A 288,358-nucleotide genomic window follows, 5' to 3' on the forward strand; every position below is an offset into this window, starting at 1 on the left:
GGGCATTCTCGTCCTTCCGTACCTAAAAAAGGTATTTTCGTCTAAGAATATCCCAGCCAGCGAGAAAACTCTCTCGCACTTCTCTGTCTCTCTCGCTGTCTCTCTCTTCCTCACTCTGATCTCTCCACCCTCCTCGAGCTCTCTCTCGCATCCTCTCCCTCCTCTCTCTCTCTCTCTCTCTCTCTCTCTCTCTCTCTTTCTCTCTCTCTCTCTCTTTGTATCTCTCTTCCTCTCTCTCTGAACTCTCGCAGGCAGACCATTGCCGAACGCCTTACCCACGCTGTGAGGGGTAGGGATTTGGGGACCGGGAGGTATCTCTCTCTCTCTCTCTCAATCTCTCTCTTAATACCGCTCAATCTCAATCTCTCTCCACATCTCCCTCTCTTTCTGTCTCTCTCGATCTCCCACTCCCTCTATCTCTCTCAATCTCCTTGTCTCTCTCGATCTGCATCTCCATCTCCCTCCTGATCTCCTTATCTCTCTCGATCTCCCTACCTCTCTCCCTCTCTATCTCTCTCTCGATCTATCTCTCCCTCTACAGCAATGATGCATCGTCTCTAGCAACAACGCTTCCTCTCCAACATCATCTTCACCACTCTAAGTGCGGCTAGCAACCCCCACTCTTCACCTCTTCCCCGGCCATATTTGGTAAATAATGGAACCAATGATCTAGATGGTCTGGGTCTTTATAGATGTATGCCATTTATACAATGGATACAGATATAAAAGTCTTGCCATTCATCATTTGTTGTGAATGTTTAAGGTGTGTAGAACATGTGTTTGATGAAATGTCTTTGTTTTGAAACTCACTTGAATCGAGCCTGATTTGGCTAGACTTGCTCAAGTCAGGGGTGACTTGGGGTGGATGACTTGTGGTGTCGAACCGAATCGGGTTCTAGCGAGTCTGGGCTGATTTGTTGAAGTACCACCTTTTTATTTAGACTATCATTATACCGTTTTCTGTCTGTTACTAGGCTACACGTTGACAGGTTAGGATTATATTATTAGGGAGTTTCTTGGGGCATTTCTATGGAAGTGGGTACATTAGATCAATGGTACGGATCACTAATATATAGGCCTCAATTTAGATTAATGGTATGGATCACTGATACATGGGCCTCAGTCATACGCTCATGCCTGAGAAGACGAGGGTCAGAGGATGGTCCCTCATAAATTAGAGTGTGTAGAAAATAGAAGAGTAATATACATGAGAAGAAACTTTAAGAAAAAAGAAGAAGAAGAATCACAATACTTACTATGGCTAAGAGTTTTTTTTTTCGAATAAATGGTAGAGAATTAATCCATGCCTTCATCAGTACTGTTGATGAGTCTGCTGGGAAGCCTGGAACCCTTGCATAATGACCACGGCCTAATGAGAACAATGAATTCTACATGCATATTAACCTTGTATCTAGTTGTCCTTGGTTGTGATGCAGCAAAGGTTATCACCGACAGAGACACTGGGAGGTGGAGGGGATTTGGATTTATGAATTTTTCCTGTGATGAGTCTACCAGTAGTGCCTTATCTAACATGGATGGCCAGGGGAGTTTGTTTTTCTCTATAGAAATTATACAATGTTCAGAAGAATTGAGCATTTGCTCAAGCCATTGAACTATGCAGTGGACACCTTTTGGTGATCTGATGGATGGGAGATGCCTACCACAAAGATCTTCCTCATAATATGGTCCCATATTCTAACTAGTGGTTAGAACTTGTTAGTATCCATTTGCATTGGATGAAGAGGAGCATCTGCTAAGGAAGATACTAGTGTGGCCCATCCCATGATTTAACCCAGCAGATCAGCGGTCTAGGTTACTGTGCCCGAATTGTAATGTTGTTGTGTGTACTTAGGTATACATGAGATTCTCATCTTAAACTAAATGGACTGTGGTCAAAACAGTTGTATGGGAGCATTTCTCTATGTTCTCTCTCTCTCTTATTTGGGTGTTTTTTTTTTTTTTTTTTTTTTTACTCTTATTTGGTTATTGAGATATTAGATTGCTAGACATTTATTGAACGGTTAGAAATGAAAAATATCCAATTGCCTTATTTCAAGAAACAAGTGTCCAATAATGAAAGGTCATGATTGTTCAAACAACTTCATTTAAAAAAAATGGTATCCAAGATTCAGTGATGATTCTGTCTATTTTTGTAATACATGTGTGGCCTAACTATTAACTGCCTTGATTTTTTGTCCAGGAAATTCTCAGAATAGCCCATCCTTATGATAAGATATTTATACACGTGGGACATTGATACTTGCGAGAGAGTGGGCTCAAGTTTCCACCCTTCCAACCAGACAAGGTAGTTTACCCAGAATATCTTATTAGATTTTTGCTTTGGGGTGGGCCAAATGAAGATGTGGAGTTATTATGAGGATGGTTGATCTGCTTTAATGTTTGTGAAACAAGAATACAAGAATATCCATGGGTTGTAGGGCTAGCTAGCTCACATACTATTTTTCCATTAGCTATTCCAAAAATCACACTGATCTAAAACATATATGGGTCACACCACAATTGGATTTGTTCCACTAGCACAATGTAGAATCACACAGATTGGATGATTGATTAACATGGTATGTAGGACAGTAGAGTCCTGTCAATCCGAGTCGGCTCAACCCGAGACTTATACCGTAGCGACTGCGCCGTCGCTGCGGTTTTGATGCTGCGTCTCGCGCGCCGAGGTGATACCCAGGCCAAGAGATGTGGGCCCGCGTTCAGTTTGAGAAAAATACCATGTGTTGTAAAACCCAGGAGAACATCACATCAAATCCCATCAATCTCATCAATCAATTACACATCACCTCACATGTCAAAGTACAACCCCATCCCCAAGCAACCCCAAAGTCAAACTTTCTCTTACACAAAGTACACCCACCACATCACTCACCCATCTCTCTCTTTCAATCTCTCTCTCTCTCATCTCTCTCTCCTTCATTCTTCCTAAGCAACCGTCCATGGCTTCCATGCGAGAGAAACTAGTGTGGCCCACCTTCCTACCTTCCATCTCCACCATCCAAGTCCGATCTCAACCATTGAAGTCCATCCATTTGAGCTCCAGCCTGCATTGGCGGCAGAATGAAGAAGAGATCTAATGGTGGGTGCTTCTCTCTCTCTTGTTCATTTGTTTTGTGTATGAAGATGTGATTGTGTGGCCCACTTAATGAGTTGTGAGATGTCCAAACCGTTCATCAAATGGACCTCACTTTGATGTGTATATTACCTGCATCATCTAACCATTTGGGTGACCCACCTGGACAACATGTCCGTAGGTGGGGCCCACCTTAAATGTATGACTTAGGCAACCGTCCAGCGTCCAAGGACGCTGGACGTTGCAACTGTGAAGTATGAGCTGACAGTGGGTGTACTAACGTCCAAAAAGTAAGGGCTTTTGGGATGGGCTGCGGATGCAGGCCTCACCTTGATGTATGTATAAAATCCACGCCGTCCATTTCACTTCTCAGCCCATTTTAGACGTTGAGCCAAAAGATGATGCTGATCTGACAATCAAGCAGGCCATACCATAGGAAATAGTAGTGGTTACCGTTAAAGAAACCATCTTAATGTTTTTAATTACCAAATATGCTGCATATTGGTCTTATTTGGCTTGTCTTGAGCCGTAAAAGCCAATGGGCGGGACGGATTTCCCTGATGAGGGCCTCACCTATAAAATTTCCCAAAAAAAATTAAAAAAAAGAGGGAGGTGAGAGGCAGCAGCATCAGGCAGCGCCTGCACACTGGCGTGCTGACGGGTGGACGGACGGCTGGGCCTCATGGCCCCAGCTGTGGGCCCCACCGTGATGCATTTCAAACATCGACACCGTGCATTTGGTGGGCCTTCCTCCTGGCTACGGCCCACCCAAAAATCAGCCGTATACGAAACTCAGGTGGGCCATATCATCTAAAATCATGTGAAGATATGCCTAAAACATATAAAAACATTTGGTGGGGCTTACCTGAAATTTGGATGAGGCTGAAACTTGGTTTGGACCCTCAGCCAGGTGGGACACACCTAATGGGTGGACTGGATTTGTGAACCACACCATAGTGGGTTCCCTGTCCATGTGACCCAATCAACAGGTTGGGTGGAAAATAAATATCACGGTGGGCCTAAGCCTACGTGACCTTATGAATAGATTGGATTGCAAATAAATATTACGGTGGGCCCAAGGTCCACGTGACCTTATGAATAGATTAGGTTGCAAATAAATATTACAGTGGGCCCTAGGCCCATGTGACCCTATGACCAGTTTGGATGGAAAATAAACATCACGTTGGCCCCAGTTTGGATGGACAGTATGTTGGGCCCTAGGTTAGGTGGAAAATAAAAATTTTGGTGGGTCTTACTTAAGACCCATTTATGTATGTGTTGTGTCCACAATTGTGGACCTCCATCACGGAATATGTGACTTATCTATACCTTCCATCCCTATGGGACCCACTATGATGCATGTGTTTCATCTAACCGTCCAACCATTTTTGGAAAATGATTTTTAAGTTTAGGATGAAAATAAGATAGATTTATTTATCAAGTGGACCATAGTGCACGGTGAGGATTGAAAGGCTATCTTTGAAATCCTTGAGATCTTATGATTAGATTGGATGGGAAATAAATGTTATGGCGGGCCTTGAAAATTTTAGTAGTAGAAATCATTATCACCACTTATATTTGAGTGTGGCTCATTTGATATACACGTGGCCATGTGGTGTGGCCCACTTACCATATTTATGGCCCATTGTTAAGGCCCACCTTGTTATATATGAGGTCCCTGTGATGTGGCCCATTAGATGTATTTGGGGCCCATGGGTCGAGGCCCAATATGATGTATATAAGGCCCCTTTCAATGTGTGATTCTGCCATGATAAATGTATTGTATATCTGCACTGTCTACTTGTCTTGATGGCGCAGGGCCCAGTTGCTGCATGTGTTGGGCCCGCTTACACTGTATAGGCCCACCATGCTGTGTGTACTTCACCCACACCGTCCACTTGTGTGGCCCGCCTAGATGTACGTATTTTGTATCCACACCGTCCATAATGTTGGGATAGTGCTGGACAATGTTTGGTTGGCGCCGATTTACATGGATATGTTTATACAAGTGTTGATCATCATACGTGGGCCATTAGGTGTAGTGATACACATGTTATACCTACAACTATTGAAATGATTTTTAGTGCGGCTCATATAATGAGGCCCACCTTGATGTATTAGTGCAGCCCATTGTGACGTATGTGGCCCATTATGATGTGTTTGGCCCATGTGTGGGCCATCTGTTTGTTAGGTCCATGAGACGTGGCCTACTGTGATATATCCGAGGCCAATGGGCGAGAAGTGGATATGATGTAACCCACTTGATGTGTTTGAGGCCCATTGATGTGGCCCACTTATTGTATTTGAGACCCACAGGTTGTGGCCCATTACGATGTAATGGGGCCCATGGCTCATGGCTCATTGAGATGTATACTCGGCCAATACGTTGTGGCCCATTAAGATGTGTTTCCGACCCATTTAGTGAGGCCATTGTGATATATTCCTACTCATATGATGAGGACCATTGAGATGTATTTTCGGCCCATGTGAGGTGGCCCATAGCGATGTGCATTAGGCCCATATGATGCGACCCGCTTGATTTATGAGATCATTGTGTGAGGCCATGGGCCCACTATATGTTTGGCCTTATGTGGGTCACTCGTTGGGAGCAATGTTGGTTAGATGTCCACATTGTTGTGCAATGACGGTTAGATGTCCACATTGTGACCTTCCCTTAGGCCTTGTTAGGTCCATTCTCTTCGTGGGTTAACCCAAATAAGTGGGGCCCATTCACCATAGACGGATGGCTCCGTGCTTTCGAATTTGATATACCAACGACTGAGTACCGATCTTTATACTATGGTTGATCGGCTGATCATTTATAGACCCCGCTTTGTTTATCTGTTGGTTATCGGTGCCATTGTCGTGACTGATTTACCGATTCCGATTATTGACCGATCCCAATTGTCGTGGTCGATTGCCGAATATCGATCAAGGCTGATTATTGATCGAGGCCGATTACCGATTTTAATTTTTCTTGGCCAATTGTTGATTATTGATCGAGGCTGATTATCGATCGAGGCCAATTACTGATTCTGATTTGTCTTATCCGATTGCTGAATATCGATCGAGTCTGATTATCGATCGAGACCGATTACCGATTCTGATCTATCTTGGCCGATTACTGAATATCGATCGAGACTGATTATCAATCGAGGCTGATTACCGATTCTGATCTATCTTGGCCGATTGCCGAATATCAATCGAGGCTGATTATCAATCAAGGCTGATTACCGATTCTTGTCGAGGCCGATTTTGATTGCCGAGGCCGATTGTTGAGACCTATATGATGTATATGCGATCCATAGTTAAGGCCCATTGTGATGCATTAGAGGGTCAGGCGATGGAGTCTATTGTGATGTATGTTAGGCCCATGTGAAAGGTCCATCGTGGTGTGTATTACGCTATTGAGAGGGACCCATGGTGTTGTATGTTTGGCCCTAGTGTGAGGCCATGGGTCCACCATTCCTTGGGGGACAATGTTAGTTAAATGTCCACATTGTTGTGATTGATGGTCGATGCCAGTTATTGATACCGATTATGAGTATGTGACAGTATAACATCATGATACATGCCCATACGCATCATCTGCATTTTGGTTATGAGATGTGATTGATCATTGCATATGTCATTGAGAATGTTGTTATGAGACTCCCTGATAGGTGGAGGTTATCTCACTTGAGCACGCGGTATGAACAGGATTGATGCATGAATGGACTGTATGACTCATGCATCTCACATTATGATTACTGTATGCCCTAGCGACATCAGGGCCGTAGCCTGCACAGGCATATTGTGGATGACCAAATGGGACACCGAAAATGTTTAGTTCTAGCATACGGGCGCCATAGATGTCCCTGGGTGAAAATTCCTAAACTTCTGTGGCCAGGAGACGCCCCAACGTCAAGACCGAGTGGATATATGAGCGTATGAGGGCCGTATACCAGTGGGTCACATCTCCTACTATGTTGTGATCGGTTGGGAAGGGGTGTAACCTTACCCGCCTAAGTGAGGGGGCAATGTCTAGGTTGAGTTTGACCAGCTTGAGGAATGGGTCCGCTATTGATGAGCCGGGCCTAATATTGGCAGGTGGATAGTGAGCTCTCTTCCACTTACCCAGTTGTGCGCTCGGATAGGGGCGATAAGCTGACGTAGAGTGTAATAGACCTCGATGATGATCCCAGAGAAGAATCGTACTGATTTGTGGACTTATTGAGTAGGAATTGCATACTTATACATTCATTTCATTCACTATCCACTTGGGCTAGTGTGCGCAACTAATTATTGTGTACCTTCGCGTGGCCAGGATTTTGATTGGGCGAGCGACTAACCTGAGATCAGGAGTTTACCACATTGAGTATGACTATCCAAATTTAGGTATGAGACTGGTTTGGATAGAAGTCCCTTGTGGTGGACCCCGTAGCCTGTGATACTACGTACTATCATCCCGACTACACACTCTAGCATGGTCATTCCATTTGCACTGCATATTACATTGCATCTGCAATACTTAGCATTTTGGGTTACCTGTGTTCTGCATTTATATGGTTTAGATACGGCATCTAATATTTGACTCTTTATGACTCCTCATTGGTATAGTTGATCTGTATTACGTATTCTGAAATTGCTTGACTCATAGGCTTGTCAGTATTTTCTCTTACTCTGATACCATATGATTCATGACCTTACGCCTATTTCGATATTGTATGATTATGACATTGCGTTGAATACTTAGCACTTACCTTGTGCACACACCTACACCACCCTCTAAGCTTTCTATAAGCTTATGCACGATAGATGGGTGCAGGTGAGGTTAGATTGCAGAAGTGTTGAGCTTGGAGGGTGCAGCGGTCTTCTGGAGCTTGATTTTTGATTTTTTGTATTTCTCTTTCAGCATTGTACTTAAATAATTACATTAGTGGATATGTGATGTTGATGTTGCTTTTGTGAATTGGGTAATCTTGTGGTTGTGCTTATTACGAGTTAAATGTACAAAAAAAATCCTCCTTTTAGGATCCCAGGATCGAAATCTAGCGTATGAACGCTAGGAGTCGAGAATGGGGTACTATGGAGGCTGTCGGCACCGGATTCCGCAATCGGGATTCCTGTTAATCCAATTTTCGGGTTCGGGGCGTGACATATATGGGTCACACCACAATTGGATTTGTTCCACTAGCATAATGCGGAATCACAGAGATTGGATGATTGATTAACATGATATGTAGGATAGTAGGAGGGAACGATAGAGAGACACTTCTCTCTTACTCTCTAAAATGTAGTAGAGCCTATATAAAAGTTTCTAAAACTACACATTACAATAGAATGACAATTTTTCGAGTAGAAATTGACTCCATTATGTGTTGCTTTATTTTCACCTACCACTAGTTTATAGACTAATTGGAGAATTCATGATAGATGACATTGGGAAGATCTACTCTATTTTCCATCCAGAGAAAAATATCTACAACTCAAATAGTTTTTATACATAGTAGCATCCACAAGTTTACCTTTTCTTCCCATTTTCGAAGTGATATTGTTATCTTTTATGGTTCAAACTAGTTTCAATTGTTTTGACAGAACCAACAAGGTCTCCATAATCAACCCTGCTATTATTGAGGAAAATGGATTAAAAAACAAACAATGAAATGGAGGCAATCTTTGAAATGTGTATTTCCTCATATGATTTAATTGCATGTCTAGGTTTACCTTAGCATTTGTTCCATTCTCAACCACTACACAATCAGTGCTTCCATAAGACTGAATCTTATTGAAGTAATATGAGATGACCATTGAACCTTCCTGTAAGATTTTTGTGTGTTTTTTTTTCAGCTGAAATATCTTGGCCGCATTTCATCAAGAATATAGAGTTACAAACTTTTGAGATGACTCGAGGTCTCTCTGGTCAAATACAACAACCACTATGTAATTCAGCAACCAATACCAAATGTCTTGTCTAATCTGTCCATCTCAGCAACTTCTTTGCCTTGCATATTTTGTTTTTGCTTTTATAATCACAGTATCACACATTTTAAGAAGTACTCAGAATCTTTGGATTGACTTTTTCCTTATAGTTTCTTCTTGTCGATTTGTTTGGTTTTGTTACAATTTGAAAAAATTGTATCTTTTTGTGCAAAAGTATACTCTTTGGAGCAACTTTTATTCTTGTGCCTTGCTTATTTGCATAGCTGTTGATATAAAATGTGAGACCCGACCCGAGTTCGCATGTGTGCATGTGTGTGTGTGAGTATGCATTCCGTCCATTTTCATCATGCGGTCCTACCGGTCAAATTTCGGTGACCGGCAACCCTCAGATAGTGTTTGCCGTCATCCTTAAGTTCGGTCATGTAGACTCAACTCGGATTGACCTGAGATCTATGCCATTGCGACTGCATCGTCGCCGCGGTTCCAACGCCATGTCTCGTGTGTAAATCTGATGTGTCCATCAAAAGTTGTAGGCTGTACATTATTTGGGCCATTGATTACATTTTGGTGGGACCCACCTAAATTACACATTTCCCCATGTGCACGTTTGCCAATGGAGATGACATCACCATTTTCATGATGACATATGGCCTAGCCTACGGACCTATAGCCATCAAGCAAGCATGGGATTTCTTTCTCCAAAAAAAAATAAAATCATGAGATATGTTTTTTTTTCAAGGCAATTATGAATCACCCTACCCCATGAGCAATGAGTATTTTGTTCTTCTCAAAACCCATCATTTCTTTTAAACAATCATTTCCTCTCATGGCTACAACTCTCTCATCTCTCTCCCTCTTTCTTCATTTCTCTCTTCTTCTCCTTGCTAAGCTTTGGACGTCCACCATTACTAAAATTTCTAGCCCTCTTTCCTCTCTCCTCCCCCTTAATCCAACCCTCTAAATCACATGATCACCATAGAATCATCTTCCTTGAAGCTTGAGGAGTATGGTTGTTGAAGAATCTTGAAGATCCATGATGTGGGTGAGCATGTAGAATAGATTACATTGTTTTTCTTCATAGATATTTTATTATTTCATATGAAGAGTGCAGGACTCACCACATCAATGGTGGAGGTCCTACACCACACCTTGGATGTGGTCTTTTATCACCACTTGCATGCATGTGATCTTGATGGGGTCATTCTCCATGGACCCCATCTTGATGAGATTTTCCCCTTTATCTATGCATCATGGGTCATCTAGACCTTAGATTCCTAGTTAGGGCCCATGCATGTATGAGACCCTTTTGATCTTGCATGTACATGTTAATTTCTTCATTGTGGAGGTTTCATAGTAGCGAAGCCCTCTCTAAGGCTGGTATGTTTCCTTTCTTCTTCTCTCCTCCCCTTTCTATGGTTTGGATGTGATGAATTGTGTGGCCCACCTGATGTGCCATACAACCAAGTTCTTCAGATTTTTGGGACATCAAGGCCCAAGTTGCTCGACGCCCAGGCCCAACTATGTTGCCTAGTTTTGTTGCTTGATTTGGAAGGCCTTTGGGCCTGATTTCTTAGATTATCTTGGAAGGGGCTTAGGCCTGAGAGTTGTGTGACACATCAAGGTGGACCCCACCTTGTGGAATCTGTCATTTATTTCCCAATTATTTATTTTATGGGCTGATTTAGACGACAACATGTTGCTGTCCAAATTTCTGAAATTTTATAATGCGGTAATGTATGGGTTGTAGGCCTTGTTTGTGGTCTCTTTTTTTCCTGATTTCCTAAACTTTTCTTTGAGGTGTGGACCCCACCTAGAAGCATGATAAGTCCCACCTTCAACTGTCCCTGTTTAATCACCCAAAAGGGTGGGCCAAGGAGGTTGGACGGTTCAGATTTTTTTGGATTGTTCAGCCACTTTGGTTGCAGGAAAAACATAAATATCAGCCTGTTTTTGAAATGGTAGGCCACCTTTGTGGGCCCCACCTTACTGTATACTTGTATAAGGATGATGGTCTTGCTTTTTTCCAAATTAACACAGACCTGGGCCGGGTGTATAAGCCAGGGACAGCAGTATTGCTGCAGTAGGGAAATAAGATCTGGACCTTGCTGTCCATTTGTACAAAAATTTATTTAAAATATTTATGGCCTTCCCCTTCACCCATTTTGTGGCCCACCTTATGGGGGTCCATCTCAGGTGCATGGGGGCCACCTGGACCATCAAATTTTGGGGGGTTTTTGGGCCCACCTTGGTGCTAAAATGGGCCAGCCGTCCCACCCTTGGGACACCCAAGGATGGGCTAGCCGTCCCACGTGTGTGGCCCACCTTGATGTATGTGTTTTCCCCAGGCCGTCCTCCAGTACATGGCCTCCCCTTAGATGTGGTCCACCTCCCTTGAGGGATGCCCACAAGTGGGGCCCACCATAAGGTTGTAAAGGGGCAGCCGTCCAAGCCCCTTGGGACGCCTAGGCCCACTTAGGAGGTCCAGGATTTTTGGGTGTTGCTGGACCTTCCGTCTAACAGCAGGCCCACCATGATATATGTGTTACATTCACTCCGTTCATCTGGTGGGACCCACTATGATATGTGTGGATCACCATGGGTCAGTAACCCATCTAAATTAAATAAATTTCTGGACTCCAGCAGGCCCAGGAAATGGGTGGGCTAGAATTCTAGCAAGGGCCCAAAAATTTGCTACATGGTTGATTGTTTTGGAACTATTATGGTCCACCAGATTTAAGGGAGTGTTACATACACTCTTTGCCTTCTTTCCTTAAACATTTTTGGGCTTAATTAGTGCCTCTTAAGGCCCACCTTTGTGGTGATATTGTAGGCTAACCTTAACCAGATTTTTAAGTAGTTTTATAGGCCTAATGGACTGTAAACCTCTTCCTTGAGCCCAACATTGTGCAAGGGCTGACCTTATTGAATGTGAGCCTAATGGGCTGTCTATAAGCTAATCATGTATTATGAGCCTTGATGTCCTCATGAAGTACTTAATTATGGGCTGACTTGCAAGGCCCACATTGATGCATATTGTGGAGGGTCTTGCTGATATGGTAAGGCCCACACTGTCGTTTTAGGCCCACGTGTATTTTTTTGGGTTTATGGGCTGCCCTCTAAGTCCACCATAAAGCATGAATTGAATGGCTTTTGTTTTTGGGCTATTTCCTCAAGGCCCATTATGTGACATTATATATATGCATGGCCGCCTTTTTGTGTTGGTAATTAGGCCTTGTGGACGAAGTCCTTTTGGATAAACCCATTGATCTTAGGCCTATACTCTCCCGTCTATTGTGATGGGCTTAGGGGCAAGAATATGCAAGAAGTTGGGCCCTTGGCCGCCCATTAAAATTGACGCTATACTTGGTCTAAAAAGTGAGGCCCAACTCAGTTGTGTTAAATGTGAGAATTGCCCATGTAAATGAACTACCGGGCTGCCCATGAAGCCCACCACAACATATGGGTCTATGACCCTTATGGTTGGGCCCAAACCTCACTTGAGGGCCCACTATATGGTCTATGAGATTGGGCTTGGAGTATGGCCCATTAGACCATACATTACTTAGACCTTAGACCTTACATTATATGCATAGCGGGCTACCTTTTGGGACCCAATTGAGGTTAAATGTCCTCCTTGGTGGCCCTAAGGTAGGCTTATAAAGGCCCTTATAGGTGGTTGAAGGCCCACCATAGAACTGATTAGGACCATTCCTCCTTAGGGTTATGACTCTTTTAGCTTGTGGGCCGTCCCAAAGTACTGGGCCCCCACCAGAGGACTTCTCTTCTTCTTAGATCACCTGTCTATGTGCTTAGACCTTAACCCTCCTTAGGACGGAGGATTCCATATTCTATAAGTAGCACACTTACATTTTGTGACCCATATGCATCATCTGTATAAATTGATTACATTATGTGGTGGTCATTGAGGGATGAAGTTTCTCCCCTTGTGACATTGTGTGCTTGCAGCTAGTGCATAATCTGTATGTGTGACTCATGTATTGGCATCGCATTTCATGATGATACCGCCCTTGCTTCATCAGGGCCTTGCCTCCACAGGGGCATTCGTGGATGGCCGTATGCGTGGACATCGAAAATGATATTTGAGCATACTGGGTGCATAGGATGCCTATGGTGAAATTTTCAAAACTTCCATGGTACCAAGGATCTGCTCCAACGCCCTGATCGAGTGAAAATTATGAGCGCACGAGTGCCTTATACCGTTAGGCTGCGACTTCCACTGTCGTGTAGTTGATTGGATAGGGGTGTGGCCTTACCTACCTGGTGTAAGGAGGCATTTCTAGGTTGAGTCTGATCAGTTCGTAAATGGGTCCACTACCATCAGGCCTTGCTGGTGATTGCCTGTCCACAGGCGGGTAGTGAGGTCTCTTACGCTCATTTGATTGTGCAAGGTCTATAGAGTGGCAGTCATTTAGTAGTGTAATGGACCCTAATGATTTCCTTATGATTAGAAATGTACTTGACATATGGTTTGAATATGAGCACTGGCATTACCTACATCATATTAGTATTGGCTGTGTAAGCCCTTCATGAATTGCCTTGATATGGCGTCCAGTACTCATTGCATCGTATTCATGATAAGCCTTGGTAAGGTTAGTGATATTCTCATAGAGCATGTTTCCTTCCCTGTACCTCCTGCTATTCTTCTTTGCACCATTATCACCCACTTACACTACCTTCTAAGCTTCTATAAGTTTATGCATGATTGATGCATGCAGGAGATCTTAGGCAGGCGTTGTATCAGGAGAGCGTGGAGTAGAGTTGAGCCTAAGGGCTCTAGTGTTGTTGATTTTTCTCTCTTTTCCTATTATCTTATGTATGTCCTTTCAGACCTGATGTAAGCTTGTAAAAGTTCAAATTCTTAGTGGATTTGGTGATGTGTGCCCCTTGTTATTCTCAGATGTACTTGCTGTAATCTTGGGTATGCTTGTAATTGAAATGATTATAACATTATGGAAATCCTCTTTGTAAGATCTTAGGATCGGAACCTGCCTCAGTAGCCGAGAATGGGGTATTATGAAGGCTGTTGCGGTCAGAGCCGGTCATCGGGTTCCTTGTGAGTCCGGTTACTGAGTCTGGGGCGTGACATAAAATGTACATGTTTCATGTATTAATTATCCATTTAGACCATGAAAGAGATGTCTTTGCTGCTGATCTTCTTTTATCTGGTATACTCGTGATGCGAATTACTTGGAGTAGTGCATATGCAGTATTCCATCAAGTTTTGTTAACATATTTGCATTTTGTTTTTAATTGTGATCCAATCTAGCTGACATCTGCTCATTTGAATTCTTTATCTGCCATTTTTACAGGATTAAGCAACACATCATTTATAGCCTAGTTCTCGTTACACAAACTGTATACGTAAGGCAGTAAATTTTGTTAACTTGATATATGAAACTCGATTGTAGTTTATCTTTAAAAAAAACTGACATGGATATATGAAACTTAATTATAGTTAACATGTTCTTGAGATTGACATTATACTATTAGAATTTTCATGTTCTTGAAACCAACATCAATTTGAGTCAGCATAAACCTTTGGATCTTCTTTTTGAAAGGTATATTGGCTCTAATCTAACTCCCATGCCCGCAAATAAATTCAGCCGACAAATGTATTTCTTGCAATATTTCAAAATTTCAATGATATTTGTCACATTGCTGACAGTAACATTGTTTTCTAATTTGTGCCACCAAAAAATTGGAAATGGGCTGCCTTGCGGTTTTATTTGTCATTGAATTGTTTTTACTCCATGTTTTATATTTACTTGATATGGATTTATTGATAGTTTTCAGCAATGATTATTGTATTTTTCAAAAACGTGGTAGTAATTCCCTACTTGAACTATTAGGATTACCTTCACTCCAACCATCCAGCATTATAGCATGGCAACAGGGTTTAAGGCATTATATTGATTTAGCTGAGTTAACTTCAATAATTTCTTATATTTCAGGAAGCATTAAGGCACATATTGATTGTGTTCACAAAGCTAAATTCGGGTATAAGATACGTACAAGGAATGAATGAAGTTTTGCCTCCACTGTTCTCTGTCTTCTAGAATGACCCAGATGAGGAAAATGTTGTAAGTATTTCTTTTTCTTTTTTACTTCTGATTCATTTCTAACATGCTTCACTTTCTTGGACATAGACTAAATTGCGTATGAACGTATTTGGGCTTTTTACGTGGAAGCACTTTGTATCTGGTATGGAACTTGGCTACCTTATTCCATTTTGAAATGCTGAAATGCATTCCATATTCCCACTCATTATATTTAGGGCAGTTATTTGATATTCAGATTGTGTACAACTCTTGAAACATAGGTACTCAGAAATTGTATGCCTTTAAACTGTTAACTTAAACTGAATCATATATATGTATGTATGCATGCATGCCCTGTAATGCAAGGAACAAACTGATATCTTGGTTATGGTTGTTTTTATTAATGAATGGAATCTTTTGTATGCATCAATGTCTATGTATTTATGCAATGAACATGTGGGCTTATATGTATGCAATGACTCAATCCCATTTTTTTTTTATAATCTACAAGAGATGTATTCGTGCCTATTTGTTTACATGTATGTATGCATTTGGTATATATACGTCTGCGATTTTGTATACTGTAAAGAAAAACCCAATGGCCTAATGATGTGTTTATTTTATATAGATGGTGTATATGTATTTGTTAGCTTGTCTGGCATTGAATGCTAGAGGTCTTGAACTTCTTGCAAGGTTTCCCTTTCTGGAAAATGTGCAATTTTTAGGCTTAGGTGCAGTGTTGAGGATGTGAGTGGCATTTAGCAAACATGTATAGGTGGGATGTCGGTTATTCCATCCAGCCAAACCCCAAAAAGTAGGGAGAAAGGGTATTTGAGTTGGAGGTCTGGATTGGGTGGGACCAGGTTGGCATGTGAGTGGTGTCAAAGTGAGGCTTTGGAATGCCTGGCTCCAAGAACCCAAGTCATGGAAGAAGGTTGATGTCAGCTTTTGTCAATCTACCATTTAAAAGCCAACCCCAAAATGCTGGGAGAAATGGTACTTGAGTTGAGTTAGAGGTCAGTATTGGGTGGGACAATGCCGACATGTGAGTGGTGTCAATGTTGCCTATGGAATGTCCAATTCCAAGAGCCCAAGTCATGGAAGAAGGTTGATTTTTGGTGGCCTTTGATGGTAAAAACTTTTGTCAGTCTACCATTTAAAACCCAATCCCAAAATGGTGGGAGAAAGGGTATGACAGTGATGAATATGTTTGTAGGGGCACTATTCCAGATGACTAAAAACTTAAAGTGTATATTTATATGTGCATATACAAATGTATATATGTATTGATATATTTGTACACTGCAATTGAAAAACTACATTCTAATGTTACATGTCTTAGTGTGGGTATACTTCATCAACCAACTAACCATTGTGTTTACTTGGTGATGTATGTATAATGTATTGTATTTTACTTTTATGTAACATACAACAGCGTGTGTAAGCACACATCTCACTACCTATTAAAACAAATGAATGACTAGAAAACAGTCTAACCGTCAGTTCACTAAAAAAATATTTTGAGCACATAATGTTTTAAGTTTCTTTAATTTAAGCACAATATTTAAGCGTACTTTCCAAATTTAACTTTGTTGTGGCCCACCTATGATCCATGGTGTTTTAACTTTGAACATTAAGAATATTCTAAGCTCTCAGTAATGTGAACAGTTTAATTTGAAAGTTTTTTGGTCAAGTACATATACAATCAGGCCCACTCGTTGCAAAGGCATATGGCCCAATCAAATCACTAGGGACCTATCACAAGGCAATCCACTCTCTTGGACCCTTTGAATACGTACCATTAAAAACTTCTTGGGGCGATAAGAACATTTATTTGCCATGCGACCTGTTTATAAAGTCACAAGGACTTGGATGCAGGGACCACACAAATATTAGCTTGATCCAATCATTTTGTAGCCCACATGGAGTTTTTAATGGTGTTTAGATGAGATCATGCCCTAAAATGAGCTGTCAAAACTGATGGACCATGAGGATGTAAGGCACTTTCTCTCTTAAATCCTCAAAAATTGAAAACTCTACTTCAAACCTTGTACATGGTCAAATAACCCTTTCCAGCCTCAATCCTGAATAAAATGAGAAGAACTCTGATACTCCTATGGATGTTTTTTAGGCCATTAAAATAATGAAACATAGGTGGTATCATCAAACCAAACACATATACATATAGATCAAGCTATCACCATTCATGTCATTCCCCTCAATATCTTCCTATGGATGTTTCTTGTTTTACTTACCTTTTATGTTGTTTTTAATCTACTAGAGATAATAATACTTATTCCAGTTTTGTCGAATTCTTTATTATATGATGATTGCTGCATAACACATGTTATGTTGTGGGGGTAGTATGAATACTGGTAAGTATATTTGGTTATTTTCATTGTATTATGTTTATGAGAATGAAGGAAGAAATTAGTTGTGGAGGTAGTATGAATACTGGTGAGATGATTGCTGCATTACATATGTCCTTATAATACCTTTTATTATGGTGACTTGTTAGTTTATAGTTGCGACTTATGATTGTGATTTGTAAGTTAGATAATTAGTTACCTATTTGAGGATTTTTATGTAGCCATACATAGATATGGTGTGTTTCTGGTAGTATAGAAATTGTTCAAATTGTTCCATTTTGGACAGTTCAAGGTTAGATGAATAGTATGCTTTTATATAATCTATTTAAATGTTCATGCCTGATCCGCGGTCCATCTCATTTCTCTTTGGATTTGTTTCTTTCGTTCCGTATCCAATGCTAAATATCTTTACATTACTTTAAATATTTGACATCAGAATGTAACATAAGATCAACTTTTTTGGAGAGGCATGGGGAGATGCTGCTGGATTTTCGGCGTGTACGTTTAAATGGAAATATGAAAGTATTACAATCTATCCAACCTTGGATGGGTAACTAATTTAGGATTTAATTAAGCGGTGGTCCGTGGAAGGTGGGAACCGCTGTTATGACTATGATGAAGCTATCCATTTTCTATGGACAGCAATATGGGTGGCCTAGCCATTTGGACAAGCCCGTATTTATGTATTAAACATTGATGGAGCAGACCCAGATGTGCGTCGGAGCTATCCAGATGTTGAGCGGGGGGTCCCTGGAAGGTGAGAACCACTGTTATGACCATGATGAAGCTGTCCATTTCCTATGAGCAGCATTAGAGTGGCCTGGCCATTAGGACAGGCCATGTTTATGTATTAGCTCGAATTTGTTAGAGCAGACCCGGATGTGCGTCGGAGCTATCCGGATGTTGAGCGGGGGTCCCTCGAAGGTGGAAACCGCTATTATGATCATGATGAAACTGTCCATTTCCCATGGACAGCATTGGAGTGGCTTGGCCATTTGGACAGGCCATGTTTATGTATTGGATCGAATTTGTAGGAGCAGACCCATGTTTATGAAAATCTTCATTTATGCTCGAGTTAATTTTGTGTAATTTGAAATGAGCTTTTGTGCTCACACCTATTCTCTAAGATTAAAATTTCACCATAGGCTCACTTTTCATTGGGTTAGGCCGAATGGTGCATCGTATGTTTCTTCCCATTTGCACCCCTACTATTAAAAGGGAATGTATATTAATAATTGATTGCTTACCTCCAAGTGCAAAGGTTCGTAAGTAGTATCCCGTGAATACAGGATCGATCTCACAAGGAGATGAATTGTGAGAAGAAAAAATTCAAATTCAAAATAAACTAAGTAATAAAAATTAATCCGATGATTTGATTTTTGGATTTTTGAATGGATGTAATTCAACTGAATAAAATAACACCCAAGCTTCAAAGTTCCACACATAGGTTAATGTTCCAAAATCATGATGACTTGGATAACATAAGTAGGATCTAATCACTATGGTCAGCCTAATCAGAAAATAAAACAGTTTAAATATTTTAATAAATGATATAGAAGATTAGAAAATAATGGATTTGTACCATTGACATATATTCTCAAGCGCCAGTGATTTTAAGTATTCAATATCTATAGGATCTTGAATATCAAAGAAATATAATAGGTTGAGAACATCTCCTATCTAGGAAATCTGATTAATCTAGGGTAAGCCTATCCATCAATGTGGATCTCATATGATGGAAACATATGAATCTCACAAGAGGATAAAAAACAAAGCCTAAATAATAGATAACATGCATACACCATTCTTCTCATCATTAAAACAATCAATCATCATAATCCTAAAGAAATATTAAACCCATGTGCTTCCCTTCTAGCTTGGGTTAGAGGGAACTTAAAAAAACGTAATTAAATTGTAGAAATAAAAAGCAGCAAGAAATAAAGAAAAAACTTACAAAGCTTTAATAAAACTAAAAACTCTTTAAAAAAACTAAAATTTACTTTGGGATGCCTTGAATAATGTTTAGGAATGCCCTAGGAAGCCTTATTTATAAGTAGGGAACTCCAATTTTCGTATAAAGTTGAAAAACCCTAGAAACCGTCTAAAATATACGTATTTTTTCAAAATAGACTTCTCACTGCATAGTTCATTTAAAACAGACTTCCTGCTGTGGAGTTTTCTAAAATAAACTTCACAGCTTCAGAATGCACTTTTTCAGGACGATTTCAGGATTCTTCACTTCAAATCTTCGATTCTTTTCATTCCTCACTTGATTTTCTTGGATCTTTAACATGTGAATTCTTCAATCTTGGTCTACTAAGATCCATCCCTTGCCTTGGTAATTCATGAACATCAAATCCATGCTTTTTAACAGTCTTTTCAATCCAAGCTCTTAAATTCACCTTGCAACATATACATGAGTAAAATAGAATATTAAGATGATTTATGTTCATAAAACCAAGATATAAATGGAGAAAATTATGCAATATTTGAGTCTCAACACACCCCCCAACCAGCATTTTGCTAGTCCTAAGTAAAATAAGTGAAGAAAAATAAAAATAAGAATAAAAAATAATTCTAGAAACAAAATTAAAATGAAAATAAAATTCTAACTACACCACTTTCACAGGTAATCTCGATTGTATTTAGCATATGCAACAAGCCTTTAAACCCCTAGGTTTTCCCTAGTGGACGAGTTATAGTCTCGTCTGGGTTTCCAGAAATGTTACCCACAAACATTGAAAACATGAAAAACAGTTCAACACTTAGAAAATTTATATAATTATGTCTCCATTCATCATATGAATTCCAAAACAAAACAATACTTACCCTAAGTTTGAAGTTAGTTAGAATCTCAATTCCCTAATCCATTACATCCTTGAGTTCAGAAACCTAATCAAAATTTAGAATAGTTATGATCCAATATACTTAGGTGCTCATGACACTAGTTTAACTTTGAGAAATATGCATATTCCCTATCCTAACTCCTTTCAATCATCCCAAGAACATGAAATCTCTAGTTATCTCATTTTTTTTATGACATTTCTTCTTTTATCATCATATCCTCATTATTATAGACCACCCTTAGATGAAGATTCCCACCAGGTTTGCTTCATAACCTAAGGTATCGTACTTGTAATGGTAACAGTAATGAATACTTAGGTATCCTTACTCTAGATTACTGACACAATTGTTATGGTCATTGCATTCATGCTTTATAATAAAATTATCTTTTTCCATCATTTTTTCCTTCAATATTCTCTCTTTTAAGTATATATCAATGGTACTAGTTCATTCAACCTTGTTTGAATCGAAAGTTGTTATTCTAGTTCACATATCATATTCCTCACTTAGTTAGCTAGGGTGTATTGTGAATTCAGTACATCAAATTACAACTCACTTTAAACTAGTGATTAGATAATTGAACTCAAGTCTATAATTTTCAGTTATCAGAATTGTAACTACTATTAACCTAGACTAAGTAATAACTTTGCCTTTGGAATTCACAAAATATCATGTTCACATTCTTGTATATAAAAATATTATTTTGAAAATGTTGAAATTTTTTTCCATAAACCTAAAAAAATAATAATAAATAAACTTAAACCTAACTGAAACCTAAAAATAATAAAAATAATAATAAAATAAATTGAAACCCCCCCCCCCCTAAAAATAAAAATAAAAAATAAAAAACTTGCACATGGATGACTATCCACACCCCCCAACATAAAATCTACATTGTCTTCAATGTAATGATAATGTAATGCAGACAACATAAAAATAAAAGAAAGGGTGGATAGTACCTACCATAAAAAACTCACCTGCTATGTGACACTAAAAAAATTAAATATGATACAAATCCTACACAAATGCTCCATCAGACCAGGAGCATCAATCTGAATATTCTGGCTCATGAAGAGGGAATGACTCCTCTTCCAAATGAATGTTTTCCACATAAGGCTTCAATCTCTGACCATTAACCCTGTACACATTGTCATTACATGGATTCTCAATTTCAACAATCCCATGAGTATAAACATTCTTCATAATGAAGGGGCCTGTCCATCTTGATCTTAACTTTCCCAAAAAGAACTGGAGATGGGAATTGTACAATAGGACCTTTTGTTGAGGTTCAAAATTCTTCCTCAGGATATTTTTGTCATGAAAATCTTTGGTCCTCTCTTTGTAGATTTTAAAATTTTCATGGGAGTCTCTCCCCAGCTCCTCTAATTCATTCAACTCTAATTTCCTTTGTCTACTTGCTTGATCCATATCAAAGTTTAATTTTTTTATTGTCTAGTAGGCTCTATGTTCCAATTCCACATGCAAGTGGCAAGCCTTCTCATACACTAATCTGTATGGAGACATTCCAATCGAGGTCTTATAAGTAGTCCTATAAGCTCATAAAGTGTCGGATAGTCTAAGGGACCAATCCTTCCTATCTGGCGTTATAGTTTTCTCTAAAATGTGTTTGATTTCCCAATTAGAAATCTCAACTTGCCCACTCGTTTGTGGGTGGTATGGGGTACTTACTTTATGCTTGATGCCATATTTTTTCATCAAAGCCTCAAATGTCCTATTGTAAAAGTGAGACCCGTCATCACTAATGATGGCCTTTGGAGTTCCAAATCTAGCAAAAATATTTTCCGTGAGGAATCGTATGACTACTTTGTTGTCATTAGTCCTACTTGAAACTGCTTTAATCCACTTTGAAACATAGTCCACACCAACCAATATATAAAGAAATCCAAAAGAAGATGAAAATGGACCTATAAAATCAATACCCCAACAATCAAAAATCTTCAATGGTAAAATTAGGGATAAAGGCATCATGTTGCGCTGGGACACTCTTCCCAACCTTTAACATCTATTACAAGCAACACAGAAAGCATGGGTGTCTTTAAACATGGTAAGACAGTAAAAACCACACTACAGGATTTTTGCAGTGGTTTTCTTAGCAGAAAAATGGCTACCACATGCTTCCATTTGGCAAAAAGAAATAACACTCTGAACTTCATCCTCTGGGACACAACGTCTAAAAATTTGATCAGTCCCATATTTATATAAATACGGGTCATCCAAGAAGAAGTTCATAACCTCGGTTTCAAAACACTTCCTATCTTTTGACTTCCAATGATATGGCATTTTTTTCGCTACAAGATAGTTCACTATATCCACATAGCAAGGCAATTTAGAGATCGCAAATAATTGTTCATCAGGGAAAGTGTCCTGGATATACATCTCCTTAGTGGAATCATCTAACACTAATCTAGAAAGGTGATCAGCCACTACGTTTTCTACTCATTTCTTATCTTTTATCTCTAAGTCAAATTCTTAGATTAGGAGGATCCATCTCAAAAGTCTCAGCTTTACATCCTTCTTAGATTGCAAATATTATAAAGCTAAGTGGTCCGTGAAAATGACCACTTTAGATCCCAGCAAGTAGGACCTAAACTTATCCAAAGCAAAAACTACTGCAAGTAACTCTTTTTCAGTTGTTGAGTAGTTCACTTGGGCTGAGTTTAGAGTTCTACTTCCATAGTGAATAACGTAGGGCCGTTTATCTTTCCTTTGGCCTAAGACAACCCCTATGGCATAATCACTTGCATCGCACATTAGTTCAAAAGGAAGTGTCCAATCTAGTGGACGCATGATAGGTGCAGTGGTAAGGGATAATTTAATTTTATTAAAGGCACTTGCACACTCATCTGTCCACTTAAATGGAACATTCTTTTGAAGAAGATTAGTCAAGGGTCTAGTAATGGCACTAAAGTCCTTGATGAATCTTCTATAAAAACCAGCATGCCCTATAAGTGATCTAATATCTCTAACAGTTCCGGGGATAGGTAGATTAGCTATAATGTCGAGTTTTGAGCGATCTACCTCAATTCCATTCTTGGAGATAACATGGCCCAAAACAATTCCCTTTTGAACCATGAAATGACATTTCTCCCAATTTAAGACAAGGTATTTCTCTTCACACCTAGACAAGATAAGAGATAAATTATTGAGGCATTCCTCAAAACTACTCTCAAATACAGAGAAGTCGTCCATGAAAACCTCAAGAAACTTCATAACCGTATTTGAAAAAATACTTAACATACACTGTTGGAAAGTTGTTGGGGCGTTACACAATCCAAATGGCATCTGTTTGAAAATAAATGTGTCAAATGGACAAGTAAACGTGGCTTTCTCTTGGTTTTCCAGGGCTATCTCTATTTGGTTATATCCGAAATATCTATTAAGAAAAATATAAAAGGAGTGACCTGCTACCTTCTCTAAAACTTGATCAATGAATGGTAGAGGGAAATGGTCCTTCTTTGTGACCTGGTTCAATTTTCTATAGTCAATGCAAACACGTCAACCAGTGGTGACACGTGTTGGTATGATTTCATTATTAGAATTCCGCACAATAGTTATTCCAGATTTCTTTGGGACTACTTGAGTTGGACTCACCCAAACACTATCAGATATTGGGTAGATGATTCCTATATCCAATAATTTGATCACCTCATTTTGTACAACTTCCATCATGTTTGGATTGAGACGCCTTTGAGGTTGTCTAATTGGTTTGGAGTCCTCATCGAGGTGAATCTGATGGGTGCATATGGAAGGACTTATACCCTTGATGTCATAAATGGTCTAGCCCAAGGCTCCTTTGTGGTCCCTTAAAACTTTCAACAATTTAATCTCTTGATCCTTGTCTAAAAATGAAGAGATAACTACAGGATAAGTTTTATTTTCACCTAAGTATACATATTTAAGCTCATTTGGTAGTGGTTTTAAATCAAGCTTTGGAATATTGGTTGGTGATGGCAGAGGTTGCGAGTCCTCGATAGATAGGATTTGAGTGCGCGGTCTCCATTGATACATATTAATGTCTTGGGTGGTAGTGTTCTCATTATCATCACAAATTTCGACAAACACTTTGTCTAAATCAGAATTTTTCAAGTCCCCAATGACTTGAATCAATTCCTCAGTCAGACTAGGTTCCAATTCCTCTTCTTCTATCAAGCAGTCCATGAAATTTAGCTCATGGATTTCATTATTATCAATGTGCTGCTTACATAGATTGAAAATATTTACCTCTAGAGTCATGTTACCAAAAGACAAGTTCATCATTCCATTCCTGCAATTTATGATTGCATTTGAAGTTGCTAGGAATGGGCAGCCTAAAATGATGGGAACTTGAGTACTAGCATTTACACATGGTTCAGTGTCTAGTACAATAAAATCCACGGGAAAGTAGAATTTCTCCACTTGGACTAGCACGTCCTCTAAAATTCGCCTTGGTACCTTAATAGGGCGGTCATCGAGTTGGAGTGTAATCGTGGTTGGTTTAAGCTCGCCTAACCCCATTTGTTTGTAAACTGAATAAGGTACTAAGTTGACACTTGCAACCAAATCTAGCAAAGCATGCTCAATTTGAAAATTTCCAATAATGCAAGGAATAGTGGGACTTCCCGAGTCTTTGTATTTGGGTACAATCTTTTATTGCATGATAGCTCTCACTTTCTCAGTAAGGAAGACCTTTTTGTGCACATTTAATTTCCTCTTTACAGTGCACAAGTCCTTAAGATATTTAGCATATGATGGAATTTGTCTAATAGCATCAAGCAGAGGAATATTGACAGTAACCTTTTGGAGCACATCCAACACCTCTTGATATTTCATGAGGACAATTGGATTCCGAAGTCTATATGGGAACGGAACTGGAGGCTCATATGACTTAGTCTATTTATCCTTTTGTTGTTGTGGCTCTTGTACCATATCCGGTTCATCATTTTCTTGAGACAGTGGCTCATCCTCCGATATTTCTACTGGTTGCATTATCTTGTTATCGACTTCTTTTCCACTTCTTAAGGTAATGATGGCCTTAGCTTGTTCATGATGTAGCTTACTTGGATTTGAGTCTCCAATGAAATGTGTGTTTCAGGGTTTGGCACAGGTTGAGAAGGAAGGGTGCTTTTTTCCCTAGCATTTAGTTGAGTCTCAATCCAAGCCACGGCTGTCTTTAATTCCTGATTTGATTGGATTAGAGACTGATTCATTTGATCGTGAGAGTTCATGAATGTGGTTAATACATCCTCCACAGATGATCGCTTTGGTGGGGACACATATGGTGTATTGTTAGGTGCCCCAAAGAAGTTATTTTATGGAGACATTTGAGGTGCATTGGGCACTTAATTTGTGGTTCATTCCTCCAACTAAGATTAGGATGGTTACGCCAATTTGGATTGTACATGTTTCCCATTGGTTGCATAATTGACCTTTGGTAATTATTTATAGCATTTGCTTGATCATGCTCATGCGTGATATTTTGTATAACTGAGATTATTGGACAATCCTTTGTGTCATGGTCTATATCACTACAAATGCTACAAAAATTACCTAAGGAAGTGTTTGCTTTAACCATATCAACCTTCCTAATTTCTAAGGCTTCAACCTTTCTAGCCAATGCAACGAATTTTGCATTAAGGTCGTCTTCCTCTCTTAGGACATACATTCCCGTTTTCTCTCTAGGAATGAGTCTAGTTTGGTTTGATTTAGCAGAGAGATCCCATGTTTGCGTATTCTCCGCTAACATATCTAGAAAATCCTAAGCCTCATTATGATCTTTGTCAAGAAAGGTTCCACCACACATCATCTCTATAAACTGACGGGTATCCATGGTGAGCCCCTTTCGGAAAGCATCAATCACGTGCCATGGTTCATAACCATGATGTGGACAAGTAATTAGAATGTCTTTTAAGCACTCCCAAGCTTGAAAAAATAGTTCATTCCCCTTTTGGAAGAATGACATGATTTCTTGTTTTAGTGCGTTTGTTTTGTGCTCGAGAAAGAACTTTTTCAAAAACTCTCTACTTAAGGCTTGTCATGAAGTGATGGTATTAGGTCTTAGAGAGTTGAGCCATGCTTTGGCCCGATTCTTTAAAGAAAATGAGAATAACCTAAGCTTAAGTACATCCCTATTACCATTATTTACTTGTAATGTTGCAATTACTTCCTCAAAGTCCTTGAGGTGCGAGTAGGGGCTTTCAGAATCTAAGCCATGAAATTTAGGAATTAATTGAATCACACCTAGTTTAAAATCAATGTTCCCTATGTGATCAGGGAATACTATGCAAGATGGTAAAGTTGATCTTTCAGGGTGTAGATGTTCACGTAAAGTCCGTGGTTAGTTGAACACATTCCTATGAACTTCATTTTCATCCTCAAGAGGAGGATTATGTTGATTTTCTTTATTTTGATTTATAGTTGGATCTGGTAGATTTGGATTTGGATTATCAACTGGGTCTGTCATGGAATCCAAGTGATGTTGAGTGCCTCTTCTAAGTGAATGATCAAGGCATGAAACTAGTCCCCCTTCAGAGGAGAGTCGATTGTTTTGATCCCTACTCCAATGGGACATAAACCATCCACACCATACAACAAATACCACTAATTCAAATAGCAAGTATGATGCTTAAAATAAAAATAAAAACTTAAATCAACAACCCAGGCGGTAGGGCTGACCATGAGGGTTCAGTCCACAAAGCAAAATAAATCAACAACCCAAGTGGCAGGGCCAACCATGAGGGTTCAATCCATAAAGTAAGATAAATCAACAACCCAGGTGGTAGGGCCAACCATGAGGGTTCAATCCACATAGCAAGATAAATTAACAACCCAGGTGGCAGGGCCGACCATGAGGGTTGGGGTGTATTTATCTGAAGAGGAGGCAGAAGCTTTTCTTGATTTTTTTACTGAGTGAAGCTAATGAAGTTTTGATCAGTGCTTTTCTTGTTCTTTTGAGAGCCAAAGGAGAGTCATTCAAAGAAGTGAGTGGTCATATGTAACATTTTATAAAGGAAAGTAAAATTTGTGATGTATCTGAATATTAGAACACAAGCATGATTGAGAGAAAGCTCCATAAGCTTGATTCATAGAGTGAAATTGATAAGCATATTACTCATTTATAGATTTATAGATCTCTACATTTGTAGGTTGTGGGATTGGCAAGGGCAATGTTCAAATGCTGTAGGAAGGTTGAATGAATGACTGATGTGGTTGATATTGTTGGAATGGGAGGTGATGGGATAAACATGATTAACATATCAACAGGGGCTTGTATTCTAACTGCTACCTCTGGTGCAAAAATTGCCAAGGTGATGCTCCTTTCACACAAGGAATAATGTTGAAATTATTCTTGTATGTACTGTAATTAATTAGAATTCTATGTTATGGTAGCAGCAAGGAAACAGATCCAGTTCTCCTGGATGTGTAGGATTCCTTTGTGGGTGTCTATCTTTATTTAAATATGAACAAGAAGCTTTGTTGCAAATGTATGAGATGCCTTCAGCAAGTGAAACAGGAGTACTACTTGGTGAAGAACAAGCTTGAATCTTTATTCGGGGTAAGGAGATTTCCTTCTAATGTGTGATTTTATTTTCCTACCACTCTCTGTTTTTACATAAATTCTACGTTCATAATTTATTATTACTTTTATTTTTAGAGTCCTATAGCTACTAATGTAAATCATTGAATTATATGAGAGATTTCTTATTCCTTGTAAATTTGTTTCTCTAGTATGCACAGTTTTGTTTTTAGTTCTAGTTTTCAAGTGTGTCTATGTTCCTGCATTTGGCTTGGCAATGAAAGCTTGAAGGATATGTTGTTGTAAAGTATGCTCTCAATGTAATATTTTTTACCACGTGGTTGAGAATTTTCCAATGCCATTGATCTTGCTATTGATGTTGTTGTTCTCTGTTTGCAGCATCCTGAACATATTAAAAACTTGATTTTGGTGGGTCTTGATGGATTTTCATCAGAGTTAGATGGTAAGTCAGAGTGGCTGACAACTGAAACTATTACTTTCATGAGTTTAGGTAATCCTTCTTTTCGATTTACAAAAAAGGCACTCGAGGCTTAGTTGTGTTTCTTTCTTGTGGTGTGATGCGATGCCATGAAAATCCCCATTGGAGTGATTCCATGTGATTATCCCTTTAATAGATCAATGGTCTAGACAACTGAAACTTCTACTTTCATGATTTCACTAAATTTGAATTTGATACCTTTTTTATTTTGTACTTATGGCAGTTCATGTACACCACCAGTTCATGTGTTCCAAATGGCCAGGAAATCAGGCAGCTCTGCTAGCCATGTGGGCTACAATGAGGAATTGTTGGATTATGGAAGCCTAGAAATGAAATTTTGTATTGAAATTGGAAATTATAATTGAAATTGAAATGTGTACTAGAAAAGAAAAAGATAATTATGTGTGAATCTATTTGTGTAATTATCTGGCATATAATACAATTAGATTACATACGCCACTCCCTCTCTCATACAATGAACAAAGCGGTTTAAAATTGTTCTTAAAATTTCATCCTAAAATCTGACCGTTAGCAACATTAATAAGCATTCAAAACCGTTTCTAAAATTATGCCTAAAATGTGACCGTTGGCACCAGAACGGTTTAAAACCGTTCCTAAAATTCCGTTTCTAAAAATTGAAATGGTACCCAAAACGGTTCTGAACCGTTCCTGTTTTTCTGCGACGCCTCATTTAGGAACAGTTTGAAACCGTTCCTGAAGCATTTAGGAACAGTTTTAAACCGTTCCTAAATGACAATTTTGGTGTAGTGAAGGGGACTCCACGATTACATTAAGCACCTCTTCTTCCAACTTAGAGCTTTCAAGAAAGGCAATGCCTAGGAATGGACTATTTCTTGATTGTTGGCATACTCACTTCAGTATTCCACTGTTGAAAATGAAGCCGTAGCAAGCTCACGGAGTGGATAACATTGAATACAGGCTAAAGGATTCCCCTAAACGTTGGTAATGCCTTGTTTTCTTGGAGTGCAGTAATGTTCATGGAAACCCAAAATTGCATGTATCTTGCATATGTGTGCCATATTGGCATGTGTTCTAGGATTCACATCTTGAAATTCACTGCACATGATCATCCTAGTGTAATAAATGAGACATGATTATCAACAGTCTATTAAGCAAATTCTAGCAAAAGAAGGAATTTATCTACTCCAGTCAAACAAGCCAAGCATTGGTATTACATCCAAAGTGAAAACCATCAGAATTAAACCATAAGACCCATAAAGAAACTGTGATGGGTGACACCAGTATGAACAATGTAACATTGCACCTAAAACAACCTAGTTCAAGCAGTGTGGCATGTCTGAGTTTTAGATCAGACTGATTTATAAATGATTCTAATGGTCCATTGAATGCCTAAGGAAATAGACAGTCCATATTGATTTTACCACAAATAGTCCATATTGATTTAGACATTCCACCATATTGAATTAGAAATCTACACCACTCAAACTTTTGCACGTCCTCACATGAACTAGGCATTGGTGCACACAAAAGCTTTTATGAAGAAATTATCCATTGACTATTATAAACAAGGACATTTCCTTAACAATTGTAAGGAAACATACAACTGCACATCAAATAATAGACAGTTCTAGAAGCCTCTTTTAAATTTTAGACTTACAAAATCTGGATGCTAACAGATTGCAAAACAATACCATTAAAAAAGAAAAGATCATATTGCAAAACGTCAACTGAAGTCAATTAGTTAAAAATAAATAAATAAATAACCTGAAGGGCACAATAGTTACTTAAGGAATATAAGAACTCCTCACTGGCATTTTCAGTAATCATCTTTGACATAGCCTCTGGATTTGGGTTTAGTATATGGGAAACAAAGATATTCAAAAGTTGAGGTAACAAAGAAACAGACACCACCAATTTGTTTTTTACTACAGTAATATTTTTTGGTATACAAATTCTCCTAGTCTCAGTAAAGCATAGTAAAAAAAAATACACAAATAAAAATATATTTTAGCAAAGACATATGACTAAGGACTTCATGTTCAAGGTTCTTCTCTCCTCTTGCAAGCTTCGAGACCATCTGGCACATGTTAAAAAAGCTTTCTTTTCCATTAGCTTGATGGATGGCAAGTTCACCCCTTTTTTTCTTGTTTCTTCTTTGCAATATTTTTTTTTGTTACGGGGGTTTTTTTTTTTTTTAAGATAAAAATATATTTAAGAAGAAGAAGAAGAAGCCTTCGAGTTAGTTCATCCATCAAACACAAGGAAAACGAGCATTTGCAGTCTATGACTTAATTAGTAAATGTAAGAACTTCATCAATTCAGCATTTCAAGTACTTAAAAATTCACCAAATATCCAATACCATTCTAAAAGAACCTCTAAAATCAACCAATACACACCCAAGGATCAAGCAACCAACTGCAGTTAAGAACTGCCAAACCGTGAATTAGCAGGTGAATTGTAATAGAAGGGAGAACCAATGAAGAACAAACTTTATCAATTCAATTGACTTAAGACACACCAAGGATCAAATGTCGTACCAAGCAACATGCCTCTTGTGTTTGTTTATAAACTATTACAATAACCCCAAATTCATGTGCTTGTGATCATGCAGATGCTAGATGATTTTTTAAAAAAAATCATACCATACATTATATTAAAAAAATCAATAACATGGAAGGGCATGTTTTTTTTGAGAAAAAACCATGGAAAAGAACAGATGTGACAATTTACTCTGTTTGAGAAACAAGAGAAAAGGAAAAAAGAAAAGGATAAGAATCAATTTCTTCTTCCTAGCTTTTAAAAATAAGTAAAACTAACCCCTCTAAAAAATAAATAAATAAATAAAATTTAACTATAGATTTCCTATGTGCTGTCAGGCCAACTATAATAATTTGTACAATTGATGTAAGACCCGTATCCTAGACCGTACCGTTCTGTAGACTCCCGCGGTCCTCCCTATTAAATTCTGGTGACCCGCTACGTATAGATAGCATTTGTGCGCTACCCTGAGTCATGTTCTATCAATTTGAGTTGACTCGACCTGAGACTTGTACCCTTGCGACCGCGCCGTAGCCGCGGTTCTAACGCCGCGTCTCGCGTGCCGATGCGATACTCGGAACAGGAGTTGTGGGCCCACGTATTTTTCAAAGAAATGCCGCACGTTACGGATTCTGAGAGAATCGCTACCTAATGTCAAATCAATCAATCAATCAAGTACCAACACCCATCCCTCTCTCACCTAAGTTAACTCTCTCTCTCTCTATCTCTCCACCCATCCTTCTCTCACCCAAACTTCAACCCAACCCATCCCTTCCTTACACCCATCACCCATCACTCCACCCATCATCCATCACTCATTTCTCTCATTTCTCACTCTCCCAAGCAACTCCCAAGGAGAGGAAACGTCCAAGCTCTCCATGAGAAGAGCCATGTGTGGCCCACTCCCTACCACCCTATCTCCCATCTCTACCCTTGGATCGTCATCTCCACCATTGAAGGAGCACTTTTGGAGCATTGGAAGGCTAGGGAGGAAGAAGAAGGATAGGTGGGTGTTCTAGAGTAGATCTTGATCTTTGATGTATGGGACAAGTGGGGCCCATTGATGTGTGTGTTGTATGATTAAGGGGGGAGCTCATAGTGGCGGAGCTCCTCCCCGCTTCTTGTTCCTTTCCTTCTCTCTCTCTCTCTCTCTCTCTCTCTCTCTCTCTCTCTCTCTCCCTCTCTCTTTCTTTTTTTTGATGATGATGGGGCCGTGTGGCCCACCCGAATGGACCCCACGTGACATATGGGTCTCATCCTCACCGTCCAGACCTTGGATGGTGGGAATCCACCCCTATGCATATGGCTTACAGCCACACCATCCATCTGTTGTGAGTACCCACGCAGCAATTGCTGCTGCCCACTGACATTAGCCAATCCTGTGGGTCCCACCATGAGGTATATGTTATATTCAAACCGTTCATTCGTTTTGATTCCCCACATCCATCTGTTTTGATGGTGGGCTAGCAGCCGCTACCAATAGCTGCTGCACGTGCAGTAGCAGTAGTGGGTCACCGTGATGTATGTGCGATCCACTCCATCTATCCATCCTGACGGTGTGAATCCACACCGTCCATTTAGTTGGTGGGTCATGTGTGTGGACCCCACCACGATGCATATGTTATATCTATACCATCCATCCAAACGTCCAGCGTCTGGACACTGGACTAGATCTAATATAATAATAATAATAATAATAAAAAAAAAAAAAAAAAGTATTATAATAATATAATATACTATATATATGGTGGGCCCTACATGGGACCCACGAATTATGGAAGCTGATTGGCTGACGTGCCTCACATCAGCTATATAGTTGGTGTATTGACGTCACCAAGTTCTGTGGGTCGCATGATATATGTATTTCATTCATGCCGTCCATCTAGTTTCATATGGATGACCCATTTATGTGGACCCCACTAGCAGCTGAGGTATTGACGTCAGCAAATTCTACGGGGCCCACACATGATATATGTATTTTATCCATGCTGTTTGAAGCCATCATGATGCAAGTGGTTTACCTGCACCATCCAGCTCGCAGGACGGTGGGAACCCACTGTGATGAATGTGTTTTATACTGATCATCCAAATGGAGGGACGTACCATGATGTATGAGGTGTGGTCGATCCAAACCATCCATCTGTGGCCTCACTAGCAGCAGTTAGCTGCTGGTCTTAACGTCAACAAATTTTGTGGGCCCACGTGAGGCTTGTGTTACATCCCAACCGTCCATCCAATTGGCAAACTTGTCTTAAGGCCTAAGACTAAAAATGAGGCAAATTTATCAGGTGGACCACACTACAGAAAACAGTGGAGAGTTGAACGACTACCATTGAAATTCTTTTGGTACCACAGAAGTTCTCAATCAATATGATATTTGTTTTTCCTCTTGATTCAAGTCTTTGTGACCGTATGAATAGATTGGATGGAAAATAAATGCTATGGTGGGTCATGTGGAGTTTTAACGGTGGAAATCATTATCACCACTGTTATTTGTGCTATGGTCCAGATGATCTTTCGATATAATTCATTTTGGGTAATGCTCTATAATGATCTCTAAAAGAGATGAATGGTGTAGATGGACCTACTAGGTCAGTGGGCCCATTGGTGTGACCCATGTAATGAGGCTCATTGTAATGTATATGCGGCCCGTGTTTGAGGCCCATTGTGGTGTATTTATGGCCTATTTGGCAAGGCCCATTGTGATGTATATGTGGCCCATGAGTGAGGCCCGATGTTTTGCATATGAGGCCCATAGGATGAGGCCCGATGTGTTGTATATGAAGCCCACGTGATGTGGCTCATTGTGATGTATATATTAGGCCCGTAGGAGCGGCCCATGGTGATGTATATTAGGCCCATGTGAGAGGCCCATTGCGACGTATATTAAGCCCATGTGATGTGGCCCATTGTAATGTGTATGAGGCCCATGTGATGCGGCCCATTGTAATGTGTATGTGAGGCCCATGTGATGCGGCCCATTGTAATGTGTATGTGAGGCCCATGTGATGAGGACCATTGTGATGTATGACACCCTTGTGTAAGGCCCATCATGATTGTATAAGGCCTATTATGATTGTATAGGACCCATTGAGATTGTATGTGGCCCATGGTGATGTATATTAACCCTTGTGTGAGGCCATGGGTCCACTATATATTAGACTCTATGTGGGCCACTTCTTGGGGGCAATGTTGGTTAAATGTCTACATTGTGACCTTCCCTTAGGCCCTTTATTAGGTCGATTATCAATGCCGATTATCAATACCAATTATGAGTATGTGACAGCATAGCATCATGATACACGCCCATACGCATTATCTGCATGTTTGTTATGAGGTGTGGTTGACCATTGCATATGCCATAGGGCAAGTTGTTTATGGGACTCCCTGATAGGCGGAGTCGTCCCACATGAGTGCACGGTACGCACAGGTTTGATGCATGACTGGATGATATGACTCATACATCTTGCATTGTATGATATGACTACTATACGCCCTAGCGATCAGGGTCGTGGCCTCCACAGGCATATCGTGGATGGCTAAGTGGACACCGAAATTTTTTTTCTACATAGGGTATCATAGATGTCTCTGGGTAAAAGTCCCTAAACCTACGTGGCCAGGAGATGCTCCAACTTCAAGACCGAGTGGATACATAAGCGCCCGAGTGTCGAATACCAGTAAGTCACGTCTCCCACTATGTCATGGTCAGTTGGAAGGAGGTATGGCCTTACTCGCTCGAGGGTATGGGGCATAGCTAGGCTGAGTTTGACTAGCTTGTAAATGGGTCTGCTATCGACGTGCTAGGTAGATATTGGCTGACTACTGGCCAGGCGGATAGTGAGGTCTCTTCCACTTGCATAGTTGCACGTCCAGTGGGCGGCAATTACATGTAGAGTGTACTAGACCCCGGTGATGATCATAAAGATGTACAGTGCTGATATGTGAACTTATTGAGTAGGAGTTACATACTCAGCATTTTACTCATTCATTCACTATCCACTCGGGGTGGTGGTGCGCAACTAATTGTTGTGTACCTTCGCAATGGCTACCAGACTGAGTCTGACTATCCAAATTTAAGTATGGGACTGGTTTAGATAGAAGTCCCTTGTGATGGACCCCATAGCCTGTGATACTATATATTATCATCCCAACTTCACACTTCAACTTCGTTATTTCATTCGCATCGCATATTGTATTACATCCGCGACATATGGCTTTTGGGTTGCTATGTTTCTCCATTGCATAGCCTAGATAAAGCTAATGGTATTTATGGACTTACCAGCATATTTTCACATTGCTCTAATATTGCATACTTAGCACTTACCTTGTGCACACACTTGCACTACCCTCTAAGCTTTCTATAAGCTCATGCACGATGGATGCATGCAAGTGGCATTAGGTCACAGCAGCGTTGAGCTTAGAGTGTGCAGCTGTCTTTTGGAGCTTTGATTATATATATATATATATATATATATATATATATATATATATTCCCTTTTAGCATTGTATTCAACTGTTTATATTAGTGGATATATGATGATGATGATGCTTTTATGATTTGGGTATACTTGTGGTTATGCTTCTTACGAGATAAATGTACGTTGGAAAATCCTCCTTGTAGGATCCCAGGATCGGAACCTGGTGTATAGGCGCTGGAAGCCGAGAATGGGGTACTATGGAGGTTGTCAGCACCGGATTCGACGATCGGGAATTTTGTAAGCCCGTTTTTCGAGTTTAAGGCGTGACAATTGAATTGTCTAAGAGTTCGTACACAACTATGGAGCTTCAATAAGGTTCATTCTATATCACAAAAGAGGAATCATATGATCCTAAGCAAGTGATATGTGTAACATCATCACAAAAGAGGAGTTAATAACTAGAATATTCTCAAAATTTTCTGAAATTGTTGCTGTAAAAGGATTAATTTCCCTATGATTCAGAAAATGGTAGGTTCTGGTAATATTCTCCCATTGAATTAGGTGTGAAATATTCCTTTTCACCATCTGTTTAAAGGTTACCAATCAGATAAAGCAAGGCATGATTTTAGAAATCTACAACATCTGCATTTTAAAAAGGAGGAGCCAAGCTAGCATTGCAAGGCCCATCACAATTTCACTTCTTCTTCTTTTTTTTCCACTGAAATTTCTATCCAAACTATCCCTAAATCATCCGGTTGGAAAAACTTTTAGGAAACAAGTCATCTATGGGCTTGGCAGATAAACTGTCTGAATCATGGGACTGATGTCTGAAGATATTGTCCTGCAGATTACAAAACACATCCAACTCTAGTGGGAGTAAGAAACAGAACCAACATCCTTTATATTCTTGCAAGGAACTAGATATCACTATATTTCTATTTTTTTTCAAGTAAAGAACAGAGTTATTATGAGGATTACACATCATCAGAAGAACGAAGTAGTGAAAAACAAACAATATGATGTACATTAGTCTTGCGAAGTTAACATAACTACTTAACATCATGATCATCAGATTAATTAAATTGTAAACTCAAATATAGAGTGGACTACTAAAGGCACTTGTAACCAATCAAAGAAGAAGAAACACATACCAAATGCAATACTTTTACTTCAACAAAAAAACCAAATGCCTAAGATGACTTCGTTTTCATAGAAGTTACTCGAAGTATATTTAAAACCCATCATAGGCATTGCATCAAAGTAATCAAATTAGAAATATATTTTAACTTAATTATCAGCACTGAAATTTATATCGTGCTTCCGCAAAATGCCAAGAATGTCTAGAAATAAGAGAAATACACTAAATTCCTGCCCAAAGATCGATAACCTAACTTGCCATCATTTAATTTATTTATTTAAAAAAAAAAAAAAAACAGTAACCCTTGAGATGTTGAAAGTGCAATGTATTGCATAGTTTAAACAAAATCAAAACAGTAGGATCATGTAACCACATTATAATTTTAATTCCAAGCTTGCAAATAGCATATTACATGGCACAAGAAGACTAGTGATAAATAGGCGTATTTAATCAAATGTTTCCAAGAAAACATCTTATATGAAGAAAGAAAATAAATAGCCAAAAATTAAAAAAAAAAAAATTAAAAAAAAACAAGCAAATTGGTGATTGCATGAGTAGAAACCCTACTAGCCTAAGTTTAATCACTCAAATGGATTGAATAGTCGGCTCCACCTTGAAACTAGATAAGGGGAAAAAACTACATGGCTAAGCCTCCGGATGCCCCAAAATCAATAGAAGATTCATGGCTCTTGGTATATTTAGTTTGATGACTCCAAACATTACATGTTGTTTCACCATTAGTTTCAGGAAACCTCGTTACAAAACAGATAAATTAGTTAGATTATGAAGCCCTTCTTATTATATATGCAAGCAACAACCAAGAAGCCAAATGAGTTTATTAGCAGTCTTCTTTCCCACTCTAGGTAACATCCATTTGCATCCCCAACAATTTAGACAGTGCCCATTCAAGTTCACAAGAAACATTCCACTGCTAAATAGCTAAAATCATCTGATCAGGGAGATTTTGAAGTACTGGATTATCTAATCTATGACATGACAAACAGTTTTAACCACCAAAACATTCCTTGTTGAGCCATTTCATCAAACAATTAGCATACATGAAATACAGGAGGTATTCCACAATGGGGTTTTTAGTTTTTATGGCCGTAATGGACTTCATGGCCATAAAGCAACAATATTTCAATATTAATCAGAGATTATGCCTCCCATGTGGTACCCTGCCATGTCATGTGTGAGTTTGTGCTCATCGGCAGGTCATCTAAATTGCCTATAATAAATCCAAAGCATATTACTGAGGTACCTCTAGCCACAATTGAACTCACACCAAACACACTTCTCACATATCAAACAACAACAAACACCAAGAAATTCTAAGACAAAACCACCACATTCTAAAAGATCAATCTCCATAATGCAATTTGATACAAACTACAACATCAACATTTCTCCAATCGTACAAAATTAGCACTAGTTCCTCACTTCTCTATCTATCTAAGAAGAAGGAAAAAACAACAACAACAACATACAAAAGGGGGCAAAGGGGGGAAAAAAGGACGGTAGGAAGAAAGAACCTAATCAAAATCATTGAGCAAGCTTCACATGAAGAAATCGAAGGAAGTGACAGTAAGTAGCAGTTGGGGTTTGGAGTAGTTGGAATCGTCAGTGAGTCCCGAGTTAGACTCGTCATGGAACTATCCAAGAATGAACTGCAAAAGCACTAAAAAATGAAGTCAAATGGGAATTTAGGAGAATTCGATGAGATTTCAGAGAGAGAGAGAGAGAGAGAGAGAGAGAGAGAGAGAGAGAGAGAGAGAGGTGGAGAAAAGACCAAATGGCCTTGCTGTGTAAAACCCACCCCAAAACCCTAGCCTTCTGCAATGGGATCATGAAACCATGACAAGATCCTGTCGCTTCCTTGCAAGGATCAAAACTCCAAAAAATATCTTAAAAACCTCTTCCAGGCACACCCCATAGAATCTTTGCTCGTCCTTCTCGAGAACATTCAAAACCACTTTGAAAAAACCCACCTCACATGATAAAATTAGGCCCTCACATGTTTGGAAATCGAACTCCTCTTTCGCTTTCTTCAGCACATTTGGAATTTGCACTTCAATGCCAATCAGATGTAAAACTCCAAACACCTAAAAACTCCAAAAACGAGACTTCTCACAAAATGCAATTTCTACAAGAAACCCTCCACCAAATGCTTCAACCTTAACTAGATTAGCTCCAAGCCATATTCAAAACCCTAAAAACTAGTGAAGGGGTAAAGGCTAAAGGAAATCCAAACTAGATCTGCTCCAAGCTGTAGATAGAGAGAGAGAGAGAGAGAGAGAGAGAGAGGGAGAGAGAGAGAGAATGGGGACGGAGGGCACTGGGAGTGAGAGAGAGAGAAGGGAATGGGTGTGGAGGGCACTGAAATAGAGAATATAAGAAATGAGGGCTCTTTTCTTTTAGCTTTTTCTGGACCGTTTGCTAGTGGCTGCTTTTAATTAGCACTGCAGAGAGTTCCCTAACATCACACTTTCGATGGCGCTCATTTCCTTCTATCGTCGGCAGCCACATGAAGCCCAACGATTCTTACATTTGCCTGCGGTTTGCGTTGGTCACTGGCAAAAAAACGCCGGTAATGGCCCACTTTCTTGTAGTGACACATCAACGTGGGTCACGCCATCTTGGGTGAGGATGGATTGGGGTCTCACTAATCCGCCCCCGTCTTGAGAAGCAACCGGGTAGGAAATCCCACCGTTTGTTTTCTTGACGAGCCATGTTGTCCATTCAATTTTACAAATTATGTTGTAACATGCATCAGAAGATGAGATTGATCAAATGATCAAATGGACCACATCGAGCATATTCTATTTAATGGTCTAGAGATTACCCACCGTTGAGACTCGAATCCACCTCATTTATGGGCCCATGACCCAAAAGGAGAAGGGAAAATGGATGGACAGTGTTGCTTACCCAACTTAATGAAGGTTGGTCCCATTTCACCCTTCTAAAGGCCCACCCAATTCCAGGGGTGTATCTATAATAACGAAACTGAACAGGGGCAATTCAGAGTTTCAAATGAGACTCTCTCAAAGGAGAGTTTCTGCATGTGCAAAGACTAAAATAGCCTCTTTGTATGTTAAGGTTAACCTACAAAGCGATGTAGTAGATCCGGCCTCGAGAATCTAACCAATACCCCAAATTCACAAGACAGATGGAACACGTCAGGCAAGTTTCTTGAACCACCAAGTATTGAAACTCACTGCTACGCTCCACAACTAATGTTCATGGTAGCCCACTTTGCAGAGGCACTTATTCTAACCTCTTGTCCATGTAACTCATTCTACCGACTGCACGTCATCTGTTTCCAGCGCACGGAGATTTCTTGTTTCTGGAATTTAATTAGGCCACGCCATCTCACAGCACTTTTATGAGATAAAAAATATATTTACAAAATCTACTTAATTAACAAATAATATTGCATTCCACTGCCATTTTCAACATGACGTCTTAGCTGCGACTCAGGATCAGTGATATCCATGGGATCCTCACCGTCCGCCCACCTTGATGTATGCATTGTATATCTTCCCGATCCATCCATTTTCTCATATTATTTAGAGCATCGTATAGAAAATGAAGCAGATACAACTCTAAGGTGGACCACACCACAAGAAACAGTAGTCATTGAATGCCGACCATTGAAAACTTCACAGCGTAGGCTATAATGTTTATTTGCCATCCAACTTGCTGTTGATAAGGTCACACAAACCCCGAGGAATTAAAAACACAAATATCAACTTGATCCAAAATCTTTGTGGCCCACAAAAAGTTTTTAATGATCAATGATTATTTTTTATTGTAGTGTGGTCAACCTGAGATTTGGATATGCTTCATTTTTTGGCCTATCCGTAAAATAAACAGGCAAAATGGATAGATGGCATAGATATTCAATGTATACAATTAGATAGGTCCCAATCACATTAGGGTATTCAGAGTTGAACTAAAGTTGGGTTCCTTTTTTTTTTTTTTTTAACACTCGGATTGCATGGCTTAGTACATGGTACCCATGTTGGTATACTGTGTGCTACTAAAAAAAAAAACTTATGTGGGCTTCATGGTGATGGGAAACGGATTGGCTACTGACCTTGCCACTAGCAAATGGCTAGTGGCCGGTGCTCTCTAGGCCCCAACATGATGTATGTGTCTCATCCATTTTGGGACAAATTTTATGGTATAAACTCAAAACTTAAGTAGTGTCACGCCCTAACCCTGGAAATCAGATTCACAGGAATCTCGATTGCCGAATCTGGTACCAACAGCCTCCGTAGTGCCCCATTCTTGACTCTCAGCGCCCATATACCAGGTTCCGATCATGGGATCCTACAAGGAGGATTTTCTAGCGTTCATTTATCTCATAAGAGGCATAACCACAAGTTTACCCAAATCACAAAGGCAATATCATCATCACATATCCACTAATATAAACATTTGAATACAATGCTGAAAGGGAAATACATATGTCGAAATCAAAGCCCCAGAAGTCAGCTACATGCTCCAAGCTCCTCATTGCTGCAACCTAACATCACCTGCACGCATCCATCGTGCATAAGCTTATAAAAAGCTTAGAGGGTGGTGTAAGTATGTGCACAGGGTAAGTGCCAAGTATTCAATACAATGTCATAATCATACAACATCGAAAATACTGGTAAGATCATGAATCATACGATATCAAAGTAAGCGGAAATACTGACAAATCCATAAGTCAATCAATATTAGAATACACAATACAAATCAGCTACGCAAATGAGGAGTCATAAAGAACCAAAATATTAGATGTCGAAGATGCAATAAAATATACAAATTCCTGATGAGTTCACGAATAAATTCAGTTGTGTCTAGATCGTATAAAAGTATAAACACAATAACCCAAAATGTCATATGCCGCGGATGTAATGCAAGGTGCGGTGCGAATGGAATGAGCATGCTGGAGTGTGAAGTCGGGATGATAGTACGTAATATCGCAGGCTATGGGGTCCATCACAAGGGACTTCTATCCAAACTAATCTCATACCTAATTTGGATAGTCAGACTCAATGTAGTAAACTCCTGATCTCAGGTTAGTCGCACGCCCCAACCGAAATCCTAGTCATTACGAAGGCATACGTAACATATAATTACGCACCACCAACCCGAGTGGATAGTAAATGAATGAATGAATGAGTATACAGCTCCTGCTCAATAAGTCCACATATCAGTACAGTTCATCTCTAGGATCATTACCGGGGTTTAGTACACTCTACATCAGCTTGCCGCCCCATCAAGCGCACAACTGGGTAAGTGGAAAAGACCTCACTATTTGCCTGACTAGTAATCATCTAATATCTACTCGGCACGTCGATAGCGGACCCATTCACGAGTTGGTCAAACTCAGCCTAGCTATGCTTACTCCCTCAGGCGGATAAGGCCACACCCCCTCCCAACTGACCACGACACAGTGAGAGACGCGACCTACTGGTATATGGCCCTCATGCGCTCATATATATCCACTCGGTTTCGACATTGGGGCGTCTTCTGGTACCAAGAGGGTTTAAAAATTTTCATCCAGGGTCATCTATGGTAGCCCAATGTTAATAACAGATTTTCGGTGTCCCATCTGGCCATCCATGATATGCCTGTGGAGGCTACGACCCTGATGTCGCTAGGGCGTATAGTAATCACAATGCATGAGTCATACAGTCCAGTCATGCATTAATCCTACACATACCGTGCACTCATGTGAGATAACATCCGCCTATCAGGGAGTCTCATAACAACCTACTCAATGATAAATGCAATGATCAACCACATCTCATATCAAACATGCAGATGATGCATATGGGCATGTATCATAATGCTATGCTGTCACATACTCATAAACGGTATCGGTAACCAACATTGATAATCAAGATCAATAATCGACCTAACAAAGGGTCTAAGGGAAGGTCACAATAAGTACTTTCAACCATCATTGCCCATCAATGTGGACATTTAACCAACATTGCTCCCAAAAAGTGGCCCATACAAGGGATTCATACACAATGTAACGGGTCATACATATATCACATTGGGCCTTAACCATGGGCCTTAAATACATCACAATGGGCCTCATCATATGGGCTAGAAATACATCATAATGGGCCATTTATATTCATCACCATACACATCGCAATAGGCCACATACATGGGCCGGAAACACATCACAATGGGCCTCGCCCATGGGCCTCAAATACATTGCCCATGGGCTTCAAATATACAATAGGTGGGCCCTACACATAGGTTTAATATACATAACAGGTGGGCCCTGCACACATGTCAAATGGGCCCTAACAGATGGACAGTGTGCCTGTTATACACTCATCAAGGTGGGCTACATAAGTGGACGGCATGGATGAAATACGTACAACATGGTGGGCCCCATTCGCTGCCAAAATAGATGGATGGTACGGATATAAACCACATGCATCATAGTGATGGGGTCCACGTCCTAGCTGGACAGGAGGGCGTGGCTAAAACACATGCATTAAGGTGGGTTATACGTCCATCAAAATGGACAGACGATGTGGTTGTAGAATACATGCAATCAAGATGAGCCCGTCTTAAAATGATCTTGGAAAACTAGATGGACGACATAGATATATGATACATACTTCACGGCAGGTCTCGTAGATGGATGCAAAACAGGTGGATGACATGGAATACACCACATAATTCAAGTGGGCTCCACGAAACTTACTAACGTCAATACCTCAGCTATCAAGTTGGTGTGAGGTACTCCAGTCAATCCGCATCCACCGTCCATGGATTGGACGGTGCAAATGCAATACATTAAATCAAGGTGGGCCCCACACGCTGCCATGGTGGGGCCACGTCCAATGAATGGACGGGGTGGAGAAATGCATACATCATGGTGGAATCTCACCGTCCTTGCATTGGAAGGTGAGGATACAACAATTACATCATGGTGTGGTCCACGAATGACGTGGGAAAAACACTCACATCAGGGAGGGGTCCACACATGTGGCCCACTAGAGAATTGAATCTGCTTCATTTTGTCTCAAGCCTAAAGAAGAGCTCGCCAATGGGTGATCAGCTTGGATCAAAACACATCAAAGGTGGGTCCACCACATAAATCGTCCAGATGGACGGTTAAACACATGAATCAAGGTGGGACCCCACATGTGTGGATGTAAGCATCAATCAACGGGCCATAAATACATTAAGATGGGCCTCAACGGACGGGCCACAAATACATCAAATGGGCCCTCATATGGCAAGTGACCCACATTACATGGGCCACATTATATGGGCCACACCAATGGGCCTTAAGTGGGCTTGGAACACACTAAAAAAAATTGCAATGGTTGTAGGTGTAACATGTGTACCACTGTACACTATCATTTCATGGGGCACGTGGCCCACTAATGATGATTAGCACTGTCCAAACATTGGACAACACTGTCCAAACATTGTTTAGCACCGTCCAGATATGTGGACAGTGTGGATTACAAAACATACATCACAGTAGGTCTTTCAACAGATGGACGGCATGGATGGCATAGACAAAACACTTTCATCATGGTGGATTTCCACGTGGTGGGCCATCCCACTAGTGCGCGCGCTGACAGTGTGGATGAAACAGAGCTCACATGGGTCCCACTGTCACTAATGTGTACAACACATAACACAAGGTGGGGTTCCACATCAGTTGGATGGATGGTGTACCAAATGATCAGGCATAGAGAGCTTACAGCGTCAATATAGATGAATGGCGCTAATATAGAATACATACAGCAAGGTGGCCCCACCTTACACATGTAGCACGTGTGGGTGGGCCCCACACATGTCAAAAGGATAGACAGTTATGGATATATCATATTACCTCGAGTTGGGATCCACCGTCCACATGGCTGGACGGTGTAGATCTCACGTACCTTGTGGTGGGCCACAAGACATGCTGACGTCGCACATCAGTTGTTAGCTGGTGTGAGGCTCTTTAACTAATCAATTTCCAATCAAGGTGGTCTCACGTGGGTGGGCCACCATCATATATCTCATATAATATATTATACTATTATATAATATAATATTTGAATTATTTTATTTTTATATATAATAATATATTATATTATTATAATATTTAAGAAAGCACCATTCAGCAACCACCGTGTGGACAGTGCATCACAGTGCGTCCCACCTGGACGGACGGTCAGATGTACATGTGTGGGTCTCACGTGGCAAGTGAGTCCACACGTGTGGGACCCACAAGAAATGAACGGGCGGTGGGATATAACATATTCCTCATGATTAGACCCACTGGACGTGGAACGTCAACACAGCAGCTACATTAACTGGTGTTTACGTACACCAACCAATCCTTTTTCACATGTGGGTCCTGTGTGGGGCCCACCATAACGTTTATTTTTATCCAATCTGCTCATAAGGTCACAAGGACCTGATTAAAGAGGAAAAGCAAATTTCATATCGGTCGGAAACCTCTCTGACCCCAAAATGATGTTTCAATGGTAGACGCTCAATCCACTACTATTTTTAGTGGTGTGGACCACCTGAGCCCCATGTACGGTTGATTTTTGGGAACACCCCATTTTTAAGAGGGCCAATCAAATGCACGGTTTGGATGTTCAACATACATCATGGTGGGGCTTGTGATGGGGCCACAGTCCCTGCCTATTAGAAGCAGCAAGACGCTGCTTGCTGCAACGTCCCCTGGATGCTGACAGCAGCAGCATCACCCATATAAGTATTTTTTTTTAAAAAAAAAGAAAGAAAAAATTCTAAGGAATTTCAAAGGTGAGGCCCACATCAGGAGGATCTACTCTTCTGGTTGGGTCCTTAAGCTCGTGACGGGTCTAACAACCACAATATTGGGTATGTTTTGATGCACAGAATACCACAGTAGGCCCTAACAATTGAAATCACCCAAAACTACTGTTTTCTACAATATGGCCCGCCAGGGATTCAGATTGACTTCTTTTTTCGGCTCAACGCCTAAAATGATTTAGGAAATATGATGGATGGTGTGGATTAGATACATACATCAAGGTGGAGCTTGTATGAGCGACCCACCCAAAAACCTTACTGCTAGCACACCCCACTATCTGTTCTCGTACACTCAACACGTCTAGCGTCCAGGGACGCTAGACGGATGGTGTGAATACTTTAGTCAAGGTGGGTCCCACATGAACATAGCCCACGTGATTTGGATCAATCCAATATTTGTGTTTTCCCATCACCCCAAGGTAGGGCCCACGTGGCTTGGACGGATGGATCCAACACGTCCATCAAGTGGGTCCCACAAAGGGGACGACTTGGATAAATTGCATACATCATGGGGCCATCAACAAAGGAAAAGAGAGAGAAAGAGAGATCGAGTGGTGGAGGGACCCCGACATTATGGGCCCTCCATTCCATACATCATAACATGCATCAAGCGAGTCCTATTACATGTGGGCCCACCGATCAAAATCAACGGTGGAGATCCTCTCTCCACCAAAATGAAAGGTCTAGATGACCCTAGTCATGCAAGGAAAATAAACATCATGATGGGGTCCATGGAGAATGGCCCCATCATGGAATGATCATGCGAATCAGGGTGGGCCATCGGCCACATCTAGGGTCCAAAGTGAGATCCACACCATCAATCGGTAGGCCCCACTTGGCCCTTCATCAAAATATGAAATCAAGGCATATAGAAACACCCACCTTTGATCTCCTCTTCCTTCATCTGCTAATGCGATCTAGAGCTCCAAGGGGTGCAATTTAATGGTCGAGATGGGCTTTTAATGGTGGGGATGAGAGATAGGAAGGTGGGCCACACCAAGGTCTCTCTCATGGAGGTTGAGACGTGAGTTGCTTGGGAGAAATGAGAGAGATAAGAGAGATGAGAGAGATGAGAGATGTGATATAAAGAGAGAGAGAGAGAGGGATGGGTGATGGGGAGATTTGACTTTAAGGGAGGGGTGGTTGTACTTGGGGATGGGTGAGTGATGGGGTGTGATGTGTACTTGATTGATATGATTGATATTGTGATTGATGTGATAGATTCTCTTGGGATTAGCAATGCGCAGCATTTTCCTCGAACTAAACGCAGGCCCACATCTCCTGGCTCGGGTATCGGATTAGCGCGCGAGATGCGGCATCGAAACCGTGGTGAAGACGCGGTCGCAAGGGTACAAGTCTTGGGTCGAGCCGACTCTGATATACGGAACATAACTCAAGATCGCACGCAAATACCGATAACAAATCGCGAAGGCGTACGGAACGGTACGGGCTAGGATACGGGTCTTACAGGTAGATCAAAATCTCAAGTGGGGCACATAGTATTGATTCAACTCTCACCACTAAAAACTTTTTGGAGCTACAAAAGTTTTTGATCAAGCTTATATTTGTTTTTTGCCTTCATTCAGGTCTGTATGACCTAATCTATAGGTTGGATGTCAAATAAACATTACAGTGGGCCTTAGGAGGTTTTTAATGGTAGACATTCAATCACTACTGTTTTCCCATGGTGTGGTCCACTTGAGATTTTGGTCTACCTCATTTATGTAATAAAGTATTAAAATGGTGTGTAAAAATGGATGGACGGTGTGGATAAAACACATAGATCATGGTGGAGCTCACAGAGCACCGACCATTAGCCACCTGGCTAGTGGCATTGTCACTAGCCAAACCGCGTCCACCATGATGGTTGTTTTTTATCCACATTGTTTATCCATTTTGCCAGCTTACATCAAGGCATGCGCCTGAACATATATAGATCAAAATCTCAAGTGGACCACACTACAGGAAAAGTGGTGATTGAACACACCATTATAAACTTCACAGAGCCCATTGTAATGTTTATTTGCCATCCAACCAGTTGATAGCGTCATAAAAACATGGATGAAGAGAAAATACAACTATCAGCTTGATACAAAACTTTATAGCCCCCAAAATGTTTTTAATGGTGGGCTTCCAATCACCCATGTTTCGTGTGGTGTGGTCCATCCAAGATTTGGATTTGCCTCAATTTTGTGCTCATGAACTATAATTATCTGTAAAAATGGATGGATAACTTGGATAAAATACATACATCATGGTAGAGCTAACAAAACTTTTCCAATAATGCACAGTACTGTAGTTGGTGTATGCTACCGGTGTCCCCTCTATCAAAGCCACTGGTATGAGAAAATAGTCAGTAACTCAAGTGGGCCCTACCGTGATGTTTTTGAAAAATTAACTTGGACCACCAGGTGTGTCACCCCATTTTAGGCCACTAGTTGAAAAAATCAGTTCCATCTATAAAACAGGTCAACCGCATGACTTAAAAACAATGTATAGGCAATGCTCACCTTCCAAATTATTTCCATTAGTATGGCCTAAGTGATTCATGTATCAGTATGATTTTTGGCCAAATACCTTTTTTTTTTTTAATAATCTAGTGGACGGAGTGGATTTTCATTTAAGTATAATGTTTGACCCTTTAAAATTAAGGGTGAACGTCTCTCTCCCAACTATTTCCTTTACTATATATATCTAGGCCTAATATGGAATTTAATAGCCAATGGTTATAGTGGATCTTACATAAACATCGCAATGGGCCCCTGCCAAATATCTAATCCCCCACACTTCTCCAATTGTAAAATGAGTTATATATATATATATATAGAGGGGGCCCATCATGATGTGTATGCAGAATTCACTCTGACTATTAGATACGTAATCATTTAGGTCCAAATCCAAAAAATTAGGTTAACACAAGATTCATGTGAGCCATACCATAGAAAATATTTGAAAGAAAGACATCCACCCTTTAAATTTATAGGACCCACCATGATGATTATATAAAATGGACAAGTTACTTTGTCTAATGGAACCTTGTCATTTTGTCAAATGGAAACCCGTCACTTTGTCAAGTGAACCCTGTCACCTTGTCAATTGAAACCTCGTCACTTTATCCGACAAACCGTCACTTTGCCCAATAACACCACTTTGTTTAGAGGAACCAGGACACTTTATTTGGAAACTCATCATTTTGTCAAGCGAAACCCTTTCAATTTGCCCCATAACCCTATCAATTTGTCTAGTGAAAGCCCGTCACTTTGTCCACTAATCCCATCACTTTGTCTAATGGACCTTATCACTTTGTCTAACACCCCTTTCACTTATCTAGTCACTTTATCTAGTTAAATATCGTCACTTTCTCTAACAACCTTGTTGCTTTGTCTAGTAGAACCCCATCACTTGGTACAGTAGAGCTCTGTCACTTTGTCTCACAACATTATCTCTTTGTCTAGTAGAACCCCATCACTATGACTAGCAACCCGATCACTTTGTCTAGTGAACCCCATCACTTTTTCCAGCAACCTCGTCACTTTGTCTGGTGGAACCTAGTCATTTTGTCTTGCAGCCTCATCACTTCGTTTAGTGGTACCAAGTCACTTTGTCCGGCAACCTGTCACTTTTTTTTGACAATCACGTCGCTTTGTCTAATGAAACCTTATCACTTTATCACGTTTAACCTCATTACTTTGTTTAGTGGAACCAAGTTATTTTGTACGACAATTTTGTCACTTTGTTTAGTAGAACTCTGTCACTTTGTCTGATAATCTCGTCACTTTATCTAATGGAACCCTATTACATTGTGTAATACTAATAAAAAATTATCGACAATGAATGGTCTATATTATCAATGCCCACACATAATTTAAGGCCCATGTTGAATATGCCCTACATAATCTAGGGTCCACATCAAAGGTTTCCCTCACATAAATATAGGTTGGGGCTCCAAATCATGGATGTTGTATTGTTAACTAGTATAATGTGCTGTGTAAACTCTACAAGGAAGTATATTAGGTCTTGCCCCCACTTATACCATATTCCCTCTAGGCGGGGGCTCCATGGGGTCACCGTGATGTATGGATTTTGTCCATGCCATCCATCCAATTTTTTCATATGATTTTAGGGTTTCAGCCCAAAAATAGGTAGATTTGAAGCTCAAGTGGGCTAGACTAGAAGAAGTGATGGTGATAATGACACCCACCATTGAAACGTTCCCACACACGACCATCATTTTTATTTGCCATCCAACTATTCATAAGGTCATGTAGACCTGGATGAAGGGGGGAAAATATTAGATTGATCTTAAACTTGTGTGACTCCCAAGAAGTTTTCAATGGTGGGTGTTTAATCCCCACTTTGTGGTCCAATTGAGTCTTGGATCTATTGTACATTTACATGAATACCCTAAAATGATATGGAAAAAAAAATGGATGGATGTAGTGGATAAAACCTATACACCATAATGGGCTCCATAGAGCCCTGCCTGGATTGATTACAGCTAGGCAGGGATAGGATGCAATCTGCTTCCACTCTGTTGGGTCCCCATGATGTAGGTATATTATCCATCGTGTCCATTGGTTTTATCATCCCATTTTAGGTCAGGAGCCCAAAATGTCACCCTTTAATAAGGTCACACATGCATGGATTAATGGAAAACATAAATATTAACGTCACATTAACGTGGATAAATGGAAAACATAAATATCATTGTTGCTCAAATCTGGTCGATCCTATCTCACATCCTGTAAGCCACTAGGTACTTGCAATTTAATAGAGAACAAGGGAAAACTGGGGGCGCTGGTTGTGGCCAGGACCATCCAATGCCTACGTTAGACATATGGACTCATAGTATGCGTAATAGAATCGAGATAGTTTGCGTACCTTTTTCTTGAAAAGGAGGGTGTATTTATAGGTGTTCTTAGGAAATTCCCGTATTTGGGTATATCGATAAGATACGTTGGAGGGATCCATCTTGGAATCGGAATCTATTATCGAATATTTCTCCAATTATGCTTCAATTGGTGTGATCTTCAATTGAGACTTCACAGGAGGAACCCCACCCATATACGGTGCAGGATTCTCTTTGGATATTTCTATTATGAGCTCGAGGTCGTTATTCGAGGTCAAGGACAGCATCCGACCTTGAGGTCAGATCGAAGGTTGAGGTCGGGGTAGATAGTCGAGGTTGGCATCTACGGTCGTGGTCAGCATCTGACCTTGAGGTCGTTATATAGGTTCGAGGTTTGTAGGTCTGCTAACAATATCGGTGCTTGTAAACAAGATCTGTAAGTTTGTTGACAAATCTTATTTTCAAATTGGTCTGGGTGTTTCATCTCTATTATTGAATCTCTCTGCTCGGCTCATCTTCCCCAACCCATAGGTATTTCATAGAGTTTGCTCAGATGCTCTTGTTGTCATGTGTCTCATACAGTAGGTTAGCTCAATTTTACCCATAAAAAAAAAAAAATCATCTTAATCCAAAACTTTTATGATCCAAAGAAAGAATTATTATTTTTTTCCTTGTGGCGTGGTCTACTTAGCTCTTGGTATATTTCAATTTTGCGCTCATGTCCTAAAATGAGTTGAAAAAATAAGTGAAGGAAGCAGATGAAACACACATTATAGGTGAGACAATAGAGTTTACTCAGTAAGCAATTCGTGCTCAGCAACAGGCCCGATTTTAACGGAAGCGGTTAGGGTACTACCCCACTTTTCCCAACCTTAGAGCAGGCTGGGGTTTTGAGGGGCCACCCTGATGTATGGTTTTATCCACACTATCCATCAATTTTTCTATATCCTTTTCGGATATGAGCCAAAATATGAGGCATATCCAAGGTTCAAGTGGACCACGCCAGAGGAAGCAGTGGTGCTAATGACTCCCATTGTTGAAACCTTCTTAGGGCTTACGGTGTTTTTTTTTTTTTTTTTTTATCAAGATGATATTTGTGTTTTATCTTAGTTGAGGTTTGTGTGACCTTAAAAATAGCTTGGATAACATTAGGAAGCTTCAATGGCCACTGTTTACTGTGGTGTGGTCCACCTGAGAGTTGTATCTACTTTACTTTTTGGGACAATGCTTTAAAATAATTTTAAAAAAGAAAAAAGGATGTATAGTGTAGATATACAATCGCATAAATCAAGGTGGGTCCATGGTCAGGATCCCACGGACATCACTGAATCATCCTGAGTTGCAGATAAGACACGTAATTGAAAAAGGTAGTGGAATGTAATTTTCCTGATTAAATATCCAGTATTTTGTAAATATTTTTTATCCTATTAAATTGTCGTGTTGATTTATGACGTGGATTGCGTCCTACTCCTGCCCGTATCTAGCTGGGAACGGGCAGGAGCTTTGAGTGGCCAGTGGGTCTTATCCACACGGTCCATTCATTTTTTTCGTATCATTTTAGAGTATGGGCTCAAAAATGAGACAGATCCACGGCTCAAGTGGACTAAACAATGGGGATTAAACCCTTACCGTTGAAAAATTCTTGGGGGCCACAGAAGTTTTGGATAGAGCTGATATTAGTGTTTATCTTCATCCAGGTCTATGTAACTTTACGAATAGCTTGGATGGAAAATAAAAATCACGGTGGGCCCTAGAAAAGTTTCAACGGTGATGATAATATTCACCGCTGCTTCCTGTGGTGTGGTCTACTTGAACTTTGGATATGCCGTATTTTTGGGCCTGTATCCTAAAATGATGCGAAAAAATGGATGGACGGTGTGGATAAGATCCATACATCACGGTGGCCACTCAAAGCTACTGCCTGTTCCCTGCTGAGATGGGCGGGGGTAGGACGCAATCCGCGTCCGTTCATATCAGCACTGATTACGTGGCCCAATTAAATTCCAGGGCACGGTAACTCTCCGTGCGCTGAAAACAGATGATCTGCACTCCTTCCTACCCTAAGACTGTGCGGTGGCTTTTTTTTTTTTTTTTTTTAATAACACGCGCACACACCCCACACTCACGCCGTAGTGGGATTTCATCACCTATGGATCCTTACTCTTGCTCGGGTGCCTCTTGTCCATTGTCCAGGTAGCCCATTCCACCCTGAGATGTTATGATGGCATAATGGCTTTCACCTGTGCTCTGATTGAAGTTTTACTTTCCACAGGTTGCCCCACCAGAATTTGAACAAGGATATACTGTTTGGCTCTTATACTACCGGTTAAGAACCTAACCCATATGCCAAAAGCCACAAGACCGAAGGAGCCATCATGGTAGGTTCATAAACCACTATGAACACTAACAAAGAGATAACACTTAGGTAGAAGCATATATTTCATATCTTATAAACTTTAAAACCAAAGGTCATATTTCAATACGTACATAGCCCAATCAATCAAAGTATATATGAGTAGAACACAGTCTATCCTTCCAAGCTCAAGAGAAGGAAATGATCATGAGAGAGAGACTAGAGAGAAGTCAACTCGTATGTGCGTTTAGGTGTATGTGTAAAGGTAGACTTACAGAGATCGAAATAGAGCGGAAATTGTATAAAAGCGAATATTGTAATGGGAAAGCAGGCAACCACATAGACTGGAAGGGCAGCAAGCTTCAGCTCCTTCTTGAGCACAAAGAAATGACCAGCGCAGAAGGAAACCAACATGGTAGCAAGTGAGAGGAAGAGAGTGGTGAGGCCAAAAATCAATCTCCAGGGCAAGACACTCTCGAAATCCGACTCTCGGTATCGCGAAGTGAGAATTGTCAGGAAGATAGTCAGGGAGGTAATGGAGAAGCACAGCGCAACCAAAGAAGTGATGGCAAAGACATCAAATATAGGCTGCCCTTCCAACACGGGTTCGCCTTTATCTTGCCTCAAGCCACCTGGCACGGTGGCAGATGTGGCAAAAGCCACTGTAGCGATGAGCGCGGCAATGATGGAGCATGACTGAGATGTATTAATTAGCCATGTGCTGCCTTCCTTGACCAAATCTTCATGCGTCTCCGTGAAGACTTCCTTCGGTATCTGGTCCTCCTTATTTTTCCGCGTATAAAAATGGTGGTTCACTTTGTCTCCGACAGACTGGGAGGTCATGATTGGATAAGAGTACAAAGTATTTAAGTTACCACCAGTTTGATTTTCTGAAATTACGTAGTAAATTAAAAGAAACTGTGTAACAATTACAAAATACTTTACCTGCTAATACAGCTTCATTTAACCGCAGATTCTCAAAATATATTAATGTTGTTTGATTTTAAATTTCCAAAATAATTCTATAAAAATTACTGTGATTATAAATTCTTTTACTTGTTCTCTGAATGCATAACCATATAAAACGATTCAATCAATTCACGTGTAAGCTTAAAGCACTTATCACCTAGAGTGAGCGTTACCACAACTTCTGGTATGGCCCATACTTCCCTACCAGCTGGCGACCCATGTTGGGCATCTGTACCATGAAAAAGGTGAGATCCCTGCGTGAAAATCAGCCTTCTCAAAAATCAATCTGATACTTTCACTAGGTGGGCCACCCCTGTATGTTGAGTCAGACTGCCCGTTTTCCATTGATTCTGAAGGTGTGGCCCACCTTTAAAAAAAAAAAAAAAAAAAAACCTACACACGGACGCACACCCCCACACACTCACGCTATTGGATTTTCACCACTTATGGATACCCTAACCCTTGACCGGCTGGTGAAACTCCAGAGAGTCTACCACCCGAGCAAGAGTAAGGATCCAGGTGTCGCCCACCTGATGAGTGGACCCAATTGATTTTTGTGCAGGCAATTTTTGTTGTATGCCTAACACTTTCACGGTACTGATTCCCAACACACATGGATATTGACGTGAAGGATGGCATGGTTGCATAAATTCTAGTTCCTTTCTAGTAGATGATCACTTCTTTTAACCTAGATGAGCAAAAGCTGAAGGCAACAACTAGCTGAAAGTGGGGCGCATCGTGGCGTGTTTAAGGCATCAAGCCAATGTGTGTAAGGCATCAGGTCAATGTTTTTGCCCTAATAGAGGTGCAAACGACCTCTGTGGGCCTACTGTGATGCATTGAAAACATCCACTTGATTATCATTCACTTCTCATGTTTAGCCATGGCTGAAAGGTCAGGCCAATCAGTGAGTTGGGTAGCCAACATTGTAAGAAATACACTCTAGATAGGATTTTCTATGCTTGTGTGTATGTGTGCGTGTGTATGCGCGCACGTGTATTTAAGTATATAAGAAATTTAAGAAACTTGTTCTCCCACCATTCTGAAGAATAAAAGAGAAAGTAGTATACAAAGGGCTTTCAAGAAAATTCCCAAATACCTGAACTTGTCAAAAGGCATCAGATATTTTGAGGTTTCAGAACGATTCTTTGACCGCGTTTTGGATAACAAAATGACCACAACCTCATTATTTTCCTGTGTGGCTGGCATGGTTTCCGTATGATGATCAAGTGCCCCATAAAAGGTGCATCCGGACGTGATGATTAAGTGCCCCATAAATTCTATTGATCTAATTATCAGATGCGTCACACTTAGAATTGGAGATCTTTGAGAGGTGTACGTTTACAATGTAGCTTACCAGATGATTGGATGGGCCTACTTTCTGTAGCATGATAATTGTGGTGGGATCCACCTTTGGAAGGGTTTAATGGGCTGGAATGCCTAACTCTAGCAATTTTCTCTTAGTAGAAATTATTATTATTATTATTATTTAATCAAAGTTTTGAATATATTCATAGGAACTGAAAGTTACAGCTACGAAGGCACGGGAGAAGTACACGAGTTTTGGTTATTGTGCCGTTTTACACATTTGGAGTAGAGATATACACAAGTCGGACCGAGTCGAGCTTGACATAGGTAGGGTTGGTTCATCTTGCAGCCAACCCCAGCTCAAATTCGGCTCAGCTCGGTCCTCAAGCCTAATTGGCCAACTTAGCTCGGTTCGGTCAGCTCATTTCTCAAACACATGCATTTTCAATCTCTCACACTTTGAATGCAAAATAATAACAATACTTTACATGCATTGTATTAATTACTTGGCGAGCAACATCAAGATTAAGATATGAGGGCGGTTTTACAATGTAAATTTTTCTTTTTTGTAGTGATTTTTTTTTCTTTAATCTTCCCTCAAATGCCCATTTAGAGAATACCCTAAGCCGATTGAAAGAACTCTTGGGATCCCAAGAGTTGCGGCAGGCCTCATATACCTTGGAGTTCTGGTGGCCTTAGGCAGGATGAATTGCGATGCCTTTCAGCCCCTGCTGGACAGAGTTGGTGGTCACATTCGAGGGTGGCAGGCCAGATGCCTTTCGCAGGCTAGTCGTGCTATTCTGGTGCAACATGTCCTAAGCAGTATTCCAGTGCACTCTCTGGTGGCTACTCATACCCCGAAGGCGGTCCTTATGTCATTAGAGTCCCTTTTTTCTAATTTCTTCTTGGGGTGGGCAGAAGGTAAGAGGAGCTCCATTGGAGGAGCTGGAAGGAGATTGCTTTGCCCAAATGTGAAGGGAAGCTTGGCATAAGGAAGCTTTCAGAAGTCATGAAGGCCCTCCGTCTTAAAATGGCATGGGCTGTTCAGTACGAGAGGGAAGGCAGTCTATAGGTTTCTTATATGAGGGTGAAGTATTCCCAAGATCTCTCCTCCAAAGGTTCGGGCTGCCCGACATCGTCAACCTCTCCACTGTGGAAAAGAATTCTCAAGTTGTTTTCCCTGTTGGATTCGCATGTGCAGTGGCATCTCGGCAAGGGTGATTGTAGCCTTTGGAGGGATAACTGGTCGAGCTTTGGCCAGCTTGCTCATCGGTCTGTTAGGCTAATTCAAGCAGAGTTGCAATCGCTAGAAGTGAGTCAGTTTCTGAGCTCGGAAGGTCCCCTCCCTCCATCAGCCATCTTTGATTTCCCGCCCTAATAGGTTGTGGACTACATATTCCATGAAGGTTTTTTCATTTCGGAGGGCCGAGACTGTTGCTTCTGGCCTCGTGATCCTTCAGGAGTTTCCTCGGTCAAATTTTCTTAGAGGGTGAGTAGAGCCAGCGGGCCTCACAGAGAGTGGACTCATTGGGTGTGTGTAACATCCTGAGCATTTAAATACCTGAGTATTAAAAATTCTCGAGTGTTACCATGAAATTTAATGTAATATGTACCTGTGTATGATACCGGTCTAACTATCTTAATCTCACATATATTTCCTGACATGAATCTAACCCTTAAGAACAATCCCCATCCATAAATTAGGTCATTCGACCGTTGATCACGTGGTTTAATACACGTACATTCCTCTAACTAAATCAATAAATAACCCTTCATCCATAATGGTTTAGACATAACTTCTTTTATAAGAACTACTTAAAAACATACTTACAACTATGTAGAACCATTAGATTTCACAAAACTCTCAGATTAGCAATAATAATGAAAATGACATTAACCTATATTCCTGAATTCTAGATCACATGGTTCCCACAATCCATTTAAAGTAAAATTTTACACCATTCCTATGTATCATAAATTACCTGTACACGTTGAATTTCAGCCCTTAGATCATTGTAAAAGTGACCCAATTGACATATTGACCATTAACCATTGATTTTGGTGTCTACCGAAGTCATGGGTAGTTGTAGTAGGATGCTTCCGTTCATCTTTATCTGTATGATCTTATGAACAGGTTGGATGACAAACAAACATCACTGTAGGGCATAGAAATATTTCAACGGTGGAAATTACAATGCTCACTGTTTCAAGTGGTATGATTCACTTGATCTTAGGATGTGCTTCAACTTTGGGCTGGACGCCTTAAATTAGATGAAAAAATGAATGGACGGTGTAGATTGCTCAAGAACATCACTGTGGTCGCCACTTGTGATGCATGCGCACAACCTGCGCATGCACTCGCTGTGCACTGGTCCGGGAGGCACGGTCAAATACGACTGACCCGTGAAATCCCAAAACCGGATGGATTCCCACTGCGCAACGAGAACGGACGATGTTCCGTTTGGGAGCCACTGTGGCCCACCATCGAAATCAAATGGACGATCCGAACCGTCCATTTATATCCTACAATAAAACCGATTGAACTCCAAATCTTTCGCTCCCAACCAAATCAATAAGACAGACAAATCCACAAAGAAAGGAGACCTTATCCCTGTCCTTTTCCGCTACTAACGGACAGCGTCCGTTTGAAGATCTGATGGCCCACCTTTATGATGATTCATGGCTGATCTGAGCCTTCCATCGTGTCCGGGAGATGAATTAGACCAAAACCTTGCTGGCCATGTGTATCCATACACACACACGTGGCCACAGTGCTGGTTGCAGGGGTGGTGACGCTGTTCGCAACATAACCGGACTGCCTCGGTTTACGGGAGTTGTAGCCCACCACCACCCAACAAGGATTCGATCTAGACTGTCCATCTGGGAGCCACGCCAAAACCGACCCTTCCCACGAAGCAGATCGGAGAGATCCAACGTGAAGACGCTGGCCACTCCCCCCTTTCAATACGCAAGCCGTTTTCCCCTGCTGCGAAAACGAGTTGTGCAAGGTATTGCGCCGTTATTCTTGCTGCGTAAACCAGGACTTCTGGGTTTGGACCTCTATAAAAGAGTGTCGCTCTGCGAGAAAGAAAACAAGAAAAGAAAGGAAAAGGAAATGCGAGAGAAAGAGACCTCCAGCCAACCAACGGCAGCAGGAGGACTTCTCAGAGAAAAAGAGAAACGGCCAGCCCCCTGCTGGACGTATCAGCAAGAAAGGAAGAAAGAAAGAAAGAAAAGGAGAAGAAAAGAAAAGAAAAGAAAAGAAAAAGAAAGAAAGAAAGAGAAACAAGGAAAGAGAGAACGAGAGAGAGAGAGAGAGAGAGAGAGAGAGAGAGAGAGAGAGAGAGAGAGAGAGAGAGAGAGAGAGAGAGAGAGAAAAGAAAGGAAGGAGAAGGAGAGAGAGAATTCGCGTGGTAGGTCAAGTCAAATCGAGTTAACTCGGTTGGGACTTGCTATAGTGCTGCCCCGAGTCCGGTGCATATCCGAATTTTTATTATTCCATCATCTTCCTTTTTCATTTCCTTTTGAATCTTTCCTTCTCCTTTCCCAATAATATATATATATATATATATATATATATATATATATATATATATATATATATATATATATATATATATATCAATCAGCAATCATAAGAAAAGGCAATATATAAAGCAATACAAGCAAAATTCACCAAACTAAATTGAATCCCACAGTACTATGAATCAAGCTTTAATCTTAATCATTCAGGCTTTGTGAATTAGAACAAGAATTAATCCTAAAGTGCTCTCCTGAACATCTAACCTTAGTAGCAGATAGACAAACAATCAAAGATGAGAGTTTTATCCTTTAAGCTTACAGTAATTTAAGTTGATATGAATTATCTTACCTTTTACCTATTCTCATGTTACTATGATTTTCTCTCTATTTTTATTTAATTTATCATTAATAATTATTGGCCTTTTTGAGATTTTGGCATGATGTTAATTACAGGCGATCTTTATGAATTTATGTGGGGTCATAGATACAAGCCATGCCATTGCCTTTATCAATTTATTGAGTTGGCCCTTGCTACTCTTCTCTTTATTGAGTTGGTCATTACCACTCTCCTTATTATTGAGTTGGCCATTGCTACTCTTCTATTTGTTGAGTTAGTCATTGCTACTCTTCTTTTATTGAGATGACCATTGCCAATCTCCTCTTTATTAAGTTGGTCATTGCTACGATTTCTCTATGTTGAGTTGACCATTATCACTCCTCTTTATATTATTGGTATTGTGTTATTTATCTTTAAAGCTTGGACATGTGTCTTGATATTTCAGAACCCCCATAATTCAATTTATCTCTCTATAAGTGTAAGTTATGTGTTAAGAGGTATCATAACTAGTGATTCAAATATCTTATCATGGACATAATGTGCTCTAGATAGAAACCCTTTTGGTCAACACATAATTCTATGGGTTTTGGGTAGTGGTGCATAAATTGATATGTATAATTCATAAATGCAATAACACAAATAGTCGCTCCATGAACAAATCGTATCATGTAATCATTTGGCTCATGTGCCGTGCACCTTAAGGTGCTCACATAAATCCGCGGTAGTGTTGGCCATGCCGGCGAATATCCGTAATTATGGGATGCGGGTTGAGTCGGATTTTCTATAAATCATATTCCACATTGTGATGATCACTAAGTATGATGAGGCGCACACACTTTACTAGGCATACATCTTATGCAGGTTGTTTATGTATACTGATACTCCTTGCAGTAGTGGAATACAAGAGGTATCAGAACCTTTATATTGCTTTTATGAATCTCTTAAATCACTGTTAATCTTAAAGGATAACATTCACTATGAGTAAGGCATTGACCCTCTCTAACCGTACAGATGATGCAAATGGCATACAGATTGAAGACCTAGAGGACAATCTCCATATGAAAGATTATGCTAAAAGAATAAGAAGATAGTTTCATAATTTAGATTCATACTTCCGCTGCGAACTCGATAAATGTAATACACTTCCATTGAGAGGGCATTTGATTATTCTTTTACTTTAATGAAATAATCAATAAAGTCGATTTTATTCTCGTGAATGTTACCTTCACGAATGTATCTTGATGTGATCCAAATGAAAAAAAATAAGGTGAGATTTTTAAAGCATCCAATTTGTATATTATTAATACCCAGTTTTCTCGAGCACAAGTACAAACTCTGGCTGTCAAAATTCAGGATGTTACAGTGTGGCACGCCAAGTTGCCTCGAAAAATCTCATTATTTTTTTAAAGGCCTATTCAGAAAGCTATCTCGATGGACATAGCTGTCCAAGAACGAGGGGTCCTCCTGGTGTCGCGATGTGTCTGATGTGATGGGAGTCTAGTCCAGAGGCCTTCCGAAGAAACTGCTGCTCACCTGTTTCTTAGAAGCACACGGGCTGAAACAGTCTAAGGTTATTTCGGTGGCTTGTTTGGCATCTCTATTATGGGGGCCTAGTCAGTGGAGGTTAGGCTTCGCCAATAGTGGCTCGCCCCCTCGCCTAGTGGCAGTTTGATGACCCTGTTGAAGCTAGTCCTAAGCATTATTCTCTGGGAAATCTAGAAATTCCAGAATTCAGCAAGGTATGAAGGCAAGTCTTCCTCTCCCTCCAACACGATCGCGTGAGTGAGATGGTGGCTTCAGTCCATCTCTTTCGGTATGCTCGATTTCTTTTCCATTTCTTTGGCAAACAGGCCGACTCTTAATGCATTGGGTATCGCCCCTCGTCCTCCTCCTGGGAGGAAAGTGTAGGTGGTGAAGTGGACAAAGCCTAGTTGTGGCTGGGCCAAGATGAATGTAGATGGGTCCTCCTTGGGAAACCCAAGAATGTGTGGCAGTGGTAGTATTTGTAAGGGAGATAAGGGAGAGTTCATCTTCGCATTCTCAGAGCATTATGGTGTGGGTTCCAATACCAGAGCACAGATTCGAGCAGTTCATGATGGTCTTGCCAACTGTTTCAAATTGGGTCACTCCAAGGTGGTAGTGGAATCTGACTCCCAGCTGGTGGTATCTATTCTAAATGGTTCTTGCAACTTGAGTTGGAAGTAAAAGTTTTAGCTATCGAGGATTGAGAGGTTTAAGATCAAAGGCCAGGTCCAGTTTGTGCACGTTATGAGGGAAGGGAATGCACCGGCTGATGGGATGGCCCGATTGGGAAGTGACCGGCAGGGCTCCTCTCTAGTTTTACTGCTTTCAGATCTCCCCATTCAAGTGAGGGGCCTCCTCTTCCTGGACAAAGTGGGATTGGGAGCCATCCAGTTTTCCCCAAAATAGTAGGCTAGAGATCATTGCTGGAGAGCGTCCTTGGACTATCTCTTTGCATTTTTAGTTTGTTTCTATTTTATTCTCTGTGTAGTTATGATAGGTTTTCGCTCGGGCAGTTTTATCCCGGGAAAGCCCGAATGTATACATCACTGTATAGTTTTTGTCCCTTGAAATGAAATAGATGACAAATTTTATTTTTTAAAAGAATACCCTGATATGAGGGCAGTCCAAGAAACAAAACTTCGTTGAGTTATATTATCAAACACTCAGTGAGCAACATCTAGATTAAAATAACTGAGTCACCGAGTTGATTTGATCCGAGTTGATTCAAGTTAGGGTTCAAACTAAGTTGAGTCAAACACGAGCAAGCTCGAACTCGGCTCAAAATTTTTTCGAGCTCTAAAAACTAGCTCGACTCGGTCTGAATCCAGTTTCAAGCTGATGCGAGTTGAGCTTTTCCGAGTCGAGTCGAGTGACTTGATCAATCTTACTCAACTCGTGTATGACTCTAGTTCAGAGGATCCTTTTAAATATTCAAAATAGGAAGGCTATTTTTCTTAAATTCAAGTTTTCTGAAGACATTTTCTAAAAACCCCTTATATATGTGTGTGTTTGTGTGTGTGTGTGGGAAATGGTATTATGAGGTTGACCTCATGGGAAGTTTCCCATGAGTTTAGATCTGTGGGCCCCACCATGATATATGTCAGACATCCACCCGATCAATCAAATGCACCATTCCATAGTGTGTCACGGGACTAAAAATCAAGCCAATTAAGGCCATAGGTGGGTCACACCATAGGTAATAAGTGAGAGTAGATATCCACACCTTACCCATTTAGATGTGGTTCAGACATCTAGCCATTTAAGTGTGTGTTGCACTTGAATGAGGGGTCACACTATATTTCAACCATATCAAAAACTCATGTGGGCCCCACAAAGTGGTTTTTGATGTTTTAGGCACAATTTCACATTGTTTCAAATGGTATGGCCCACTTGAGTTCTAGATATGCCTGATTTTTTAGTTATCTCATAACTTAGGGGGACCCACCAAATGCATAACATTGATATTTGGCATAGATCATGGTGGGGAAGCTCTCATGAGGTTGTTGCACCCTATTTTTTTAAAAATCATTCTTAAAAGAACCAATTAGAATGGGACACGTGTTATTGCATGAACATTATATAATACGTATGAGACTTGTTAGGATATGTGGAGCGTATTTTGTGAAATTGACATTCGATGTTGATTGAGTGTTACATGCCATTCATAGACGTAGCGTGCATGACTGAGAAGCTTGAAAGCAGGACATGGTCAAGAGAAAAGCAATGTTGAAGTGGTTATTGATGGGGCTTTCCTCTTTAGTTCAGAGGACAGGTAGTGCATCCGATTGTAAAATGGATGTCTTTTACCATGCTGCTCGACCGGTCGAAGGGAGTTGCTCGACCAGTCGAGGCTCGCTCGACTCAAAGTCCAACAAGCAGTATTTTTTGGGCTCGACCAGTCGAGGGTCAGGCTCGACCGGTCGAAGGGGTCCTTCGACCAGTCGAGGACCTGACTCGACTAGTTGAGGGTTACATAGATTCTGTGTGGATTTTGTGCGGACTGCATAAATTTGAGGCGGTTTCGCAGAGGTACGGAAGGGGAGTTGCCTAAACTATAAATAGGGGTCCTTAGGGCTATTTTAGGGAATGCTAAGGCTTTCTAAAGCTATTATGCTAAGGTATTTTCACGACTAAGGTGAGAGAGAAAGAGAGAGAGAGAGAGAGAGAGAGAGAGAGAGAGAAGGGAGAGAGAAGAAACTTGTGGAAGGGAGGATTCTGCTCGTAGAGGTGATCTACTACACAGTCGACATCTCAGCGCTTCTACGTCCTCATGATTGGTGAGATCTCAACATTTTTCATTATTCACTTATCGTTCATCCACTCCTACATGAGTGAAGAAGGTTTGATCTAAGCGGTGTGTGCTTGTAACGTTCTACTTCATAGTGAATTGTTGCTCTGAACTAGGTCCCGTGGTTTTTACCTCTTCGAGGATTTTCCTTGTAAAATCTATTGTGTCATGAGGTTTGTGTTTTGATTTATTTAATTGCTTTATTATATTCCATAATTCTGGTGTTTTTAGGAGGTGAGATCCTAAGGTTTTTGTGCAACACTCCTAACAGTTATTGGGACAAGTGTCCAAGAAGAGTCTAGAAAGCCGAAATGGTGCTAAAGTGATTGCTATCGACTTAATGTTGGAAAGAAGCATATAAATAGCTACTATAAGGAGATCTATAAATAGTGAAGGAATTCAATGAAGCGAAGGATCTTAGACTAACCAAAACAAACAAACACACCAATTATCTTATTAATCAATTATCTTTTATGTTCCTTAGTATAATTATTCATTTGCATTCCTTAGCATAAAATAGTAGCCTAATCATACACTATGAGTAGCGGTAATCCTTTAGCTATAATACAAGTCTACACTCACCTGCTGGACTAGTTCTATTTCAATATAAGTTCTTCTTTGAGAAAGGTGTTTTCATAGTTACTCTTTACAGTTGACCGTAAGTGCTTCCTTTTTGTTTGCTATTGTATTTGAAAGTCTTTTCGTATGAAAGGCAAGGTGCAACCCATTCTCGGAGGACGAAACTTACCCTTTGATAATTTTCTAATCATTTTAAACATCTTGTGAGTGGTTGAATAGTCGATCGATATTTCCAAGTCTCGGTCATATACAGTCAGCTCTAACATATCTACCTATCTTGGCACTTGGGGTTAAAGTTGTTCATTTGGAATCGAGCCACACAGTTAGTTTTGGCACGATCACAAATACTACACATGACCGAATTCTGCATTCAAAAAGCAATAGTTTTTGGCATTCCCGGTGGGACATTAAAACTACTTAGTTACCATAAATATCCACTGTGCACCGATGGGACACCTTATTTGGTATACATATCAATATGATATAAGCATGTTTAGTTATCCAACTCTAGAAAAATGAGTCAAAGGTTTACCCGGAGTTCTTCGGGGGCAAATGATCTTATAACATCTTTTACATTGCCTCCATTTTAGGAGATGCATATGTAGCTAACGCTTGAATGTCTAGGCTCACCATTAAACCCAATGCCTAATCCTTCAAATCAAGATTGTGTATCATTGTCTCAGAGTGACCCACTTAAGACAATATTGATTGGGCTACACGATATGCAATTGAGAATTTAACATATCATAGAACATGGGAGGGCTCAAGCTGAGCAAGCACAAGCTCAAGAAGAGCAATTCCGAATTCAGGCAGAATCATCAATAGATGGATGGCTCGCTGGAGTGAGAACTTAAACCAGATGGTGGCCATTCTTGCCAAAAGGGAACCTACAATACCTCAGCAAAACATTGAGCGATGTTCTGTGGGGGATTTTACGCCAGTACCGCTTGTATCATTGGTACCTCTCCTAACACGGAATACACATCCAGCCCCAACATATGGCATATGGATTGTGCCTCCATCCTTGAATTTAGGCAACCTGAGTAAGAAGCCAGAAACTTCATCCCCAAAGTTTGAAGTTAAGAAATGCCTGAGGAGCACCCTCTCCCTAGGAATATGTCATACCATGGGGCACAATATCCAGCATGTCTAGATCCTCCACTAGTGATTGAACCTCAACGTATGGATCGTGACTGTGTTATACAACTAGTTCAGGCCATAGGCCGGGTTCTTGGCCACACTACTACCCCAATATATCGCAAACCTTATCCAGAATGGATCAATCAACAATATCCGTTGACTAGGAATTATCAACCAAATTTTATGCTTTTCACAAGTGATACTGGTTAATTGACCATAAAATACATATGTCGATTTACTATGCAATATCGTGAATTGTCCAATAATTACTACCATAAGATATAACTGTTTGACTATTCCTTAATTGTAATAGGCTTCACTTGGTATTTCAATTTTCCTGCAAATTTTAATCGAACTTGGAAAGAAATGGAAGAGAAATTCCATGCGTAGTTCTTTTATAAGTCAGGGAGATCACTATGGTTGATCTCATACATTTGTGAGAGTTGTTAATTGAATCATATGAAAGCTATATTATTTGGTTTAAAAGGAAAAAAGTAAGTGCAAAGTAATCAAGAATGAGGCTGAATTTGTCTAGCTCACCCAGGATGGCTTAAATTACAAACTTCGAATGAAGTTTATTAGAACAAAGTTTGTGGATTTATATGATTTGACAGGAAACTTGTTGCGATATGAAGCCCTTCTTTAGGAAGGAGCAGTGTACAAGAATTCGTTAGTTGAGACATACTATTGCGATCCTAATTATGATATTGTTGTGGTCTAAGTAGTGGCTAAGAAACCATTTGTGTGTTTGGCGTTAATTAGAATTGAAGGAACTATGTCGACCACGTAGAAAATTCAGAAGGCCTATACATTCAATATTACTCAAGCAGATGAAATTTTTGATTTAATGTTGGTCGGGAAGTTTATTAAGGTTCCCATTAACTATAAAATCCCTACGACCGAAGAGTTGAAAAGACTGAATATTGTAAATGCATGCAACCCAATCCCATTCCACTAACAATTGTGTTGTTTTCAAGGGTAGCATCCAGGACAACATTGAGTAAGGATTATTAAAATTCCCTAAGAAAGAAAAGGAGTCAATGTTGCGCAATTGACATCGATCCGTTCTTACTTAACTTAGAGATGAACATGGCCATGGTTAACCTCCAGAAGTTGGCTTGACCATTAAAGAAGATTGACTTTGGTTGTTATGATTGCCTAGTTATGGTGTGACAACATAACAAGAGATGCCATGCATCTCAATGGACAACCATAAATGCAGAGTTATGTATGAAGATAACACCATGCCTCGACGGCTAACCACAATTATGCAGTTGATGTACAAGAGTGATTTGGCTGACACATGTGTCATCACAATCGGTAGATTGATTCAGTGCTAGTTCTTTGCAAAGGATCAAGGGAGAGGACTCCCATCAATAATGGAGAATGTATACACTGACCAAGTTCGACAACTCTCACTGCCGAGGAGTAGAATAGTTAAGCCTCACCCCACTTAAGAAGAGGTCTAGGAGAGGGTGATTCACCCGAAATTCTCAGCCAAGCATGAGGGAATAACTCTCACTCAGAAGCTCGTTGGAAATTATGACAAGGTGTAAAGTTAAGGAAATGGGCCCGCATGAACAATGAACCACAATTGACGGTCATACAACCACCGAAGATGTTGAGGATTTTGTTGAGAGTTAAATATTCTATATTTCCCCTTTGTTATGCATTGGTTTTATGAACACAGACGTGTTTAATTGATTTAATTTTGCATGTTTTCTTTTACGAAGTGATTTTAAGAACTAAAGGAAAAAAGGATGCTTAAAGCATGAGTTTGATGCTCAAATAATTACCAAGTGAAGGATTGGATTTATAAATGTTATGATTGAAGAATTCAAGAGTACAAGATCTAAGAAACCAAGCAAAAAATGAAGAAAAATACAAGGCAAAGTGTAGAAACAACCTTTCGTGCCATCAATGAAAACTTTGATGCCATCGAAGAAAGTGACAATGTCATCGAAGCCACTTCGATCCCATCGTGAAAATCATGAAAAATCTGATTTTGTTGCTAGATATATTTGAGCATTCTTCTATTCCATCGAAGACATGTTTAATACCATCGAAGTCATTTTGATCCATCGAAGGAGGTTCAATGACATCGAGAAAATAACCAATTTCAAAAGTTCATTTCTGGACAATTACCCAAGTTCACCTTGACTCTTTGATGGGAGCTCGATGCCATTGAAAGTGTCATTGAAGTTGTGATAGCTGTGTAAAATCAAGTCAATTTTGAAGTCGCTGCAAATCAAGCCTATATAAAGGGATGTTTTAGGAGTTTCTCAATATGAATTAGGGTAGGATTATAGCAAGGATTTGTGAAGCTTTAAGGAGTCCTCAATCTTTCACAATCCTTCAGTTTTAGTTAGTTTTTATGTTTTTTTGTTTGAGTTTTAGTTTGATCATGTCTATAGTTGGTTAATCTCTTAGCTAGATCTAAGAGATGAAGTTTGTAGTTCTTCTTAATATTTATTTTACTTTAATTCAAGTTATTTGATTTTCATGTTGAACAATTCATTAATATTTGGTTTGAATGAAGAAGTATTTTCAGTTTACTTTAATCCATTATCGACTCTAGGTACTTTGGATTCTTAAGAAGACTATTGATATTCTCTTACACGTTTTGCAATCGTTTGGGCTGTAAAATACATTGATTTATCATTGACTCTGGGCATGATAGATGTTTTGAATTCCTTACAATCAATACGTTGATACTTTATGAGGGAACTAATTCAATGAAGTTTAAATCTATTTGGAATATATGAGTGATGATTTAACTGCTCCATTATCTAGCTAGATAGGATAAAACTTCGATTCCAATTGTGTGATATGATTGAATCAAGTAAAATAACATTAAGGAGGCTATAAGTGGATCCATGACACCCTAGTATGTTATCTTTGATATTTTCTTCACAATTACTCTTTAAATTTGATTTTAATAGTTAATTTAGTTCTAGTTCTAATTCTAACATATTCCATAAATTGCATAATAGTAAGTCCTCATGGGTATGACCTTAGTCTCACCGAGTTATTACTACATCACAGCCCTGTACTTGGGATTGTCATAACATATTTTACAACTAGAAGACAAATAACTTACTATGATTACAGTCGAGCTGGTTGCTAAGTCGATTTTAGATGATCCGATTACAAGGAATCAGGCATCCATTGGCAATACCCAATAAATTGATGTGGGAGAGCTTCTCACTATGGTCAACTATCTCAATGATGAATATTTTTCAAGTGACGATTTGTTAATCGAAGAGCTTCTCACTACGGTAAAATTGTTAGAAGGCACTCCACCTAGAAGTAAAGAAATAGAGGTAGACAACTAAAAATCTACTGTGCAAACGAATTTGGAAATGCCTTGGGGAAAATGTCCAAATTCTGGAATGAGGTTTGGATCTCTTCCACCATTTGTAATTGATTGTAATATGGTGCTTACACTCCCACTAAGATTTCAAGCCAACCCATCTTAGCATAATGAGATGAAAGAGGACATGGAAGAACTTGGTCCTTTGTTGGCCATACAATATGGCTTCTTCTACTTGAAAGAGCTTGAGAAGGTGCTAACCGTCACGGTTGAGCATGGTACATCGTCTGAGAAAGTGATCATAGAAAGATCTATCATGAGCATGACTTGACATTTGAAACCATTGTATATATATGCCCATCTAAAGGGATGTCCAGTCACCAAGATCCTGATCGATAATGGGGCATTCTTCCCGCTAGAATGATGACAAAGTTGGGTAAAACTCTAGATGACCTAATTCCACCTAAGGTCATAGTTAGCAATTTTATCATGAGAAAAATAAAGATGTAAGGTCTCTTGCTTATCGAATTGATAGTAGGAACTGAGAAAGTGTTAGTCGTGTTCTTTATGTTGGACACTTCATCCAGTTATAATGCTTTTCTCAGGAGTGATTGAATACACTCTTTCTCATGTATCTCACCATCCTTTTATCAATTTGTAATCATTTAGAGCCAAGACAAGATTGAATTAGTGTTGGATGATAATAAATCATTCTTGGCTACATCAAATACGTCTAAGGCTTGTCTCTACAGAGATAATATTTGGGTAGTACGGTTCATAGGAAGAAATAATCATGTGCGACCGACTAGAATATCTCTTGCAACTAACCCAAACAATGTAGTGTAATATATTTCTACCATGCTACATCTAGACAATGATCTGTCAAATGCTGTAATACCCTATCAGGCAGTTCTGTTTTGCACTATAGAAGAGATCTCATGACTAGTGCATGGTCAATTAAGGGGAATGTGGCTGAGAGTTTATAGGTAGGATAAAGAAACTCGAAGAAAGCTTGAAAGAATATGACAACAATTGCTTTATTAACTTGGCCGAACTTGTAATACCGGTTGGTGAAATGGCTAAAGATGGTATAGACTTGAAAGATATAAAAAAATTCAATCATATTCGTATTGGCATTGGTTGCTTAATACAATTTTAAGCTAGAACAAATGGATGTGCAAATTACCTTCCTACATGGGGAATTGAAATAACATATTTACATTAAATAATCAGAAGGTTTCAAAACACAAGGGGCATAGAACAAGGTTTGTAGGTTAAAGAGGTCATTGTATAGCCTAAAATAGTTGCCTAAGCAGTGGTATAAAATTTTGATTCTTTCAAGGTGAGTCAGAAGTTTACCAGGAGTGAGTATGACAATTATGTCTATTACAAGACGCTAAGTGATAGAAAGTTTATTAACTTGGTATTGCATATTGATGACATGCTTATCGCTACTCATAACATGTCTGAGATTGACATACTGAATGCTCAGCTATCAGGGACATTCAAGATGAAAGATCTTGGGGCTGCAAAGAGGGTTCTCGGCATTGACATACACAGAGATAAGAAGAGGAGTGGGCTATGGTTATCTCAGGTAGAATACCTTAAGTAGGTATTGATGAAGTATGGTTTGGACAAGACAAAGATGGTCATTGTTCTTCATGTGGCTCATTTTCAGCTTTCTTCTAAATAGTGTCCCGAAATAGATGAATAAAAGTAGGTTATCTCATGTGCCTTATTCAAACATAGTTGGCAGCATGATGTATGACATGGTCTGTACAAGACAGGATATTTCACATGCGGTGGGTGTTGTTAGCATATATGTCTATCGCCGGGTAGTAACACTTGGGTGAGTGAAATGGCTACTTCGATATATTCAAGGTACGTAGGACTAAGTCTTATCATTTGAAACATTATGGGATAAATTAGTAGGATATGTGAATTCTGATTATGCGGGTAGTGTGGATAATAGAAGGCCGACTTTCGGTTACTCGTTTGTGCTAGTGGGTGGAGCGATCATTTGGATGTTGAAACTTCAGTCTGGTGGCTCTTTTCACAACTGAAGTTGAGTATATGGTGATGACTGAAGCATTTAAGGAAGGTGTTTGGTTAAGGGGGAGGGGGTTTATAAATCAGTTGAGGCTTCAGTAGGATGTCATGCCAATCAATTGTGATAGTGAAAGTGTGATCAGTTTGGTTAAGAATTATGTTTATCACTCACTTACTAAATATATTGATGTACATTACAATTTTATCCGATAGGTGCTTCAAGGAAGGAGGCATGACTCTAGAGAAGAATCACAAAAGCATAAATCTGGCTCACATGCTTATAAAGTTGGTTCCCATAGAAAAGTTCAAGTTTTATGTAACTTCTCAGGGCTTGGCGAATGAGTAAATGAAAGATAAAGTGTACATAAGAAGAGATGAAGAAACTATGATGGAAGGCAAAATTTGAGATGAGGATATTGAGCTGTGAAGAATAAAGATTGAAGAAATGGTGGAAATTGTTGTTGATGTCTTAAATATGTCAATAACAGGGTTTGTTGATGTTATCGACAGACCACTCGATGTCATCGAGCAGATGTCGATGTCAATGACAGATGCTCGATCCCATCGGAAACATTTGAAAAATTTATGTTGGTTATTCGAACATTTTAGTGTTGCTACTCGATGACATTGAAGTAACTTTGATGCTATCGACAGATCTTCAATGGGTTATCGATGCCATCGAAGGCCCCATTGAGGTTGCACACAGAGTTGTGTAAGTGCAGGATTTGTTTCCTATTTCGGTTGTGATAGTATATATATCAGGTGTAATTATGATTAGGAAGAGAGAGAGAGAGAGAGAGAGAGAGAGAGGTGTATTAGGGCTTTCTAAATCGTTCCTAATGGTTCAATGGTATAGCTAGGGCTTGTGAAGTAGATTCGAGGCTTGTTTGAATAGGTAAGAGTCTACCTCTTGTAATTTCTGCTTTCATAGTGCATTACTCGTTGCTTTACACCGTGGTTTTTCCCCCAAGGGTTTTTCCACGTAAAATTCATACTATTTTTGTTTGGGCTTGGTTGCGCGATTGCGTGTACTTTCCTTGATTCATCTTTGTATGCTTCCACAATTCCTCAATAGCCGCGAGGCTATCCATGCGGAGGAAGGTCTTACTGACTTGCAACTCACTTCCCAAATGAGCCAAAGCATCCACAACCCCATTCACTTCTCTCGGAGCATACACTATACAAACAATAACCTTCCTGTTGAGGGAATCGATCCTCGCCCTCCAATACCATAGGCTCCAATCGATCACAACATCCTTGTTAAGCATATTAATCATGGATTTGGAGTCACTTTTAACCACAATCCGAGGGAACCCTCGGGAGATAGAATAGGCCATGCACTCTACCAAACTTTTCATTTCTACACACTAATTAGACCTAAATCCATAGGCTTAGGAGAAAGCGAAATGGACAATCCCTTTACCGTTCCTGCACACTGCCCCTCCACCTGATTGCCCTGAGTTGCCCCTAGATGAGCCATCAACATTGAGCTTGACCCACCCCTCCTTAGGAGCTTCCCACCTCACCAACGATGTAGAGGGGTGACTACTAGGCTAGAAATTCAAGTTCACACTAGGGATAAGATCTCTACTATTAAAGCATCCACAAGAGGTGGAAGGAAGATTAGGAACAATAAAGAAAATCATGCTCCTGAGATGGGAAATCGCTCTCCCCACATATATGAGGATCCACTCAAATCTACAATCAATTTTCAGCCTTCCAAATTTCCCATAGAATCAAGCCATGGAGCAAACCCCTCATGGAACGGACAATGTCTGAAGAGGAAGCCGTTGTCCACCATTAGATAGCACGACCTACCGCCAATTGCTCCTCCAAGAACGACATGAAAAACATGGAAGATAAGGTTTTCCATACCTTTTTCATTAATTTGCCCTCCACGAAAAAGTGTTCTAAAGATTTTGCATCACACTTCGAAGATAGTTGAACACCCTTAGATTAGACTCTAGTATTGACAAGAAAAACTTGTGATAACAACCTCCAAACCAAGACTGAGATTTTTAGGGGCATCCTTGAGTGCCACACTCATTTTGCCTAGGATCTTCGCACACCTGAGGCCCTGCATAACTGCCAAGTAGTCCTACTAGAAATCTTGCAAGATGATTCCAACGACCAAGCACACACATCACTGTCAGAAACTATGAAGAAGCCTTCAAATTTGAATGAGTCCTACACATTCTCCGGCAAGAACTTGAAAACTGGGTTAACTAGGAGTAGACCATCAGGCCCCAAGATATCTTTCACCTGGAGGTTGCTGAGGTCATCAGGAAAGGGTGAGAAACACCTATCACACAAAGGACCTAAACCCATCCAGTCATCACTCCAAAAAGTACAATCTCCTTTACCTATTACCCACTTGTCGTTCTCTTCCATAAGAGGGAACACTTCGCAAACCTGCTTCCAACAAGGAGAGCTGGACCCACCACAGATGACACCAATTGAACATATACAATCAGCTTTACGCTTTTCTCTCATAAACAAGCTCCATAAGGATGGCTTATCTAAATATCCAATAGATCATGACATCTTCATCTGAAGTCTTTTCATCATATCAGGGAGCTTCTTCACCCTCAGACCCCCTTCCTCTTTTGGCATCGACATCTTCTTCCAGCTAGACTAATATAACTTGTTGCAAGCTTCCCCACGGCCCCAGAAAAAATTTGTAAAGCATTTCTCCAAAGAGGCGAGAACTGACTTTGGCACATCCACTATAGTTAGGGAGTGGATAGGGATACTAGAAAGGACATGATTTAAAAGTGTCACTCTCCCGGCTTGAGACAAGCATGCGCCAATCCACTACTCAATTCTATTACGTACCTTATTAACTAGTGGTTGAAAAAAAACTCTTTGAGCTCTGCTTTTAAATATCGGTAGTCCCAAGTAGATGAGGTTGCTTCCTACTTTGGAGAAACTGACCATCCTTTTCATGACCCTTACCTTGCCCATCGACATCTAAGAAGACACATTTTCTTCCTCTTCTTTTTCAAAGAAATCTTTTTTATATTAAAAAGGAGGGATATACAACGCCTTTGAGCGGGCATCACGAAAAGACCGATGCCTCACCTATCATATACCGGAGAGGTAAAAAACTAAGCCTCCCTTAGGTAACCCAAGCCTACCCTATCCAAAAAAGGAAGGCCCCTAGTAATAGTAGGGAGAGAGGCCTGAGAAATGGAAAAGGATCTTGCTTGAGTTGCGCTTCCTCTCCTAGCCAGATCGTCTGCTACTACATTTGCTTCCCTGGGAGTATGGGTGAAGGAAATGTCCAACACGTCCCACAACGACCTGGCCCTCGCATACCGGTAGCACATGGACCACGCAGGATTGGAGTTCTTTGAGAGGATCCCCATAATGGACTTGGAGCTGCTTGCCACCTCCACCTTGGAATAACCCAAAACAACACACTTCGCTAGGCCCTCCTAGATAGCACGGAATTCGGCTCGGGAGTTTAAACTAATGCCATAGCCTGATGAGAAACCAAAAATAAAATTACCCTCACAACATCTCCCAACGCCGCCCCCTCTCGATGACTTTGGGAAGGGGTATGGATGGGCTGATCCTCTCGATCCAGCGGTGGACTTGGGCAATAACTCTTGATGCACAAAATAAGGAGCTATCTAAGAGTGCTCTATTCCTTTCTAGCCATATCTCCATGAAGATGAAAGAGGGGAGGAAGGCACGCAAGATACGGAGGAGGTCGGAAGAGGAGCGGTGGGCGCACCACAAGGTGGCCCTATCCATTGCTGATAGCTGAGTAGCATCGGTGACCCTGAAGAGTGGCCGGAAATGGCTCCAAACCTTCCCAGCTGCAAGGACTGCCGAGAATAGATGATCTATTGATTCAGAGTTGGGCTGAAGGGGAGGGGGACAGCAAACGCATCTACAGGCCAGGTGAACACCTTTAGCTTGGGGTTTGTCATCCATTTGGATTACTCAATGGATAATCTTCCAAGAAAAAGTGAGATTTTTAGTGGGATTAAGGGGTGCCAAACCCATCTAGCCCATGAATACTTGGTTCCCACTGGCCATAGGATATCTCAAGTTGATCTAACTTCGAACTTGCCAGATGAGGAAGGGACCCAAATTCTTCTGTCCTCATCGGGAGAGGTGCAAATACCCTTATCAGATATATGGTCCACGACCACTGATGGAAGGAGGGAGCGAGCTCTCCTAGGGTCTAGCCAGCCGGACCTGGTTAACCTACGTGTGGGTAGGCTGTTACACCTATTCAGAGTGGCCCGAACCCTGACCATCAGTCGTCCCAGAAATCCAGCTTGCCTTTACCAGCGATCTAGTGGGACCTGGCTGCAACATATGTAAGCATAGAGCAGATCCGCTTCCAAATGGGAGAAGTGAGGTTGGAGAGGCAAGAACCATTAGCTACGCCGAGATCCGCCTGATATTTGGCCCTGACAAAGGTAACCCAACTGTTGTCCTTTTCCAAGCAAAAAACATTCCAGGCCAGCTTCATTTTGAATGCTTTCATTACAAACACGAGGCTTTTGATCCCTAGGCCCCCCTCATCCTTGAAGCGTGCAATGAGCTCCCACCTCAGCTAATGCCAGCATCTGCGGACCCCATCCCAGCCCCAAAAGAAATCTGCACAGGCTTTATCATGCTCCCTGAGAAGTGAAGAAGGGTTATCGGTTGTTGCCATTACATGAACCGGTATGCTATTAAGGGCATGGTTGATCAGAGCGGTGCGGCCCGCTTGGGACAACAACTTGGTCCTCCACCCCAAAATTCTGAGCTGAACCTTCTCTACCAAAGGCCGGAAATACGACCTTAAGGCTCTCCCTTTGAAGATAGGGACACCTAGGTAGGTGAACGGAGCTGATCCTTGATTAAAACTAAGAGTTTTCTAGGTAGACCTGACCCTTAATTCTGATTGGGAGGCTGAGAGGATGAAAAAACTTTTCCTGCATCTGAGAAGACACATAGAAATTGCTCTTAGACTTGTTAACTTTCTTCCCTGAGATAGCCTAGAATCTGGAAATAAAGTTCAACACTACTTCAAGGGATCTACAACTCCCATTATTATAGTGAAGATTAGAGTATCGTTAGCGAACATCAAGTGGGAAACCAAGGGGCAGCCTCTTGGCACCTTAAAAGGAGGACAAAATCCCCTGTCTGCCAACCTTTTTAGACCCGTACTGAAGGCCTCAACCGTGATGATATAAAAATAGAGGGAGAGATTGGGTTGCCTTGCTGCAACCCATTCTCTGATTTGAACTATCTGCATGCGTCTCCATGAACTAAAACAGAAAGCCAGCTACTATCCCAACAATTTTCCACCAAGCTACCTAATCGCAGTAAAACCCCAAGTGATAAATGACCTCCTTCAAAAAATTCTAGTCCACTCTATCATTTGCTTTCTCTATTCCAACTTAAGAATCAGATTGCCACCGCGAACTTCCTATCGATGTCCATGAATAACTCATGGGCGAGAGCGATGGATTCCGCAATCGAGCGGCTTGGGACAAAAGCTGACTGTTCATCTGAAATCAACCTATGTGAGATGGCATTCAATCGAACAGCTAGAACTTTGGAGAAAATTTTATAAACACAGTTGGAAAGACTAATCGGACGATAATCTAAGAGCTTTGCTGGATTTTGTGATTTCAGGATGAGGCAAATCAGGGAGGATGTAAATGCTCTTGGAATGCTTCCTCCTCTAAAGAGAAGTCAAACTACATCAAGTAAATCTTGCATAATAATGTCCCAGCAAGCCGATGGTAATAATCCTAGGCCCTAGTTGGAGGACTTTAGTTGATTAAACATTAATTATTATAAAAATTATTCAACCATGGTGGACCTTGATGAAAGTCCTCCAATTGGCTGCTATGGTCGTCCCGGTGTTATGATATTTATAATACAACCTATTCATTGTAGGCCCAACATATAAATAATCAAATACCAAACGTATGCTTCACATGGGTAGAGAATGCTTATAACTAATTCAGATGCATTATACATGCTGAGAGAGAGAGAAATGTTGTACCTTGTACCACTTGATCTCCCATTGCAATTGTAGTGCTGCACCATGAATAAGCCATGGCCGATTTTTCCCATATCTTGCCGCAAGGTGTAAGGCAGTGTTACCATCATAGTCTATCATATTAAACACCCTTTCGTTGTAGTATTTATCTAGTAAGAACTTGTACACGTTCGGTTGCCTATTCTCGACTGCCAGTAAGACAACATTCTTGCCCTTTGGATTGATGAGTTGAATGGCCATAGGATACAATTTCAGAATAGTTTGCACCATCTCTTTCACTCCCATCCTTGCAGCGACTAAGATTGGAGTCTCGTGTTTATCTGTGTAATAAAAATTATATGATAACTCAGATGGAAGAGATTTTTGTGGTTAACTGATGCACACTACTTCATGAAGATGAAAGTATAAAAATTAACGGAGTTTCGTAAATGTTATAAAGAGAAGCATTTAATCACAAGCAAATACAAGAGACTAACGTCTAGTATTTAATGAGTTATTTCCTTTTCCGCCATAAATATTATTTGAGGGCCTATGGGTGCACGAAAATTAGGAGATGCCTCCAGTGCTCCTGAGTTAAGAGAGTCTCCCTATCATATATCATATAAGCCATACATGGATAAATCCTAGCTTTTCATGCATTCAGCTGGTCTTAATAGTAAATGGGACTGAAACATACACACACACAAGAAAAAGAAAAAGGAAAAAAGAAACATGGGTTAATGTCATAACTTTTCAAGACATGGTGTGCAAATAACAATTGCTTACATTGAATAGGTAAAAGGTTTATTAGTAAATCTGGAACATTCACCGATTAAGTCCCACTATGCACAATAAGCAGGTAAAAAAGAAAAAGAAAAAAAAAAAAAAAAAGAAAAGAAAATCAGAAATAATGAAAATATTCTTTTACCTAGCCAATTTTGATATTTTCTTCATATATATTTTTCTTTCTGACCACCTACTTGTTATTCTTAGAGCCCTACCAGTGAATAGCTAGGACTCTCACCAATACACATGCAATGCACTTATATTTAACAAGAAAATTGGTGAGCAACTCAAAGTCAAATTCCAATGGATCTCGTAAACCTGTTCACCAAATATTTTGTATCTTTGATGCATTGAAGATAAGGATATAATTAATATGCATAGATAACTTTTTTATATCAATTATATACATTGATCAAATAGGTTTATATATATTTGTGTCTTACGACTAAGTTTTAATTAGCTGGCCATGAGCTGGAGTTGAGCTTGAGTTTTTCTCCCTACGATTGATATGGTTCAAGCATGCTAGTTTTAGACACACTCACGAGGAATGATCAAATGTAGTTGACAACATGATAATTTAAAAGCCGGTGACTCCCATGACAACATGATAATTTAAAAGCCGGTGACTCCCATGGACGTATAATAGGTTGCTAGATGCAGGTTGTTTTTTTTTTTTATTATTGGTTGGAAATATGCCTAATACGTAATTGGTGGTAAAAGTGTAATGATAACTTTTGCTTGCTGTTTAGAAGGAAAAGAGGGCAAAATTCAACCTCTTTTCAAGCCAAAACTCTATAAACCCCGCCATGATGTATGTGTCATTTATTAATTAAAATTTTTTTTTTTCATACCATTTTAGGGTCTGAGGGAAAAATTGTGGATACAAAGATCAAGTAGATCACATCACAGAAAACAGTGTGTTCAAATGGATGTCATTATTCCATCTTGTGCTACTTGAGTTTTTGATTTGCTTTGTTTTTGGGCCCGTGCCCTAAAATAAGTTGGCAAAATGAATGGACAGCAACAACACGTATGAAACACATATCATGGTGAGACCATAGAGGTTTGACACGTGGTATGGTACCCAATTTCACACAATTCATGACTCATTTCACAAGTCGTGCCTATTCAGGAAATGCCCAAGAAAATAATTATTTCTTACTTACATTTCGACTACATGTAATTACAACCAATCAAACAAGCTCTTAGATTTGTGCGTAAAAGGTTGCACGAGATTTAGGTGAAAGGAGTACAGGAATTTTTTTGTGAAATTTCCTTAAGAAGAGTTATGAAAATTTGACATAAGAAAATCTTAGTTTAAGGAAATCTTGATTTCAGTTGTTGACATGTATGCATGTAAATAGATGTACTAAACATAATAGCACAATTTTGAAAAAAGTGAATTTAAAATCAAAAGTTTCATTTTATCCAATTTAAAAAATCATTTAAAAATATATGTTTTCCAAAAGAGCCCGCACAATCATGGGTTTCATGCCCATAATGGAATGCTAAAGTTGTGTAGGAGGTTTCAAGAGATCCTTATGAAGGGAGTTAAGGAAATGTGTGGTTAAGGGGAGACGTTTTCCAAAGGAGAAGTTCTTGAGATCACCGCACAAAAGTGGTAGGTTTCATTTATGTATATGGTGCCACCTGGACATCTTGGGTCCTACTTGCCAACATCTCCCACTCATTCGTAATAGACACGTGTGCCAAAGTGGAATTCAGCTTCCAGTTCTAGAAAACCATGTAAAGTCACCATCAAACTGGCATGGAACGTCTCATTATTTGAAACGCTTACCGAACAAAATTAATTGTGAAAACTTGATAACACTGCCATGTATGTAAGTTTCAAAATTCCATTCTACGTCAGTGCGATGCTAAAAGCTATTCTCTCAGAGTACGTTATATATGGTCATTGGATACATGCTGGAGTGGCAACAGTATTTTAAACTTGCTTTTGAACTTTTTAAAAAATCCGTCTCTGTTTTTTACCGTTAGCAAAAAAAAAAAAAAAAAAAACCATACACCATCTAATATCAGTATGTATTTTATACTGTATTTTTGAAATGACATTAATTTTACCATTAAATCAAATCTCAAAATGAAATACCCAATAAAAACCATTCTCTCTATGGCCCGCTCGAATGCCCGAATGTTGCAACCCCCTCTTCCATAGGAAAGCAGGGTAGATCTCAAGTGGAACAAACTGCAGGAAAGTGGGGATAATGACATCCACTGTTGAAACCTTTCTAGGGCCACACCACCACCCGGCACCCACGGTCAAAACCTTGGTAGGCCAACACCACACATGGATGGTTCCTATGCGGGTTTCCTGCAAAAGCCTTTGGCAAGGAGATGCTCTAATGGTAAGCTAGGTGGGGCCCACGGTGATGTCTGTGAGTAATTCGTGACTCCTCCAATTTTGCGAGCTTATTTTAGGACATGCGACAGAAAATGAGCTAGATCCAAGACTCAAGTGGACCACATGATAGGGTAAACTGGGAAATAAAATTCCTATCGTTGAAACCTTCCTAAGCTACACCTTGATGTTTATAGGCAATTCAAGCCATTTATAAGTTCATTCCAAGTGGGATGAACTAAAAACACAAAAAAAAGTAATCATGATACAACTTCCTTGACCATATAAATATTTCAATAGTTGCAGTGCAATCCCTGTTTCCTCTTGTATGGCCCACTTCAGTCTTGGATCCAGCTCATTTTTTAACGCATATTGTAAAATGAACTCGAAATACAGATGAACATGGTGGATTTCTTACAAACGTTATGGTGGGCCCTACATAACTTCTGCGGTTAAGAGCCTCCTGCCAAAAGCCTTTGTCAAGAAATCGGCCTTAGCTGGTTCCAAGTCGTGGCCAAGTGGTGCTCCTCCATCACCACATTCCCTTTGGAGTTTCACAAGCTGTGGGCCCATCATGATATATGTGGTACATCCACACTGTCCGATCAGTTTCCAAGTTTATTTTCAGAAATTGGCCCAAATAAAAGGCAGATCCAAATCTCAAGTAGACCACATCATAGGAAATGGAAAGGATTAAATGCCAACCTTTGATAACTTCTCGGGGGCCTAGCACATTGGAGGGAAACAAAGACTTACAATAGGCCCTTAATTTAGGTCCACGTTTCCTAATCAACAGATAGGAATGCTATAATGAATTATAATGGGGCCTAACATTTTTTAATGGTAGGATTTAATTATCATTATTAACTATTATAGGTCCACATGAGATTTGGATCTGCTTTTATTTTTTGGACCCATGCCCAGAAATCATGATCAAAGAAGGATGGATAATGTGCATCAGGCAAACACATCGTTGTGGGGCCCATGGTGTAGTCCACGGTGTAGCCCCACTAGAGTGGATTTCATGAGCCTTGCATAAGGAACGGGAGGTTAAGAGGGTATAACCGTCTTTTTGAAAGACAACAGATAGAGTTCTTTTAGGCCGTTAGTGAAAGTCAAAATTATTTGTGAATTTTAGGAAACAACTTAAAAACAAGTTTCTTTTTAGAATTCAATCAAAACCTAAGTGACAACATAGTAGAATCACATGGATGACTTTGATATATCACAGTATGTAACGTTGGTACATGTGTGTGAATTGTATGTCGTGTACAAATGTATACACTTAACACAGATCCTAAGAAAAACGGTGACCGAATGATCAAATTAATAAAAATTAAGGGCATGAAAAGTGGATGGTAAGAATGAAGAAGGTCATATCATCATTTTTGTAGGCCATTTATTTGAATGGCTAAAATCTCCTGATCAGGATAATGTTCAGGCTATGTGCCATCCACAGGCTAATCTCCATGATCTTGATATGCTCTGGCATAAACTGACTATGGGTATGAATTGCCTGGCAAGCAATTGGGCCTTACATATAAGTTGTAAGGATCAAAACTCGTAACATATTTAGGCTTAGAACAAGAAATGAACAAGAAATTGCAATTTCCTTTACCTTCTCCTTCTTTACTCTCTTCCTCCATGGCCATTGTAAGCTTGTAGTCATTTGGCTGAGTACTATGCATTTTCACAGACACAACATTTTTTCTACTACCTTCCAGCACTTTCGTTGTTTCTGGAGCAGTGTTGAGAATTTTCTCCATTAACGCCAACACACCCGTGTTACCTGCAAGGTTATAAAAGGTTTTCATAAGGCTTGTTACAATGTAATTATGATACGACATATGGTGTTTTGTAACTCATTGCTCAAAGACCCAGAAACTCGACTTTACTCCATGTCCAGTTGGGTTGGGTTTACTCAGAGACACAACCAAGTGTTTATTTGACTCAATATATTAATTAATTATTGTCCTTTCCAAGCAGACAATATTATCAGGAGGGCTTTCAACGGCCAGGCCTGGATGTTGAACTGTTCTGGGCTGGGCCGTCTGGCTGGCCCTGTTCAAAGTGCTGCTCGATCTGCAGGCCCAAGCCCTGCCCATTAACACCCCTAATTATCAGAGGGCCTATCTGATGTAGAGTGGGTCGCAGATACTTTCATGGCAAAGATGGACCAGAGAAGGCCCAATCGTTGGCGGAAACGATCCGGACCGTCGGAACCTTAAATCAGTTGTATCTCTCAATCTGGGATGACTTTTTGGACATATTATATATGATTTTGGGTAGGAGGACATACTTAGGCCAATCAACCCGCTATGCCGGGTTTTCCATGCCGGAATTGCGAGATTCCATAAGATCGATGGTCAAAAGTTCTGTTTAGTTTCATTTTTACTATAAATTGTAAGTTTTAATTCGAGTATAACTTTCGATCATTTGAGTTGTAAAAGTCGTGCCCCGTATGAAAATGGCTTAGAAAAGTTAGGAGAATAATGTGGTTGGATCAAATTGGACACTTACTATTTTTGGCGGAAAACTATGAAGTCTAGTAGGATTAGACATCATTTATAAATACTAAGTTTACTATTTATAGTAAGTCACATTTAGGGTGTTTGAGTTGGATTCTATGTTTTATAGACAATTTACTATTTATAGTAAGTCATGTTTTAGGGTGTTGGAGTTGGAATCTAAGTTTTATAGACAATTTACTATTTATGGTAAGTCACATTTTTAGGGTGTTTGAGTTAGAGTCTAAGTCTAAAACTCCGTCATAAATTTGAGTTCCTTATTTAAAGAGTCGCAATTTCATTATTATTATTATTATTTTATAATCAATCAAGTTATTTATTATTATTATTATTATATAATCAATCAAGTTATTTCGAATTTATTAGGAATTATTCCTTCTTTTATCCATCGTGGATTCGATGAAGCTTTGTGAGGAATCTAGAGAGCTCCATGGATTCATAGTAGTTATCCCCCAAGGAAGACAGTGATCAACCTCATCACATCCTTCCCTGCGCCAAGTGGTATTAGAGCATGGACTCCCCTAAGGCCGATAACAACTAACAACGAAATGGAACAAAATCCTATGAACGGTGATCCAGGGATTTGTTATCTATCGGAAAGAATAAAAGATTTCCACTGAGAGAGTCAGTGGACTATGCAAAGGCTACATGCAACCCTCGACTGTATTACGGATGCACTAATTCAGCCCTTAGCCTAAGGTGATGTTAGCCACCCATGATCTTTGTACGACATACCTTGTTTTATATAGAGCGCTTCCAGAGGTAAATCACAGGGCTATCCAAGATGAGTTGAGCTACAGTGACGATGACGTCGGTGTCGTTATTACCTGACAACCGGTTTGTGTAAACGATTGACTAGATTGTGTTGAAAGAGATTATCAAGGTAATGTCGAACTTTTCAAGTTTAATGACTTATTGCGTATAGAAGATTTCCTCGATTGGTTAGCCAAAGTATAATGATATTTTTTATTACATGGACGTGCTGGAAGAAATCCAATACTTTTACATGGTGAGAACAATTACAGCTCTCACGTGCTCAACAGAACAAAACGCCTATTTAGTCATAACCACGAATGAGATGCCTTCTTCGATCACAATTCCTTCTTGGTAATTACGATCATGGGGTTCCCAAGACCATTACTTCTAACTGTGACATGAAGTTCATTACCACTTTTGACGGACTTTATATAATCCGTTCAGTACACGATTTCAGTTCAGTAATGCCTACCACCGCATATCGATGGGCAGAATAAAGTTGTAAATCATATGTTGGGAAATCTCCTCTAGTGTATTTAAGGTTCCGAGTCGAAACAGTGAGATTTAACCTTGTCTCAAGTGAAGTTTTCATTCAATAGTATGGTGAACCACTTAACAGGGAATTCCCTGTTCCATATTGTTTATGGTCAAGTGCCCCACAATACACTTGACTTGGTCCCTTTGCCCAAACTCCCAGGCATGAGCATTACAGCTGAACATATGGCGGACCGAATCAGGGGTATTCATATGGATGTGTAAGCCAAGTTACAAGCTTTAAATGACAAGTATAAGGAGTAAGCCGACAAGTATCGGTGGTAAAAGGTGTTCAAAGTGGGTGCCAATGATATGCTTCATCTACGCCATGAGAGATTTTTAACCGGGACCTACAACAAGTTGAAGAACAAGAAGATTTGATTGGTAGTGATCCATCGAAAGATCAATGACAACACTTATGTTGTTGATCTTCCAAATGACATTGAAATCTCGCGTACTTTTAATGTTGCAAACTTGATTGGATATAATGAACCGAAGCTGAACGAGAACTCAAGGTCGAGTTCTTTTGAAGTGGAGGAAACGGATGTAGAGCAAGTCCCATACACTTTCATGGTAAGGATGGACCAGAGAAGGCCCGATCGGAGGTGGAAACGATCTAGATTGTCAGAACCTTAAATCAATCATATCTTGCAAAATGGGATGAGTTTTTCAACATATTATATATGATTTTGGGGTAGGAGGACATACTTAAGCCAACCAACCAACTATGCCAAGTTTCCCATGCTGCATTTGTAAGATTCCATCAGATTGATGGTCAAAAGTCTCATTTAGTTTTGTTTTTACTATAAATAGTAAGTTTTAGTTCAAGTTTAACTTTTAATCCTTTGAGTTGTAAGTCATGCCCAACATGAAAAGGGAATAGAAAATGTAGGAGAATAATGTGGTTGGGCCAAAATGGACACTTACTATTTTTGTCTGAAAACCACAAAGTCTAGTAGGAATAGAGGCCATCTATAAATCGTAACTTTACTATTTATAGTAAGTCAAATTTTTAGGGTGTTTGAGTTGGAGTCTAAGTCTAAAACTCCGTCCTAGGTTTTAGTTCCTTATTTAAAGATATGTTATTTTATTTTATTTTATAATTAATTAATTTATTTCAAATTTATTATGAATTATTCCTGCTTTTATCCCTCGTGGATTCGAGGAAGCTCTGTGAAGAGTCCAGAGAGCTTCATGGATTCAGAGTAGTTATCCCTTGAAGAAGATGGTGATCGACCTCATCACATCCCTGACTGCGCCACTACCGAGTACAAAATTTATTGAGGGGATGCAAGCTAGCTTGACCCGAGTCAAGAGAGTGTCCATATTACATATCACATAAGCCATGCATGGAAAAATCCTAGCTAATTACTCAGATGGTCTCAATAGTTACTAGGACAAAAAAAAAAGTTTAATGTCGTAAATTTTTAACCCATTGTGTGTAAATGGAAACAAAAGGACAAATGTAACAATTGCTTATAATATTAAATGGGTAATAGGTTTATTATTAGATTTGGATCATTCATCTATTAAGTCCCACTCTGCATGGTTAGTAGGTAAAAACTAAGAACCAACCAATTTATTCTTTTACCGAATGATTTTTTTTATATTTCTTCAGATATTATTTTCTTCTAACCACCTACTTTTTATTCTCAAAGCCCTAGCAATGAATAGCTAAGATTTAAGATTATTAACTGTCACAAATACATGCAATGCACTTATTTTTAACAAGAAAATTGGCAGGCAAGTCCAATTTCAATGGATCTCCTAAGCTTGTTCACCAAATATTTTGTATTTTTTGTTGCATTGAAATGCATAGCTTTTGGGGGCTGCATTTTAGCTTTCTTTCCTTTTGTTCTATCAAGGCCGAAGGTGTTCTTCTCTAAATTCGGAGAATTTGGGGAGATGTTATAGGTCGGGTTGTGGTTGTATCCAGATCGCAGTGTTGCATCCTCGGGGTTCTTATGTTTCTTGTCCTATGTGCTGACATGTGTTGGTTTTTGCATGATGTTTAAAGCCTGCTGATGGTTAGCTTTAGTTACTGGGGGTAGTAGTAGTTCAACTCTTCTCTATCCTTATTTTCCCCCGCAATGACCTATTACTACTGGCTTTAGCTGATTTGCTAGATCGTGCTTCCTGGTGATATGTTTTATTTGTTAATGCGGCTAGCCTTACAGCTCTAATGGTTCAATGGGCAGTCATAATTTGATAGTGAAGTTTTCTTGAGGTGGTAGTTGAATGGGCCGAGTTTTGGTCGCTGTCGTCTGGAGATCCCCTGACTTTGTTGGATGTGGCCATGTCGCCAATGCAGTGGATTAGGCTTAGCCCATCTCTTTAATGATTGTCAGTCAGGTCGATGGCTGCAAGGCCTGACATGTTAAGATGTGGAGCCACATCTGGGACCGTCCTCGACCAGTCGTGAGCCATCCTCGACCGGTCGTAGGTCCGGCTCGACCTGTCGTAGACCAGCTCGACTCAAAGTCCAGCGAGCACTACTTTTTGATCCCGAGGTGTTCGACCAGTCGTAGCCCATTTACGACTGGTCGTGGGGTCCTCTCGACTGGTCGTGCAGGCTGCACGACCAGTCGAGGTTACGCAGATTCGTTCCGCAATTTTGCGCGGATTTCGTGTTGCAAGTCCTTTCGCAACTGGGATGCGGAAATGAGAGTTTTCTAAACTATAAACAGGGGTTCCTAGGGATTTTCATATAAAGAAAAGAAAGAAAAAGTTATTCTAAGGTGTGGGCAAAGGATTTTTTATGTGCTTCCAAGGGAGAGGTTAGTATATTGCTTTATAATCTTCGTTCTTCATAGTGGAAGTTTGCATCCGTGGTTTTTTACCCTAGTTTGGAGTTTTTTCATGTATATCTTGTCTTGTAGTTTGTTTTGAATACTTTGATCTATTTCTAGTTTATATTTCTTCCTGGTTATCGTTTGTGGGTAGGCCTGAGATTGGATCTAGGCTCACTGCGTTGTTAGCGTGCTGCGCAACAACTAGTATTAGAGCTTTTGGTTTAGTTCTATTGGGAGCGATGACGGAAGAAGGGAAAACTAGAATTGAGAAGTTTGATGGTTCAAACTTTGTCTTCTAGAAGATGCAGATGGAAGATTATCTGTATCAGAAGGACCTCTATATTCCTCTAGGAGGAAAAGAGAAGAAACTAGAAAATATGACAGATGATGAATGGTTTTTACTAGATAGGAAGGCTTTAGGAACGATCCGACTCTCTTTGTCTAAGAGCGTCGCCTTCAATATATCCAAGGTAAAAACGACAAAAGAATTAATGGAAGCCCTAGCTACCATGTATGAAAAACCCTCAGCATCCAACAAGGTTCATCTTATGAAACAGTTATTCAATATGAAGATGTCAGATGGTGAGAGCATGACTGAACATCTAAATGAGTTCAATACAGTCATGAGCCAATTGGAATCCGTTGGCATTGTTTTCGAGGATGAGGTAAGGGCGTCATTGATCTTATCTAGTTTACCAGACAGATGGGATGGTTTGGTGATTGCTGTGAGCAATTCTTCAGGGTCGACAAAGTTGAAATTTGATGATGTGGTCAGTCTAATTCTCAGCGAAGAATCTAAAAGCAAGGCATCAGGAGTTTCACGGGATTCAGGGAATGCTCTAAATGTTGAAGGAAGAAGAAGATCGCTGAACAAAGGAGGCAATAAACACGGGCATTCTAAGTCGAGGAAAAAGTCTAAGGGACCGAAAGATAAAAATGGGTGTTGGCATTGCGGCAAGAAGGGGCACATGAAACGTGATTGTAGGATGCTCAAGAAACAAGAAGGAAGCTCTCAAGGCGGGAAGGATTTAGTGAATCTATCTGAGGAGAGTGACACAGATGCCTTAATCTTGTCTCTTGATGCGAGGAATGAGTCTTGGGTTATAGACTCAGGTGCTTCATTTCATGCCACTTTATGTAAGGAAGTTCTGCGTGATTATGTGTCAGGTGACTTTGGGAGAGTCTACTTGGGTGATGATGAGCCGTGTAGTATTGTTGGAAAGGGAGACGTTCATATCAATTAGAAAGACGGAACGGTTTTGAAATTGAAGGATGTCAGACATGTACCGAGTTTGAAACGTAACTTGATCTCAGTGGGGTAATTAGCCGATATCGGTTATGTGACGACATTCACTAGTGATTCCTAGAAGATCACAAAAGGTGTCTTGGTGATATCTCGAGGGAAAAAGGAAGGTACTTTATACGTGACTTCAGGATCATATTGTTCACTCTCAGTCGCATCAACTGGAGTGAATGGGCAGTTATGGCATCAGAGGTTGGGACATATGAGTGAGAAAGGGATGAAAGTGCTATTGTCAAAAGAGAAGCTACCAGGGCTGAAGTTTATGGACTTAGAATTCTGCGAGGACTGTGTATATGAAAAGTAGAAGAGAGTAAGTTTCAAGAAGACAGGACGCACTCCAAAGACGCATCTGTTGGAGCTTGTACACACTGATGTGTGGGGACCGGCACAGGTATCATCTCTTGGTAGCTCACGTTATTTTATTTCCTTTATTGATGATGCTAGTAGAAAACTATGGGTCTATTTCTTAAAGCACAAATCTAACATATTTGAGGTATTTAAGAAGTGAAAAGTTATGGTAGAAAATGAGATAGGTAGAACAGTAAAATGTCTCAGATCTGATAATAGGGGAGAGTACTATGATAAGAGATTTGAGGAGTATTGTGCAACAAATGGAATCAAACATCAGAAAACAATTCTAGAGACACCACAGCAGAATGGTGTGGCTAAGCGCATTAACAGGACCATCCTTGAGTGCGCCAGGAGCATGAGGATACATGCAAGGTTGCCCAAGACCTTTTGGGCAGATGTTGTGAATACTGTCGCATATCTCATCAATAGAAGTCCCTCAGCACCATTGGATGGTGGGCTACCAGAAGAAATGTGGACTAGGAAAGAAGTGAACCTTGCACATCTCAAAGTATTTGGTTGCACTTCATATGTTCACATTGATGTAGAGTACAGAAACAAGCTGGATGGAAGTCCAGGAGGTGCACGTTTATAGGCTACGGGTAGCATGATTTTGGCTACAGGTTTTGGGATGCAGAAAATAAAAAATCATCAGAAGCAAGGACGTAGTCTTCAATGAAAAAGTGATGCATAAGGACAGTGTGCAGGAGAATAAGGCCAAGGAGAAAGAATTTATAGAGATGGAAGAGTTACAGGACGCGGGTGTTACAATGCCACATGATGATCATGCACAGGAGCATTATGAGGCAGAGCCGCATACATCGGTTGTGAGGAGGTCTACTCAGGAGAGGAGACCCACGGTCTGATACTCACCCTCCTTACATTATCTACTGCTGACAGATAATAGTGAACCAGAATGTTTTGAAGAGGCATTAAAGACAGATACACGGGTTAAGTAGGAGCAGGCCATGGATAAGGAGATGGACTCCCTTGAGTCCAATCGTACATGGGAGCTAGTCACACTACCTATGGGTAAGAATGCTCTTCATAACAAGTGAGTTTACAGATTGAAGGAGGAGCACGATGGTTCGAAACGGTACAAGGCTAGACTGGTTGTGAAAGGGTTTCAACAAAAGGCAGGTATCGATTTCAATGAAATATTTTTACCTGTGGTGAAAATGTCTACGATTCGTATGATCTTGAGTATAGTGGCTACAGAGGACTTATATCTAGAGCAGCTAGATGTTAAGACAACCTTTCTTCATGGGGACCTTGAAGAAGAGATATATATGCATCAGCCGACAAGATACATGGCACCAGGAAAGGAGAACAAAGTGTGCAGATTGAAGAAGAGTCTATATGACCTGAAGAAGGCCCCGAGGCAGTGGTACAAGAAATTCGACAGTTTCATGTCGGGAAACAATTATAGGAGATGTCATGCAGACCATTGTTGTTATTTAAAGAAGTTTGATACGTCATACATCATCCTTCTTCTGTACGTTGATGATATGCTTGTGGCTGGTTCAAGCATAAATGATATCTCAGATCTCAAAAGATAACTGTCTAGAGAATTTGCCATGAAGGATTTAGGAGCTGCAAAACAAATCCTAGACATGAGGATAAAGCGTGATAGGAAAAATAAGAAATTGGTTTTATCACAGGCAGAGTATATAGCCAAGGTACTTGATCGATTCAATGTGGGAGGTGCTAAGCCGGTTAGCACTCCATTAGCCAACCACTTCAAGCTATCTAAGGAGCAAGGTGCAAAGACGCAGGAGGTACGAGACTACATGGCTAAAGTCCCATACGCGTCAGCTATTAGGAGTCTCATGTATGCTATAGTGAGCACGAGGCCAGATATTGCTCAAGCAGTGAGAGTTGTTAGCTGGTTTATGAACAACCTTAGGAAGGAACATTGGGAAGTTGTGAAGTGGATTCTTAGATACCTGGTAGGTATTAAGGATATAGGGCTGTGCTATGGTGGATCAGAAATTAAGCTACAGGGCTATGTGGATTCAGATTTGGTAGGAAACATCAACAGTAGAAGAAGCACTACAGGTTATGTCTTTACTCTAGGTAGTGCTGCAGTCAGTTGGGTCTCTCAGTTACAGAAGATAGTATCTATCAGTACGATAGAAGCAGAATATGTTGCGGCTATAGAAGCGTGCAAGGAGATGGTGTGGATGCAAGGTTTCTTGGAAGAGTTGGGGAAGAAGCAAGCAGGTTGCAAGATGTACAGTGACAGTCAGAGTGCAATACACTTGGCTAAGAATTTAGCCTTTCATTCAAGGACCAAGCATATTGTCATCAGATATCACTTCATTCGTTCGTTATTGGAAGATGGATCGATTTCTTTGGAGAAGATTCATACAAGTGAGAATCCTATAGATATGCTGACAAAGGCGGTCACACGGGAGAAGCTGAAGCTCTGTTCAACTTTGATTGGTCTTTAGGCTCGAAGACAGGGATGTGATGCACTCCGGATGAAGAAGACGAATGTTTAAGGTGATGTGTCTCCAAGTGGGAGATTGTTAAGATGTGGAGCCACATCTAGAACCGTCCTCGACCGGTCGTGAGCCATGCTCGATCAGTCGTAGGGTTCAGCTCGACCAGTCGTGGACCGGCTAGACTCAAAGTCCAGCGAGCACTGTTTTTTGATCCCGAGGTGTTCGACCGGTCGTAGCCTATTCACGACCAGTCGTGGGGTCCTCTCTACCGGTCGTGCAGGTTGCGCGACCAATCGAGGTTATGTAGATTCATTCTTGTATTTTGCGCAGATTTCGTGTTGCAAGTCCTTTCGCAACTGGGATGCGAAAAGGGGAGTTTCCTAAACTATAAACAGGGGTTCCTAGGGTTTTTCATATAGAGAAAAAGTAAGAAAAAATTATTCTAAGGTGTGGGCAAAGGGTTTTCTATGTGCTTCTAAGGGAGAGGTTAGTATATTGCTTTGTAATCTTCGTTCTTCATAGTGGAAGTTTGCATCCGTGGTTTTTTACCCTAGTTTGGGGTTTTTTTACCTATATCTTGTCTTGTGGTTTGTTTTGAATGCTTTGATCTATTTCTAGTTTATATTTCTTCTTGTTTATCGTTTGTGGGTGAGGCCTGAGATTGGATCTAGACTCACTGCGGTGTTGGCGTGCTGCGCAACATGACATAGTATGCGTAGTAGCTTTAACAGGTGGGGACTCTATTTGTTGTTATCTAGTTTGAGGCCTATGCTTAGGTTCTTGAATGCAAGCCTCAATTTTTGGTTTTTGCTATTGTCCTGTTTTTAAATTCTCCTGTAGTTAGCTCCTTTTCCTTTGTTAGACTTCTACTATTTTGTTCCTTTTTTAGTGTTTATAGGATAGGTGGGGCCTCTTTCTTTTTGTGGGCCTTGCTCAATGAATGTTAATATCTTTCCTCTTCAATAAAGCTTTAGAGGAACAATCAACTGGGCATTTTTTTCCATTAAGGTGAGACAGAGATAAGTATATTTATATATATAAGGATTTCACCACAATAAGTACTCAAACCTAGGACCTCATATTAAAACTCTTGTGAGTCAATGACGCTGGGAGGATGTGATGAGGTTGAGCACCGTCTTCCTCGATCAATAAATGTCTTAAATCCACAAGACCCTCTTGAATCCACGAGAAACCTCTCAAATTGATGACAAAAAATAGAATAACTTCTAAGAATTTTATAGATCGAAGGATAATTGATTCCTTAAAAAAATGAGTTTAACCTCATTAAATAACCCTAAACAAACCTTAAAAATACAATCAAAGAGTTCTAATCAAATAAGAAAAAAATTCTAAAAAATGTGTAAATTTCCATCGTCTATTGACCTGTTGTCGACTTATCAAGTCGATAGGTTTAAACATAAAAAAGTGTCCAGAGATTTAAACTAAAAATTCTATAATTTTCGCCCCATCAACCCATTTTATCGACCTTTCGAATGGTATTTTGACCTGTCAAATAATTCTATCGACCTGTCGAATAGAACTGCTAACAGTATTTCGATTTATTGAAACTGGGAGAAATTAGACAACAAGCAATCTGGAATTTTTAGTGAAATTTTGACCTGTCGACTACAAAGGTCAACCGATCGAATTATACTAAAATTTTGGCATTTTCTCCTTGGGCTTCTTTCGTACCATGTGTGTTACGAACATGCTTGATCTTTGTCCTACATCAGACTCTCCACTTGAAAAAACTCATCCTCGAGTTTGTTTCACAATAAATGTTTAACTTCCTCTTGTCTTTAAAGGACTTGGTTCACAATACATACTCAAATTCAGGTGCCGACATTTATTAACATCTTCCTTATACTCTACAGTAGGCTTCTTTGATTTTTCCTATATATAAGCATGAATAGTTGCTACTTGAACTGCCATATTCTTCGCCACAACACTCATTTTTTATAGTTTAGACAATGAAAACAAGTCGAGTGTAGGTTTAGGAACTCAGGCATACACAACCTCAAATTGGGCCTAGTCGATAAATTGATTCTTTATGTTGTTGAAGTATACTAAACCTAAGAAAGACCAATCTCTCGCATAGGAGAGAATTCATCAGGAAGTTCAGCGGGCACAATGGCCTTGAACTCCTACACCATTGGCTTTATATCTTTTGGAATGCTCACGAACTCCTCATCCGCTTCCTTTTCTATTAATACCATTATCACTCCCATCTCCTTAGAGTGTTTGATAAGTGCTCGTTCGTTTATGAGGGACTTCCCCTCCACTTTAAAAGTCTTAGATTGGTTCTCAGTTTCTACAGGGGTCACACATACTCTACTAATGAATCTGGCGGCCTGTCGCAACTTCTTGACTAGGTCGGCTCTCGCTGACAAACAATGAGATTTCTCTACATAATCCATCACTAATTGGCTCCTTGCCAAAAAAATTAGTATTATTGGAACAATACTTGATCGTAATCTTAAGGGAGGAATTGTGGGTGCAATAATTGCATCATCCACGGTCACGTGTGGATTTACACTTTCATCTGTCTCATCCGCTCGAGTTGAAGTAGTTCCCACCAAGTTAAAACTTCACCCTTCAACTTGTATGCCACCAATTTAATCTTCTTCTCCTCAGAGATGTCTATGTAGTCAAAGAAGCATTCAACTTTAAGCAGCCAATCGAGGAAATCCTCGATGTAGAGTTGGCTGTTGAAGATAGGAATATCGACTTTCATCCTGAAGCCTCGATCCATCTGATCTACTCGATCACCGCCTCGTCAGAGATGTTGGATGATCGTGTCATCGATCTCCTCATTGTTGGATCGCACCTCCTCAAGCGTGATTTTGCGATTCATTGCCAGCATCACCCTGCGATCGACACGATTATGAATTTCAACGCCTACCGGGGGCGGATCATCACCACAAATATGGAGCTATCCTAAGGCCTCCGTCATACGATCGATAGCAGCCTGCAACCCTTACATGACTTGTCGATTTTCTCACTACACCGCTTCGAAAGTCGTCATTGTTATAGAAAAATTCCTGGAGCATCGTTCATGTGAATGTTGCCCAAATTGTCCTTAGAAGCCATAGATCCAAGGAGAAAGCCTAGCTCTAATATCAAACAGATGCATGGGAGAATGTGATGAGGTCAAGCACTGTCTTCCTAGATTGATAAACGTCTTAAATTCACAAGATCCTCTTCAATCCACAAGAGATTTCTTGAATCCACAAGAGAAAATAGAATAACTTCAAATAAGGAAACAAAATTTGAAAAACGTGTAAATTTCTACCATCCGTTGACCTATCGACTAGACAGGTCGAAACAACTCAAAAGTGTTTAGGGATTTAAATCGAAAATTCTATAATTTTCGACCTGTTAAACAGTATTTCGACCTGTCAAACAGTTTTGTCGACCTGTCAAATTGTTCTGTTGACCTGTCGAACAGTAAGTTGACTTGTCAAATAGACCTATGAACAATATTTGACTTGTCTAAACCGACAGAAATTAGCCAACAAGCAATCTGGAATTTCTGGTGGAATTTCAACCTGTCGACCACAAAGGTAAACCAGTCGAACTATACTGAATTTTTGTCAATTTCTCCTTAGGCTTCTTCCATTCCATACGCATTAGGAATGTGCTCGATCCTCGTCCTACCTCAGTCTAACACCGTGGCATAATTAAGGACCAGATAAGTATATTTCAAATAGTCTCCAGTGGAGTGATCAAATTTTATTTTTATTTTTTGTTTTTGAACAAAATGAGTCTTTTCTTTGTTAGATGATTATTACCATTTATAGGAAGATGTGTGTTTGTTGCCTGAAAGCTATTGTGGGAATTGTGGCATTTCTTTAGCCGTCAAGCATTTCATAATTAATCCTTGGGTGTCACTCTAACCATTTATTGGTGTTGCAATGTTGATCGAAGAGGCATTGGTATTCAGTAGCCATGTAACTAGTGAGGCATTGACAGTGTGTAGCAGAGAGTTCTTTGGATAGTCGAGATACATAGAGTTTGTGCTTCAATATTAAATTGTTCTTAGCTCCAATTGCTGTATTATATGCGCGATTTATGCCTATACGCCTAAGTTTGCCATGCTAAGAGGCTTTTCATTAATTTAAGGGTCATTCTAGGTTGTCTCAGACTAGCTAGCCTTTGATTGTATCTTTGGAAAAAAAAAAAAAAAACCCTTATTGAAAGGTAAAATAAGAGCGGACTGCCCTTTTGAGGAACATCCTTATTGGTCATAATTTTGAGTCCTTTATCTTTTGAGTGTCTGGAATCTCCATCAAGATAGGATACCATGTTAGTTGTAGCATACATGAGTGGATGTCTCCGCAATGCTGTGGGGCCTTACATATAGAAGATGGGATGAGGTTGGCTCTCTACCTTCCCTAATCATATGATAAGACTCTATTGACCACAAATGCTACAGTAGGCCTGCGCCCTGACAATGAAGTTAGCTTTATGAAAGGCTAATCTCAACGAGACTACGCTCGTAGTCCTTAGATGATGTAGGGATGAACGTGACGAGGTCGATCACCGTCTTCCTCAAGGATAACTACTCCGAATTCACAGAGTTTCTCTGGACTCCTAACGGAGACTTTCGAATCCACGGAGAAAAAAATAAATAAGAAAAATAGAAAATAAAATTTATAAAATTTGTAATTTAATTGATGAATGAATAAATGAGTTTATATCCTTTTAAATATGGATATTAAGTCATGGAAGAAGTTTTGGAATTAAACTACAACTAAAACTCTTAGAATTCGTGACTTACTATAAATAGTATACTTACTATTTATAGACGATCGTGATTCCTGCTAGTGCGCATGGTTTTCGGCCGAAAATAGTGAGTGTCCTATTTGATTGAACAATGATGTTCTCCTAATTATTTTAAGCACTTTTCATGTTGGACACAACTCCTAAAGCCCAACAGATAAAGAGTTATACTGAAACTAAAATTTACTATAAATAGTAAAAACAGGATTTTGACCGTTGATCTGATGGTATTTCACAAATTCGGCATGGGCAATAGCAGGTTGGGTGGGTAAACTAGCTCGTCCTACCCCAAAATCATAAATGGTACGTCTGATAGCTCATTCCTGTTTGCGAGATAGGTCCGTTTTAAGTTCTGATGGTCCGGATCACCTCTGCTTCCAATCGGGCCTTTTCTGATCCATATCGGCCATGTAACTGTCCGCAGCCTGCTCTACATCATTAGACCAAGGCCTAACGTTAATTTCACATGATGACTCAGATGTTGTCACATGTCTATGCCACTATGTTGTACCCTTCCTTGAGAGTCTTGGCGCGTAGCTTTTAGGTTACGCCAGGGAAGCCCACTGCTATATGTTGTGTCCTCCTGGGGAGGGTGGATTGTTCTGTCAAAAACTGAGGTTCACCTTATTGAATAGTCGGCAACTGAAGTTCCTTTGTCGCATAGACTTTCTGCAAAGGCGCTCTATTCATTTGCATGTTTGAAGGAAAAAGTCCAAGATTTTGCCCTCTTTTTATTAGGAAGAGTGCCGATATTTATCGGCCCGTAGGACCTGGTTTGCTTGGTGGTGGAGCCATCCGAACCCCCACATGTACGTGTACATTAACAATTTGTGGTGCAGGATGCTCTCTACATGCCACAAATGCGTTATTGCGCAATCTGATGATTGGTAGCTGTGACTTTAAAGCTTTTTTGTATCTAAAAGCAGTTTTTTATCCTTTGGCCGTAGGGACCTCAGGTGCTCTTATCCTGCCACAAAGATAAAAGGGTCGGATCCTATTGGTGCAATATGACCATTGGTGCATAGGGGGCCATCTTTCAAAGTGTGCAAATTTCTATGTCAACATCTAGTTAATTGAGAGACCAAGTCTTTCCTCCTGCACTAATCTTTTTAAGATGACATTATTAATCCCCAATCATATGTATAAAATTAGCATTTTTATAGTATAAATTCATATAGAAATTTGAAAGGGATGAGAAGACATACCAATTTGTTTCTCATTTTCTGCGGGAGGAGATTTATCACTTGTGGTAACATGTTCCTCTTTTGGTTTGGTTGATTCCGATGATTTGTCGTTTTCAGAGAAAGAGCGCGTCAGTATATGTTTGTACTTACGCTTACATTCTTTCACAAGTTCTTCCATGACCACATGTGCCCGTTCATGCTTTCGTTTCATCTCCATGGTTTTACATACTTTTTGGCACCACCACCCTACATAAAGTTGCACGCAGCAATGTTAACAATAAAATACTATGTAACTTAAGCATGTAATTGTCTAATATGTATAGTAACTCATGCAAGTCCATGGTTATGTGGTGAGTTCACTTATTAGGTGGTCACACACACACACACACACACACACACACACACTATATATATATATAGTGTGTGTGTGTGTGTGTGTGTGTGTGGAATGTTGATGGCTAGTGAATATCGTTTAGTTATCTTTCTAAATGTGAAGAGAACAAGGTGAGAAGGTCAACCTGATATTTGTGCCTTGGAATATATGTAGGATGGGACTGTTTATGGTGTTTGTGTAGATTGTTAATGAGATGGAACTCCATTTATATCAAAAATAAATAAATAAATAAATAAAATTATGAAGTAGGTACCTCCAAATAGTCTCACCCTTCCGTGCATGTGACATATTGGAACTCTTAAGTAGAGTACCCCTATCCTACTGATATAAGGAGGCACTGTGTTCCTTATGGTCTAGGACCACATTTGGGAGTACTATTTATCAAATTGTATCATATATTTATTTAATGTTTGAGTTAGTGTAGATGAATCACAGCTTAAAATCATGCTCGTTGGAAGTTAATAGCCATAAGACCCATAACCCTCATTGGAATTCAATAATATGGAGCATTCTACATAAAGATTAATATTGAAAGTGCATCCAAGTGCGCCTCGATAAGACATATATACAAGTGAGATGCAGTGAGATGCACTTAAATGAACTTTGTAATTTAAGCTTGATGAACATTACTTTCTTTTAGACATGGCCTTCACAACAAAAGTACAAAGCAACCATCTTATAAAGTTCGGAAACAAGCACTCACTATGCTATTTAGATCGTGATGTATTTTTCTTGAAATGAATCTTGATATTTTTTAAAAAAAGAAAGAAAAAGAAGAAGCACTCACTACACTATTTTAATACTTGCAATCCATAAAGAGATATTGATAAATCTGGATTGATGAATAAACATATTCACCAAGTTTGGTACGATTTCTTAATTTGTATCAACAGGGAATTTGATAATATTTAAATTATTAAGAGATTAGTTCACAATCATAAAATTAACCAAAAAAAAAGTAGACAAAAGATCAACATAATAGCTAAGAAGAGTTTTCTAATTCCACATGCATGTTGATATGCAAGCAGTGTTAATATTTTTTCATGACTTCAAGATTAAAGTTATTCATTAGGTGAGCCTCAATAGAGGAGATGGCAAAAAAAAATCAAGATGGTTCACTTATCATTGTGCCACATATACATAAAAGTATTGCACTATCTATAAAATGTCCACTAGTCTACGTCCATGATGAGTGTATCTATTTTATATTTCCATTGCAGCTTCTTCATCATGTGGATTTCCTATTAAACACATCCTATTATCAATATTAAGTCCAACCGCTTATTAAGTGGGTAAGGGTAGAAAAATAATCTATGATCATAAAAGTGTTCAATTGTCCACATTCACTCCTGGGACGATTAGGGAACACTAGGCAGCATTTCTCTTTTCCTCTATTCCTGAATTTTTGGGTTTTTTCTTTTCTTTTCTTTCTCGATGTTAGTCATGATAGGTGATCCCAGGAGTTTATTTTGCTCTCCTGGTTAGCCTGAATGTACATTTGATGATAGTTTTGAAATGAAATCAGTCTCTTTTTTTATAAAAAAAAAAAAAAAGACGTGTCACCCATTGAATGAGTGAGTAGATTTTATTACGCTATTTAACAATGAATTCCCTAAAATGTCTTCTTCTTCTTCTTCTTCTTCTTTTATTATTATTATTATTATTATTATTATTATTATTTAAAAAAAAAAAAAAAAAATTTGTGCAGAGCAATGATAGATTGTGTAGTTGTATAAGGTTCTAAAAGTCATACATCAAATCAAGATGCTGAGTTTATCTTCTATATTTGGAGATACTGGTTGAAGAAGATGTTGGGATTTTTGCTGTGGAATCACATAGATCTAGATCTAGGATAGCAATACAATGACACCAAGCACACACAAGAGAACACAGATTTAACGTGGAAAACCCTTACGGGAAAAAACCACAGCACAAAGTGACAGATCTCCACTATGAAAATAGAAATTACAAAGAGAGAGGACTTACTCGATTCGAACAACCTCGAATCTCACCCTTGCTACACCCTTTGATTTCCCTAGAACCCCTTTAGAAAGCCTTAGAATTATTTCTCATACCCTATAAAAGCCCTAAGAACACCTATTTATAGTTTAGGCAACTTCCCTTTCGCATCCCAGTTGCGAAAGGACCCTTTCGCATCCCAGTTACGAAAGGACTCGGATTTAAGACATATCGCAACAATCTCCACCATGTCTTCAATCTTTAACCGTGTAGCTTCTTGACCTCTTCTCTTATTTCTGCATCACATCATAGCTTCTCTTGCACACTCCGTCTTCCTTTTACACCATCGCCAAGCCCAGAGAAGTTTTACAGACCTTGAACTTCTTTATAGGAACGATCTGGGAGAGCATGTCCATTGGATCAGAATCCACATGCCGAACCATCTTTACTCCTGTCTTCTCAAAAGGAAAGACATAGTCTTCTTACCATCTCACTGCTACCCAATATTGCTTGCTGGAGTACTTACTTACAACACTGACAGCCTGTGAAATAACCGGTCTAATCCAGTCAATGGCATACACTGTCAACCGCATTCGAATAAGGCTCATGAGATATCCTGCTTTTCCTCATCTGTTTTGGGACATGTCCTGAGGAAAACTTGAGGAGAGACGCGTAGGGAATGCTCTCCGGATTTACCTGACCCATCACATCCTTGATCAATACTTACACACAAGGTATTCTTCTTGTGATTACCAAAGCCTACTCCTCCTTCAGTCTCAATGCCGAGAACCATCTTTGCAGCCCCCCGATCCTTCATCTTAAATGTCTCACTTAAACGAGTCTTCAGTACATTGATTTCAGACATGTCATAATTGGCGATCTACATGTCATCAATTCCTGACTCACCATGAAGGAATCAAACCACTTCCTAGGCGATAGGTCAAACCATGACCTCCTGCAAAGTCTTTTCTCAGCCCCTTTAACTTCGAACTGCTCTGGTTGCTTCATATAGATATGCTCTTCACTTTCCCTTACAGAAGTACAAACTCCACATCCATCCTTTCAGCTCAAGATCATATTAGCCAACCAGCGCCAATCACGGATCTAATAGACACCTTCTCTACCATCGGCGTGAATATCTCTGAGAAGCCTATCCTTTCTCTCCGAGCATAACCCTTCGCTACTAACCTCGCCCTGTATCTATGCTGTATCCTCCTGAAGATCCACCTGCATCCAACTACTCTCCAGCCCATTGGAAACTCCACCTGCTCCCATATGTCAGTCTGGTATAATGAATCCATCACATCGCCCATAGTCACCTTTTACTTCTCAGCACCAGGCTCACCTAGAGTCATCTGAATAGAAGATAAATCCCCTGCGATATTGGAGTCATCCATGTACCTCGCCGATATCCTGCGATCATGCCGTGTGATTCTTCTCACAGGTGGCTACTCCACTTGCTCTGTATCCCTGTCCACGCGTCTCAGCCTTCCTACCCTACCTACTCATGTGGCGATGCCCAACATGCCACACACATGCAAAGGTGAAATCCGCTACATCCACTGCAGTTCCACCTTTTGAAGTGCTCCCGATCAACCTGTACAAGTTACCGACTCGTTGCGCTTTCATGATTACCTGTGCCCCCTTAGATACCTTAAGAGTACTATCAATACCTGTGTACTTGCATCCTTTTGCCTCATGTACATCAAGAGAAATCAGATTCTATTTCAAATCAGGAACGTGCCTGACATCAGTCAAGGTACGCTCCACCCCATCAAACATCCTGATGCGCACCGTACTAACGGCCACAACATTACAGGCAAAGCCATTGCCCATAAACACCTGTCCACCATTGCACTCCCTGTAGCTGGCGAACCAACTTCGATGAGGAGTCATGTGAAAAGATGCCCCTATGTCTAGCATCCACTCGTCCTTATGATTATCGTATGACTGCCTGATAGTAGACACAGACAAAACATTACCATCACATCCACTCGATTCATCTGACGTGGCAGCATTGGCTTCCCTGTATGAAGCCTCAGAATCTTCTCTCTTCGATTTTGGATTTTCATAATCCTTCTTCACATGTTCTTCCTTCCCACAATTCCAACACTTTACCTTTCCTTTGCCCTTGCCCTTGGATTTGGATCTAGAACCTGAAGAACCCGTACCTTATTTAGAATCTCACCCCTTGTAAACAGTGCATCAAAAGATGTCCCCATGTCGCCGTTTATCTTTCTCATAGCCTTCCCTTGAAGAGCCGAGATAATGGTATCGACACTCAGGGTTTTATTCGCTAAGAACATTGTGTCCTTGAATGACTCATAAGACGCCGGAAGAGAATTCAGCAACATACATGCTTGTTCTTCATCTTTCATTACTTCCTCCAAATCCAGTAATTTGCAAACCAATCTATTAAAGTTGCTGATGTGAGCCTCCAGATTTCCACCCTCTGCCATCTTGAAGTTATACTACTGCCGCTTCAAGTGCAGGTGATTTTCAGAGGATTTTTTTACATAGACATCCTCTAACTTCGCCCATAACTTAGCCGCAGTTTTCTCCCTCATGACGTTGTAGAGAACCTCATCCGTGAGACATAAACAGATCGATGATAAAGCTTTCTTATCAAGAGTATTCCAATCATCATCAGTCATAGTAGACTTCTACTCCTCAAGAGCACCATCTTCGCCTTGCTTGATTAAGGAACTCATCATCTTGATTTTTCATAACTCAAAATTATTTTTCCCCGAGTACTTCTCAATCTCATACCTAGTGCTCGCCATTATTACTAATCCCTCAGATTCAGATCTGTGCCCCAACGATAGCTCTGATACCACTTGTTGGGATTTTTGCTGCGGAATCACACAGATCTAGATCTAAGAAAGCAATACAATGACACCAAGCACACACAAGAGAACACAGATTTAACGTGGAAAACCCTTACGGGAAAAAACCACGACACAAAGCGACAGATCTCTACTATGAAAATAGAAATTACAAAGAGAGAGGACTTACCCGATTCGAACAACCTCGAATCTCATCCGTGCTACACCCTTTGATTTCCTTAGAACCCCTTTAGAAAGCCTTAGAATTATTTCCCATACCCTAGAAAAGCCATAGAAACACCTATTTATAGTTTAGGCAACTTCCCTTTCACATCCCAGTTGCGAAGGGACCCTTTCGTATCCCAGTTGCGAAAGGACTAAAATTTAAGACATATCACAACAGAAGATGAGAACTAGCTTAAATTTCAGTAGCATGTGCCACCTCTAAACTAATGTTTAAATTAAAGTCGTCAATCAAAGTTTAGAAAGCCATTCAGGAGCTTGGTGGGAGATGAGCTAACCTAGTGAGTTACTATCTCAAGCCGAATTTGGATATGACGAATCAAATAGTTGAATGTCTGAACTAAGTCCATTTGAGGTCATCTAATTGAAAAAACCTACTTGGCATATTGATCCTGCAATATTGCCACTAAATTCGGGTAGAGTTAGTAGAAATGTGAATGACCTTTTTGAACATATCAAGGAAGTACATGAACGGGTGTGATTACATGTTGAGACAGTTACCCACATCATCATTAGCCACGGTTGTGTGGTGTCACTTCAGCTACATTTTTGGAATCAATCTGGCCGATCACGGCTCCATCCTGGATAGGCTGACCCAATGGCAGGGGATGTCCCTTAGTGCCTCTTTATTCCAGGTTCGAGCGTTAACTCCTATCTTCTTATGTTGGGAAATTTGGAAGGCGCGAAATTCCTCTAGATTTGAGGATAAGAAGTTCTGTATAGGGGCAGTTATCACGCGCACAAACTGGTGGCTGGGGAGGGCTTTCAAAGGAGGCCTGCCTCCTTGATGGCTCGTCTCCAGCTTAGGAACCTGCACATCCTTGTGGCCCCTCCGCCAGCAAAGAGAGTTAAAATAGTGAAATGGGGCAGACTACATAGTGGCTGGGTCAAGTTGAATGTGGATGGTTTAGCTTTGTTAAATCTTGGGGTGTCTGGAGGAGGCGGCATCTGCAGGAGGGATGATGGCAATATGATTTTTGCTTTCTCGAATGGATACAGGATAGGCACCAATAATAGTGCGGAATTCTCGACGGTTTATGACGGCCGATCCATCTTTGTTAAAATGGGGATATGGAAAGTGATAGTAGAATCAGATTCCAAGTTGGTGGTAGACATGCTCAACCGAGTGTCTCAGGTGGGCTGGAAATGGGTGCATTGGTTGGCCCGTATCTCTAGCCTCAATAGTAGGGGTTCGTTTCGCTTCACCCATATCTTGAGAGGGGCCGGGAACGTTCTGGCTGATGGACTAGCTCGTCTAGGCAGCAATACTGAAGGGAATAGGCTCTTCCACACGTTACAGGACCTCCCTCAAGAGATCCGAGGGATGGTGGTGTTAGATAAAGTCGGGTTGGGTGCCGTTAGGGTGATGGATCATGTATAGTTTTTCCTTTATGATAGGTTGCCCAGAGTCTTTTTTCGTGTTCTTCGGGTCACCTAAAATATAGTCATGAATGAATCTCAGGGTACAACTTTTTGAAAAAAGAAAAAAGAAAAAAGAAAAAAAAAAGAAAAAAAAAGAATGTACCCACATCATCAAGTTGACTATCTGGCCCAGATCAGGGGTCTCATCTTGCTGGATATGGTGGGCTTGGGAAACCTTAGGACCATCCCTTTAAGAGCGGAACATAGAGACAACGGTTAGTTTTTTTTTTTTTTCCCTATTTTTTACCTTAGAGATCCTTTACGATAGGCCCCGCCTAGGTTTTTATTGGCAGTCGCCTAAACCTATGTGCATGTCATGTAATTCTTCTGTGGATGAAATGAAAATTTTGGTGTTTTTTGGGAAAAAAAAAAAAAAGTTGACTATAAATCTATTCTACCATGTATTGCCTTCATCCAGATTGTTTCTAGCAGTGATCAACTTTTTGATATTTTTGCCAAAGCCCTCTTAATTTCACATCTCTCTACTTCTATACAAGTTAATTAGCTCCTTTTCTTGATTGCTTAGGTTAGGAGGGCCTTAACAAAGAACAAAGTTGAATTAAATCCTCATATTTGGTAGTCATCAAGTATAGCAATTATATTAATTTGTACATACTTTCTTATATGTTTAAGCATATGTAGTCAGGGTTGTCACTCAAAATAATATAATGAAATTAGGATTCCTATTGATACTCATACAAGAGGAAGGTTCCTTTCCATGATTTCATAGAATAAGCTTATCGTGTAAGGGTTGTGTGGGGTCCACCATGTACTTTTATGGAATCAATCTAATTCTATCTTTTTGAGAAAATACGCATGCAAGGGTTATGTGTGGGGCACACAATGTATTTGTACAGAATCGAACTTTTCTATATGGGTCGCCTCCCCGTGAAAGTTGGATGCCCAAAACTCAAGTTGATCTAGTTGTGTGGGCCACCTTGTGAATTTTTTTGGCTGGTTTTCAATTATTTATATAGTGTGGCCCACTTAATGATTAGGTAGGCCTGATTTTTTGCGCATCATAGTGGCATGGCTGGCCTCACTCACTACATGGGTTTGGTGGCATACACACAATACGGTGGGCCTTACATAGGCAAAAGCAAGACAAAAGGTGAATATGAAATTGAACGAGGACTTTTAAACATAGATTATTGATCTTTTACATATATGTAAGTCACTTGACAACAAGTTTATTATATAAGGACTCGTGGACTAACTGACCTCCTTGAGACTAATATAAACAAATCATGTATTCATGCACTTGCGCACGTGCACACACGCACATAGACATATGCGTATATAACTTTTAATCATTTTTTCTGTTATTGCTTACTTTAGTAGCATTCCCATTCTATGAAATAAATCACATTATTCATGAAAATTGAACTTGAGGGATCGTAATTACGTAATGTGGAAATAACTAGTAAGATCTCCAGTAGTCTCCAAATTAAGGAGTCATTCCTCTCACTTTGCATTCCTCCTTTACCTTCTGAAGAACAAAAAAAACACATATTAATTAAAGTCAACAGTTATGCCTTACTATTAGAATTAAGCATACATAATGGTCAACAGGCATCATTTTTTCTAATTATTTTCCTGAGCAGATAAAAGTTAAAGCTCTCATGAAGGACTAGTTGCTCTGACCATTTCATCATTTGTTGAAAGCAGATAACTAGCTCTTTATCAAGAAAGAAGATTGTTGTGTAAAGCGATTTAAAAAATAAATCATGTTCAATAATCTTAAACATTTTATTATAGTTAAAATGAGTTATGTTGGGGACCTTGATTGTTTACTCATCAATCTAAATATTCCATTTGTTGAGACACATTTAATAAGTCAGGACATGGAAATTACACCAATTAGAGAATCCAACTTTAAGGATAGATGCCCAAAAAATGGTTTTTTAAAGATAAGAACATGTTTTTATTATAGGCTTCCCTTTTTAAAACTCTCGTCAGGTGATTAAGATTAGACAATCCAACTTTAAGGATAGATTCCCACAAAATGAATGTTTAAAGATAAGAAAAAGTTTTTATTATAGTCATCCCTTTTTAAAACTCTAGTCAGGTGATTAATTAAGATTATTTTATTACAATAGTTTTGAACCCATAAAGGAGAGAAATGTGACTGAAATTCCCCTTAACCATGTTCTCCTAATGTGTGTTGAGGAATCTTAAAATTAGATTAAAGACCACTAGAAATATCCATTTTATAATAAAAGTGAAAAAAATGAAATATTTGAACATACACAAGCTTCCATCAGTATGCATGCCGTTGGGGGCCGTTACACAAAACCTTAGGATCTAGCCTCCCCAAAACACCAGAATTATGGGATAATAAAGCTATGAAATAAATCAAGCACAAACCACATGATACAAGAGATTTTTACGTGAAAAACCCTCAAAGAGGTAAAAACCATGGGACCTCATACAGAGCAACAATCTACTATGAAGTACAACGTTACAACCGATCACAAGCACACCTCGCTTGGATCAAACCTTTTTCACTCATGCAGGAGTGGATGAACAATAAGAGAATAATGAAAAATGGAGAGATCTCACCAATTACGATGACATAGACGTGCTGAGACGTCGACTGCGAAGTAGATCACCTGTACGAGTAGAACCTCCCTTCCACAAGCTTCCTCTCTCTTTTTCTCTTTCTCTCACCCTCTGTTAGCCCTAAACCCTTTAGCAAACTCTTGTAAAGCTTTAGGAAACTCTCTTGCATGCCCTATAACAGCCCTAGGGACCCATATTTATAGTTTTGGAAACTCCCTTCCACACCTCTATGAAAACCACTTCAAATTTACGCAGTTCGCACAAAATCCGGACATGAATCTGCGTAACCTCGACTGGTCGAACAGGGTCCTTGACCGGTAGAGCATCTCCCTCGACTGGTCGAGCACCTCGAAATTTTCAAACCAAAACTCGCTGTACTTTGAGTCGAGTACCACTTGATCGGTTAAACAGCTCTGTCTACTCTTCTAACCTGGGAAGGAAAAACCCCATCAAATCTTTCCCTTTCTGACTCAGGAGGAATTCATCTTCTTCAAGCTAGCCTGGTTTCCACAAACCTCAAACTTGCCCTTGAGAAAAGCATTGGTCATCATGTCTAACCCATTATCGTTCGTGTGGACCTTCTCAAGTTGTAACATCTTCTGTTCCAAAGCATCCCTAATCCAATGATACCGAATCTCTATGTGCTTCGACTTGCAGTGCTGACTTGGATTCTTGGTCAAGTGTATAGCACTTTGACTATCACAATAGACCACGTGCTGGTTCTTATAGGAACCTCTTCATCCAAAGCATCTCTTTACATGCCTCCGTGACTGTAATATACTCGGCCTCTGTCGTCAACAATGCTACGACCTTCTGTAGCTTACTCTACTAAGAGACCGCTCCCCCTATAAACGTGAACATGAACCCCAATGTAGACTTCTTAGAGTCTATGTTGCCTGCCATATCCACATTTGTGTAACCCTCTAACACAGGTGTTCCATCACCATAGCATAGGCTCAACCTGGATGAGCCTCTTAGATACCGCATTATCTATTTCACCGCTACCCAATGCTCTTTGCTAGGATTGACAAGATACTAGCAAACAATACCAACCGCATATGCTATGTCTGGGTGCGTACACAACATAGCATACATCAAACTTCCTACCGCAGACGCGTAGGGTATCTTCTGCATCTCATCCACCTCTGCCTTCATCTTGGGATACTATTTGTCACCCAATTTGAAGTAACTATCTAGTGGAATACTGACCGACTTCGCTGCATTTTTATTGAACCACTCTAAGACTTTCTCAATATATCGCCCTTGTGACAACCAAAGCTTTCTACTACTTCTGTCACAAGTTATCTCCATTCCTAGGATTTGTATAGCCGGGCCCAAGTCTTTCATTGCAAATGACTTACCCAACTCCTATTTTAACATGTCGATCTTCTTGATGTCTTTACCCATGATGAGCATGTCATCAACGTATAATAGCAGAACTAAGAAATCACCATCTGAGAACTTGCGTGTGAACACACAGTGGTCTGACCCCGTTCTGTCATATCCATGCTTTAACATGAACGAGTCGAACTTCTTGTACCATTGCCATGGAGCTTATTTCAGCCTATACAAACTCTTCCTTAGCCTACACACCATATGCTCTTTGCCCTTAACTTTGAACTCCTCTGGTTGGTGCATGTAGATCTCGTCTTCCAGGTCACCATAGAGAAAGGTAGTTTTAACATTTAAATGTTCTATTTCTAGATCCATGTGAGTCGCCAACCTAAGCAACACCTGTATGGATGTCATCTTGCCACTTGTGAGAATATCGCTTTGAAGTCTATCCCTTTCCTCTAACTAAACCCTTTTATCACAAGTCTGACCTTGAACCTCGTTTGTGAATTTTTGTATTCAATCTTCTTTCTGAACACCCACTTGTTGCTCAGAGCTTTCTTGCCCTTAGGCAATTTCACCATATCATAGGTGTGGTTCTTATGCAAGGATTTCATCTCCTCTTGTATAGCTTTCAACCACTCCCCCTTATGCTCGTCGGCTAAGGCCTCAGAATAATCTTTTGGCTCTCCCCATCAGTGAGTATAATGTACTCATGTGGCGAATACCTCTTGGATGGATGTCTGTCCCTGGATGACCTTCTCACCTGTGGCTCAACAGGCGGATCAAGTGGGGGCTCCTCACCCGGTCCATCTTCTGTAGGAACTCCCTTATCCTCTGTACCTTGCTGTACTCCCCCGTCATCAGGCACCATGGGAGGAATAACTGGATCCATATCCTCTCCTGAAATAGATTACGTCTTTTTTGGCTTACAAATGTCTTCAATACATTGGTCTTCAAAGAAAACCACATCTCTGCTCCTGATGAGCTTCTTCTCAGTCGAATCCCACAATCTGTAGCCGAACTTTTCATCACCGTACCCTAAGAACACATATTGTCTGATCTTTATATCGAGCTTAGATCTCTCATCCTTTGGTACGTGAATAGATGCCCTGCATCCAAATATCCTGAGATGACTTTACGATAGATCTTGTCCATTTCACACCTTATCAGGCACTTCTCCATTCAACTGGGTTGATGGAGACCTATTTATTAAATACACTACTGTGTGCATTGCTTCTCCCCAGAATGACTTGGGCAACTTCGCATGGGATAACATGCATCTGATTCTCTCTACAATGGTGCGATTCATTCGCTCAGCCACACCATTATGCTGGGGGGTCTTGGGAACATTCTGTTCATGTCATATACCCAGGGACATGCAATGCTCATGACAGTCACCGATGTATTCGCAACCATTCTCAGTGCAGATGCACTTCAATGATCTACTAGTCTTTCTCTCGACCATAGCATGAAACAATTTAAACACACCAAAGACCTCGTCCTTAGATTTCATAGCATAAACCCAAACTCTCCTAGATACATCATCTATAAAAGTGGCAAAATACAATGCCTCACCTAAGGTTTTTATCCTCATAGGACCACAAACATCAGAATAAACCAAATCCAATGCATGCACTTTATTAATATGAGAAGCAGATTTAACAAATGGAAATTTATGTTGTTTCCCTGATAAACAATCAATACAGGTTTTGAGAGGTATACTTGTCATGTCTGGAAGGAGATGCTTCCTTGCTAGTAGCTGGAGGCCTTTTTACTCATATAGCCTAGACGCTTGTGCCATATGTCAATAGTTGAATCTTTCGCTACGTTCAACCCACCCTTGCACACATTGACACTTGCCTTGTAAAGGGTACAACACTTCTTTCTTATGGTTGCTATCAACGAACCCTTGATGAGCTTCCAGCGCCCACCAACAAATCGGCTTTCATAGCCATCATCATCTAACCTTCCCGTCGACATCAAGTTGAGGCGAAGGTCTGGAATGTGCCTCACATCCCTGAGAACCAATGTGCAACCCACATCGGTCTTCACACAAATATCACCGACCCCTACGATCTTCGATATGCCATAATTTTTCATCTTCACGGTCTTAAAGTCACCTGACTTGTAGCTTGTAAAGAAATCCCTGTGTGGAGTCGCGTGAAATGATGCTCCTGAGTCTATCACCCATTCGGTGTCCTGACTCGTAGCCGCGAGACAAACATCATGATCTGCTGAAAGAATAACTAAAACGTAGCCATCTGAAGCGACCGCAGTGGAATCTGATTCATCTTCCTTCTCCTTTCCTTTTCCTTTCTTATCATTCTTCTTCTTATGACATTCATACTTGTAGTGGCCCTTCTTGTCACAATTCCAGCATTTAACATCCTTTCTGCTACTTGACATATCTCTTGATTTATCTCGGGCCTTCCTGCCCTTTCTGTTCTCTCCTCTCCCTTGATCTTGTATCACAAGGGCCTCTTGCTGAGTAGACCCCTGAGACTTCCTCCTTGTCTCCTCATTGAAGAGACAACTAGTTACCTATTTCATGGACACATTTTCATCTAGCGCAAATTTACTCAGATACACTACCAATGTCTCCCAACTATCAGGCAATGAGCTAAGTAATAGTAAAGCCTGTAATTTATCGTCTAGGACCATCTTCATAGCGGAGAGCTGGTTCAATATATTGTTGACTTCATTCATGTACTTAGCCACAACACCACCATCTTTGAACTTGAGATTCACAAATCGTCTTATCAGAAAAATTTTGTTACCGGTTGTCTTCCTCTTATACAGCCCTTGCAGTTTCAGCCATAGGCTAGTAGCTGAGATCTTCGTAGATACATGGTGGAATACGGAATCGTCCAACCATTGGCTAATAAACCCCACCGCTTTTTGGTATAATTTCTTCCAATCATTATCTGACATATCCTTTCACTTTGCTGATATGCTTTGAATTGAAGAATACAAGTCCTTGTAATAAAGTAAGTCCTCCATCTTAGCCTCCCATGTGGTCCAATTAAAACCATTGAGACAGATCATCCTTGATGAGCCACCTTCCATAATTCAGAACCGATCCCACTTGGCTCAACCAACCTGAACTCGCTCTGATACCACTTTGTTGGGGGCCGTTCCAAAAAACCTTAGGATCCAACCTCCCAAAAACACTAGAATTATGGGATAATAAAGTTATGAAATAAATCAAAGCATAAACCACACAACACAAGAGATTTTTACGTGGAAAACCCTCAAAGAGGTAGAATCCACGGGACCTTGTCCAGAGCAACAATCCACTAAAAGTAGAACGTTACAACCGATCACAAGCACACCTCGCTTGGATCAAACCTTCTTCACTCACGTAGGACTTGATGAACAATAAGAGAATAATGAAAAATGGAGAGATCTATCGATCATAAGGATGTAGAAGCGCTGAGATGTCGACTACAAAGTAGATCACCTCTACGAGTAGAACCTCCCTTCCATAAGATTCCTCTCTCTTTTTCTCTTTCTCTCACCCTTTGATAGCCCTAAACCTTTTAGCAAACCCTTGTAAAGCTTTAGGAAACTCTCTTTCATGCCTTAGAACAGTCCTAAGGACCCATATTTATAGTTTTGAAAACTCCCTTCCGCACCTCTATGAAAACCACCTCAAATTTACGCAGTGTGCACAAAATCTGGACATGAATCTACATAACCTCGAGTGGTCGAGTAGGGTCCTTGACCGGTCAAGCAGCCCACTCGACCGGTGAGCACCTCCCTTGACTGGTCGAGCACCTCAGAATTTTCAAACTAAAACTTGTTGTACTTTAAGTCGAGTACCACTCGACCGGTTGAACAGCTCTGTCTGCTCTTCTAGCCTGGGGAGGAAAAACCCCATCACATGCATGACCCCACCACCTTAACAAGTCTTATATGAGAAATTGACAAAGTTATATGAATTACATAGAATTAGATAATTGTTTTCACAGGTGGGTCTAGGGAATCTCAGGAAGGGGAGTGTTATTTCTTCGAGGAGCATGTTGAGGTTTGGTTTATATGATAGGTGGATCCTAGTTAATTTTTAGGAGCTGGGAGTCAACCTAAATGTATTTTCCCTCTGTACAACTACATCTCTGTTTATATCTCTCGCTTCTTGGGGGGGGGGGGGAGGAGGGATTGGGTTGCTGCAGGGCCTTTGGTTTATATAGTTTTGCTTTAGATGTGGTCTCTGAGGTAGGCTATTTGGTTGTGGGATGTCTGTATAGTTATTGGGTTGGTCTTAGGATGTTGGTTTTTGGTTGCTTAGTGGCTTGATATGTTATACTACTAGATTGTAGATTGTATTTCTTTTCAGGGTTGTTGGGGTCTTTCATGGGTTGCAGTATGTCACTTTGGCCCTCTGCCCAAGCTAGTTCAAGTTCTCTACTAGGGCCTTTTTCATCTTCATGCATTGGAGATGTGGTCGCATGGTGAGCTATTCTTGGAGGAGTTCAACCCTCCCAAATAAGTTTCTTCTTTTATGCTTTCTGTTGAGTAGTTTATTTATGTGGCTTGGATATCTTTTGTTTTCTTCAGCTTTGTCTTTCTTGGGCGAGGCTTCAGGTCCCAGTTTTGGGGGATCTCTCGCATGGATGTTTAGTGGGATATATCTCCTTATCCTGTTATGAGTATATATATTTTAGTTATAAAAAAATTAGTCGGGAAAAGAATTGTTTTGATATTGATAAATAAATTAAACTATATATATATATATATATATATAAACTCAACATTCTTCTCTAACTATAACATCATTTACATAAGGAATATAGAATCATCAAATGAGTGACATCAATTTAAAGGAAGCATCTAAGTACCTCATGATTCAAACCTTTATAGTCATTACCTATTGGGGATTGTTCTGCAGAATCACACAGAGATGGATCTAGTATAGCAATCCAAGAGCACCAAGAAAACACAAGATAACACAAAGATTTAACATGGAAAACTCTTATAGGAAAAAACCGCCGCACAAAGTGACAGATCTTCACTATGAAAGCAGAAATTACAAAGAGAGAGGACTTACCCGATTCGAACAACCTCAAATCTCACCCTTGCTACACCATTTGCAAACCTTAGAACCCTTTTAGAAACCTTTGAAATACTTTGAGAAAGCCTTAGAATCTCCTAGAATGGCTCTAGGGACTCCTATTTATAATTGGGGAACTCCCACTTACGCACCTGCCTGGAAACCGCATCAAATTTACGCAGTCCACGCACAATCTGCATAACCCTCGATTAGTCGAGCCAGAGCTTCGACAGGTCGAGCCTGTCCTTTGACTAATCAAAGATCTCAAGGATTGCAAATATATTGTTGCTGGACTTCGAGCCAAACTTTCTCAGAGCTAGTCGAAGATCTCCAGATTTAAGATATCTTGTTAATAATAATTTTCACCATATCTTCAATCTTCAAATGTGTAGCTTCTTCCCATCTTCTCTTATCTTTGCGTCGCATCATAGCTTCAATCAATGCTTCTTGTACACACTCAATCCTTCTTTTACACTATCATCAAGCCTAGAGAAGTTGCACAGAACTTGAAATTCTTTAAAGGAACGACCTGGGTGAGCATGTCAACCGAATTCACGCTAGTGTGAATATTCTCCAGTGTTACGCCTCCTTCCTCAAGCACTTGTCGAATAAAATAGTGACGAACATTAATGTGTTTAATACGTGAGTGATAAACATAATTTTTAGCCAAATTGATAGCGGTCTTAGTATTACAATTAATCGGCACGGCCTCCTACTAAAGTCCTAACTGATTTATCATGCCTCTTAACCAAACACTTCCTTAAACGCTTCCGTTACTGTCATATATTTTACTTCACTCGTGAAAAGCGCTACCATGGACTAAAGTTTCGACATTCAACTAATTGTTTCACCTCCTAGTACAAATGAGTAACCTCAAGTTGACTTTTTAGAATCCACATTGCCTGCATAGTATAAATCCACATACCCTACCAACTTATCCTTGTCTTCCCAAAAGTTAAAACGTAGTCTTTTGTACCTCAAATGTATCAAAGTATTCATTTCACTTCTTCCCAATGTTGCTTGCCAAGGTTTGACATATATCTGCTTACAACACTAACTACCTATGAAATATCTGGTCGTGTACAGATTATGACATACATTAAACTATCAACCGCATTTGAATAAGGCACATGAGACATAACCTACTTTTTCTTAATTGATTTAGGACATTATTCTGAGGAAACTTTGGAGTGAGCCACGTGGGGAGCACTCATTGGCTTTACCAAGTCCATCCCATACTTGATCAGCACCTTTTCAAGGTATTCTGCCTGTGATAACCAAAGCCTGTTCCTTTTTCTGTCTCTATGAATATCTATGTCAAGAACCCTCTTTGCAGCCCCCGGATCTTTGATCTCGAATGTCCCTGATAACCGAGTCTTCATTACATTGATTTTAGACATATCATGACTGGTGATCAACATATCATCAATATACAATACTAGGATGATGAATTTGCTATCACTCAAGTCTTGTAAGAGACACAGTGATCGTATTCACTCTGAGTAAATTTCTGACTCAAATGAAAGAATCAAATTTCTTATACCACTACCTAGGCGACTGTTTCAGGCCATACAATGACCTGTAAACTTTTTTCTCTGCCCCTTTAACTTTGCAGCGCTCTAGTTGCTTCATGTAGATCTACTCTTCCAACTGCCCTTGCAGGAATACAGTCTTGATATCCATCTATTCTAGCTCGAGATCGTATTAGGCAACCAGCGCCAACACGAATATGATGGATACTTGCTTAACCACCAGCACGAATATCTCTGTGAAGTCGATTCCTTCTATCTGAGCATACTCCTTCGCTACCAGCCTCGCTTTGTATCTATCCTATTTCCTTTTGAATAACCACTTGCATCCAATCACTTTCGACTTACTAGAAGCTCCACCAGCTCCCATGTGTAGCTTTTATGCAATGAGTCCATCTCATCGTCCATAGTCGTCTTTCGTTTTTCTGCATCAAGCTCATCAAGAGCCTCCTGAATAGTTGACGGGTCCCTCTCATCTGCAATGAGGGCATATGTGATATTAGAGTTGTTCCTGTATCTTGCCGGTAACCTGCGATCACGCGATGGGTTTCTTCTCATAGGTGGCTGCTCCACCTGCTCTTGTACCTCTATTCGCATATTTATCTCTGCCTGAGTATCATCTATGTCAATCTGGACGTCTACGATCAACATTTCTGGCTCCTCTTGATCATTCTTGTGGAATAAGAAGCTTTCATCAAATTTGACGTCACATCTAGTGAGGACCTTGTCGAATAACCTGTAACCTTTCACACCAATACTATAGCCAACAAAATATACTTTTTTGCTCTATGGTCTATCTTATCTCTCTCAACTAATAATACATGAGAGAAAACCTCACAACCAAATATGCATAAATCTGAGTACTCCAGCATATGTCCACTCCATACCTCCTTTAGGATTTTACATTTAATTGCCATAGATGGGGAACGGTTCACCAAGTAGCAAGTCGTGTCAACGGCCTCAGTTCATAAGTCCTTGTCCAACACAACATTACTTAACATACATTTGGCCCTCTCCAAGAGAGTTCGATTCATTCACTCAGCCACACCATTTTGTACAGGCATGTGGTACACTGTGTTGTGCCTAACAATCCCTTCATCTTTGCAATATTCATTAAATTCAGTGGAAGTAAATTTTCCACCATTGCCAGTTGTTAAAACCTTTATTTTTCACCCAGATTATTTTTCCACCATTGTCTTCCATTGTTTGAATATGGTAAAAACTTCAGATTTACATTTCATGAATAAACTCAAACTTTCCAGGAGTAGTCGTCAATGAATGAAACAAACCATAACGACCCCCCAATGGAAACCTCTGGCGATGGACCCCATACGTTAAAGTGCACATAATCAAGAACTCCCTTACGTTCATGTTTTTCAGATTTAAATGATAATCTAGATTGTTTACCATATATACAATGCTCGCATATATCGAAATTAGAATTCTTAAAAGCTGAAATCAAACAACGATCATATAGTACCTTTATGCCCTGCTCGTTCATGTGGCCTAGACGAGCATGCTACATATGTACAGATGTGGAATCTGCAATAGCTGCTACCGCTCCACTTGTTAAAGTGCTTCCGATCAACCTGTAAAGGTTTCCGTGCATTTGTGCTCTCATAACCATGAGTGCCCCTTTTGAAACTTTAAGGACACCATTAAGACCAGTGAACTTGCACCCTATAGCTTCGAGTGCACTGAGAGAAATCAGGCTTTTCTTCATATCAGGAACGTTCTTGACATCAGTCAAGGTATGCTTCATCCCATTAAATATCTTGATGCTCACAGTACTAATAGCCACAACATTACAGGTATTGTCATTACCCATAAAGACCTGTCCACCATCGCATTCTTTGTAACTAGCGAACCAATTCCGATGAGGAGTCATATGATATGACTCTCCTGTATCTAGGATCCACTCCTCTTTATGATTATCGTCCAAGTGTCTGATCATGAACACAAATAGAACATCACCTCCACTTGTTTCTTCATCGGATGTGACAATATCGGCCTCCCTAGAAGAAGCCTCTGAGTTTTCTTTTTTCACTTTAGGATCAGTACAATCCTTTTTCATGTGTCAGTCATCCCACAGTTCCAACACTTTAGTTTTCCTTTGCCCTTGCCCTTGGATTTGGATTTAGATCTTGAGGATCCTGTACCTCAATCAATATTCCTGTCTCTCGTAATCAGTGCATCAGAAGATGACCACATGCTGTCGTTTAGCTTTCTCATGACTTTCCCTTGAAGGGCTAAGATAACGGTGTCGACACTCAGAATTTTATTTGCAGTGCACATTGTGTCCCTGAATGACTTATATGATGCCAAAAGAAAATTCAACAACATACATGCTTGTTCCTCATCTTTGATCACTTCCTCCATATCCAGCAGTTTGCAAATCAATTTATTAAAGTTGTTGATGTGGGCCTCTAGATTTCCACCCTCTGCCATCTTGAATGTATACCACTGTAGCTTCAAGTGTAGGCGATTTTCAGAGAATTTTTTCATATAGATATCCTCTAACTTCGCCCATAAACTAGCTGCAATTTTTTTCCCTCAAAATATTGTAGAGAACCTCATCCGTGAGACATAAACGGATGGAAGCTAAAGCATTTATGTCAAAAGTATTCCAGTCTTCGTCATTCATAGTCGATTTTCGCTTCTCAAAAGCCTTAACTTTACCTTGCTTGGTTAATAGACTAATCATCTTGATCTTCCATAACTCAAAATTATTTTTTCTTGAGTACTTCTCAATATCAAACTTGGCGTTTCCCATTGATGCTAATCCTGCAGATTTAAATTTGTGCCCCAATGATTGCTCTGATACCACTTGTTGGGGATTGTTCAGCGGAATCACACAGAGATGGATCTAGGATAACAATCCAAGTGCACTAAGAAAACACAAGAGAACACAAAGATTTAACGTGGAAAACCCTTACGACAAAAAACCACGGCACAAAGCGACGGATCTTCACTATGAAATAAAAAATTATAAAGAGAGAGGATTTACCTGATTTGAACAACCTCGAATCTCACCCTTGCTACACCCTTTTAGAAACCCTTACAATACTTTTAGAAAGCCGTAGAATCACTTAGAATGGCCCTAGGGACTCCTATTTATAGTTGGGGAACTCCCACTTATGCACCTTCCTAGAAACCACCTCTAATTTACGCAATCCGTGCACAATCCGCGCACAATCTGCGTAACCCTCGACTAGTCGAGCCAGAGCTTCGACTGGTCGAAGGACCCTTCGAATGATCGAGCTTGTCCTTCGACTAGTCAAAGATCTTGGGGATTCCAAATACATTGTTGTTGGACTTCGAGCCGAGCTTTCTCAGGGCTAATCGAAGATCTCAAGATTTATGACATCTTTTTAACAACATTACCTACATATTCAAAAATTTAAATCCCATCTAATGGACTAAGAACTGTGGTTACCTCCTTAAGCCATATCTAACTTAATCTCCTCCATTCTTCTTTAAGGAGCATTGACATAGAAATTTGCATATCGATAAAACTGGCCCCAACACGCCTAATGGCCACATTCTACCACTAAACAACATCACCATTACCCTTGCAGCAACAACATAACTTAAATGACTAGCTTCTAAGACCAGAAAGCCTCTACAACATGCATAGATACCTATGCATTGTGACTTGCCAAGGCGACGCCAGTGGACTCCAACACCAAGGACGCTAGGAAAAATGGGTCCCATTACCTATAAATACGTTGGGAACACATCCCGAGAAGAAGTAGCATATATAAATAAGAATAATTGGACAATATAAAACTCTATACAATATGGAACATCAGGGATCACGGATCAGAATGGTGAGCCTTACTAGTCTAAACATTCCACTCTCCATAGAATGGGAGCCTTAAGCCCTAAGCATGTCTACTTAGGGGTGTCCCCAACACAATGTGCTAGGTCCACATAGAAGGAAAGCCTTGTGCTATGTTACAAACCCATTAGGTTGTGGGGTATATCGTTGAACCTTTTCTAAGGTCCTCGAGAACACTTAACTTAATAACAACCTCTCTCATATCTTGATCTCCTATGCCAATGTGTACGCCCATTGCAACATTTATCATTAAAAGAAGGGATTGCCACTAAGATGGTGGGCACTAGAAGAAAGGTATCTTCCCTTTATATCCAGCATTTGGTCTTTAGTACTTATTTTTATTGATTGATGTCTTAAATCTGTAAATCAATAGGTCTATCGATTACAATTCGATGTCATCGAACAAACTTCGGTGCCATTTGAAAAATCTAAAATTTCCCATGTTAGTTGCCAGACACTTTAGGTGTCCTGCTCGATGCCATCGAAAGAGGTTTGATTCCATCGAAGGCTATTCGATGACATCAAAGTCCTATCGAAGTGACATCGAGAAAATCTGAAAAATACATGTTTAGTCGCTGGAACATTTTAATGTTATGTTCAATGACTTTAAAGGGGTTCGATGTCATCGACAGTTTGTCGATGATAACGAAATCCATTCGAAGGTTCCATCGAATGATCATGCAGAGTTGTGTAAGTGTGGGATTTGTTTCCTATTTCGATTGTGATTCTCATAGAGGCTATATATATATATATATATATATATATATATATATATATATATATATATATATATATATATATATATATATATATATATATATATTGTGTAATCGGGAATAAGGTGTATATCAGAGCTTTTTAATTCGTTCCTAGTGTTTAAAGGGTGTAACTAGGGTTATAACTAGGGTGATTTGAGGCTTGTTCAAGTCGGGTAATATCTATCTATTGTAATTTATGCTTTTACAATGCATTACTGTCGCTTTGTGCCGTGGTTTTTTTCTTAAAGAGTTTTATCATGTTAAATTTGGTTTATTTGTATTCAAACTTGGTTGTTGCGATTGGAGTACTTTGCTTTATTCATCTCTGTGTGCCTTCACGGTCTCCCAAAAAGTGGTATTAAAGCAAATGTCGGGGCATAGATTGAATCTAAAAGCATAGTATCAATGGCTTATAATCCTAAGTTCAATGTTGAGAAATATTATGGAAAAACTAATTTTAAATTATAGAAGGTCAAACTGATAGTCTCCTAATTCAGCAAGGATTGAATTATGCACTCCTTGAGAAGCGACCGAAAACTATGACAGATGATGAATGGAAAAAGATGGATAAGAAAATGAGAACCTCTATTCAATTGTGCCTAATGGATGAGGTCCTTTACAATGTCATGAGAGAGAAAACTACAACAAGTACATGAGTGAAATTAGAGGACATCTACGTAAAGAAATCTCTTGAGAATCGCCTGTACTTGAAGCTTTAATTATTCACAATATGAAGATGGCAAAGGGAGGTGATGTTGAGGCTCATATTAGCAACTTTAATAAGATTATTTGTAAATTATTGGATGAGGAAAGATAAAGATCAGGCATGCATCATGTTAAATTCTCTTCTGACTTCGTATGAGTCATTCAAGGACTTGTTATGCATTAGTAGATTGGCCCTTAGCGTCGATACTGTTATCTCAGCCCTTCAGGGAAAGGCGATGAGAAAGAAAAGCAGTGACATGGGCGCCTCTACTAATGCATTGGTTACCATGGGTCGGAATTTTGAGCGAGATAGTGGATCTTCTTGATCGAAATCCAAATCCATAGGCAAAACCAAAAGAAAGTTGAAGTTCTGAAATTGTGGGATGTCTGTGCACATGAAGAATGATTGTGCAAATCATAAGGCAAGAAAAGAGAAGTGATGTGTTGTCGGTGTCCATGCTTGGACACTTATACTATGATCGTGGAGATGAGTGGATTTTGAATGCTTGGGCATTATATCACATTACTCCTCATCAGAGTTGGTTCACCAGTCACAAAAAGTACGATGGTGGCCAGGTATTTATGAGCAATGACAATGCCTGTAATATGGTGGGTGTTGGATCAGTACGCATCAAGATTTTTGATGGCATAGAGTGTACCTTAACTGAGGTGAGACACATCCTGATATGAGGAAGATCTTGATATCTCTTGGAGCACTCGAGGCACTTAAGTGCAAATTCACTGGTTTTATTCGAGTCCTTAAAATTTCAAAGGGGGCACTCATTGTCATGAAGGCACAAAGGAGTGAAAATCTTTACAGGTTGACCAGGAGCATTTCATCGGGTGGAGCTGTTGCGTCTATAACAGATTCCATGTCTACACGTATGTGGCATGCACACTTGGCCCACATGAGCGAGCAGGGCATGAAGATACTTTCTGATCATTGTTTAATTCTAGAATTTAAAAGTTTTGAGTTTAATATATGTGAGCATTGTATATATGGTAAACATTCAACGTTATCTTTTAGGTCTTGTAAACGTGTATGTAAGGTTATTCTTGATTATGTGCATTCTAATGTATGGGGGCCGGTGTCCGTGGTTTCCATTGGCGGGTTGTCGTGGTTCATCACATTCATTGATGACTACTCTAGGAAAGTGTCGATTTATTTTATGAAAAATAAATCCAATGTTTTCACCAACTTCAAGCAATGGAAGGTGATGGTTGGAAAATAATCAGGGCGAAAAGAAAAGGTACTAAGGACACATAATGATGGAGAATTTACTTCAAGTGAATTTAATCAATACTTTAAAGATGAACGGATAGTGAGGCATAACACAATGTGCACACACCAAAGTAAAATAGTGTGGCTGAGCAGATAAATCAGACTCTCTTGAAGAGGGCCAGATGCATGATTAGTATTGCTCGGTTGGGCAAGGAATTGCGGACTAGACTGTTAATACAGCTTGTTACTTGGTGAATCGGTCCACTTCTATGACCATTAATTGTAAAATTCCAGAGAAAGTATGGAGTAGTCAGTAGGTATACTACTCAGGACTATGAGTGCTTAGTTGTGAAGCTTACTCTCATGTTCATCAATTGAGAGAGATAATCTAGACCAATGACCCAAAAAGTACATCTTTGTTAGATATGGTGGTGATCTGAAGGGGTGCAGGTTGTATGATCGGGTCACACAAAAAATCATCGTTAGCCGTGACGTCAAATTCGACAAAGGATCCTTATTCGGTAAGGATGAACACGAGGAACCGGAAAAGTTGGTTGTGGATGTTCTGGTGGACATAGATGATACTCAAGCTAATGCAGATATGCAGATAGATGTACATGAGCAGGTGGAGTAGCCACCTATGAGACGAAATCCATTACGGGATCAAGGGTTACCGGTAGGATACTTGGATGACTCAAATATCGTATATGCCATCATTATAGATGAGGGAGATCCGCCTACTCTTCAGGAGGCTCTTGATGAGCCGGATGTCGAAAAGTATAAAGTAGCGATAAATAATGAGATGGACTCCTTATAGAAGAACGAGACGTGGGAGCTGGTTGAGCTTTTCATTGACCATAAAACGATCAGGTGCAAGTAGATGTTTAAGAAGAAACATGATAGGTACAAGGCAAGGTTGGTAGCGAAGGGATACGCTCGGAGAGAAGGCATCGACTTCACTAAGATATTCACGTCGGTTATGAAGCAAGTATCTATCATATTCGTATTAGCACTGGTTGCCCAATACGATTTCGAGCTAGAATAGATGCATGTGAAGACTGCTTTCATGCATCGGGAATTAGAAAAAAAACAAGCAATCAGAAGGATTCGAAATAAAAAGGGTAAAGAACAAGGTTTTTAGGGTGAAGATGTCATTGTACGGCATGAAATAATCGCTTAGGTAGTGGTACAAAAGGTTTGATTCTTTTATAGTGAGTCAAAGGTTTACCAAGAGTGAATATAATCATTGCGTCTATTACAAGACATTGAGTGATGAGAAATTCATCATCCTGGTGTTGTATGTTGATGACATGTTGATCGCCAGTCATAGCATGTTTGAGATTAATTTAGTGAAGACTCATTATCAAGGACATTTGAGATGAAAGATCTGAGGGCTGCAAGAAGGGTTTCGACATTGATATACATAGAGATGGGAAGAGGAGCAGGCTTTGATTATCTTTGATAGAATACCTTGAGAAGATATTAAATAAGTATGGGATGGACAAGGCAAAGCAGGTCAACATTTCCCACGCGGCTTACTTCAAGTTTTCTTCAAAACAGTATCCTAAAATAGATGAAGAAAAGTAGGATATGTTTCATGTGCCTTATTCGAGCATAGTTGGCAACTTGATGTATGTCATAGTGTACATGATATCAGATATTTCACATGTAGTGGGTGTTGTTAGTAGATACATGTCTAACCTCAAAAAGTAATACTGGGAAGCAGTGAAATGGCTATTTCGATACATTTAAGGTACAAAGGACTACATTTTATCTTTTAAGAAATCAAGGGCAAAGTTAATAGGGTATGTAGATTTTGATTACATGGGCAATGTGGATAGTAGAAGGTTGATTTACAGTTACTCATTTGTGCTAGCGGATGGAGTAATCAGTTGGATGTTGAAACTTCAATCTTTGGTGGCTCTTTCCACAACTAAAGTTGAGTATATGGTAGTGAAAGAGGCATTCAAGGAAGGAGTTTGGTTGAGAGGGATGATAAATTAGTTGGGGCTTCAGTAGGAGGCTATGTTGGTTAATTGTGACAGTGAAAGCATGATTAATTTGGCTAAAAAAATTTTTTATTACTCATGTAGTACACATATTGATGTTCGTCTCCCTATTATATCCGACAGGCACTTGAGGAAGGAGATGTGACTCTAGAGAAAATTCACACAAGTGTAAATCTGACTAACATGCTCACTAAGGTGGTTCCCACAAAGAAGTTTAAGTTTTGTGCAACTTCTCTGGGCTTAGCAAAGGCGTAAAGAAAGATGAAGTATACACGAAAAGCGATGGTGGAGCTATGATGTAAGGTTGAATTAGAGATGAGGAAAAAAGAGTTATGAAGAATGGCGATTGAAGACATGGTTAAGATTGTTGATTCATATCTTAAATCTTTAAAATAACAGGTTTTTCGATGACAATTCAATGAAAGTTCGATGTCATCGAGCAGACTATGATGCCATCGAAATCCTGCTCGATGCCATAAGGAAAATCTAAAATTTTCCATGTTGGTTGCTAGACACTTTAGATATCCTACTCGATGCCATCGAAAGAGCTTCAATGCCATCGAAGGTTGTTCGATGAAATAGAAGTCCTATCAAAGTGACATCGAGAAAATCTAAAAAATACATATTCAGTCATTGGAACATTTTGGTTTTATGTTCGATGACATGGAAGGGGTTCGATGCCATTACTAGTTTGTCGATGACATCGAAGTCCCATCAAAGGTGTCATCGAACGATTGTGTAGAATTACACATAGTTGCGTAAGTGCGGGATTTGTTTCCTATTTTGATTTTGATTTCTATTTTATTCCTAGGGTTTCAAGGGTGTACCTAGGATGATTCAAGGCTTGTTTGAAATAGGTAATATCTATCTCTTGTAATTTCTACTTTCATAGTGCATTATTGTTGCTTTATACCGTGGTTTTTTTCCTAAAGGATTTTTCCATGTTAAATTCGGTTTGTTTGTGTTTGAACTTGGTTGTTGCGATTAGAGTACTTCGCTTGACTCATTTCTGTGTGCTTCCGCAGTCCCCAACAATTTAAAGAAAACCTTCACCTTTAGAGCCATAAGACTATTACATGTATATAAAATCAATGTACTTGGTGTTTTTATCTATAAGCATTAAGAAGAAATTGTGAAATTAGAATGAATAATTCATTAAATGGGCATTGACTGTTTATAGGCTACCACCATATGTTGAAGTGTTAATAGACAATAAGCATTCACCCAACACTTAGAGATCTCAACGGTGTAGATCTGTTATAGTATTTGTGTCGAAGCATGCAATACTTCCCTCCAAGCATTATTCTAAGACAATAGGCCCAAATACTCAAGACTGATCTGTCACATAGCTTAACCCCAGCTCCCATGAAAATATGTATTATAACATCTATAATAGACACAGATCCTCCCGCTAGCTCATAGGTGCTACAATGCAACTTTCTTCCTCATTTCTTGCATGTGAGACCTATGTGATGCCATAATGATTCAAGCTTTTCTCCACTAAGTCTATCATGAGTGCTCACAGCCTAATCTATGATCTGAACATTCTAAAGATGAATGACCATATATTAGGGTTTACAATGTTACTCTATACCATGCAACTGAGTAGTTCACTCTAGTTTTTTTTTTTTAATCTTTCGCTTAAGGGATTTTCACAGGGATGTAGTTTAGAGCTTGTGCTAGATCACTGCCTAAAATGTATCCAATTCTTGAATTAATGAAAGCCTCTTAACACTGCATTTTTGGGTGTATATGCTTGCAATGGAGTCATTAATCATTAACATCAATCAATATTACATTTAGGGGTGCACATGGGTCGATTTGGTCCGGTTCTGGGGTGAAACCGGAACCGAACCATTCCTAACAATTCTAGGATATTCGGAACCAAACCGGACCATTGGCACCCTAGAACTGAACCGGAGCGGAATCGTTAAAACCGGTTTAGTTCCGAATCGGTTCCACGGTTTTGGGCTTTTTATAATCTAGCCCAATTGCATGTTTAATTTTATTATCTAGCCCATGTCCATCCATGTTGTGGTCCATTTGATGAATGGTTTAGATATTGTATAAGGTGTGCAAAAATACATTTATGAAAATAATTAAATGGTGCATTATAAACCATAAATCATAAGTCAAATATGGAAACAACCAAAGGGTTCTTGGTTCAGTTCCAAGTTCGGTTCCACGGTTCGGTTCTATGGATCGGATCCATGGTTTGGTTCTACGGATTGGTTCACGGTTCAGTTCGGTTCTACATACCCCCAAACCGAGAACCGAACCGATGTAACCGGTTCTTTGATTTTTGGAACCGAAACCGGAACCAATGAACTTTAGAATCGGACCAAACCAGACCGTTTGGTCAGTTCCGATCCAGTTCCATGGTTCTATCGTTTTAATGTGCACCCATAATTACGTTGTAACGAACAAAATACATTTTATTTTGAAAAAAAAAATAATTAATGACTCTATTAAAAAAAACTTTTAAGATAACATCTAAAATCTCTAGTTCCCTTCTCCTTTTTGCACTAAATTCACTTAGATATCAATTATCAAGAGGTTTTTTCAGTACCATAAGTGGTGCAAAAAAATGGTGACTCCTTATAGGAAAATTCCTCTCATTTTTAAAGAAAAAACCATATAGAACACTATATACTTCTGTAAATGGCCATTGTCACCCACTTAGTTCTCATGCCCCTAACGGGGAATTTCAACTATGATCAACAAGAACTCTATCAATTCAAAACCAAGAAATGGCTTACACCACTATTAATGCATTCCTGCTTGTTGGGGCTTAAGTATTGCATAATTATCCCCTATGTCACAGTACTTTCCTATGCAAATCAGTGTTAAAGTGGCTTCATTGAATATGTTTTCATCTTATAGAGAGATTTCAAAGTCTAAGTAAAAAACATGCTTAAATTGACAATTTTCAGCCAAAAAAGAGATGAAGCTCAAAGGCAATGAAGAATTGTAGAATTGAAGATAAAAGATGATGATTAGAAGACTCGAAGATTTAAGGAAACATGTACTAAAGTGAGGAATTGGATATTGAATGTATAGAAGAAGAATGAAAGAAAATCAACACTTGTCGATTCCATAAATAGGATTGTTGATCCCATTGACTGGCCATCGATAGGACCTGATTCGATTAAGCTTCATATCAAATAATTTAGGATTTTCTGGAGAGCTTGCTTGACTCATTGTTCAATCGCATCGAGAAACTCATGAATTTTAAAAGTCCTTTGACGGAAATTTTTTTACGCATTATTTAATCCATCAAGTGCTTTTTCGATCCCATCGACAAGTCCTCGATAGGTCTCGATCCTATCGAAGCTTCTATTGACAAAGGTGGTTAGTGCGTAAGTTTTGCAAATTTATAAAGTCATTATAAAAGTGCTAGCCTCTTTTATATATATATATAAGGAGCCACAACACCCTTCCGCTTCGATTTCCTTCTAAGTTGTAGTAGTTTTTTGTTTTTCTTTTGTTTTAGACATAATTATGTATATTTGATCTCTTAGCCAAGGTTAAAGGGTGAATCTTCTAGTTAATTACAATATTTTAGTTCATTGATCCATACTTTTCTTTGAATGATGATTATTTAATTAAAATTAGTTTAAATTTACTAAAAAAGTCTTTAAGTCGTTTAATTATGTATTTGTTATGAACTTTATTTACAATGGATACTTTGATTTAACAATTACTTTGCTTGATTAGAGAATGAATCAATATGTAAAGTTTATTGATTTATTGAAGACTTCATAGACAATAGATGATTGAATTCATTGTGATTGATATAACGTGTAAGATCTTTGTCTTTCGCAACATTGCTCGTGTGCACATGTGTCCCAACTCGCACAGTTGATAGACCATACACCGCACCCTAGTGCACCTAGAAAACTCACCAAAGTGATTTTTTTTAGATGACCTTAAGACCTCTATCATGTGGACTGCATCATCGTTGCGGTCGCAATGGTGAAAACCGTGTGTCAATCCAACGCTCCGTTAGTGAGATATGACCCATCGAATGTACGGCCCAAATTATGTATCTAGTAACACATGCAACCTTTATTATGCTAGGCCCATTGGACTTGAGCTCATATGGGCCTAAAGCCCACTTTTAGAACATGGAAATTACCACAAAATAGGACAATTGCTACATGACAAAAATATGAGCTAGCATATGTAAGACAAGCACTATAAGACAAAATTGGATTCTACCCCAAAACTCATCATTAGCTTTCTCCCCATGCCTTAGAAACTAATCATGGCTCATGTCCACCTCATCCTATACATGCATCCAATGCATGTCTTGGTTTGTGCCCCATCACTTCAAATAATCATTTGCAACATCCCACTTCATCATCCACCATACATCACTTACAACCCACAACCCTTATCCATCCATTAGTAAATGATGTCTAGATTTTCTCCATTTTGGCCATTTTATGCTTAGCACCATCCACCTCATCCATCCACTACACATACCATACACCACCTTCCACCTCACTTTTAGCACCAATGAGATCTCATAAACTTGCCACATCATCTTGCCACCTCAAACCCCAATTCCCTATATAAGAGTAGGATCTCTCTTGAACTTATTTATTTCCTATACTTAGAAAAAATCTGAGATTTTAAGAGAGAGTGAGAGAGAGTGGGGCCAAGGTGTGGCCTATCATCAAACCTAAAGGGGGTGGACCACACATCATCATCCAACGATCCATCCATTTGAGGTAAGTCTACTCCCCTCCTTCCATCTTCTTCATTCTCCTCTTTCTTCCTCTTTTTATTTTCTTGATATGTGTGGAGCCCACTGGTATAGAGTTCTTGTGTGCATGTATTTATGACTATGGTGGTCAGCAAGGTGACCCACGTCAATATGGCCCACCACGATGAACATTATATCCATACCCTACACATGTAATTCCATTGGATTCGTAAAAAATTGAACTAGCTTTCTAACGGTATATAATAAGCCTTAATCGGGGTTTGAACGACTGAGATCTTGACCTTATACGAAAGATGTATTTGAGAGCTTATTATGACCATTTTTATGTGGGCCATATCCGTGATTCCAACGGTCAGATATATTTAATATTTGTTCTTAACTTGATTGAGATAGTTAATGATAATATTGATTGTCCCCATCATTAAATCTTTCATGATAGAATTTATGAAATTCTGGACCGATGGATACTTTCGTAAGGATAAACGTTAAATTGTTTTGTATGATCCAAATGAATCCAAGGCTATGTATGGTTGGGATCTTACATAAAGCATAAATGACTCATTCCCAAAGCATCCATTGGATGGGATTTTCCAATTGAGGATCTGATCATAGAGATTTGATCAATTCATTTCATGTACTACTTGATGTGTATGTTGAATCTATGTTGTACATAACATTCATCCTCTTATTGACCCACTTAGGTGTGGGATCAGTTGTGATTTATGCATTTTATTAACTCATCCAATCTGGAAACCCACGTATATTTTTATGTGTCTCTTATCTATGATTTGCTAGCTTGTGGGCCCCACTTGCCGTTGGATCTATTTCATTTCCTTTGTACTTTTTGTTTGCTGGAATATTTCTAAGTACCTAATTGCAGTGCATGTAGGCCTCTTTAACACCTTGTAGTGGGCCCCACACTCTGTAGTTAAGGGTCCCACTTTAGGGGATGTTTAATCCTTATATAAGTGAGCTGGGATGTCCCACCTTTTTGTCAGGAATGATCCTTAAGTGTATGGAAATTGGGCCCTAAGTTGTGACGACTCCATTTCTGAAAATTGTCTAATTATTTGTGTTTTGTACCTACTCTGGGCCTCTGTAGTGGACCATAAGCCGGAGGTTTGAGTAGGCACCATTTGGAACCTCTAACCTACACTAATGAAAAGATAAATAATATTTTAATTGGGCCAAATCAGACCCCACATGATCAAGGAGTGGATCCCAAAATGTGGCCAGGCATGCTTGTGCAGAAAAATTATGTGTAGAAAATCAAACTGCCTATGTTTGGCCCTATACCAAATATTACGTGTGCACAACCAGTTGGTCCCAACTTATAGTTTTTGAAGTGCATGTATAGTAAAACCAAGGGCACTTGACGGCACACTGAAATGTGGTCCCTTGTGATCATGGGATACACTTAAAATTGGGCCAAAACTAATTTTGCACTATATTTCCTGCACAGTTTCTCCAAGTACCCATATTTAGGCCATCACCGTAAATTGTATTGACCCAACCAATGAGGCCTACCTTATAATTTGTAAAGCCCATACATAGAGCTACCAGGTGGTTATTCTCTTTCACCATTTGTAGGCCTCACGTGATCATGAATCTGACTCTAAAATGGCCTGAACCAACATTGCACAAAAATCTGTTTGATATAAAATTTATGTGGGGCCACGTCAGTGGGGTCTACCACCTTTTAAAAGCATTTACTACAGCATCTAAACTCTGAAAAATAACTCTCAGATATTTTTGGGCTTAAAAACCTTAAGTTTGGTATAGCATCATGATACATGCCCATACGCATCATTTGCATGCTTGTTATGAGAAGTGATTGATCATAACATGTGCCATTGGGTTGATTGTTTATAGGACTCCCTGAGAGACGGAGTTGCCCACATGAGCGCATGGTATGCGCAGGTTTGTTGCATGACTAGATGGTATACTCATGCATCTCGTATTTTGTGACATGATCGTTTGGCGCCCTAGTGATATCAGGGTTGTGGCATCCATAGGCTTCTTGTGGATAGTCAGATGGGACACTGAAAATGTTTGGGATTCAACAAATGGGCACTTTGGATGTCCGTGGGTGAAAGTCCCTAAACTCTCGTAGCCAGGGGATACTCTAATGTCTAGACCAAGTGGATGCATGAGCGCATGAGGGCCGAATACTAGTTGGTCGCCTCTCTCACTGTGTCGTGGTCAGTTGGAAGGGGGTGTGGCCTTACCCGCCCGAGTGAGGGGGCAATGAATAGGCTGAGTCTGACCCAACTTGAGGAATAGGTCCGCTATCGACAAGCCAAGCCCAATATTGGTAGGCAGATAGTGAGGTCTCTTCCACTTACCTAGATGTGGGGCGGCAAGCTAGTGTTAAGTGTACTAGACCCCGGTGATGATTCCGGAGATGTACGGTACTGATTTGTGGATTTACTTAGCAGGAGTTGCGTACTTAGAATTTGACTCATTCATTCATTCATTCATTCACTATCCACTCGGGCTGGTGGTCTACAAACAAATCATTATGTGTATGTTGAGGGTCAAATATTGCATACCAGACCCCAGTTATTGCCTGTACTTACAAACATGGTATTGTTTAACGGCCCAAATTAATCGTGTTTATGATGCAATGTGTATTTACGAGCTTGCACTAAAACAGGGTGCTTAAAGCATGGATTTAATGCTCAGAATTCACCAAGGCAAGGGACGGACCCCAGGGGACCAAGATTAACGGATTTACACACTAGAGATCCGAGAAATTCAAGAAACTGAAGCTCAAGCGGCCAGAAATTGGTCCAGAATGCAAGATCACAGGGTTTCAACCATCCGTTTGGCTTGAAACTTCATATATGGCCTGAGGACCATAAATTAACCATATACATCAAATTTCAGCCATTGGATCCTGGTGAAAGTGTCCTAATGGACAAATTAGCCCATAAAACAGTGATAAGCTTCAATTTTGGTCTGAATCCCTTAAATTAGATGGGAAACAAGATGGACGGTGTGGATTTCTTATATACATCAAAGTAGGCCCCACTCATTGCCCGGTTCGATGATTCGAACCGTTCACTTGTCCCAAGAGGTGGCTAAGACCTTCGCCTAGGTGTCTGTTTATTTCCATGTAAGCAAACGTGTGAAGATCTCAGCCGAACGGAAGATTGATAGTGAAATGAAAAGTGTGGTGGGCCACACCTAGTCCAAGCCAAAACACTCCACCTCTGAAGGGTTTTTCATAAGAATTTTAATGGACAGAATGGATTTCTCTGCCGGTATCGAAAAGGACCCAACATCAACAGTTACAGACCTCTGCGGAAGCTCTGTTTCGCAGCCCGGAAGAACCGGACATCCTGGAACGTTGTGGTCCACCATCTTTCATCAGTTCACCCATCTAGACCGTAAAAAAACATCCTTAGGTGGGGCCTAACAAGCTCAAGAAGTCTGAACGGAGTGGATCTTGCGTCAAATTTCTATTTTTTCTTAAAAACTTGTCGCTACGCAAGGAACATCTACTATTGCTGCATAAAGAGTTTACGCACTCCATGTTCGACTCCAACTCGGTGGGTTCTCCAAACCGACAGCATTCCACCGCTTCACGCCGCTTATAAAAGAGAAAGAGAAAGAGAGATGGGAGGCATCAGTTTTTGGACGTGGATACAAGGCAGGAACGTGAAGAGGAGAGAGAGAGAGTGAAGGCCGGCCAGTTCCATTCTTCCTTAATTTTCTTGGTTTTCTTTCTTTTTCTTTAAGATACTCAACCTAATCATGTCTATGATGGGCTAAGCCTCTTAGCTAGGGCTAAGAGGTGAAGCTTGTAGCGTGATTAGGAAGGTGGCTTTGCTTTGATTCATGGTTATTGAACTCTTATGGATTCTAGTTCGATTATTAAGGAATACTTTTAGTTTTTAATGGTTTATTGTGACTCAAATTACAGTAGATCTACAATAGCTTTGAGTATGTTCTTTTCATTATGAGATTGTGAACTTAGGAGGCCCTTTTGTTCACTATCGTCTCATGGGCATGGTTGAGTGATGGAACCCTTCCTAAATTTCACAATTCTCTCATGATTGGCTGTGAGATTGGTAAATTGTTGTTATTTGCCATAGTCTCCTGGGCATGGTTAGGTGACGGAATCACTTCCAAATCTTCGTCATTCTTATCCATTGATGATTAGACCCATGAGAAATTCTGAGATTTGACAAATCTCTTCTTACCAACTGGATAGGATAGGACTCTAATTTCAGTTGTGTCCTTGAATCATTGCTAGGTAACTTTCCTGATCTCTACAAGTGGATCCTCTGAATCCCTAGTTTCCTTCCTTTAAATTCTCTAAGTTTTAGATAAATATTTCACTATTATTCCCTCAATTACATTCGATTTAGATTTTATCTTAGTCTAGTTATAGTTCTATTTAGTTTCAGATTACGTACATGTTCTAGTCCCTTGGGATTCGACCTCGGTCTCACCGAGTTTATTACTACATCACAAGCTTATACTTTGGGAGTGAACAGTGTACCTTCGCATTGGTCAGGATTTTGGTTGGGCGTGCGACCAACCTGATATCAGTAGTTTACCACACTGAGTCTAGCTATCGAAATTTAGGTATGAGATTGGTTTTGATAGAAGTCTCTTGTGATGAACCCCATAGCTTGCGATACCACGTACTATCATCCCGACTACACACTCTAGCTCATTTCTTTTGCATTACATACTGCATTACATCCTCTGCATATGACATATTATTTCTTTTGCATTACATACTGCATTGCATCCTCTGCTATGCATCCTTAGTATATGACATTCGGCTACGTAGGCCTTGTATCGCATAGCCTTGGTATGGTTGATAGCATTCATGCCTTGCATCGCATAGCCTTGGTATGGCCGACACCATTCATGCCTTGCATCGCATAGCCTTAGTACGATAAATAGCATTCATGGACTTGCCAGCATTTTCCCATTCATGGACTTGCCAGTATTTTCGCTTACTCTGATAGCGGATGATGGGGGATTTTGTTCCACTCTTATGTAAGGATGGTGGACTACCCATATGTGGTATGTTCGTGATTCTTGGTGGAGATGTATCGTGTGTTGTGGAGATGTACTCGTAGAAAGGAGGGATGTTTAATATTTGAATCATGCATTCATTCATCCTGACTCCACATGTCAGCTCTGCCATTGCCTTTCCATCATATGTCATATAGTAGAAAATGAAATTTGATTATCGTGTTCATGATGATTGGTTATTTTTATGATTCATGGTCACTTCTTGAGTGACATGTTTATTATTGATGTCATGTTCATGATAACCTATATAGTTATGCGACATGCTTGATTGATTACCTACTCACCTATGATAACATGATTGGTTGATAACATGCCTATGGTTATTTTGGATGTCTTTACGGGAGCGCCCTGATAAGACGTGTTTTACTCCTGGTAAGCAGTAGACTCACGAGCTATGATTTGTTCATACATATGACTTACACTTTTCAGGATGCATACAAGAGCTGTTGGAGTTTGCTATCATTTCCTTCATTACTATTGAGCTGGTGCACCATATCATATGTGACATGTCGAACAGATTCGTCTCTTCAATATGCGTTGATATCATGTACAAAATGTGTAATCGTCTAAACAGATTAATCATTTTAAAAAAATAAATCACACTAAAAAATCTTCCTTGTAGGATCCCAGGATCGGAATCTGGCATATGGGTGTCGGGAGCTGAGAATAGGATACTATGGAGGCTATCAGCGCCGGATTTGATGATCGGGGATTTTGTGAGCCCAGTTTCTGAGTTTGGGGCGTGACATAACGCCCATATTTTTTTGTGATAGCTTAAGTTCATCGTATTGCTTGTTATGTGTATTTTCCCATAATTAACATGATTTTTAACTTATTTGGTGAATAACTCTTTATTTGTAATGATTTAGACATGGTTTTTTTTTTAAAAAAAATTTTTATAAATGATTTGCTTAGAATTATGCCTAAAAACCTATATAAGCATTAGATTTTATAAATTTCCTATATCAGAAATTTGTACTAAAACACCCTTAACCTACACCCATGATTTTAGATCGCATAGTTTCCATGATCCGTTTAACCTGAAATTTTATACCATACCTTTCTATCATAAATTAACCATACATATCGAATTCCAGCCCTTAGATCACATTAAAAGTATCACAATTATCAAATCAACCCCATAACCTTTGATTATAGTGTCCATCAGCTGAGGAAAGTTAACGGGTAGTCATAGTCAAATATTTTCCTGTATGTGAATAACTTGTATCGTCCATCATATGAACCGAATGTGAGATATAAGAGCCTTACTTTGATAAGCATTTTCCTAAGTGTCAAGAGTTTCAACACCCAGTCAAGGGGTCTTAGGAGTTTTAACACCTGATCAAGGGTTCGAGTACCCATAGGTGCTGAAATTCCACTACGGCGTGAGTGTGTAGTGGTGTGTGTGCGTGCGTTATAAAAAAGCGTCAAGTAATCTACTTTAAGCTTACCAAATCTTTCCAAATCTAAGCCTTCCAATTGGACCACTTTCCACTGTCGATTACAACTCAAATGTGGATGATACATTGGTCTCATATGTCTAAAAGATCATACAAAATTTAAACCATAATGTATAATCCTACACCATTTAATGATGACCACTTTAAATCCAAATTCTTCTTTTTTGATGCAACATGTAAAATTTCAAATTGAAACCATTCCCACCATCGGTCAAGTATATATAAAAAAAAAAATCCAATCGTTTTCGAATTATAAGTATGCATTTTCTCCAATTTTGTGACGTTATTATCCAGAGTGGACCCTTAAATCAAAATCAAGTTGTTTTAGCATCCACTGAGCCATTTTTCAAGATCGAGCAATCAAAGTTTTGGATCACCAAGAAAGTTATGTATTTCTTCTCTATTTGATGACTTAAACATGATGAACGGATTAGATAAGGGAAAGATCACTGTATATGTGGGATTTAGAATAACCACTCATGGTAGGATGCGACGCATGTGCTCACGCCCACCTCATTAAACAAGGAGTGCATGCACCCCTCTCTCCCCAAAACTCATCCACATGTCCGCACCTAATGTAGAGAGAGAGAGAGAGAGAGAGAGAGAGTCCAACCTAAGGACACCCCCCATCCATCCAAGACATCCATTGTGTTGGACCATTCATCCTCAGATTGTGTACGCCCCGTGGATCTTGTAGATGTTGTCTCCCCCAATATTTTCAACTAAGGTTTCAAGTTAGGCAAAGGTAAGAAATCCCTTGAAGCTTAGACACAATTCTAGCCTAGGTTTTTACAATTCCGTGTATAAGTTCATCCAAATTTATTATAAATTTTTAATTATATATGTAATCCTAAAATAATTTGTTGTTTAAAAATGATTTATTATTGTAATTTTTGTGGAGGATGAAAGATTTCATGTTTGGATATGATTTGACAAGTGTTTGAATCATAATTGGTCCTAAACTCAAACTATGTTATGTAGGATACATAAACTAGTTGTTAGTATCCTAACCTAGATGGGATATGTGACCATATGGACCCTATATTAATGTCCCATGATGGAGGTTTCCATGAAATCATCTAGATCAGCGAGTTACCTCATTGAATCGAGCAAACCTGTTGATATTATGTTAATGTATCTACTAGGGTTTGATGTACAGACCCTATATAAATTAGTTTTGGTTTGTCCTATGTATTTTGATTCTCGTACTTGTCGTGATGATGCTTAACATGAAAATATCATGATAATATATTACTGAATTTTTTTATGAATATTAAACATGATACATGTTGGGATGTTTGGAATTTGAATCAATTATGTTAACATGAGCATATGGAAAGTATACTTATTTCAAGGATTGCGTATGGTTTGGAATACCATGTGTATGGTTTATATGGTTTATGGAGGATCCAATTATTGAATATTGTTTATCTATGGTGAATCCATTAATGGTTGATATGGAATGTGAGCCATGTGTAGTGTCATGAGCAGGATGTATACTCCCTTCCACGATTCTCCATCGTGGGAGGAAAACGGCTATTCTAGGGTATGGTGGACAATGAGATGGGACGAGGAGTGACTCATTGATTGTGGGCATTGTTAAACCGGATGGATGTTAATTTGACTTAAGTTAATGAGAAACTAATGATGCATTCACTGGGATTTGACTTGGTGGATCGGCCCTGCGAGTGTTACAATGAAAGTTGTAATGGGGGTTTTCTGCTTCCAGTTGTACACTATCTAATGGAAGTTATAATGAGGGTTTTCCACTTTTATTAGTTGGGTTAAGCTTCATATGCAATCGATGCAATGCAAACATGCCAATCCTCATCTAATATGCATATTAGAACAGTTCCTGACTGAAACATCACCGAGGTCTAGTACATAGCCACCGAATTGAATCGCATGAACATGTAAACATAGGAGACCTCACTACTCACCTTGTCAGTGGTATGCCAATGCTTACCTGGCTCTCCAATAGTGGACCTATTTTCGAGATAGTCAAATTGGACCTTAATCTCCTTTACACACTCCATGCAAGTTAGGTCGTATCCCATTCCGACTGACCCCAACACAATAGGAGACATGGTCTATTGATATTCGACACTCGTACGCATGTGAATCGATTAGGTTTAGACATTGTACCATCCTAATGCTACCATAGGGTTTAAAGACTTTCATCCAAGAACATTCATATAGCCCTTAAGTTCTTAGAACATACTTTTTATATCCATACCTATCAACCACAATACAACTATGGTGGCCACAACTTCGATGTTGCTAGGGTGTGTATGAAATCATGACAGACATAATGTGAAATTCATGAATCACATCCAAGCCAAGCACTAGTCATATGAACCATATTACATCTAGAAGACCCTATCTGGTATGGGTCCTCTAAGTACCTCAAGCTATAAGGTGTATAATTGCAAGTTTTCCTTATATTAGGCAACTAGATATGAGTACCATCTATGACCCCATAGCCAAGTGTACGTTATGATCCAATACCATCCATATTGAGGCATACATATGATGTATATGAGCATATGAATGAGTATAGTACCCAATGCCCTAAGCATATTAAGTGTGTCAAGTTGTTAAGCTAAGTACACTAACATACTATCAATCACATTACACATATACATGTTCACATTGATAAAGAAAGCATGGGCCTAGGTAGGGTCCCCTTGGATCCAACCCTAACGGGTGTTACATGCTCCTATCATAGGCAAGCTTTGCAAGCTAAGGGCTCCTTTGTAGCGAGTCATGGCGATACATCAAGGGTCCAATTATGACTCTAATTTAGCCTCTAATCGAACAGCCTAAACATGATCCTATGCCCAACATGACAGCCCATAACCAAATGAAACATGACCCATAAATGGGCTTAAATAAGGAATCTTTAGCGGATCCACACGTTGGACCGCAAGATGTACATCAAAGTGCGCTACAAGAATGTGCAGGGTGAGAGTCGGTTATTGTTGCATTCTAGGTGTGTGCTACTTGGGAACGAACCACGTATCGGGTTAGGAAGTGTATACAATATATGGTCCATAATACATGTGCTAATTGGCCCTTAATGGGCTCAATATAGGGAGAGTGGGACCTAAACTGCAAGCCCCACTAGAGATGGAGATGTCCATGTGGCATGGCCTACTTGAGACTTGAATCAGCCCTACACTTGGGTTCGTACATTAAAATGATTTAACGAATGGATGTATAATGTGGATAAAATATATACATCGTAGTGGAAACCACAATGAGCCCCAACGATTGTCCTAAAGGAGCCCACATGCAGGACAATGTGGGTAGGCCCCACTATCTAGCATGGGGTCCACTTGAGCCATGGTTCTGCCTTATTTTTTGGTCCATGCTTTAAAATGAGCTGATAAATAAATGGATAACGTGAATAAAATGCATGCATCAAGAAGGCTCCACAGCAGGCCCACCCACTTGGCAACATGGATAAGACATACATCATGTGGGGTCCACTTTAGACTACCTGAATAGAACACATACAATATGGCGAGGTCAACAGCGGGCCCCACAGACAGGTTGATTAGGAAATAAACATCATAGTGAGCGTTAGGAAGTTTTTGATGATTGACGTCCAATTACCACTATTTCCTTAGTGTTGTCACCTAAAATTGGGCCCCACATGCCCTATTGTGTTGACAAGATGGATGGTCAGTGTGGATACATTAACTGCATCAAGGTGGGACCCCACAGTGCTGCCTAACAGATGTAGTCCACCAGAAATTTAGATCTGACACATTTCAGGTTGGCCCACGAAGCCAGTAGCCCTTTTCGATGATCAAATTGGGTGGGCCACCTGGGTATCTCATGTACACCACGATGGGAGTCCAAGGTGGGCCCCATAATCATCCGAGGTAGTGAGAAACAAAATCGAAGTGGGCCCCAGCCCCCACTTACTATATCACCTAAAATTTGAGCCTGTCATGGTCTTAATTGTCCCACCAAGGTCCGTATCCCTTTTTGGTGGCCAACTTGGGTGGGCCACCTAGGCGTAACATATGCATCATGGTGCGACTCCATAGTGGGTCCCACAACCCCTGGTTGGGCCAAAAAATTAAACATCATAGTGGGCCCAAGCAGGTTTTAAGGGGTGGACATGTTGCCCTACTAATTCCCTTGGTGTGATCCTTTTGAGATTTGGATTTGTCTCAATTTTAGGGTCAACGCCTAAAATGATAAGCCTAGATGGATGTGAATGTAGATTCTCTACTTGTCGCAAACAAGAAATTCTTGTTTGTTGCAATCTGATTAAGCCACATCATCACACGCTGCATTTAATGTAGTACTGCTGACAACATTAGTGATGACGTGGACAATATGATGCAGAAAAACATGAATTTCTTATTTGTGCCAAGCAGAGGATCCAGATTCAATGGATGAATGGTGTGGATGGAACATAAGCATCATGTTGGCTCCCATCCTTAATAAAAATGGAGGGACGACAAGGCCATACAACATACATCAAGATGGGTCCCACATGGTGGACCCATCATCAAGCAAGGAAAATAAAACAACAGGTGGATCGACCCATGCCCTCACTTCAACGGTTGGATTACAGAGGGATGCACACGAACAGTTTGGATTCGCTCCAAGATTCTCCCCTAACTTCTTTAACTCTCTCTTAATCCCTCTATTTCTCTCTTAATCTCTCTTCCTTTGTTCCTTTTATATTAATCTCTTTTCTATCATTTTCTTTTATTTTTCATCAATTTCTTTTCCTCTCTTTTTTCCCTTTATTAGCTAGAAAAATTGTTAACATTTGAGGGTTTTGAGGGCTTAGGGTGTTGTAGGAAAAAAAAGCGGGATATGAAGGGAAGAAAGGGAAAGAAAGGGGTAAAATGGGGAGGAAAAGTGACATGGGGGGATGAGTTTACATGGGAAAATGAAAAAGGTGGTAGGGTTTGACTTTGGGGGTTTACTTTTATGCCGAAGGAAAGAAAAGTAGGGGCATTTTAGTCTTTGTAGGGGCTGTAGGGCTTAAAGTAGGGGTATTTGTGGTCTTTTGGTAGGATTGGTGAGATGGCTGTATGAGGCTTGGGGAAAAGGTGAAAAGGGCATTTTTGGTTTTGGAAGAAATGATTGCATTGGGATTTGCTAAGATTCCTACAAGTCGGCCCCATTCATCACGCATACATGCATTGTAATGTGTGTCCACATCGATTTACGCAAATGCTCATAACTCCTAAACTGGGTATCAGAACATGGCGTGTCGCATGACGTTGGAATTACAATGCCGGTGTAGTTACCATGATATAAGTCTTGAGTCATTGCAATATAAAAATAAGGTCATGATCAGTGCTCGACTATCTAGTCCGTCCCAGGTATACCAGTATTAAAAACTAATCATACAAAGAATATTACAGGAACATGCATCTCACAGTTGTTTACATCAATGGAGAATCCAATCTCTTAGCAATTACACTAACATGCAAGCATTTCCATTAATATGAGATAGAGAGGAATATCAAAGCACACCATAACATTAATGAGATAGAGAGGACTTTCAAAGAACACCAACAAAAACCATATGCATTGGGAAGTCTAGAACATTAATAGGATGAGCTATGATAAACATGTAATTAGCTAAGAACGAATTTTAGAATCAACATAGGTGTGTGGCCCATTTTCTTATAGGATTGACCTATCTTTTGGGCAAGTGACATCTTTATCATGGACACAAACACTTAATACTCAACACCTATACCATCTAACCATTTATCCTTAAATTTGGACAAATGATAGGTTTTCATTTTAATCATCTAGATATGTTCACTAGAAAACAAATTAGGATTAGTGGGAGCCACAATTTGAATAATTTAATTTGAGTTATATACCTACTGTATTGCATGGATTTTTATGAACTTTTATTTCTCTACTAAAATATATATCCCTTATATTATAGAGGTGTGGTGCAACTGACCTGATTTTTCTTCATCTATTATATTGAAGTTGTGTAAGTCTGGAATGCAGCTCCCACCTATAAAGAGAATAAGGGATAGTGATATATTTATCATTTAAAACTTTAACATCTAGAACATACAACAAAAGTAAGTATAACAACGAAAGAATCCCTGTAGTGTAGTCAACTTGAGCTAATGGGGAATCTGGACCATCCATCTAGTGGCCCAATTATAGAAACAAAAGGTAGAAATATTACAAGCAATATTGTTAATGGCGCATGTTCAGCATATCAATGCAACGACTGGATACTTTATACTGTACGTGGCTTTTATGGGTTGGGATTTTCAACTACTTTGCTTTTCGAATTGTCAAACACCCTTGCATGAAAAAAGAAAAAGAAAACAGACATGGATAATGGATGTATCAAATCAACTCAAGAGTAAAATGGAACTATAGTGAAACATCATGTGTGCATTTTATCAAACATGTTAGTTTCAATAAGGATAGGGATCCAAAATCATTCAGCAAAATGGAACAACTACAAATAAAAATCATTTAGCCCGTTACACAATGATGATAGTAGTTTGACTATGTGCCTACTCCACTCCCGGCTGTCGCAATCATCCCATGAGTATACCAGATTTCACTAATACAATAGTTTTAAATTTGGTTAACCATACACATTTACAACCTACAGAAGGTCGTCTAAAACACTAATTCAAATGCGTTTTCACAAATTGCTTGATGTGAACCTTGGATTAAAAGTCTTTCAACCTTGATGGTACCTAAGGATGCCTCATTGTTGGGGCAGGCCGGGTGGATACATGGGTCATGGATTTGACTCCCACGGACGAGGCCAGGTTGAGAAGGGGTAGGTTCAAATCACCACAAGGCTGAGGTGAAAAATAGGGATTCATCTAACCCAGAAGCGAGGAGAAGCATGAATGAGGTCCATTACTAGCACATGAATTGGGCATCGACCTTGGTGGATCCCGAGTTCCAGCAGTATAGTGATCCTTGATATTCATGGATAGTGCAGCCGAGTTGGTGGTAAGATGACTACCTATGGAGGTTTTTAGGGTTGGCATGCGGTTATCTTATGCATCCCATGTATAGTTTTTTTTTATATATATATACCATTCATTCAGACATCACTTTGCATACTAACTGCATAAGTTTACTTTCATATTAGTTATCTTGCACGGTTATCATAATAACACGAACTTGTTAAGCCATAAAACTTATTTGACTTTTTAAACACTTAAGGTAATGAAATTAAAGAAGAACCACGGGTAGCGGCCAAGAGCTAGGTGACATGTTGGGAGACTGATTCAACCATCGTTTCTTTTGGATTGTATATATGTTATGTATATTTGTATCATGCAGTCAAACAATGTACTTTTATATTTTTGTAGTATACAATTTGCTTGTGTACAATTATTACTTATCCTATCTCTAATAGTCTCCTACTGCTAAGAATAAATGGCGAGATCTATCTTTCAAATTACTTAGCTAGACATTGAGCTTAGGACTTAGCGTGTGGACATCGAGTGCCAATCTTGGGGTTCGGCTACTCGCATGCCAGATCCGATAAGTATAGTGGTTGTATAGGACTAGTGGTTTTGGGGCATGACATCTACTCTCTCTCTCTCTCTCTCTCTCTCTCTCTCTCTCTCTCAGCTTGAAACTATGGATAGAATTTGGGCACTTATGTGCAAAAAATTAGGTTAGGGAAAGTTTTTTTATAGAAGAAAAGGTGATTAGGAAGAGGTTTCTAAATTAGTACTTAATTAGAAGCAAATCAAGGTTTAAGGGTGTTAGTGATGCCTTAATTAATTTCAAGTTGCTTTTCTAGAAAAGTAGGGGGACAAAATACTTGGCCCCCTTAAATCTAGGAAAAAAATGGTTGACTTCTGTGCATGCACTTTATTAGCCTTAATTTAACCTTTGCTTTGGCTTTATTAAGCACACTTATATAATCTTAATGTTAATAAGATCAGGCCTTTTTTATATAGAAAATGTTGTTGGTAAGTTCCCCTTAATTTGAGGGATTTTGTTGACTTCTGGCTCCTATTGCTTTATTAAGCTTAATAATGGTATCTTTATACCATCTAATCCATTGATTAAGGCTCTTGAGTGTGGTTTAATAAGGCTTAATCATTTTCATTAGCTTATGGATTTTCTAGAAAAAAAGGTGAAATTATGCCACTATTTAGGAGGTTTTTAAGGCTGATTGCGCATATATACGCCGCTTGCTCTTCTTGTGATAACTCAGATTTCAATGCACGCATCAATGCACGAAGACTACCGTTGGATATGTCACAATGACGCAGTTCTGTTATCATAGGTTGTGCATTCTCAAGGTTCCATTCTCTTGGATGCATACTTGCGCACTCGATTCGTGTCCTACCAAAAATGTTCGGTAACACACGAAAGGTATTGGAGGTGTATGGTTCAAGTAGGATCAAGTTGCAAGGCTTTTTTTTAAAATAAAAAATAAAAAATCAACTAACTTCATTCATGAGGGGCAAAATTTACAAGAGATGGACATTCGGGCTGCTTCAGAAAAAAAGGACCTGACAGCAGCCTATCATAAAGTTCCTAATTGAAAGGAAATCGATAAAAGGCCCTGGGGATGGGGAAAAAACCAGGCCTAAAATTTTGGAGGGCCACTTTGAAAGTTGCACTTTCTGTTTGAACCGAGCCACATTGCACCAAGACCCACTTTATCAAGGAAAATGGTGCCCCTAACGGCACTAGGGAGAAGAGAGAGTTGCAGGTATTATGTGTTGGCCAACTAGATTTAAAAAAATATAAGAATTCTAATAATTAAATAGAGTGTGATTGATATAATAATTATACGTTTTCTTCCTAGTATACGTGTTTTGTAAATGAATAATTTATAATGTTCCTTTAATTAAAAACTCGATTTACTTCGTGGTTTTATGAAATCTTTATATTTTATTTTGAAATATTGATAACATGTGTTAAACCATGGGAGGTTATCTCACCTAGTTTTGTAGCTCACTCTTTTAAGAATATTCGGTTTCAAGTGATGAGCTAGAGGAAAATTTTAGGAAGGAGAATAACAGAAAATTTTTTCATAATTTAGTTTCTTATTTCATTTTTGAAGAATTAATGTAATAAGGTCTCTATAGATGACCATTCAACTCAGTTATTGAGGATTTGATTAGTAGAGTAGTGAGTGATGATTTAAAATATGAATATTATAACTATTATAATGATTTAGTACATATTAGCTTCTTAGCATTAAACAATGGATGAAAGTGAACGTGAATGTGAGTGAATGTGAATGACAAAGTGAATGTGAAAGTAAAAGTGAATGTGAAGTTAAATAACTAATAAATCATACTTAATTAATTTATCTCACACCCTCGAATTCAGGATCAAAGTCCCTAATACTCGAGTGGCGAAATTTGAGCAGTGATAGTATTTATCATTTAAAACTTTGATATTTAGAAAATATAACAAAAAAAAAAAAAGAATAACTCTACGTAAAAGTACAACAATGAGGGAATCTTTGTAGTGTATTCAACATGCATTGTTAGTGTATCTGGACAATCCATCTGATGTACGAATTATAGAGAACAAATGGCAAAAACATTACACCCAATGTCAGTAGTGTAGGTTAAGAAGATATCATTTGAGCAACTGAAAATTCTGTAATATGTGTGGCTCTTATGGGCTGGAAATTTTCAACTTATTCGGTTTTTGAACTGCCGAACACCTTTGGAAGAAAAAAATTCCATTGTCTTCTTCTTCCTCTTCTTCTTTATTGTTTTTTTGCTAGTGGGAGTGTGCATATGTATGCATGAATGCATGTAGTACATAAATGAATGGGATCAATTTCACCACCTATGGGTACTCGAACCCTTGACCAGGAGTTAAAACTCTTGAGAGTCTACCACCTGGGCAAGAGTAAGGACCCAGTTAATGACTTGGACTTGAACTTGACACATGTGTGAACAAGACATATGTGTATATGCTCACATGTTTGGTCATAGGTAGGTTATCGTAATATCTACACTATTGTAGTAAGCCAAGAGTAAACCGACATTTTTGCCCATTCAATTAGATTTAAGAAAGATATAGCCTTTAAGATTTCAAGTGTAGTAAATGAGATTTTTAAGATAAATATTGCTATTTATGGATTTTAAAATTTTATGTGCTAATAAACTAACCATTTGGACTCTTCAAAACAAGTGGCCTAGACTTTACTCACTTCTCCCCCTTACTTCTTGTCAAAAACTGGGAGTGTGCATATGTATGCATGAATGCATGTAGTACATAAATGAATGGGATCAAGTATTGATTGGATTGTACAAGGCCAAACATGTCATCTACATGAGATCGAGTTTATTTATTAGGTATGTCACCAATGTTATGACCATGGCTAAAAAAGCAGTCCATCTTACTATTAGGTGAGCCCTATTCAAATTATCAGTTGGTATTTACTCTAAATTGTTTTCGTTGGTTTTCTCTACTTAAATCACATATTAGTGTTATCTTTTGGCCCTAGTACTAAAATTACGTGACACATCTATGTTCGAAGTAGATTTCACATAAACATAACAACAAGCTCAACTTATTTGCTTATAATGACGATCCATTCTGCACAACACCCAAGATATAATACACATAATACATACATATATACATATTTTTATTTGGAGGGCAAGCTCATTTATCTCTCCATCACTTACCAGACATTGCCTATGTTGTATTCATCATTTAAATAGTCTATCATATTCTTTGATACATTATGTGCGTGTGTGTAGATACACACACACACACACACACACACACACAAAAGGGTTGGATAGGCCAACGTGTGCCTCAAATCCACAAACTAAGTTTCACATAGCTAGGCTCTTTGATATATATATATATATATATACATACATATACATACACATACATACATATATAATGAATTAAAATAATTGTTCTTGGATACAGTTAGCATCAGCACCACTATCAATTAAACAACTAGATTCTATTTTAAACAATTTTATTTTTATCGTTTGTTTTGTATATTGTTTTTTAAATTGGTATTGAGTGAGGGTTTCTTCCTCTTCTTCATTATTACTTTAAAGAGGGTTTCTCACTCCATCTTCATATTTCAATTCTTCTTTTTAATTTCATAATTCTATTTTTATTTCATTTAACTCCTTTTGAAGATAAGATATGGTAATCTTGGAGGATTCTTTTATTATAATTCTATATTGAACAATTCTCCCATTGTAAAAGGAGTTTCTATGGGCTTTCTAGTTTCTTAAACTCTTGACTAATTATGTAGATTATTTAGAGGTCTTTTTTTAGATATTCTCTTTTTGAAGTAGAATTAGGAGTTTCATAAATCATGTCTAAAAATAATTCTTGTTGAATAGTTAGTGTTGATTGAAAGGCATGAGAAAGATGATTCAATGGAGTTGCAATGTAATTCAGAATCAAATTTGTCTTCAGAGCTATAGTTTTTATTATTATTATTATTATTATTATTATTATTATTACTATTAGTATTAGTATTATTATTTTTTTGTAGTTCATCCTTATTCTCTCTTATCAAGATTTTATTTATCATTTTCCTGGTTATCTAAATTAACTTCATTTACTTTTCTTTTAGTATTTTGTTTACAACACATAATGACCCTTCTTCTTACATTTATAACAAGTCGGAGCTTTAGAATTTTTATTTTTAGGTTTTTCGAACCTAGGTCTTCTTTTACTTCTTTTATAGTATGTATCTTTATTTTTCTCTCTAATACTCTCTTCAAATTAGAGTTTAATTTTTTTCCTTTTGATCGAGTAATCAAAGTTAGATACCCAAATTGAAAACCAAAATCACTTAATTCTTATTTTTCAATCTTCTTCGGTTTATATAATTGATTTTTAATTTTAAATCATTGCACATATATAACCTAACTTGATTTATATTTTAAATTAGATCCCCATAACCGTACTTATTATAATTAAGGTTTCCATTGTTGTTTTCCCAATGAACACTCCTTACCTTTTCACCAAATAAAGGAGGAAGCCTTGAGATGAACTTATTTCCAGTAAGAAGACTTTTGAAAGGAAAACATATTTTTATCATCAAAAATTAGTAGGAATTTTACATTATAAGCAAACATCGAGATTTATCTCCTAAATCTTTGAGTGTCACAACAAAATGTGTTATAATGTTTAACACTAATGTATATATTTTATCCTGAATAGGTTCTCCTGATTCAGTTAGAATAACAATGGCATGTACATCTCTTTTAATATATATTTTCATTGATTTCCTTTGATATTCCATGAGATAATAATCCAATTAGCCCCGACAGACGGAATGGCCCGCCATGGTAGCTCTCAACAAGCTAACGCTCTCATCCATCTCCCTCCCCTCTTGTCCACCCACATAAGGGGGCTTCTCTTTCTAGACAGGGTTGGTCTGGGTTCTATTAGGACCTCCTCTGTAGGTTGAGCTCTCTTTCCATGCGTTTCGCTTATGATAGGTCCCCCTGGATTTTTCTCTTGGGGTGACCCGAATGTAAATCAGTTGTATATTTTCTCAGGGAATGAATATCTCTTTAACCAAAAAAAAAAAAAAAAGTTGGAAGCAATCTCTTGTAAGCTTCCATGAGATTGAACTCTATTGGCCCCACTGTGATATTTGTTGGACATCCATGCCGTACAGTTGGTAGGTCCCCTCTAGGTTATATGATGAGCCAAAAATCAGCATATCCAGAACTCTAGTGGACCACACCATCTAAAACCATGGGAAATCATGTCTAAAATGTCTAAAAGCACTTGGTGGAACCCACATGAGTTTTGGAGTAGCATGAAATTTAGTGTGACCCCTCGTCCAAGTAGGACACACACAATGGATGGGCCGGATGTGTAAACCACATCTCAGTGGGCCCTAATACAAACAAGAAGGTGTCAATCGACATGCATCCACTCTCAATTGTTATTTGAGGTGTATCCCACCTAGGTCATGGATTCAATTGATTTTTAGGCCCATGGCTCACCACGGAAGGGTACATCTGATTGATGGAATGGATGTCCATCAAACATGATAGTGGTTCCATATATATATATATATATATATATATATATATATATATATATATATATATATATATAGACATACATACATACATACTCATTTCATATACCACGCAGTATATGAAATGAGTATGAGTGTATGTGTGTGTGTGTATATACATATATATATATATATATACACGTCTGTGTGTGCGCACACATATGTATTAGAGCGAGCTATATGCACACAAATAGAAGGTTTCATGTCCAACCAATTGGACCATATATAATTTACTATCAACCCACAACTTCCAACCTATCTTGTTAACTCAACATCCAGCCCTTCCAATATGTTGCCCCCACCATGAGGATCTCCTTGCGGAAAATCCAGCCCCATCTACTCACTAGGTGGGCCACACCATCGAAAACAATGTTCAACCCTCAATAAATAACCAAATACAAGTGTGGTCCATTTGGCAAGTGGATGTGGCTGATAGTCGCACAAAAAGGCTCCAATGATTGTCTCAACCTATTCGGCAGGTTGGATGTCGTCCACACATAAAGTTTGGAAATTATTTGTTGAATGAACCATAAATTATGGTCCAACCAATTGGACTTGAAACCTTTTCTAGCTACGGTCCATCTAATAGGTTGGAAGGTCCATGAAGATTATCTGATGAAAAGTTTCCGCTATCTACTCACCACGTGGGCTACACCAAAGAAAAACATTTCTAGAACTTGATAAATAGAAAAAATAATAATATTGTCCACTCAAATTCAATAACGGATATGGCTGATTTTTACATAATTAATGTGATCCTCATGGTTGGGCCATGCTATTGCATGGATCAATGTCACATGGACATAGCAGGTTGGAAGTTGTCATCTAGGTGGACCATAACTTATATGTAACCGGGGTCCACCAATAGGATTTCTGTCGACCTTTCTTGTGCACATGATATCCAACTTGTCCAATACGTTGTCCCATCATAAGTATCACCTTAAGAAAGGATCGGCCACAACTACTCACTGATCAACACTGGTGTGATTTTCTATTTATCAAAGCTCACTTGATGTGTAAATGAGGTGGTTTTATGCACCGGTTATCCTCATGGTGGGGCGAACCTATTGGACAATTGGATGTCGTAGCATATATAGGAAGGTTCCTTCACAGATCACCTTAAGAAAAGATCAGCCACATCTACTCACTAAGTGGATAGCCCTTGTGATTTTCTATTTATCAAAGCTCACTTGATGCATAGATGGGGTTGTTTCCTACATAGGTGATATTCATGGTCGGGCCAACCATTTGGAGTCGAGGGCTTCTCATATAAGTATGCGCTTGTACCAGTGAGAGGGAGTGAGAGAGCAGGATAGATTCGGAGAGATGTCTTACCATGATGAACGAGATATTCTATTGCTCCCAAGCAATGATAAATGAGATATTCTATTGGTCCCAAGTTATATCCGCTTATGAAGGAAGAAGGCTGGTTGGCTAGAAGATGGAGACATGATTCCCCTTCATCATTATAACACCTAACAAGGTATGGGTACCCTTGAAATATCATGTGTGCCAAATCTACAAAGTACGCATGCGAAACTTATAAGCACATGTACTAAAAACATACTCAAACAAGCAAAATTATGAAAGAAAAGAGTCATACTAAAATATAGAAGTTGAAGAGAACAAATGACAGGAGGCATTAAGATTTGCGTGATTTCGCAATATGCCTACATACATAAAATCAACATGTTAACACATGAATTTTGTTACTTAGCCAAAATAGGCCCCAAATATTCAATGGCACCATTACACCACATTAACTCTTCTCCAACAGGTCTACGTCAATAATGATATCATCACATCACGACAAGGAAGAAAGAAAACAATGGATTGTACCACTATGTAAGACCCTCTGCGCCCAACACAAGAACCTTTATGCCACAAACTGCCAACACAAGTGCAAAGATTTGCACCTCTAGGCACTGAAAAAATTGACCCACATGGTTATAAATATCCATGGTATCACGAGAAATGCACAATACATGGTATGAGAAAAAATATCAAAATGTGAGGGAATGAACAAGCAAGACTTGGACTTTGAAACCTTTAGGCACATTTCATAAGGTGAGCCTCATTAGCCTGGACCTTTAACTCCTTCATTGGGGTGGCCTAGTGTCATGCGCTAAAGACTCCAGTTAAAGGAGAGACCTTGTGCCACTGGCTAGGACCTCATAATGCGAGCCTGGATACCAAGTGCCATTCATTAATGGATTGAGTCTTGTGCTCATGAGTAGACCCATGAGCAACATTTGTTCGTATAGGCGCAAAGTTCTCCTTTAGCCTTCTTTAGCCTATAAAACGGCTACAAACATAGGCAATTCATGATGGACCTCTCATGCAACCAGATATATCCCAAAGTAGGCACAAGCCATCCCCCTAAGTTTGGCACCAGAAGTAGAGAGCCTCATTTCCCATGGTGAGAGCTAGAGAGTCATCTCTCAATGGTCTTTACATGTGAACCCTTAAGGAATTGTCAAAAGGACTATTCATTTATACCAAGGCTATCATGACCCTCTTGATTATGGACGCTCTAAATATGAAAATCCAAGACTAAAACATCTATGCCACGTAACAGTACTCAAACAATCTAGTTTTAACTTCCAATCAAGGGTTCTGTTATAGGGATCTAATTGAAGGCTAGTGTTAGACTACAACCTACAATGCAACTACCCAAATATCAATTAAAGCCTCCCATCCTAACTTTATTTGTGCCTATATATGATGTGTGGGCATTCGTGTTTATATGTAACCAAAATTTGAAACACTCGACAACCTCAAGAGCAGTAACAATTCCTCAATGCGATCAAGAAACTCTGAACCCCTTATCATTACTCATCATTTTCTCACGTATTGTTGGCTAATCAGCTATCTAATGCCATTGCATCTCATGGTCAACCCATGATCCAAACCACGAGTATATGAGACGCCTAATGCGAGATCTCACACGACTATGGGGTAGATGATGAGAGGGAGACCTAGAGAGAGGGGTCGGGAGCCTCCCCAAAGGCAATGTAGAGGGAGAAAGGTGAGCAGCGGAAGATCGCCTAAATCAGTAGTAGATCGTAGGTTTCATCAGATTCGAGTGGAAGGTTTCAGCATTTTTGTGGGAAATCTACCTTTCGACTGCTCGGTGGAAGACCTCCACAAGATCTTCGAGTGCTACGGCAAAGTCATTGATGTCTACATCCCCTCCTTTCCGGGCACAAGAAAACCTAAGGGCTATGCTTTCGTAAGATTTCACTATGCAGCCGATGGGAGAGCCATCATGGGAGTGCTCAATGGGAGGAAAATCGATGGTCGAGAGGTAGCAGTGAAGGAGACGAAACCTAGATCTAAGGCCAATAAGAAAACCCTACCCCTAAATCTGACCAATGTCTTTCGCCCTAAGGTCGGGTCCTACATGGAGGCCGTCAAGAAGGGCAACTCTGTTCAGCCACATAGATCGCAGGTATGTCCCGTTCCCTCGAATCCCAACAACACCACGGTGGCTGACCCTACATCGGTCGCTAAGCAGCTGGAGGAATTGAAGTTGGGTTTAGTTGCTCAGGCAATAGACGCTGCTACCTCTATTTTGCATCTGGTTTCAGCTCTAAGGAACTCTCAGTTCGCGTCCTCTGCCATCGATGTAATCAGGACTTCCACCTCCCATATTCTGATTATTTTGAAATTAGAGGCAGAGCTGGAGATTTTCTTGGTAGATTCCCAACTTCATCAGCAAATGGGCATCCACTCGATCTGCCCATGGTCGAAGAAAGCAGACAAAGGTAGTGAGGAAGTGTGGATCCGTATTTTCGACATCCCTGCTCACGCCTGGTTTGAAGCGGTCATTCCAGACTTGAGTAATTTCTTTGGGAAGGTCACCCAGATAGACACCAATAGCCGTTTTAGGATTTTTCAGATGTATGCTGGGGTGAAAATTAAACTTCGCCCAGGAGTCAATATAAACCAGGTGTAAAACCTGCAGGTCCAGGATAAGAACTATCATATTTTCTTAGAGGTGGAGTCTTGGCCTGCTGGGGGAGGGACTAACACTCATAGACAGCCTGGAGTTCAGCGACCCGAGGGGGAAACCACCAGGGAATGGGTTGAGCGGAGGTTCCCAACGCAGGCCATGGGACCTTCCCCTGCCTCGCCATCTGTTTGTGAAAAAGCCCCAGCCACATTTTCGATCAGAGGTAAGGAACACCCTTTGCCTAGAAAGGAAGTTTAGGCCAGGAACCCCCTTGCCTTAGCCCTGAGGAATGAAGACGCTTTGGTGTCTCACAACCCTCTCAATGTGAGATCTCCACCTGTAGGTAACACACCCTCGCCCAACCATTCCACCCCATCCAAGGAGTGTGCTCTCATCCTTTTGCTTGATGACAAGGAATGGTTTACTCCCCAGTAGGTGCCTAGCCCTGTAGGTCCATCAGATACCTACCAAGATGAGATCCTGACAGGAGAAGAAGGTCAAGGCTTCTCTATGTCTTAGAAGGTGGTGAGCAGAACAGGGGAGCTTCCCCAGTCTGGAGATAGTCTGATCCCTCCGCTCTAAGGCCACGCGCATTGCTGTAAGCCCAGGGACAAAGTTCAACATAATGTCAGTAAATCAAGATCTGCAGGCAATTCTCCTTGGATACTGCATGGAACGCCAGATGACTGCCTAGACATCCAGGTAGACTTCAGCCCAGCCCCCTCCAGGCAGGATCCAGTTCCTACCCATTTATCCCAATCAGAAGACAGGGGTCTTGAAATAACGGTGGATCTCTCCCCCTATTTCGACAAAGTCAGCCTTGACCAGGGATAAGCCGAAGATATGCGGAAGCCTGTGTTAGTCTCTGTGGGGGAAGGAGATGCCTCCTGCTTAGTTCTGAGTCAACCAGACTCTCAATCTGGGGATAGTCAGAGTGAGTGCTCTCATCCTTCTATCCGGGCTGTGGAGGCTCTGGTCGTCTCCAATGCTTCTATCTCAGCTACTTCATCAGTTCCCAAAACTGTCATTGGCAGAGGTAGAAAGCTGAAGTGCAAAAAAATTCTGGAAAAGAATGGAGAAGGCGAATGGTACTGTGGATTGAGGAAGTTAAAGAGAAGGGCTGTGAAGTCAAGCTGTGTCACTGATGGATAATTTTCTTCTGTGGAATGCCCCGGGAGTGGGGAATAGATCCACTCAAGCTTGTCTTTCTAAGATAATAAGAGCCCATAAGCCCTTGCTAGTGGCTATTCTTAAGCCCATGATGAGAGACGACAAAAGAGTAGGCATAGGCTTGAAACTCGGCTTCCACTACTCGCTCTCTAATCTGGACATCAGGGGTAAAATATGGGTATTTTTCCATAACCAACTTAATGTCTCAGTTATTGCTAAGTCTAACCAGATGATATCCCTGCAGCTGTGTTTGCAAAACCATAGGGTCCCCATGGTGCTATCAGTAGTGTATGCTAGCTACTGTAGCTCTCTCAGAAGAAATTTATGGGCTGACATGTCTAACCTTAGCAGATCTATTCAGGGCCCTTGGGCAGCAGGGGGGATTTCAATGTTGTAGCAGCGGCGGAGGATCGGCTAGGTTCTCGCAGTCTGAACTCGGGTATTTCGGCGGATTTTGTGAAAGCTATTCACGACGTTGGCCTTTTGGATGCGGGCTTCTTTGGTAACAGGTTTACTTGGAGCAACAACAGGGCCGGGTAGGCTCGTATTTAGGCAAGGCTGGATAGAGTGCTGTTAAACGACTCTTGGACAGCTGAATTCCCTCAAATTAGAGTTAATCACTTATCCTGAATCTGCTCTGACCACTCCCCTCTGTTGCTGTCCTTCCCTAGCTTATCTCCGTCAGTTGCTAGGCCTTTCAAGTTCCTAAGATTCTGGACGATCCATGAAGTATTTCTTCAGGTAATCAGGGAAGCATGGACAAGGGAGCTATCCTCCTCTCCTATGATCAACATTCAGCTAAAGCTTAGAAGAGTCAGAACGGCCCTCAAGATCTGGAATAGGGATGTTTGTGGGAATATATTTCAGAATATCAAGCAAGCAGAGAACGAGCTAGTAGACATCGAGAATAGAATGCAGGCAGAAGATCACGTTGATTTGCAGCAGGACTGGGCTACGGCTAGGCAAAAGTTAGCTAAGCTGCAGCTTATGGAAGAAATGTTCTTAAAGCAAAAATCCAGAGCCCATTGGCTGCAAGAGGGAGATAAGAATACCAGGTTCTTTCATGCTTCCGCCACGGAACATATCAGGAGAGCTGAAATTTCATCCATTTTAGATGCGGAGGGGTAGGCGTTCTATGGCCAAGAGGCCATAAAATCAGTGGCGATGGACTTTTTCACCTACCTCTTCAAGACAGAAGTTACAGCGCTTAACCCAACCCTTCTACAGGCCATCCCATCGCTGCTTTCGGACCAAGACAACTCCGATCTAATGCTGCCTCCCTCAAAATCAGAAGTCCACCAGGCAGTGATGGTGATTCCCCAAGATTGGGCAGCAGGCCCGAATGGTTTCTCAAGGGCTTTTTTGTGAAGAGTTGGCTAATAGTTGGCAATGACCTGCACAAGGCAGCGATTGACCTATTCAAAGGAGATGAATTCCCTAAAGCATTTTCCTCTTCTTTAATCTGTCTTGTCCCCAAAATAGACTCTGCTGCGGCATTTTCAGATTATCACCCTATCAGTATTTGCAATATCATCTATAAGATCTTCGCTAAGATCCTGGCGACAAGGCTCGGTAGGCTTCTACCCAGGCTGATCTCCCTAGAGCAAGGAGCTTTCGTGAAAGGTCGGCAAATCTTTGAAAGCATAGCTTATGCTCAAGAGGTGTTCAGAGAAATGAATAGGAAGGTGAGAGGAGGGAACTTGGTGATCAAGATGGATTTGGAGAAGGCATACGACAGGGTAGACTGGGGCTTCCTCAAGTCGGTCCTTACCAGATTTGGCTTCTACCCTTCCTGGATCTCCTTGATAGAGCATTGTTGGGACAATAACTGGTTCTCAGTCTTAATCAATGGTGAGGCAGCCAATTATTTTAAATCTTTGAGAGGGCTCTGATAGGGAGACCCCCTCTCTCCAGCTCTTTTCCTTCTGGCTTCTGAGGCATTCTCCAGGTGCTTAAGACAGTTAATTGTCAGCGGTAGAAGTCAACCATTCAGATTGTGAAGAGGGTGTCCCCTCCCGTCTCATCTCCTCTAGGCAGATGGCACTCTACTGTTTCTCAATGGTAGAAGGGGGTCAATTCAGAAAGTGAATGAGTTTCTCTCTTCGTTCCAAGCAGCCTTAGGCCAGTGTATCAGCCGTTAAAAGAGTTGTTTCCTCTGTTCTGACAATCTTCCGGCTAGTAGAATCAGATCTATAGAACTCCTTTTAGGTATGAAAAGGGGCAATGCAGGAGTCTGCTATCTCGGTGTGCCGCTAGTTAGGGGGAGAGCAAAGGTAGCAGACTTCCAGTTTGTCTTAGATAAGATGGAGAAGAAAATCAACAGTTGGAGAGCTAGGCATCTTTCGCAAGCGGGCTGATCTACGCTAATCAGGCACGTTCTTGGGAGCATCCCTCTCCACATTTTAGCAGCAGCAGAGGTCCCAAAATAGGTTTAGCTAAGCTGGAGAAATTTTTTGTAAGATTTTTCTGGGGTTGGACCGAGGGGAGATGTAAGTTCCCCTGGCTAGCCTGGAAAAAAGTAGCTAGGCCGATGGAGGAGGGAGGTCTACGAATTAGAAAGCTCCAAGAAGTGGTTACTGCCTTGAGAATGAAGACGGCCTGGGCAGTAAAATTCGGGGCTTCCAGGGGTCCCTAGGTCGAGCTTATGAGAGCCAAGTTTCCTCTTGACATCGACCAGCCCCAGCTCATCCCAACTCACCCGGCGACCTCCTCATTGTGGAAAAAAGTTAGAGTAATGCTGCCAGTGCTTGAAGATTCCGTTTAGTGGCTTGTGGGTAATGGCGAGAGAAGCCTATGGAAGGTTAACTGGTCTGGTCTGGGCCCGTTACTCCATCTGGCCACAAACCCTGTCCCAGCCTCTACCGCTGATCTGCCTATCAAGGACTTCCTGGGGCCTGCGGGTCCGCTTCCCCCATCCTCCGTGCTCTCCTTGCTCCCCCAGGAAGTGCTGAATTCCATATTTTGAGGGGGATTCGCCATTTCCCCTAGGGATGAAGGTTATATTTGGCCTCATGATCCATCCGGCAGTTTTTCACTGAAGTCGGCATGAAAGATAAACAGGGTGCAACACCCTCCTAAGAGCTGGTCAGTTTGGGTCGGGCAAGGTAATCTTCCCCCAAAAATTATGATATTCATTTGGAGATTGCTCGAGGGCACTGTGGCAGTGGACGCTCGTGTTCAAGAGAAGGGAATTTCCTTGGCTTCTCGATGTCTTTGCTGCGATCTCGGTCACCAAATCCGCCCTTAAGTGGAATCCATCACCCATCTCTTCCTGTATGAGCAGTTAGCTCGGCAAATTTGGAGCCATTTTGGTTATTTGCTCGAGATCTCCTTTATGGAAGATCAGTCTGTTGGAGAGCAATTCAGCCAATGGTAGAGGACATCGGCTATCAGCGATCTTCCTATATACTTTCACAGAAGTCTCTCGGGTGTGATTTATTGGGAAGTTTGGCGGTCCAGAAATGCGGCCAAATTTGATCAGATGTCGGTGTCAATTTCTGCCTATCTATCTAATATCAGATGGATGATGAGGTCTCCGTTCGAGCTTGCGGGCGAGTCTTGTTCTCCATCGCATTTACAGCAACCATTTTGGGCCGATCTAGGCCTCCCTGTTGCTCCTAGGAAGCGGCCTACTTTGGAAGTAATTCGGTGGGTTAGGCCTCCTACATCGTGGGTAAAGCTAAATACTAATGGTTCAACCAGAGGCAACCCTGGTCTATCGGGAGGTGGTGGGATTGTTCGCGATGCAGGAGGGTCCTTCCTTTTTGGCTTTGTGGCGGGGTATGGTAAGGGCTCTAACAACTTAGCGGAGTTGTGAGCGGTGCATGATGGCCTCTTATTGTGCCTCTCCAAAGGGTATTCTCACGTTGAGATTGAATTAGATTCGAAATTCGTCATTGACATCCTCACAGGGAGATCTTTCACTTCTTGGCAGTGGAAGCATTGGTTGGCCAGAATTGTCATCCTCTCGAGCAAAGCCATCACTTCTTTCAAGCTTATCAAGAGAGAGGGGAACGGGCCGGTGGACGGCTTAGCCCAGATGGGGAGCCATTCCTAATTTATGCAGCTTTTCGATCAAGTGAGAGATCTTCCCTCCCAGATCCGGGGCCCCGTCTTCCTGGACAAAGTTGGGCTGGGCTCCATCAGGTCCTCCTAGCCAGGCCTTTTTCCCGCTGAATTTTTCCCTATACAAAGTTCTCTTTCTTTCTTCTTTTTCATTTGTAGTTTTTGTCCTAGTTTTGGGCCCCCAATGTGATGCTGCTATGGGGTTTCCGATTTACAAGGCTATAAAGCATAGTAGCCTATATATGGAATCCTTTTTGAAAATAATAATAATAATAATATGAGACGCCTAACACCTAACAATTAATAGAAATGTCAAAATACCACCCTAAAACAAAATGGAACTAACACATTTTATCTCAGAAAAAAATCGCAAATCCATAGGGGATTTAACCCAGGATGTTATTTTTTTTTATTTTTCTTAACACACACATTCACACCTCACACACTCACACGATAGTGGCATTTCACCATGATAGGTACTGGAGCCCATGACCTCAAGTTGAAACTCTTGTGAATCTACCAAAGATGTTAGGTTGATAATGGAATAAGGATACGTGTTCCAATGATTTACAGTAGAAGTTTCCATGAGTTTCGTGATGCAAAAAGAAAAAAAAAAAGAATGTTGTTTCCCTGGAGAAGTTATCTAAGTATTTCTTCCTTCGCTTTTTTTTTTTGGAAAACGAAAATCTTCTATTCATGGGAAAAGGTTACAGCCATTCAGGTTGACCCCAAAAAAAAAGGATCAGGCCGAGCCTATCATATCTGCACAGAAGAGCTTTACAAAAGAGCCGCTAACCAATAGGGCTATCTAAGGTTACCAAGATCGGTGTTATCGAGGAACAGAGAACCCTTGATGCTCCTAGGAAGCTCATTCTGAGATAGAAAGATGCAGTTGGTGTGGCCTTCACTTGCTAGTCTGGCTAATGCATCAGTGACTGAATTACCCTAATGGTAGGTGTGTAAAAACTTGAGGTTGAGCTGACTAGAAAGGTGGTGGATCAACCCCATCCTGTACCAAAGGTTCCACAGGCATTGAGCCAATGGATTAGACGTTGCGTCGAGCACCAATTTTGAGATAGATTCCACCTGAATGGAAGAAAGCCCTAGATTCAAACATAAGACTATGCCATCGAGCATGACTTGAGCTTCCGCACTCGTGTTGATTGTGATGCCATAGTGTCTGTGAAATGCAAAGATTAGACGACCCTTGGAGTCTCTAAACTCTACCCCACACACACACACACACACACACTGGTCCCTGGATTGCCTCGGGAAGATCCATCCACATTGAGCTTGAGGTAGCTAGGAGGAGGCTTATTCCATTTAACTATCATCGGTCTCTCAGGGTGAGCAGGGCTGGATTTGGCAATATGGAGAGCCTGAAGAGTAGCCACATTGTTGAGGGAGGAAGCATCGGTATTTGGCAAGGGGGAGCCAACTTCCTGGATCCATTTAGTGAATCTGAAGATGATTTTCCTGCTAGACATGATGGTCCCTTCAAATCTGGAGTCATTACGACTTAGCCATAACTCCCAGCAAATGAAAGAAGAAGTGAGGCCCAAGAGCTGCTTAATGCGTGAGGTTCAGGCCACCCTCGAGAACCAGAAGGAGATCCTTTGATGGATGGATTGGTTAAGAATATAGGGAATGTCGAATACGTGGGAAAAATGAAGCCCCACCTCGCTAGCTATGGATCCAGTGTAGAGGAGATGGTGGAGATCTTCCAACATGTGGGTGGACTGTCTGGGGTGGGGCGGTTGCTAGACAGGGGAGATCTGTGCTCGGGGAGTGCCAAGCTAGCTATGTTGGGCGAGGAGATTACCTGCTTAGGGGCGGGCATCAAAATCCTGGGCTGGGGCCACTTGGGAGGAGCTATCTGGAGCGCTGAGAAGGGTTTGCTGGTTTCTCTACATCAGTTGGTGCTGAAGAATTAAAAAAAAAAAAGAATGTTGTTTCCCTGGAGAAGTTATCTAAGTATTTCTTCCTTTGCTTGTAAATAAGAACGAACACTTTACACCTCATATACCTACAAAGATAGAGTTGCATTTTTGGCACCATGACGACTTCTAATGGAAAATTCCTCCCTTCATCTTTAAGGTCCAACCAAAAAAAAGAAGAAGAAGACATCTTTTCGTGATTAGATTCCACTTTATGCTTCTGAGAAGGCCCCATTATTAGGCGACAACTTTCAACTTTCTTGTAACAATGTCATTCATTCCATAACATGCGTTTCTGTTTTTTCTCCCTACTAGAGAATTCACGGCGTGGGCCACCTATCTAACCTACTTAAGTTGAAGGCGCCACAACGACTAAGGCCTCCACTACTTCCAAGGCCACTCCTAAGGTTTGTACCCCCACACCAGCACGACCTATTACCAAGTTAGCAAGAATGGTCAAGACTACCACAACAATCTAGGCCTTTACATAGGCTAAATGCCACCACAATGGCTATGTCCTCCATTCCTACCAAGGCCCGCTCCATAGCTAAGGCTACTACTAAAGTTAGCACCGCCATAATGGCAAGACTAGGGCTGTACATGAGTTAAGTTAGCTCGAAAAGCTCACTCAACTTGGATCGACCCTGCTCGGATTGACTCAGTTTGAAAGGTCGACTCAAAGCAAGTCAAGCTTGTTTACTAAAGCTCGAGTTGAGTTCAAGCCAAGTTCGACCATGGTGTATTTCAACTCGAAGCTCAAGCTCGAGCTCGAGTAATATATTTTAATAATATATATTATATATATTATATTAATATTAAATATAATATATATATATATAAGTTTTAAAAAAAAAGTTAAGACTTAAAAGTTTTTACTAAAAAACCCTACCTGACTCTACCCGTCTCCGTTCCCTCTTTTTCTTTCCCTTACCCTACCAAGGTAAACTTGACTCAACTCAAGATAAACTTGACTTAACTCGAACCACTAGCTTGACTCGAACTTGACTCGAAAGCTTTAGCAAACAAGCCAAGCTTCAATATTGAGCTCGAGGGCGAGCTCGAGCTCGAGTATAGCATGGATGAGTCAAGCCAAGCTTGGCCCACCTCGACTCGACTCGGTTCGATGTACAACCCTAGGCAAGACCCATTATCAAGGCAACATCTCTGGTCAAGACCACCTCAAAAGTCAAGGGCTGCCCAAGCTACCATCACATCAATCGCAAAGGCCTTATCCACCTACGAACTAGTAATCTAGGTCAAGGACTACACAATGGCAAGAATTCTGGCCTTTGCCCTTGCACGTAATAGGGCTTTCCTTCAAGCCTCGGTCACCTTAATAGCCATAACCCTATTCCCTAGGCGGATCCACTTTCACCCCTGCTCATTGATCGATTGCATCCTCAACCACACATCCCACATGCTGAAGGCTCTATCATAAGAGGCTTGTTTTGTGCCCTTCCTAACAAGGCACCCTTATCAGTTCCTTAATAACTGACATTTCAGACATGGCAATATATAGTTCATGCTCTCGATGGAAGAGTTTCCTCCCATCTCACCCGAGAACTCCTCCATGTCCACTCCATGTAGTTCCCCAGATGCTCAATCACATGGGTAAAGCCACACGACTTCTTTCTCTATGCAATCTTTGCCTACATCAGCTCATGCCATCAACCTACTAATCAACCCCTTTACTCACATGCGCTCTACCTCTATCATGATGGTTAGGGTAGAATGATCCAATCATCATCCCCTGATCCAATCATCATCCCCAAGAGGACAAGATGGCTTGCATCCTTAAGAAAAATATGGACATACAAACCAAGATGGAGTCCATTAATCAAATACTAACAGTGTTATAATGTGGCCCTAATCTAACTTAACCTATCATCATTAGCCCTTAATAAAGATAAGGGCCACTTTCCATAAAAGTCAATGATTTTCCTTGAAGTAAAGAGAGTAAGTCACCTCATTGCTTCTAGAAAATGATTAACTCTTAATAAACCATACTTAAGAGCCATAATTCATATATTAGATGGTATAAAGATGTCATTAATTAGTATAATAAATTGGTAGAAGTACATGAGCAAATGTAAGAAAAATGTCCTTCCTAAAATTAAGAAAGGCCAAGTATTTTACCACCTACCTTTTCTAGAAAAAAAAAAAAGAAACTTGAGATTAATATCTCATTAGTAACCTTAAACCATAATTTTGTGGGACAAGTCAACCTTGAAGTAAGGAGGTGCTTCCACCTAATGTAGAAACTTCTCCCTAATTACCCTCTCTTCTATATATAGTCATTCCTTCACTAAAATTTGGGCACAATAGTACCCAAATTCTAGCCATAGCTAACTCATTCCTAACTAAGACAGAGATAGAGTATGAAGGTGGACCATCCAACAAGCAATCCTACCCATCCATGGGGATCCACACCCATTATCTTGGTAAGTGCACTCCCTTTATCATCTTCTTTCCCTTTGTCTTCTTTGATCAATTTTCCTTAATGATGTAGGTATGGAACCCACCAATGTGGACGCCACCATGAAGACCATATGCCATCCACACCAATCTTGTGGTTAAATGGCTTAGATGAAAGGAAAACATAAAGTTTAGCTCATTCCAATAATTCAAGGAACCCACTAATCGTGTGGATGCCACCATGATGTTCATCCATCCAACTTGTAGGTAAGGCCACAAAGATTTGGACGAAGTGTCCATACAACAGTAAATGTGATCAGATTAGTGCGAAACCCATAGTGGCCCACTATTATTGTGTATAGGAAATCCAAATCGATCCCAAAGTATCCATTTGGTCCCAAATTTTAGAATATATTACTAGACTTGATAAGGCACATATGTACAAAATTTAGAGGTAATTTGATCTATCTAACTATTTCATTTGATCGATGCAATCCGAATCAAGTTTTCTATGCAATGCAATAGACAACACTAATACCTTGATTAGACAGTCTAGATTGTGGGGCTCAAATATTTTCATTTAGTCCCAAATTTTGAAACATATTATTACACTTAATGAAGCATATATTTACCAAATTTGGAGGCAATCTAATTTGTCTAACATGGAGCGAGCGCGAGAGAATCCCCGAGGACAAAATCCTCTCTGCGATCGCGCACAACATCCCATCCAAGGGCAACCTCCTCTCCATGAGCGAAACCTTCTCCATAACCGAGACCCTCTTCGAGTCAAGGGAGAGGAGCAACATAGAGTAGAAAGGCAATACCTAGGTCACAAGTTTCGGACAGAACCTGGTTGGCAGACTATCAGCCGAAAGTAAGGTAAAGAAGCCCGCCCCCTTCTCTTCGGCAATTTTGTAGGAAACCTAACATACGATACAAACAAAGAGGATATTTCATGCATATTTGGGAGATTTGGGAAAACCTCGGATATTAGAATCCCTTGGGACAAGGAGAAAAACAGACCCACGGGTATACTTTCATCTATTTCCATTATGAGCAGGATGCCCTAAATGCGGTTAGCACATTCAACGGTCGAAGGATCGATGGACAAATCGTCATATTGGAAAGGGCAAAGAGTAAATCAGAAGAACTGTGGGCCACACACCCCTAAATGATCCAAAATGAGTTTACCTCTCAGTCAACAAAGGGGTTGGGTAAAGGCTCATATTTGGATTCGGTTAAGAGTATTAATCATCTTCCCAAAGCTAAACCCCAGGATCCATTTTCAGGATCTCTCACAGTCATAGCTAAGAGCTATGAAGTTAAAAAGTTGCAGGAACAACTAGGCATGGCCCTCATTGGGACGATAGGTAGCAAACTGGTCACCTTCTCCCACATCAAAGACAAGCTTCAGAGCTCCACTTTCACAGATTTGAATGTGGAAATTTGCAGAATATCTTCTCAAAAATTCATGTTCAAATTCAAATCTAGCCACAAGATGGTTGCTTTTTCCAAAGACGCCACACTACATAAGATGATGAATTTGATAAAAGTTGAGCCTTAGTACCTGGAAGCCACCCTCACAGGCAAAGGAAGATGGATTCGTCTGTTCGGCATCCCAGCACACTCCTGGTATCCTTCTGTGATTGAAGAGCTAGCGAATACATTCGGGAAAGTCGTAGAAATCGATAATGCTGCTAGAGCTGGAACTTTTCAGGACTTTGCTCGAGTCCTAGTGATTTTAAAATCTATTGTGGATATTCATTGCTCTCGTTATCTGAAGGTAGAAGGTCGTCTTTTCCCAATCTTAGTGTCTTTGGAAGCTTTGGATCTCAAGGGAGGGCGGCCACCTAACCTCCAACATCCCAAAGAATCCACTAAGGAGTGGGTTACTAAAGCGTTCGTCAAGGGGAGTAATAGCACACTGGACGCCCCTCTACATGTTTGTGGAAATGAGCCCATTCCCCCACCCATGCCTCTACCCACGCCACCCTTCTAACCCACTACCCCATCCTTTATTTGTGGCAATGCCCAAGAATAACTCCCCCTGACCCACAACCCCCATACCTCCAAATAATCTCACAACTGAACCGAGCCCTATCCTAACTCCCCCCCCGCCCCCCCCTTTCCCAACCGGTGTCCACCAACCAAACACATACCGGGCCTCATATAACCTCCATCATCCCCTAGCCTGTCCCTTCTAACAGCCTATGTCATCATCCGCCCTCTCCAGTAAATACCCCAAATCTTTCACCGACCCCCCACCTCCACGTCTCCACACCTATGGAACCATCTCTCATCTCCTGACCTTTTGCCTCCCCTCCTGGTGTTGCTCAAGGAGTAGTGACAATTCTGCCTCCTATTTTTGCTCTAGAAGTAGTGGAACATGCAGGTGCCATACAACGTGATCCTCGTAAGGAAAAGCTAGTCGGAACTGTTCTGGGAGATTTGGATAATCCCAATCCAATGATGCCAGTTCCCCCGCTTGATGCTAGTCTGCACCTTCAGCAGGCTGATGACAGACAACAGAGAATAATGCCGCATCTCAACCTTTCTCCATACTTCACGTCTAGGAGGAAGACAACCCATCAGAGCCAAGACAATGGGATAGGAACAGACCACAGTTATGATATTGGGCAAGTGCAGGAAAAATTAGTTTGGAACAGTGCTTCCTGCAATAGAGAGCTTCAGTTGAAGCAGAATCAGGAGCATCCAGTCTCTCCTCAAAAGGATAGCTGGAACAACTGAGAAACTCTCGCTGACGACCACGCTTCAGATCAAAGGTATATTGAGCAGAACATTCGGGTTTATCCACCTCTCTCTCAAACGGAAATACCCCCAAAGAAAAGGACATTTCAGGACAGATTCAGGAAGAAGAGGTGCTCCAGATTAGTAGGGAGCTTGCCAATTCATCCCCTGGATCTGGAGATAGCAGACAGGCAAAGTCTCTTCTCCAAAAGATTGCAACACCCTTTCAGGCAATTAGATCGAGATGCCACTACAGCCACAACTGAAAATGAAGAACAGTTTATGAACAGAGAGGTCGAACACCCAATTGCGTTGGAAGTGGACTTCTCTCCTTATAAGGTTCAGGTCCAGCAGATCACCCATCAATTACAAGAATGCTGTAAGGGACCGAAAATAGAAGGACCCCCCCCCCCCCCAAGTCGAAACCTCCATTTAAGAGAGGAAAGAAGAGGTTAGTGGTCAAGAAGTCAGCAAAACCAGGAGCAGACTTATCCAAGGAATAGTGGGGTGGATGACTGCGAAGGTTAAAGAGGAGATCGATCAACTCAGGAAATGTTACTAATGGATGGTACGATAATTTGGAATGCGTGTGAGGTAGCCAATCTAGCTACTCTCAGATCAGCAATCAAAATTGAGCGAAGCCACAAACTAATGTGTTTGGCTATTTTGGAGCCCATGTCCAAAGAAAACAAAAGAACGCAAGTGGGGTTCAAGTTAGACTTTCACTGCTTAATCTTTAATGTGGAAGATGGAGGGAAAATCTAGTTCTTCTACCACAGCAATCTAAATGTTTCAGTGGTGCAGCGATCAAATCAGGTGATAACTCTCCAAATTCAACGTTTCAATTCCAATTCTTTTTTCCATCTTTCTATTGTATATGTAAAATGTTCACAAAATGTTCTAGAGTGCAAAAGATAGACTCTAGAAGGATTTAACCTCCATGGCCAGGAATTTTGTTGTCCCCTAGGCGGTGGGAGGTGATTTCAACACGGTCCTTACCACAACTAAAAGATAGGGCAGCAGACACCAAGATTCCAGCAGTTATATTGATTTTGCAGATGCTATGGAAGCAATGGGATTAATGGATGCGGGTTTCAGTGGGAACAGATTCACGTGGAGCAATAACCAAGTGGGGAGCTCCAGAGTTTGGGCCTGCCTAGACAGAGTCCTTTGCAACAGCAGCTAGGTGACCTGTTTCCCTTGTTTCCAAGTTAAACACCTCCCGCGTGTCCAATCCGATCACTGCCCCCTGCTGCTAACCTTTCCCCCGGCGTGGCAATCTTTCCCGAAACCCTTTCGGTTTCAGCGAATGTAGACCATACATCATGACTATCCGAAATTGATCAGACAGGCCTAGAAGGATGACCTATCGGACCAACCCATCCGTAATCTCACGCTGACAATGAAGAAGATCAGATTTCGGCTTAGGTAGTGGAACAACACGGTTTTTGGAAATTTATTCCATCAGATTAAAGCGACCGAAACTCCATTGCCTGGCTGGAAGCGCAGGATCAAGATTCTCAACAAGCAAGTCCAGGTGTTCTCCTTGAAGCCAGAAAAAGTCTCGAATGCCTGGAATTAGCAGAGGAAATTTATTGGAAACAGAAATCTCGTAACAATTGGCTTCAGGAAGGTGATCGGAACACAAAATTCTTTCACATGTCTGCCACAGATAAGATTAGAAGAACTTATACTGATGAAATTCAGAAGGAATCAGGAGAGACCACCTCAGATCCTAAGGAAATCTAGGATGAAGCAGTTCAGTACTTCTCCTCCCTTTTTAAGTCCAAGCCATCCACGACGCATGATGGACCCCTGGATGTGATACCGCAGGTAGTCTCTGCAATGGATAATGATTTTCTGATGAGCTACCCTTCCCTGGTTGAGGTCAGGCGAGCAGTCATGGCATTACCTAGGGACATCACCCTCGATCCTGACAGGATGTCTTGAGCTTTCTTTGCAAATAGCTAGGATATCATGGGACCAAACATCCACAAAGCGGTGATTTAATTCTTTCTGGGTGGCAATTTCCCTCGAGCAATCTCGGCCTCCCTCATATATTTTATTCTGAAAAAAATCTCTTCTAAAGCTTTTGTCGATTTCCAGCCTATCAGTTTGTGTAACTACGTATATAAAAATTTTGCTAAAGTCATTACGGTCTGATTGGCTACGATCCTTCCCAACATCATATCCAAGGAGCAAGGGGCTTTCGTTAGGGTTCTCTCCATAGCGGAGAGTGTTGCTCTGGGGCCAGAGATAGTTAGGGAGATTGACCGAAAGGTGAGAGGCGGAAATGTCATGCTGAAGCTAGATATGGAGAAGGCTTATGACCACCTAGAATGGGACTTCCTAGTGTGAGTTTACAGTGATTCGATTTCTCTCAGACATGGATACATTTGGTTGAAAAATGTTGGAACAATAACTGGTTTTCAGTCATCATCAATGGTGCTAGTTGCGGGTTCTTCAAGTCCTCGCGAGGACTACGCCAAGGAGACCCATTATCCCCAAGCCTTTTCATCATAGCAGCAGAAGTCCTCAGCAGAGGTTTTACCAACCTAATTTTCAAGCAAAATTTTCATCCGTTCAAGCTTAAACTCGGTTGCAAGCAAGTCACACATCTTCTATATGCCAATGACACCGTGCTTTTTCTAAATGGAGGAAGCTCCTCCATCAAGGTAGTGTCAGTTTTCTTATCTTCCTATTAAGCGGCATCAGATCAACGGATAAATTATCACAAAAGCTACGTCCACCACTCATCCAAGCTACCAATTAATAGGAGAAGGAGTATTCAGCGTCACCTCGGGGCTCCCTGCTCCTTGGATTCCTTCATTTACCTTGGGATCCCTTTGGCCAAAGGAAGGGCTAGAGTGGCCCTTTTTTCATCCCTTAATGGAAAGAGTGGAGAATAGAATTCATGGTTAGAAGGCTAAAATTCTGTCTCATGCTGGTAGGTGCACCTTAATTAACCATGTCCTCTGTGGAATTCCAATCCATCTGATGTCAGCGACCATGCTTCCGGTCCAAATTCTTCAAAGGATGGAATCCTGTTTCTCTAACTTTATATGGGGCTGGCATGAAGGGAACAAGAAGTGTCATTGGATCAGGTGAGAAAACATTTTCAGGCCTACGGAGGAGGGTTGCCTTGGAATTAGAAAACTTAAAGATGTGATAGTAGAGCTCAGATTAAAGATGGCATGGTCAGTCAAAACAGGATGTAGCAGTAGTCTGTGGGCTGACTACGTCACAACCAGGTATGGGCTCACCTCTAATCTTTCGTCTACCATCTCCAGATCTTCCTTCCCTCCTTTCTGGAAACACATTCTGTCCCTTCTCCCCGTTCTTGAAAACCACGTGCAATGGAAGGTGGGAAGGGGCCACCTTAATCTCTGACAGGAAAACTAGACAGGTCTCGGCCGGTTATCAGACTCATTCAGCAGCCTATTCCTAACGATCCTCTTCTACCGTCAATCAGCGACATTCTCTCCCCCGGTGGTTTAATCCAGTCCTCGCCAGCTGCGGCTTTACTCCCAGAGTTTGTCCAGGAACACATCTGTAAGGCAAGCATTTGCACGTCAAACCAAACTGATCAGTGCATATGGCCACTTAACCATTCAGGAAAGTTCTCCATCAAGATTGGCTCGACGGTTTATAGATCCTCCGAGCAGACCTTCGACTGGGCGAAGCGGATTTGGCATCTAAACATCCCCCTCAAGGTATCAATTTTTCTGTGGAGACTCTTCCTGCGGGCTATCCCCACGGATGATAGGATTCAGTTGTGCGGGATTAGCCTCGCCTCCAGGTGTATCTACTGCAACAGTGACCACGATTTTTCTCCACAACCTGAGACAATAGAGCACCTTTTCATCACAGGGGCAATCGCGTCCAAAGTGTGGAAGGAGTTTAGTGAAATATTCAGCATCAAGCTCGTTGTCTCCTCCTCCATTGTCAACCAGATTATATTCTGGTGGAACTCTTTTCAGCCTGGCAGCAGATCTTCCATAATCTGCCACACCACTCCACTTTTTATTGTTTGGGAAATCTGGAAGATGAGAAATTTGGCCAGGTATGATGGTACCAACTCGGGCAGCAGTAAGGTGATTAGCCAGGTCAAATGGCTCCTTAGCAATATCTTTAAAGACTCCCCGCTTTTCAATTCAATAGCCTCGTGCCTTGGTTTGCCCTATTCCCCGTCTTCGGCCAAAAGATGTCATGTGGTTAAATGGACTAGGCCACCTGAGGGCTGGGTGAAGTTAAATATGGATGGGGCACATCTGCAAATCCAGGCTCGTCTGGGGGCGGCGACATATGCAGGAACTCTAATGGCGACCTGATTTTTGCTTTTCATTCGGGATATGGTCAGGATACTAATAATAGGGTAGAATTTTGGGCCCTTCATGATGCAATGGTGTTCACTATCTCGCATGGTGTAACGTCTCGAAAAAATCCGTACAAAGGCCCAAGTACCACCTCAAGAAGAAATCCTTAAGGACCATACTCTGTAGAAATTAGACGAAATTTTAGTTTAAGTACTAAACTAAATAATTGATGGATTTGAATCGAACCACTATCTATACAAATGGCAAGACCCAAAATCATCAAAATCGCTAGCTTAGTACTACTTAAAAACATAGGAGAAATCTCAAAAGTTAGTTGCTCTTGGGAGCACATTGAAACTCTGTATTGGACCTGGACCACATGTCGAAAGTCCGATGACCGTGAAACTATAGGAATATGTCCATCTTATTGGGCTTGACAAACATTACGGGAATCGAGCTCAAATAGTACCCAAAAACGCACAACTTGAGCCCTGAGCGAAGTGGGTGAGAAACGCAAATATCCTTAGAAAATGAAGTGAAACTTAAGTAAATTAGGTTGTTCGCTTGCAGGTGAAATTAAATATTTCAGACTGTCTGTTTATGACCGAACTTCACCCATGGATCAGGGAAATTTCCCTACACATCGGTATACTTGTGGCCCTGGTCGAGTAACCACGACCGTTGATCTGACATGGGTCCTCCATCGTCGATCCGTTAATCTGATCATACCAAAATCATAACCTGGCTTAGATCCATGTTCGGGGAACTTGCTCCATGTCGTAGGTGAGTAATGGACCTCTAGATGAGCTCCGTTTGCCCGAAACAGACGCCCTTTGGCTATAACCTAAGTATACCGTGGCCATGGGGCCATTGACATCAGTTCTGGGCCTATATGATGCCCTTAAACCACCCCACTCCTCTCTCATACGATTTTCTCTAACCCTAGGAGAGAGAAAAGAGAAAAGAGGAGAAAAGAGTGAGGAGAAGAGAGAGAGTTCGGGAGATCATTATTGGGATTCACTCCCACTACTCCATGTGCTAATTCACCTCCCCACCGCCGCTACACGACTCGTTCTAATGACAATTTGGATAAGAAATCCTAACCCTAATCTTGATTTATGAATTCAAATAGAGTAATCAACGAAATAGCTACCTATTTCATTTTTTAGGTACCTGTTATTCCTTTTTCGGGGACGTAGGATTTGAACCAAGTTCAAAATGAAATTTTTGACAGAAGGTGCGGACTATAAACATTTAGGTTATCATTTTTAAGGCTTTCAATGTCAGCTTATGATTTAAGTCTGACTTGATTGCTACCATATCGTCCTTGTCATATCGATTTTGATGTATTACACATGTATGAACTATGTTCAATAACTATGCATCCTATGTGTTTGTGGAAATGTTTGAATGAACATGTAAACATGATTTGTGCTTGTTATGACTACTAAGCTAGGATTCATGATTGTTATGTGCATGATGACATCCTTGTAGAAGGAATTGCTAAAATACTCGTTGTAACTAGCTTAGTCTACGTATATGCTTATATGTAGCCTAAGTGTTTGATTAAATGACTGAATGCAAAAATGTTGATGAATTATATCTATTAAGAGTATTAAGGTAGTATTCTTATTTACCTTGCTCATATGTATTGTTCCTTTCATATAACCATATTTGTCGTTATGAAATTTATGAATAAAATATAGTGTTTGGTAACATGTTCAACATGTTTGATGAAATGCTCAAATAAGATATTGACTTCAATTGTTTGTCAAATGTTGATATGTTTATCACATGTAATTACATGCTATATCTGAGTAAGATTAGGACCACTACGTAGTCCAGGCAATCGATAAAAATCTCCATTTGAGTGGCCGAACTAGTCTCGCCACATTGGATACGTTCGATAAATCTGGGTCGTACTACGATTATCGACAGTGGTTAGGCCACGTGGAGTGCTTGTGCGCTCCATGTCGATTAATTCGGCATACGTTCATACCAGTTGAACTTGTCAATTAACCCAATTGGCCTATTCTGCGTCTACCATGTATGGACAATCATGCTTGAATCTAAGGTACCACTTACCAATGTAAAGACCAATTTCAACCGTGGTACCATGATCCGCTAAGACTCATGAGCCAGGCATGGTGGTATGGGACACCGTGGTTGAGTTGTCAACTTATGCTAGGTTGACGAGCCTCCCCGTAGTGACCAATGAGCAACCCAAACTCGTGATCTGAATACGATGGTATGGGACATTGTATTCGAGTTGTCGGCCTTCGCTGAGGTGACGAACCTCCCCGTAGTGACCTCGAGTATAAACACTTAAATTTGCCTATCCACTGTTTTCATTAGGGGTGCCCTACAACTTACCTATCGTATGTGTTTAACTAAGATTGATGACCCTAGATGGATCTCCGTTTGGTTTATTGATATAAAGAGAGGTACTTTAGCTTCCCGAATCTGTTGTATGAATAAGCTTAATAAACTACTTGGCTAGCAGGACCATGCACCATATTGCATGCACTTTGGTGATGAAGGGCACATTTAGAGAGTTTATCATGCGCGAACGGTTTATGAAGTCGGTTATGAGGGAGCTTCATGCGAGTGCATGCATCATTACAGCATATCATCCCTACATTAACAAGAGTACTTAGGATATGATTGTTATACTGCTTTATTATTATTGCTTGATTAAATTGATAACATGTTAACCTTTACCTTATAGTACCACTAAGTTGATCACTCACTCCCACTCTGGGATGGTATTTTAAAACACCAACCAAACTTTGTTGTAGATGCAGGTGATGAAGGAGTCTATACATCTGAGATGGACTTCTTTGACGAGGAGGAAGAGTTCTCCTATGTACAGTTATCAGGCGGGTCTACGTAGACCATGTACTGATCGACGGGATTACAGGGTTCCACAGATTAGTTGAAAATTTGTATTTTGACATTTTGTATATTTTGAAACAAAACATGTATATATTCATCTCGGTAATACACTCATACTCTAGACGTTGTGAAATACGTATATACTTTATATATCTATCTCAGTCTTTCACTTGCTTAATTATACTAACTCTTGAGTATGATATGCTGATTTGGTATAATCCATCTCATGTTTAATGCACTAATATGGACAACATTTAAACATCATTATCTATGTTGCATGAGTGATGCGTTGGGTCTCGGGAGTTGAGCTTTGCTCGGCCCTCGAAATTCAGGGTGTTACAAGTTGGTATCAGAGCATGATTTGGATTAAATTGGACCTGAGTTATGGTAACACGATACACTCTGATGCACTTTGACTTAGGAGGAGGCAATAAAATGTAGAAATGATTTTAGGATTCCAAAGTTCCACCGACGGGCGAAATTGACCGTTGTAAGGTACACCGTATGCGTCCGAGATCATGTGAAATGATCTCGGTCCCTTTTAGGCTATCAAACGACAGGTTTGAACGATAAATAGGCGAACCCCACATATGAAACAAATTAAAAAAAAAGCGTGAATACGTGCTTCTTGGACTGAGAAAACACGTCTTACAAGTGTTGGTGCCCGAATCACAAAATCCCGAGGGACCAAGGGGTTTCCCGCACATATATGGCATGCAGGGATAGGGTGGTCACTTACCCTAGGCGGAGGCACCACTAGCAGCCCAGGGGGGCACGGTGCCACTGCCAGAGCTGCGGCGCGCGGCCCACAGTTCCGGCAGCCCGCCGCCCTCCACACACACGTGTGGGGCCCATTTTCATGTGGGACCACCTTATTTGGTCCCTCTTTGCTCCCCTTTATTCATTTCACCCCTCTCCTAGCCCTCTAAACACCTTCAAACCCTCCAAAATCTCTATTTCCTCTCTCTAATCTCCCTCCCATATACACAAAGCTCCATCTTCTTCCACATCTTGCACTCATCTCCACCACCTTCTCTAAACCCTCTCTTACAACTCTCTACCTTCCTTATTTCCCCTCATTTGAGCACACAAACCTACATCTTTGTGTCTTAAACTCTCAAACTTCCTAAATCCACCTCATTCTCAAGCTTTTCCAACTCCATGTCTCTCTTTGAGCTTATCACTGCCATCTTTTCCATTTCTACGCTACTTTCCCTTATGGGAAAGAGAAGACCGGCCCCGAATGAGGCCGGGCTGAACTATCCAACCCACTCGAGGAAGCAGGCAAGCGCCGTGGCTACTCCAAGTGTCGAGCGAGAGCAAAGAATGAAGCGGGATCTCGATCCTCAAATTCCGTTGGAGAGATCACTACCGGCGGGTGCCGAACTAGGTAGGTTCCGTAATCGTAAATTTGCATTTGAAGCACATGTTGATGAGAAATTATTTGGACTGTATTCAGTGATGGACCTCCTGTTGGAGGCTGGGTGGGGTCCCATATTTGAAGGCAAGTCTCGTGCTAGTGAAGGCACAGTCTGAGCCTTCTATGGCCACATACGGAACCCACTACTGGAGCCTCTTTGGTTTACTATTCCCTTGGGGAGGCATGAAGCCATAGTTGATGTTGACATCATGGCTCGAATTATGGGAATTGAACATGGTGTGGTACATGCTAGTGCATCTCATCTCACTAGTATACAAGAGAGAGATCGTCGCACGTGATTTCTTTGTGGCCGACTGGCTCATTGGAAGCGAGGCAATAACCACCCATCGACTAAGATGACGGCAGAATTCCGCCTACTTCACCACATATGCACGTACAACATGTATCCTAGGTGGAGCAACCGTACTGAATGCACTTGTTTGATGGTGGACTTCCTGTATGGAGTTGGACAGGGAGACAAGCTGTGTTTGCTTACTTTTGTCCCAACATAGATAATCAGGATCGTATGCTTTACTAGGGGAGACGCTTCACTCTCATTTGGCCGACTTATCTACAAGATTGCTCATAACTTTGGTTTTAGGCTTATGATGGATAATCTTGCACCCATCCACTTTATCAGTGAAACTACACTCAACAACATGGGGATTGGCCCTAGACAACGCCAAGCCCATCTCGATGAATATGGAGATGAGATAGAAGAAGAAAGTGAAGAGGAAGAAAGTAGTGAAGAAGAGGAAGGAAATGAGATAGAGGAAGGCAGTGAGGAAGAAAGAAGTGAGGAAGAAGGCAGTGATGAAGAGGGAAGTGAGGGAGAAGAGCAGGAAGAGAGAGAGGAGGCCCAAGATTCTGATAGGGGCCCTCCTACTACTGCACATGAGGACCGTCATGACCAGGCTGCCTTAGAAATCCGTATGGCCAAGATAGAAGGCCACCTTGAGACAAGAAGTCAAGGAGAACTGGGCCTACCTAAAATAGAAATTCAAGAGAATGTCTCGCAATCTGAAGACCCTCTTACGTTGCATGCAAGATAAGGGTGAGCCTCCACATTCACCAGAGTCGAAGGACTAGACATATGTTGTAGTCGTCTTTGGGTTTCCTTTGTTTCTTGCTTTTCTTTGTAATAGCCCTTGTTGGCTTAGTGGGATGTTAGAATAGTTGGTGATAAAACTTTTACTGGATTAGCTCACATGGATCTTCTGTCATGATTTTTGTAATGCTACATCATATGTATCGTGACAATTTTGGTAAAATGAAATGCATGAAACGTCTTTTATTATGGAATGTGTGGAATGCTTGGAAAAGTGTGTGTTATTATTCTAAATCTGACACATGTTGCACCCTATGTTGTATATAGGGAATGCCTCCTAAAAACACTTGGAATATTTCACGTCTTACACTTGGCATATCGATTGACGGGGCACCTCCTCTAAGCGATACCCATACAAACCTCAGTTTAGGCCCGGATAGTGACACGATGCCGGATTTATAACCGGCCATTGACCCTACAAATGGGCCAACACATAATGCACCACCGGTTCTAGGACAGAACCATGCATCTACATTGATGCCACACATACCTCAGTCGGCTCCTCCTCCTGATAGGTTAAAGTAGATGATGTTTCGAATGCAGCAACAGCAGTCATTTTTTACTACTATAGCGGGGGCCATTGCCCAAAACATGAATATGGCCTCGCCCGCACCACCTGTGCAACCTGTTGGAAATATAAATACAAGCGGTATTTGAACGCTTCCAACGCTTCCGTCCTCCTACCTTTGCGAGCACTCACCGACCCAAGGAGGTAGAGTATTGGTTGGATCGTATATCCAAGATGCTAAAGCCATTGCATTGTACTGAGGCAGAGCAAGTGGAGCTGGTTACTTATATGCTTGAGAAAGAAGACAGTCTCTGGTGAGACAGCATCCTACAAACCGTTCCTGCAGGATATGTGTGGACGTGGGACGCATTCGAAGATCATTTTTATGAAAAGTACTTCCCCCTCACTTACCATAATGAAAAGGAGGGTGAATTTCTACACCTCTGATAGGGAGGGATGACATTATCTGAGTACGAGAACTGCTTCACAGAGCTAGCCAGATATGCTCCACTGATCTTAGCAGACGAGCCGATAAGAATGCGACAATTTTCAGAGGGTCTGCTGCCTGAAATCCGCACAAAGATATGTTGCGCTAGCATCCCCAACTATGCTGAGCTAGTGAACATGTCCCTGAGAGATGAGCAGGATGGAGATAGATTGTCCCAGACACGTGTGCCCATGGGCCCAAGGCCTCGACCTGAACCCACCATTCCTCGGCAAGAGGCCATGTACAGATTTGCCTCCCAAGTTGATGGCTCCACCGACCTAGCAGAGGCGATCGGATCTTTGGTGCACCTACTGTAAGAAAATGGACCATTGCAAGCCCTTTTGCTTTACCAAGATGAGGGACAATAGTTTTATGCTACCTCAGAAGATCAACCGTCAGTTACCACAAGTTATTTTAACTCCACCTCTACGATCTATACGACCAGCATAGCCATTCTACCGACCTCCCATATCCCGAAATAGGCCGCCTCAATGACTGATGACAGCGCAACCAAATCGTCCTCAACAAGTATAAGTACATGCACTAGCAGTTGGAGCATCTAAGACAGCAACTGCGGTGCCATTAGCCTTTGAAGTCACTGCCCACATTCAAGGTATACCTGTATTCCTATTAGTGGACACCGAGTCCACTATTTCGATAGTATCATGCTCTATAGTCAAGCGTTTGGGGTTGAACACTACCCCTATGGGTGTAGTGAGAGTCCTTACCATGACAGGGACCTTCTCCGACACTACCAAGATTTGTAGGATTGCCCGATAGACTTAGGAAGCAGAAAGGTGCGCATTGACCTGATAGTCAACCCACTGTATCATTACGACATCATCTTCGGCGTGGACTGGCTCACCGAAATGAAAGTCGAGATTGACTGCGAAACCAGAGTGGTGACAACACATGGGCCTGAGGGCACCACCTTCACTTTTTCAGTTCAGGTTAGTTAGCCCTACCGCATTAGTTGTTATGCTTCCTTGTTGAAAAATGTTGATGGTTCAACACTTAGGGACACCCCTGTAGTCTAAGATTTCAAAGACGTGTTCAGGACAATAACTGGAATACCTCCTCAGCGCGAGATCGAATTTACTATCGACCTTGTGCCTGGTGCGATGCCCATTTCCATACCAACATACTGCATGCCTCCGTGTAAAATGGAGGAATTGAGGAGACAGATAGATGATTTGCTAGATTCAGGTTTTATACGGCCTAGCATATCTCTTTAGGGAGCAGTTGTATTATTTGTAAAGAAGAAAGATGGATTGTTACGGTTGTGTATTGATTATCGCAGCTTGAATCACATCACGGTCAAGAATAAGTATCCTCTCCCCAGGATAGATGACATGTTTAACCAGTTGAAAGGGGCATAATATTTCTCAAAAATTGACTTGCAGTCCGGATATCATCAATTGCGTGTCAGGGATGAAGACATGTAGAAAACGACATTTAGAACCAGTTTTGGGCACTACGAATTTCTCGTGATGTCGTTTGGGCTTACAAATGCACCGGTTGTGTTCATAGACCTCATAAACTGGCTATTTCAACCGTATCTATACAGATTCATCATCGTGTTTATAGATGATATTTTGATATACTCTAAGAGTCGGAAAGATCACGAGGAGCACCTACAAGCAGTCTTCTATACTCTCAAGAAGAACTAGTTATTTGGTCAGTACTGGAAATGTGACTTCTGGAAGGAAGAAGTCAAGTTTCTGGGACACGTGGTGTCTAAGAAAGGAATTGCCATAGACCTTACTAAGGTAGCCGCAGTACAAGATTGGGAGCAGCCTGGTTCAATTACAGAAGTGAGGAGCTTCCTCGGACTTGCCGGTTACTATCGTCGATTCATCAAGGACTTTTCCAAGATAGCTAGACCATTGTCTCAACTCACTCAAAAGGATCTTAAGTTTGCTTGAAATGAGAAAGCAGAAGCAGTCGTTCTAGAATTAAAGGACAAGCTGACGTCTGCACCCATGATAGTATTGCCAGAGCAGGGGGTCAGATATACTATATACATCGATACGTCTCGTGTTGGTTTGGGTTGTGTCCTTATGCAAAAGGACAGAGTGATTGCCTATGCATCGCGATAGCTGAGGAAACATGAAGAAAACTACCCCATGCACAACCTGGAATTGGCAGTAGTTATCTTCGCATTAAAGCTCTAGAGACATTACCTCTATGAAGAGGAGTTCGAGTTCTTTTGCGACCATAAGAGCCTCAAGCACATCTTTACCCAGAGAGACCTGAACATGAGGCAACGATGTTGGATGGAGACCTTGAAAGACTTCAAGTTTGAGGTCTCCTACCATCCTGATAAGGCCAACCTTGTGGCCGATGCATTGAGCTATAAGAAGACAATAGAGTTTGTAGCTCCACTGATGATAAGAGAATGGAATATGGTAGAGTTCGTGCGAGACTTCGAATAGAAGCTTACAGTAGAGGAGTTGTTCGAGCGTGTTGCACACCTCCATGTGCAGCCACTTATTGATGAACGAATCATTACGGCACAAAAAGAAGATGATCTATTGGTGAAAATGAGAGAGAAAGCAAGTAACAGTGAAGAATCCGAGTGGAGAGTTAGCTTGGATGGAGGTTTGAGGTATCATGGCCGCCTATGCATCCCGAACCTCCGTGACTTGAGGAGAGAGGTTCTGGAAGTCGCACACAATTCAAAATTAATAATGCATCCCAGTAGTACAAAGATGTATCAGGATTTGAAGCGTTCATACTGGTGGGACAACATGAAGGCCCAGATAACAGATTATGTGTCTCGTTGTCTCACATGCCAGTAAGTCAAGGCTGAGCAACACCGACCTCCTGGTTTACTTCAGCTCATGCCCATAGCTGAATGGAAATGAGATTTCATATCTATGGATTTCATTTCCGGGTTATCAACGACGAGGAAGGGACATGACTCCGTTTGGGTGATTGTGGACCGATTGACGAAATCAGCTCATTTTCTCTCGATTAGAGTTTTAAACTCAGCAGATGATTTAGCTAAGCTGTATATCAAAGAGATAGTACGTCTGCATAGAGTTCCTATCGAGATTGTGTCAGATCGAGACACGTGATTCACGTCCATTTTCTGGACTCGAATCCAGGAAGCAATGGGAGTGAAATTGAAGTTCAGTACCGTGTTCCACCTACAGACTGATGGGCAAACGGAACGAGTAAATCAGATATTAGAAGATATGTTGCGAACATCTGTGCTTAATTTCAAGGTCAGTTGGGATTACTGCCTTCCCTATATTGAGTTTGCTTATAACAACATCTTTCAAGCGAGCATTGGCATGGCTCTTTACAAAGCCTTGTATGGGCGCCCATGTCAAGCACTACATTGTTGGGCAGAAGTTAGCGAGAAGAGCCTGGTTGGCCCAAATTTGGTTTAAGTGACCCCAGAGAAGATCGACACTATCAGGCGTTGACTCCTTACAGCCCAGAGTAGACAAAAGAGTTATGCCGATACAAAATGAAAACTGATGGAATTTAAGGTTGGGAACCATACATTCCTTAAAGTTTTCCCAATGAAGGGAGTCCTTCATTTTGGAAAGAAAGGGAAACTCACGCCGAGGTTCATTGGTCAATTTCAAATTCTATACCGAGTGGGTGTGGTAGCATACCGCCTTCCTACGCCCACACCACTCGCAGGTGTGCACAACGTATTTCACGTATCGATGCTAAAGAAATACGTTCCTGATCCTACTCATATTATCAAATGGGAGCAAGTGCAGTTAAGTGTAGATGCTACCTATGTGCTTCGACCAACACGGGTCCTGGTAGGAAGGAACAAGTGCTACACAGTAAAGTTATCCCACTTGTGAAGGTATTGTGGACTCATCGCCCTAAGGAAGAGGCTACTGGGGAAATAAAAGTCGAAGTCCGTAAGAACTACCCTCAGATCCTCGAGGAGTACGAGAAGGTACTAATTTCGAGGATAAAATTTTCTTAAGGGGGTAGATTGTAACATCTCAAAAAAATCCGTACAAAGGCCCGAGTACCACCTCAGGCAGAAATCCCTAAGGACCGTATTCTGTAGAAATTAGACGAAAATTTAGTTAAGTACTAAAGTAAATAATCGATGGATTTGGCTCGAACCACTATCGATACAAATGGTAAGACCCAAAACTATCAAAATCGTTGGCTCAGCACTACTTAAAAACATACGAGAAATCTCAAAAGTCGGTTGCTCTCGGAGCACATTAAAACTCTGTATTGGACCGGGATCGCATGTTGAAAATTCGATGATCGTGAAACTATAGGAATATGTCCGTCTTATTGGGCTTGACAACCATCACGGGAATTGAGCCCAAATCGTACCCAGAAATACACAACTTGAGCCCTGAGCGAAGTGTGTGAGAAACGTGAATATCCTTAGAAAATGAAGTGAAACTTAAGTAAATTAGGAAGTTCACTTGCAGGCAAAATTGAAGATTTCAGACCATCAGTTTCTGACCGAACTTCACCCATGGATCAGGTAAATTTCCCTGCACATATTGGTATACTTGTGGCCCTGATCGAGTAACCACAACCGTTGATTTGACACGGGTCCTCCACGGTCGATCCAATTCGATTGTATCGAAATCATAACCTGGCTTAGATCCATAGTCAAAGAACTTGCTCCATGCTATAGGTGAGTAATGGACCTCCAGATGAGCTCCGTTTGCCCGAAACAAACTCCCTTTGACTATAACCTAAGTATACCATGGCCTTGAGGCCATTGACATCAGTTCTGAGCCTATATGATGCCCTTAAACCACCCCACTCCTCTCTCATACGATTTTCTCTAACCCTAGGAGAGAGAAGAGAGAAAAGAGGAGAAAAGAGTGAGAAGAAGAGAGCGAGTTTGGGAGATCGCTGTTGGGATTCACTCTCACCACTCTACGTGCTGATTCACCTCCCCACCACCGCTACACGATTCATTCCAACAATGATTTGGGTAAGAAATCCTAATCATAATATTGATTTAGGAATCCAAATAGAGTAATCGATGAAATAGCTAACCTATTTCATTTTTTATGTACCCATTATTCCTTTTTCGAGAACGTAGGATTCAAACCGAGTTCGAAACGAGATTTTTGATGGAGGGTACAGACTATAAACGTTTAGGTTATGGTTTTCAAGGCTTTCAATGTCAGCTTGATTTATGTCTGACTTGATTGCTACCATATCGTCCTAGTCACGTCGATTTCAATGTATTACACATGTATGAACTATGTTGAATAACTATGCATCCAATGTGTTTGTGGAAATGTTTGAATGAACATGTAAACATGATTTGTGTTTGTTATGACTACTAAGCTAGGATTCATAATTGTTATGTGCATGATGACATTCTTGTAGAAGGAATTGCTAAAATACTCGTTGTAACTAGCCTAGTCTACGTATTTGCTTATGTGTAGCCTAATTTTTTGATTAAATGTCTGAATGAGAAAGTGTTGATGAATTGTATCTATTAAGAGTATTAAGGTAGTATTCTTATTTACCTTGCTCATATGTATTGTTCCTTTCATATAACCATATTTGTTGTTATGAAATTTATGAATAAAATATTGTGTTTGGCAACATGTTCAACATGTTTAATGAAATGCTCAAATGAGATATTGACTTGAATTATTTGTTAAATGGTGATATGCTTATCACATGTAATTACGTGCTACATCTGAGTAAGATTGGGACCACTGCGTAGTCCAAGCAATTGGTAAAAATCCCCATTTGAGTGGTTGAACTAGTCTCGCCACATTGGATACGTTCGATAAATCTAGGTCGTACTATGATTATCGACAGTGGTTAGGCCACGTGGAGTGCTTGTTTGCTCCACGTCGATTAATTCGGCGTGCGCCTATACTAGTTGAACTTGTCAAATAACCCAATTGGCTTATTGTGTGTTTGCCATGTATAGACATTCCTGCTTGAATCTAAGGTACCGCTTACCAATGTAAAGACTCGTTTCAACCATGATACCACGATCCGCTAAGACTCATGAGTCGGGCATGGTGGTATGGGACACCGTGGTCAAGTTGTCGGCTTATGCTGGGGTGACAAGCCTCCCCGTAATGACCAATGAGCAACCCAAACTTATAAGCCGAATACGATGGTTTGAGACATTGTATTCGAGCTGTCAGCCTATGCTGAAGTGACGAGTCTCCCCATAGTGACCTTAAGTATAAACACTTGAATTTTCCTATCCACTATTTTCATTAGGGGTGATGCCCTACAACTTACCTATTATATTGTTTAACTAGGATTGATGACCCTAGATGGATCTCTGTTTGGGTCATTGATATAAAGGGAGGTACTTTAGCTTCCCGAATCTGCTGTATGAATAAGCGTAATTAAGTACTTCGCTAACATGACCATGCACAGCATTGCATGTGCTTTGGCGATGAAGGGCACGTTTAGGGAGTTTGTCATGCGCGAATGGTTGATGAAGTCGCTTTTGAGGGAGCTTCGTGCGAGTGCATGCATCATTACAACATACCATCCCTGTATTAACAAGAGTACTTAGGATATGATTGTTGTACTGCATTATCATTACTGTTTGACTGAATTGATAATATGTTAACCTTTGCCTTATAGTACCACTGAGTTGATCACTAACTCGCACTCTGGGACGGTATTTTAAAACACCAACCAAACTTTGTTGTAGATGCAGGTGATGATAGAGTCTATACATCTGAGATGGACTTCTTTGACGAGGAGGAAGAGTTCTCCTATGTACAGCTATCAGGCGAGTCTATGTAGACCATGTACTAATCGACGGGATTACAGGGTTCCATGGATTAGTTAAACATTTGTATTTTGACATTTTATATATTTTGAAACAAAACTGTATATATTCAGCCCAGTAATACACTCATACTCTGGAGGTTGTGAAATACGTATATACTTTATATATCTATCTCAGTCTTCCACTTGCTTAATTACACTAACTCTGGAGTATGATATGCTGATTTGGTATAATCCCTCTTATGTTTAATGCACTAATATGGACAACATTTCAACATCATTATCTATATTGCATAAGTGATACGTTAGGTTTCGAGGGCCGAGGAGGTACTTTAGCTTCCCGAATCTGCTGTATGAATGAGCCTAATTAAGTACTTGGCTAACACGACCATGCGCAGCATTGCATGTACTTTAGCGATAAAGGGCACGTTTAGGGAGTTTGTCATGTGCGAATAGTTGATGAAGTCGCTTGTGAGGGAGCTTCTGCGAGTGCATGCATCATTACAGCATACCATCCCTACATTAATAAGAGTACTTAGGATATGATTTTTGTACTCCTTTATCACTACTACTTAACTGAATTGATAACATGTTAACCTTTGCCTTATAGTACCACTGAGTTGATCACTCACTCCCAATCTGGGACAGTGTTTTAAAGCACCAACCAGACTCTGTTGTAGATGCAGGTGATGATGGAGTCTATACATCTGAGATGGACTTCTTTGACGAGGAGGAAGAGTTCTCCTATGTACAGCTATCAGGCGGGTCTATGTAGACCATGTACTGATCGACAGGATTACAGGATTTCATGGATTAGTTGAACATTTGTATTTTGACATTTTGTATATTTTGAAACAAAACATTTATATATTCAGCCCGGTAATACACTCATACTCTGGAGGTTGTGAAATACGTATATACTTTATATATCTATCTCAGTCTTCCACTTACTTAATTACACTAACTCTGAAGTATGATATGCTGATTTGGTATAGTCCCTCTCATGTTTAATGCACTAATATGGACAACATTTAAACATCATTATTTATGTTCCATAAGTGATGCGTTGGGTTTCGAGGGCCGAGGAGGTACTTTAGCTTCCCGAATCTGCTGTATGAATAAGCTTAATTAAGTACTTGGCTAACACGACCATACACCGCATTGCATATGCTTTAGCGATAAAGGGCACGTTTAGGGAATTTGTCATGCGCGAACGGTTGATGAAGTCGCTTGTGAGGGAGCTTTGTGTGAGTGCATGCATCATTATAGCATACCATCCCTGTATTAACAAGACTACTTAGGATATGATTGTTATACTGCTTTATCATTACTGCTTGACTGAATTGATAACATGTTAACTTTTACCTTATAGTACTACTGAGTTGATCACTCACTCTCACTCTGGGACAGTGTTTTAAAATACCAACCAGACTCTATTGTAGATGCAGGTGATGACGGAGTCTATACAACTGAGATAGACTTCTTTGACGAGGAGGAAGAGTTCTCCTATGTAAAGCTATCAAGCGGGTCTTTGTAGACCACATACTAATCGATGGGATTACAAGGTTCTACGGATTAGTTGAACATTTATATTTTGACATTTTGTATATTTTGAAACAAAACATGTATATATTCAGCTCGGTAATACACTCATACTCTGGAGGTTGTGGAATATGTATATACTTTATATATCTATCTCGGTCTTTCACTTGCTTAATTACACTAACTCTGGAGTATGATATGATGATTGGGAATAATCCCTCTCATGTTTAATACACTAATATGGACAACATTTAAACATCATTATCTATGTTGCATAAGTGACGCATTGGGTCTCGGGAGTTGAGCTTTGCTCGGCCCTCGAAATTCGAGGCGTTACACAGGGACTGAACAACGTGATCGTTGAATTAGATTCTTCTTTTGTGGTTGACGCCATCAATGGAGTCTCCCATTTGCATTGGAAGTGGGACTACTAGTTGTGGAGAATTAAAGGGCTACAGAAGATAGCCAACTTCTCTTTCTACCGGATCCTCCGAGAGATCAATGTGCCGGCGGATGGGCTTGTGAGAGCAAGAGCTGCTAACCAATCCTCACTCTAGACCGACAATATGGCATCCCTTCCAAGGCTGATTAGGGGCCTTTATTTTTTGGACAAAGCCGGGATTGGTGCCTTAAGGGACTTCTGATCAGCCGTTTTTTCTCTTCCATCTTTTATTTTTCCACTTGTATAGCGATATGATAGGTGGCTGGGCCTTTCTTTTTATCAGCCCTTGCCCACCCGATAGCGGCCTGCTTGTAAGTCTGATGTTGTAATGAAATGTTTTCCTTTAAAAACAATTGTCTAACACCTTCATTAGATCGATGCAATCTACATTAGGTTTGTTATCGAGTGCGCTAGATAGAACTAATACCCTGATTGAATGGTCTAGATTATGAGGTCCATAGATATTCATTTGGTTCTAAATTTGGTACTAAACTTGATGAAGCACGTTTGTACCAAATTTAAGGTCAATCCAATATGTCTAAACCCTTCATTTGATCGATGCAATCTGTACCAAATTTATTGTCCAGTGCAGCAGATAACACCGATACCGTGATTGGACGATCCAGATTGTCGGGCCAAAAGATATGCATTTGGTTCTAAATTTTGAGATATGTTACTAGATTTAATAGAGCACATATGTACCAAATTTAGAGTCAATTCGATCTATCTAACCCATTCATCTAATCAATGTAATTTGGACCAGGATTGTTATCTAGTGCAATAGACAGCACTAATATCTTAATTGGACGGTTTTGATTATGAGGCTCATAGTGGAATCCACCTTAATGATGTGATAGATCTACACTGCTAATCAATTTCTCTCGCTCATATCAGGCCATGGACCCAAAAATGAGGCAAATTCAAGGCTCAAGTGGGCCACACATACAGAAATAGGGAAGATTAAACACTTACTATTGAAAACCTCGTTGGGATGTTTATTTTCTATCCAACGCTACTAGTTGTAAAGAAAAGAAGAAAATTAATAATAAAAAATAATAATAATGATAATAGAAGTAGGGACCCATGCTGACCAAATATTGTGCTACAACATACTGTCTTGGGACAACGTGGTTCCCATGCTGTTGGAGCCCACGTGATGAGAGTATTATGTATCCAAGCCATCCATCTAGTGGGACGACCCTCTGTGGCCCACTGAATGGTATACATTTTATCTATCCATTCCATCTGGTGGACCGCCATATAAAGAAAATCCAAATCTCATGTGGACCACATCACAAAAAACTATGTTGATTTAACACCTACCATAAATAACTTCCAGGTCTGCCTTAAGGTTTATTTAACATCCGATCAAATAGTGGGTTGCTGTGGATACCATCTTGTTGGATGTGTTGACCATGTGCCATCCTAAAAAGTGGCCCGCTTTTTCATGCAAGTGGTCATATCCAAACTGTTCTTTTTTCTTCTTTTTTTGTCCCGTCATCATGCGTATGTTACCAATGAAGGCGAAACTATCGTGGGCCCACCGTAATGATTATTATTTGTGATCCAACAAATTGATAGGTCCTCTTGAAAGTGGGATCCACTACATTGTTTGAGTCCTATCCATGTTTTTCATCTTATGGCCCATTAGACGTATGTATTGTAGATCGCTACTGCCCAACATGGGAGGCCCACTTGATATATAATATAGGGATTTAACAAATATGACTAAAGGCTAATTAATCGAAGTATATGATTTTATAATACGCTTAGTAAACACACAAAATGGGCATAGATCATACCCATGTATCTTGGAATAATTATATGTGCACGTGCACGATAATACATCCACATCCATGCATAAGAAATGTCCTTTATAGTTGGTTCACATTACCCTAAATTGCTATAGCTGATAGTAACTCATGATGGTTGTAAACGAAGCTCCTAGCCTAAGGGCTAAGTTAACCCTATACATATAGCATTACATGCATACCACATGCAGTGAATGTATGCCTTATCATGTTGCTTGAATTCATGCATGACCATCACATACTTGATGCTGACAATAGCACAATTGTGCCGCATAACATGGATTAGACATTGGTGATGAAATGTGTATCCATTATAATAACTTGAATTATCCCTAAGAAGGACAAGACATCAAAAGTGTAAAATAGTAGGGCGAAAAGAAGTCCCTTGGATTAAAAGTACCTAAACCTCAATGGTACCTAGAGATACCTCACCGTCGGGCAGAGTACACGCATAGGTCATGGATTTGACTCCCACAAACTACGCCGGGTAGTTATGCAAGGTCAATTATTAGTCCTTGGGGTACATGAGTGTGGACCACTTGATTTTTCTATAGACCACTATTTAATATGTTCTTTGACACAATATCAACAGTAAAACGAAGAGAGTTGTGAAAGCAATAACTAAAGTCTATCCAAATTAGCTTAGGGATGTTTAGAAATGTCGATGATCCAATCGGAAAATAATCCAACCATTAAATTGTTGGTAATCATTAGTTAGACTCACGAAGTTAAGTAGTATGGCCCACTTAAACTACAAATCTACCTCATCACTAGTCTGAGGTTCTAGTGGGGCAAGTAGAACTTGATAGATGGTGTATATCTCACTGAGCAGTGCTGTGGGCTCCACACTCGAGAGTGTGCACACTCACAACACACCAAATCGAGAGTCTGCACACTCACAGCACACCAAACCGGCCAGCTCGGTCAAATGAAGCTGACCTGATAAAAATAAAAATAAAAAAAGGGAGTTTTTCCTTCTTTTCCCACCTACCGACATTTCAAACAGAGAACCGTACATTGTGTCTGATCATGACCCACCATCAGTGATCACATGCGTGTTCCGAAACATTCATCTACTTTGGATGGGAGTTCCAACAAAAGCCCTAATGACCCCGCACGCTGATGCACACGTGTATATACATAGAGGCAACTAAAATTTGAGTTATGCATGGGTAGAATTCTAGAGATGGAAATCTCGTTTCTCCAGTGAGCTGGCAATCCGAGCCAACTTGAATCCTTTCATCCCAATCATCCCTTGAGGAGAAATTATAGCCCTTCAACCTGGGATTTTAACCATGCAAGGATAAGTGGAGATTCTTTTTGTTGGAAGATATCAGTTAACCTAGATCGTATTCTGACCATTCATTATCCATCCATTGGTTGCACTAAAACAAACCGACTGAAACCCTCTTCCTTTGAAACCACCGACCCAGCTTCATTCAACCTTCGAAAATCCATGTCCACGAGCTCCCCAGAGCTAAGCCAGACTGTCCACAAGTAGTGGAATGAAGAAAAACCCATTGAGTCTCACTCCAACATTAGTGCCTAAAGCCTCTTCCCATTTTAAAGCTGATTTGCACATTCATTGGTGGGCCTCCAATCCTAGATCTGAATCATCGAGTTGATGTGAGGCTGCCCGAGCTCTAGTCTAGAGGAGAGAAGAAGTCAAAAGAAAGTAAGAAGAAGATAAAAAGAGATGAAAGAGAGAGAGAGAGAGTGTGTGTGTGTGTGTGTGTTGGTTTGTCGCACTAACTCGACCAGACCGAGTCACTAGATCAAGCTAAGCGAGCTAGAGGCTAAGTCCAAATTGTTCTGGTTGATTTTTGGGTGAGAGAGAAGCAGAAGGAAGAAGGATAAAGATGATGAGGAGAGAGAAAGGAGTGGGGTCTATGGTGAGGCCGAGTTCGAGAACATGACTCACCATCGAGTCAAGTCGGCAAGTTCATCTAGGTTTTGGGCAAAGTCTGGGTGAGTCCAGACTTTATTGGTTGGATTAGAAGAAAAGAAGGAAAGAAAGAAAGAAGAAGAGGAAGAGGGAGAGAGGAGAAGTCAGCTGGGTCAAACCAATTTGACTCAATTATTCACCAAGTCCAACTCGTTGATTGAGTCATCTAGTCGAGTCTGGGCCGAGGCAGTGCCCTGTTTGGCACCAAGAGAAGAAATAGAAGAAGAGGGGGAAGGATAATAGAGAGATCAAGAAAGGGATAGAGAGGGTGAGTCAGGCAATTTTGGTTTTGTCTAACAACCCATGCTGGCCTGGTCGCGATTGTAAGGTAGAGGAAAAAAGAAAGAAAAGAAGAAGGCATCGAGTTCTCATTGTTTTGGGTCTATCGGGTTGACTCAATAACCTACTGAGTTGGCCAAGTTCTGAGTTGCATGCATTGCAGCCATTATTGCAGATTCAGTAATTGCTAAAGAAAACTCGATTTAGGGTCGAGTTAATTTGAAGGATGACCCGATCGTTATGCATCTTCGCTGCAAATTAACTCAGTGAGTCTTTAGCTGAGATTTGAGTTTGATTTAAATTCCAATGTTAGTCATTTGTCCAGATGTAATTATTGTTTTGTGGCTTTCCAGCCTTGGTCGGATTGGGTTGATCGAGTCAAATCGAGCCAAGTTGAGTCGATCGGGTCTAAATCAAGAAGTATAGTGGCACGTTCAAGTAGGTTGGTTTTAGAATCTTTGTTTGGGTTTTAATTAAGTTATGATTATATTATTTTAGGTCTTCATCTCTCATCTAGGTTCAATGTTTTGAGCTTGAGTTTGAACCCAATTAGGAGTTAAATTGAGTCAATTCAAGCTAGTGAGGTAAATTGATCTCTTAACCCATTCTTTTGAACTTAACATGGGTCAATTAATGTTGATTTGCATATTTGAGTAGGGGAAATTGGTTTTTCCCAAAATTTCGTATTTGAATCGATAACTGTTTGCGTACATGTCAATCTATTCAATCTTAACCATCCATGTGTGGTATTTTAGGTTAAATCAAGTGCTTTGAACTCTTTAGTGATCTAGTCTAGCAAAAAGAGAACCCATACTTCAAGGTAAGGATCACCCTTCAAGATTTTCTACTTCATGATAGTCTGCTTATTTCATTTATTTTATTGATTACTTAATGTAGTATTTAGTGAAAATGATAATAAAATGTTACTTTTTATTTGAATAATTCTTTGTAAATGATTGATGATTGGATTTAAATTCAAGTATTTAAACGTGTTATGGATCTCAAATATCTCTATTCTGATTTAAGACGAGCATTTTATATGTGTAAGCATTATCAATATTGTATGTGGTTTATTTTGCCACTTGTGCTTCCTTGATGGTATTTTTAGAGGCCCTGATGGTCATTTTGTCTAATGGATTAAATAAAATATTGTGGTGGACTTACCATCTTCTAGATCATTTGTGCCTTTATAGCTTTTAGGGATAATCCCTTTTATCACATCCTTGGATGGACTATTTTCCCTATGTAGCTTTAATGGAATATTTGCCCTATGTGGCTTTGATGGATTCTTTGCCCAATATGACTCTTGATGGATTATTTTTGTATAACCTTGTGATGGTAAGTCATACTTGTTGAATTATAATTGGCCACTAGTTGAAGAAGTTATCATTAAACATCTTAGTTGTTGGAGTCTCATGAGCTAGGGATGGTGGTATGGGACGCTATGCTCGAGCTTTCGGCCTATGCTAAATAACGACCCCCCTATCAAATAGTGACCTTTGCATTTTCTAAAAATGGATGTTTTTAATTAGAATAATAACGGTTGGGCTATCATGCATTTCATGGCATACGGGCGATAACGGGTTGCTAATTCTGGATGTTGTAGCATGCATCCTTTATCATGGGATGTTTCACTATCTCCCAGACCACTGACAATCAACTCAATTTATGTGAGCTTGTCACTTTAGCATGTACTTGATGTATTTTCGCTGGTAACTAGCCATTTGCATGTGGGTTTCCCGCCACTCGTGGGTTTTGCCCAAAAGCCAGCTGGATGAGCATCCCTTGGGTGAGGTGCATTTCATGCATCCATACGTTTAATTAAGATTGCATTCTAAATTGCTTTGTATGATTCTTATTTTAGAACTATCATTCACTAACGTGATGGCTTGTAATATCATTTGTTATGGTCGTTATGAATGGTTTAGTGTAGACATATCATGATAAACTATGTTTAACTATTGTGATGGTTTGGTAAATCTTCAGGAGTATACTTCACTGGGATAACCATTGACCCTATCCAACCATATTCAGTTATTGCAGGAGATGTAAATGATGTATAGGTGAGTGCTCATGTGGAGCACAAGGAACTGGATGATCTTGTGGCTTTAGATTCTAGATTTCACTTATATCAATTTTGTACTTCCTTATATTTGTAAATCTTGAGACGTTAATTTGTATAAGCCCTATGGGCAGCCACTCGTATATCTTTAAATGTGTATTGAGACTTCTTTTTATACTTTATTTGTTTTTGTTCCGCCGCAGCGCTCACTCTAAAGAAAAAATATGTGAAACGTGGGCTATTCGTACAGGTTAATACTCGGGATTTCAAAAAATGAATACTAAACTCGGGTTACAAAATTCAGAGTGTTACAAGAGGTGATGGTTATAGTTGTTGAAAGATTATGATTTTTCCTTATAATACGAACCGAGCAAAGAAAATTAGTAGTAGACGCCGTTAGCCACCGGCCACGAGGAGTTATTGCCCAACTTATGGTTTAGGAGTGGCAGATGTTGGACGTGGTATGAGATTATAATTTTGAGTTGAACCTTCAATCATGTACTACACAACTAGTGAGCTTATTGATCCAACCAACTCTATTATCTCAAGTTATAAAGGCACAACGGTCTGATCAAATGCTTAGGGCTCGCCACTAGGATATTCCAAAGTGGTACAATGACTATAACATATTGGTACGAAAAATCCCAAAAAAACCTTACATATGTTTCTTATCTAATAAAAATTGCTACTTTACCTAGACTGTAACACCCCACACTTTTTAGTATTCAAGTGTTACCATTAAAACCCATATTAGTATAAGCATGAACTTAATTAGTGAATGGTTGTAGCCTAAATAAAGACAGTAGAAATAACCTTCACCCTCCCTCAAGCCGCCCAACGGTTCATTGACACCTGAATGAGTCATTGAAACCTTTTAGAGACTAATCGGGACATCCACTAGCAATTTCGATTCTCGGATCTCCATCTTAAGATCCACAACATTCTACAAATCAATTCAACCATTGAATTATAGGATCCAACCACAAACTCCTCAAGGAATAAGAGTGCCTGAGGTTGGATAGGTGGCCCACATAGATGATCCTGATCAAAGGTAGACCCAGCAAATGGATAGATAGATAAACGAACATCTATGTGTACACGCATAGTAACGATACTATCAGGTGACCAATAGTAAAATAATTGGGCCTAAACACACCTATTATCAACCATTCATATTCGAATCCAAGATGATCTAACCCTTAGATCAATAAAGATCCGTGATTAAACCTCCCGATCATGACGTATGGCCCACCCGAACCTTGGGTCAACCTGATCATCAGCCTAAGGTCTCGAAAGAGCGCTTCATAGAGGATGAACGGTGTGGATTTCACAGTTTCATAGTAGTGGGATCCACACTAGCACGCATGTGCACCACAATTAGCATGCCCGCAATGCACCAGACTGCTAGCTCGGTCAAGCGGGCATTGACCTGATGCCAAATGAGGAAGGATTCTTCCCTCCTTTCCCGCTCACACTGGTTGGAAATGAGCTGTGACTGCGTGTTCATTAGGTAGCCCACCATCAAGACTTAAGAAGGAGATCTAAACTGCTCATCGTGTTGGGTGGGCCGTCCTAACCAAAACCCAATGCCCTTGCACGTTGGAAACCCACGAACGTGCGCACAGTCTCCGGTTAAATCAAGCTAGCGTACGGGCAGAGTTGTGTTTCCAAACCTTCCAAGATCACCCTACCGTGAATAATGTAGGCCACCTTAGGCTGATCCAAACTGCCCATCTGATTCAAACAGCGGGCCTGGCCAAGGCCCAGTTGATCTCATGGGTTTCCTTTTATGTATGGGTCTACGATTCTCGGCCCAAACTGAAGTTATGCATGGAAGTTTCTGAAAATGGAAGGCAGTTTTGTCTTGCTAAGCTGGCGATCTACGTGAGCCTTCCTCCCTTAATCTCAGCCATCCTTCAAAGCACCATCCATGCCCTACATTCAGCGCTAGAAAAGGGTAGACACCCTGTTGACAAAGGGAGGGCGGTCGGATGCTTTCCTCCTTAAGCCAGTGTGCCGGCATGATCTGGGCTATCCTTGGGGCTTCATGTAGCCATCTAGGGCGTCCAAATTAGGGCTATAATGGCCTTTACTATCTACCTCGAGACAATCACACCCCACATGAGAAATACACCACGACAGAATATGTCATGGGGTGTGGCATTTCGGACAAAACATGACAAGAATAATGGGTCTCACAATGATCAGGGGACTCATCTGGACCATCCAGGTGGCATGGGTTGCCATCTTAGACCGTTGATAGAAATTCTCCATGAGAGGCAACTCCATCTTCCTCGTCCAATGGAAGAACCCACCGTGATGAAGTGGGCCCCATTCCTCGATCAGAAACATCCTTCTGGTGAGCCATTGGGATGGAAAACTATCATGCATATTGGCTAGACACCATGCAAGTCAGAACTTGGTGTGTCGTCCATCTGACCATTCCTACAATGGATTAACGACTGTTGCAGACCGATAGGGCTAGCCCTAGCCTATAAAAGGTTGCATTCTTCTCGGGATTGTAGCCAAGAATCCCTGAAAAAAAAAGAGGAGAGAAAAAAGGAGAGAAAGGAGAGAAAATGAAAAGAGAGAGAAGTGGAGGGCGAGCTGCTTCTCGCGGCATGCTGTCGCACTCTCGTCGAGTCGCTAGACCAACGAGGGTTGCTGCCATGTCGACTGGACTCAACCCATTGAGTATGAGTCATGTTGATCTTAGGTTCAGTAAGCCTGTTGAACCGAGTGATGGAGAAGAAGATGAGGAGGTCGAGCTGCGACTAGCGGTGCAAGGCTGCACCACCCCGAGACGAGTTTGGACCGAGTTAGGCTAGGCTTGACATCCATTGCTAGATGCTTCCAGCAGGGAAAAAAAAGAAGATAGAAGATTTAGAGATGGAGAAAGGACTCGAGCTAGTGTCGCACCAACTGGACTCAGTCATCTGAGTCATGGACCGCTGACTCGCTGATGCGAGTAGCTAGTCGAGTTCGGTCCATTCCAGATCTTGGGAAAGTCCAGGGGGAGAGAGAGAGAGAGAGAGAGAGAGAGAGAGAGAGAGAGAGAAATAAAAGGAGAGGAAAAAAAGTGAGGGAATGTGAGAAGGGAGAGTTTGGATTGTGGGTTGTTGCTGAGTCAACTTAGCTAAAATCCATCGAGTTGGTCTGAGTTGGGTTAAGTCATGTCTAGTCGGGCCACTAGGAAGAGAAGTAGAGAAGCAGAAAAAGAATGGGAAAAGGGGGGACAGGAAGAAGAGAGAAAAGAAGAGAAAGAAGGATGTGTGAGATGTTGCTTAGTTTGATTCGAGTCAAGGGATGATGTTCGCCTCCAAGCCACGTTAATCTGCATGGAGTTGAGCTGCCAAACTGACTAATGTAAGTCAACTTTTCTCTCGAAAATAGATTGCTTGAGTTACTATTATCGTTAGTAATATGATAATAATTGTGATTATTAAGCATGATTAACCATTAGTAGATTATCCATGCTAATAGTAGTTATTACAAACAAAATTACCATTATTAAATATTAGTAATGTACTTATCATTCTTAGGTATAATTATTTATAGTAGATCATATTTTTTACTACATCGCAATGATCATAATGGTTGTTTTGTAATTATACTTCAATTAACGTTCAAATCCTAAAATATAATCCTATAACTAAACCCTAGGATGAAGCCCTAATTCTATATTAAAACCCTAAAAATAAATAATTCAAGCCCTAGGCTATGATCATAACTCTAGATAGTGCGTAGAACTTAGATCTAATTGTACAAGTTCATGAATTGTGGTAGGGTTCAACCCTAAGGGCGTACGCACCTCCTAGCGATGACGTAGGCAATTCAAAATATAAGATGATGATTTCTTCCTCTTGAGCTTTCTACTTTCCTATTAGTTTAAGTGATAGTTCCTATTTTAATTACAGTTGATAATTGATATCTCTATTACTTCGCTAGTTATTGAATTTGACCTCTAACTTATATGCTTAACGTTTATCTTGTATAAACATATGTACATTGCACTTGTATACCTTCTCATGCTTGTGGATTACTTGTGGATTGCTTATGGAACTTAAAATGGTGCCTCTATTACTGGGAAACCCGACTTGTATATGTACACCCATCATCAGGATGTAACTTGACTAATTGTGGCTATAATGGGCTCCGACCTAGTGGTCATTTTACCCAAGTTTGTGTGGACTTACCATCTTGCAGATCCTTGTGCCCTTTGTGGCTTTGATGTGATATTTGCCCTTTGCGCATTTGATGGATTATGTATCTATACAATGGTAAGATCTATTTATGGAACTACGATTGGCCACTAGTCATGGAGGTTACCATTAAACATTCTAATGTTGAAGTCTCATGAACCGGGGATGGTGGAAATGGGACACTATGCCCGAGTTGTCGGCCTACGCTAGGTGACGAGCCCCCCGTAGTAACCTTTGAGCTTTCTTCAGTTGGTTGGTTGTAATCAGAATAATAATGGATAGGTTAATCATGCATTTATAGCATTCTTGCGATGACGGATGGCTAATTCTGGATGCTTTAGATAGCACGTGCCCTTAGGCTTAGTGGGGTATCGTTTCACTAGCTCCGAGACCATCGACTATTGACCTACATACGTGATGTACAATGACTTGGTCATTATGTTGCACGTGATGTACGCACATGATGTATTGCGATGATGACCAATCATATGAATGGGTGATGAGTCTAAGTCCGACTGGATGAGCATCCACAGGTCGATGTGCATTCACGTATCTATGTATTTAAATAAGACTGCATCATGTATTGTTTTAGATTCTTTATTCTTTAAAACTATGCTTGACTAATGCGATGGTGTGTAATCTTGAGGGGAATTCACACTGAGCTCTACTCATTCATCAAATATATAATCATACAGGTAGTACAGGTGGCTTAAATTTATATGGTTGTACCTACCAAAAGAAGTTGCACGATCTTACGGCTTAAATTTATATGTATTTTATTATGTCTCATGTGTAAATTATGTAATTTTTATTTTGTTTTTTGTTTTTTCATATATGTATCTAGATATCATTGGATTTGGAAGCATGAAATAGAGACATTGGTTTGTATAAGTCATTATGGGCAGCCGCTCGTACATTCTAAATACAAATAAAATTTTCTTTTATGTTTGATAAGTCATTATGAAAGAAAAAAAAATACCTGAACTTGACTATCTTTAAAGGTTAACACTCGGGTATTTTGGAGAACGAGTCATATACTCGAGTTCTGAAAACTCGAGGCGTTACATAGACATCCTCACACTTTAAGATATTTGTAGCTGGACGTGTGATTTTTTCATAGTTTATTTGATATCTTACTAGTTTTCTTATAGGGTATCCTATTTTGTATATAACAGACAGATAATATGGCTTCTCTCCACATATCAGAGGGCAAACCAGAACTATTCAACATAGCGTTCATCATTTCTTTCAATATTCTATTCTTCCATTCAACAATTCCATTTTGTTCTAATGTATAAGAGTAATAGTTTCATTTACTATACAATTTTTCTCACAAAGTTCTCTAAACTGAAAAGATTCATACTCTCATCCTCTATCCAATATAAGTCTTTTAATGTTCCTGTTAAGTTGGTTTTCAACTTCGGCCTTATACTTAACGAAGACTTCTAAAGCTTTATCTTTATTTCTTATATGGTATACTCTTGTGTATCTAGAATAATCATTTACAAATGTTGCATAATACCTTAAGTCACCTCTAGACATGTGATTTCTAAAATCACCTAAGTCACTATGAATTAACTCTAATAATTTAGAACTTTTAATAGCAAGTTTAGAGAAGTTTCTAACAAACTTGGATTCTATACATATTTCACATTTTTTGAACTTATCAACTAAGATGTTAGGTAGCAATTCTATTCGAAAGAATGTTAAAGAGTACCTTTAGAGTTTCAAGGGCAAAATTGATTTTCTGTTTCCATCTTTTGAAATTTTTTCTAGCGAACAGTTCGATTTCGGACAGTTCCGTCGAAGGGTTGATTGTGATGGTTGCCATGGTTTACAATTTTGATAATTTCAAAGTAGATGCAACAAGGTTTTCAACTAGTTTGAAAAGCAGTCAAACACTGGTTGCTAAAGTCTTAAAAGAAAGAAAAATAATTTATGTTTTCCTAACAAATAAGAAAACTGAAAGATCCACTATTAATAATAGAATTTGGTTTTAAGATTGTTGGAATATGTGCTAGAAATAATAGATAATATTTGAAAGAACAGAAAATGAAATAAAAAAAATTAAGTAAGAAAAGATGACTTGTTTGTTTGAGTTGAGGCGTGACTTAGTCACTCAGCTTGAAACCAAATCTATCCTTCTTGGACCATGTCCCAAGTGTGACAAGAATTTTGGATAGTTGGCTTCCAGGATGCAATGATTATAACTCGGTCCCAACGGTGCACTCATTGTACATGGGCTAAAACCAATATGCATAACTTAGACACGAAGTGAATTGACTCAGCAGCAAACTCAATTGCTGAAAATCACAAAGACTTCTTTTAAAAAGAGAGATAAATTGATTTTGATATGAATGAAAATTTGAATTTGAGTAGGTCTACTTATAGACCACGATTAGGTGCTTAAAGCACCATTTCAAATGAGTTAAATCCATTGGGTTTGAACCCAACTAGTGCGACCACTCAAACAAATGTGTCTCTATTTTGAATTTCATGCAAAACCAAAAGGTGGGAGTATACTCTCAATACACACCTATATCCATACTAGACCAATGCGCGTGCACACATCACATGTCACACGACCATGGCCCGGCACAGCTTGGCACGTATTGTAAAGATATGGTCTAACTCAAATGTCTATTTCTCCTTGATGACTTAAGCCTTATAAATCCACATCTCATATAAATGTATATGTGTGTGTGTGTTGGTGCATTTTTCCCGCAGACCTTTTGCAACACTCCTATCTGTACCTCCACAGACAAATGTGAGAGACAAAGGAGGCCCTGGCTTGCGCAGGGGACTCTTCGATGCCTAAGTAAGGCTTGGGGTCTTAAAATAATAGAAGGTCTTTAGAAAAGAGACTAGTCGAGTATTAGGGTTGTTGCGAACATACCTCAAATGATGGGAGGTGTTTGTATATTTATAGGAGAGGGGATCACATAGTATGGGGATGCTTTACTGATATCTTGGAGATATGATGTAATCTAGGATCTTCCCGAGATTGTCGAGATTTGATCTTATCTCCTAGGGATCTTAGGAGAGATCTTCGGGACTTAAGAGGATTCCCTGAATCCATAGTTTGGCTTTGGGTCGACTCTTAAGGCAGGTGTTGAATCAGAAACGACTGATATTATCATGTTTCGATAGATCGGCATTCACCATTCTCAACCGTCATATGAGCCGAAAGGTTCGTGCTTCCTTCATCTGGGTGTTGAGACCCTTAGACTCCGCCAGGGTTATCGTCGACCTATGGTCGACCTATAATCGAGCTATGGCCAGTATGTGGCCAGTCTATAACTGATCTGTGATCGATCGATAATCGATCTATGACCAAACTATGGTCGGTCTGTGACTAATCTGTGATCGATCTATGACTGAGCTATGGTCGATCCGTAATTGACACGTGGCTGATTTGTAGGTGATCCTTAACCGCCCTTTAGCCGACCCATAAATTAGGTCTGTGCTTCAATAACTCATGTGAGCTTACAAGCTCTTTGTGTGTCCTTACAATTGCATTGCTCTCCTTATAGATTGCTCTCCTTATCAGGCTCAAGTCCCCACAGGCTCATACTGGTTCAGTAGAGTTGGTCCATTCCATAAGCCGACTTATGGACTTATAGATTTTTCCCCAATAGCGAGCCCCCCTTGCTTTTTGAACGAAGTTCGAAAAGCAAGCTCGACCGCAGCTAGGTCGGGTTATGCATGGACTAGGTCGAGTGGCATTGTCATCAATGCCAGGTATGGCGGCCAGCACAATAGTTAGAACATCATCAGTTTGTAATCATGACGTGTCATCCTGTGGCTCAAGGTCATGTGGGGCGTCAAGCTGTCGCTTCAGTAACAGTCCAACAAGGACACGACGCGTGGCGTCGTACTCGATATTTGGGGCTAGTGGCCCATCGGATCGCGACACGTGTCAAGCTGGGGTAGCTGATGGGGCATTGTAGGGCGCAGAATTGATGAGTGCCTTAAATGGCTGCCACGTGGCTCATTTATATAAGGGGGCCCTAATGCTTTAGGGCTCCTCCTCTTCGCATTGTCTTCTCCCCCTTCCTATTCTCCTGCTCTCCTATGTGCGTTCTGGTGACCGTTCTTGCTGAAATCTAGTCAGAGTCCTGTCGATTCCATCTCTGGTGAGCCTCCTTTCCCCATCCTCCTTTCTTTTTTCCATCCAACCAGCATGTTTGGTTCTATGAGCTCACGGGAGGGGGTCTCTGGTGGCGAAAGTGGGGTGAGCAGTCGCCTTAGGGTAATGTCGAACCCACCTTCGCCACTGGTGGTAATGGCGGATGTCGCTTTCTGGTATTCATCTTCAAGGAGAGTTTCAGAGCAATCCCCAGCGTAGAGACTGGTGACTGCCGCTAGGGCATTAGATATGTCTCCCAGGCATGAGACGAAGCCTGGGCCGAGGGAAATGGTCGTGCCTTCGGTGACTGAATAAGTTGTTGAAGCACGCGATCCGCCTGATGATGACCGAGTGGGTGAGGAGGATCCGAGGGGGCCGGTGGCCTCAACCTTAACTGAGGAGTAACTGGATCGGATCAGGCTTAGGTATCACATTCTTGAGTCTGTGATTCTTTGGCTGCCCTTAGCGAATGAACTCCCGGACTAACCTCCTAATGGGGTAGTGGTGATTTTTCAAGTCGCCCTGCAATGCGGCCTGTGATTCCCACTCCAGGGAATTGTTCGGTGTCTTCTATCCTGTCTCGTCTTGGCCCCAGAACAGTTAACTCCGAATGGGTGGAGGAATTTGTTCGGCTGTGCAGTCTTATTGGCTGAGCTGGAGCATCCCAAGTTATCAGTGGAAGAGTTCCTCCACTTATAGCAAGTAAAGTCGAACACCCTTCAGCCTGGCTGGTACTACTTTTCCACATGGAGAGACACTGGTGGAGCCTTGATAACCGATCTCCCTCCTCCAATAAGCACTGGAGGGATAAGTGGTTCTAGGCTTATGGATGCTGGGAGATGGACGACCCAGAATAGATACAGTCTCTCATCCCCCGAGCTTTTTCCAAGCTAGGTTCGTATTATAATGGTAGCTCGTCCTTCATTGATCAGCTTACACTATTGACTAATCCTTTCACTTGTCTTCTTTTGTAGTTGTTCCTAAGCATCAACCTTTGCTTGACAGCGGGTCATTAGCTCAGATTAGGGATTTGCAGGCCCTCGACGAAGGTTGGCGATCTTAGAGAGTCCTTCTTCAACTCGAGTGACTTCTCCAGGCAGACTTGGCCGTAGTCCTCACAGGTACGACCTTCGGTAAGACCTCTAGCTGATCTTCTCCACTTAAAGAAATTTCCTTTCCTGTGACCTTCTTCTAACGCATTCGTTCTTGTGCAGAGATGCCTGAGGCCCAACCTTTCATCCATCCTCTCTCTAAGTTCCGTGCCCCTCCTTGAGATGAGGTTTCGACCCCAAAGAAGAAGAGGCAGCAAACCTCCTCAAAAGACAAGGGGAAGGTTGGTCCTTCTTGCCCAGCCATCATTAAGGATGAGGGAGAGGGCATGGAAGTGGAGACCTCCTTCGGAGTGGCAGGGATGATCGTCCTTGACCACAGTATCCCTAAGGGAGCTCAGGGGGCTGCCGAGCCTCTAGCTGATGCTCATCCTTCTGAAGGGAAGGAGGCCAAAGAGAGGCGAGAGAGTCGCCTTGGTTGGATGAAGGAGGAGATCCTCCCTTGGGTCGATTATCATACCACCGACATGGAGTATGTCAACTTGTTTGACTCTCCGACAGAGACGACCCTTGCACACATGACGACCACCCTTCTTGGACTAGGTATTTTATCTGAAGTAGATTCTATCTTTTAGATTGCTCATACTTATCTTTTCTCTTTCCTCAACAGTTCACTCCGTGTGTGCTGAAGGTGCATGCCAATTATGCTCAGATGTGCGGTCGGCCAGAAGGGGCCGAGCGAAGGGCAACTCAGCTGGATGTCGAGCTTGAGGTTATGAAGATGGCCCTTGAGGTGTCTTCTGCTGAGAAGGCCAAGCGTGTGCATGATGAATGTCACGCCGAGCTCCTCGAGGCTAAAGGGAAGATGGAAATGCTGAAGGCGGAGACTAAGGGAACCATCGCCAAGGCTCAGAAGGAGGTCGTCCATCAGTTCGTGTTGTCCTAGGCGTTCATGGATGAGAGAGACTCCCTCCTTCGCTAGGGTTATGCAGAGTGCGCGAAGCACATGAGGGCTTCCTTCCCCGACCTCAATATCTCTGCTTTCGATGAGGTAGAATCGAGCTCTGGTGGGTCAGGCAACGATACAACCCCCAATACAGCTCCCGGGCCAGCGCCCTAATCTTGAAGTTAATTTTGCAGAGCAATGTTTGCTCCCTTTTTCAGCTTCAAGCATTTTAAGCAGGCCAAGTGTCCGAGCATTAAGCACTTCAAGCACACCGGGCATTGTCTTCTTTTATGTTTTCTTTCTCTAGAGTTATGTCTATTGTCTGATGTATAAACTTGAGTTTGTAGCTGATGTATCATGTCGTTTTTGGATCTTCATCAAAGAAAAATATCCCTTTTCATCAATCTTCATTTGTTTGAGTCGAGCACTTAAAATTGTTTCTTTTGCTCTGTTGCTGTCAATCGGATTGAAGACGAGCTATTACTCAGCCATCGTCTAGTGCCAATCCGAATTTCATCAAAGTTCTTGTAACCGGGTAGATCAAATCTTGGTTGGATCTTGGTCAAATCACGATCAGGTATAGGTCAGATCTTGGTCAAATATAAGTCAAAACTGGGTCAGATCTTGGATGGACAGAACCAGTGATTTTATTAATCTGATGTAACTTTGATTAGTAGATCAAATGAGCACCATGTCAGTCTGTCTACGGGTGGTAGATCTTCAGATGCTCGACATTCCAAGGGTGCAAGAGAAACTGGCCAGTCAAGTCCCCTAGTTAGTACGTACTAGGTCGGATGGTGCCTGAAACCACAGAGAGCCCTTCCCAATTCAAGCCCAGGGCTCCTGTTCCTGCTTCTTTGGTGTTTTGAAACACCTTTTAGAGAACAAGATCTCCAACTCAAATCCTTCTGATCTTGACCCGAGCATTGTAAAACCGTGATACATGCTGCTAAAGGACAATAGTTCGAAGTCAAGCTTGCTCCCTTTGCTCTTCCAGGAGGTCGAGACTGAGGGACATTAGCTCATTATTGATCTGCTCGTCGAACAAGCTCACTTAGGCTATAGGTAACCCGATCTCCATGGGGGTAACTGACTCCGCCCCGTATGTAAGGGAGAATGGGGTCTCTCCAGTGGCCGTTTGGGCAGTAGTTCGATAAGCCCACAGAACTTTGGGAAGTTCCTCAGCCCATGCTCCTTTAGCACTCTCGAGCTTGGTTTGAAGGTGATGTTTAATGATCTTGTTAATTGCTTCTATTTGCCCATTTGCCTGTGGATGTCATAGCGACAAGTAAACACAGCGAATCCCTAGTTTCTCGCACATCTCCTGTTATCAGAGACAATAGTCTGAGGTATTTTGAACCTGCAAATGATATTTTTTCAAACAAAATCCATGATTTTTTGTTTGATTATCCTCGCTAATGGTTCGGCTTTTGCCCACTTTGTGTAGTAATCGACCACTACTATAGCAAACTTGGTTTGACCTTTGCCCATAGGGAGTGGGCCGATGATGTCGATTCCCCATTAAGCAAATAACCAAGGCCCGGCCATTGGTGTGAGCTTTTCTAGCAGCTACCGAGGGATGTTTACAAATCTCTGGCACTTGTCACATATCTGGACGAGCTTTTGGGCATCATACTGGATGGTCGGCCAATAATACCCTTATCAGACAACTTTATGCGCTAAAGAGCGTCCTCCTGAGTGATTTCCACAAATTCCTTCATGGATCTCCCTTAGGATATACTTTGCTTCTTTTGGTCAAACACACCTTAAGTAAGGGAGGAAAATTCCTTTCCTGTAGAGCACGCCATTGAGCATGGTATATCGGGCGGCTCTAACTTTCATTCGTCACACTTCCGTTTGATCCTCTAGGAGTTCATTGCTCTCGAGGTACCGGGTAATCGGATCCATCCATGTTGGTTCTAAACTAACCAGAAGGACGGGGTTGAGGTTGAACTCATTGATGCTTGCTCTAGCCAAGAACTTGATCGAGATGGATCGTGGGATTTCATCCTCATCTGCTATAGCGAGCTTGGACAATATGTCAGCTTTAGAATTCTCCACTCGTAGGATCAAGACGATGTTGCACTTTTGAAGACCTCTGATCAGTTCTTTGGCTTTTTAGATATAGACCTTCAGATGTTCTTTCTTGGCTTGGTAAATGTCGGCTATTTGGTTGACGATCAATTGTAAGTCACTGAAGACTTCAAGATGCCGAGCCCCCATATTCACCACTAGTTTGAGTCTGATGATTAAGGCTTCATATTCTTCTATGTTGTTAGAGGCTTGGAATCCAAATCTCAAGGCATACTACATGCACGTATGGTCAGGAGTCTCCAAGACTGCCCCAGCCCTGCTTGCCTTAGAGTTGTATGAGTCATCAACATAAAGCGTCTAGAGTAGTGGGTCAGGAAGTACTTGGGTGTCGGACGGTTCTGCGATATGCTGGTCAGGGAGAAACCCTAATCTGGGTAAGTTGACTAAGGATCGGTCGTCGATCAACTTTTGCTCCAGCGATTGCGTCAATTCGATGACGAAGTCGGCCACTGCTTGGCCTTTGATCGCAACTCATGGCTGGTACTTGATGTCGAACTCGCTTAGCTCAATCACCCACTAATTCAGTCGGCCCGAGGCCTCTGTTTTTGTAGGACTTGGAAATATGGCCACAAGTGTCGGAAAGATGTGACTAAAGATGGAGCCAATTTTTCCAAAGGTCGGGTACCTTATCTTTGTAAGAACTAATGCTTTGCTGACGTAATAGACTAGTAATTACTTTCCCTTATGTTCTCTTATCAAAGCCGAGCTGATTGCTGCATCGGATACAGCCAGATACAGCTAAAAGGATTCGCCTAGCTCGAGTTTGGAGAGTAAGGGCGGCGAACCCAAGTATTCCTTTAGCTGTTGGAAAGTTGTTTTGCATTCATCGGTCCATTCTATAATTTATCTCCCCTTCAGTTGTTTGAAGAAGGGGAGGCATTTGTCAGTAGCTCTGGACACAAAGTGGTTGAGAGCAACTATTCTTCCGGTAAACCTCTGTATATCTTTGATCATTTTTGGAGACTGCATGTCGAGGAGGGCTTTAATCTTCTCGGGATTCTCCTCGATCCCTTGTTGGCTAACCAAAAATTCGAAGAACTTTCCCGAGCTTATGCCGAAAACGCATTTGCTCGGGTTCAGTTTCATCTGGTATTTACGGAGAATAAGAAACATCTCTTCTAGGTCAGTCATGTGATCTGAGGCCTTTATGCTCTTGACGAGCATGTCGTCGATATAGACCTCCATGGTTCGCCTTATTGGGTGGGCGAACATCTTATTGACCAACCTTTGATAGGTCGCTCCCGCATTCTTTAAACCGAAAGGCATCATGCAGTAACAATAAAGACCTTTGTCAGTGACAAAGGTGGTTTAGATTTATCTATTGGGTGCATTACAATTTGATTGTATCCTAAATATGCATCCATAAAGCTGAGCAATTCATGACCTGCAGTACTGTTGACTAACTAATTGATCCTGGGAAGAGGAAAGCTGCCTTTGGAGCAGGCCTTATTTAGGTCGGTGTAGTCCACACAGACACACCACTTCCTGTTAGCTTTCTTAACCAGTACGACGTTGGCCACCCATTCTGGGTAGTAGACTTCTTCAATGAAGTTGGCTTTGAGGAGCTTGCTGACCTCTTCTCCAATGACTGTGTATCTTTCCAGGCCAAGGGTGCGTCACTTCTGTCGAACTGGCCTGTAGGACGGGTCGATGCTCAATCGATGTGTGACGATGGCGAGATCGATGCCCGACATGTCCTCGTGGGACCACGTGAAAATGTCGGTGAAGCGTCGAAGGAGGGTTACCAACTTTTCTTGCAGTGGTGGCATAAGGGATGACCCAACTTGTACGGTCTTGGAAGGGTCGGATTCGTTTAGAGGGATCGGGACAAGGTCCTCCATGGGTCGGCCTCATTCCTAAGATTCCTCTCGGGGATCTAAGGATCCGATCGCCATCGTTTCACGCGGAGCTCTTAGTGTCGTTGCATAGCACTATCGAGCGTCCTGTTGGTCGCCCTTAATAATTCTTATAGCATGCTTAGTCGAAAACTTCATGGAAAGGTTGTAGGCTGGATGGCATTATAGAGTGATGATCGGCTAAGGATGGCATTGTAGATGGATGATTGGTCGTCTACGAGGAAATCGACCATCACGGTGGTCTGCATTTGATCATCTCCAGCCATGAGGGGAGCTGGATGGCTCCCTTTGGCATAATCTGTCCACCCGAAAACCCGATCAGAGGAGTCTTCACGGGTCGAAGTGAAGCTCGACCAATGCCCATCTTGTTAAAGGCTTGGAGGAAACATATGTTCGCGGATGATCCTGTGTTTATGAGGATCCGAAAGACCTTTCAATTAGCTATGGTAACAGAAACCACTAATGCATCATCATGAGGGTGGTGAACACCTCGGGCGTCTTCAACGGTGAAGGCTATGCAGTATCTATCTAACTTCCTCTCTTTCGAAGGTCGGGCAAGGACCATAATTTCCACCTCTGGGTGACTGATGCTTCTTGCATGTATTTTTTAGGTGTTGTTCGAATCATCTCCAGCTTGGTGACCCCGATGATCGTGCGATCTCCCCCGCTGGTTGGTTGTCAATCGGTTACTCTTCGGCAACTGTAATTCGACTCCCTCTCTGATCTACATGTTCACCGAGGTGACCTTCTCGGATGAGCCTTTCAATTTCCTGTTTGAGGTGGTAGCAATCGTTTGTGTTATGCCCATGATCTCGATGAAAATAGCAATATTTGTTTTTGTTTCTTCGATCGGGATTGCCTCGTAGCTTGTTTGGCCATTAAACGAAACACTCATCTTTTATTTCCATCGGGACCTGCTCTTGGGGTTTGTTGAGTGGGGTGTAAGTGGTGAACTTACTGTTAGGTCATTTGCTTGACCTACGGTCATCCCTAGAATGATCATCCTTCCGCTTTTTGCTCGCGTTGGTCGAGTTTGGCTCTTTTTTTGCCTACTCTTTGGCTGAGGAGCTTTTATTTTGCACAGCATCTCACAAGATCCGGGGTTCATCATTTGCGTACTTTTGCGATTGGTTCAAGAACTTGGCCAACCTAGTGGGTGGATTTTTATCTAAAGAAAAAAGGAATAGTTTGTCTCTCAGCCCGGTCATGATGGCGTTTAGTGTAGTCTCGTTCGAATGTTTTCGGACTTGTAGCACTTCCAGATTGAAGCGCTTGATGTAATCCTTTAAAAGTTCGTCATCTTTCTGAATTACGTTCATGAGGTGGGTCGGTGCTTCAAGCCTCTTTTTCCCTCCGATAAAATTTGTGACAAAGGCCTCACTAAGTTCGAAGAACGAGCTGATGGACTTCGGCTTCAACTGTTTGAACTTGAGTTGAGCTGCATCGGTCAGAGTCAGCAAGAAGGCTCGGCACATGACTGTGTCGGAGGCATTGTGAAGTTCCATATAGGTTCGGAAAGACTCCATGTGCTCTGTTGGGTCGGTACTCCCTGTGTAGGGGGTGATTTGAGGTAATCGAAATCAATCTGGCAATCGCGCCTGCAAATGTCGACTGTGAAAGGGGATTCAGTCTCCTCGAGGGCAGTTGCATTGCCTCGATAGGTCTACTTCATGTTCGCAATCTGTCACTGTAGACTTTGCAGTTCGGTCGTCCAAGGTTCCTCACTGTCAATAGTGGCTTCAACTGGGGCTCTACTGCACCTCCTCCAATCTATTTCATGCTACAAGTCGGAAGCAGGCAATGGAATGACCGCCGACACATGGGACGGAATAGGTTCAGGAGGGCCATATTGTAGGCTCGGTTGCGAGGCGGCCCGCGCAACAAACGACCGAGGAGGATTTATACATGGTCATACATAACTTGACTATCCTTCCCTTTGATGATCGGGCTCATAAACACGTTGGGGCTACATGTTTTCCATCATTTGTTTCAAATAACCTAGGTCGGCCCTGATATCTCCAACCTCCCTCTCAAGAGCATCTCGCCGACCAGTTCTTACATGCCTTTACTGACCGCGCTGGCTCGAACCCAAGGTGACCTGATGCTGTGGAGAGCCCCTATGGCTCTCTTATCATTCAAGACGCTCAATGGGCTGCGAGGCCTGAATGGGAGTAGGCACAACAGTGATCGGATTGGCTATGGGTGGGGATTGGGCTTTCTTCTTTCCTTTGGCCATTACGGGATTTGAGACATTTACTGGTAGAACAGGAACGACTAACTATATTCTTTCCACAGACGGCGCCAAACTATTGATGTTGTTTTCTGGCAGACCTTCCTCAACACTCCTATCTCTACCTGCATGGGCTAATGTGAGAGACAAAGGAGGCACTGGATTGCGTAGGGGACTCTCCGATGCCTAAGTCAAGCTTCAGGTGTTAAAGTAATGGAAGGTCTTCAAAAAAGAGACCAGTCGAGTATTAGGGTTTTTGTGAACGTACCTCAAATGATGGGAGGTGTTTGTATATTTATATGAAAGGGGATCTCGTAGTATGGGGATGTTCTCCTGACATCTTGGAGATATGCCGCAATTCGGGATCTTCTCGAGATTACAGGTTCTGAGATTGTCGGGATTTGATCTTATCTCCCGGGGATCTTGGGAGAGATCTTCAGGACTTAAGAGGATTCCCTGAATCCATAGTTCGGCTTTGGGTCGACTCTTAAGGCAGGTGTTAAGTCGGAAACGAATGATATTATCATGCTTCCATAGATTAACATTCACCATTCACGACCGTCGGATGAGCCAAAAGGTTCATGCTTCCTTCATCTGGGCAATGAGACCCTTAGACTCCGCCGGGGGTATCGTCGATCTATGACCAACCTATAACCGAGCTATGGTTGGTCTATGGCTGGTCTATAACTGATCTGTGATCGATCTATAACCGATCTATGACCGAGCTATGGTCGATCTGTGACTGATCTATGATCGATCTATCACTGAGCTATGGTCGATCCGTAGTCAACAAATGGCTGATTTGTAGGTGATCCTTAACCACCCTTTAGCTGACCCATAAATTAGGTCGGTGCTTCAACCACTCGTGTGAGCTTACAAGCTCTTTATGTGTCCTTACAATTGCATTACTCTCCTTACATATTGATTTGTTTGTGGACGTGGAGGCCTTATCAGGATCAGGTCCCCACGGGCCCATGCTGGTTCAGTAGAGTTGGTCCATTCCATAATCTGACTTATGGACTTATAGATTTTTCCCCAACAATATATATATATATATATATATATATATAGACACACACACACGCACATACACATAAAGATTTTCTTTGGTAATTTCTGATGTAGGACAAGAGAGTCGCACCATATAAAAACCTTTTCAAAAGAAAAAATAAGAGGAATATGAATTTGAAGCGCCATTTATTTTTAAAAAGAACCATTTATTTTTAAAATCTTTTTAAAATACAACAATGGTAACAACCCCGTGTTTCAATCATGTATTCTTAGGAATAATTAGCTTGAAGCCTTGTCACTGTTACTTATTTGATCAACATCGATCCTTCCCGTGTGGGAGAATGTTAGAATTTCTCGGTTGATGGGCCGCCGTGTATCAATGAAATGAATTATCTAGATTAGAGGATTATGGGCATACAATGAGCCCACAACGTGATCATACAAAAAGATGAGAAGGGGGCTCGACACACTTCCACACTCCCATATCCGTGGTATGCAGTTGAGAATGAAAAGGTCCGTCAAGTTCATAGACGTGTAAAGAGAGGTGTTGTGATCATTACGTGTAGAAACCCTAGGATTATCTCGATATTGTTATGTCTTAATTAATGATGTTCTCTCTGAGAATTACAAATGCATCCCATTGACATGCAAAGGAGTGAATACTCTGCAATACTTGATAAATGACAACCGAGTTCATTCAAAAGTACAGAATTAAAGGCAAGATTATCTCCAATGAAGCTTAACTAAAAGGAAGAATGCCATTAGTAATTAAAACCTCAAGATGGAATAAGAAATGCTAAGACAAGTGAGCGGAAATCGGGACGTACCATAGAATTCCCCAATGATAGCGCTATGAAGAATGGTGGTCTTATCTCTATTCATACAATATCTGATGTCCCTGGAATCATGGCCACCACTTTCAGATAGCTTCCTATGAAGCTCTACAAAGGCACTAGTCTTTCCATGGAGAACGGCCGAGAAGAGAGGTGTCTCACCGCCCTTGTTCGGCGCTTTGATCAGCATTGGATCGATGCTGGCCATCAACCGGCACATCTTGACCCTTCCTTGGGCCGCCGCTACATGGAGCGGTGTGTTGTTCCACCCATCTACCATATTCCCCAACTTGATTTCAGTATCAAGTTTTAAGAAACCCTCCACAAAATCAATTCTGTTGGCAAAGATAGCGAGGTGCAATGCTGTGTCACCCGAGGGGGTGATCTGAGCTTCTCGTACGTCCGGGTTCTCCTTGCACAGTTCCAGCAGTTCCACCCACTCGTTACTCGTGGCGAAGTCGAGCATCTCCTCCTTGATATCATGCAGCTCTTCATTGCCAGGCGGAAATTCAATACGAATTTCAGTGTCTCGTGGACCACCTTGGGATCCTATGTTTCCTTGGGTTGCAGATTGGATTTGAGTGTCTGGTTCACCACCGTCAGATCCCATTTATTTATTTATTTTTAAATTTTTTTCTCGTGATACTGATCGGACTTGAATTTCGAGTGAATGCTTGGAGCCTGTACCATTTTATACAGAGGAAAGGCTGAGGTGATTCTATATCCGGACTCGGATTCTGCGGTGACCCCCCAGCTCCAGCTCCGTACTGTTCGTCGCTGGAAAAAGCTCCGTGGAGCCCACCATGATATATAGGTCTTATAGGTGCCGTCCATTTTCCACCTGATTTTAGGGCATTAGGGGAAAAAAAAAAAAAAAAAAGGACTAAATCTCAGGTGGACCACACTAGCATTAAAAAACACTTTCGGGGTCATTAAAATGAGCTGGAAGAATGAATGGATGGCATCGATAAAGCAAATACATGGTAGAGCCCATAGCACCGACCTATACCAACACCTAGGTATTGAAGGGGTCGACTACAGTCCAACTTGTTGCCCATCTGAGGAATGGGCCCCACATGATGAGAGTAGTACGATCTGTCAGACATCTAAATACCTCCTCTTCCTGCCCACGCTACTATTTCTGCCATTTATTTTTTACTTTATTGGACCCGTATAGCGGCGGAGAATGTAATTTGTCAGTACTATATCTTACGAGCAGTAACATTAAATATTATAGTCAGCCATTGTACCCTTTCCTTCTTTCACACCACCATTTCTGTCATTATTTTTTTGCTGTATTCAACCCTTATAGTGCCAAAAAATGCAATCCTTCACGATATCTTATTAGTAATGGCGGATTTTATCATCCGCCGTTGTAGCCCTTTTTCTCACCAATGCCACCCTTCTCACCATTTATTTTTTTGACAAATGGTGGCTAATAATGTAATCGGCCATCATATCTTGACCATGGTAGCAGATAATTAATTCCACCGTTATGTCCTCATATTGACCCACCCCTTATAGCTTTAATTTTCTATTTATTAGATCTTTTAACAGTGAAAAATTTTCACAGACTGTAGAAATTGCTGATGTATTTTAATGGTAGATAAATCAGCGACTAATTCAGCTGCAATAGTCCTACAAACAGTGGCAAATGGTAGTGATTTCTGTTGTAGTTTATGATACACACACACACACCCCGTAAATATTTCTGCCACAGTACGTATAAGAACATAGACTTTTCATCGGCCACTACATATATAACGACGGCAGAAAACAACGCCATATACATTTTCCGCCGCTGATCCGCTGCTGTAGATTACAGTGGTAGAATTGCCTATATCTAGCAATGGAAAAGTCCACCGCTCCGGATATTGTTGTAGTGTGTGAAATAAATGTCCAACAATTCGACGTCTACATGATTAAAAGAAGCATGTTATTTTATTGATGATACATCTCAACTGCCACCTATAGTTTTTTTTCTTTTTTCTTTTTCTTTTTTTTTTTTCTTTTTTTTTTTTTTCCTTAACTGAAACCTATAGTTTGAACGGTTCAATTGGACTTAGTTGTATGGCAGGTGTGCATTATGTGTGCATATCATTCATCACACTACCAGTGGCTAGAGTATCATGTGCATTATAATGTATGTATTTTATCCATGCTGTCCATCCATTTTGTATCATTGTTTTATTTTACGCCCAAAATGAGCCGGATCCAAATCTCAGGTGAAACACACTATAGAAAAACAGTTCAAATTGAATGCCCATCATTAAAACATTGCAAAGGCCCACTCTAATGCTTATTTTCCATTCAACTTATTGGTTAGGGCTATTTTTATTTATTTTTTTCTTGACAGAAGAATTCAACTTATTTATCAGGTAATATAGACTAGAACGAAGGAAGAAAACAAAATATTAGCTTGATCCAAAATTTTTGTTATGCCAATCAGTTTTCAATGGTGGGGCATTCAGTTACCATTATTTCCTGTGGTGTGGTCCACCTGATATTCGGATCTATCAAAAATTTTAGGCATATGCCTTAAAATGAGTTGAAAAAAAAAATAAAAATGGATAAACAGCTTGGAAAAAACAAATACACCATGGTGTGCCCACAATGCTGTCTAGCAGCCAGTTGCTACTGGCAGTGTCAGTATGACAATCCACATCCTTTTTTTTTAAAGATGGATACTTGTTTGTTTCTCAAATGTTTTTCAATTTATATGGTAAATGGAATGTAAATGGCTCATTATTACTTTTTACACCGGTTTGGAAAAGTAAAATTTACACAGCAATTTTACCTCCAAAATTGTGGCATAAAAACATTGAAACCTAACTGAAATTGTGGTTGCCAAACTTGTAAGGCCCACCATTATACATGTTTCTGATTCATACAGTCCATTTGTTGTACATGCTGGATTGAGGGCATGGGCTAAAAAAGTGGCAAATGCAAAGCTCAAGTGGACCTCACCACAAGAAACAAAGGGAATTCAACACCCATAGTTGAAAGTTAAGAAAGGTGCAGGGCCCATATGGATATGTACTTGTCATCCAACCTGCTCATAATGTCACACTGATATAGATGAAGGGAAAACATAAATATCAGCTTGATCCAAAACTTGCGTGGCCCCAAAAATAAATTGAACGGTAAGCATTCAATTCCCACTATTTCCTGTGGTTTGGTCCACTTGAGCTTGGAATCTACCTCACCATTTGGCATGCCTAAATTGAGTGGAAAAAATGAATGGATGGCATTGATCATACAAATACATACCAGTGGGCTCAACAAATTCTGTATGAAAAAAGTTTCAAATGAATAAGCTTTCAAAACACTTCTTGTCACCATGCGTATTAACATCAAAAGGCTGCTACCGACCGTAAATACATAGGTAAATAATAATTACTTATTTACACTCTATTTACATGATTAATTGAAAAACAAACAAATCCAACGAATCCAAACTCTCTTTAATTACATTTATTCTGTCTTTTAAAAGAGAAAGCAGCACCTTGTCTCTTTAAGTTTGTTTATTCCTCACGTTGTTTGAAAGCCAAATCGGCTCCAATTGAATTCCTATTCTCTTTAACTATATTAATTCTTTATGTCTTTTGAAAGAGAAATTGGATGTTAAGTCCTACTCTCTTTGATTATATTAATTTTTTATGTCTTTTGAAAAGAAATTCGATGTTTAAGTCCTACTCTCTTTAATTATATTAATTCTTAATGTCTTTTGAAAGAGAAATTGGATCTTCAGTCCTACTATCCTTAATTATATTTATTCTTTATGCCTTTTGAAAGAGAAATTGGATGTTAAGTCCTGATTTCTTTAATTATATCCAGTCTTCTTTCAGTCTTTGAAGGAGAGATCTGATGCAAATCCTACTGTCTCGCACGTTTACGTGTGTGAGATCGGGTCCTTCATGTGGTGGGTTGGACGGTAATCATATCTTACAATTCAGATTGGTCCTCTCACAAAGTGGACCGCATGTACCTAGATGGAACATATATTTAGGATCAAACTTGTGGAATTATCCTCACCATCTTTATATATATATATATATATATATATATATATATATATATATATATATATATATATATATATATATATATATATATATATATAGAAATGGTTCTATGCGGCCTACCTCATGGGAACAGTTCCCATGAGGTCGAGCTGTGTGGGCCCCACAATAACGTGTGTCCAACATCAACACTGTGCATTTGATGGGCCCCCTTTAAATTATGGGATATCCCAAAAATCAGCCATATAGGGAACTCTCGTGGGCTATGCCATCTAAAATCATGTGAAGACATCCGTAAAACATATAAGAGCACTTGGTAGGGCTCACTTGAAATTTGAATGTGTCTAAAACATGGTCTGATCCCTCATACAAGTGGGACACACATAATGGATGGGCTGAATTTGTGAACCACATCTCCATGGGCCCAATAAATGATTATGAATGTTTAAATGGGAGGGTAACCCCTCTCAACTTTTGTATGTGGTGTGGCCCACACAAGTCATGGATTGACTTGATTTTTAAGCCCGAGGCCCACCATGGAATGGTGATCCAACTAATGGGGTAGATGTTCGACACGCATCACAGTGGGGCCCACATAGGTCGACCTCATGGGAAGTTCCCATGAGGCCACATAGTACCATTTCCCACACACATGTGAGTGTGTGTCTGTAGGAAATGATACTATGGTCAAGTTGCATGGGCCCCACCATGATATTTATCAAACATCAATTACCATCAGCCAGATGCACCATTCCATGGTGGGCCACGCACTTAAAAATCAAGTCAATCCATGACTTGGGTGGGGCCACACCACATATAACAATTGAGAGGGGTTATCATTCCTTTAAAAAAATCATAATCATTTATTGAGCCCACTGATGGTATGGCCAGGGAGGGCAATAAGGGGCAGGTTGTCGTGGTTCACAACCAGTTGGGGGACCTCCCTCCCCATGTATGTGGCCTTCTGTTCTTAGACAAGGTTGGATTAGGATCCATTAGAACCCGTGTGCAAATGTAAAGTTTTTCGCTTTTACCTTTTCCTTTTGGTGGCCATTTGTGGCTGCTTGTTATGATAGGCGGCTGTGTCTTTCGTTCCAGGGGTGGCCGAAGGCCCTCATCGTTGTATATCTCGTTTCTTCAATAGAAAGCTTATATTTTGAAAAATAAAAAATAAAAATAAAAATTATTGAGCCCACTGACATGTGGTTCAGAAATCCAGCCCATCCATTGCGTGTGTCCCACTTGGATGAGGGCTCTGACCAAGTTTCAGCTGCATCCAAAACTAAAGTAGCCCCACCAAGTGCTTTTATATGTTTTAGGTATGTCTTCGGAAGGTTTTAGATAGTATGACACACCTGAGTTCCATATAGGTTGATTTTTGAGATATCCCATGACCTGAAGGGGACCATCAAATGCATGGTGTTGATGTTTGCCAAACATTAAGGAGGGGCCCACACAGCTCGACTTCATGGAAAGTTCCCATGAGGTCCACCTATATATATATATATATATATATATATCGAACGGCAGGTAAAACAAATAGTTAATGTATGTGTGGTACATCAACATTAACATAGTGCGTTGGATTTGAATTGGAGCGGATTAGCGCCGGAATGACCTCACCCAACAGAGTGTGGACCTGACCGTGGGGCCACGTTGATGCATGTGTAGTACATCAACATTGTTAATCCATTTTTCCAAATCATTTTAGGGCATGAGACTAAAAATAAAGTATATTCAAATCTCAAGTGGACCACACTAGAGGACTTGACCATTAAAAACTTCTTGTCGGCAATAAAACAGATCAACTGATGTTTGGAGGTTTTTTTTCCTTCCCCTTCATCCAGGTCCATGTGACCTTATCAACAGGTTGGATGGCAAATAAACATTATGGTGATCCTTAGGAAGTTTTTAACAGTGGACGTTCAATCACCACTGTTTCCTGTAGTACTGTGGTCCAGTTGAGATTTTTATCTGCTTCATTTTTGGGCTCATACCCTGAAATGAGATGAAAAAACGGATGGGGCATAGATATACTACGCATACATTGAATTAGGCCACACCATGCTGGGTAAGACTAAAAAGGAGGGTCGTGAACTCAGGTTGTGAGACCCATGTATGGTAGCTATGCATGGGATGTCCGAGGCGTAAGAAATGCCACTATCATTAGGATAGTGAAAAGATATATCCAGTAGTAGGACAATGAAAAGATATATCCAGTCTTACAACCAGCAACGTGTCAAGGTTAGTTTAAAATTGGGATGCCATCCTTCCCGGTCAATTGACACTGGGGAGGATGTGATGAGGTTGATCTCCGTCTTCCTCAGTCAATAACTACCTCACAGGGGAAAATTTTAAATCCATGAAAAAAAAAAGAAAGAAACTTCTAAGGAATTGATTTTTGAATTAATAAATGAATAAAAAATGAGTTTAACACCCTTTAAATAATCCTAAAAAACCCTAAAATATAATGAAAAGAGTTCTAATCAATAAGGAAACAAATTCAGAGAAATTCACAAATTTTCGCTTCCTATCGACCTGTTGTCGACCAGTCAGATGGATAGGTCAAAACAGCTTAAAAGTATCCAGAGGCTTATGTTAGAAATTCTGTGATTTTTGACATGTCGACCCAATCCGTTAACCTGTCAAACTAGATTTCAACCCATCGATAAGATTTGTAGGCCTATCAAAACTGGCAGAAACCAGATAGTAAGTATTCTGGAATTCTAGCGGACTTTCAATCTATCAACCCAATCCATCGATCTATCAAACTAGATTTCGACCTATTGACAAGATTTATTGACCTGTCAAAGTGGTAGAAACCGGACAAAAAACAATCTGGAATTTTTGGCAAAATTTCAACCTATCGACAAAATTTGTTGACTAGTCAAACTACGCTGAGTGTGTTCGATCCTTATTGGCTTCTTTTCTTCGGTCCATCTTAGTCATGAACAAATGCATAACCCGTTCTACATTAGTCCCTACCACTTCAAAAAAACACGTCCTTGAGTTATTCATCAAATTCGGTTCATGATACTCATACAGGTCCACCACATTGAATGTGCGTGAGATTTCCATATCTTCTGGAAGATCAATAAAATAAGCATTGTCATTGATCTTATGACAGATGGGTACTAGTCCAATCTTCTTGTTATTTAGCTCATCGTGCATTCCAGTCAAAAATCCCTCTTTGCGTAAATGAACCATCACATTTTTTCCCACATGGAATATCTTTAAACACTGATGCATGTTAGCCTTTTCCTTATACTTGTCATTAGATGCTTTCAACTAGGCTTGAATATTAGAGTGTACACTTATAATTTCGTCTGCCATATGTTTTGCGGCAACACCCATGCCCGAGAGTTTGGACAAGGTTTACCAAATCAAGGGTGTGTCGAGGTACTCGCCCATACATATTTTCAAATGGGGACTTGTCAGTGGAACATTTTAGCATGTTATTAAACGTGGATTCTGCTTGAGCTAAGGCCAAGTCCTATTGTTTGGGCTTATCATTCGAAATGCATTGTATATGGTTTCTAAGTATACGATTCACTACTTCGGTATGTCCGTCAGACTGCGGATTATATGCACTAATTAACTATAACTGGGTGTCAAATCATCATAACAAAGTCCTCCAAAAATGACTAAGGAACTTATTATCACGATTTGAGGTGATGGATTTTGGGACTCTATGTAGCTGAACAACTTATCGGAAAAATAGATTTGCAACATAAGTAGAGCCGAGAGTTTTCTTGCACGATATGAAATGGGCCACCTTGGAAAATCTATTGACCACAACGAATATTGAGTTCACACCATGTTGGGTCCATGGGAGAACTAGCACAAAGTCCATAGATAAATCCTCACATGGACTGTCAAGGACAGGTAATGGAGTGTATAAGCCAGTGTTATGTGATTGTCCCTTGGATGCCTGACACATGTGGCATCGCTATACCGCCTTTCCGACATCTCGCTTTAGCTGTGGCCAATAATAACATTCTTCCAGGAGAGTTATTGTCTTGCCTTGCCCTAAATAGCCACCGATGCTACCTCCATGTAACTATTGGATGATGTAGTCTCACAACGAACTCTGTAAAATGCACAACTGATTTTCCTTACAAAGAAATTCATCCTAAATATGGATGTCACTTAGCCGACCTTCTTGGTATCTAATCCATGTGTCCTTTAAGTCATCTTCATCGGCATATAGATCTTTGAGGCATTTGAATCTGACAACCTTATTGCTCACGATGAGTAACAATGTTGTACGTCGGCTAAGTGCATCAGTCACGTTATTCTGTTGTCCAAACTTATGTTTCAGCACAAATGTGAATTCCTGCAAGAATAAAATCCACCTAGCATGCACACGATTCACGTTAGTTTGGCTATTTATGAATTTTTTTTATTATTTTTTTAATAAGAAGATTTCATTTCCATTTCATTTCCATAAAGGGACTGTACAAATATCCCAGATTTTGGGCCACCCCTAGTACAAAAAGGGAATAGGGGCACCTATTGTAAAGCAAGACGAAAGGAAAATACAGAGAAAAAAGGAAAAGAAACTCTACACTTTCCGGCGAGACATTCTAACATAGCCAAGACCAAGCTTGTTAAGGAAGATGAGACCGCGAGCATGGGTCAGCATATCCCTCAGATGAGCATACACTACCTCTCTTTGGTTCCTGCTACCTTCTTTGGCTAAGACGTCTGCCGGGTCATTACTTTCTCGCTGTATATGCCGGATCTGGAAGGGCACTACCCGATTTAGCATTTGGATCCTCCTAAGCCACGCCTGCCACCTCCAGTGGAGATCATCTTTTCCCACAAGAACGTTAGCCACTAACTTCGAATCAGTTTCTATCTCAACTCTCGAGAGGCCTCTTTCAAGGCACTGCATCAGCCCATCATAAATAACTCGCAGTTCAACCATATTGTTTGTCCCCAAGCCATAGCCTTTCGAGAAGGTGAAGACTACGCTTCCTTCTTCTCTCCTACAAATACCACCCCCACCCGACAACCCTAGATTGCCTCTAGCTGAACTAAGCTATTATGAATTTGAGAGCTTGATGGTCTATGTAAAGAATGAATTCCCTCTTAATCAAGTAATTTCGCCAATGTCTCAATGCCTGGACCACTGTGTACAATTCGATCTCATACAACGACTAATTTTTATGTACATCACTGAGCTTCTTGCTGTAAAAGGCTACCGGTCTGCCCTCTTGTGACAAAACTCCCTCAATTCCAACATAGGAAGCATCACATTCGACCAAAAGTAGTTTATCGAAGCTGGGAAGTATGAGTACTGGGGTTATGGATAACTTGTGCTTGATTTTAGTGAAGCTCCTGTTAGCTTCGATTGTCCACTAAAATGGTCCCTTCTTCATATAGTCTATAATTGGTGACACAATGGTGCCAAAATTTTTTATGAACCGATGATAGAATGTTGCCAATCCATAAAAACTCTACATTTTAATGAATGTTTGTCAGAACCGACTACTCTCTGAAGGCTCTCATCTTTTCGTTGTCCACCTAGATGCTCATGGACATTACGAAAAAACCTAAAACAACAAGTTATTGGTCAAAAGTTGCATTTTTAAAATTGAAATAGAGCTTGTTCTTAGTGAGTACTTGACAGACCTATTTGAGATGTTCAATATGTCTTTCTTTATCCCGACTCCATATCAAAATGTCATGAAAGTAGACCACCATGAATCGCCCAATGAATGATTTCATAACCTGGTTCATCAATCTCATGAATGTATTAGGCTCGTTTGAAAGACCGAAGGGTATAACCAACCATTCATATAGTCCCTCCTTGGTCTTAAAAGTTGTCTTTCACTCATCACCCGACTGTATTTGGATATGATGGTATCTGCTCCTCAAATCCGATTTAGAAACAGTTTTGCACCCTCTAGCATGTCCAACATATCATCCATCCATTGTATGGAAAACCTGTACTTTATGGTAATCTTGTTGATTGCCCCGCTATCAGCACACATGTGCAGACTCCCGTCTTTCTTAGTAGTTAATAAGGCCGAAACGGTGTATGGGCTCATGCTTTCTCAGATTAAACCCTTATGGATCAATTCCTCTACTTGTCCTTGCAATATATCACACTCCTTTGGACTCATCCAATGGTGAGGATGATTGGGTAGGTTGGACCTTGGGATAAGGTCGATGTGGTGTTGAATATCTCGCATGGGAGGTAGTCCATCGGAAAGGTCATCGGGGTAGATTTCTTTGAATTTATGTAATAAGGGTTTTAATTTCTCAGGAATGTTAATGGATTCATTTTATTTCCCCTTTACAATTAATGCATAGACTTGTCAAGTCTTCTTAGACTCTTTAACAAATTCTTGTATGGTTAAGAGAGACCACCCCTCCACTTTAGAAGTTTTAGGTAGTTGCTCTAGGTCCATAGGGGCTAGTATAGTTTTTCGGCCATCCTTGATAAAAATGTACACATTATTGTGTCCTCTATGAGTGGTATCATGGTTGGATTATCATGGTCAACCGAGTAGAATGTGACAGGCCTCCATGTCAACAATGTCGCCGGCCGTCCAAAAATGTATCGTGATCCATCGAAGCTACCCAATGATAATCTGAGCCATTTAATGCATCATCCGAGTCGACTAAAAGGGCTTTCATGGGCCCGATCAAAACACCAATGCCAAGATCTCCACTAGTAAGCCCATCCTAAAAAAAGGTATGCATCCAACTATCATCCTAGCCGATCAAAAGAGCCATCAAGTCATCCAAATCATCTGAATGGTAGATTAGCCCCTCTACAACAATAAGACAAAACATCTTCAAAATTCTTAATTCCTAACTAAATCAATCCCCATCTTAACCAGAATGTGCACTAACCCCTCGCATATTTTCAATAAAAACCAGTGTACTTGAAGTACCGCTGGCATCCCCAATGGAGACAACCAATAGATGGACATACTTCAAAATCATCTTGCAATAAAGACCCCCACAGAGTATCACTCCCCAGACTAGGGTGACTTTCAAAATCACAAAATATTTTCAAAATAAAGTGTTAGACTCCCGAGGCACTAAGAGATCTTCCATATCTCTAAGTGGGAGTCAACGCAAAATCAAATATGATTCGATATCTCGCGATTTCCTCGGAGATTATCGGATCTATATGCACATCAAAATTTGATCAGACTAACCTCCAGTGTCAGCTCCAACCCATGAGATGATGCCAAGTAGCAATCTCCAATGCCAACCATTTAACCACTTTTTTGCCCATAGGATTACCAGGAATTACCAAAAAACTAGGTTGGAAGAGTATAAATAGCCCCCATACCTTCTCATTTTAAGGCATCCACTCCCATTTTCAATAATCCCTTCTTACCTAAAGGAGTCCCCTTCCATCCCTCCACCAAGGAGAGTCAGAGTGAGAGTGAGAGAGAGAGCCTAGGCCTGCTCTAGCCTAGCATAGCCAGAGTCTAAGCCTCATGAGTCACCTAATTTCAAATTCGAGTCACTCAATCTAGCCTTGCGACACTACCGTTCATCCAGCCATTCAAGCCACTATTAGTTTCATCGGATCAGCACATTATTATTGTGTAACATTCATTCCCTTCTCAACCCCCCTGCTCCTCATATATATTAGAGTCATAGTGCATTTTCATAATTTTCATGCATCTGACTAGCGAGCGTACGCTCTATGGCTTATCGATATAATCGGATCTTTCCAATTAGAAACGTTAGCTAGTTAGCTGTCGTTTTAGTATATACATTGTATCTCATAGTTTTCCATCGTATCTGACTAGCGGACATATGCTCTAAGACCTACCAATATAATCACAGCAGGTCCACCATAAACCTTAGATGGTTGGTCGTTGTTCTATCATAAGCATCCATACAACATCATAAGCATACCATACATATACCCTACACTTAATCGTTTCAAACGTATGCTCTGTGCCTTGCCAATCAATATAGTTGGAACTTGCCCATTAAAAATATAGATCGATCAATCACCACTATTATTGCATCGCATTACATTTCCTGCATGCAAGAACTAGCCTTATTCTTCATAAATTAGTAAGATCTTACGAAGTAAAGACCATACATTTGTACAGGCAGAGTGGGTGCCTAACTCCTTCCCTCTCTGTAACCATAGTCCATTACTTGGAATCTCTAAAATGTAAACTCATGAGTCATCTTATAGTTAAGTGTCTTTAGATTCTCAATCTTAAGCATTTTTACGAGGTCTAACTGACTGTAAAATCATAACAACTAGTTAGTGGTGACTCCGGTCGAATATAACACTCTTTTACCCCAGCACAAAAGCCCTTGAATGAGGCAACCAATGGAAAGAAGAGAGTAGATCTCCTGTAGCCTTGGGAAATCCGCCCTCTAGTGGATATTGTTTTTTTTTTTTAAAGTCATTTCCCTAGGTCTGTGTGACCTTATCAACAAGTTGGATAGACAACAAACATCACAGTGGACCTTAGGAAGCTTTTAATGGTGGGCATTATAGGACCACTGTTTCCTATGGTGTGGTCCACCTAGAAATTATGTCTACTTCATTTTTTGGACCATGCCCTAAAATAAGCTGGTAAAACATATGGATGACATAGATATACAATGCATATATCAAGGTGGGCCCTATAGTTAGTCACACTCAAGATTTTGACACTATGGAGCCCACTCAATGGATAACTAAGGTGTTCAACGCAGAAGCAGATTACGCACCATGACGAGTAGTTGTTAACCTAACCAAGTGTTGTGGTCCCACATTGATGCATGTTTTATATCCAAACCGTCTAACCATTTTGCAAGATCATTTTAGTGCATGGCCTAAAAAATGAGACAGATTTTAAGCTAAACCAGACCACACCACTGAAAGCTAGGCCTCATCATTATGTTTATTTGCCATATAAACTATTGTTGATTAGGTCACATAGACTAGGATGTATGAAGGGAAAACACAAATATCAGCTTAATTTACAACTTTTGTGGCACCGAAAGAGTTTTCAATGGTAACCGTTCAATCAACTGACATTGGAGACTTTGCTGGGAGCTTTACAAGTGTGGCTCATGGGTTTGGGGAAATGAGGCTTGGATCTGGAATGGGAGTAGCAAGACAGAGAGGAAGACCTCCAGGCAGATGACATGATAGAGCCCCATCTCGAAGGTTTGCTTCCTTTTCACATATCCCCAAATCAAGATGTAAATTGCCCGGATTCATCTTCCCCCAAATGCTCCCAACCCCGAACTCTCTTAATAGCGAATTCAGCCTATTCATTGGTAACATTACCTTCAACAGTACCACCGAAGATTTGTTCCGTATATTCAATAGATATGGGAGAGTTCTTGATGTTTACATCCCCACTCTCCCTAGTATTAAAAAACCTAGAGGATACATATTTGTTCGATTCCGGTATGAACAGGATGCAAAAGCAGTCATGGATATCCTCAATGGCCGGCCCATAGATCGCAGAGTTGTAATGGTTAGATGGGCCAGAGCTAGGGCCAAAGCTATGATTTCTCCACCTTCTATCCTATAGAGGTAATTCAATCAGGTGAAATCTAAAGCCTCCACCCCCTTCTACGTGATAGTGGTGGCCTTAACAGTGAAATCCAATCCACAGCAGCCTTTACAGGTCAAAGACAACACTATAGTAGCAGACCCTCGAGCAGTGTCTACTCATCTTCAGGCTCTCCAACTAGGGTTAGTTGGAACAGCATCAGGACTAAATATTTCCATCTTGAGATTGATTGGAGCCATCAAAAGCTCGAGATTTGGATCCTCTTCTATTGATGTCATGAGAATATCCCCCATCAAGTTCTTGATTACACTCAAATCTAAACCAGAATTTGATTTCTTGATTGATTTAGACTTTCACAAGCAAATGGGCTTGATGTTAGTTGCCAAATGGTCCCTTAATGAATTGATAGGAGCAGAAGGAATCTGGCTCAGATTGTTTTGCATCGCTGCCCATGCTTGAATGAAGTCTGTCATCATGGAACTAGGGAACCATTTTGGGAGAGTAATCCAAATAGACCCTATCAATAGGTATGGCATTTTTTATGTATTTGCTAGAATCAAGGTTATCATTCATCCAAGTGTGAATCTAAAACAAGTGTTAAAACTAAGGGTGACCAATAGAGTTTTCCCTATTCATGCTGAAATGGAATCATTATTGCAAGCGACAGGCCCCCATTAGAGCCACCCAATCACCATCGAAGTCTCTACTGCCCAAGAGAGCACTAGAGAGTGGGTGGAGAGGAATTTCCAGAGAGTTTCTTCAGGCATTCCTTCTCACCCAACAGATGTTTGTGCGAATGCCAATGACATCTCAGCGATAGTAGAATACATCCAGTCCTGTCCTCCTGATGTTATGGATTATCGAACAGAGAAGACCTAACCCAATCCGCAAGAAATTCATGGTAGACCACCCCTTAAGATCGAGCATCCAATGTCATAGAAAGGCAGGAGAGATAACTTCATAGATCGAAATCAATTGGAAACTCTCCTCTAGTCCAATCAAAGTCTAGAGGCCTTTCCACCCTGACCAACCATATGGAGACAAACTATGTGAATTCCCACTCCTAGTTCCATTCTATAGATGGCTGTGCATCTCTTCAAATCGACCTCTCCCCCTACTTCTCCTCAGTAATCAGGCCAAATAGAGATAATGAAATTGAAGCAGATGCAGGTCAAATCCACTCAAGCTATGACCATATTTGCCAAGTATCAGAAAGCAGCAGAAACCATTTCAATCAAATCCTGTCTCTAGATTCTCCAAAAGCTGATACAGTTCAAATCCATTCAAGCAATAGCCAGAATTTGTTCAGCTTTAAGGTATCAGCACTGAATCAGAGAAGTTTAGAACAGTCAATGGAAGATCACCAAAAGTCCTCCAACATAAATGTTACGAAGAAAACTTCCAAAAGGTCTCGTATTCTCTATACCAGGGGTAATTGGGAATCCTGTCTTTGAAGATTAAAACGAAAGGCCGTGAACTCTAGATGTGTAACAGATGGATAAATCCTTGTTTGGAAAGCTTGCGAGATCGGTAATTAATGAACAATCAAGATGGTGAAAAGAATTCTTAGGGGCCATAACCCATGTATTGTGGCTATCCTAGAGCCTATGCTTAGGGGAGACAAAAGAGTGAGAGTTGGCCTATCTCTAGGATTCCACTCCTCTTACTCCAATGGAGAAGAGGGTGGAAAGATCTAGATATTTTTCAAGAACCATTTATCTTGCTCCGTTTTAAATGCTTCTAACCAATCCATGACCCTTGCCGTAAATGTGCGGAATTTTCAACTAACCATATATCTTTCGTTTGTGTATGTCAACTGTTTGAGAATCAAGAGAAGGGCCCTATGGGATGGATTGGCAGCCTTATCCTCCTCTATATAGGGTTCGTGGGTTGTGGCGGGGATTTCAATACGGTGGTCGAAGCCTCAGATAGAAGGAGTCACAGGGTGTTTGATGCAGCTAGTGCTATCGAATTCTCCGCAGCAATAAACAACTCTTGGCTTGTCGATGTGGGTTTCTCGGGCAATTGATTCACATGAAGCAATAATCAAGCAGGCTCTTCCAGAGTTTGGGCTAGACTGGATAAGGTACTTTTCAATGCAAACTAGTCCTCTATTTTCCCCCACTTTCAGGTGGTACATCTTCCCTACATTAACTCAGACCATGCTCCCCTCCTGCTGTCCTTCCCCTCGCAGCTACCTACCAGTCTGAAACCTTTCAAATTCCAGAGAATGTGGACCAAGCATGATTCCTTTCTTCAAGTGGTCAAATTAGCTTGGGATAAAGTCAATGCCAGCCACCCCATTTACAACGTCCTCGCTAAGATGAAATGTGTTAAACAAGCTCTAAAAGTATGGAGCAAAGAGGTGTTGGGGAACATCTTTGAGAAGGTGCGACAGGCAGAATCTTCTCTAACTTATCGAGTTTCAGATGCAAGATCTAGCAGCATCCTCTAATCATGTCAGCGATATGCAGAACAGGCTCATTACTGCTACAAATAGCCTTAGTCAATTAGAGCTTCGACTGGAAATTTTTTAGAAACAGAAATCTAGGATCAGCTGGTTGGAAGAAGGTGACAGAAATACCAATTTTTTCCATGCTTTTGCCACAAAGAGACATAGAAGAGAAACTATCAACAGTATCGAGCTAGATTCAGGTCAGATAGTGGAAGACCCTGAGGAAATAAAAAGGGCAGCAGTTGCACACTTCGAAGACTGCTTCAAGGCAGTTCCTTGTGTGGCCAGGTCTGATTTCCTGAATTCGATTCCTTTGCTAGTATCTTAGGAGGTAAATGACATGCTTTTAGCCCCCCTTCAATCGTGGAAGTTCTCCATGCTGTCCAATCTATCCCCATTGATGGGACACCTGGACCAGACGAATTTAATTTCTAGTGTTTTTTTCTCCTCCTGCTGGGACATTGTGGGTCTTAACATCCACAAGGCGATTACTTTTTTCTGTTGGGGATTTGTGCTCACACAGATCTAGATCTAAGATAGCAATCCAATAGCACCAAGTACACACAAGAGAGCACAAAGATTTAACGTGGAAAACCCTTTCAAGAAAAAATCACGGCACAAAGCGATAGATCTCCACTATGAAAATAGAAAATACAAAGAGAGAGGACTTACCCGATTCGAACAACCTCGAATCTCACCCTTGCTACACCCTTTAGAAATCCTAAAATCCTTTTAGGAATCCTTGGAACTCCTTTAGAAAGTCTTAGAATACCTTAGCATAGCCCTAGGGGCACCTATTTATAGTTTAGGAAACTCCACTTACGCACCTAGTCCGAAAACCACCTCAAATTTACGTAGTCCGTACAAAATCCGCGCAAGAATCTGCGTAACCTCGACTGGTCGAGTCGAGGCCTTAACTAGTCTAGCAACCCAGACTCCAAAGATCATAAGATGTTGGACTTTGAGTCGAGCAATCCTCAACTAGTTGAGATGCTCACTCGACCGGTCGAGAGACCCAAAAAAAAAGTCAGATTGAAGGCTTCTGACAACAATCTCCACCAAGTCTTCAATCGTCAACGATGTATCTTGCTGCCCTCTTCTCTTATCTCTGCATCATATCTAGATTCAATCAACGCCTCTCGTGCACACTCCATCCTTCTTTTACGCCATCGCTAAGCCCAGAGAAGTTGCATAGAACTTGAACTTCTCTGTAGAAACGATCTTGGTAAGCATATCTGCCGAATCTGAATCCATATACCTAACCAATTTTGTTCCAGTCTTCTCATAAGTAAAGACGTAGTCTTCTTACCATCTCATCGCTACCTAATATTGCTTGTCGAGGTACTTGCTCACAACACTGATAGCCTGTGAAATAACCGATCTAATCCAGATCATGGTATACACTGCCAACCGCATTCGCATAAGGCTCATGAGATATCCTGTATTTTCTCATCTATTTTGGGACATGTCTTGAGAAAACTTGAAGAGAGACGCGTAAGGAATGCTCTCCAGCTTTACCTGGCCCATCACATCCTTGATAAATACCTACACACAAGGTATTCTTCCTGTGATTACCAAAGCCTACTCCTCTTTCAATCTCAACGTCGTGAACCATCTTTGCAGCCCCCTGATCCTTCATCCTGAACACTTAACTGAGTCTTCAGTACATTAATTTTAGACATGTCATAATTGACGATCTACATGTCATCAATTTCTGACTCACCATGAAGGAATTAAACCACTGCCTAGGCAACGAGTCGTACCACAACCTCCTGCAAAGTCTTTTCTCAGCCCCTTTAACTTCGAACCGCTCTAGTTGCTTCATGTAGACATGCTCTTCACTTTTCCTTATAGAAGTGCGGACTCCACATTCATCCTTTCAGCTCAAGATCACATTGGCCAACCAGTGCCAATCACAGATCTAATAGACACATGTTATACCATCGGCGCGAATATCTTTGAGAAGCCGATACCTTCTCTTTAAGCATAAACCATCGCCACCAACCTCGCTCTGTATTTATGTTGTATCCTCTTAAAGATCCACCTACATCCAACCACTCTCCGACCCACTGAAAGCTCCATCTACTCTCATATGTCAGTCTGGTACAATGAATCCATCACATCGCCTATAGTCACTTTTCATTTCTCAGCACCAGGCTCACCTAGAGCCATTTGAATAGAAGATGAATCCCCTGCGATATTGGAGTTATCCATGTACCTCGTCGATATCCTACGATCATGCTGTGTGATTCTTCTCATAGGTGGCTGCTCCACCTACTCTGTATCCATGTCTGCGCATCTCAGTGTTCATGCCCTGCCTGCTCATGTGGCCATGCCGAACATGCCATACACGTGCAGAGGTGGAATCCGCTACATCCACTGCAGCTCCACCTTTTGAAGTGCTCCTGATCAACCTGTACAAGTTACCGAGTCGTTGCGCTTTAATGATTACCCGTACCCCCTTAGATCCCTGAAGAGCACTATCAATACCTATGTACTTACATCCTTTTACCTCAAGTACACCAAGAGAAATCAGATTCTGCTTCAAGTCAGGAACGTGCCTGACATCAGTCAAGGTACGCTCCACCCTATCAAACATCTTGATGAGCACCGAACCAACAACCACAACATTACAGGCAATATCATTGCCCATAAATACCTGTCCACCATTGCACTCCCTGTAGCTGGTGAACCAACTCTGATGAGGAGTCATGTGAAAAGATGCCCCTCTGTCTAACATCCACTCGTCCTTACGATCATCGTATGGCCGCCTGATAGTAGAAAGAGATAAAAAATTACCATCACATCCACTCGATCCATCAGACGTGGCAACATTGGCATCCCTATATGAAGCCTTAGAATCTTCTCTCTTCAATTTAGGATTTTCACAATCCTTCTTCACATGTCCTTCTTTCCCACAGTTCCAACACTTTACCTTTCCTTTGCCCTTGCCCTTCGATTTGGATCTAGAACCTGAAGAACCCGTACCTTGTTCAGAATTCCTACCGCTTATAAATAGTGCATTAGAAGATGTCCCCATTTCATCATTTAGCTTCTCATAGCCTTCACTTGTAGGGCTGAGATAACGGTGTCAACACTCAGGGTTTTATTCGTACTGCACATAGTGTCCTTGAATGACTCATACGACGCCAGAAGAGAATTCAACAACATACATGCTTGTTCTTCACCTTTCATCACTTCCTCCATATCCAGCAATTTGCAAACTAATTTATTAAAGTTGTTAATGTGAGCCTCCAGATCTCCACCCTCTGCCATCTTGAAGTTATACCACTGCCACTTCAAGTGCAAGCGATTTTTAAAAGATTTTTTCACATAGACATCCTCTAACTTCGCCCATAACTTAGCTGCAGTTTTCTCCCATATGACATTGTAGAGAACCTCATCCGTGAGACATAAATGGATTGATGATAAAGCCTTCTTATCAAGAGTATTCCATTCATCATCAATCATAGTAGACTTTCGCTCCTCAAGAGCATCATCTTCTCCTTGCTTGATTAAGGAACTTATCATCTTAATCTTTCATAACTCAAAATTATTTTTCCTTGAGTACTTACCTAGTACTTGCCATTATTACTAACTCCTCAGATTCAGATCTGTGCCCCAACGATTGCTCTGATATCACTTGTTGGAGATTTGTGCTGCAGAATCACACAAACCTAGATCGAGGATAGCAATCCAATGGCACCAAGCACACACAAGAGAGCACAAAGATTTAACGTGGAAAACCCTTTCGGGAAAAAATCACGGCACAAAGTGATAGATCTCCACTATGAAAATAGAAATTACAAAGAGAGAGGACTTACCCGATTCGAACGATCTCGAATCTCACCCTTGCTATACCCTTTAAAAACCCTAAAATCCTTTTAGGAACCCTTGGAACTCTTTTAGAAAGCCTTAGAAAACCTTAGAATAGCCCTATGGACCCCTATTTATAGTTTAGGAAACTCCACTTACGTACCTAGTCTGGAAAAGTCCGGAAACCGCCTCAAATTTACGCAGTCCGCACAAAATCCATGCGAGAATCTGCGTAACCTCGACTGGTCGAGCGGCCCAGACACCAGAGATCATAAGACACTGGACTTTGAGTCGAGCAATCCTCGACTAGTCGAGATGCTCACTCGACCGGTCGAGAGACCAAAAAAAAAAAGTCAGATTGAAGGCTTCTGACAACATTTTCTTCCAAGGTGGTAATCTCCATAGGGCTGTTACATCCACACTGATCTGTTTGATCCCCAAAGTATCTGTCCGATTATCGACCGATTAGTCTCTGCAACTGCTTCTACAAGATCTTCTCGAAAATCTCGAGAACATTACTCTCTCTCTCAGGAACTATTCAGGGAGCTTAACAGAAAGGTCAAAGGCAGAAATTTAGTTCTAAAGCTGGACATGGAGAAGGCCTACGACAAAGTAGACTGAAATTTCCTTAAACATGCTCTGATGTGGTTCGGGTTCAGCCCTCTTTGGATAGAAACAATTGAAAAGTGTTGAGCTAACAATTGGTTCTCAATTCTAATCAACGGTGAGTCAGTCGGTTTCTTTAAATTGTCTAGTGGCCTTCGTTAGGGGGACCTGTTCCAAGTCTATTCATTCTTTATGTTGAAGCCTTGAGTAGTGGTCTCAAGCTATTGGTTTCTCATTTCTCAGGGTCTTTACTATCCCTTTAAGCCCAGGAGTGGCTACCTGGAGGTTTCCCATCTCCTCTATGTGGACGATACTATCCTCTTCCTCAATGGGAGCTTAATCTCCCTTTAAGCAATAAAAGGTTTGCTTGATGAGTACCAATCGACGTCGGGTCAAAGTATTAATCTTTGAAAATTTTCTTTCTTTTGCTTGGATAAGATCTCTCCCTCCAGAATTAGATCCATAGAACACCTCTTGAATATTTCCAAGTCCTCTGGTTCTCTCTCTTACGTTGGAGTCCCAATGGCGGTGGGCAGGCTAAAATCCAGCGCCTTCCAGCCATTGATTGACAAGTTGGAAGGCCGTATCAAAGGATGGCAAGCTAGGAACCTCTCTCAGGCTGGTAGAGAGGTTTTAATTCAACACGTGCTTGGTAGAATTCCAATTCATACAATGACTGCAACCCTTGTTCCATCGCAGATGCTCTCACCCCTAGAGAAACGTTTTACCTCCCTTTTTTAGGGCTGGGCGGCTGAAGGAAGCTTCATTGGAGAAGCTGGATGTCAATGGCGCATCCTAAAGATGCAGGCGGGCTCGGCTTCAAAAAATTGTCAGAGGTCCTTCATGCTTTCCGCCTAAAGATGGCATGAAACTTCAAATTCAGAAAACAGGACAGTTTGTGGTGTGATTTTATGTCATCCAAGTTCGGGTCGATCAGCTATTGGGTCTTCTCTGTTATGGAAGAAAATTCTACAAATGCTTCCCCTTTTGGAAAACCAGGTGCGTTGGAATATGGGAACTGGTGAGTGTAATCTATGGAACACCAACTGGATTGGACTCGGACCACTTCAGCTAGTCTGCAACGCATTGATTCCTTCTGCTCTGCTTTGGTTGAAAGTGCGGTAGTTCATTGGAGCTTGCGGTCCTCTCCCTCCTTCAGCAGTTCTCGTTTACGTCCCCCAGGACGTGGTTAACTTCATTTTTTAGGCCGAATTCTGTCTGTCGAATGGCCCAAATACTCCTCTCTGGCTACATAGACCCTTGGGTTCTTTCTCAGTAAAATCGGCTTGGGCTAACTACAAGCCAACCCAGCCATGCAAGAATTGGGCGAAGTGGGTGTGGCACAGGAAGCTACCCCCAAAGATCTCTCTATTGGTCTGGAAGATCATCCATAAAGCAGTTCCGGTGGATGAAGCGATCCAATCACGCAGTATTCAACTAGCATCAAAATGTGTTTGTTGTGGCAGCAACTCATCTCTAAGCCACACATGTGAATCGATCCTCCACTTATTCCTTAAGGGTGAACTAGCAACTTCTGCATGGAATCACTTTGGAATTTTATTTGGCATTAACGTGATGTCAGCCTCCTCTGTTTAGTCCAGGCTATCACAGTGGTGGATGGCTCTAGTAAGTGGGGCCATGAGTTCCCTTATCCACAAACTAGTCCCCAGTTTCATTTTCTGGGAACTGTGGAAGATGAGAAACACTGCTATTTATGATAACAAGTCTTCCTCCACATCTGCTCTAATCGCTAGAGTTTCATGGTGGATCTCCACCATTAATGTTTACAGAAGAAGGCCCTAGTTAAGAGCCTTTTCTTCCCAGACTTCATCATCAATGACAGGCGAATCTGTTTCTCCATCATCTAACCAGCAACATGCAGTAAAATGGTTGAAGCCTTCAAAGGACTGGGCTAAAATCAATGTAGATGGTTCCTCAAGAGGAAACCTAGGTTTATCTGATGGCAGTGGCATCTACAGGGGTGACAAGGGGGAATTTGTCTTTGGTTTCTCAGTAGGTTACGAAGTCTTGTCCAACATCGGCACTAAAATTAGAGCAATCCATGATGGCCTTTTCCTCTACTTGTCGATGGGGTATGCCAAAATTGTCGTCAATCTGACTCTTAGCGCCACCTTGGGTTGGAAATGGAGATATTGGCTCATCAGAATTGAGAAGCTTTGCCGAAGAGGTCAGATAGAATTTCGCCACATATTAAGGGAGGGTAACGCTCCAGTAGACTCCTTAGCCCAATTGGGTAGCAAATCCCAAGCAACCACTTTCTATGATCAATTTTCTGATCTTCCCCCCGAGGTTCGAGGCCTCCTGTTTCTAGATAAGGTGGATGTTGGGGCGATCAGGAAATCTTAATTTTCTTTCTCAACTTTCTGTAGCCCATCTAGATTATGATAGGTGCTCCCCAGGTCCTTTTTTCCTGGTGAGGCCCGAATGTATATTGCTGGTTCTGAAATGAAATGATCTATCTTCAAAAAAAAAAAAAAAAACATTCAATCCCACTACTTTCTATAGCATGGTCCACTTGAGCTTTGGATTTGCCTCATTTCTTGGTCCATACCCTAAAATGATCTTATAAAATGTATGAAAGGTGTGATACAATACATATACATCATGGTGGGATGACAGAAGTTGCCGATGTCAAGGTCAACACTCGACCGAGGTTAGCAGTGTGTGGCACGACACGCAATCCTCTTCCGTTCTATGCACGCGCTAATTTCACACATGGAATCAATTATTGAGGTGCTACTTATTATTAAATCCGGGATATGATATAGTAAAAGCAATTAAATTGAAATTCGGTAGAGCCAACTCTCCGTAGTAAAAGAGGCAAGCAGGGTAGTAAACCAATCGGGTCCATCCGTCTGGTTCTTCTATTCTGGAACAGAAATATATCATTATCTTATCCATATGAAAGAGGGCCTTTGATGCAGAGTGGGTCACAGACAGTTTCATGGCCAAGATGGATCAAAAAAGGCCCAATTGATGACAAAAGTGATCCAGACCGTCGGAAATTAAAATAGACGTATTTCATAAACCAGAATGAGCTATCGGACGTACCATATATGATTTTGGAGTAGGACAATACTTTAGCCACCCAACCCTACTATGCCAGGTTACCCACACCAAATTTGTAAAATATCATCTGATTGACGGTCGAATTCATGTTTTAATTTCATTTTTACTATTTATAGTAAGTTTTAGTTTGAGTATAACTCTTTATCCATTGGGCTTTAAGAGTTGCGTCCAACATGAAAAGTGCTTAGAATAATTAGGGGAATGTCATGATTCAGCCGATTAGGACACTTACTATGTTTGGCCAAAAACTATATTTAAAGGGGTATAATCTAGTTTTTCATCATCAATAAAATTATTTTGAATTTCTTAGAATTATTTTTATTTTCTTCTCCTAGTAGATTCGAGGTTTCTCTGCGAGGAGTCCAAAGAAGTTCCATGGATTCGGAACAGTTATCCCCTGAGGAAGACGGTGCTCGACCTCACGTCCTTCCCTGTGTCGGCTTTCAGAGTACTGATTGTTTGAGATCAAGAGAGTTAATGGAAATTTGGAGAAAAGTGATATTATCTAATATGTATGATTTTTAACAAATGAGTAGTTTATGATAAAATCCACTTATTAAATAATGGCCCCAGTCTAAACATATACCTACCACGGGTACCATGGAAAGAGCCTACCTGTCATATTCTGGTTCTTCCGACTTTCATGTATTGTATTCCATTGGTCCACCTGAAGCGAACATGTTCCTTCAGAAGTGGACCACCAGGTCAGACATACAAACCAATGTTATAAATTACTTAATCATGGGCCCACTTGAAAAAATGAAAGCCTCTAGCATGAACATCCAACAGTTTTGCCCAAGGAAGCGTGAAACACGTTAATAGACCGTTAACGAATTTGGTTCTCTCCTTTCTCCTTACTTTTCCATATTGAAAGCAGATCACCAGCTTGGGAGTGAGAATAAGAAAAAGAGAGAAATATTAATTGTTTTATTCTTTCTTTTTCTTGGGAATTCCGCAAAAAAACTTACCTAATTAATATAAAATTTACATTTTGTACCTTTTTCAAAGAGGCTTTCAAAAAACTACCTAATTAATGGATATAATTATTATGTCACTGTCTGCTTATTACATTTCTTTACCAACAGGTTGTATAACATACGAGTGAATGAGTAGTGGCTTGAGTGGACCCATCTTGATGTTTATGTAAAATCCACCCCGATCACTAGGTGTGTCAATCTCATGTTATGCCAAGGTCTCAAAAATCACCCCCATCTATGATTCAAGTACATCACATGATTGGAAATAGTGTACAGGACGATGACCACCCTCCAAACTATTTCCCTTGGTATGGCCCAACTGAATCATAGATGGGCCTGATGTTTAGGCCCCGGTACTAAATTTTGGTGTGGCATCAAATCATTGGAGTGGATTTCACACAATCATAACCGTGGGCCCTATAAAAGTCAAGGTAAATGTCCCTCTCAACTATTTTATTTGGCGTGACCCATCTAAGTCTGAAGTCGGCCTGATTTTTCATGCATGAGACCTAAATTGACGTTACACATTTAATGGTCGGAGTGAATTTTGCATACAAATCATAGCGGGCCTCACTAAAAATCAAGTCCCCACGTCCCTCTAACTGTACGAAAAAAAAAAACCTGTATGGGAAACCGCTCTTGATTTTAGTGAGGCCCACTGTAATGTTTATCTAAGATCCACTCCCACCATTTGATATTTAGTCGTATATTAGCTTTAGAGAGACTTACGATTCTGGTGGGCCAAACCAAAGGAAATTGTTGGGCCATAGACATCCACCCTTGATTTTTACGGGGATCAATGTGATAATTATATATAATCCACTCCAACCAATTAGATTACACACAAATGAAGCTACCTATTGCCTAAAAAACATACTCATTCTTGATTCACATAGGCCACACTAACGGAAACAGTTTGGAAGGCAAGCATTGTCTTGTTCATTGTTTCCAATCATACCATCCAACTGAATTGCACATGGAGCTAAATGTTGGACCCATGGAGTAACATATCACGATGCACATAATGGTTGGGGTGGATTTTACATATACACCATGATGGGGTCCACTTAAGCCACCAACCCATTTGCTGGTATGTGCAGTTCTGACCGAAAATAGCGGAACGATAATGATGTCAATTAATGAGGTCGCTATTTGGAAACCGTTTTGTGAAAAACGTATGGGAATGTTAATTGCATTTCTTTTTTTTTTTGTAAAGTTTTCTTCTTTTTTTTATTTATTTTATGAAAAAGATGAAGGCATCACCTGAACACGCAGACAGGTCTGTTTGAGATAAAAGGCATGCATTGGGTGTGACCAACTACTTTAACGATGACTTAGCAATAAAACCAAAACCATAAAGCTCCAGTGAAGAGGTGGTCCAAACGTGAAGGTTGAATTAGGATTAGCAACAAGATTTAGAGTCTCCATTGTTTTCAAAACTGCAGAGCCCATACGAGTGGCTAATGTGCTAGGTAAAATCAAAAATCAAAAATCAAAAGCTCACTTCATACACTGCTTACTGCTTGATGGAAAGCACACACGTATCATGTAATATGTTACAGAGGCTCTTGAAAAGATTATTAAATTGACAATAGTTACTGTGAGGCTCGTATTCTAGCCAGTATTGTTCCGTAGGCTTTCGCGGTCCTCCCAGTTGAATTCCGGCAACTCGCGATCTGTAACCGGCAGTTGCACGCGACCCTGAGTCATATCTCGTATTCCAGAGTTAGATCGACCCGAGACTTATACCCTAACGACCGCGCTGTCGCCGCGGTTACGACGCCACATATTACGCGCCGAGGCGATACCCAAGCTAAGAGATATAGGCCCGCATTCAATTCGAGGAAAAACGCCGCGCATTGCAATCCCTAGAGAATCTATCACATCAATTACTTCACTTGTCAAAGTATACTCATTACTCTATCACATCCCCAAGTACAAAAGCAACCCTTTAAAGTCAACTCTCCCCATCACCCATCACTCACTGTCCCTCTCTCTCCTTACATCACATCTTTCCCTCTCTCTTCTCTCTCTCATTTTTCCTCCCAAACTCCCATGAGCAACCGTCCAAGCTAGCTCCATGGGAGAGGGACTTTGTGTGGCCCACTCCCTACCACTCAATCCGACCCTTCAAAACCGATCTCAACCGTTAAAATCCACCCCTTGGAGCTCTAGATTACATCAATGGAAGGAGGAGTCCGAGAAGATCAAAGATAGGTATTTTTGTGTGATTTTGATGATTAGAAGGCCCACATATGGTAGGACCCATCTTGATGTATGTGATTGTAAGCTAGGGAGGGCCCATAGTGGTGGGGTCCCTCCCCTTCTTACCGATCTCTCTCTCTCTCTCTCTCTCTCTCTCTTGGTGATATATGTGTGTGGTCCACCCAATGTGATCAAAGATCCAGACCATCCAGTTTATGGAGCTCACCTTGCCGCCCATTTTTGGGCCAGCCCAGATGAAGGATAACACAAATATTAGCTTGTTCAAGCTGTTGGCGAGCCCCACACATGTGGACCCACCTTGTGTACATGTTGCATCCGGCCGTCCATCTGTTGCACGGCCAGCAGCACCTAGCTGCCAAAGATGTCATCAAGTTGTGGGCGTTGATCGTGAGGTATGTGTTATAATTTAAACCGTCCATCCACCTTACAGCAACTAATTGCTGTTGTCATGACGTCAGCAAATGCTGTGTGCCCCTGCATGAAGTATGTATTATATTCCACACCGTTCATCCGTTTGGGGCCCACACATCATGCATATCCACACCGTCCAGTGGTCTGGACGGTGGGGACCTATGATTATGTGTTTTACATTCAGGCCGTCCAGGGCCTGGACGCTGGAGATTTATAAATAAAAAATAAAAAATAAAAAAAAATAAATAAATAAATAAATAAAACCAAATAATATAATATATACGAGATATGTATATATATGTGATGGGATCCACGTGGGACCCACCAACAATGTAAGCAGATTAGCCGCCCTACCACACACTAGCTATTTAGCCGCTGTATTGACGTCACCTAGTGTGGTGGGCCCCATCATGTGGCATGTGTTAAATTCCAAACCGTCCATCTGTTTATCCAGCTGGGACGGTGGGCCCTTCCAGGATGTATGTGCTATACCCAGACCGTCTGTCTGTTTTGCCAGGCAGGACCCATTGCCGTGTGACGTCCCAAGTTCTGTGGGTCCCAGCAGGCCTGCTGCATCTCGTCAGCAAGTTTTCTGGGCCACCATCAGACGTATGTGTTGTATGCAAGCCGTCCATCCATTTAGGTAAGTGGGGCCCACCATGATGTAGGGCTCCATCCCACCGACAGTCCGTCCAGATATCCAACCATATGGACGTTGGATTTTTTTAAAATAATAATATAATATAATCATGATAATATATATAATATAATATATATTGTAGTGGTGGTCCATCCACATGGGACCCACCTTGATGTATTTTTCTGCCCCACACCGTCCATCTAGATAATGCAGGTGTGAGGTGCACTGTGATGTATGGGTTATATCCCAACCGTCTGATGGTGGGACGCACCCTGATATATACACACCATCCAACCATTTTGAGGTGTGGGCCCACCCCACAAGTGTGACACGTGTCGGGATGGAACCCACCTTGCTGTATGAATTCTCTATCCCTACCGTCCATATGGTTTGAACGGTGGGATGGCACTATGATGTATAGACTAAATCCACGCCGTCCGTCCTGAACGGTGCAGTGCGGGACCCACCTCGACGTATTTATTTCAAATCCACACCATTCATTGGCTTAAGATAGTGGGATGCGAGCTAGATGTATGTGTTTTAACTACGGCCGTCTATCTATCCAGGGTGGTGTGGGAACCCGCCATGATGTATGTACTCACCATGCTGCCCACCAGCATGTGGGGCGCACCATGATGAATGTGTTCTCAACCACGTTGTCTATGTATTTTGTTAAACCTTGGGCTACCCCATTAGGCCCACTTGATGTATATGAGGCCCATTGGTGTGGCCCAATGATGCGGCCCACTTGGTGTATTCGAGGCCCATGGGATGTGGCCCATTGTGGTGTATTTCCTGCCCATTTAGTAAGGCCTATTGTGATGTACGTTAGGCTCGAGTAATGGGGCCCATTATGATGTGTATGAGTACCATGAGATGCGGCCCATTTGATGTATATGATGGCCCATATATTGCGGCCCATTTGATGAATATGAGGCCCATGGGTTGTGACCCATTGTGATATATTTCCGACCCATATGTCATGACCCATTGTGATATATTTCTGGCCCATTTGGTAAGACTCATTGTGATGTATTTTTGGCCCATATACATGGCCCAATATGATATTTGTGTGGTCCACTTGATGTATTGAGGCCCACTGGTGTAGCCCATGTGATATGGCCGACTCGATATATATGAGGCCCATTGGTGCGGCCCGTGGATGCGATCCACTTGATGTATTTGATGGCCCATAGGTTGAGGCCCAATGTGATATATATAAGGGCCACAAGTGAGGCCCAATGAGACGTATGTGGGGCCTTTGTATAGGGCTAAATGTGATGTATATGAAGTCTATTATAATGTGTGATTACTCCATGATGTATGTAATGGTGATTATGGTAGGCCATGCCTTGGGAGCAATGATGGTTAAATGTCCACATTGTGACCTTCCCTTAGGCCCTTTATTAGGCCGAGTCAGATTGTCGAGGCCGATTCCGATTCCGTTTATCGAGGCCAATTCCGATTCCGTTTATCGAGACTGATTTTGATTGTCGATTCTGATTGTTAACGCCGAGTCCAATTAACGAGGCTGATTCCATTAGTCGAGGCCGATTCTGATTGTCGATTCCGATCGTTGATTCCAATTTTCGAGGCCGAGTCTAATTGACGAGGTCGATTCCATATGTTGAGGACGATTGTCGAGGCCGATTCCGATTGATGAGGCCGATTCCGTATGTCGAGGCTGATTACGTTTGTTGAAGCCGATTCCGATTGTCGAGGCTGATAACGTTTGTCAAGGCCGATTTCGATTGTCGAGGCCAAGTCCGGTTGACGAGGCCGATTCCATTAGTCGAGGCCGATTGACGAGGCTGATTCCAATTGTCGAGGCCGAGTCCGATTGACGAGGCCGATTCCGATTGTCGCTTTCAATTGTCGAGGCCGATTTCGATTGTCGAAGCCGATTCCGATCATTGAGGCTGATTCCGATTGTCAAGGCCGAATCCGATTGACGAGGCTGATTCTGATTGTCGAGGCCGATTGTCGAGGCTGATTCCAATTGTCGAGGCCAATTCCGATCGTTGAGGCCAATTCCGATTGTCAAGGTCAATTTCGATCGTTGAGGCTGATTCTGATTGTCAAGACTGATTATCGAGGCCGATTCTAATTGTCTATTCTGATTGATGAAGCCGATTCCGATTGTTGAGGCTAACTTCGATTGTCGAGGCCGATTCCGATTGTCGAGGCCAATTCTGATTATCGAGGCCAATTGTCGAGGCTAAATATTGAGGCCGATTATCGAGGCCTAATGTCACATATATGCGCCCGTATTTGAGGCCCATTATGATGAGTGTTCAGCCCGTGTTTAAGGCCCAAAGTGGTGTATATGAAGCCTATGTGATGAGGCCCATTGTGGTGCATTTGAGGGCCAGGCGATGGAGCCCGTTGTGATGTATATTAGGCCCATGTGAGAGGCCCATCGTAACTTGTATTAAACTCTTGAGTGAAGCCCATGGTGTTGTATATTAGGCCCTTGTGTGAGGCCATGGGTCCACTATATGTTAGGCTCTATGTGGGTCATTCCTTGGGGGCAATATTGGTTAAATGTCCACATTGTCGAGACCGATTGTTGAAGTCAATTATTGATACCGATTATGAGTATGTGACATCATAGCATCATGATACATGCCCATATGCATCATCTGCATGTTTGTTATGAGATGTGATTGACCATTACATATGTCATTGGGCAGGTTGTTATAAGACTCCATGATAAGTGGAGGTTATCTCACATGAGCGCACGAAATGCGCAGGATTGATGCATGAATGGATTGTATGACTCATGCATCTTGCATTATGAGTTGTGATTAGTGTACTCTCTAGCAACATCAGGGTCATAGCCTTCACAGGCATATCGTGGATGGCCAGAAGGGACACCAAAAATGTTTGGTTTGAGCATCGGGCTGTCATAGATGGCCCTGAGTGAAAATTCCTAAACCCTCTTGGTACCAGAGGATGCCCCAATGTCGAGACCAAGTAGATATATATGAGCACATAAGGGTCGTATACCAGTAGGCCGCGTCTCCCACTATGTCATGGTCGGTTGGAAGGGGGGTGTGGCCTTACCCGCCTAAGGGAGTAGGCATAGCTAGGCCGAGTTTAACCAACTTATGAATGGGTCCGCTATTGACGTGCCGGATAGATATTAGCTGACTACTGGCCAGGCGGATAGTGAGGTCTCTTTCGCTTACCCATTTGTGCGCTTGATGGGGTAGCAAGCTAGTGTAGAGTGTACTAGACCACGGTGATGATCCCAGAGAGAAATCGTACAGATATGTGGACTTATTGAGTAGGAGTTACATACTCATTCATTCATTCATTCATTCACTATCCATTCGGGCTGGTAGTACACAACCATTTGTTACGTCTACCTTCACAATGGCCACGATTTCAGTTGGGGCACGCGACTAACCTGAGATCAGGAGTTTACCACATTGAGTCTGACTATCCAAATTTAGGTATGGGACTGGTTTGGATAGAAGTCCCTTATGATGGACCCCATAGCTTACGATACTATGTTCTATCATCCCGACTTCGCTCCAGCTTAGTCATTTAATTCGTACCGTATATTACATTGCATTCGTAGTACTTAGCATTTTGGGTTACTATATTTCTGCGCTTATATGGCCTAGACGAACTTAACAGGATTTACATATTTCATTGTAACCTCGGCATCTGATATTTGGCTCTCTTTGACTCCTCATTTGTATAGTTGATCCGTATTGCATACTCTGATATTATATGACTCGTGGACTTACCAGTATATTTCCGCTTACTCTGATATCGTATCTTGTCAGTATTTCCGTTTATTCCATTGTATGATTTATGGCATTATATTGCATACTTGGCACTTACCTTGTGTATACACTTTCACCACCCTCTAAGCTTTCTATAAGCTTTTGAACGATAAATGCGTGCAGGTGGTGTCAGGTTGCAGCAGTGTTGAGCTTGGAGCATGCAGCAGACTTTTGGAGCTTTGATTTTTTACATATGTATTTCCCTTTCAGCACTGTATTCAAATATTTATATTAGTGGATATGTGATGATGACGTTGCCTTTGTGATTTGGGTAAACTTGTGGTTATGCTTATTACGAGAAATATACGTTGCAAAATCCTCCTTGTAGGATCCTAGGATCGGAATCTGGCGTATAGACGCTAGGAGCCGAGAATGGGATACTACGGAGGCTGTCGGCACTAGATTAAGCGATCGAAAATTTTGAGAGCCCAGTTTTCAAGTTTGGAACATTACAGTTACCAAACATACAAGATCATTAATGATTCATGTATCTGCAGTATCCCAGAAGAGCTATATGTACAGGATTAAGACCATCTTGTAAACGCTGACTAAATAACTAGGCTACCACATAAGAAATTCTACATGTCATATTAACATGATACACAATTATACATTAATTACAACATTATCTCAACACTCCCTCACAAAGTGAGGCTAGGTAAACAACATCAGTTGTACTCTACTACTTGTTAAATTATAATTTCATCGGAAAAAGTAAACTTTTCGATTTTTTTTCACAAATTCAAAACAACCATTACCGATGAAAATTTTCATCGGTAAGGATGGCTTTTACGTACGAAATTATAATTTTGTCAGTAAAAGTAAACTTTTCGATTTTTTTTTCAAAAATTCAAAATAGCCATTACTGATAAAAATTTTCGTCGGTAAAAAGGACTTTTACCTAAGAAATTGTAATTTCGTCGGTAAAAGTAAATTTTTTAATTTTTTTTTTCAAAAATTTAAAACAACCATTACCGACGAAAATTTTCATCGGTAAAAAGGACTTTTACCTACGAAATTATAATTTCGTTGGTAAAAGTAAATTTTTGATTTTTCTTTTCAAAAATTCAAAACAGCCATTGCTAACGAAAATTTTCATTGGTAAAAAGGACTTTTACCTATGAAATTGTAATTTCGTAGGTAAAAGTCTTTTTTACCGACGAAAAAATTTTCGTCAGTAAAAGTTTCGTCGGTGAAAACCATATTTCTTATAGTGCATGTAGCATTGTATGAGGAATAGGAAGTGGATAAAAATATCTTCAAAGATTTGAAGCATTTTTTGAGGGATTATAGCTGGTGTAAATCTAGTTCTCCACAACAGTGGATGGTTGATGGAGTGGTGTGGTCGACATACAAGAAATGCGCTCGAGCGGTTTAAGATATAAAATGTGACCGAGGACAACAAAACCTTGGCCGACAAAAGTGAAGTGAGTAGTCGAGAGACATGCAGGAATTTGTGAAGCACACCAGGTCAAAAATAAAATGAGACTAACACTTTGATGGTATAAGTATTTTTGGCTGAACATTTCTGCCGACTATAACTAATATGCATAAGGGTGTGAAGCATGTTAAAAACATAGGCTGATACAACATGTGTCCGATACTGAATTGCAACATATTATCAAACATTGGCTATTTTGATGATGGGTTATTGATTTGATAGGGAAGATTTACTCTCCGCCATCAAGGGGGAATAATTTCATTATTGTGACGATTGATTGTTTCACCAAATAGGTAGAAGCCGGCCAATGTTAAGAACAGATTATCTAGAAATTATTACGTTCATTTAGACTCATATAATTCATCAGTTTAGAATTTATTAATCGATCACGATAGATCGTAGAGCAGCATTTTCATCCAAGCAAGTCAAGGTAAGTTGATTAAATTACATGGAATAAGATATCACGACATGGGGGGAGCTTGGTGGAGCTACAAAATGAAGGTTGTTCTAAAATGGGGGTGATTAAGGCCAAATAAAATTTTCACTTTTTAAACACAATTTTCTACTTAAACTAATATGTGAATTAAACTAAGTAAGGTAATTAACTCTAAGGCTAACAACCCAATAAAATGTCTAATCATATAGACTACAAATGATATACCATTCAAGTAACTAGTTTATAAAGAATATTGTACATGTGTATATGTGATGTGCTTCCTATCAACTCCTAGAATTCATCTAATCATGCAAATATATAATAAAACATCCAATTACATATGCTCAAAGTTAATCTCAAACATAAGCATGTATAGTGGTTCAGTTTCCCTACTTACTCCCAACAGATGCACTCAACACTTGAGTATACCGGATTTTACTATCGAATGTTTTAAATCAGGTTCACCTCTAACCTTTACAATCATACACAAGGATCGACTCTCTCAAAGACTTACATGATTTTCTATAAGCTCACCACGAACCTCGGTCCTAATCTAAGGACCTACGTTGTCAAATTCTCCATCGGAAACTAACACGTACACACTCATGTCCGGTGACCTACACAAGGACTTTAATTTAAGTCATAGACAAGAATCAAGATCCTACATAAGAATCTAATTGAGTTTGACAATTCAAACTCTACGCTCAATCCTACACAAAGAATGAGTGTACACGGACTCTACAAGTCATAACTTGCCAAATTGAGCCATTTTATAGCGCATTCTCGAGTTACTTGATTGATGCTCCCTTATGCTTCAATCAACTCCCCTTGGTCCCCCAATTGTGATATCGATACATTTCAAATACTTTAGGTCCAAGACCAACCAACTTGCATATGTTGCTCCTTTGAGGTAACCAAGTTGATGAGAAGTTGATGAATCTTCTACAATTAATGAAAATGTTGTAATCCTAAGAAATTTGCCTAGATGGGTCTTCTATAGGATTTAGATAGGGGTATACCTATAGAGGTTGAGTCTAAACTCTAAAAAATAGTGGATTTCAAGTACTTCTTTAAGGTGGAGGTTGGAATCATTATTAGAGTGTTAATCTCAAGGAAGATGACTTATAACTCATTGATTTAGAGGCTTGGAATGAGAGATATGATCATGGAATCACCTAAGCTTTTATTATACTAAAAATCCATCAAAATATCCAAAGACTAGATCTTTTATATAAAGGAATCAAGTTTCAACGATAAAAAAAGAGCCGGAACGGCTACTCTTCGGTCGCACCGAATATAGTTCGGGTGCACTGAATTTAGATAGGAAAGCCCCTCGACAGACTCTGACACTTTAGGTTGCACCAAATGTGGTCTTCGATTACATTGAAGATGGTATTTAGTGAGACCGAAGGTGGCACTCGGTTACAACCGAATTACCTAACATTCTACCATAGCACGATGTCTTGTTTTAGCCAATCTCGGTCGAACCAAAGGTGGGTTCAGTGGGACCAAAAGTTACTGAAATTATGCAAATTTCTAGCAACTGGAGACCATTAAAGCCAATCTAAGGATGTTTAATTTAAGCTCATATGGCTTAAGGGAGGATTAATATTGTTTACCTATGAGTTAAAGGATCATTTAGAGATTCAAGGGTTGTTTTGGGTCAAGGCTTAAGGTCACCAATGCACTCTTTGCTCCTTGATACTCTACCTCCACTTGTGTCTTTGGCCTTCGGCTTCTAATGGCTCAACCGACTACATGACACAAGGATTCACATGATTGACAAATAAGATATATAAAATAGTGCACTAACAATTGATGCATTCATTAAATTATTATACTTAGGCTAACTGCCAAGCCGAGGTTAGTAAGTTGTCAGAGATTCTTTGGGTGTATAGTAATTCATTCTGAATGAGCACAAGGATGAGTCTTTAGATCGGTATATAATCATGATGTTTGTGTTACAATTAGAAGTAAATGTATCATCGTTATAGGTAGCATATCATGCTAATTTGACCCCGACCTAGTTCACATAAGCTATGATAATTGAACATGATTGCTTATATGAAATTTGGTTAAAGGCTTTGGATTCTATTATGATAAACAAGGACAAAGTTGCTCGAGTATACTACAACTAAAAAAAGTAAAAAGAAAGCTTTTGGTGAGGGCAATATGATTTGGAAAGTAATATTGTCTATCAAGAATAAAGATGTTGCATTCCATAAATTGTCACCTACATGGGATGGACCATACACAGTAGTAAAAAAAAATTATAGAGGAGCTTATGTTCTTCATGATATGGATGGAAAGATGGTCAAAATTTTGATCAATGGTCGATTTCTAAAAGCGTATTATCTCAACTTATGGGAGATACGGAAAGATCAAACCAAAAAGTGGTTAGAACAATCATAAATGGCAAGTAAAGACCAAATTCGATCGAGAAACAAGAAGGAAGTAAAAATATAAATATTATATTAACGGCTAAAGCTAGCAAAACACAGCCAATTGCCTGATTACATCTATATTTAGGAGAGAGAGAGAGAGAGAGAGAGAGAGAGAGAGAGAAGTAAGTGAAATATCGATGAAAGTATCAATTGGACAAGAGCAGCCTTCATCTCATCAAATTCTTTGACAACACGTTCTCTAATAAGTTCAGTTGTTTTCCATTGAGCTTTCCAGGATTATCTACTTTTCAGAGCTCGGTCGAGGTGGCGACTGACCGATGACATCAACCTTGTGCTCTGTTTCTCTCTTCTGTTCACTACTCTCATGCGACCGAGCATAGTAGAGTTCGACCTGAGAATTAATGAAGTTAAGGAGGGTGTCATAGTAGTCCAGACATCTTCTAGGATATATTTGTTCAGTCTCTTGGAGATCATCACTGATTTCTCTACATTGAACTTGTAGAGTTCTCTGCATTGCTTTGTTAAACTGATGTTCCCAAGTCCAATGCATGCAATTATACCAAGCCCAATCGTACTGATCATAAAGTATGTTTATCTCCCTATGAATGGCAGTGTGCTTGTTCAAGTTCTTCTAGATCTTTCTCGGCAACGAAGTCACTGATGCTCTAGAGTTTTGTTAAAGCATTCAGAAGTTCAGTCAATGGAGCATTATCCTTAGCAATGAAATGAAGGTCCCGAATAAATGAATATATGTCATATTGAAGGCTGGAATGAGAAAAAGTTTCGATATCTATGGTGAGGATTTTTCTCAGAAACCTCTAAGCCTGATTTATAGCAGACATGAGATCACCATCCATTGGAGAAAGAAAGAATGCTTAAAGATGAGAAGATAGAAAATTTGGGTGTGCATAAGAATAAGCACCATAGATTTCTTTAAATGGGCATTTAATACGAGCAATCACACCCGAAGACGAGGTGTTGTGTTAGTTGAAGTGCCTCATTAATTGTATGAAATGTTTCTTGAGGAGAGGAAACGAATGGGTGCAGGACTTCTCATGAATAGATTTTTATTAATCAAGTCATGCACATTAGGAAAAAAAGCTAAGTACCAGAGACAAAACAATACAAATAAGAAGCAAGTTTTATGGTCGATTGTATTAAAGATGAAAAGTTACAAGATCGACAGTGGAAAAGTAGAAAACAATCAAAAATTGAAAGACGAGAAAGATGCAATTTATTTTTGAAGCTTCTACTACCTGACTTCCTGTTGATGGAGGTCAGCTTTGGTTTTGGCTTCTGAGCGTGTTATCTCACCAATTAATGGAGTATGTTCTTGCATGAACTTGCCTACTTGAGTAATTTCAGCCTTCTAACCCTATCTGCACTCGGTCAAAGATTTTTTTTCTTCCTTCAGCTGTAACGGCCCATACTTTAGATTAGGGGAATAATCCATTAGTATGGCCCACCTAAGAATCGTAACCACCTTATACTTCCGAACGGGCCTTATTATGAATTGACAAAATGAATAGACGGAGTAGATTCCTCAAAATACCCCTGTGGGCCCCACATTCAAGTGTGTGTGCACAATGTGTGTGTACACCCCAGTACACCTGTAAATCTCCAAGAAATAGAGTCACTCATGGTTTTCCCTATCACGCGCAGTGTAAACGGACAGTGTCTGTTTGGAGTTGTTGTGGCCCACCATCATGATCATCTCTGATGATCCGATCCGTTCACCATGCCCATAGGACAGAACCGACCAAACCTAGATCCTCTCACACTTTTCTAAGCTTTCACGTGTGCACGATTTTTAGCGTAACCAGTCGGGTTGTGAGTAGACGACTTGCAGTTGATCCAGATTGGGCCACACTTCAGCCCATTTGGATGATCTGAATCATCCATTGAGCCTAGCACATGATTATGGCCAAGATCACAAGGTCCATAAGGACCCATGCACCCAATCGCGTGCACAACAGCGGGCACAAGAAAAAACTTCGCCTTCCTTTAAACTATTAATCTGAGAAAACTGTTCGCTCTAGATCCCGTCTATGCAACCCACCATCATATCCTATCCGTTCAAACTCCTCCAAGGATAGTTCCGACTTCTCCCACGTAGACAAAAAGGAAATAAAAGAACGGGATGTTGCGATGTTCACCGTTTTCCATGGACACAAACCACAACTTGGGGAAGCTAAAGTCTAATAAAACCAATGCACACGGGTCATCGATCTGGTGGGCCAATCAACCCCAGTAGACCAATCCAGATCTGGTTGATCTACGAAGGAAAGAGGAAAGATCTGAAGGAAGAACCGATGACCGCGAACAGCAATTATGCTGTTCCATTTTTCTTTAGTTCACAAGCAGAAGCTGCATAAAGAACTCCTCCGTATTTGTGGCTGCGCAACAGGGTCTGCATAAGGTGTTCTGTTGAGGGTTGAATATTGTATATTGGACCCCATTTATTACTTGGTTTTATGAACATAATAATGCTTAATGTTCTATTTTAATCATGTTTGTGTTACAAGGTAAATTCAAGAGCTTAGATTGAAAAAGGTGTTAAAAGCATAGATTTAACGCTTAAGAATCACCAAAGCCAAAAGTGGATCTAATGAAACCCAGAATGAAGAATGCATATACTGAAGATCCAAGAAAACTAAGTCCAGAATGAAGAAAATTGAAGTTTTGAAGTGAAATTCGGTGATCCTCGACTAGTCCTGGCTCCGGCTCGATCAGTCCTGGCTACGCACGACCCATCCTGGACTCTGTTCGACCAGTCGAAGGTGCCTCGACTCGAACTCGAACGAGTAAAATCTCTAAATCTTCGTCCTGCTCGACCAGTCGAAGGAGGCCCTCGACCGGTCGAGGATGACCTACGACCAGTCGAAGGTTATGCAAAACTTACGCGGACTGCGTAAATTTGAGACGGTTTCTAAAAATTTCCACTCGATGCGAAAGTTTAAGACCTAAAACTATAAATAGGAGTCCCTAAGGAATTCCTAAGCATCTTTTAGGGTTTAAGGAGTGGAGCAAAAGGGTGGAGCCGCCGTCCAGGAGTTTTCTTCTTCTTCCTTAGTTGATGTTTTGTTTAAGAGTTCTTAGTTCAATCATGTTTATGGTTGGCTAAACCTCTTAGCTAGGGCTAAGAGGTGAAGCTTGTAGCGTGATTCAGATGTTTGTTTTATTTTGATTCATGTTTTTTTAAACTCCATTGGATTGTAGTTTGATTATGAAGGAATATTTTTAATTTTTAATGGTTTGTTGTGACAAATTATAATAGATCTGCAATAGCTTGAGATATCTTCTTTTCCTAAATTAAGATTGTGAAATTAGAAAATCCTATTGTTCACCATCGTCCCTTAAGCATGGTAGGATGATGAAATCCTTTCTAACTTTCACAATTCTCTTATGATTGGTTATGCGTTTGATAAATTGTTGTTGTTTGCCTTGTCTCCTAGGCATGGTTAGGTGAAGGAATCACTTCCAAATCTTCACCACTCGCATCCGTTGATGATTAGATCCATGAGAAGTTCAGAGATAGGACTCTAATTCCAGTTGTGTCCTTAAATCATGCAAGGTGGCTTCCTAATTGCTACAAGTGGATCCTTGGAAACCCTAGTTCCCACCTTTAAATTTATTAGGTTTTAATTAATTTATTCATAATTACTCTCTCAAAATATTCAGAATTAGGTTTTCATCTTCTTCTAGTTCTAGTTCTAGTTACTTTCAAAAGACAAACGAGATTAGTCCCTATGGATTTGACCTCGGTCTCACCGAGTTATTACTACATCGCGACCCTACACTTGGGGTTGTGAACAAGTTTTTGGCGTCATTGTCGGGGACTAACGGTTGCATTTTTCTGAGATTAGGGTTTTTTTATTTTATATTTTTAGGAGTAGGTTTTTCTGAATTATTTTATAAACTAACTTTGCTTTCTAATTATAGGTTTAGAAACTTTTCATTTTAGATTTTTAGAAACTTTCCTTTTTCATTTTTAGAAACTAGGTTATTTTTCCTTTTTAGAAACTAACTCATCTTTCTATTTTTGTTTTTAGAACTTTCTAATTTTAGAATCTTGTTTTTAGGATTTTTCCTATATATTTTTTTTAAAACTAACATTGTTTTCTATTTTGTATGATCCTAACATAGAACTCTCCAATCCAGTAACTTCTTTCTAACTTCTTCCCTCTACTTACTTTCCATAGTACTGTAGGATTTTTCTTTTATTTTCTTTTAGTATTAGGTTCAAAATTAGGGTTTCACCATGTATATGCAAGAGTGGGAACATCAATATGCTAAATTAGAGAATGCGAGAAATTGTGAAGGGCTATCAGGTGATTTTGTTAGAAAACAACGTAAGTCTCAAAGTTTTTTTGGAAACATCATCGAGAACCAAACAGAATACAATGCTCCACCGGTTAAGAAATCCTTACGTGATCATATGCAGGAGAACAATTACACCCCACAGATTAAGAAAACATTACGTGAGTGTTGTCGTTATCATAACTATGGGAGTGAGAATTATTATCACCTCTCAGATAAGAAGAAAACAATGAGAGATTATATTATAAGTGATAATAAGTATCAATAACCATCAAATTCTCCCACCTATGACCCGTATGACTATAATTAGTGGAATCATCAATGTTGGGAAGATGAACCAGCAATACATCATAGTGAGTATTCTCTTAGGTCATTTACTTTTGAAACCCAATCAGAAACAATCCGAGAGGAGTCACTTTAGTGTTACACAGACAATTTTGCTGGCATTAGAAAAACTATAGAAGCACTTGAAGCGTGCCTCGATAAGCTAATGGAGGATAGTTTACCCCAGCCTCAACCTAATCCAATTCTGCATTCCCAACTCCTACTTATGATCAGTGGAAACATCAACATTGGAGAGATGAACTGCAATTGATTTTAATGACTACTCCCTTGGATTCCCTACTTATGAGATTCAACCAGAAATAATCTAAGAGGAGTTAATTCAGAAATACATGGATGCTTAAGAACAATTCAATGAATATCTCACACAAGCAGTCGTAGGTATTAAGAAATCATTAGAGACGAGTGAACCCACCATTCAAGAAGTTCAGTCGAATCCTAATGAAGAGGAAGAGGCTAGTTCATACCAGTTTCAGTCCGATCCGGAAACACAATGCGAGGAAAGTGATCCTAACTCGCTTGTGAAGAGTACTAAAATTGAGAATGAAGAGTTGGATTGTGTTAATACAGTTCAATTTCCCGAAGAGTCAATCTCGATGACTGTCCAAAGGAATGATCAAGAGACATTGTTAGTTTTTCGATATAATGATACTGACATGCCTGATTTCAATGATGAGGAAGAGATTAGTTTATTCGAACCTCAACCCAATCTAGAAAAATAGTGTGAGGTAAGTAATCTCATCCCACTTGTGAATTACACTAAATTGGATGATGATAAGTATTGGGATGAAATTCATGAGAGTACAGCCCAAGATTCACCAGAATCAACTTCAATTATGGTCCAGGAAGGTGATCACGAGGAATAGGAAGTTCTACTCTACCCATATGACATGTTTGATTTAAATGTGGAGGAAGAATCTCTTCCAGGTGAATCACAGGACTCTTTTAGGGCATGTTTGGTCCACTCCCCTGATTTAGATTATAATATGATTAGGGAGATGGACGAGTCACCTAATATGACTCTGAAATTTGAAACCATCCAGTTGAAGCCACCATTTGAGTTGTCAACCCTTAACAATACAATGCCTTTACTGAGTGGTATTAATGACGAAAGTCTTCACATCAATGCTTTACCTATTGATCCTCAATTTGTCTATGCAGGGCAAGAGCAAGAGATCATGCTTCCATCTACCTCCAAAGATGATGAAATCTTTGGGCAGATCATCACAAACTTCAATGAGAAAAATGAGTCACTCTCAACTAAATTTTCCAACTCTTTAGACGATTGCTTGGCACACTTTACAAATTCAAATGACCCCATGATACAAGACATAGTGAATGCCTAGTATGACAATACCTCGGTAGTTGTTACAGACCGAGAGAACCCTTATTCTGAAACCTTTCCCTCCACAGATCTTGAATGTTTATCATTAAAGGAGGAGGAGCTAGAAATTGAACAGAAGTCTGAAACTTTGGAATGTGTTGAGACTGCATCATTTGCTGAGAATTTTTCTGAATTCTATGTACTTGTAGTCTTTGATTTACCATGGAGTACTAATATAGAAACTTTTTCTGTCACAGGTGAATCATATATACTTTGGATACCTCAAGCGATTGAACGACAATTTTTTGCTGAGGTCCATAAATTTCTTTGGAAATTCATGCTCCAGAGCATCTAAGCTTATTGCAAAAAGGACTTTTGGATGATCTTATTGAGAAACTTACTGAGAAATTTATCAAGATATTGGCCAGAGGAGGAACCTTGTGGCATGACTGAGTAGTTTTTTCCCTTGCTTTCCTAGTTTAGGATTAGTTTATTACTTTCAAACAATTTAGGACTAGGGTAGTTTGCTTTTGATGTTTAGGATAGTTTGCTTATACTTTGTTGAGTTTTGTTTTGTGTTAACCCATCTTCACACTAAGATTATTGGAAACGCCTCAAAATTTCTCCTTCAGGTATTATCTTTCTATCACTTCCCCTTTTCTTGTCATTGCCTCTTTTTACGTTACATGCTTATTCTTTTACATTGAGGACAATGTAGATTTTTTGCTTGGGGGTAGGGGATTAGGTAACCTAATCACTATTTTCTCGATTTTGAGTAAAAATTTTAAAAAATTTTAATGTTTTAAGTTGAAATCTGTTTGAAAAGCGATGAATTGTGTACTTAAGAATGTTTTGGGTATGATAAAATAGAGATTGAATTTTGGATTGTTAAAGTCTAATCATCTAAGTAAATTATCACTTGAGTGTTTGCGTTCAATTGATTAAGAGGTAGTTTAAATATCATGTTAATCTAAATTACAAAACACATTCAATTTGCCTTCTGTAGGATATACTAGAGTTTCTGATTGTTAGTATGTGAATCATTAATAGATGGCGAGAATCGAGTCTGGAGAATTTTATGCAACTTAAAAGAAGAAAAGAACCAGTTTTTTTAAAAAAAAAAGGAGATTGATAAAGAGGTCAATAAAAAGAATGAAAAGACTGGAAAAGACTGGAAAAGAATACAAAAATAATGCAAGGTCTATAAAAGAATGAATAAAAAATTAATCGTCGATATAAAATCAAAAACTGAAAAAAGAAGGAAAAGCGGATAAGTTCGGAATTAATACTTGAGTTTTAAACTGATCTTGAAGTGATGAGCATAGTCAACATGATGAGTTGATAGTATCCGTACGGGGAGTAAATAGACTTTCACTGAGCACAATGAAAAACTTGATATATAAAATATGCTTCAATTTAATGGATGAAGAACTTATTTGATTGGTTGCCTATGTGATTGGGTTTTAGTTTTTCGAGATCTCACTTTTGTATCTTATTTCTACTCATTCATCCTTGAGTGCACAAAAGATTGTTTCCTGAAAAAGATTTTTGACATTAAGCATTGAGATTTATTTTTTGCTTACTTGGCTCGGGACTAGCAAAATGTTGGTTGGGAATTGTGTTAAGGTCAAATATTGCATATTGGACCCCATTTATTACTTGGTTTTATGAACATGATAATGCTTAATGTTCTATTTTAATCATGTTTGGGTTACAAGGTGAATTCAAGAGCTTAGATTGAAAAGGGTGTTAAAAACATGGATTTAACGCTTAAAAATCACCAAAGCCAAGAGTGGATCTGATGAAACCCAGAATGAAGAATGCACATACTGAAGATCCAAGAAAACAAAGTCTAGAATGAAGAAAATCGAAGTTTTGAATTGAAATTCGGTGATCCTCGACTAGCCTAGCTCCGGCTCGACCAGTCCTGGCTACATATGACCCGTCCTAGACTCTACTTGACCAGTCGAAGCTCGACCAGTCAAAGGTGCCTCGACTCAAACTCCAGCAACTAAAATTTCTAAACCTTCATCCTGCTTGACTAGTCGAAGGAGACCCTTAACCAGTTGCCGGTCGAGGAGGGCCCACGACCAATCGAAGGTTACACAAAACTTACGTGAACTGCCTAAATTTGAGAAGATTTCCAAAAATTTCTACTTGGTGTAAAAGTTTAAGACCTAAAACTATAAATAGGGTCCCTAGGGCATTCCTAAGCATCTTCTAGGGTTTGAGGAGTGGAACAAAAGGGTAGAGTCGTCGTCCGGGAGTTTTCTTCTTCTTCCTTAGTTGATGTTTTGTTTAAGAGTTCTTATTTCAATCATGTCTATAGTTGGCTAAACCTCTTAGCTAGATTTAAGAGGTGAAGCTTGTAGCGTGATTCGGATGTTTGCATTGTTTTGATTAATGTTTTGTTGAACTCTCTTGGATTCTAGTTTGATTATGAAGGAATATTTTTAGTTTTTAATGGTTTGTTGTGACAAATTACAATAGATCTGTGATAGCTTGAGATATCTTCTTTTCCCGAATTGAGATTGTGAAATTAGGAAATCCTATTGTTCACCATCATCCCTTGGGCATGATAGGATGATGGAATCCTTCCTAACTTTCACAATTCTCTTATGATTGGTTGTGGGTTTGGTAATTGTTGTTGTTTGCCTTGTCTCCTAGGCATGGTTAAGTGACGGAATCACTTCCAAATCTTCGCCACTCGCATCCATTAATGATTAGATCCATGAGAAGTTTTGGAGATCTGACAAATCTCTTCTTACCAATTGGATAGGATAGGACTCTGATTCCAGTTGTGTCCTTGAATCATGCAAGGTATCTTCCCAATTACTACAAGTGGATCCTTGGAAACACTAGTTCCCACCTTTAAATTTATTAGGTTTTAATTAATCTATTCACAATTACTCTCTCAAAATATTTAGAATTAGGCTTTCATCTTCTTCTAGTTCTAGTTCTAGTTATTTTCAGAAGACACACGAGATTAGTCCATGTGGATTCGACCTCCGTCTCACCAAGCTATTACTACATCGTGACCTTACACTTAGGGTTGTGAACATGTTCGCAAGAAGGGTCTGGAGACTCATGCCCCTATATATTTCCTCTCGTCTGACAATCTGAGGAAACGCAGCAAGAAAGAGAGAGAGGAAGAGAGGAAGAAAAGAGAGGAGGGAAGAGCTTCGACTTTGGTGCAACTCCAATAGAAAAAGAAAGAAGAGACCGAGTGTTAGCTACATGCCGAACTACCACCTAAGCCTGGTTTAAAATCTAACCTTCCTTTTTCTTTCCTTCCCTTCTCTCTTTTCCAATCTATCCCTCAACAATAGAATTCTGTTACATCTAACCAAGACAATGCAATGGTTGGATGGGCCTAAACATGATAAGTTAGAACTTATCAACTTAGGCAACACGTAACTCATCTAAAGTATAATCTAAGTCGAGTTTCCTCAACCCTAATCTAACATCTAACTTAACCAATTCAAATCAGGTGAATTAGAGTAGAACTTGATCTTAAAATATGCCTCAGAGCATTCAACTTAGTAAAAGACAATAGTACAACCTAAGTGAGGGATTCCTTTAAGCTTACCTTGAATTAAGATGACTTATTGTCTTTTATATGCTTTGTTATTATGCTACTATGACTCTCATCCTGCAATTATTTAACTTACCACTAACAATTATCTACCCTTTAGGAATTATGGTATGATATTAATTACGGGTGATCTTCATTATTTTTGGGACAATGGATGCAAGCCTTGCCCCTGCCTTTACCAATTTTGTTGAGTTAGCCCTTGCTACTCTTCTCTTTATTGGGTTGGCCATTGCCACTCTCCTCTTTGTTGAGTTAGCCATTGCTACTCTCCTCTTTGTTGAGTTAGCCATTTTTACTCTCCTCCTTATTTTTTTAGCCTTATGCTATCTACCTTTAAGGCTTAGGCATGTGTCTTGGGATTCTAAAACTCTCATGATTTAGTTTACATTCTCTTTGATGTAAGTGATGTATTAAAGGTATTACAACTAGTGATTCAAATATTCTATCATGGACATAGTGTGCTCTGGGTAGAGACCCTCTCAGTCGATGCGTAATTTCATGGGTTTGGGTAGTGGTGCACAAATCATTGTAAATAATTCACAATGCATTTTACATCACTTCCAGGATTGAATGTCACAAATAGTCGCTCCATGAACAAATCGTATCACGTAATTCATCCGACTCATGTGTTGTGTCGCCTCAAGGTGTTCACGTAAAGCCACAGTAGCGTTAGACATGCCGGAGAATCTCTGTAGTATGAGAATGTGGGGTTAGTTGGGGTTTTCTAGAAATTGTATTCCACATTGTAATAATCACTATGTATGATGAGCTGCACACACTTTGCTATGCATGCATTTATATATATATATATATATATATATATATATATATATATATATATATATATATATATATATATATATATATATATATATATATATAGGTTGTGCATACTGATTGTAAGACCTGTATCCTAGCCCGTACCGTTCCTTAGGCTTCCAAGGTCCTCACGGTCGAATTCCGGCAACCCGCAATCCGTAATCAATAGTTGCACACGACCCAGAGTTGTATCCCGTATTCCAAAGTCAGCTCGACCCGAGACTTATATTCTAGTGACTGCGCCATCACCGAGGTTCCAATGCCGCGTCTCGCGCGCTGAGGCGATACCCAGTCCAGGAGATGTGGGTCCGCGTTCAGTTCGAGGAAAACGCCGCATGTTGCGAATTTCGAGAGAGTCTCTATGACATGTCCCATTAATCACATCTCATGTCAAGTACACATCACCTCACTCCCCATCCCCAAGTACAACCACCCCTCCCCTAAAGTCAATTCTCTCTTACAACCAAGTATACCCATCCATCACTCACCATCCCTCTCTCCCATCTTCTCTCTCTCTCATTCTCCCAAGCAACCCCAAGGAGGGAACCATCCATGGCTTCCCAAAGAGAGGAGAGCTTTGTGGGGCTCACCTTCCTACCTCCCATCTCCACCCTCCACGCTTTATCTCGACCATTGAAATGCATTCCATGGAGCTCTAGATCACATTGGCGGAAGGAGGAGTCCAAGATCTAAAGGTGGCTGATTTTTATATGATTTTGATCATTAGAGGGCCCACTTGTTGTGAGACCCACTTGATGTATGCATTGTACAAGTGAGGGGCCCATAGTGGTGGGGTCCTTCCACCTCACCATCTCTCTCTCTCTCTCTCTCTCTCTCTCTCTCTCTCTCTCTCTCTCTCTCTCTCTCTCGTATGGATGATAGTGTGTGTGTGTGTGTGCGGCCCACCATGATGTATGCTTTGATCCACACCATCCGCACCATCCAAATGGTTGGACGGTGGGACTTCACTATAATGTATGTGTTGTGCGTCCACACCGTCCAAGGCCTGGACGTGGGAACCACATGACACATGTGTTGTATACACACCATCCAAACCATCTGTGGGCCCACCTTGATGTCCCTATTTTATATCCACACCATTAATCCAGCACGTCCAGAAGTTCTGGACACTGGACGCTGCACCCTGCACCCCTGCATATATACAGTATATATAATAATAATATATGCATTAATATAATATATATTATGTTGTGGTGGGCGCCACGTGGGACCCACCTTACTATAGGCATGGTATCCGCACCATCCAGGTGTTGGATCACCATGAAGTATGTGTTATATCTGCACGGCCACCCGTGCAGGACCCACCTTAAAGTATTTCATCCCACCGTCCATCTGGACGGTGGAGATCTCCACCTCTTTACTGCAGCACTGACATCAACAAGCCATGTGGGCCACGCATCAGGTACACATTACATCCATACTGACCATTTATTTGAGGGGTGGGCCCACCCCACACGTGTGGGTAGGTGGGACCCACCTTGATTTATGCATTATATATCCAAACCATCTGTCCCTGGACGGTGTTCCATGGAGCACACCATGACGTATGTGATTATCCACTCCACCCATCATTTTTCCAAGACGTGGGACCCACTCCACACGTGTCGCATGTGTGGATGTGGGGCCACATTGATGTATGCAGTTTGTATTCACGCCATGCGTCTGGACCATGGGTCCCTTGCGAGGTATGTGTTATTCCCATACCATCCAGGTCAGGGCGTCCCCACCATTTTGACGTGTGACATCCACACCGTCGATCATGTGTAGGGCCACCATGATATGGGTTTTATATCCTCACTTGTGGACCCCACCATCTTCTTAGTGGCTGTATTGATGACAGCAAGTTCTTAGGGGCCCATCATGACATGTGTTAATCCAGACCGTCCATCTGGATGGTGGGCCAGCAGTCATTGTTGTTGCCTATCGATGTCAGCAAGTTATGTGGGGCGCACCTTTGATGTATCTCTTTTGATCCACACCATCCATCTGTATGGGCCTGACCATAATGTACGTGCATTGTACACGCTGTCCAGTAGTTGGACAGGTGTTAATCTGCATGAACAATGTTTAGATGGTGTTGATTTGCATGGATAATGGAGGGGCCTGCTGTAATGTGTGTGTAGTCCACACCGTCAGCATGGGACAGTGCCGGGCCCACATGATGTATGTGTTTCATCCCTGTGAGGGACACCGTGATGTATATTGTACCTGCTGCCCATCTGATGAGGCCCATTTGATGCCTATGCGGGGCCCACCTTTTGTGTATATGCGGCCCATGAGTGAGGCCCGATGTGATGTATTTAAGGCCCATGTGCAGGGCCCACCTGTTGTGTATTCCAGGCCTATGGGCAAGGCCCATTGTGATGTATTCGTGGCCTATGGGCAAGGCCCATTATGATATGTATTTGGCCTATATTTGTGCAGCCCACTTGATGTATATGAGGCCCATTGAGACGTATTTAAGGCCCATGGGTTGAGGCCCAATGTAATGTATATAAGGACCATGAATGGGCCCAATGAGACGTATGTGAGGCCTTTGTGTGGGCCGAATGTGATGTATATGAGACCCATTGTGATGTGTGATTCCACCATGATGTATGTAATGATGTTTATGGCGGACACTGCTTAGGAGCGATTTTGGTTGAATGTCCACATTGATGGGCAATGATGGTTAGATGTCCACATTGTGACCTTCCCTTAGGCCTTGTTAGGCCCATTCTCACCTATTCCGATTATCGAGGTTGAATATCGAGGCTGATTGTTAAGGCCAATTCCAATTCCAATTGTCGAAGTAAATTTCGATTCCGATTGTCGATACCGATTCAGATTGTCGAGGCTAAATATCGAGGTCGATTCTGATTGTCGAGGATGATTCTTGAGGCCGATTCTAATTTCAATTACCGATTCCGATTCTGATTGTCGAGGCCAATTGTTGAGGACGATTCTGATTCTGATTATCGAGGCCGATTCCAATTGTCAAGGCCGATTCCAATTGTCAAGGCCGATTCTGATTCCCATAACGAGGCTAATTCTGATTATTGAGGCCAATTGTTGAGGTCAATTCCAATTTCGATTGCCGATTTCAATTCCGATTATTGAGGCCGATTGTTGAGGACAATTCTGATTCTAATTGTTGAGGCAGATTCTGATTGTCGAAGCCGATTCTGATTCTGATTATCGAGGCCGATTCCGATTCTAATTCCAATTGTCAAGGCCGATTGTTGAGGCCGATTCTGATTCTGATTGCTGAGGCCGATTTCGATTGTTGAGGCCGATTGTTGAAGCCGATTCCGATTCTGATTGTTAAGGATGATTCCGATTCTGATTGTCGAGGCTAATTCTGATTATCGAGGCCAATTTCGATTTCGATTGTCGAGGCCGATTTCAATTATCGAGGTTAATTCCAATTGTCGAGGTCGATTTTGATTGTGGAGGTCGATTATTGAGGTCGATTCCCATTCTGATTGTCGAGGCCGATTCTAATTGTCAAGGTCGATTCTGATTATCGAGGCCGACTCCGATTGTCAAGGCCGATTCTGATTATCGAAGTTGATTTCGATTGTTGAGGCCGATTTCGATTGTCGGGGCTGATTTTGATTGTCAAATTCTAAATATTGAGGATGATTCCGATTGTCGAGGTTGATTTTGATTATCGAGGCCGATTGTCAAGGCCTAATGTAATGTATATGCGGCCCATATTTGAGGTCCATTGTGATGTGTATTCAGCCCGTGTTTAAGGCCCAATGTGATGTATATGAGGCCTATGTGATGAGGCCCATTATGGTGCATTTGAGGGCCAGGTGATGGAGCTCATTGTGATGTATATTAGGCCCATGTGAGTGACCCATCATAATGTGTATTAAGATCTTGAGTGAGGCCCATGGTGTTGTATATTTGGCCCTTGTGTGAAGCCATGGGTCCACTATATGTTAGGCTCTATGTGGGATATTCCTTAGGGGCAATATTGGTTAAATGTCTACATTGTCTAGGTCGATTATCGATGACAGTTATTGATACGGATTATAAGTATGTGACAGTATAGCATCATGATACATGCCCATACGCATCATCTGCATGTTTGTTATGAGATGTGGTTGACCATTACATATGTCATTGGGCAGGTTGTTATGAGACTCCCTGATAGGCGGAGGTTATCTCTCATAAGCGGACGGTATGCGCAAGATTGATGCATGACTAGATTGTATGACTCATGCATCTTACATTGTGTTATGATTACTATACACCCTAATGACATCAGGGTCGTAGCCTCTACAGGCATATCGTAGATGGCCAGATGGGATACTGAAAATCTGTTATTAGCATCGGGCTACCATAGATGGCCCTGGGTGAAAATCTCTAAACCTTCTTGGTACCAGAGGACGCCCCAACGTCGAGACCGAGTAGATATATATGAGCGCATGAGGGTCGTATCCCAGTAGGTCGCGTCTCTCACTGTGTCATGGTTGGTTAAGAGGGGGTATGGCCTTACTCGCCTGAGGGAGTAGGTATAGCTGGGCTGAGTTTTACCAGCTCATGAATGGGTCCACTATCAACATGCCGAGTAGATATTAGCTGACTACTGGCCAGGCGGATAGTGAGGTCTCTTCCACTTACCTAGTTGTGCGCTTGATGGGGCGGCAAGCTGGTGTAGAGTGTACTAGACCCCGGTGATGATCCCATAGATGAACAGTACTAATATGTGGACTTATTGGGCAGGAGTTGCATACTCATTCATTCATTCATTCACTATCCACTCGAACTGGTGGTACGCAACTATTTATTACATGTGCCTTCGCAATGACCAGGATTTCGGTTGGGCGTGCTACTAACCAGAGATAAGGAGTCTACCACATTGAGTCTGACTATCCAAATTTAGGTATAGGACTGGTTTGGATAGAAGTCCTTTGTGATAGACCCTGTAGCTTGTGATACTACGTACTATTATCCCAACTTCACTCTATCTCGGTCATTTCACTTGCACCGCATATTGCATAGCATGCTCGACATCTAATATTTGGCTCACTAAAGCTGATCTACATTACTCCCTCAGCATATGATATTGGCTTATTATGTTTTTACATCGCATACCCTTAATATGGTCGTTAGCATTCATGCCTTGCATCGAATAGCCTTGGTACGGCTGATAGCATTCATGGACTTACCAGTATATTTCCGATTACTCTGATATTATATGATTCATGATCTTGCTATTATTTCTAACATTGTATAATTATGGCATTGTATTGAATACTTGGCACTTATCTTGTGCACACACTTACACCACCCTCTAAGCTTTCTAAAAGCTTATGCACAATAGATGCGTATAGGTAGTGATAGGTTGCAGCAGCGTTGAGCTTGGAGCGTGCAACGGTTTTTTGGAGCTTTGATTTTCAATATATGTATTTCCCTTTCAGCATTGTATTCAAATGTTTATATTAGTGGATATGTGATGATGATGTTGCCTTTGTGATTTGGGTATACTTGTGGTTATGCTTCTTACGAGATAAATGTATGTTGAAAAATCCTCCTTGTAGGATCCCAGGATCGGAATCTGGCGTATGGGCGCTAGGAGCTGAGAATGGCGTACTACGGAGGCTGTCGGCACCGGATTCAACAATCAAGAATTTTGTGAGCCTAATTTTCAGGTTTGGGGCATGACACTGATACCCCTCATAGTAGTGGAATACGAGACGTATCAGAACCCTTACATTTCTTTTATAAATCTCTTGAATTATTGTTAACCTCAAAGGATAACTGTCACTATGAGTAGGGCGTTGACCCACTCCAATCGTACAGATGATGCAGGTGACGTACAAGTTGAGGATCCAAAGGACCATCTCCCAATGAAAGATTTTGCTAAATAAATAGGAAATTAGTTTATGCTGTATTTTATTTATGTTTCCGCTGCAGACTTAATGATGTAATAAGCTCCCATTATGTGAGCATTAGAAGTTTTGGAATTTATATTTTACTTCATGGAATAATGGAACTAGTTAACTTTCATTCTCATGAATACCCATCTTTGTAAAAGAGGAATGTCGTTGGTTATAAATCAAATGGTTTAATTAAAGGGTTCAAAAGAAATAACATCTGGGATATCCGTGCCAAGCATCAAATTCATATCACAAAAATTTTAGGATGTTACAGTTGGTATCAGAGCATGAGAATTAAATTAACTGGGCCTGAGGGAATGGACCATCACAAGCTTTACGCAACTCTAATAAGATTAGGAAGTTAAAACTTATATTTAAACAACCTCCCTATGAAATTGGAATTAGAAACCCACAATTAGGTCCTCCATTAAATCTACTAGGCATGGAACTCTAAAAATGACAAATTTAGGCGCCCTGGATTAAATCCCCACAATTCGAACAGAACAAACACATAAGTCAAGAATGAACTTTAGGAGTGCATAATAGCCTGAAGAACCTACACTCATCATACTAAGGATTTTTCCAAGGCACTAGTTACACTCTAACTAAACAACCCTGTCTGCATAAGGTATGGCTCCCAAGAGGAAGGTTACTTGAGCAAACTCCGTGCCCCCGAAATGCACAACTGAGAATGGCACACCTTAGGAAGAAGCTATTAGAGAATCAACACTATCCCTGTCAGCAACCCACCAAGAGGCTGCACTCCCAGGGCCACCCCCAGGACAGGCACCCCTTAATACCCAAGCATGGGCATCATTCTATTCCATAGTGGGACGGATAGAGACATTCATGCAAAGGACCCAACAAACCGTGGACGATCTACAAAAGCAGGTTCACAGCACCCTTCCAAGAACCACGGTACCTCTAACACCACCTATTCATGTCACCCACTGGCCCCACCTCGTGCGGAGCACCACGATGACTCTTTCATGTTGGAAAAATATACTAAAGCTACGACCCCCCGAGTTCTCAGGCACCCCCGACCCAGTGGCAGCCAAACATTTGGTAAATCAAACTAAGAGAACATTAAAGTCCATGGCATGCTCAAAACACCTCAAGGTTTCCTTACCCATGTTCAAATTCGAAAGAGAGGCCGTTAATTGGTGGGAGGCAACAGAAAGGACCGTACCTGAAAATCACACCTGGGCCTGGGAGGAATTTCAAGGGAAGTTTTTCAAAAAATACTTCCCAAAGTCATATCGAGATGAAAAGATGTCTGAATTTTTGAAACTCGCCCAAGGCGAAATGACCATCCCGCAGTACGAGGCCAAGTTCACCGAATTGTCATGATACGCACCAAAACTATTAGAGGACAAAGATTTCAGAATTAAACGGTTTAAGGATGGCCTAAGACCCTTAATCCATTCTAAGATATGTTGTCTTGACCTGCCAACATACGCTGAGATAGTGGATACGGCCACACGTGCTGAAAACGATGACGATCGAAGATCATGAGCCTAGCTACAACATCACGAGGCAGGGAAGAGACTCAGGATGAACTCTAACTCACCACAAATACCGGACAAAAGGCCCAAAATCATCCTACAATAGAACACCATCCCAGATCAAAAGAAACAAGGAGATAACCCCCCACGCTACAACTATTACAAGAAGATGGGCCACGAAGTGAAAAACTGCTTCAAGAAAATGAGAGATGAAGGATGCCTATTCCACCCCGGATGCAACAATCCGCCCCGATCACATCTTAGAAAACTCAAGATCACCTGTATGCCATGATGTCACCAGAAGACTCAAACACTGCCCCCAGCCTAATAGAAGGTGCAGCCTTTATCAGAGATGTACTAGTTATACTCTTATTTGATTGTGGAACTACTTTATCTTTCATCTCAACTTCCATAGTAGAATGTTTGGGCCTAGAGTTAAAATGCATGAAAGGAGCCATCAAAGTGGCTTCACCCTTGGGTAAGATAATAGAGCTGACCAAATATTGTGAAAACTGCCCCATCATTATGGCAAACATCAAGTTTTTGGCCAACCTAGTGAAAATGAACATGAAGGGATTCAACGTCATCCTTGGAATGGACTGGCTTGATGAAACCAAGGCGATTATAGAAAGTAGAGCCAGAAGAATCACTCTCACTTTACCCGAGTGCCCCCTCATTACAATACATGGTAGAAAGAAAAGGGAACCCTTGGCATGGGTAATGGGCCTAGAAGAGATCTCTGTGGATCAAATTCCAGTAGTCAAGGGATTCCCTGAAGTGTTTCAAGAGATACCATGATTGCCTCCCAGGAGGGAGGTAGACTTTGATATTGACTTAATACCAGGAACCCCCCCGATAGCCCTACCCGCTTTCTAAATAGCACCGATTGAGTTGACAGAACTCAAGAAACAAATAGAAGAACTCCTGGGCTAAGGATTTATCCGACCAAGCGTGTCTCCTTGGGGTGCACCAGTATTGTTTGTCAAAAAGAATGATGGATCCTTACAGTTGTGCATCGACTACCATCGCCTGAATCAAGCAGCGATAAAGAACAAATACCCTCTCCCCCACATCAATGACCTACTCGACCAACTTAAAAGAGCTCAATTCTTTTCAAAAATTGATCTCAGATCGGGGTACCATTAATTAAGAATCAAAGATGAGGATATATACAAGACTGCATTCAGCACAAGGTAAGGACATTATGAATTTTTGGTAATGCCCATTGGCCTCACAAATGCGCCAGCCGTCTTTATGGATCTCATGAACCGCATTTTTAAACCGTACTAAGATCAATTCATTATAGTCTTCATCGATAACATCCTAATCTACTCCGAAGTAAGGAAGAACATGAAGTCCACCTACAGATGGTCTTGGACCTACTGAAGAAGAATCAACTATTCGCCAAACTCTCAAAATGTGAATTCTAGAAGGAAGAAGTAAAGTTTCTAGGACATGTAGTGAACCGCCAAGGAATAGCAGTCGACCCAGATAAGTTCGAAGTCGTACTTCAATGGGCCAGACCCGATACAATTACCAAAGTCAGAAGCTTTCTAGGACTAGCAGGATACTATCGACGCATCATCAAGGAATTCTCTAAGATAGCCCAACCACTAACCAACCTAACAAAGAAAAATACGCGTTTTCAATGGAATGAAAAGGCTAAAGAATCTTTTCAAGAACTTAAGAGTAGACTAACCTCTTCGCCCGTGCTCACGCTACCCGAAGGGGAAGAATTTACAGTATACACAAACGCCTCACAAGAGGGATTGGCATGTGTACTCATGCAAAATAATAAGGTAATAGCATTGCATCTCGACAGTTAAAAGTTCATGAACAGAACTATCTGACGCACGATTTGAAACTGGCAGCCATAGTATTTGCTCTCAAAATGTGGAGACATTACTTGTATGGTGAACAATTCAAGCTTAACACAGACCACAAGAGCCTCAAATACTTATTTGACTAGAAAAACCTGAACATGTGTCAACACTGACTGATGGAAACCCTCAAGGATTACAAATTTGAAATACAATATCAGCTAGGAAAGGTAAGTGGCTGATGCACTGAGTCGCAAGAAATCTCACGCCTCGACAGCCGCACACGCACTAGAAGAATGAAAAATGATGGACTTCATAAAGGACTTTAATATCTAACTAAACATAGGTGAAGAGAATACACTCCTTGGGAACCTATCCGTGGAACCATCACTACTATGCCAAATCATTGAAGCACAAGAACTGGACGAAGAACTATAGGAACATTATTTGAAGGCCCAAGAGAACAAGGATCCACGATGGCATGTGGGTTCGGATGGTGGAATCAGATGTCGCGATATGATATGCATACCAAATAAACCTGAGTTAAAACAAGCCGTGTTGAACAAAGCTCACCGGTCCAAATTAGCCATCTATCTTAGGAGCACCAAGATGTATCAGGACGTAATATGTCACTATTGGTGGAACAACATAAAATGAGAAATAGCCACATATGAGGCTAAATGCCTCACCTGCTAACAAGTAAAAGCAAAACATCAGAGACCGACAAGGTTACTACAACCCCTCAAAATACCCCCATGGAAATGGGACTCTATATCCATGGACTTCATAGTAGGACTCCCTAAGACAAGAAGAAATCATGATTCAATATGGGTAGTAGTGGACTAACTGACTAAATCCGCCCACTTCATTCCCATGAGGATCACCACTTCGATGAACGAATTGGTAGAGATTTACATAAAGCACGTGGTATAACTCCATGGGATCCGAACCACAATCATATTAGACAGAGACTCTCGCTTCACCTCGAATCTCTAGACCAAACTATAAACCACACTAAGGACATCCTTAAATCATAGCACTGCTTTCCACACCCAGACGGATGGGCAAACAGAAAGAGTGAATCAAGTACTTAAAGACATGCTGAGAGCCTGCATACTGGACTTCAGGGGTAGCTGAGATGATTACCTCCACCTTGTCGAGTTCACCTGCAATAATAGCTTTTAGACAAGCATCAAAATGGACCCATTTGAGGCCCTGTATGGATACCTTTGTCGTACTCTACACTGTTGGGTAGAAGTGGGAGAGAAATGTACCCTAGGACCTGAAATCGTCCAAGTTACCTCTGAGAAGATCGACTAAATAAGGAAGCGTCTTCAGGCCGCACAAAGCAAACAGAAAAGTTACGCAGATATACAACAACGTATCCTCGAGTTCTTCAAAGGAGACAATGTGTTCCTAAAGGTCTCTCTTATGAAATGTATGATGCACTTTGGAAAGAAAGGCGAACTCGCACCACAATACGTTGGCCCATTCAAAATACTAGAAAGAGTAGGAGAGGTAGCCTACCATCTCGCACTACCCCCTCAGCTGGCCAATGTGCACAACGTCTTTCATATCTCCATGCTAAAGAAGTACGAACCAGACCTATCCCACGTTATCAGCTGGGAACAAATGGAGTTAAAGGATAATGCCACCTATATAGAAGAACCCTTATAAATCCTTGATCACAAGGAACAAACTCTTTGAATAAAGGTTATCCCACTAGTAAAGGTTTTGTGGTCACATCACAACAAAGAAGAAGCAACATGGGAATGCGAGAAAGAAATGAAAGAAAAGTACCCCAACCTATTCAACAACAACTAATAAAGGAGGTAAGGAAATTTTAAGAACAGGACTTTCTCTAAGGGGGGCAGATGGTAATAACCCTAGTTCCGGTAGTTAGTCATACATAATTATACATACATATGTATTAGCGAATGTGTAGTAATAACATAAAAATAGAACGCCCTCGCCTCCATTCATGATAAGAAGTGTTGAATTTTGGGGGCGAAATTATCTTTAAGTGGGGTAGATTGTAACGGCTCGTACTTCAGATTAGGGGAATAATCCTTTAGCATGGCCCACCTAAGAATCGTAACCACCTTATACTTCCGAACAGGCCTTATTATCAAATGACAAAACGAATGGATGGAGTAAATTCCTCAAAATACCCCTGTGGGCCCCACATTTAGGTGTGTGTGCACAAGGTGTGTGTATGCCCCAGTACACCAGACTGTGAAACATGGTCAAACCATGTTTGACCCGTAAATCTCCATGAAAGAGAGCCACTCGCGGTTTTCCCTATCACGCGCAGCGTAAATGGACAGCGTCCGTTTGGAATTGTTGTGGCCCACCATCATAATCATCTCGGATGATCCAATCAATTCATCATGCCCATAGGACAAAACCAATCAAACCATAGATCCTCTTACACTTTTTTAAGCTTCCACGTGTGCACGGTTTTGAGCATAAGCAGCCGGGCTGCGAGTGAACGACTTGCTGTTGATCTAGATTGGGCCACACTTCAGCCCATTTGGATGATCTGAACCATCCATCGAGCCTGGTACACGATTACAACCAAGACCACAAGGTCCATAAGGACCCTGCACCTAGTCGACTGTACAACAGCAGGCACAAGAAGAAACTTCGCCTTCCTTTAAACTGTTAATCCGAGAAAATCGCTCGCTCTAGATCCCATCTATGCAACCCATCATCATATCCTAGCCATTCAAACTCCTTCAAGGATAGTTCCGACTCCTCCCACGTATACAAAGGAAATAAAAGAACGAGATGTTGTGATATCTGCCTTTTTCCATGGACGCAAACTACAACTTGCGAAAGCTAAAGTCCAAGAAAACTAAAACATGCAGGTCATCGATCTTGTGGGCCAATCAACCCTAGCAGACCAATCCAAATCCGGCTGATTTACGGAGGAAAAAGAAAAGATCTGGAAGAAGAACTTCTGGCTGTGAATAGCAATTACACCATTCTGTTTTTCTTTGGTTCGCAAGCAGAAGCTGCATAAAGAACTCCTCCGTATTAGTGGTTGCGCAACAGGGTCTGTGTAACGTGTTCACTAGAAGGGTCTAGAGACTCATGCCCCTATATATTTCATCCTATCCGACAATTAGAGGAAACACAATAAGAAAGAGAGAGAGAGAGAGAAAGAGAGGGAAGAGCTTCGACTTTGGTGCAACTCCAACAGAAAAAGAAAGAAGAGACCTTGAATTAAGACGATTTATCTTATCTTTTATATGCTATGTTATTATGTTACTATGACTCTCTTCCTGCAATTATTTAACTTCCACCAACAATTATCTACCCTTTTGGAATTATGGTATGATGTTAATTACAAGTGACTTCATTAGTCTTGGGACAATGAATATAAGCCTTGCCCTTGCCTTTACTAATTTTGTTGAGTTGGCTCTTGCTACTCTCCTCTTTATTGGGTTGGCCATTGCCACTCTCCTCTTTATTGAGTTAGCCATTGCTACTCTCCTCTTTATTGAGTTGGCCATTGCCACTCTCCTCTTTGTTGAGTTAGTCATTGGTACTCTCCTCCTTATTTTGTTAGCCTTGTGCTATCTACCTTTAAGGCTTGGGCATGTGTCTTGGGATTCCAAAACTCTCATGATTCACTTTACATTCTCTTTGATGCAAGTAATGTGTTAAAGGTATCACAACTAGTGATTCAAATATTCTATCACGGACGTAGTGCGCTTTGGGTAAAGACCATCTTGGTCGACGCGTAATTCCATGGGTTTGGGTAGTGGTGTACAAATCTATGTAAGTAATTCGCAATGTACGTTACATCACTTATAAGATTAGATGTTGCAAATTGTCTCTCCATGAACAAATCATGTCACATAATTCATCTGACTCATATGTTATGCCGCCTCGAGGTGTTCACGTAAATCGACGGTAGCGTTGGACATGTCAACAAATCTCCATAGTGTGAGAATGCGGGCTAATCAGGATTTTCAGTAAATCGTATTCCACATTGTAATAATTACTATGTATAATGAGCTTGGCAAACCACACACACTTTGTTCGACATGCATTAATATATATATTGGTTTCGCATACTGATACCCCTCGTAGTAGTGGAATACGAGATGTATCAGAACCCTTACATTGCTTTTATAAATCTCTTGAATTATTGTTAACCACAAAGGACAACTATCAGTATGAGTAGGGCGTTGACCCCCTCCAACCGTACAGATGATGCAGGTGACATACAGGTTGAGGATCCAGAGGACCATCTCCCAATGGAATATTTTCCTGAATAAATAGGAAATTAGTTTATGCTTTATTTTATTTATGTTTCCGTTGTAGACTTAATGATGTAATAAGCTCCCATTGTGTGAGCATTAGAAGTTTTGGAATTTATATTTTACTTCATAGAATAATGGAACTAGTTAACTTTCATTCTTAAGATTTGATCCTTTAGATCAGTCAATGATGCATCTGACTCTTTCAGGTTGTTTTATGCTACAACAAGTTTCTCCCTAGCAGTTATGATTATTGTCATCTTGAAGGACACAGCTGAATGCTCAACTTGAAGCCTGTCAACTGTAGTAGTTGTATCTTAGTGTTCGTAAATTAAGCTTATAAATTCATAAAGTACAGGTAGGTTGACCGATAAGGAGTCATCCAATCGAGTAAGATTTTGGTATTGGTGAATAAGGAAGTTAGGTCTCTCGATCGATCCTAATGCAATAATGCCAGTAGCACCGAATGAATGAGCATTCGTAATTCTTCATGCAGTTGTTGAATTTTTTATGAAGGTGTAGGAGACTCAACCATCATGATGTCGCATGGGAAGGCTTGATCAAAGGAAGATAATATTTCTTCTAAATGAAGCAGTTCCCCTGAAGAAAAAGATAAGGCATGAGAATCATCGGCCGATGGGACCTAAGGAGTGGAGACATTGGCCATTGGAATTTTTGTACCTGGACCAGGAGCAGTTTCAATTGGTTAAGATATCTCTAGTTCAAGTGTTTTTACTTCATCTAGAACAACAATCCCATGTTCATCGACCGAAGCAATTACTTAATCAGTCAATTCTAAAGAAGCAACAATTGAATGGAAGATAAGGTTGTTAGTGCTACTGACTTCGTAACTTCTTGATCCTGATCAGGATTGAATGATGTAGTTATTGATTGCAAAAGAAGAATAAAGGACTCCATAGGCTGGTATATTATTACATCCTCTTGAGTTTGATCTTCAATTTGATATTCTGATTAACGAATATCGCTCGTGGTCCTTTCTAAATTAGAAACTTCAAGTGTTTCAACTAGGGACCGAGGAGCATTGACCAGAATATCTGAAGTAGACAACTTAACCCAAGGAATTGATGCAGTAATTGACTTGTCAATGACCGAGAGTTCCCTAGTTACCGTGAAAAAAGAAAAAGAAAGTGAGTAAAGGGAACTACATAGCCATTACAAACAGGAAAAATCATAATGTTGGAATAACATTCACCTACATCTGACTGAACAGTGATGATAACAAATCTGTAGACTATTAATGAAAGTTTGGTAGGATCGACGACCAAAGCAAGAGATCGGTTGGAGAAAGGAAAATGCAGAGCATTAGGATGATATGACATGAGATATCGATCAAAAGGAAGATTAATATTTTCTTTTCATGCCATCATTTATTTCTTTTCATGCTATCATTTATTAAAAGACCTATTAAAATAAACATTTTTATGTCTCTTATACACCTCTTCCAACTCTCAAGAATACTTAGCAGTAGGATACCTGATCAGAATTTAGTTTTGTAATTCTTCTCAAAGTCTGCAATAGCTTTGACCGAAGAGGAAATACCTGAATAGTTCGACCAGATGTTGTAGGAAGAATAGGGCGAGGCACTACAAGAGGTCCAAGGTCAGAGATCTTCAAAATGGTTAAAGGAATTGTAAGCATTGGAATTGAAGCGGTAGTTGAAACCATCTTAACTGGATCTACCGCTGTGGTCTTCTAACGTTTCAGTTTAGGCTGAACTGGCTTGACTGTTTTTATTATAGAAAAAAAAAAGGATCGACCGTCTTTATCAGTGATGGAGATGGGACGGTCGATGTGGTCGAGATTGCCTTCCTTGATCATATCTTTCTCTGGATAGGAAGCACAACCGACTGAAGGGCAGTCAACTTCTTGGTGCTCTTTTTATTTGTTTTCTTTTTCTCGGCCACAGGTTTCTCCACCTTTGATGAAGAAGAAAGTCGATCAATTATTAATTCATGAGACTCGCTAATCAGAGTCTCATAATAATTCTTCTACTAGGAGTAGAATGATTCTAACTATTGCGGATGATTGGTAAAGAGATGGAGTGTGAAAGAAGAACTTATGGACTCAAATTATTTATGAAGAGTCTGGTAGATGGTGACCGAGTTTGCGACTGGTCGATGAGTCGGAGGTTGGTTATAAGTCTGGTGAATGAAAGGAAAAGGGATACCTTGAGCTAAATCAATCTGGCATGCAAGAAGATTGGGACAGCATTGCTCAATGTGGACCTTAGTATTAACACTTATGTCTATAGTGTCGTCATATGGTAAATCTGTGCAAATTAGATAGCTTTTCCAAGCCGCATCCCTGAGGATTGCCAATTTGTGTCGGTTAATTCATATTCTTCAGAGAACTATGTTAGACTGAACTCTTAATCCATAAATGGGCAAAAAGTTTGACCGGGCTTGTTAGGATTGAAGAAAGAAAGAGGTTCATATATTTGGCAAAAGAATGGTTAATCTTGGAACACAGTATGTTGTAGTGGCCGAAGGAAGTGAATTTTATCTCTATGGGAGCATATTTAATGAAATGTATTCAAAAATATTCATAAAACTGCATCTAGAGAAGCCATATAGGCCCACCAAAGTGGTAGAATCCCTTTGTGGTTGCTTCATACATGTTATGGTAAAGATGGCCGAGCACGAAAGGGGCAAGGGCCAGTATGCTGATATCCTTAAGCGAGTGCTTTGGCCTAATGAATATATTCCTTGGTGATTCACAAAGCACTCACAGACAACAAAAATCGATAGATCCACATCAGCAAAAATATTTTGTGTTCTTGTTCGTCATCCTCATCCTGAGATTTGCGTTGAAGAGCCATGGATGTAGAATATGCCTTGTTGATCTTATCTGGGAGAGTGAATGGATGTGGATTATTCAAAGTGAAGCCCGGGTAGACAAGTTCCCTAAATGGCAGAAGGTGAGTAAATACACATACATCCATAATCAATGGACCCATGGGACCACATCCAAAATGGAATGTATTAGTTGATCAACTCCATAAATTTGATGTTGTTGCAAGAAGAAAGGAATCGGTTGGATATTCGTACAGAGGAAATTTGATGCATTCATAAATTCCTTGCTTCCATGTATTTCCATGTTGTACTTCAACGTGAGAAAACCATTCAGCCTAGTTACTCATCGGTTTCGGCCATGCTCGTGGAGACTTGAATGCATTGGAGGGGTCCGAAAGATTACCCGATTCGATGAGCAAAACTTCATCAGGGAACTTTTGGGAGCTAGGTTCAAATTCATAGAGTTGTTCATAGGTGACTATCGGAAGGAAAGCAGGACTAAGTGTCAACACTGCAGTGTCTGGTTTAGTTGGGTTGTTTAATAGAAGATCATTAATCACTCTAGATGAAAAGGATATCAAGGTCTTTGATGAAGGATTTCAAGTGGAAAGCTAGAGCAGAAGAAGAAGAAGAAGATATAGCTATGACAAATTGAGGAGTGAAAATTGGGAAGAGTTTGAAGCAAGAGAGAATGAGTGAAAGTGGAGAAGCACCGACTTAAAGGTTACTTATGTATCGGCAGCGATATATGCACATTAATGAAAAGGTAATCATGACTCATCGTGCAATACGATTTTATATGATGTGTCATATAGACAACCTAAAAGAGTGAGATAGGCTATCTCTTGATACGACATCAGTCAAGTAAGATCAATAGGGAAACAACACATGGACTAACGATCGATTGCATTTATGATGTTAGGCAACGAAACAACGTTGCTGTCACCTTTTTCCAAAAGGCTAAGCAACGTGGGGGCAATGTTGTACACTATTTCTGGCTATTCTAAAAGAGCCAATTGAAGGGCAACATATGACATTGCATGAGGAATAGGAAGTGGATAAAAAGATCTTCAAAGATTTGAAGCACTTTTTATAAGATTACAAGTGGCATAAATCTAGTTCTCCACATTAGCGGATGGTTAATTGAGTGTTGTGGTCGACATACAAGAAATATGCTAAGCTATTTAAAATATAAAAGGCAATCAAGGGCAATAGAACCTTGCCCGACATAAGTGAAGTGACTAGTAGAAAGGCATTCAGAAGCAGAATGGATAGAGGGAAACGTATTAAGAAAGAAAGAAGGGTTTGGAAAACTACGAAGCAATGGTTCAGCTGTTATATTAAAGAGAGAAACATTTACAAAAATTAATATTATACATAATCAGACAATCGATGAAAATAATGCGGCTGATGTGTGTTTGATGAATGATTAGCAACCAAAGTAGAGATTGGTCAAGAGAAGAGGAGCAATCAGGAAGAGGAATAGTTACAAAAGAATAATCTAGATAAGAGAAGGATTTAGAGACACTTTTTGACTTTCATAACCGTTGCAATAATGGAGGAAGGATTTGGAAGAATAAGCTATAACAGAAATCTATAAATAATAGAGGAAATCAACAGAGCAAACATCCCAACCAACAAATCTCAAATCCAATTAAACGACAAATCTATCAATTTATCTTTTATCTCATCTTATATTAGGAGTAATAACAATTATTAGTTATAATCTTTAGTTGAAATCCAAGTCTACGCTCATACGCTGGATTTATTTTTTATCTAATATCAAATAGTTCTTTCAAGACAAGCATTATTATAATTACTCCTAGTGACTGATTGTGAATTTTTCCTTTCATTTGATTTGCACTGGTATTCTAGAAGTCCTTTCTTGTGGAAGGTACAAAGTAACCCATCTTTGGAGGAATAATTTTACCCTCCGATTATCGCCTGCTCATTATCAAATTCTACAAGTGGCTGAGTAAGCGATCAATCTTCTCATAATTTGGACATATGTGTTCATATTAGATGTATCTGCTTATTTTGGTGCTTTGGGGTCAAAGTTGATCGGTTTGGATCATGTTGTTATATTGATTATAGCACGCCTGCACAACAAAAAATAAATCAAGTGTCCAACAACATCAATTTGCCCATGAGGTAATTATGTTGAGGACGAATCATTACCACAATTCAAAAGTCAGCAAGCTAATCTTGTAAGGTGGAATTGTTGTTCGCCTAAGAAACAATTATCGCATTCACTAATGTTCTTTACATTCCTTAAATGTGCAAGAATTTGGTCTCTTTTACCTTTTGAATAAGTCTAGTTTGAATTGGGTTTATAAGTCAAACCTAATAGTTATTACTAAGAATGAATCATTTTTCAGAAAAGGCTATGTAGATCATGAACACGATATATTTAAGCTAAATGTTGAAATGAATAAAACTTTTCTTGTTTACATGGTGTGAACTATCTCTTTATGGCATGATAAATTAGGTCATGTAAATGTTAAATTAATTAAAACATGGCTTATTTGAATTAATTTTTACTATAAGAAAAATGAATTTGAAAAATATGAATCATGTTCACATTTTAAGTTAATTAGAAAACCATTTCCTAGTGTAAAAAGGACTTCTAAGTTAGTAGAACTAATTCCTTGCGACATTCACGATTTTAAAGAATCTCTTATTAAAGGAGGTACCAAAAACTTTATTACCTTCATTTATGACCATATATATGTCACGCCCCAAACTCGGAGACCAGGCTCACAAAATTCCCGATCGCCGAATCCGGCGCCGACAGCCTCCGTAGAACCCCATTCTCGGCTCCCAGCGCCCATTCGCCAGGTTCCGATCCTGGGATGCTACAAGGAGGATTTTCAACTTCAGTTTGATTCGTAATAAGCATAACCAAAGGCATAACCCACAAACAACAACCAAAAACTCCATCACATTTCCACTATAATAAAAAAACTTTACAAGTACAATGAGCATAAGGGAAATACAATGAAGATAGACCAAAACTCCAAAAGAAGATCAGCCACGCGTCCAAGCCTCAGCGCTGCTGTGATCCAACGTCACGCAACGGTCGTGGCATAAGCTTATGAAAGCTTAGAGGGTGGTGAAAGTGTATGCTCAAGGTGATAATGTAGTCATGCAGTATCAGAGTAATGCGGAACATACTGATGAATGCTAAGAATCTCATTAGCCGTACCAAGGCCATGCGGTGCAAAGAATGATGTCGGCCATACCAAGGCCATGCAATGCAAAATGCAAGTCAAGCATACAAATCCTCATCTAAGTCCACATGTCAATACGGCTCAAATCTGAAATATCACCGGGGTCTAGTACACTCCAAGCCAGATTGCCGCCCCATCGCGCGCAATAAGGTGAGTGAAAAAGACCTCACTATCCGCCTGCCAATATCGGGCTCGGCTCGTCAATAGCGGACCCATTCCTCGAACTGGTCAGACTCAGCCTAGCATTGCCCCCTACTCTCGGGCGGGTAAGGCCACACCCCCTTCCAACCGACCACGACACAGTGGAAAGCGCAACCCTGGTAATCGGCACTCGCGCTCATGCACCCACTCGGTCTAGACGTTGGAGCAACCTCCGGTACCATAAGGGTTTAGGGACTTTCACCCAGGATATCTATCGCACCCCATGTAGAAGCAGATTTTCGGTATCCAATCCGCCTCTCCACGATGTGCCTATGGCTACGGCCCTGATGTCGCTAGGGCGTACAGTAACCATACCACACAATGCGAATGCATGAATCACACTATTCAGTCATGCAGCAAATCCTGCGTGTGCGCTCATGTAGGGCAACACCCCCTGTACGGGAGCCCCTAAACAATCTGCCCGAAGGCTATGCTATGATCAGTCATTTCTCATATCAAGCATACGTATGATGCATATGATCATGAATCATGGAATTAAATATGTTATATGGGGTGGATGATGTTCATAATGAAGATGGGCCTAGACGGCCTACACACTACACATATGGGCCTAACAGTGGGCCCAAGGGAAAGTCATAATGCGGACATTTAACCACACTACACTTTCAATGTGGACGTCAAACCAACATTGCTCCCAAGGCACGACTGCCACAAATATCATTTCATAAGTTATTTTGGGATCACACATTGCAATGGACCTTAGGTACATCCATTGGGCCCTTAAATACATCAAATTAGCCAAGTCACATGGGCCTTATATTCATTAAGTGGGCCACATCAATGGGCCGCACCAATGGGCCTTATGTGCATTGCAATGGACTATAAACTGTGGGCTTTAGAACGTATCAAATGGGCCTAATCTTATGGGCCTTACATGTGTCAAATGGGCCTCGACAGTTGGGCCCCATTATGCATCAAATGGGCCTACTCACATTAGCCACATTTCATCTTAATGGGCCTCGACCCATGGGCCCCTAATACATTAAATGGGCCTCGACCCATGGGCTCTATATATACATTAAAGTGGGCCTCAACCATGGGCCACACGTACTGAGGTGGGCCTTACCTATATATCAGGGTGGGCCTCAATCATGGGCCTCAACATTAGTAAAAATATATACATAAAATATAGTATATAATATATATAGTATATAATATATATATATACATAATACATATAATATTATATGAAATATAATATTATATATATATATATATACACACACACACACACACTCATCACAGTGGGCCCACACACTCATCACAGTGGGCCCACACACTCATCACAGTGGCTCCACGTCCACCGTCCAGGCGGACGGTGAGACTAAAACACTTACATCACTGTGGGCTCCATGTGGGGCCCACCATAATGTTTATATTCCATCCAACCCGTTGATAAGGCCACGTAGGCATACATGAAGGGTGAACACAAATTTCACCTTGATCCCAAACTTTTGTGGGCCCAGAAAAGGTTTCTAGGGTGGAGTTCAATTCACACTGTTTCCTACGGTGTGGGCCACCTGAGTCTTGGATCGAGCTGATTTTTGGGGTGGGCCCACGTCAGGTAGGGGCCCACCATATGAACGGTTTAGATAGCATATAAACATCAAGGTGGGGCCCACAGCCACGGCCGTGGGTAGCTGTGCAAACGTCCGTCCGCCCGGACGCCGTGCGCAGGCGCTGCCTGCTGCGCTATATTATTTTTTTTATTTTTGTTTTCCCATGGATTTTGCAGGTGGGGTCCATATCCAGCGAATCCACTCCGTCCAGTAGCCCTCTATGGCTTGAGACAAGCAAACCAAGCCCAATATTGGGCATATTTCAACGTATAAAAAGTTTAGGAAAGGTTTCAATGGCGTAAACCACCATTTGCTACGGTATGGCCCGCCTGAAAGTCTGATCTCCCATCTTTCAGGTCAACGGCTAAAAAGAGCTTGGGAAGGGAATGGATGGTGTGGATTTAATACATGCATCAAGGTGGGGCCTACATGAGTGGACCATTCCAAGCTTAGGAAAAAAAAAGCTTGCATTTGTGTTTCTTTTCCAGCAAACGTCCAGCCTTGGACGCTGGACTTGGCATAGAGGTTGGAGGTGGGCCCTGCTTAGGTGGGCCACCAAGTGATGGATGGCATGGAACTACACATATAAGGTGGGCCCCTCTTATGAATGGTTTGGAATAAATACCTACCTCATGGTGGGTCCATTCAAGTGGGCCACATAACCTCATCATCATAACAACAAGGAAAAAAAAAGAAATAAAAAAAGGAGAAAAGGAGAGAGATAGAGAGTGAGACCGTGTGATGGAGGGACCCCGGCACTATGGGCCCTCCCTTGCACTAAATCATACATCAAGTGGGTCCCATTACATAGGGGTCTATAAAAATTAGATCCAACGGTGGAGATCCCTTCTCCACTAAATTAAATGGTCTAGATGACCCTAAGCATGTAAAGAATTAAACATCATGATGGGGTCCATGGAGAATGGCCCCATCATGGAATGATCATGATGATCCAAGTGGGCCATTGGCCACATCTTAGGGTCCAAAGTGAGATCCAAACCATTGATCGGTTGGCCTCACTTGGCCCAACTTAAAAACATCAAAATCTACCCTATAAAACACCCACCACTTGATCTTCTTGCTCCCTTGGCTTCCTTAGCTCCTTGTGCTACCCTTTGATGGAGGAAGATGGAAAATGGATGGTTGAGATGAGAGATGAAGGGGTGGAAAAGGTGGGCCTTACAAATGAAATTTTCTCACCATGGGGGACTCATACGTATGGGACTTGCTATGGGAGAGTTTGAATGAGAGAGAGACTTGTAAGGGAGAGAGAGAGAAAGAGAGAGTGAGATGGGTGATGGAGTGATGGGGGATGGTTTGGGTTGAAAATTGTAAAAGGAGGTATGGTTAATGTTGAAAATGGGAAAAAGAGAAGTGGTGAGGTGGAAAGAGGGTAGACTTTTGTAAAAGGTGGAGATGGGTTGTTGTACTTGAGGTATGGGATGCTTTAATGGTTGATTGATGGGACTAATTGTAGAGATTCCCTCGAAATCCGCAACGCGCGGTGTTTCTTCGGAATAAACACTGATCCACATCTTCTGGCACAGGTATCGGTTCGGTGCGCAAGTCACGGCGTTGGAACCGCGGCGGCGACGCGGTCGCTATGATATAACTTTCGGACAAAGCACATCGGTGCGCGGGACTGGCTTAGGATCGTGCGCAAACACCGAATACGGCGAAGGTTGCGAAATTTGACCTAAGGACCGTGGAAGCTAACTAACAAGACGGATTAGGACACAGTCTTACATATATATATATATATATATATATATATATATATATATATATATATATATATATATATATATATATAAAAGGGTGACCCACAGACCCATGGCCAGCATTCCATCTCATTGTTGGTTAAACAAAAAAAATCAAAATTCTAAGTGGTAGAGGCGGTGAATATACTTCAAAGGACTTTAATAATTTTTATGAATCTTATAGAATTATTCATGAAATTACTGCTCCTTATTCACCTTAGTAAAATGAAGTAGTAGAATGCAATAGTAAAACCTTAATCAATATCGTAAATACTATCTTATTTAATTCTGGTCTCCCTCTTAACTTCTAGGGACTAGCTATTTATTTTGGTCACTATATTCTAAAGAGAGTACCCATAATTAAATCTAAGATAATTTTGTATGAATTATGGAAATCTAAAAAACCAAATACTAGCTATCTTAGAACATGTGGTTGTCTTGCCCTTGTGAGACTAAATAATCCTAAAAGGCCTAAATTAAGAGCCAAAATGACTCCTCTTAATTCCAGAGCGAGTTCAATATGTCATTCATAAGATGCCTCCTCCTAGCCCTGACCTTCAAGATAACTTTAAATCCCTAACCATTTCTTCCAAATGTGATATGTAGGAAAAAGATAATGACATGCCCCTGGTTTACATCTTGGCTTCCATTTCTGATATGTTCAGCAATCAAATAAAGAACATGATGAATGTTATAGACATCTATCTTCATCTTAAGGGGATGTTCAATGTACATATATAGTCCAGGCCCAGTCCCTTGATAGAACTATACTCCATGAAACTCAAGGAGGGCACTTCAATTAGTAAGTATATACTTAAATTTTTCAAGGTGGCTAATGAACTAAAAATAATTGGAGCTATCAAGGAAGATAATACCATCATCGAAGCAATTTTATTGTCTTTATCACCAATTTATGATATGTTTATAGACAACTATAAAATGAATGAGCTCACGAATGATGAGTAGGAGCTCCACGCACAATTAGTTCTTTGTGAGACCAATAATATAAAATGTCAAAAGGGGCATGTGGCCATGTTGACTGAGGGATCCTCTAATGGCAACCCCAATACTAAGAAGCACAAGCATGACTGTGATAACGGTAGCAATCCAAATAGAGCAGGCATCCCTACTAGTCAAATGGGTAAGGAAAATAACAACGCAAAAGAAGAAAAGACTGCTTACAGTGAGAAGTCAATAGACTTCAAGAATAAGTGTGAGGCGTATAAGAAGCATATTGCTCATGAGGCCGATATAGGTCAAATATCTCTTCTCATTGTCCTTAGTTCCCTTGGTACAAATGTTTGAAACATATGAGTTGATCAACTGCAAAATCTTTGTTTGTGTAGAAAATCAAAGGAACAAAACAAAAAGTGCAGAGAAAGTGAGTGTGCATCGGCCAGGAGCATCTTAAGTAAGATGGATTCAAGCATATTCTTGAATAGTTATGAAAGAATAGTTTAGAAGCTTGGACCTAGTTTGATACTTCGATTCATGGATATAGTTAAATAATTTAAGTACCAGTTTATCAATCATCGGCGTGATTTTTATTCCTCCTGATTAAATCGCCATATATGTTACTTATACCCTATATCTGATTAATGATAAGGATACATTGTGATTGATTAATATGACTCTCTAAGCAATCTACATTATGGATTGGATACAAGATGTCATCAATAAACCTTAGAGAGATACTGCACATCCAAAAAATACTCATGTATTAGTACCTTAGTATGATGTGTGGTAAAATGGACTCCTATATGTGAGGCCCCATCCCTTGCGTACCCCTTTCTGTGCATATATGTATGATGTTTGACACCCTTAGAGGTCCTTATATTGCATGTGCACAGTGAGCACTTAACTGACCGAAGCCCTAAGACTTCCGTCATATGTATCGTCCCATCGCCATAACATGAAGGTACAACCCACGAGTCTATGCGGCGCCCCATTGGCATTCCATGTCATAATAATCTGACGTCATTCATGTGTGGATGGCATCGCATATTGTCATCCACACACTCATGCCACACACACCACTCATACATGCACCATGCCCCACATGTGTGGGAAATCTCTACCCATTCCCCTTATGTCACCCCCAAGCCTCCCTCTCCCATGACATCATCCCATGTGTGTGATAGTCAAAGCAACCCCTCACCTCACTATGCCACCCATACCTATGACGTAAGGAACCCATACCCCATGCTCCCCTCTAATGAAGCATTAAGCCTCATAACCTTAATTAACTATACAAATTGTCACACCCTCAACTAGGGACCGAGCTCAATAAATTCTCGATCGCCGAATCCAATACTGACAACCTTCGTAGTACTCGGCCCATTCTCAGCTCTTAGCTCCCATACACCAGGTTCCGATTCTGAGATCCCATAAGCAGAATTTTCAGGGTGATTTTTTTATATATAAATGAGCATAAGCACAAGTGTACCAAAACCAAACACATCACCAAATATCGACTATATAATTTATTTGAGTACAATACTGGAAATAGAAATATACGATAAAACAAAATTTCAAAGATCAGGCACATACTTCGGGCTCAATGTTGCTAATACGCTTTAGCATAACGTACAACGTAAATAAAAGCGCATAAGCCTCCTATGAAGCTCAGTAGAGTATGTGTGTATGTGTATGCACATTGCATATGACAAATATATCAATATTAGAGTAAGCGAAAAATAATAGAGGGCCAGTTATCAAGTTCATGGATGCTACCGGTCATACTAAGGCTATACAATATAATGGCCTATATGGATATGCTAAAAATGCAACACAAGTATGTTAATCCTTAACTAATCCACATATCATAATGGTTCACAACGGGAACATCATTAAGGTCTAATACGCTCTTTCATTAGCAGCAGCCCATTGTGCACATGATCAAGCGAGTGGAAGAAACCTCACTATCTAACTCGTCAGTGGTACGCTAATGCCCACCCGGCTCACCGATAATGAACTCATTTCACGAGTTAGTCAGAATCAACTTACAATATAACCATAGGCACTCGAGCGGGTAAGGTCAAACCCCCATCCAACTGACCCCGACATAGTAGGAGATGCGACCTACCAGTATTCGGCCATCGTGTACTCATAAATCCACTCGTTCTAAACATTGAAGCATCATATTGGTACCACAGGGTTTATAGACTTTCACCCATTGATGCCTGTAATGCCCTATAACCTTGATGTAGAGCGGGTCGCGGACACTTTTATGTCCAAGATGGACCAGAGAAGGCCCGATCAGAGGCAGAAGTCATCAAGACCGTTAGAACCTTAAAACAGGCATATCTCACAAACCGGAATGAGTTACTCAATGCACCATATATGATTTTGGGGTAGGACGAGCTACTTTAGCCAACCAACCTGGCATGCCCACAACAAATTTGCGAGATTCCATCATATCGATGGCTGAATTCCATGTTTAGTTCTGTTTTTACTATAAATAGTAAGTTTTAGTTTGATTATAACTCTTCATCTGTTGGGCTTTAGGAGTTGTGTCCAACATGAAAACTGCTTAGAATAATTAGGAGAATAACGTGATTAAGCAACATAGGACACTTACTATAAAAGTAAATTTACTATTTATAGTAAGTTACGAATTTTAGGGAGTTTTAGTTATAGTTTATTTCTGATTTCTCTCATATTGCTTGGTATCCCTATTTAAAGGGTTGTGAACTCATTTATTTCAATTCATTAATTAATTTCATGTTTATTAGAATTTATTTCTATTTTCTTGCTTTCTTTCCTCATGGATTTGAGAAGTCTCTGTGAGAAGTCCAGAGAAGTTCCATGGATTCAGAATAATTATCCTCTTGAGGAAGACAGTGCTCGACCTCACATCCTCCCTTACGTCAGTTTGGTATCAAAGCGAGGACTGTCCCCGGGCTGATGGCAAACAATAAAGGTATGAACAAAAATCATGTGGACGGAATCCAGGGATTTGTTACTTTTCGAAAAGAATGGAAGCTTTCACCGGGAGAGTCAGTTGACCATGTAAGGGCTGCAGGCAACCCTCAACCATATTGCAAATACGCTAATTCCGCCCCGAGCTCAAAGTGATGCTCAACTACCTGTGATTGTTGTACGACACAACCTCGATTTCTGCAAACCACCATCAGATGATGATAAATCGCAGGCCAACACTTTGATCATGAGGAAGCCGTTATACATGCCAACGGTAGAAATAAAATTACAGCGAGACAACATCTTTCGAACGAGATATACTGTAAGCCAAAAAGTCTGTAATGTGATCATCAATGTTAGGAGCAATGAGAATCTCGTATCAAAAATAATGGTAGAAAAGTTACAACTGAAAACAGAAACACATCCATCTCTGTACACAATTGGATGGATCAAGGGGGTAAACAAAACAGAGGTAACCGAACAATATACTGTCTCGTTTTCAATTGGTAAAAATTATAAGGATCAAGTACTTTATGATGTAGTCGACATGAAAGTTTGTCATATGTTACTTGATCGACCATGATAAAATAATATTAATGCTATTGTTACACATAGAGGTTAGGATAACGTATTTAAATTTACTTAAGATGGTAGAAAGATTGGCCTCCTCCCTATGAGAGTGGAGAACCAACCCACGACTTCTAAAGTTGATGAATAATCTCTCACAACTGAACATACTTTTGTTAAACAATCTGAGGAAACAAGAGATATATATCCATTAGTTGAAAAGAAAGAATATATGGAGCTTGTGAACATCCCAAGAGATTTGAAACCAATGTTGCAGGAGTTCAAGGTGATTGTACTCGATAAACTCCCTAATAAATTTCCTTCCATACAAGATATACAAAACCACATTGATCTTGTCACCAGGATAGGTCTGCCTAATTGCCCACATTATCAGAAGGAATGTGAGATCTTGAAGGCAGAAGTGAAGGAACTGATTGATATTAGTCAAGTCAAGGAAAGCATAAGTGCATGTATTGTGTCAACTCAAGAGTCTAATGCCAAGTACAAGAAAAGGGTTAATAAACATCGATATCAAAAGTTATCTTAGAATCATTAACCAAGTACCTTGAGTAACTCGATGATTACTTTTTTCCAAGCGGAGGGGCCTGATGCAGAACATGTCACAGATATATTCCAAGCATGGTTGGACCAAAAGAAGGTGGACTGTAAAGTAATCATAACTTTTGATCCGGGTATTGTTACAACGCACCAAACCGAGTATCATGAACCAAAGCAGCACGAGAACTCGAGGACAAGTTCTTTTAAAGTGGAGGGAACTGACGTAGAGTGGGTCGCAGACACTTTCATGTCCAAGATGGACCAAAGAAGGCCCGATTAGAGGCAGGAGTCATCAAGACTGTCAGAACCTTAAAACAGGCATATCTCACAAACCGGAATGAGTTACTCATCGTACCATGTATGATTTTGGGGTAGGATAAGCTACTTTAGCCAACCAATGCCGGGTTGCCTGCGCCGAATTTGCGAGATTCCATCATATCGACGGCCGAATTCCATGTTTAGTTCTGTTTTTACTATAAATAGTAAGTTTTAGTTGATTATAACTCTTCATCCGTTGGGCTTTAGGAGTTGTGTCCAACATGAAAAGTGCTTAGAATAATTAGGGGAATAACGTGGTTAAGCAACATAGGACACTTACTATAAAAGTAAATTTACTATTTATAATAAGTTACGAATTTTAGGGAGTTTTAGTTATAGTTTGTTTCTGATTTCTTTCCTATTGCTTGGTATCCCTATTTAAAGGGTTGTGAACTCATTTATTTTAATACATTAATCAATTTCAAATTTATTAGAATTTATTTCTATTTTCTTGATTTCTTTTCTCGTAAATTCGAGAAGTCTCTGTGAGGAGTCCAGAGAAGTTCCATGGATTCGGAATAATTATCCTATTGAGGAAGACGGTGCTCGACCTCATGTCCTCCCCTGCATCAAACCTTCATAGATTTTCAGTGTCCATAATCTCATCTGTGAGCCACATTAAGATTGTAGGACTACATCACCAGTGTTGCTAGGGAATAGATGCAACGTGCCGTACACAATGTGATATGCATGAGTCACACTATAAGCATCATGCACCAAGTCATGCTATTAATGAATCATGTGAGCCACCCTATCTCATATAGGTCCCCATGTACCTCAAACCATAAGTCATAAAGTGTAAATTGGTTTAGTATTAGGCGACTATGTATAAGTACCAACTGCAACCTTGTGGTCAGGCATACATTGATCATGATCAATCATAATCCATATACAGGCACACATGATGCGTATGAGTATATGAATGGGCATGCATCAAATACACTAAGTATATTATTAGTGTTGACCTATCAATTAAGTATCCTAGCATGTTATCAAACATATTATGTGTTAATCTGCCTTGAATGGCCAATATAAATAGAGAGTGAGACTGAACTGTGACCCAAACAAACTAACCATGTAAAGTTTTATGTGGCGTGACCCACTGGAGACTCGAATGGGTCCCTCGTACGGTTCGTGCATTAAAGCGATCTAACAAACAGATGTAAATGGATAAACCATATACATCAAGGTGGCAAGCCACGACGTACCTCACATGCTAGTTGGATCACAAACAAATATTATAGTAGGCCTTGGGAAGTTGGTAAAGTTGCCTCCAATCTAGGTAGGCCCATAAGGGCCCGTTACCGTTTGTGGTCACTCAAATGTGGAGTTCCACACGGGGTCCCTCTTACACGGTGCAGGAGTCCATGGTGGGCCCCACAGCCCCTGGATATGTCTGGAATAAAAACGAAGGAGGGCCAGCCCCTACACACATGCAGTAACACATGGGTTAGCTGCATATTCCTTTGGCCCACCAAGGCCCATTGGCCTTTCCGGTCACCAAAATGGTGGACCATTTTGGGCGAAGCCCATACATCAAAGTGGGCCCCACACCTCTATATTTGATGGCAAACAAACATCAAAGTGGGCCCATCATTCTAAAGGCGGTCATCCAGGCCCCACCCACTGCCACGTGTCCCAGGGTGGGTCCCACGGCAGTGATCCCCATTGGAACTGTGGAAAAATGGATGAACAGCATGGAGAAAACACGTGCATTATGGTGGGCGCCGCTGCCCCGACTCTTTCCCTCAGAGTGACCAGACTGAGGTTCGAATCTACCTTATTTTTGAGCCTGTGGCCGAAAATATCTGGAGAGAAGGGTGGACGGAGTAGATTAAACATGTACATCAGGGTGGGACCCACGAGTGGACAACTGCCCAGGCACGCTGCCACACGATCGTGGCCCAGGTGAGGCTCCCTGGAGTTTTGGAGCAAGCTGATATTCATAATTTCCCTTCTAACGGCTCCTGGGTGACCTGTAAAAATCACGATGGGACCTTAGGAAGGCTGCAACGGTAAACATCATTGTCTCCACTGTTTTCTGTGGTGTGCAAAATCACGATGGGACCTTAGGAAGGCTGCAACGGTAAACATCTGGCCCACCTGAGAACTGGATCTGTCTCATTTTTTAGCTCAGCCTTAAAATGATATGGCAAAATAGAAAAACTGTGCGGATTAAACATACACATCATGGTAGGGCCCACGAGCGAGCCACCTTAAGGATAGTTTGCAATTGCACAGCCTGCTGTGGCCACGTGTGGGCCCAGAGCCTCTTGACCAAGCCCGATATTTATGTTTTCTTTTCATTCAGGTCTATGTGAACTTATAAACAGGTTAGATGGCAATTAAACATCCTGATAGGCCTTAGGAAGGTTTCAACGGTGGACATTATTTCCCTCACTGTTTCCTACGGTGTGGTTCTATTGAGAACTGGATGTTCTTTATTTTTTGACCTCCTACCTTCTGGAGAAATATATTGACTGTGTGGATTATGATGGGTCCCACGATTGGGGCCACCTTCCCATGCTAATTTTTTGCAGCGTCACTGGACGTGGGACCGCTGGTTGGCTTCCGGCGTCTCTGACAACGAATCAGACAGCATCCTGCCGGACGCGGATTTCCTGCAAAAGCCTTTCCGAGAGTTACTGCGTTGGAAACCTAAGTAGGGCCACCGTAATTTTGGCGAGAAATTTATCCCGCCCATACGTTTTTTGAGATCACTTTAAGACATGAGGTAAAAAGTGAGACGGATCTATACTAAAGTGAGCTGAAAACATGAGGATTGAACGTCCACAATTGAAACATTCGCGGGGCCAAAGAAGTTTTGAATCATTCTAATATTTTAAGAACGGTATGGATGGCATGTAAATATTACTGTCCACCCTAGGAAGTGTTCAACGGTAGTAATTTACCCGACCACCGTTTTCTTTAGTGAAGCCCACTTGAGTACTAGATCCAGGTCATTTTTGTTACCCATGCTAAATGAGAAATTTCCAACGGTAAACTGCACCTTTTACCCAGTCTTTTCCAAACACTCCCAAACTTTACTTTCCCAAACTAAACTATTATGTACGGACACACTATTTTCAGACAAAAATACCCTTGCATTCAGCAGTTTGCACCATCCATTCTGTAAAACTATAGCTGCGGATTATAACCGTGGCCATTGGAGACAGTATACTCTATCGACCTATGCTACCAATAGCTACTGTTATAATCTGTAGCTATATATCTACAAAATGGAAGGTGCAACTAAAGCTAGGCATTGGACCGAGTCGAATCGGATTGGGTCCAACTCGACTCGATCCGAAATCTACATGGCCTGACCCAAACTCGATTCGATCTAGGACCGAGTCTAGGTCATCTGACTCGAATCAATCCGAACCATTACTGGTCTAATCCGATCTAAGTCCGACTCGGTCAAAAAAACAGAGTCGGATCGGATTAGGCACGGTTCGGATCAGCGGCAGTCGAGCTGCCTTCACTAGAGCCCGAGAGCTTGCCCGAATGGTTTCCACCGTCGAATCGCTTGGCGACAGGAGCAGCATTGTTGCTGGTCTTTCCAGAGATGGAGCTGGAAGAGCTGGAACTACTGCTTGCCAGTGCAGAAGACCCAAGTGCTCTTTGGGTTCTCTGAGGCGAGACAGGGGAGCCAAGATCGAGCTCTTTGAAATCGGGCTTGTTTTTGCAGCTCAATGCATCTTGGAACTGATCGGGAAGAGAGTCTGAGAATATCTCAGAGATAGGTTTTCGAATGCCGACATCAGAATGCAACATTACTTCAAATAATCAAAGTGTGTTTTCCTACTTCTATATGTATCAATGCCCGTAACTATTACAATGAGAATAACAAAAAAGGAGATAATGAAAAAGATAATGCAGTGGAAGAATTCATGAAGAGAGAGAGAGAGAGAGAGAGAGAGAGAGAGAGTTCGGATCTCGTCAAAGGAAAGAAGGAAGCAAGGAATGAGAGAGACTAGAGAGAAGGGAAAAGGGAAGAAAGGAGAAGAGAGCGAATGAAAGAAAGAGATGGGCTTTTTCCTTCTTTCCTTCTTTCTTGTTTTCACATGCCTGCTTCATGAGACTCTCTCTCTCTCTCTCTCTCTCTCTCTCTCTCTCTCTCTCTCTCTCTCTCTCTCTCTCCAGATTAGATCAGATTCATTCGAATCGGTCCAGATTGACCATGATCCAAACTCGATTCGAAAAACTGTCAGATCTAAATGGCCCTACTCGATCTGCACCGATCCAAGCTGTCAGTTCCATTCGGATCGCGTCAAATCCACTAGATCGAGTAAAACATGCCCAGCTTTAGGTGCAATCGTGCTAAATGTAAGGGTATTTTTGTCTGGAAATAGTGTGTCCGTAAAGAATGGTTTTGTTTGGGAGCGTTTAGAAAAGACTGTGGGTTAAAGGTGGGGTTTACAGTCGAAAATTTCTCATTCTAAAATGTAGATTGGTATATACCTAGTTTTTGGTCTCATACCATAAAATGATATAGAAAAATACATGGACGGCATGGATGGAACACATACATCATGGTGGGGCCCACAAAGTACCGACCATCAGCCATTGGCTGGTTGCAAGGAGAGTAGCCAATCCGATTCCGTCCAATACACAACGTAAAGGACACTGGGATGCGGATTTCCTGCAAAAGCCTTTCACAAGAAGTTCCTGCGCTGGAAACGTAGGTGGGGCCCACTGTGATGTTTGTCAAAAATCCATCCCATCCATATGTTTTTTATATCATTTTAATGGACACGGTTTGGCTAGTGTGGCTAGTGGTCAGTGTTATGTGAACCCGACCATGATGTATGTGTTTTATCCATGTCGTCCATCCATTTTGAAAGATAATTTCAGGGCTTGATCCAAAAAATGAGGTAGATATAAATCTCAGGTGGACCATGCTATGAGAAAATAGTAGTGATTGAATGTCCACCATTAAATACCTCGTAGGGCCTACTGTAATGGTTATTTGACATCTAACTTGTCGATTATGTCATACAGACTTGGATGAAGGCAAAAAATATATATCAGCTTGATTTAAAACTTTTATGGCCCCAGGAAGTTTTTAATGGCTGGTGTCCAATGAACACAGTGCGGTCTACTTGAGATAGATCAACCTCATTTTTAGGCTCATCGCATAAAATGATTTAAAAGAATGGGTGGATGGCATGGATGAAACACATATATCATGGAGGGCCTTACAGAGCATTGACCACTAGCCAGGGGAGAAGCCAATCCCTTTCCGGTATCTCTCTCTTTGGCATAAAGGTCTGTCCACATCAGAGATCCTGTTAGAGATCCATGTTGGGAACCGCCACTAGCCAATTGCTAGTGGTTGGTGCTCTGCCGACCCAACATGATACACATGTCTCATCCATGCCATTCATCCATTTTTCCAGATAATTTTATGGTAGGAAACCAAAACTAAAGTAGATCAAAATCTCAAGTGAGCCACACAGTGTTGATTGAACTCTCACCGTTAAAAACTTCTTAAGGCCACAAAAATTTTAGATCAAGCTGATATTTAATTTTTACCTTCATCCAAGTCCGCATGACCTAATCCACAGGTTGGATGTCAAATAAACATTACAGTGGGCCCTAAGAGGTTTTTAATGGTAGACGTTCAATCACTATTGTTTTCCCATGGTGTGGTCCACCTGCCTCATTTATAAGATAAATTATTAAAATGATGTGTAAAAATGGATGGACGGTGTGGATAAAACACATAGATCATGGTGGGGCCCATGTAGCACCAACCACTAGCCATCTAGCTAATGGCAATGTCACTAGCCAAATCGCGTCCTGAGCAGAATCCAGCAAAACACAAGTAATTGTACAAACAAGGACCCTCCGAATTTTACATGAAAAAACCATGCAAGAAAAAACCACGACACAAAGAGACGAATAATGCACTATGAAAGCAGAAATTATAAGAGATAGTGTTCTTACTGATTCGAACAAGCTTCAAATCTCCTTCAAACCGTAGCTATGCCCTTGAATCCTTAAGAACAATTTAAAAAGGCCTAATACACCTTGATCTACCCCTAATCCCAATTACACTTGATATATATAGTATCACAACTGGAATAGGAAACAACTTGCGCACTTACGTAATTCTGTGTGCATCTTTGATGATCAATGGCATCGAACTCCTTCGATGCCATCAAGTAACATATCTAAAACAGTCCAACAACCAACATGGATTTTTCAAATTTTCTCAATGAGATCGATCATATGTTAATGGCATCGACATCTGCCCGATGGCATTGAATAGTTTGTCGATGGCATCGATAGACCTTATTACTAATAGATTTGAGACATCAACAACAATCTTCAACATGTCTTCAATCTTCATTCTTCATAGTTCTTTATCCATCACCATCTCTAATTTACCTTCCACCATAGCTTCATCGTCACTTCTCTTACACACTTCATCCTCCATTTAGACCTTCGTCAAGGCCAAGGAAGTTGCATATAACTTGAACTTCTCTGAGGGAACCACCTTACTAAGCTTGTCAGCTGGATTTATGCTTTTTTTTGTTAACTTGTTAGTACACATCCCCATTGTCAGTACACACTTCAGTGTTAGCCACCCCCACTAGGGAATCGATACCAAGACCTCAGTGTTGAAACAAGGTATCTTCACTTAGTCTACACTTGTGTAGATATTCTCTAGATACACGCCTCCTTCCTTAAGCACATGTTAGATAAAATATTGACGCGCATCAATACGTATGGTACGTGAGTGATAAACATAGCTTTTAGCTTAATTGATTGTGCGTTCATTATCATAATTGACTGGCACGGCCTCCTGTTAAAGCCTCAACTGATTTATCATTCCTCTCAACCAAACACCTTCTTTGAACGCTTCTGTCACCACCATATACTCAGCTTTGGTTGTGAAAAAAACCACCACAGACTGAAGCTTCGACATCTAACTGATCGCTCCACCTGCTTGCACAAACAAGTAACCAAAAGTTGGCCTTCTATTATCTCACTGCTCGCTTAATCTGAATTCACATAGCCTACTAACTTATTCCTTGATTTTTTAAATGATAAGACGTAGTCCTACATACCTCGAACATATAGAAGTAGCCATTTTACTACCTCCCAGTATTACTCACTGGGGTTAAATATGTATCTGCTAACAACACTCACTGTATGTGAAATATCCGGTCTTGTACAAACAATGGAATACATTTAGCTTTAAACTGCATTCAAATAAGGCACACGAAACATATCGTGCTTTTCATCATCTGTTTTAGGACACTGCTCAGAAGAAAACCTAAAATAAGTCATGTGGTGAATGTTGATCGGCTTTGCCTTATCTATCTATACTTCATCAATATCTTCTCAAGGTATTCAGCCTAAGATAAACATAGACTGGTCCTTTTATTGTCTTTGTGTATATTAATGCCGATAACTATCTTTGTAGTCCCTAGATCTTTCATCTCGAATGTCTCTGATACTTGAGTCTTCAGTATGTCGATGTCAGACATGTTATGACTAACGATAAGCATGTCATCAATATACAATACCAAGATAATGAACTTTTCATTACTAAGTGTCTTGTAATAGACATAGTAATTA

The 288,358-nt window shown here is 40.7% G+C and overlaps 1 protein-coding gene and 2 non-coding genes across 3 annotated transcripts; 1 reads left to right on the plus strand and 2 right to left on the minus strand.

Annotated features, from left to right (window-relative positions):
• Positions 1-26,158: 26,158 nt before the first annotated feature.
• LOC131241838 (small nucleolar RNA R71) lies at positions 26,159-26,265 on the plus strand. The gene has a single exon (XR_009169406.1). It is a non-coding gene; the product is annotated as a small nucleolar RNA R71 (small nucleolar RNA).
• Positions 26,266-36,422: 10,157 nt separating this feature from the next.
• Positions 36,423-36,493, minus strand: LOC131241898 (small nucleolar RNA Z267). The gene has a single exon (XR_009169463.1). It is a non-coding gene; the product is annotated as a small nucleolar RNA Z267 (small nucleolar RNA).
• Positions 36,494-52,470: 15,977 nt separating this feature from the next.
• Positions 52,471-206,919, minus strand: LOC131239716 (ankyrin repeat-containing protein ITN1-like). The gene is made up of 8 exons (XM_058237552.1): positions 206,091-206,919; positions 147,242-147,424; positions 138,812-138,868; positions 104,000-104,083; positions 95,773-95,997; positions 80,696-80,866; positions 75,957-76,273; positions 52,471-53,239 (listed from the first exon to the last, which is right to left on the minus strand). The coding sequence occupies exons 1-8, from the start codon at positions 206,704-206,706 to the stop codon at positions 52,628-52,630; spliced, it is 2,265 nt and encodes a 754-aa protein (XP_058093535.1). The 5' UTR covers positions 206,707-206,919; the 3' UTR covers positions 52,471-52,627.
• Between the last annotated feature and the right edge of the window lie 81,439 nt (positions 206,920-288,358).

This window comes from Magnolia sinica, chromosome 3 (genome assembly GCF_029962835.1).
Source record: "Magnolia sinica isolate HGM2019 chromosome 3, MsV1, whole genome shotgun sequence".
Classification (NCBI taxonomy): Eukaryota; Viridiplantae; Streptophyta; class Magnoliopsida; order Magnoliales; family Magnoliaceae; genus Magnolia; species Magnolia sinica.

Bases quoted from the DNA above. Each gene is read 5' to 3' on its own strand.
- LOC131239716 (XM_058237552.1), bottom strand. From the start codon at position 206,706: ATGGGATCTGACGGTGGTGAACCAGACACTCAAATCCAATCTGCAACC. The intron at 147,425-206,090 runs GTACGTCCCGAT...CGTACTTTGTAG, and splicing joins TATCATTGGGGAATTCTATG to ATTTGGCACACATGATATTT. The intron at 76,274-80,695 runs GTAAAGGAAATT...TTTATTACACAG, and splicing joins AGAGAGTAAAGAAGGAGAAG to ATAAACACGAGACTCCAATC.